Raw genomic sequence first — 288,358 nt, 5'->3', positions numbered from 1 at the left:
CAATCACGGTCACTGCTGTAGGTCAATCCCACTGACGCACTCTCAGTCACTGCTGTAGATTACTCCCACTGACCCACTCACTGTCACTGCTGAAGGTCATTCCCACTGACCCACTCACACTCACTGCGTAGGTCACTCCCACTGACTCAATCACGGTCACTGCTTTAGGTCACTCCCACTGACCCAATCACAGCCACTGCTGTAGGTCACTCGCGCTGACCCAATCACAGTCACTGATGTAGGTCAATCCCACTCACCCAATCATGGTTACTGATGTAGGTCACTTCCACTGACCCAATATTGGTCAGTGCTGTAGGTCACTCCCACTGACCCCCTCACTATCATTGCTGTAGGTCATTCCCACTGACCCAATCACGGTCACTACTGTAGGTCAATCCCACTGACGCACTCTCAGACACTGCTGTAGATTACTCCCACTGACCCACTCACTGTCACTGGTGAAGGTCATTCCCACTGACCCACTCACACTCACTGCGTAGGTCACTCCCACTGACCCAATCACTGTCACTGCTGTAGGTCATTCGTACCGACACAATCTCGGTCACTGCAGTATGTCACTCCCACTGACCCAATCACGGTCACTGCTGTAGGTCATTCCCACAGACCCAATCATCGTCAATGCTGTAGGTCATTCCCACTGACCCTATCTGGGTCACTGCTGTAGGTCACTCCCACTGAACCACTCACTGTCACTGCTGTCAGCCACTCCCACTGACCCACTCACTGTCACAGCTCTAGGTGACTCTCACTGACCAAATCATAGTCACTGCTGTAGGTCACTCCCACTCACCCAATCATGGTCACTGCTGTAGGTCACTCCCACTCACCATATCACTGTCTCTGCTGTAGGTCACTCCCACTGACGCTCTCACTATCATTGCTGTAGGTCATTCCCACAGACCCAATCACGGTCACTGCTGTATGTCAATCCCACTGACCCACTCTCAGTCACTGCTGAAGATTACTCCCACTGACACAATCACAGTCACTGCTGTAGGTCATTCCCACAGACACAATCACGGTCACTGCTGTAGGTCACTCCAACTGACCCAATCACGGTCACTGCTTTAGGTCATTCCCACTGACCCAATCATCGTGAATGCTGTTGGTCATTCCCACTGTCCCAATCATGGTCACTGTTGCAGATGATTGCCACAGACCCACTCACTGTCACTGCGTAGGTCACTCCCACTGACCCTATCATAGTCACTGCTGTAGGTCATTCCCACTGACACAATCAGAGCCACTGCTGTAGGTCACTCCCGCTGACCCAATCACATTCACTGCTGTAGGTAATTCCCACTGATCCACTCACTCTCACAGCTGTAGGGTGCTGCAACTGACCCAATCACGGTCACTGCTGTAGGACCTCCCACTGCCCCAATCACAGTCACTGCTGTATGTCATTCCCACTGACCCAATTAATGTCGCTGCTGTAGGTCATTGCCACTTACCCAATCACAGTCACTGCTGTAGGTCTTTCCCACTGACCATATCATGGTCACTGCTGTAGGTCACTCCCACTGTCCCACTCACTGTCGCTGCTGTCGGTAATTCCCACTGAAACAGTCACTGTCACTGCTGTCAACCACTCCCACTGACCCACTCACTGTCACTGCTGATTGCCACTCCCACTCACCCAATCATTGTTACTGCTGTAGGTCACTCCCACTGACCCAATCATGGTCACTGCTGTAGGTCGCTCCCACTTACCTAATCACGGTCACTCCCACTGACCCAATCACAGTCACTGCTGTAGGTCTTTCCCACTGACCATATCATGGTCACTGCTGTAGGTCAATCCCACTGACGCACTCTCAGTCACTGCTGTAGGTCACTCCCACTGACACACTCACTGTCACTGCTGTAGGTCATTCCCACTGACACAATCACGGTCTCTGCTGTAGGTGACTCCCGCTGACCCAATCACAGTCACTGCTGTAGGTCATTCCCACTTACCCAATCACGGTCACTGCTGTAGGTCAATCCCACTGACGCACTCTCAGTCACTGCTGTAGATTAATCCCACTGACACACTCACTGTCACGGCTGTAGGTCATTCCCACTGACACAATCAGAGCCACTGCTGTAGGTCACTCCCGCTGACCCAATCACATTCACTGCTGTAGGTCATTCCCACTGATCCACTCACTCTAACAGCTGTAGGTCTTTCCCACTGACCATATCATGGTCACTGCTGTAGGTCACTCCCACTGTCCCACTCACTGTCGAAGCTGTAGGTCACTCCCACTGACCCAATCATGGTCACTGCTGTAGGTCATTCTCACTTTCCCAATCATGGTCACTGTTGCAGTTCATTCCCACAGAACCCATCACAGCCACTGCTGTAGGTCACTCCCACTGACCATCTCACTATCATTGCTCTCGGTCATTCTCACTTACCCAATCACGGTCACTGCTGTAGGTCAATCCCACTGACGCACTCTCAATCACTGCTGTCGGTCACTCCCACTGACCCACTCACTGACACTGCTGTAGGTTACTCCCACTGACCCAATCACAATCACTGCTGTAGGTCATTCTCACTTTCCCAATCATGGTCACTGTTGCAGTTCATTCCCACAGAACCCATCACAGCCACTGCTGTAGGTCACTCCCGCTGACTCAATCTCAATCACTGCTGAAGGTCATTCCCACTGACCCACTCACTCTCACTGCGTAGGTCACTCCCACTGACCCAATCACAGTCACTGCGGTAGGTCATTCCCACTGACACAATCACGGTCACTGCTCTAGGTCACTCCCACTGACCCAATCGCTCTCACTGCTGTAGGTCATTCCCACTGACCCAATCATCGTCAATGCTGTTGGTTATTCCCACTGACCCAATCATGGTCATTGCTGTAGGTCACCCCCACTGAACCGTTCACTGTCACAGCTGTAGGTCATTCACACTGAAACAATCACTGTCACGGCCGTCAGACACTCCCACTGACCCACTCACTGTCACTGCTGTAGGTCACTCCCACTCACCCAATCATGGTTACTGCTGTTGGTGACTTCCACTAACCCAATCATGGTCACTGCTGTAGGTCACTCCCACTGACCCACTCACTATCATTGCTGTAGGTCATTCCCACTGACCCAATCACGGTCACTGCTGTAGGTCAATCCCACTGATCCACTCTCAGTCACTGCTGTAGATTACTCCCACTGACCCACTCGCTTTCACTGCTGTCGGCCACTCCCACTGACCCACTCACTGACACAGCTGTACGTTACTCCCACTGACCCAATGACAATCACTGCTGTAGGTCACTCTCACTGTCCCAATCATGGTCACTGTTGCAGTTCATTCCCGCAGACCCACTCTCTGTCACTGCTGTAGATCCCTTCCCCTCCCTCAATCACGGTCACTGCTTTAGGTCACTCCCACTGACCCAATCACAGCCACTGCTGTAGGTTACTCCAACTGACCCAATCTCATTCACCGCTTTAGGTCACTCCCACTGACCCAATCACAGTCACTGATATAGGTCACTCCCACTCACCCAATCATGGTTACTGATGTAGGTCACTTCCACTGACCCAAATACGGTCACTGCTGTAGGTCAATCCCACTGACACACTCTCAGACACTGATGTAGATTACTCCCACTGACCCAATCACAGCCACTGCTGTAGGTCACTCCCGCTGACCCAATCACAGTCACTGATGTAGGTCACTCCCACTCACCCAATCATGGTTCCTGATGTAGGTCACTTCCACTGACCCAATCAGGGTCACTGCTGTAGGTCACTCCCACTGACCCACTCACTATCATTGCTGTAGGTCATTCCCACTGACCCAATCACGGTCACTGCTGTAGGTCAATCCCACTGACGCACTCTCAGTCACTGATGTAGATTACCCCCACTGACCCACTCACTGTCACTGCTGAAGGTCATTCCCACTGACCCACTCACACTCACTGCGTTGGTCACTCCCACTGACCCAATCACTGTCACTGCTGTAGGTCATTCCTACAGACACAATCGCGGTCACTGCAGTATGTCACTCCCACTGACCCAATCACTGTCACTGCTGAAGGTCATTCCCACTGACCCACTCACACTCACTGCGTAGGTCACTCCCACTGACTCAATCACGGTCACTGCTTGAGGTCACTCCCACTGACCCAATCACAGCCACTGCTGTAGGTCACTCGCGCTGACCCAATCACAGTCACTGATGTATGTCACTCCCACTCACCCAATCATTGTTACTGATGTAGGTCACTTCCACTGACCCAATCATGGTCACTGCTGTAGGTCACTCCCACTGACCCACTCACTGACACAGCTGTAGGTTACTCCCACTGACCCAATGACAATCACTGCTGTAGGTCACTCTCACTGTCCCAATTATGGTCACTGTTGCAGTTCATTCCCGCAGACCCACTCTCTGTCGCTGCTGTAGATCCCTTCCCCTCCCTCAATCACGGTCACTGCTTTAGGTCACTCCCACTGACCCAATCACAGCCACTGCTGTAGGTTACTCCAACTGACCCAATCTCATTCACTGCTGAAGGTCATTCCCACTGACACACTCACTCTCACTGCGTAGGTCACTCCCACTGACCCAATCACAGTCACTGCTGAAGGTCATTCCCACTGACACAATCACTGTCACTGCTGTAGGTCACTCCAACTGACCCAATCACGGTCACTGCTGTAGGTCATTCCCACTGACCCAATCATCGTCAATGCTGTTGGACATTCCCACTGACCCAATCATGGTCACTGCTGTAGGTCACTCCCACTGAACCACTCATTGTCAATGCTGTAGGTCATTCCCACTGAACCACTCAATGTCACTGCTGTCAGCCACTCCCACTGACCCACTTACTGTCACTGCTGTAGATCACTCCCGCTGACTCAATCACGGTCACTGCTTTAGGTCACTCCCACTGACGCACTATCAGTCACTGCTGTTGATTACTCCCACTGACCCACTCACTGTCACTGCTGAAGGTCATTCCCACTGACCCACTCACACTCACTGCGGAGGTCACTCCCACTGACTCAATCACGGTCACTGCTTTAGGTCACTCCCACTGACCCAATCACAGCCACTGCTGTAGGTCACTCGCGCTGACCCAATCACAGTCACTGATGTAGGTCACTCCCACTCACCCAATCATGGTTACTCATGTAGGTCACTTCCACTGACCCAATCATGGTCAGTGCTGTAGGTCACTCCCACTGACCCACTCACTATCATTGCTGTAGGTCATTCCCACTAACCCAATCACGGTCACTACTGTAGGTCAATCCCACTGACGCACTCTCAGAGACTGCAGTAGATTACTCCCACTGACCCACTCACTGTCACTGCTGAAGGTCATTCCCACTGACCCACTCACACTCACTGCGTAGGTCACTCCCACTGACCCTATCATAGTCACTGCTGTACGTCATTCCCACTGACACAATCATAGCCACTACTGTAGGTCACTTCCGCTGACCCAATCACATTCACTGCTGTAGGTAATTCCCACTGATCCACTCACTCTCACAGCTGTAGGGTACTGCAACTGACACAATCACGGTCACTACTGTAGGACCTCCAACTGCCCCAATCACAGTCACTGCTGTATGTCATTCCCACTGACCCAATTAATGTCGCTGCTGTAGGTCATTGCCACTTACCCAATCACAGTCACTGCTGTAGGTCTTTCCCACTGACCATATCATGGTCACTGCTGTAGGTCACTCCCACTGTCCCACTCACTGTCGCTGCTGTAGGTAATTCCCACTGAAACAGTCACTGTCACTGCTGTCAACCACTCCCACTGACCCACTCACTGTCACTGCTGATTGCCACTCCCACTCACACAATCATTGTAACTGCTGTAGGTCACTCCCACTGACCCAATCATGGTCACTGCTGTAGGTCGCTCCCACTTACCTAATCACGGTCTCTGCTGTAGGTCACTCCCACTGACCGTCTCACTATCATTGCTCTCGGTCATTCCCACTTACCCAATCACGGTCACTGCTGTAGGTCAATCCCACTGACGCACTCTCAGTCACTGCTGTCGGTCACTCCCACTGACCCACTCACTGACACTGCTGTAGGTTACTCCCACTGACCCAATCACAATCACTGCTGTAGGTCATTCTCACTGTCCCAATCATGGTCACTGTTGCAGTTCATTCCCACAGAACCCATCACAGCCACTGCTGTAGGTCACTCCCGCTGACTTAATCTCATTCACTGCTGAAGGTCATTCCCACTGACCCACTCACTCTCACTGCGTAGGTCACTCCCACTGACTCAATCACGGTCACTGCTTTAGGTCACTCCCACTGACCCAATCACAGCCACTGCTGTAGGTCACTCGCGCTGACCCAATCACAGTCACTGATGTAGGTCACTCCCACTCACCCAATCATGGTTACTGATGTAGGTCACTTCCACTGACCCAATCATGGTCAGTGCTGTAGGTCACTACCACTGACCCACTCACTATCATTGCTGTAGGTCATTCCCACTAACCCAATCACGGTCACTACTGTAGGTCAATCCCACTGACGCACTCTCAGACACTGCTGTAGATTACTCCCACTGACCCACTCACTGTCACTGCTGAAGGTCATTCCCGCTGACCCACTCACACTCACTGCGTAGGTCACTCCCACTGACCCAATCACTGTCACTGCTGTAGGTCATTCGTACCGACACAATCTCGGTCACTGCAGTATGTCACTCCCACTGACCCAATCACGGTCACTGCTGTAGGTCATTCCCACAGACCCAATCATCGTCAATGCTGTAGGTCATTCCCACTGACCCTATCTTGGTCACTGCTGTAGGTCACTCCCACTGAACCACTCACTGTCATTGCTGTCAGCCACTCCCACTGACCCACTCACTGTCACAGCTCTAGGTGACTCTCACTGACCAAATCATAGTCACTGCTGTAGGTCACTCCCACTCACCCAATCATGGTCACTGCTGTAGGTCACTCCCACTCACCATATCACTGTCTCTGCTGTAGGTCACTCCCACTGACGCTCTCACTATCATTGCTGTAGGTCATTCCCACTGACCCAATCACGGTCACTGCTGTATGTCAATCCCACTGACACACTCTCAGTCACTGCTGAAGATTACTCCCACTGACCCAATCATCGTGAATGCTGTTGGTCATTCCCACTGTCCCAATCATGGTCACTGTTGCAGATGATTGCCACAGACCCACTCACTGTCACTGCGTAGGTCACTCCCACTGACCCTATCATAGTCACTGCTGTAGGTCATTCCCACTGACACAATCAGAGCCACTGCTGTAGGTCACTCCCGCTGACCCAATCACATTCACTGCTGTAGGTAATTCCCACTGATCCACTCACTCTCACAGCTGTAGGGTGCTGCAACTGACCCAATCACAGCCACTGCTGTAGGTCACTCCCGCTGACCCAATCACAGTAACTGATGTAGGTCACTCCCACTCACCCAATCATGGTTACTGATGTAGGTCACTTCCACTGACACAATCACGGTCACTGCTGTAGGTCAATCCCACTGACACACTCTCAGACACTGATGTAGATTACTCCCACTGACCCAATCACAGCCACTGCTGTAGGTCACTCCCGCTGACCCAATCACAGCCACTGCTGTAGGTCACTCCCGCTGACCCAATCACAGTCACTGATGTAGGTCACTCCCACTCACCCAATCATGGTTACTGATGTAGGTCACTTCCACTGACACAATCACGGTCACTGCTGTAGGTCAATCCCACTGACACACTCTCAGACACTGATGTAGATTACTCCCACTGACCCACTCACTATCATTGCTGTAGGTCATTCCCACCGACACAATCACGGTCACTGCTGTAGGTCAATCCCACTGACGCACTCTCAGTCACTGCTGTAGATTACTCCCACTGACCCACTCACTGTCACTGCTGAAGGTCATTTCCACTGACCCACTCACACTCACTGCGTAGGTCACTCCCACTGACTCAATCACGGTCACTGCTTTAGGTCACTCCCACTGACCCAATCACAGCCACTGCTGTAGGTCACTCGCGCTGACCCAATCACAGTCACTGATGTAGGTCACTCCCACTCACCCAATCATGGTTACTGATGTAGGTCACTTCCACTGACCCAATCATGGTCAGTGCTGTAGGTCACTCCCACTGACCCACTCACTATCATTGCTGTAGTTCATTCCCACTAACCCAATCACGGTTACTACTGTAGGTCAATCCCACTGACGCACTCTCAGACACTGCTGTAGATTACTCCCACTGACCCACTCACTGTCACTGCTGAAGGTCATTCCCACTGACCCACTCACACTCACTGCGTAGGTCACTCCCACTGACCCAACCACTGTCACTGCTGTAGGTCATTCGTACCGACAGAATCTCGGTCACTGCAGTATGTCACTCCCACTGACCCAATCACGGTCACTGCTGTTGGTCATTCCCACAGACCCAATCATCGTCAATGCTGTAGGTCATTCCCACTGACCCTATCTTGGTCACTGCTGTAGGTCACTCCCACTGAACCACTCACTGTCATTGCTGTCAGCCACTCCCACTGACCCACTCACTGTCACAGCTCTAGGTGACTCTCACTGACCAAATCATAGTCACTGCTGTAGGTCACTCCCACTCACCCAATCATGGTCACTGCTGTAGGTCACTCCCACTCACCATATCACTGTCTCTGCTGTAGGTCACTCCCACTGACGCTCTCACTATCATTGATGTAGGTCATTCCCACTGACACAATCACGGTCACTGCTGTATGTCAATCCCACTGACCCACTCTCAGTCACTGCTGAAGATTACTCCCACTGATACAATCACAGTCACTGCTGTTGGTCATTCCCACAGACACAATCACGGTCACTGCTGTAGGTCACTCCAACTGACCCAATCACGGTCACTGCTGTAGGTCATTCCCACTGACCCAATCATCGTGAATGCTGTTGGTCATTCCCACTGTCCCAATCATGGTCACTGTTGCAGATGATTGCCACAGACCCACTCACTGTCACTGCGTAGGTCACTCCCACTGACCCTATCATAGTCACTGCTGTAGGTCATTCCCACTGACACAATCAGAGCCACTGCTGTAGGTCACTCCCGCTGACCCAATCACATTCACTGCTGTAGGTAATTCCCACTGATCCACTCACTCTCACAGCTGTAGGGTGCTGCAACTGACCCAATCACAGCCACTGCTGTAGGTCACTCTCACTGTCCCAATCATGGTCACTGTTTCAGTTCATTCCCGCAGACCCACTCTCTGTCACTGCTGTAGATCCCTTCCCCTCCCTCAATCACGGTCACTGCTTTAGGTCACTCCCACTGACCCAATCACAGCCACTGCTGTAGGTTACTCCAACTGACCCAATCTCATTCACTGCTGTAGGTCACTCCCGCTGACCCAATCACAGTCACTGATGTAGGTCACTCCCACTCACCCAATCATGGTTCCTGAGGTAGGTCACTTCCACTGACCCAATCATGGTCACTGCTGTAGGTCACTCCCACTGACCCACTCACTATCATTGCTGTAGGTCATTCCCACTGACACAATCACGGTCACTGCTGTAGGTCAATCCCACTGACGCACTCTCAGTCGCTGCTGTAGATTACTCCCACTGACCCACTCACTGTCACTGCTGAAGGTCATTCCCACTGACCCACTCACACTCACTGCGTAGGTCACTCCCACTGACTCAATCACGGTCACTGCTTTAGGTCACTCCCACTGACCCAATCACAGCCACTGCTGTAGGTCACTCGCGCTGACCCAATCACAGTCACTGATGTAGGTCAATCCCACTCACCCAATCATGGTTACTGATGTAGGTCACTTCCACTGACCCAATATTTGTCAGTGCTGTAGGTCACTCCCACTGACCCCCTCACTATCATTGCTGTAGGTCATTCCCACTGACCCAATCACGGTCACTACTGTAGGTCAATCCCACTGACGCACTCTCAGACACTGCTGTAGATTACTCCCACTGACCCACTCACTGTCACTGGTGAAGGTCATTCCCACTGACCCACTCACACTCACTGCGTAGGTCACTCCCACTGACCCAATCACTGTCACTGCTGTAGGTCATTCGTACCGACACAATCTCGGTCACTGCAGTATGTCACTCCCACTGACCCAATCACGGTCACTGCTGTAGGTCATTCCCACAGACCCAATCATCGTCAATGCTGTAGGTCATTCCCACTGACCCTATCTTGGTCACTGCTGTAGGTCACTCCCACTGAACCACACACTGTCACTGCTGTCAGCCACTCCCACTGACCCACTCACTGTCACAGCTCTAGGTGACTCTCACTGACCAAATCATAGTCACTGCTGTAGGTCACTCCCACTCACCCAATCATGGTCACTGCTGTAGGTCACTCCCACTCACCATATCACTGTCTCTGCTGTAGGTCACTCCCACTGACGCTCTCACTATCATTGCTGTAGGTCATTCCCACAGACCCAATCACGGTCACTGCTGTAGGTCATTCGTACCGACACAATCTCGGTCACTGCAGTATGTCACTCCCATTGACCCAATCACGGTCACTGCTGTAGGTCATTCCCACAGACCCAATCATCGTCAATGCTGTAGGTCATTCCCACTGACCCTATCTTGGTCACTGCTGTAGGTCACTCCCACTGAACCACTCACTGTCACTGCTATCAGCCACTCCCACTGACCCACTCACTGTCACAGCTCTAGGTGACTCTCACTGACCAAATCATAGTCACTGCTGTAGGTCACTCCCACTCACCCAATCATGGTCACTGCTGTAGGTCACTCCCACTCACCATATCACTGTCTCTGCTGTAGGTCACTCCCACTGACGCTCTCACTATCATTGCTGTAGGTCATTCCCACTGACCCAATCACGGTCACTGCTGTATGTCAATCCCACTGACCCACTCTCAGTCACTGCTGAAGATTACTCCCACTGACACAATCACAGTCACTGCTGTAGGTCATTCACACAGACACAATCACGGTCACTGCTGTAGGTCACTCCAACTGACCCAATCACGGTCACTGCTGTAGGTCATTCCCACTGACCCAATCATCGTGAATGCTTTTGGTCATTCCCACTGTCCCAATCATGGTCACTGTTGCAGATGATTGCCACAGACCCACTCACTGTCACTGCGTAGGTCACTCCCACTGACCCTATCATAGTCACTGCTGTAGGTTATTCCCACTGACACAATCAGAGCCACTGCTGTAGGTCACTCCCGCTGACCCAATCACATTCTCTGCTGTAGGTAATTCCCACTGATCCACTCACTCTCACAGCTGTAGGGTGCTGCAACTGACCCAATCACAGCCACTGCTGTAGGTCACTCCCGCTGACCCAATCACAGTCACTGATGTAGGTCACTCCCACTCACCCAATCATGGTTACTGATGTAGGTCACTTCCACTGACACAATCACGGTCACTGCTGTAGGTCAATCCCACTGACACACTCTCAGACACTGATGTAGATTACTCCCACTGACCCAATCACAGCCACTGCTGTAGGTCACTCCCGCTGACCCAATCACAGCCACTGCTGTAGGTCACTCCCGCTGACCCAATCACAGTCACTGATGTTGGTCACTCCCACTCACCCAATCATGGTTACTGATGTAGGTCACTTCCACTGACACACTCTCAGACACTGATGTAGATTACTCCCACTGACCCACTCACTATCATTGCTGTAGGTCATTCCCACAGACACAATCACGGTCACTGCTGTAGGTCAATCCCACTGACGCACTCTCAGTCACTGCTGTAGATTACTCCCACTGACCCACTCACTGTCACTGCTGAAGGTCATTTCCACTGACCCACTCACACTCACTGCGTAGGTCACTCCCACTGACTCAATCACGGTCACTGCTTTAGGTCACTCCCACTGACCCAATCACAGCCACTGCTGTAGGTCACTCGCGCTGACCCAATCACAGTCACTGATGTAGGTCACTCCCACTCACCCAATCATGGTTACTGATGTAGGTCACTTCCACTGACCCAATCATGGTCAGTGCTGTAGGTCACTCCCACTGACCCACTCACTATCATTGCTGTAGGTCATTCCCACTAACCCAATCACGGTTACTACTGTAGGTCAATCCCACTGACGCACTCTCAGACACTGCTGTAGATTACTCCCACTGACCCACTCACTGTCACTGCTGAAGGTCATTCCCACTGACCCACTCACACTCACTTCGTAGGTCACTCCCACTGACCCAATCACTGTCACTGCTGTAGGTCATTCGTACCGACACAATCTCGGTCACTGCAGTATGTCACTCCCACTGACCCAATCACGGTCACTGCTGTTGGTCATTCCCACAGACCCAATCATCGTCAATGCTGTAGGTCATTCCCACTGACCCTATCTTGGTCACTGCTGTAGGTCACTCCCACTGAACCACTCACTGTCACTGCTGTCAGCCACTCCCACTGACCCACTCACTGTCACAGCTCTAGGTGACTCTCACTGACCAAATCATAGTCACTGCTGTAGGTCACTCCCACTCACCCAATCATGGTCACTGCTGTAGGTCACTCCCACTCACCATATCACTGTCTCTGCTGTAGGTCACTCCCACTGACGCTCTCACTATCATTGATGTAGGTCATTCCCACTGACACAATCACGGTCACTGCTGTATGTCAATCCCACTGACCCACTCTCAGTTACTGCTGAAGATTACTCCCACTGACACAATCACAGTCACTGCTGTTGGTCATTCCCACAGACACAATCACGGTCACTGCTGTAGGTCACTCCAACTGACCCAATCACGGTCACTGCTGTAGGTCATTCCCACTGACCCAATCATCGTGAATGCTGTTGGTCATTCCCACTGTCCCAATCATGGTCACTGTTGCAGATGATTGCCACAGACCCACTCACTGTCACTGCGTAGGTCACTCCCACTGACCCTATCATAGTCACTGCTGTAGGTCATTCCCACTTACACAATCAGAGCCACTGCTGTAGGTCACTCCCGCTGACCCAATCACATTCACTGCTGTAGGTAATTCCCACTGATCCACTCACTCTCACAGCTGTAGGGTGCTGCAACTGACCCAATCACAGCCACTGCTGTAGGTCACTCCCGCTGACCCAATCACAGTCACTGATGTAGGTCACTCCCACTCACCCAATCATGGTTACTGATGTAGGTCACTTCCACTGACACAATCACGGTCACTGCTGTAGGTCAATCCCACTGACACACTCTCAGACACTGATGTAGATTACTCCCACTGACCCAATCACAGCCACTGCTGTAGGTCTCTCCCGCTGACCCAATCACAGTCACTGATGTAGGTCACTCCCACTCACCCAATCATGGTTCCTGATGTAGGTCACTTCCACTGACCCAATCATGGTCACTGCTGTAGGTCACTCCCACTGACCCACTCACTATCATTGCTGTAGGTCATTCCCACTGACACAATCACGGTCACTGCTGTAGGTCAATCCCACTGACGCACTCTCAGTCACTGCTGTAGATTACTCCCACTGACCCACTCACTGTCACTGCTGAAGGTCATTCCCACTGACCCACTCACACTCACTGCGTAGGTCACTCCCACTGACTCAATCACGGTCACTGCTTTAGGTCATTCCTACTGACCCAATCACAGCCACTGCTGTAGGTCACTCGCGCTGACCCAATCACAGTCACTGATGTAGGTCAATCCCACTCACCCAATCATGGTTACTGATGTAGGTCACTTCCACTGACCCAATATTGGTCAGTGCTGTAGGTCACTCCCACTGACCCCCTCACTATCATTGCTGTAGGTCATTCCCACTGACCCAATCACGGTCACTACTGTAGGTCAATCCCACTGACGCACTCTCAGACACTGCTGTAGATTACTCCCACTGACCCACTCACTGTCACTGGTGAAGGTCATTCCCACTGACCCACTCACACTCACTGCGTAGGTCACTCCCACTGACCCAATCACTGTCACTGCTGTAGGTCATTCGTACCGACACAATCTCGGTCACTGCAGTATGTCACTCCCACTGACCCAATCACGGTCACTGCTGTAGGTCATTCCCACAGACCCAATCATCGTCAATGCTGTAGGTCATTCCCACTGACCCTCCCTTGGTCACTGCTGTAGGTCACTCCCACTGAACCACTCACTGTCACTGCTGTCAGCCACTCCCACTGACCCACTCACTGTCACAGCTCTAGGTGACTCTCACTGACCAAATCATCGTCACTGCTGTAGGTCACTCCCACTCACCCAATCATGGTCACTGCTGTAGGTCACTCCCACTCACCATATCACTGTCTCTGCTGTAGGTCACTCCCACTGACGCTCTCACTATCATTGCTGTAGGTCATTCCCACAGACCCAATCACGGTCACTGCTGTATGTCAATCCCACTGACCCACTCTCAGTCACTGCTGAAGATTACTCCCACTGACACAATCACAGTCACTGCTGTAGGTCATTCCCACAGACACAATCACGGTCACTGCTGTAGGTCACTCCAACTGACCCAATCACGGTCACTGCTGTAGGTCATTCCCACTGACCCAATCATCGTGAATGCTGTTGGTCATTCCCAGTGACCCAATCATGGTCACTGTTGCAGATGATTGCCACAGACCCACTCACTGTCACTGCGTAGGTCACTCCCACTGACCCTATCATAGTCACTGCTGTAGGTCATTCCCACTGACACAATCAGAGCCACTGCTGTAGGTCACTCCCGCTGACCCAATCACATTCACTGCTGTAGGTAATTCCCAATGATCCACTCACTCTCACAGCTGTAGGGTGCTGCAACTGACCCAATCACGGTCACTGCTGTAGGACCTCCCACTGCCCCAATCACAGTCACTGCTGTATGTCATTCCCACTGACCCAATTAATGTCGTTGCTGTAGGTCATTGCCACTTACCCAATCACAGTCACTGCTGTAGGTCTTTCCCACTGACCATATCATGGTCACTGCTGTAGGTCACTCCCACTGTCCCACTCACTGTCGCTGCTGTCGGTAATTCCCACTGAAACAGTCACTGTCACTGCTGTCAACCACTCCCACTGACCCACTCACTGTCACTGCTGATTGCCACTCCCACTCACCCAATCATTGTTACTGCTGTAGGTCACTCCCACTGACCCAATCATGGTCACTGCTGTAGGTCGCTCCCACTTACCTAATCACGGTCTCTGCTGTAGGTCACTCCCACTGACCGTCTCACTATTATTGCTGTAGGTCATTCCCACTTACCCAATCACGGTCACTGCTGTAGGTCAATCCCACTGACGCACTCTCAGTCACTGCTGTAGATTAATCCCACTGACACACTCACTGTCACTGCTGTAGGTCATTCCCACTGATACAATCAGAGCCACTGCTGTAGGTCACTCCCGCTGACCCAATCACATTCACTGCTGTAGGTCATTCCCACTGATCCACTCACTCTAACAGCTGTAGGGTACTGCAACTGACCCAATCACGGTCAGTGCTGTAGGTCACTCCCACTGCCCCAATCACAGTCACTGCTGTAAGTCATTCCCACTGACCCAATTAATGTCGCTGCTGTAGGTCATTCCCACTGACACAATCACAGTCACTGCTGTAGGTCTTTCCCACTGACCATATCATGGTCACTGCTGTAGGTCGCTCCCACTGTCCCACTCACTGTCGAAGCTGTAGGTCACTCCCACTGACCCAATCATGGTCACTGCTGTAGGTCGCTCCCACTTACCTAATCACGGTCTCTGCTGTAGGTCACTCCCACTGACCCAATCATGGTCACTGCTGTAGGTCACTCCCACTCACCATATCACTGTCTCTGCTGTAGGTCACTCCCACTGACGCTCTCACTATCATTGATGTAGGTCATTCCCACTGACACAATCACGGTCACTGCTGTATGTCAATCCCACTGACCCACTCTCAGTCACTGCTGAAGATTACTCCCACTGATACAATCACAGTCACTGCTGTTGGTCATTCCCACAGACACAATCACGGTCACTGCTGTAGGTCACTCCAACTGACCCAATCACGGTCACTGCTGTAGGTCATTCCCACTGACCCAATCATCGTGAATGCTGTTGGTCATTCCCACTGTCCCAATCATGGTCACTGTTGCAGATGATTGCCACAGACCCACTCACTGTCACTGCGTAGGTCACTCCCACTGACCCTATCATAGTCACTGCTGTAGGTCATTCCCACTGACACAATCAGAGCACTGCTGTAGGTCACTCCCGCTGACCCAATCACATTCACTGCTGTAGGTAATTCCCACTGATCCACTCACTCTCACAGCTGTAGGGTGCTGCAACTGACCCAATCACAGCCACTGCTGTAGGTCACTCTCACTGTCCCAATCATGGTCACTGTTTCAGTTCATTCCCGCAGACCCACTCTCTGTCACTGCTGTAGATCCCTTCCCCTCCCTCAATCACGGTCACTGCTTTAGGTCACTCCCACTGACCCAATCACAGCCACTGCTGTAGGTTACTCCAACTGACCCAATCTCATTCACTGCTGTAGGTCACTCCCGCTGACCCAATCACAGTCACTGATGTAGGTCACTCCCACTCACCCAATCATGGTTCCTGAGGTAGGTCACTTCCACTGACCCAATCATGGTCACTGCTGTAGGTCACTCCCACTGACCCACTCACTATCATTGCTGTAGGTCATTCCCACTGACACAATCACGGTCACTGCTGTAGGTCAATCCCACTGACGCACTCTCAGTCGCTGCTGTAGATTACTCCCACTGACCCACTCACTGTCACTGCTGAAGGTCATTCCCACTGACCCACTCACACTCACTGCGTAGGTCACTCCCACTGACTCAATCACGGTCACTGCTTTAGGTCACTCCCACTGACCCAATCACAGCCACTGCTGTAGGTCACTCGCGCTGACCCAATCACAGTCACTGATGTAGGTCAATCCCACTCACCCAATCATGGTTACTGATGTAGGTCACTTCCACTGACCCAATATTTGTCAGTGCTGTAGGTCACTCCCACTGACCCCCTCACTATCATTGCTGTAGGTCATTCCCACTGACCCAATCACGGTCACTACTGTAGGTCAATCCCACTGACGCACTCTCAGACACTGCTGTAGATTACTCCCACTGACCCACTCACTGTCACTGGTGAAGGTCATTCCCACTGACCCACTCACACTCACTGCGTAGGTCACTCCCACTGACCCAATCACTGTCACTGCTGTAGGTCATTCGTACCGACACAATCTCGGTCACTGCAGTATGTCACTCCCACTGACCCAATCACGGTCACTGCTGTAGGTCATTCCCACAGACCCAATCATCGTCAATGCTGTAGGTCATTCCCACTGACCCTATCTTGGTCACTGCTGTAGGTCACTCCCACTGAACCACACACTGTCACTGCTGTCAGCCACTCCCACTGACCCACTCACTGTCACAGCTCTAGGTGACTCTCACTGACCAAATCATAGTCACTGCTGTAGGTCACTCCCACTCACCCAATCATGGTCACTGCTGTAGGTCACTCCCACTCACCATATCACTGTCTCTGCTGTAGGTCACTCCCACTGACGCTCTCACTATCATTGCTGTAGGTCATTCCCACAGACCCAATCACGGTCACTGCTGTAGGTCATTCGTACCGACACAATCTCGGTCACTGCAGTATGTCACTCCCATTGACCCAATCACGGTCACTGCTGTAGGTCATTCCCACAGACCCAATCATCGTCAATGCTGTAGGTCATTCCCACTGACCCTATCTTGGTCACTGCTGTAGGTCACTCCCACTGAACCACTCACTGTCACTGCTATCAGCCACTCCCACTGACCCACTCACTGTCACAGCTCTAGGTGACTCTCACTGACCAAATCATAGTCACTGCTGTAGGTCACTCCCACTCACCCAATCATGGTCACTGCTGTAGGTCACTCCCACTCACCATATCACTGTCTCTGCTGTAGGTCACTCCCACTGACGCTCTCACTATCATTGCTGTAGGTCATTCCCACTGACCCAATCACGGTCACTGCTGTATGTCAATCCCACTGACCCACTCTCAGTCACTGCTGAAGATTACTCCCACTGACACAATCACAGTCACTGCTGTAGGTCATTCACACAGACACAATCACGGTCACTGCTGTAGGTCACTCCAACTGACCCAATCACGGTCACTGCTGTAGGTCATTCCCACTGACCCAATCATCGTGAATGCTTTTGGTCATTCCCACTGTCCCAATCATGGTCACTGTTGCAGATGATTGCCACAGACCCACTCACTGTCACTGCGTAGGTCACTCCCACTGACCCTATCATAGTCACTGCTGTAGGTTATTCCCACTGACACAATCAGAGCCACTGCTGTAGGTCACTCCCGCTGACCCAATCACATTCTCTGCTGTAGGTAATTCCCACTGATCCACTCACTCTCACAGCTGTAGGGTGCTGCAACTGACCCAATCACAGCCACTGCTGTAGGTCACTCCCGCTGACCCAATCACAGTCACTGATGTAGGTCACTCCCACTCACCCAATCATGGTTACTGATGTAGGTCACTTCCACTGACACAATCACGGTCACTGCTGTAGGTCAATCCCACTGACACACTCTCAGACACTGATGTAGATTACTCCCACTGACCCAATCACAGCCACTGCTGTAGGTCACTCCCGCTGACCCAATCACAGCCACTGCTGTAGGTCACTCCCGCTGACCCAATCACAGTCACTGATGTAGGTCACTCCCACTCACCCAATCATGGTTACTGATGTAGGTCACTTCCACTGACACACTCTCAGACACTGATGTAGATTACTCCCACTGACCCACTCACTATCATTGCTGTAGGTCATTCCCACAGACACAATCACGGTCACTGCTGTAGGTCAATCCCACTGACGCACTCTCAGTCACTGCTGTAGATTACTCCCACTGACCCACTCACTGTCACTGCTGAAGGTCATTTCCACTGACCCACTCACACTCACTGCGTAGGTCACTCCCACTGACTCAATCACGGTCACTGCTTTAGGTCACTCCCACTGACCCAATCACAGCCACTGTTGTAGGTCACTCGCGCTGACCCAATCACAGTCACTGATGTAGGTCACTCCCACTCACCCAATCATGGTTACTGATGTAGGTCACTTCCACTGACCCAATCATGGTCAGTGCTGTAGGTCACTCCCACTGACCCACTCACTATCATTGCTGTAGGTCATTCCCACTAACCCAATCACGGTTACTACTGTAGGTCAATCCCACTGACGCACTCTCAGACACTGCTGTAGATTACTCCCACTGACCCACTCACTGTCACTGCTGAAGGTCATTCCCACTGACCCACTCACACTCACTTCGTAGGTCACTCCCACTGACCCAATCACTGTCACTGCTGTAGGTCATTCGTACCGACACAATCTCGGTCACTGCAGTATGTCACTCCCACTGACCCAATCACGGTCACTGCTGTTGGTCATTCCCACAGACCCAATCATCGTCAATGCTGTAGGTCATTCCCACTGACCCTATCTTGGTCACTGCTGTAGGTCACTCCCACTGAACCACTCACTGTCACTGCTGTCAGCCACTCCCACTGACCCACTCACTGTCACAGCTCTAGGTGACTCTCACTGACCAAATCATAGTCACTGCTGTAGGTCACTCCCACTCACCCAATCATGGTCACTGCTGTAGGTCACTCCCACTCACCATATCACTGTCTCTGCTGTAGGTCACTCCCACTGACGCTCTCACTATCATTGATGTAGGTCATTCCCACTGACACAATCACGGTCACTGCTGTATGTCAATCCCACTGACCCACTCTCAGTTACTGCTGAAGATTACTCCCACTGACACAATCACAGTCACTGCTGTTGGTCATTCCCACAGACACAATCACGGTCACTGCTGTAGGTCACTCCAACTGACCCAATCACGGTCACTGCTGTAGGTCATTCCCACTGACCCAATCATCGTGAATGCTGTTGGTCATTCCCACTGTCCCAATCATGGTCACTGTTGCAGATGATTGCCACAGACCCACTCACTGTCACTGCGTAGGTCACTCCCACTGACCCTATCATAGTCACTGCTGTAGGTCATTCCCACTTACACAATCAGAGCCACTGCTGTAGGTCACTCCCGCTGACCCAATCACATTCACTGCTGTAGGTAATTCCCACTGATCCACTCACTCTCACAGCTGTAGGGTGCTGCAACTGACCCAATCACAGCCACTGCTGTAGGTCACTCCCGCTGACCCAATCACAGTCACTGATGTAGGTCACTCCCACTCACCCAATCATGGTTACTGATGTAGGTCACTTCCACTGACACAATCACGGTCACTGCTGTAGGTCAATCCCACTGACACACTCTCAGACACTGATGTAGATTACTCCCACTGACCCAATCACAGCCACTGCTGTAGGTCTCTCCCGCTGACCCAATCACAGTCACTGATGTAGGTCACTCCCACTCACCCAATCATGGTTCCTGATGTAGGTCACTTCCACTGACCCAATCATGGTCACTGCTGTAGGTCACTCCCACTGACCCACTCACTATCATTGCTGTAGGTCATTCCCACTGACACAATCACGGTCACTGCTGTAGGTCAATCCCACTGACGCACTCTCAGTCACTGCTGTAGATTACTCCCACTGACCCACTCACTGTCACTGCTGAAGGTCATTCCCACTGACCCACTCACACTCACTGCGTAGGTCACTCCCACTGACTCAATCACGGTCACTGCTTTAGGTCATTCCTACTGACCCAATCACAGCCACTGCTGTAGGTCACTCGCGCTGACCCAATCACAGTCACTGATGTAGGTCAATCCCACTCACCCAATCATGGTTACTGATGTAGGTCACTTCCACTGACCCAATATTGGTCAGTGCTGTAGGTCACTCCCACTGACCCCCTCACTATCATTGCTGTAGGTCATTCCCACTGACCCAATCACGGTCACTACTGTAGGTCAATCCCACTGACGCACTCTCAGACACTGCTGTAGATTACTCCCACTGACCCACTCACTGTCACTGGTGAAGGTCATTCCCACTGACCCACTCACACTCACTGCGTAGGTCACTCCCACTGACCCAATCACTGTCACTGCTGTAGGTCATTCGTACCGACACAATCTCGGTCACTGCAGTATGTCACTCCCACTGACCCAATCACGGTCACTGCTGTAGGTCATTCCCACAGACCCAATCACGTCAATGCTGTAGGTCATTCCCACTGACCCTCCCTTGGTCACTGCTGTAGGTCACTCCCACTGAACCACTCACTGTCACTGCTGTCAGCCACTCCCACTGACCCACTCACTGTCACAGCTCTAGGTGACTCTCACTGACCAAATCATCGTCACTGCTGTAGGTCACTCCCACTCACCCAATCATGGTCACTGCTGTAGGTCACTCCCACTCACCATATCACTGTCTCTGCTGTAGGTCACTCCCACTGACGCTCTCACTATCATTGCTGTAGGTCATTCCCACAGACCCAATCACGGTCACTGCTGTATGTCAATCCCACTGACCCACTCTCAGTCACTGCTGAAGATTACTCCCACTGACACAATCACAGTCACTGCTGTAGGTCATTCCCACAGACACAATCACGGTCACTGCTGTAGGTCACTCCAACTGACCCAATCACGGTCACTGCTGTAGGTCATTCCCACTGACCCAATCATCGTGAATGCTGTTGGTCATTCCCAGTGACCCAATCATGGTCACTGTTGCAGATGATTGCCACAGACCCACTCACTGTCACTGCGTAGGTCACTCCCACTGACCCTATCATAGTCACTGCTGTAGGTCATTCCCACTGACACAATCAGAGCCACTGCTGTAGGTCACTCCCGCTGACCCAATCACATTCACTGCTGTAGGTAATTCCCAATGATCCACTCACTCTCACAGCTGTAGGGTGCTGCAACTGACCCAATCACGGTCACTGCTGTAGGACCTCCCACTGCCCCAATCACAGTCACTGCTGTATGTCATTCCCACTGACCCAATTAATGTCGTTGCTGTAGGTCATTGCCACTTACCCAATCACAGTCACTGCTGTAGGTCTTTCCCACTGACCATATCATGGTCACTGCTGTAGGTCACTCCCACTGTCCCACTCACTGTCGCTGCTGTCGGTAATTCCCACTGAAACAGTCACTGTCACTGCTGTCAACCACTCCCACTGACCCACTCACTGTCACTGCTGATTGCCACTCCCACTCACCCAATCATTGTTACTGCTGTAGGTCACTCCCACTGACCCAATCATGGTCACTGCTGTAGGTCGCTCCCACTTACCTAATCACGGTCTCTGCTGTAGGTCACTCCCACTGACCGTCTCACTATTATTGCTGTAGGTCATTCCCACTTACCCAATCACGGTCACTGCTGTAGGTCAATCCCACTGACGCACTCTCAGTCACTGCTGTAGATTAATCCCACTGACACACTCACTGTCACTGCTGTAGGTCATTCCCACTGATACAATCAGAGCCACTGCTGTAGGTCACTCCCGCTGACCCAATCACATTCACTGCTGTAGGTCATTCCCACTGATCCACTCACTCTAACAGCTGTAGGGTACTGCAACTGACCCAATCACGGTCAGTGCTGTAGGTCACTCCCACTGCCCCAATCACAGTCACTGCTGTAAGTCATTCCCACTGACCCAATTAATGTCGCTGCTGTAGGTCATTCCCACTGACACAATCACAGTCACTGCTGTAGGTCTTTCCCACTGACCATATCATGGTCACTGCTGTAGGTCGCTCCCACTGTCCCACTCACTGTCGAAGCTGTAGGTCACTCCCACTGACCCAATCATGGTCACTGCTGTAGGTCGCTCCCACTTACCTAATCACGGTCTCTGCTGTAGGTCACTCCCACTGACCGTCTCACTATCATTGCTCTCGGTCATTCCCACTTACCCAATCACGGTCACTGCTGTAGGTCAATCCCACTGATGCACTCTCAGTCACTGCTGTCGGTCACTCCCACTGACCCACTCACTGACACTGCTGTAGGTTACTCCCACTGACCCAATCACAATCACTGCTGTAGGTCATTCTCACTTTCCCAATCATGGTCACTGTTGCAGTTCATTTCCACAGAACCCATCACAGCCACTGCTGTAGGTCACTCCCGCTGACTCAATCTCATTCACTGCTGAAGGTCATTCCCACTGACCCACTCACTCTCACTGCGTAGGTCACTCCCACTGACCCAATCACAGTCACTGCGGTAGGTCATTCCCACTGACACAATCACGGTCACTGCTCTAGGTCACTCCCACTGACCCAATCGCTCTCACTGCTGTAGGTCATTCCCACTGACCCAATCATCGTCAATGCTGTTGGTCATTCCCACTGACCCAATCATGGTCACTGCGTAAGGTCACCCCCACTGAACCGCTCACTGTCACAGCTGTAGGTCATTCCCACTGAAACAATCACCGTCACGGCCGTCAGACACTCCCACTGACCTACTCACTGTCACTGCTGTAGGTCACTCCCACTCACCCAATCATGGTTACTGCTGTTGGTGACTTCCACTAACCCAATCATGGTCACTGCTGTAGGTCACTCCCACTGACCCACTCACTATCATTGCTGTAGGTCATTCCCACTGACCCAATCACGGTCACTGCTGTAGGTCAATCCCACTGATCCACTCTCAGTCACTGCTGTAGATTACTCCCACTGACCCACTCGCTTTCACTGCTGTCGGCCACTCCCACTGACCCACTCACTGACACAGCTGTACGTTACTCCCACTGACCCAATGACAATCACTGCTGTAGGTCACTCTCACTGTCCCAATCATGGTCACTGTTGCAGTTCATTCCCGCAGACCCACTCTCTGTCACTGCTGTAGATCCCTTCCCCTCCCTCAATCACGGTCACTGCTTTAGGTCACTCCCACTGACCCAATCACAGCCACTGCTGTAGGTTACTCCAACTGACCCAATCTCATTCACTGCTTTTGGTCACTCCCACTGACCCAATCACAGTCACTGATGTAGGTCACTCCCACTCACCCAATCATGGTTACTGATGTAGGTCACTTCCACTGACCCAAATACGGTCACTGCTGTAGGTCAATCCCACTGACACACTCTCAGACACTGATGTAGATTACTCCCACTGACCCAATCACAGCCACTGCTGTAGGTCACTCCCGCTGACCCAATCACAGTCACTGATGTAGGTCACTCCCACTCACCCAATCATGGTTCCTGATGTAGGTCACTTCCACTGACCCAATCATGGTCACTGCTGTAGGTCACTCCCACTGACCCACTCACTATCATTGCTGTAGGTCATTCCCACTGACCCAATCACGGTCACTGCTGTAGGTCAATCCCACTGACGCACTCTCAGTCACTGATGTAGATTACTCCCACTGACCCTCTCACTGTCACTGCTGAAGGTCATTCCCACTGACCCACTCACACTCACTGCGTTGGTCACTCATACTGACCCAATCACTGTCACTGCTGTAGGTCATTCCTACTGACACAATCGCGGTCACTGCAGTATGTCACTCCCACTGACCCAATCACTGTCACTGCTGAAGGTCATTCCCACTGACCCACTCACACTCACTGCGTAGGTCACTCCCACTGACTCAATCACGGTCACTGCTTTAGGTCACTCCCACTGACCCAATCACAGCCACTGCTGTAGGTCAATCGCGCTGACCCAATCACAGTCACTGATGTAGGTCACTCCCACTCACCCAATCATGGTTACTGATGTAGGTCACTTCCACTGACCCAATCATGGTCACTGCTGTAGGTCACTCCCACTGACCCACTCACTATCATTGCTGTAGGTGTTTCCCACTCACCCAATCACGGTCACTACTGTAGGTCAATCCCACTGACGCACTCTCAGACACTGCTGTAGATTACTCCCACTGACCCACTCACTGTCACTGCTGAAGGTCATTCCCACTGACCCACTCACACTCACTGCGTAGGTCACTCCCACTGACCCAATCACTGTCACTGCTGTAGGTCATTCGTACCGACACAATCTCGGTCAATGCAGTATGTCACTCCCACTGACCCAATCACGGTCACTGCTGTAGGTCATTCCCACAGACCCAATCATCGTCAATGCTGTAGGTCATTCCCACTGACCCAATCACAGTCACTGATGTAGGTCACTCCCACTCACACAATCATGGTTACTGATGTAGGTCACTTCCACTGACCCAATCACGGTCACTGCTGGAGGTCAATCCCACTGACACACTCTCAGACACTGATGTAGATTACTCCCACTGACCCAATCACAGCCACTGCTGTAGGTCACTCCCGCTGAACCACTCACTGTCACTGCTGTAGGTCATTCCCTCTGAACCTCTCAATGTCACTGCTGTCAGCCACTCCCACTGACCCACTCACTGTCACTGCTCTAGGTGACTCTCACTGACCAAATCATAGTCACTGCTGTAGGTCACTCCCACTCACCCAATCATGGTCAATGCTGTAGGTCACTCCCACTCACCATATCACTGTCTCTGCTGTAGGTCACTCCCACTGACGCTCTCACTATCATTGCTGTAGGTCATTCCCACTGACCCAATCACGGTCACTGCTGTATGTCAATCCCACTGACCCAATCATCGTCAATGCTGTTGGACATTCCCACTGACCCAATCATGGTCACTGCTGTAGGTCACTCCCACTGAACCACTCATTGTCAATGCTGTAGGTCATTCCCAGTGAACCACTCAATGTCACTGCTGTCAGCCACTCCCACTGACCCACTTACTGTCACTGCTGTAGATCACTCCCGCTGACTCAATCACGGTCACTGCTTTAGGTCACTCCCACTGACCCAATCACAGCCACTGCTGTAGGTCACTCCCGCTGACCCAATCACAGTCACTGATGTAGGTCACTCCCACTCACACAATCATGGTTACTGATGTAGGTCACTTCCACTGACCCAATCACGGTCACTGCTGGAGGTCAATCCCACTGACACACTCTCAGACACTGATGTAGATTACTCCCACTGACCCAATCACAGCCACTGCTGTAGGTCACTCCCGCTGACCCAATCACAGTCACTGATGTAGGTCACTCCCACTCACCCAATCATGGTTCCTGATGTAGGTCACTTCCACTGACCCAATCATGGTCACTGCTGTAGGTCACTCCCACTGACCCACTCACTATCATTGCTGTAGGTCATTCCCACTGACCCAATCACGGTCACTGCTGTAGGTCAATCCCACTGACGCACTCTCAGTCACTGCTGTAGATTACTCCCACTGACCCACTCACTGTCACTGCTGAAGGTCATTCCCACTGACCCACTCACACTCACTGCGTAGGTCACTCCCACTGACTCAATCACGGTCACTGCTTTAGGTCACTCCCACTGACCCAATCACAGCCACTGCTGTAGGTCAATCCCACTGACGCACTCTCAGTCACTGCTGTCGGTCACTCCCACTGACCCACTCACTGACACTGCTGTAGGTTACTCCCACGGACCCAATCACAATCACTGCTGTAGGTCATTCTCACTGACCCACTCACACTCACTGCGTAGGTCACTCCCACTGACTCAATCACGGTCACTGCTTTAGGTCACTCCCACTGACCCAATCACAGCCACTGCTGTAGGTCAATCCCACTGACGCACTCTCAGTCACTGCTGTCGGTCACTCCCACTGACCCACTCACTGACACTGCTGTAGGTCACTCCCACTCACCCAATCATGGTTCCTGATGTAGGTCACTTCCACTGACCCAATCATGGTCACTGTTGCAGTTCATTCCCACAGAACCCATCACAGCCACTGCTGTAGGTCACTCCCGCTGACTCAATCTCATTCACTGCTGAAGGTCATTCCCACTGACCCACTCACTCTCACTGCGTAGGTCACTCCCACTGACCCAATCACAGTCACTGCGGTAGGTCATTCCCACTGACCCAATCATGGTCACTGCTGTAGGTCACCCCCACTGAACCGCTCACTGTCACAGCTGTAGGTCATTCCCACTGACCCAATCACGGTCACTGCTGTAGGTCAATCCCACTGATCCACTCTCAGTCACTGCTGTAGATTACTCCCACTGACCCACTCGCTTTTACTGCTGTCGGCCACTCCCACTGACCCACTCACTGACACAGCTGTAGGTTACTCCCACTGACCCAATGACAATCACTGCTGTAGGTCACTCTCACTGTCCCAATCATGGTCACTGTTGCAGTTCATTCCCGCAGACCCACTCTCTGTCACTGCTGTAGATCCCTTCCCCTCCCCCAATCACGGTCACTGCTTTAGGTCACGCCCACTGACCCAATCACAGCCACTGCTGTAGGTTACTCCAACTGACCCAATCTCATTCACTGCTGAAGGTCATTCCCACTGACACACTCACTCTCACTGCGTAGGTCACTACCACTGACCCAATCACAGTCACTGCTGTAGGTCATTCCCACTGACACAATCACGGTCACTGCTGTAGGTCACTCCAACTGACCCAATCACGGTCACTGCTGTAGGTCATTCCCACTGACCCAATCATCGTCAATGCTGTTGGACATTCCCACTGACCCAATCATGGTCACTGCTGTAGGTCACTCCCACTGAACCACTCACTATCATTGCTTTAAGTAATTCCCACTGACCCAATCAAGGTCACTGCTGTAGGTCAATCCCACTGAACCACTCAATGTCACTGCTGTCAGCCACTCCCACTGACCCACTCACTGTCACTGCTATAGATCACTCCCACTGACTCAATCACGGTCACTGCTTTAGGTCACTCCCACTGACCCAATCACAGCCACTGCTGTAGGTCACTCCCGGTGACCCAATCACAGTCACTGCTGTAGGTCACTCCCACTGTCCCACTCACTATCATTGCTTTAAGTAATTCCCACTGACCCAATCAAGGTCACTGCTGTAGGTCAATCCCACTGACGCACTCTCAGTCACTGCTGTAGATTACTCCCACTGACCCACTCACTGTCACTGCTGAAGGTCATTCCCACTGACCCACTCACACTCACTGCGTAGGTCACTCCCACTGACCCAATCACAGTCGCTGCTGTAGGTTATTCCTACGGACACAATCACGGTCACTGCTGTATGTCACTCCCACTGACCCAATCACTGTCACTGCTGTCGATCATTCCCACTGACCCACTCACTGACACTGTGTAGGTTACTCCCAATGACGCTCTCACTATCATTGCTGTAGGTCATTACCACTGACCCAATCTCGGTCAGTTCTGTAGGTCAATCACAGAGACCCACTCTCTGTCACTGCTGTAGATCACTTCCCCTCCCTCAATCACGGTCACTGCTTTAGGTCAATCCCACTGACCCAATCACAGCCACTGCTGTAGGTGACTATCACTTATCAACTCATAGTCACTGCTGTAGGTCACGCCCACTCACCCAATCATGGTCACTACTGTAGGTCACTCCCACTTACCATATTAATGTCTCTGCTGTAGGTCGCTCCCACTGACGCTCTCACTATCATTGCTGTAGGTCACTCCCACTGACCCAATCACGGCCACTGCTGTAGGTCAATCCAGCTGACCCACTCTCAGTCACTGCTGTAGATTACTCCCCCTGACCCAGTCACTGTCGCTGCTGTCTGTCACTCCCACTGACCCACAGACAGTCACTGCTGAAGGTTACTCCCACTGACCCAAGCACAGTCACTGCTGTAGGTCGCTCTCACTGTCCCAATCATGGTCACTGTTGCAGATGATTCCCCCAGACCCACTCACTGGCACTGCGTAGGTCACTGCCACTGACCCTATCATAGACACTGCTGTAGGTCATTCCCACTGACCCAATCATGGTCACTGCTCTAGGTTAATCCCACTGACGCACTCTCAGTCACTCACCCAATCATGGTTACTGATGTAGGTCACTCCCACTGACCCAAGCATGGTCACTGCTGTAGGTGGCTCCCACTTACCTAATCACGGTCTCTGCTGTAGGCCACTCCCACTGACCGTCTCACTATCATTGCTGTAGGTCATTCCCACTGACCCACTCACTGTCACTGCTGTCGGTCACTCCCACTGACCCACTCACTGACATTGCTGTAGGTTACCCCCACTGACCAAATCACAATCACTACTGTCGTTCACTCTCAATGTCCCAATCATGGTCACTGTTGCAGATGATTCCCACAGACCCTCTCACTGTCACTGCGTAGGTCACTCCCACTGACCCTATCATAGTCACTGCTATAGGTCATTCCCAATGACACAATCAGAGCCACTGCTGTAGGTCACTCCCGCTGACCCAATCACAGTCACTGCTGTAGGTCATTCCCACTGATCCACTCACTCTAACAGCTGTAGGGTACTGCAACTGACCCAATCACGGTCACTGCTGTAGGTCACTCCCACTGCCCCAATCACAGTCACTGCTGTATGTCATTCCCACTGACCCAATTAATGTCGCTGCTGTAGGTCATTCCCACTGACCCAATCACAGTCACTGCTGTAGGTCTTTCCCACTGACCATATCATGGTCACTGCTGTAGGTCACTCCCACTGTCCCACTCACTGTCGAAGCTGTAGGTAATTCCCACTGAAACACTCACTGTCACTGCTGACAACCTCTCCCACTGACCCACTCACTGTCACTGCTGATTGCCACTCCCACTCACCCAATCATTGTTACTGTTGTAGGTCACTCCCACTGACCCAATCATGGTCACTGCTGTAGGTCGCTCCCACTTACCTAATCACGGTCTCTGCTGTAGGTCACTCCCACTGACCATCTCACTATCATTGCTGTCGGTCATTCCCACTTACCCAATCACGGTCACTGCTGTAGGTCAATCCCACTGACGCACTCTCAGTCACTGCTGTCGGTCACTCCCACTGACCCACTCACTGACACTGCTGTAGGTTACTCCCACTGACCCAATCACAATCACTGCTGTAGGTCATTCTCACTGTCCCAATCATGGTCACTGTTGCAGTTCATTCCCACAGAAACCATCACAGCCACTGCTGTAGGTCACTCCCGCTGACTCAATCTCATTCACTGCTGAAGGTCATTCCCACTGACCCACTCACTCTCACTGCGTAGGTCACTCCCACTGACCCAATCACAGGCACTGCGGTAGGTCATTCCCACTGACACAATCACGGTCACTGCTCTAGGTCACTCCCACTGACCCAATCGCTCTCACTGCTGTAGGTCATTCCCACTGACCCAATCATCGTCAATGCTGTTGGTTATTCCCACTGACCCAATCATGGTCACTGCTGTAGGTCACCCCCACTGAACCGCTCACTGTCACAGCTGTAGGTCATTCCTACTGAACCAAACAATGTCACTGCTGTCAGCCACTCCCACTGACCCACTCACTGTCACTGCTGTAGGTGACTCTCACTGACCAACTCATAGTCACTGCTTTAGGTCACTCCCACTCACCCAATCATGGTCACTGCTGTAGGTCACTCCCACTTACCATATCACTGTCTCTGCTGTAGGTCAACCCCACTGACGCTCTCACTATCATTGCTGTAGGTTATTCCCACTGACCCAATCACGGTCACTGCTGTAGGACAATCCCACTGACCCACTCACTGTCACTGCTGTAGGTTACTCCCACTGACCCAATCCCAATCACTGCTGTAGTTCACTCTCACTGCCCCAATCATGGTCACTGTTGCAGTTCATTCCCACGGACCCACTCACTGTCACTGCTGTAGATCACTTCCATTCACTCAATCACGGTCACTGCTTTAGGTCACTCCCACTGACCTAATCACAGCCACTGCTGTAGGTCATTCCCACTGACCCATTCACTGTCACTGCTGTAGTTTATTCCCACTGAAACAATCACTGTCACGGCCGTCAGACACTCCCACTGACCCACTCACTGTCACTGCTGTAGGTCACTCCCACTCACCCAATCATGGTTACTGCTTTAGGTGACTTCCACTAACCCAATCATGGTCACTGCTGTAGGTCACTCCCACTGCCCCACTCACTATCATTGCTGTCGGTCATTCCCACTGACCCAATCACGGTCACTGCTGTAGGTCAATCCCACTGATCCACTCTCAGTCACTGCTGTAGATTACTCCCACTGACCCACCCGCTTTCACTGCTGTCGGCCACTCCCACTGACCCACTCACTGACACAGCTGTAGGTTACTCCCACTGACCCAATGACAATCACTGCTGTAGGTCACTCTCACTGTCCCAATCATGGTCACTGTTGCAGTTCATTCCCACAGACCCACTTTCTGTCACTGCTGTAGATCCCTTCCCCTCCCTCAATCACGGTCACTGCTTTAGGTCACTCCCACTGACCCAATCACAGCCACTGCTGTAGGTTACTCCAGCTGACCCAATCTCATTCACTGCTGAAGGTCATTCCCACTGACACACTCACTCTCACTGCGTAGATCACTCCCACTGACCCAATCGCAGTCACTGCTGTAGGTCATTCCCACTGACACAATCACGGTCACTGCTGTAGGTCACTCCAACTGACCCAATCACGGTCACTGCTGTAGGTCATTCCCACTGACCCAATCATCGTCAATGCTGTTGGACATTCCCACTGACCCAATCATGGTCACTGCTGTAGGTCACTCCCACTGAACCACTCATTGTCAATGCTGTAGGTCATTCGCACTGAACCACTCAATGTCACTGCTGTCAGCCACTCCCACTGACCCACTTACTGTCACTGCTGTAGATCACTCCCGCTGACTCAATCACGGTCACTGCTTTAGGTCACTCCCACTGACCCAATCACAGCCACTGCTGTAGGTCACTCCCGCTGACCCAATCACAGTCACTGATGTAGGTCACTCCCACTCACCCAATCATGGTTACTGATGTAGGTCACTTCCACTGACCCAATCACGGTCACTGCTCTAGGTCACTCCCACTGACCCACTCACTATCATTGCTGTAGGTCATTCCCACTGACCCAATCACGGTCACTGATGTAGGTCATTCCCACTGACCCACTCACTGTCACTGCTGAAGGTCATTCCCACTGACCCACTCTCACTCACTGCGTAGGTCACTCAGACTGACACAATCACTGTCACTGCTGTAGGTCATTCCTACTGACACAATCGCGGTCACTGCAGTATGTCACTCCCACTGACCCAATCACTGTCACTGCAGAAGGTCATTCCCACTGACCCACTCACACTCACTGCGTAGGTCACTCCCTCTGACCCAATCACAGCCACTGCTGTAGGTCACTCGCGCTGACCCAATCACAGTCACTGATGTAGGTCACTCCCACTCACCCAATCATGGTTACTGATGTAGGTCACTTCCACTGACCAGATCATGGTCAGTGCTGTAGGTCACTCCCACTGACGCACTCTCAGACACTGCTGTAGATTACTCCCACTCACCCACTCACTGTCACTGCTGAAGGTCTTTCCCACTGACCCCCTCACACTCACTGCGTAGGTCACTCCCACTGACCCAATCACTGTCACTGCTGTAGGTCATTCGTAGCGACACAATCTCGGTCACTGCAGTATGTCACTCCCACTGACCCAATCACGGTCACTGCTGTAGGTCATTCCCACAGACCCAATCATCGTCAATGCTGTAGGTCATTCCCACTGACCCTATCTTGGTCACTGCTGTAGGTCACTCCCACTGAACCACTCACTGTCACTGCTGTAGGTCATTCCCACTGAACCTCTCAATGTCACTGTTGTCAGCCACTCCCACTGACCCACTCACTGTCACAGCTCTAGGTGGCTTTCACTGACGAAATCATAGTCACTGCTGTAGGTCACTCCCACTCTCCCAATCATGGTCACTGCTGTCGGTCACTCCCACTCACAATATCACTGTCTCTGCTGTAGGTCACTCCCAATGACGCTCTCACTATCATTGCTGTAGGTCATTCCCACTGACCCAATCACGGTCACTGCTGTATGTCAATCCCACTGACCCACTCTCAGTCACTGCAGAAGATTACTCCCACTGACACAATCACAGTCACTGCTGTAGGTCATTCCCACAGACACAATCACGGTCACAGCTGTAGGTCACTCCAACTGACCCAATCACGGTCACTGCTGTAGGTCATTCCCACTGACCCAATCATCGTGAATGCTGTTGGTCATTCCCACTGTCCCAATCATGGTCACTGTTGCAGATGATTCCCACAGACCCACTCACTGTCACTGCGTAGGTCACTCCCACTGACCCTATCATAGTCACTGCTGTAGGTCATTCCCACTGACACAATCATAGCCACTACTGTAGGTCACTTCCGCTGACCCAATCACATTCACTGCTGTAGGTAATTCCCACTGATCCACTCACTCTCACAGCTGTAGGGTACTGCAACTGACCCAATCACGGTCACTGCTGTAGGACCTCCCACTGCCCCAATCACAGTCACTGCTGTATGTCATTCCCACTGACCCAATTAATGTCGCTGCTGTAGGTCATTGCCACTGACCATATCATGGTCACTGCTGTAGGTCACTCCCACTGTCCCACTCACTGTCGCTGCTGTAGGTAATTCCCACTGAAACAGTCACTGTCACTGCTGTCAACCACTCCCACTGACCCACTCACTGTCACTGCTGATTGCCACTCCCACTCACACAATCATTGTTACTGCTGTAGGTCACTCCCACTGACCCAATCATGGTCACTGCTGTAGGTCGCTCCCACTTACCTAATCACGGTCTCTGCTGTAGGTCACTCCCACTGGCCGTCTCACTATCATCGCTCTCGGTCATTCCCACTTACCCAATCACGGTCACTGCTGTAGGTCAATCCCACTGACGCACTCTCAGTCACTGCTCTCGGTCACTCCCACTGACCCACTCACTGACACTGATGTAGGTTACTCCCACTGACCCAATCACAATCACTGCTGTAGGTCATTCTCACTGTCCCAATCATGGTCACTGTTGCAGTTCATTCCCACAGAACCCATCACAGCCACTGCTGTAGGTCACTCCCGCTGACTTAATCTCATTCACTGCTGAAGGTCATTCCCACTGACCCACTCACTCTCACTGCGTAGGTCACTCCCACTGACCCAATCACAGTCACTGCGGTAGGTCATTCCCACTGACACAATCACGGTCACTGCTCTAGGTCGCTCCCACTGACCCAATCGCTCTCACTGCTGTAGGTCATTCCCACTGACCCTATGATCGTCAATGCTGTTTGTCATTCCCACTGACCCAATCATGGTCACTGCTGTAGGTCACCCCCACTGAACCGCTCACTGTCACAGCTGAAGGTCATTCCCACTGAAACAATCACTGTCACGGCCGTCAGACACTCCCACTGACCCACTCACTGTCACTGCTGTAGGTCACTCCCACTCACCCAATCATGGTTACTGCTGTTGGTGACTTCCACTAACCCAATCATGGTCACTGCTGTAGGTCACTCCCACTGACCCACTCACTATCATTGCTGTAGGTCATTCCCACTGACCCAATCACGGTCACTGCTTTAGGTCAATCCCACTGATCAACTCTCAGTCACTGCTGTAGATTACTCCCACTGACCCACTCGCTTTCACTGCTGTCGGCCACTCCCACTGACCCACTCACTGACACAGCTGTAGGTTACTCCCACTGACCCAATGACAATCACTGCTGTAGGTCACTCTCACTGTTCCAATCATGGTCACTGTTGCAGTTCATTCCCGCAGACCCACTCTCTGTCACTGCTGTAGATCCCTTCCCCTCCCTCAATCACGGTCACTGCTTTAGGTCACTCCCACTGACCCAATCACAGCCACTGCTGTAGGTTACTCCAACTGACCCAATCTCATTCACTGCTGAAGGTCATTCCCACTGACACACTCACTCTCACTGCGTAGGTCACTCCCACTGACCCAATCACAGTCACTGCTGAAGGTCATTCCCACTGACACAATCACGGTCACTGCTGTAGGTCACTCCAACTGACCCAATCACGGTCACTGCTGTAGGTCATTCCCACTGACCCAATCATCGTCAATGCTGTTGGACATTCCCACTGACCCAATCATGGTCACTGCTGTATGTCACTCCCACTGAACCACTCATTGTCAATGCTGTAGGTCATTCCCACTGAACCACTCAATGTCACTGCTGTCAGCCACTCCCACTGACCCACTTACTGTCACTGCTGTAGATCACTCCCACTGACTCAATCACGGTCACTGCTTTAGGTCACTCCCACTGACCCAATCACAGCCACTGCTGTAGGTCACTCTCGCTGACCCAATCACAGTCACTGATGTAGGTCACTCCCACTCACCCAATCATGGTTACTGATGTAGGTCACTTCCACTGACCCAATCACGGTCACTGCTCTAGGTCACTCCCACTGACCCACTCACTATCATTGCTGTAGGTCATTCCCACTGACCCAATCACGGTCACTGATGTAGGTCATTCCCACTGACCCACTCACTGTCACTGCTGAAGGTCATTCCCACTGACCCACTCTCACTCACTGCGTAGGTCACTCCAACTGACACAATCACTGTCACTGCTGTAGGTCATTCCTACTGACACAATCGCGGTCACTGCAGTATGTCACTCCCACTGACCCAATCACTGTCACTGCAGAAGGTCATTCCCACTGACCCACTCACACTCACTGCGTAGGTCACTCCCACTGACTCAATCACGGTCACTGCTTTAGGTCACTCCCTCTGACCCAATCACAGCCACTGCTGTAGGTCACTCGCGCTGACCCAATCACAGTCACTGATGTAGGTCACTCCCACTCACCCAATCATGGTTACTGATGTAGGTCACTTCCACTGACCCAATCATGGTCAGTGCTGTAGGTCACTCCCACTGACGCACTCTCAGACACTGCTGTAGATTACTCCCACTCACCCACTCACTGTCACTGCTGAAGGTCTTTCCCACTGACCCCCTCACACTCACTGCGTAGGTCACTCCCACTGACCCAATCACTGTCACTGCTGTAGGTCATTCGTACCGACACAATCTCGGTCACTGCAGTATGTCACTCCCACTGACCCAATCACGGTCACTGCTGTAGGTCATTCCCACAGACCCAATCATCGTCAATGCTGTAGGTCATTCCCACTGACCCTATCTTGGTCACTGCTGTAGGTCACTCCCACTGAACCACTCACTGTCACTGCTGTAGGTCATTCCCACTGAACCTCTCAATGTCACTGTTGTCAGCCACTCCCACTGACCCACTCACTGTCACAGCTCTAGGTGGCTTTCACTGACCAAATCATAGTCACTGCTGTAGGTCACTCCCACTCTCCCAATCATGGTCACTGCTGTCGGTCACTCCCACTCACAATATCACTGTCTCTGCTGTAGGTCACTCCCAATGACGCTCTCACTATCATTGCTGTAGGTCATTCCCACTGACCCACTCACGGTCACTGCTGTCGGTCACTCCCACTGACCCACTCACTGACACTGCTGTAGGTTACCCCCACTGACCAAATCACAATCACTACTGTCGTTCACTCTCAATGTCCCAATCATGGTCACTGTTGCAGATGATTCCCACAGACCCTCTCACTGTCACTGCGTAGGTCACTCCCACTGACCCTATCATAGTCACTGCTATAGGTCATTCCCAATGACACAATCAGAGCCACTGCTGTAGGTCACTCCCTCTGACCCAATCACAGTCACTGCTGTAGGTCATTCCCACTGATCCACTCACTCTAACAGCTGTAGGGTACTGCAACTGACCCAATCACGGTCACTGCTGTAGGTCACTCCCACTGCCCCAATCACAGTCACTGCTGTATGTCATTCCCACTGACCCAATTAATGTCGCTGCTGTAGGTCATTCCCACTGACCCAATCACAGTCACTGCTGTAGGTCTTTCCCACTGACCATATCATGGTCACTGCTGTAGGTCACTCCCACTGTCCCACTCACTGTCGAAGCTGTAGGTAATTCCCACTGAAACACTCACTGTCACTGCTGACAACCTCTCCCACTGACCCACTCACTGTCACTGCTGATTGCCACTCCCACTCACCCAATCATTGTTACTATTGTAGGTCACTCCCACTGACCCAATCATGGTCACTGCTGTAGGTCGCTCCCACTTACCTAATCACGGTCTCTGCTGTAGGTCACTCCCACTGACCATCTCACTATCATTGCTGTCGGTCATTCCCACTTACACAATCACGGTCACTGCTGTAGGTCAATCCCACTGACGCACTCTCAGTCACTGCTGTCGGTCACTCCCACTGACCCACTCACTGACACTGCTGTAGGTTACTCCCACTGACCCAATCACAATCACTGCTGTAGGTCATTCTCACTGTCCCAATCATGGTCACTGTTGCAGTTCATTCCCACAGAAACCATCACAGCCACTGCTGTAGGTCACTCCCGCTGACTCAATCTTATTCACTGCTGAAGGTCATTCCCACTGACCCACTCACTCTCACTGCGTAGGTCACTCCCACTGACCCAATCACAGGCACTGCGGTAGGTCATTCCCACTGACACAATCACGGTCACTGCTCTAGGTCACTCCCACTGACCCAATCGCTCTCACTGCTGTAGGTCATTCCCACTGACCCAATCATCGTCAATGCTGTTGGTCATTCCCACTGACCCAATCATGGTCACTGCTGTAGGTCACCCCCACTGAACCGCTCACTGTCACAGCTGTAGGTCATTCCTACTGAACCAAACAATGTCACTGCTGTCAGCCACTCCCACTGACCCACTCACTGTCACTGCTGTAGGTGACTCTCACTGACCAACTCATAGTCACTGCTTTAGGTCACTCCCACTCACCCAATCATGGTCACTGCTGTAGGTCACTCCCACTTACCATATCACTGTCTCTGCTGTAGGTCAACCCCACTGACGCTCTCACTATCATTGCTGTAGGTTATTCCCACTGACCCAATCACGGTCACTGCTGTAGGACAATCCCACTGACCCACTCACTGTCACTGCTGTAGGTTACTCCCACTGACCCAATCCCAATCACTGCTGTAGTTCACTCTCACTGCCCCAATCATGGTCACTGTTGCAGTTCATTCCCACAGACCCACTCACTGTCACTGCTGTAGATCACTTCCATTCACTCAATCACGGTCACTGCTTTAGGTCACTCCCACTGACCTAATCACAGCCACTGCTGTAGGTCATTCCCACTGACCCATTCACTGTCACTGCTGTAGTTCATTCCCACTGAAACAATCACTGTCACGGCCGTCAGACACTCCCACTGACCCACTCACTGTCACTGCTGTAGGTCACTCCCACTGCCCCACTCACTATCATTGCTGTCGGTCATTCCCACTGACCCAATCACGGTCACTGCTGTAGGTCAATCCAACTGATCCACTCTCAGTCACTGCTGTAGATTACTCCCACTGACCCACCCGCTTTCACTGCTGTCGGCCACTCCCACTGACCCACTCACTGACACAGCTGTAGGTTACTCCCACTGACCCAATGACAATCACTGCTGTAGGTCACTCTCACTGTCCCAATCATGGTCACTGTTGCAGTTCATTCCCACAGACCCACTTTCTGTCACTGCTGTAGATCCCTTCCCCTCCCTCAATCACGGTCACTGCTTTAGGTCACTCCCACTGACCCAATCACAGCCACTGCTGTAGGTTACTCCAGCTGACCCAATCTCATTCACTGCTGAAGGTCATTCCCACTGACACACTCACTCTCACTGCGTAGGTCACTCCCACTGACCCAATCGCAGTCACTGCTGTAGGTCATTCCCACTGACACAATCACGGTCACTGCTGTAGGTCACTCCAACTGACCCAATCACGGTCACTGCTGTAGGTCATTCCCACTGACCCAATCATCGTCAATGCTGTTGGACATTCCCACTGACCCAATCATGGTCACTGCTGTAGGTCACTCCCACTGAACCACTCATTGTCAATGCTGTAGGTCATTCGCACTGAACCACTCAATGTCACTGCTGTCAGCCACTCCCACTGACCCACTTACTGTCACTGCTGTAGATCACTCCCGCTGACTCAATCACGGTCACTGCTTTAGGTCACTCCCACTGACCCAATCACAGCCACTGCTGTAGGTCACTCCCGCTGACCCAATCACAGTCACTGATGTAGGTCACTCCCACTGACACAATCATAGCCACTACTGTAGGTCACTTCCGCTGACCCAATCACATTCACTGCTGTAGGTAATTCCCACTGATCCACTCACTCTCACAGCTGTAGGGTACTGCAACTGACCCAATCACGGTCACTGCTGTAGGACCTCCCACTGCCCCAATCACAGTCACTGCTGTATGTCATTCCCACTGACCCAATTAATGTCGCTGCTGTAGGTCATTGCCACTTACCCAATCACAGTCACTGCTGTAGGTCTTTCCCACTGACCATATCATGGTCACTGCTGTAGGTCACTCCCACTGTCCCACTCACTGTCGCTGCTGTAGGTAATTCCCACTGAAACAGTCACTGTCACTGCTGTCAACCACTCCCACTGACCCACTCACTGTCACTGCTGATTGCCACTCCCACTCACACAATCATTGTTACTGCTGTAGGTCACTCCCACTGACCCAATCATGGTCACTGCTGTAGGTCGCTCCCACTTACCTAATCACGGTCTCTGCTGTAGGTCACTCCCACTGACCGTCTCACTATCATTGCTCTCGGTCATTCCCACTTACCAAATGACGGTCACTGCTGTAGGTCAATCCCACTGACCCACTCTCAGTCACTGCTGAAGATTACTCCCACTGACACAATCACAGTCACTGCTGTAGGTCATTCCCACAGACACAATCACGGTCACTGCTGTAGGTCACTCCAACTGACCCAATCACGGTCACTGCTGTAGGTCATTCCCACTGACCCAATCATCGTGAATGCTGTTGGTCATTCCCACTGTCCCAATCATGGTCACTGTTGCAGATGATTGCCACAGACCCACTCACTGTCACTGCGTAGGTCACTCCCACTGACCCTATCATAGTCACTGCTGTAGGTCATTCCCACTGACACAATCAGAGCCACTGCTGTAGGTCACTCCCGCTGACCCAATCACATTCACTGCTGTAGGTAATTCCCACTGATCCACTCACTCTCACAGCTGTAGGGTGCTGCAACTGACCCAATCACAGCCACTGCTGTAGGTCACTCCCGCTGACCCAATCACAGTCACTGATGTAGGTCACTCCCACTCACCCAATCATGGTTACTGATGTAGGTCACTTCCACTGACACATTCACGGTCACTGCTGTAGGTCAATCCCACTGACACACTCTCAGACATTGATGTAGATTACTCCCACTGACCCAATCACAGCCACTGCTGTAGGTCACTCACGCTGACCCAATCACAGCCACTGCTGTAGGTCACTCCCGCTGACCCAATCACAGTCACTGATGTAGGTCACTCCCACTCACCCAATCATGGTTACTGATGTAGGTCACTTCCACTGACACAATCACGGTCACTGCTGTAGGTCAATCCCACTGACACACTCTCAGACACTGATGTAGATTACTCCCACTGACCCACTCACTATCATTGCTGTAGGTCATTCCCACTGACACAATCACGGTCACTGCTGTAGGTTAATCCCACTGACGCACTCTCAGTCACTGCTGTAGATTACTCCCACTGACCCACTCACTGTCACTGCTGAAGGTCATTTCCACTGACCCACTCACACTCACTGCGTAGGTCACTCCCACTGACTCAATCACGGTCACTGCTTTAGGTCACGCCCACTGACCCAATCACAGCCACTGCTGTAGGTCACTCGCGCTGACCCAATCACAGTCACTGATGTAGGTCACTCCCTCTCACCCAATCATGGTTACTGATGTAGGTCACTTCCACTAACCCAATCATGGTCAGTGCTGTAGGTCACTCCCACTGACCCACTCACTATCATTGCTGTAGGTCATTCCCACTAACCCAATCACGGTTACTACTGTAGGTCAATCCCACTAACGCACTCTCAGACACTGCTGTTGATTACTCCCACTGACCCACTCACTGTCACTGCTGAAGGTCATTCCCACTTACCCACTCACACTCACTGCGTAGGTCACTCCCACTGACCCAATCACTGTCACTGCTGTAGGTCATTCGTACCGACACAATCTCGGTCACTGCAGTATGTCACTCCCACTGACCCAATCACGGTCACTGCTGTTGGTCATTCCCACAGACCCAATCATCGTCAATGCTGTAGGTCATTCCCACTGACCCTATCTTGGTCACTGCTGTAGGTCACTCCCACTGAACCACTCACTGTCACTGCTGTCAGCCACTCCCACTGACCCACTCACTGTCACAGCTCTAGGTGACTCTCACTGACCAAATCATAGTCACTGCTGTAGGTAACTCCCACTCACCCAATCATGGTCACTGCTGTAGGTCACTCCCACTCACCATATCACTGTCTCTGCTGTAGGTCACTCCCACTGACGCTCTCACTATCATTGATGTAGGTCATTCCCACTGACCCAATCACGGTCACTGCTGTATGTCAATCCCACTGACCCACTCTCAGTCACTGCTGAAGATTACTCCCACTGACACAATCACAGTCACTGCTGTTGGTCATTCCCACAGACACAATCACGGTCACTGCTGTAGGTCACTCCAACTGACCCAATCACGGTCACTGCTGTAGGTCATTCCCACTGACCCAATCATTGTGAATGCTGTTGGTCATTCCCACTGTCCCAATCATGGTCACTGTTGCAGATGATTGCCACAGACCCACTCACTGTCACTGCGTAGGTCACTCCCACTGACCCTATCATAGTCACTGCTGTAGGTCATTCCCACTGACACAATCAGAGCCACTGCTGTAGGTCACTCCCGCTGACCCAATCACATTCACTGCTGTAGGTAATTCCCACTGATCCACTCACTCTCACTGCTGTAGGGTGCTGCAACTGACCCAATCACAGCCACTGCTGTAGGTCACTCCCGCTGACCCAATCACAGTCACTGATGTAGGTCACTCCAACTCACCCAATCATGGTTACTGATGTAGGTCACTTCCACTGACACAATCACGGTCACTGCTGTAGGTCAATCCCACTGATACACTCTCAGACACTGATGTAGATTACTCCCACTGACCCAATCACAGCCACTGCTGTAGGTCACTCCCGCTGACCCAATCACAGCCACTGCTGTAGGTCACTCCCGCTGACCCAATCACAGTCACTGATGTAGGTCACTCCCACTCACCCAATCATGGTTACTGATGTAGGTCACTTCCACTGACACAATCACGGTCACTGCTGTAGGTCAATCCCACTGACACACTCTCAGACACTGATGTAGATTACTCCCACTGACCCACTCACTATCATTGCTGTAGGTCATTCCCACTGACACAATCACGGTCACTGCTGTAGGTCAATCCCACTGACGCACTCTCAGTCACTGCTGTAGATTACTCCCACTGACCCACTCACTGTCACTGCTGAAGGTCATTTCCACTGACCCACTCACACTCACTGCGTAGGTCACTCCCACTGACTCAATCACGGTCACTGCTTTAGGTCACTCCCACTGACCCAATCACAGCCACTGCTGTAGGTCACTCGCGCTGACCCAATCACAGTCACTGATGTAGGTCACTCCCACTCACCCAATCATGGTTACTGATGTAGGTCACTTCCACTGACCCAATCATGGTCAGTGCTGTAGGTCACTCCCACTGACCCACTCACTATCATTGCTGTAGGTCATTCCCACTAACCCAATCACGGTTACAACTGTAGGTCAATCCCACTGACGCACTCTCAGACACTGCTGTAGATTACTCCCACTGACCCACTCACTGTCACTGCTGAAGGTCATTCCCACTGACCCACTCACTCTCACAGCTGTAGGGTGCTGCAACTGACCCAATCACAGCCACTGCTGTAGGTCACTCCCGCTGACCCAATCACAGTCACTGATGTAGGTCACTCCCACTCACCCAACCATGGTTACTGATGTAGGTCACTTCCACTAACACAATCACGGTCACTGCTGTAGGTCAATCCCACTGACACACTCTCAGACACTGATGTAGATTACTCCCACTGACCCAATCACAGCCACTGCTGTAGGTCACTCCCGCTGATCCAACCACAGTCACTGATGTAGGTCACTCCCACTCACCCAATCATGGTTCCTGATGTAGGTCACTTCCACTGACCCAATCATGGTCACTGCTGTAGGTCACTCCCACTGACCCACTCACTATCATTGCTGTAGGTCATTCCCACTGACACAATCACGGTCACTGCTGTAGGTCAATCCCACTGACGCACTCTCAGTCACTGCTGTAGATTTCTCCCACTGACCCACTCACTGTCACTGCTGAAGGTCATTCCCACTGACCCACTCACACTCACTGCGTAGGTCACTCCCACTGACCCAATCACTGTCACTGCTGTAGGTCATTCGTACCGACACAATCTCGGTCACTGCAGTATGTCACTCCCACTGACCCAATCACGGTCACTGCTGTAGGTCATTCCCACAGACCCAATCATCGTCAATGCTGTAGGTCATTCCCACTGACCCTATCTTGGTCACTGCTGTAGGTCACTCCCACTGAACCACTCACTGTCACTGCTGTCAGCCACTCCCACTGACCCACTCACTGTCACAGCTCTAGGTGACTCTCACTGACCAAATCATAGTCACTGCTGTAGGTCACTCCCACTCACCCAATCATGGTCACTGCTGTAGGTCACTCCCACTCACCATATCACTGTCTCTGCTGTAGGTCACTCCCACTGACGCTCTCACTATCATTGCTGTAGGTCATTCCCACAGACCCAATGACGGTCACTGCTGTATGTCAATCCCACTGACCCACTCTCAGTCACTGCTGAAGATTACTCCCACTGACACAATCACAGTCACTGCTGTAGGTCATTCCCACAGACACAATCACGGTCACAGCTGTAGGTCAATCCCACTGACGCACTCTCAGTCACTGCTGTAGATTACTCCCACTGACCCACTCACTGTCACTGCTGAAGGTCATTCCCACTGACCCACTCACACTCACTGCGTAGGTCACTCCCACTGACTCAATCACGGTCACTGCTTTAGGTCACTCCCACTGACCCAATCACAGCCACTGCTGTAGGTCACTCGCGCTGACCCAATTACAGTCACTGATGTAGGTCACTCCCACTCACCCAATCATGGTTACTGATGTAGGTCACTTCCACTGACCCAATCATGGTCAGTGCTGTAGGTCACTCCCACTGACCCACTCACTATCATTGCTGTAGGTCATTCCCACTAACCCAATCACGGTCACTACTGTAGGTCAATCCCACTGACGCACTCTCAGACACTGCTGTAGATTACTCCCACTGACCCACTCACTGTCACTGCTGTAGGTCATTCCCACTGACCCACTCACACTCACTGCGTAGGTCACTCCCACTGACCCAATCACTGTCACTGCTGTAGGTCATTCGTACCGACACAATCTCGGTCACTGCAGTATGTCACTCCCACTGACCCAATCACGGTCACTGCTGTAGGTCATTCCCACAGACCCAATCATCGTCAATGCTGTAGGTCATTCCCACTGACCCTATCTTGGTCACTGCTGTAGGTCACTCCCACTGAACCACTCACTGTCACTGCTGTCAGCCACTCCCACTGACCCACTCACTGTCACAGCTCTAGGTGACTCTCACTGACCAAATCATAGTCACTGCTGTAGGTCACTCCCACTCACCCAATCATGGTCACTGCTGTAGGTCACTCCCACTCACCATATCACTGTCTCTGCTGTAGGTCACTCCCACTGACGCTCTCACTATCATTGCTGTAGGTCATTCCCACTGACCCAATCACGGTCACTGCTGTATGTCAATCCCACTGACCCACTCTCAGTCACTGCTGAAGATTACTCCCACTGACACAATCACAGTCACTGCTGTAGGTCATTGCCACAGACACAATCACGGTCACTGCTGTAGGTCACTCCAACTGAGCCAATCACGGTCACTGCTGTAGGTCATTCCCACTGACCCAATCATGGTCACTGTTGCAGATGATTGCCACAGACCCACTCACTGTCACTGCGTAGGTCACTCCCACTGACCCTATCATAGTCACTGCTGTAGGTCATTCCCACTGACACAATCAGAGCCACTGCTGTAGGTCACTCCCGCTGACCCAATCACATTCACTGCTGTAGGTAATTCCCACTGATCCACTCACTCTCACAGCTGTAGGGTTCTGAAACTGACCCAATCACAGCCACTGCTGTAGGTCGCTCCCGCTGACCCAATCACAGTCACTGATGTCGGTCACTCCCACTCACCCAATCATGGTTACTGATGTAGGTCACTTCCACTGACACAATCACGGTCACTGCTGTAGGTCAATCCCACTGATACACTCTCAGACACTGATGTAGATTACTCCCACTGACCCAATCACAGCCACTGTTGTAGGTCACTCCCGCTGACCCAATCACAGCCACTGCTGTAGGTCACTCCCGCTGACCCAATCACAGTCACTGATGTAGGTCACGCCCACTCACCCAATCATGGTTACTGATGTAGGTCACTTCCACTGACACAATCACGGTCACTGCTGTAGGTCAATCCCACTGACACACTCTCAGACACTGATGTAGATTACTCCCACTGACCCACTCACTATCATTGCTGTAGGTCATTCCCACTGACACAATCACGGTCACTGTTGCAGATGATTGCCACAGACCCACTCACTGTCACTGCGTAGGTCACTCCCACTGACCCTATCATAGTCACTGCTGTAGGTCATTCCCACTGACACAATCAGAGCCACTGCTGTAGGTCACTCCCGCTGACCCAATCACATTCACTGCTGTAGGTAATTCCCACTGATCCACTCACTCTCACAGCTGTAGGGTTCTGAAACTGACCCAATCACAGCCACTGCTGTAGGTCGCTCCCGCTGACCCAATCACAGTCACTGATGTCGGTCACTCCCACTCACCCAATCATGGTTACTGATGTAGGTCACTTCCACTGACACAATCACGGTCACTGCTGTAGGTCAATCCCACTGATACACTCTCAGACACTGATGTAGATTACTCCCACTGACCCAATCACAGCCACTGTTGTAGGTCACTCCCGCTGACCCAATCACAGCCACTGCTGTAGGTCACTCCCGCTGACCCAATCACAGTCACTGATGTAGGTCACGCCCACTCACCCAATCATGGTTACTGATGTAGGTCACTTCCACTGACACAATCACGGTCACTGCTGTAGGTCAATCCCACTGACACACTCTCAGACACTGATGTAGATTACTCCCACTGACCCACTCACTATCATTGCTGTAGGTCATTCCCACTGACACAATCACGGTCACTGCTGTAGGTCAATCCCACTGACGCACTCTCAGTCACTGCTGTAGATTACTCCCACTGACCCACTCACTGTCACTGCTGAAGGTCATTTCCACTGACCCACTCACACTCACTGCGTAGGTCACTCCCACTGACTCAATCACGGTCACTGCTTTAGGTCAATCCCACTGACACACTCTCAGACACTGATGTAGATTACTCCCACTGACCCAATCACAGCCACTGCTGTAGGTCACTCGCGCTGACCCACTCACACTCACTGCGTAGGTCACTCCCACTGACCCAATCACTGTCACTGCTGTAGGTCATTCGTACCGACACAATCTCGGTCACTGCAGTATGTCACTCCCACTGACCCAATCACGGTCACTGCTGTTGGTCATTCCCACAGACCCAATCATGGTCAATGCTGTAGGTCATTCCCACTGACCCTATCTTGGTCACTGCTGTAGGTCACTCCCACTGAACCACTCACTGTCACTGCTGTCAGCCACTCCCACTGACCCACTCACTGTCACAGCTCTAGGTGACTCTCACTGACCAAATCATAGTAACTGCTGTAGGTCACTCCCACTCACCCAATCATGGTCACTGCTGTAGGTCACTCCCACTCACCATATCACTGTCTCTGCTGTAGGTCACTCCCACTGACGCTCTCACTATCATTGATGTAGGTCATTCCCACTGACCCAATCACGGTCACTGCTGTATGTCAATCCCACTGACCCACTCTCAGTCACTGCTGAAGATTACTCCCACTGACACAATCACAGTCACTGCTGTTGGTCATTGCCACAGACACAATCACGGTCACTGCTGTAGGTCACACCAACTGACCCAATCACGGTCACTGCTGTAGGTCATTCCCACTGACCCAATCATCGTGAATGCTGTTGGTCATTCCCACTGTCCCAATCATGGTCACTGTTGCAGATGATTGCCACAGACCCACTCACTGTCACTGCGTAGGTCACTCCCACTGACCCTATCATAGTCACTGCTGGAGGTCATTCCCACTGACACAATCAGAGCCACTGCTGTAGGTCACTCCCGCTGACCCAATCACATTCCCTGCTGTAGGTAATTCCCACTGATCCACTCACTCTCACAGCTGTAGGGTGCTGCAACTGACCCAATCACAGCCACTGCTGTAGGTCACTCCCGCTGACCCAATCACAGTCACTGATGTAGGTCACTCCCACTCACCCAATCATGGTTACTGATGTAGGTCACTTCCACTGACACAATCACGGTCACTGCTGTAGGTCAATCCCACTGACACACTCTCAGACACTGATGTAGATTACTCCCACTGACCCAATCACAGCCACTGCTGTAGGTCACTCCCGCTGACCCAATCACAGTCACTGATGTAGGTCACTCCCACTCACCCAATCATGGTTCCTGATGTAGGTCACTTCCACTGACCCAATCATGGTCACTGCTGTAGGTCACTCCCACTGACCCACTCACTATCATTGCTGTAGGTCATTCCCACTGACACAATCACGGTCACTGCTGTAGGTCAATCCCACTGACGCACTCTCAGTCACTGCTGTAGATTTCTCCCACTGACCCACTCACTGTCACTGCTGAAGGTCATTCCCACTGACCCACTCACACTCACTGCGTAGGTCACTCCCACTGACTCAATCACGGTCACTGCTTTAGGTTACTCCCACTGACCCAATCACAGCCACTGCTGTAGGTCACTCGCGCTGACCCAATCACAGTCACTGATGTAGGTCAATCCCACTCACCCAATCATGGTTACTGATGCAGGTCACTTCCACTGACCCAATATTGGTCAGTGCTGTAGGTCACTCCCACTGACCCCCTCACTATCATTGCTGTAGGTCATTCCCACTGACCCAATCACGGTCACTACTGTAGGTCAATCCCACTGACGCACTCTCAGACACTGCTGTAGATTACTCCCACTGACCCACTCACTGTCACTGGTGAAGGTCATTCCCACTGACCCACTCACACTCACTGCGTAGGTCACTCCCACTGACCCAATCACTGTCACTGCTGTAGGTCATTCGTACCGACACAATCTCGGTCACTGCAGTATGTCACTCCCACTGACCAAATCACGGTCACTGCTGTAGGTCATTCCCACAGACCCAATCATCGTCAATGCTGTAGGTCATTCCCACTGACCCTATCTTGGTCACTGCTGTAGGTCACTCCCACTGAACCACTCACTGTCACAGCTCTAGGTGACTCTCACTGACCAAATCATAGTCACTGCTGTAGGTCACTCCCACTCACCCAATCATGGTCACTGCTGTAGGTCACTCCCACTCACCATATCACTGTCTCTGCTGTAGGTAACTCCCACTGACGCTCTCACTATCATTGCTGTAGGTCATTCCCACAGACCCAATCACGGTCACTGCTGTATGTCAATCCCACTGACCCACTCTCAGTCACTGCTGAAGATTACTCCCACTGACACAATCACAGTCACTGCTGTAGGTCATTCCCACAGACACAATCACGGTCACTGCTGTAGGTCAATCCCACTGACGCACTCTCAGTCACTGCTGTAGATTACTCCCACTGACCCACTCACTGTCACTGCTGAAGGTCATACCCACTGACCCACTCACACTCACTGCGTAGGTCACTCCCACTGACTCAATCACGGTCACTGCTTTAGGTCACTCCCACTGACCCAATCACAGCCACTGCTGTAGGTCACTCGCGCTGACCCAATCACAGTCACTGATGTAGGTCACTCCCACTCACCCAATCATGGTTACTGATGTAGGTCACTTCCACTGACACAATCACGGTCACTGCTGTAGGTCAATCCCACTGACACACTCTCAGACACTGATGTAGATTACTCCCACTGACCCACTCACTATCATTGCTGTAGGTCATTCCCACTGACACAATCACGGTCACTGCTGTAGGTCAATCCCACTGACGCACTCTCAGTCACTGCTGTAGATTACTCCCACTGACCCACTCACTGTCACTGCTGAAGGTCATTTCCACTGACCCACTCACACTCACTGCGTAGGTCACTCCCACTGACTCAATCACTGTCACTGCTGTAGGTCATTCGTACCGACACAATCTCGGTCACTGCAGTATGTCACTCCCACTGACCAAATCACGGTCACTGCTGTAGGTCATTCCCACAGACCCAATCATCGTCAATGCTGTAGGTCATTCCCACTGACCCTATCTTGGTCACTGCTGTAGGTCACTCCCACTGAACCACTCACTGTCACTGATGTCAGCCACTCCCACTGACCCACTCACTGTCACAGCTCTAGGTGACTCTCACTGACCAAATCATAGTCACTGCTGTAGGTCACTCCCACTCACCCAATCATGGTCACTGCTGTAGGTCACTCCCACTCACCATATCACTGTCTCTGCTGTAGGTCACTCCCACTGACGCTCTCACTATCATTGCTGTAGGTCATTCCCACAGACCCAATCACGGTCACTGCTGTATGTCAATCCCACTGACCCACTCTCAGTCACTGCTGAAGATTACTCCCACTGACACAATCACAGTCACTGCTGTAGGTCATTCCCACAGACACAATCACGGTCACTGCTGTAGGTCAATCCCACTGACGCACTCTCAGTCACTGCTGTAGATTACTCCCACTGACCCACTCACTGTCACTGCTGAAGGTCATACCCACTGACCCACTCACACTCACTGCGTAGGTCACTCCCACTGACTCAATCACGGTCACTGCTTTAGGTCACTCCCACTGACCCAATCACAGCCACTGCTGTAGGTCACTCGCGCTGACCCAATCACAGTCACTGATGTAGGTCACTCCCACTCACCCAATCATGGTTACTGATGTAGGTCACTTCCACTGACCCAATCATGGTCACTGCTGTAGGTCACTCCCACTGACCCACTCACTATCATTGCTGTAGGTCATTCCCACTGACACAATCACGGTCACTGCTGTAGGTCAATCCCACTGACGCACTCTCAGTCACTGCTGTTGATTTCTCCCACTGACCCACACACTGTCACTGCTGAAGGTCATTCCCACTGACCCACTCACACTCACTGCGTAGGTCACTCCCACTGACTCAATCACGGTCACTGCTTTAGGTTACTCCCACTGACCCAATCACAGCCACTGCTGTAGGTCACTCGCGCTGACCCAATCACAGTCACTGATGTAGGTCAATCCCACTCACCCAATCATGGTTACTGATGCAGGTCACTTCCACTGACCCAATATTGGTCAGTGCTGTAGGTCACTCCCACTGACCCCCTCACTATCATTGCTGTAGGTCATTCCCACTGACCCAATCACGGTCACTACTGTAGGTCAATCCCACTGACGCACTCTCAGACACTGCTGTAGATTACTCCCACTGACCCACTCACTGTCACTGGTGAAGGTCATTCCCACTGACCCACTCACACTCACTGCGTAGGTCACTCCCACTGACCCAATCACTGTCACTGCTGTAGGTCATTCGTACCGACACAATCTCGGTCACTGCAGTATGTCACTCCCACTGACCAAATCACGGTCACTGCTGTAGGTCATTCCCACAGACCCAATCATCGTCAATGCTGTAGGTCATTCCCACTGACCCTATCTTGGTCACTGCTGTAGGTCACTCCCACTGAACCACTCACTGTCACTGATGTCAGCCACTCCCACTGACCCACTCACTGTCACAGCTCTAGGTGACTCTCACTGACCAAATCATAGTCACTGCTGTAGGTCACTCCCACTCACCCAATCATGGTCACTGCTGTAGGTCACTCCCACTCACCATATCACTGTCTCTGCTGTAGGTCACTCCCACTGACGCTCTCACTATCATTGCTGTAGGTCATTCCCACAGACCCAATCACGGTCACTGCTGTATGTCAATCCCACTGACCCACTCTCAGTCACTGCTGAAGATTACTCCCACTGACACAATCACAGTCACTGCTGTAGGTCATTCCCACAGACACAATCACGGTCACTGCTGTAGGTCAATCCCACTGACGCACTCTCAGTCACTGCTGTAGATTACTCCCACTGACCCACTCACTGTCACTGCTGAAGGTCATACCCACTGACCCACTCACACTCACTGCGTAGGTCACTCCCACTGACTCAATCACGGTCACTGCTTTAGGTCACTCCCACTGACCCAATCACAGCCACTGCTGTAGGTCACTCGCGCTGACCCAATCACAGTCACTGATGTAGGTCACTCCCACTCACCCAATCATGGTTACTGATGTAGGTCACTTCCACTGACACAATCACGGTCACTGCTGTAGGTCAATCCCACTGACACACTCTCAGACACTGATGTAGATTACTCCCACTGACCCACTCACTATCATTGCTGTAGGTCATTCCCACTGACACAATCACGGTCACTGCTGTAGGTCAATCCCACTGACGCACTCTCAGTCACTGCTGTAGATTACTCCCACTGACCCACTCACTGTCACTGCTGAAGGTCATTTCCACTGACCCACTCACACTCACTGCGTAGGTCACTCCCACTGACTCAATCACGGTCACTGCTTTAGGTCACTCCCACTGACCCAATCACAGCCACTGCTGTAGTTCACTCGCGCTGACCCAATCACAGTCACTGATGTATGTCACTCCCACTCACCCAATCATGGTTACTGATGTAGGTCACTTCCACTGACCCAATCATGGTCAGTGCTGTAGGTCACTCCCACTGACCCACTCACTATCATTGCTGTAGGTCATTCCCACTAACCCAATCACGGTCACTACTGTAGGTCAATCCCACTGACGCACTCTCAGACACTGCTGTAGATTACTCCCACTGACCCACTCAATGTCACTGCTGAAGGTCATTCCCACTGACCCACTCACACTCACTGCGTTGGTCACTCCCACTGACCCAATCACTGTCACTGCTGTAGGTCATTCGTACCGACACAATCTCGGTCACTGCAGTATGTCACTCCCACTGACCCAATCACGGTCACTGCTGTAGGTCATTCCCACAGACCCAATCATCGTCAATGCTGTAGGTCATTCCCACTGACCCTATCTTGGTCACTGCTGTAGGTCACTCCCACTGAACCACTCACTGTCACTGCTGTCAGCCACTCCCACTGACCCACTCACTGTCACAGCTCTAGGTGACTCTCACTGACCAAATCATAGTCACTGCTGTAGGTCACTCCCACTCACCCAACCATGGTCACTGCTGTAGGTCACTCCCACACACCATATCACTGTCTCTGCTGTAGGTCACTCCCACTGACGCTCTCACTATCATTGCTGTAGGTCATTCCCACTGACCCAATCACGGTCACTGCTGTATGTCAATCCCACTGACCCACTCTCAGTCACTGCTGAAGATTACTCCCACTGACACAATCACAGTCACTGCTGTAGGTCATTGCCACAGACACAATCACGGTCACTGCTGTAGGTCACTCCAACTGACCCAATCACGGTCACTGCTGTAGGTCATTCCCACTGACCCAATCATCGTGAATGCTGTTGGTCATTCCCACTGTCCCAATCATGGTCACTGTTGCAGATGATTCCCACAGACCCACTCACTGTCACTGCGTAGGTCACTCCCACTGACCCTATCATAGTCACTGCTGTAGGTCATTCCCACTGACACAATCAGAGCCACTGCTGTAGGTCACTCCCGCTGACCCAATCACATTCACTGCTGTAGGTAATTCCCACTGATCCACTCACTCTCACAGCTGTAGGGTGCTGCAACTGACCCAATCACAGCCACTGCTGTAGGTCACTCCCGCTGACCCAATCACAGTCACTGATGTAGGTCACTCCCACTCACCCAATCATGGTTACTGATGTAGGTCACTTCCACTGACACAATCACGGTCACTGCTGTAGGTCAATCCCACTGATACACTCTCAGACACTGATGTAGATTACTCCCACTGACCCAATCACAGCCACTGCTGTAGGTCACTCCCGCTGACCCAATCACGGCCACTGCTGTAGGTCACTCCCGCTGACCCAATCACAGTCACTGATGTAAGTCACTCCCACTCAGCCAATCATGGTTACTTATGTAGGTCACTTCCACTGACACAATCACGGTCACAGCTGTAGGTCAATCCCACTGACACACTCTCAGACACTGATGTAGATTACTCCCACTGACCCACTCACTATCATTGCTGTAGTTCATTCCCACTGACACAATCACGGTCACTGCTGTAGGTCAATCCCACTGACGCACTCTCAGTCACTGCTGTAGATTACTCCCACTGACCCACTCACTGTCACTGCTGAGGGTCATTTCCACTGACCCACTCACACTCACTGCGTAGGTCACTCCCACTGACTCAATCACGGTCACTGCTTTAGGTCACTCCCACTGACCCAATCACAGCCACTGCTGTAGGTCTCTCGCGCTGACCCAATCACAGTCACTGATGTAGGTCACTCCCACTCACCCAATCATGGTTACTGATGTAGGTCACTTCCACTGACCCAATCATGGTCAGTGCTGTATGTCACTCCCACTGACCCACTCACTATCATTGCTGTAGGTCATTCCCACTAACCCAATCACGGTTACTACTGTAGGTCAATCCCACTGACGCACTCTCAGACACTGCTGTAGATTACTCCCACTGACCCACTCACTGTCACTGCTGAAGGTCATTCCCACTGACCCACTCACACTCACTGCGTAGGTCACTCCCACTGACTCAATCACGGTCACTGCTTTAGGTCACTCCCACTGACCCAATCACAGCCACTGCTGTAGGTCACTCGCGCTGACCCAATCACAGTCACTGATGTAGGTCACTCCCACTCACCCAATCATGGTTACTGATGTAGGTCACTTCCACTGACCCAATCATGGTCAGTGCTGTAGGTCACTCCCACTGACCCACTCACTATCATTGCTGTAGGTCATTCCCACTAACCCAATCACGGTTACTACTGTAGGTCAATCCCACTGACGCACTCTCAGACACTGCTGTAGGTCACTCCCGCTGACCCAATCACATTCACTGCTGTAGGTAATTCCCACTGATCCACTCACTCTCACAGCTGTAGGGTGCTGCAACTGACCCAATCACAGCCACTGCTGTAGGTCACTCCCGCTGACCGAATCACAGTCACTGATGAAGGTCACTCCCACTCACCCAATCATGGTTACTGATGTAGGTCACTTCCACTAACACAATCACGGTCACTGCTGTAGGTCAATCCCACTAACACACTCTCAGCTCTCAGACACTGATGTAGATTACTCCCACTGACCCAATCACAGCCACTGCTGTAGGTCACTCCCGCTGACCCAATCACAGTCACTGATGTAGGTCACTCCCACTCACCCAATCATGGTTCCTGATGTAGGTCACTTCCACTGACCCAATCATGGTCACTGCTGTAGGTCACTCCCACTGACACACTCACTATCATTGCTGTAGGTCATTCCCACTGACACAATCACGGTCACTGCTGTAGGTCAATCCCACTGACGCACTCTCAGTCACTGCTGTAGATTTCTCCCACTGACCCACTCACTGTCACTGCTGAAGGTCATTCCCACTGACCCACTCACACTCACTGCGTAGGTCACTCCCACTGACTCAATCACGGTCACTGCTGTAGATTACTCCCACTGACCCAATCACAGCCACTGCTGTAGGTCACTCGCGCTGACCCAATCACAGTCACTGATGTAGGTCAATCCCACTCACCCAATCATGGTTACTGATGTAGGTCACTTCCACTGACCCAATATTGGTCAGTGCTGTAGGTCACTCCCACTGACCCCCTCACTATCATTGCTGTAGGTCATTCCCACTGACCCAATCACGGTCACTACTGTAGGTCAATCCCACTGACGCACTCTCAGACACTGCTGTAGATTACTCCCACTGACCCACTCACTGTCACTGGTGAAGGTCATTCCCACTGACCCACTCACACTCACTGCGTAGGTCACTCCCACTGACCCAATCACTGTCACTGCTGTAGGTCATTCGTACCGACACAATCTCGGTCACTGCAGTATGTCACTCCCACTGACCCAATCACGGTCACTGCTGTAGGTCATTCCCACAGACCCAATCATCGTCAATGCTGTAGGTCATTCCCACTGACCCTATCTTGGTCACTGCTGTAGGTCACTCCCACTGAACCACTCACTGTCACTGCTGTCAGCCACTCCCACTGACCCACTCACTGTCACAGCTCTAGGTGACTCTCACTGACCAAATCATAGTCACTGCTGTAGGTCACTCCCACTCACCCAATCATGGTCACTGCTGTAGGTCACTCCCACTCACCATATCACTGTCTCTGCTGTAGGTCACTCCCACTGACGCTCTCACTATCATTGCTGTAGGTCATTCCCACAGACCCAATCACGGTCACTGCTGTATGTCAATCCCACTGACCCACTCTCAGTCACTGCTGAAGATTACTCCCACTGACACAATCACAGTCACTGCTGTAGGTCATTCCCACAGACACAATCACGGTCACTGCTGTAGGTCAATCCCACTGACGCACTCTCAGTCACTGCTGTAGATTACTCCCACTGACCCACTCACTGTCACTGCTGAAGGTCATTCCCACTGACCCACTCACACTCACAGCGTAGGTCACTCCCACTGACTCAATCACGGTCACTGCTTTAGGTCACTCCCACTGACCCAATTACAGCCACTGCTGTAGGTCACTCGCGCTGACCCAATTACAGTCACTGATGTAGGTCACTCCCACTCACCCAATCATGGTCAGTGCTGTAGGTCACTCCCACTGACCCATTCACTATCATTGCTGTAGGTCATTCCCACTAACCCAATCACGGTCACTACTGTAGGTCAATCCCACTGACGCACTCTCAGACACTGCTGTAGATTACTCCCACTGACCCACTCACTGTCACTGCTGAAGGTCATTCCCACTGACCCACTCACACTCACTGCGTAGGTCACTCCCACTGACCCAATCACTGTCACTGCTGTAGGTCATTCGTACCGACACAATCTCGGTCACTGCAGTATGTCACTCCCACTGACCCAATCACGGTCACTGCCGTAGGTCATTCCCACAGACCCAATCATCGTCAATGCTGTAGGTCATTCCCACTGACCCTATCTTGGTCACTGCTGTAGGTCACTCCCACTGAACCACTCACTGTCACTGCTGTCAGCCACTCCCACTGACCCACTCACCGTCACAGCTCTAGGTGACTCTCACTGACCAAATCATAGTCACTGCTGTAGGTCACTGCCACTCACCCAATCATGGTCACTGCTGTAGGTCACTCCCACTCACCATATCACTGTCTCTGCTGTAGGTCACTCCCACTGACGCTCTCACTATCATTGCTGTAGGTCATTCCCACTGACCCAATCACGGTCACTGCTGTATGTCAATCCCACTGACCCACTCTCAGTCACTGCTGAAGATTACTCCCACTGACACAATCACAGTCACTGCTGTAGGTCATTGCCACAGACACAATCACGGTCACTGCTGTAGGTCACTCCAACTGACCCAATCACGGTCACTGCTGTAGGTCATTCCCACTGACACAATCATCGTGAATGCTGTTGGTCATTCCCACTGTCCCAATCATGGTCACTGTTGCAGATGATTGCCACAGACCCACTCACTGTCACTGCGTAGGTCATTCCCACTGACCCTATCATAGTCACTGCTGTAGGTCATTCCCACTGACACAATCAGAGCCACTGCTGTAGGTCACTCCCGCTGACCCAATCACATTCACTGCTGTAGGTAATTCCCACTGATCCACTCACTCTCACAGCTGTAGGGTGCTGCAACTGACCCAATCCAGCCACTGCTGTAGGTCACTCCCGCTGACCCAATCACAGTCACTGATGTCGGTCACTCCCACTCACCCAATCATGGTTACTGATGTAGGTCACTTCCACTGACACAATCACGGTCACTGCTGTAGGTCAATCCCACTGATACACTCTCAGACACTGATGTAGATTACTCCCACTGACCCAATCACAGCCACTGCTGTAGGTCACTCCCGCTGACCCAATCACAGCCACTGCTGTAGGTCACTCCCGCTGACCCAATCACAGTCACTGATGTAGGTCACTCCCACTCACCCAATCATGGTTACTGATGTAGGTCACTTCCACTGACACAATCACGGTCACTGCTGTAGGTCAATCCCACTGACACACTCTCAGACACTGATGTAGATTACTCCCACTGACCCACTCACTATCATTGCTGTAGGTCATTCCCACTGACACAATCACGGTCACTGCTGTAGGTCAATCCCACTGACGCACTCTCAGTCACTGCTGTAGATTACTCCCACTGACCCACTCAATGTCACTGCTGAAGGTCATTTCCACTGACCCACTCACACTCACTGCGTAGGTCACTCCCACTGACTCAATCACGGTCACTGCTTTAGGTCACTCCCACTGACCCAATCACAGCCACTGCTGTAGGTCACTCGCGCTGACCCAATCACAGTCACTGATGTAGGTCACTCCCACTCACCCAATCATGGTTACTGATGTAGGTCACTTCCACTGACCCAATCATGGTCAGTGCTGTAGGTCACTCCTACTGACCCACTCACTATCATTGCTGTAGGTCATTCCCACTAACCCAATCACGGTTACTACTGTAGGTCAATCCCACTGACGCACTCTCAGACACTGCTGTAGATTACTCCCACTGACCCACTCACTGTCACTGCTGAAGGTCATTCCCACTGACCCACTCACACTCACTGCGTAGGTCACTCCCACTGACCCAATCACTGTCACTGCTGTAGGTCATTCGTACCGACACAATCTCGGTCACTGCAGTATGTCACTCCCACTGACCCAATCACGGTCACTGCTGTTGGTCATTCCCACAGACCCAATCATGGTCAATGCTGTAGGTCATTCCCACAGACCCTATCTTGGTCACTGCTGTAGGTCACTCCCACTGAACCACTCACTGTCACTGCTGTCAGCCACTCCCACTGACCCACTCACTGTCACAGCTCTAGGTGACTCTCACTGACCAAATCATAGTAACTGCTGTAGGTCACTCCCACTCACCCAATCATGGTCACTGCTGTAGGTCACTCCCACTCACCATATCACTGTCTCTGCTGTAGGTCACTCCCACTGACACAATCAGAGCCACTGCTGTAGGTCACTCCCGCTGACCCAATCACATTCACTGCTGTAGGTAATTCCCACTGATCCAATCACTCTCACAGCTGTAGGGTGCTGCAACTGACCCAATCACAGCCACTGCTGTAGGTCACTCCCGCTGACCCAATCACAGTCACTGATGTAGGTCACTCCCACTCACCCAATCATGGTTACTGATGTAGGTCACTTCCACTGACACAATCACGGTCACTGCTGTAGGTCAATCCCACTGACACACTCTCAGACACTGATGTAGATTACTCCCACTGACCCAATCACAGCCACTGCTGTAGGTCACTCCCGCTGACCCAATCACAGTCACTGATGTAGGTCACTCCCACTCACCCAATCATGGTTCCTGATGTAGGTCACTTCCACTGACCCAATCATGGTCACTGCTGTAGGTCACTCCCACTGACCCACTCACTATCATTGCTGTAGGTCATTCCCACTGACACAATCACGGTCACTGCTGTAGGTCACTCCCACTCACCCAATCATGGTCACTGCTGTAGGTCACTCCCACTCACCATATCACTGTCTCTGCTGTAGGTCACTCCCACTGACGCTCTCACTATCATTGCTGTAGGTCATTCCCACAGACCCAATCACGGTCACTGCTGTATGTCAATCCCACTGACCCACTCTCAGTCACTGCTGAAGATTACTCCCACTGACACAATCACAGTCACTGCTGTAGGTCATTCCCACAGACACAATCACGGTCACTGCTGTAGGTCAATCCCACTGACGCACTCTCAGTCACTGCTGTAGATTACTCCCACTGACCCACTCACTGTCACTGCTGAAGGTCATTCCCACTGACCCACTCACACTCACTGCGTAGGTCACTCCCACTGACTCAATCACGGTCACTGCTTTAGGTCACTCCAACTGACCCAATCACGGTCACTGCTGTGGGTCACTCCAACTGACCCAATCACGGTCACTGCTGTAGGTCATTCCCACTGACCCAATCATCGTGAATGCTGTTGGTCATTCCCACTGTCCCAATCATGGTCACTGTTGCAGATGATTGCCACAGACCCACTCACTGTCACTGCGTAGGTCACTCCCACTGACCCTATCATGGTCACTGCTGTAGGTCATTCCCACTGACACAATCAGAGCCACTGCTGTAGGTCACTCCCGCTGACCCAATCACATTCACTGCTGTAGGTAATTCCCACTGATCCACTCACTCTCACAGCTGTAGGGTGCTGTAACTGACCCAATCACAGCCACTGCTGTAGGTCACTCCCGCTGACCCAATCACAGTCACTGATGTAGGTCACTCCCACTCACCCAATCATGGTTACTGATGTAGGTCACTTCCACTGACACAATCACGGTCACTGCTGTAGGTCAATCCCACTGATACACTCTCAGACACTGATGTAGATTACTCCCACTGACCCACTCACTATCATTGCTGTAGGTCATTCCCACTGACACAATCACGGTCACTGCTGTAGGTCAATCCCACTGACGCACTCTCAGACACTGCTGTAGATTACTCCCACTGACCCACTCACTGTCACTGCTGAAGGTCATTTCCACTGACCCACTCACACTCACTGCGTAGGTCACTCCCACTGACTCAATCACGGTCACTGCTTTAGGTCACTCCCACTGACCCAATCACAGCCACTGCTGTAGGTCACTCGCGCTGACCCAATCACAGTCACTGATGTAGGTCACTCCCACTCACCCAATCATGGTTACTGATGTAGGTCACTTCCACTGACCCAATCATGGTCAGTGCTGTAGGTCACTCCCACTGACCCACTCACTATCATTGCTGTAGGTCATTCCCACTAACCCAATCACGGTTACTACTGTAGGTCAATCCCACTGACGCACTCTCAGACACTGCTGTAGATTACTCCCACTGACCCACTCACTGTCACTGCTGAAGATCATTCCCACTGACCCACTCACACTCACTGCGTAGGTCACTCCCGCTGACCCAATCACTGTCACTGCTGTAGGTCATTCGTACCGACACAATCTCGGTCACTGCAGTATGTCACTCCCACTGACCCAATCACGGTCACTGCTGTTGGTCATTCCCACAGACCCAATCATCGTCAATGCTGTAGGTCATTCCCACTGACCCTATCTTGGTCACTGCTGTAGGTCACTCCCACTGAACCACTCACTGTCACTGCTGTAGGTCATTCCCACTGACCCAATCACCGTGAATGCTGATGGTCATTCCCACTGTCCCAATCATGGTCACTGTTGCAGATGATTGCCACAGACCCACTCACTGTCACTGCGTAGGTCACTCCCACTGACCCTATCATAGTCACTGCTGTAGGTTATTCCCACTGACACAATCAGAGCCACTGCTGTAGGTCACTCCCGCTGACCCACTCTCAGTCACTGCTGAAGATTACTCCCACTGACACAATCACAGTCACTGCTGTAGGTCATTCCCACAGACACAATCACGGTCACTGCTGTAGGTCAATCCCACTGACGCACTCTCAGTCACTGCTGTAGATTACTCCCACTGACCCACTCACTGTCACTGCTGAAGGTTATTCCCACTGACCCACTCACACTCACTGCGTAGGTCACTCCCACTGACTCAATCACGGTCACTGCTTTAGGTCACTCCCACTGACCCAATCACAGCCACTGCTGTAGGTCACTCGCGCTGACCCAATCACAGTCACTGCTGTAGGTCACTCCCACTCACCCAATCATGGTTACTGATGTAGGTCACTTCCACTGACACAATCACGGTCACTGCTGTAGGTCAATCCCACTGACACACTCTCAGACACTGATGTAGATTACTCCCACTGACCCACTCACTATCATTGCTGTAGGTCATTCCCACTGACACAATCACGGTCACTGCTGTAGGTCAATCCCACTGACGCACTCTCAGTCACTGCTGTAGATTACTCCCACTGACCCACTCACTGTCACTGCTGAAGGTCATTTCCACTGACCCACTCACACTCACTGCGTAGGTCACTCCCACTGACTCAATCACGGTCACTGCTTTAGGTCACTCCCACTGACCAAATCACAGCCACTGCTGTAGGTCACTCGCGCTGACCCAATCACAGTCACTGATGTAGGTCACTCCCACTCACCCAATCATGGTTACTGATGTAGGTCACTTCCACTGACCCAATCATGGTCAGTGCTGTAGGTAACTCCCACTGACCCACTCACTATCATTGCTTTAGGTCATTCCCACTAACCCAATCACGGTCACTACTGTAGGTCAATCCCACTGACGCACTCTCAGACACTGCTGTAGATTACTCCCACTGACCCACTCACTGTCACTGCTGAAGGTAATTCCCACTGACCCACTCACACTCACTGCGTAGGTCACTCCCACTGACCCAATCACTGTCACTGCTGTAGGTCATTCGTACCGACACAATCTCGGTCACTGCAGTATGTCACTCCCACTGACCCAATCGCGGTCACTGCTGTAGGTCATTCCCACAGACCCAATCATCGTCAATGCTGTAGGTCATTCCCACTGACCCTATCTTGGTCACTGCTGTAGGTCACTCCAACTGAACCACTCACTGTCACTGCTGTCAGCCACTCCCACTGACCCACTCACTGTCACAGCTCTAGGTGACTCTCACTGACCAAATCATAGTCATTGCTGTAGGTCATTCCCACTGACCCAATCACGGTCACTGCTGTATGTCAATCCCACTGACCCACTCTCAGTCACTGCTGAAGGTTACTCCCACTGACACAATCACAGTCACTGCTGTAGGTCATTGCCACAGACACAATCACGGTCACTGCTGTAGGTCACTCCAACTGACCCAATCACGGTCACTGCTGTAGGTCATTCCCACTGACCCAATCATCGTGAATGCTGTTGGTCATTCCCACTGTCCCAATCATGGTCACTGTTGCAGATGATCGCCACAGACCCACTCACTGTCACTGCGTAGGTCACTCCCACTGACCCTATCATAGTCACTGCTGTAGGTCATTCCCACTGACACAATCAGAGCCACCTCTGTAGGTAACTCGCGCTGACCCAATCACATTCACTGCTGTAGGTAATTCCCACTGATCCACTCACTCTCACAGCTGTAGGGTGCTGCAACTGACCCAATCACAGCCACTGCTGTAGGTCACTCCCGCTGACCCAATCACAGTCACTGATGTAGGTCACTCCCACTCACCCAATCATGGTTACTGATGTAGGTCACTTCCACTGACACAATCACGGTCACTGCTGTAGGTCAATCCCACTGATACACTCTCAGACACTGATGTAGATTACTCCCACTGACCCACTCACTATCATTGCTGTAGGTCATTCCCACTGACACAATCACGGTCACTGCTGTAGGTCAATCCCACTGACGCACTCTCAGTCACTGCTGTAGATTTCTCCCACTGACCCACTCACTGTCACTGCTGAAGGTCATTCCCACTGACCCACTCACACTCACTGCGTAGGTCACTCCCACTGACTCAATCACGGTGACTGCTTTAGGTTACTCCCACTGACCCAATCACAGCCACTGCTGTAGGTCACTCGCGCTGACCCAATCACAGTCACTGATGTAGGTCAATCCCACTCACCCAATCATGGTTACTGATGTAGGTCACTTCCACTGACCCAATATTGGTCAGTGCTGTAGGTCACTCCCACTGACCCCCTCACTATCATTGCTGTAGGTCATTCCCACTGACCCAATCACGGTCACTACTGTAGGTCAATCCCACTGACGCACTCTCAGACACTGCTGTAGATTACTCCCACTGACCCACTCACTGTCACTGGTGAAGGTCATTCCCACTGACCCACTCACACTCACTGCGTAGGTCACTCCCACTGACCCAATCACTGTCACTGCTGTTGGTCATTCGTACCGACACAATCTCGGTCACTGTAGTATGTCACTCCCAATGACCAAATCACGGTCACTGCTGTAGGTCATTCCCACAGACCCAATCATCGTCAATGCTGTAGGTCATTTCCACTGACCCTATCTTGGTCACTGCTGTAGGTCACTCCCACTGAACCACTCACTGTCACTGCTGTCAGCCACTCCCACTGACCCACTCACTGTCACAGCTCTAGGTGACTCTCACTGACCAAATCATAGTCACTGCTGTAGGTCACTCCCACTCACCCAATCATGGTCACTGCTGTAGGTCACTCCCACTCACCATATCACTGTCTCTGCTGTAGGTCACTCCCACTGACGCTCTCACTATCATTGCTGTAGGTCATTCCCACAGACCCAATCACGGTCACTGCTGTATGTCAATCCCACTGACCCACTCTCAGTCACTGCTGAAGATTACTCCCACTGACACAATCACAGTCACTGCTGTAGGTCATTCCCACAGACACAATCACGGTCACTGCTGTAGGTCAATCCCACTGACGCACTCTCAGTCACTGCTGTAGATTACTCCCACTGACCCACTCACTGTCACTGCTGAAGGTCATTCCCACTGACCCACTCACACTCACTGCGTAGGTCACTCCCACTGACTCAATCACGGTCACTGCTTTAGGTCACTCCCACTGACCCAATCACAGCCACTGCTGTAGGTCACTCGCGCTGACCCAATCACAGTCACTGATGTAGGTCACTCCCACTCACCCAATCATGGTTACTGATGTAGGTCACTTCCACTGACACAATCACGGTCACTGCTGTAGGTCAATCCCACTGACACACTCTCAGACACTGATGTAGATTACTCCCACTGACCCACTCACTATCATTGCTGTAGGTCATTCCCACTGACACAATCACGGTCACTGCTGTAGGTCAATCCCACTGACGCACTCTCAGTCACTGCTGTAGATTACTCCCACTGACCCACTCACTGTCACTGCTGAAGGTCATTTCAACTGACCCACTCACACTCACTGCGTAGGTCACTCCCACTGACTCAATCACGGTCACTGCTTTAGGTCACTCCCACTGACCCAATCACAGCCACTGCTGTAGGTCACTCGCGCTGACCCAATCACAGTCACTGATGTAGGTCACTCCCACTCACCCAATCATGGTTACTGATGTAGGTCACTTCCACTGACCCAATCATGGTCAGTGCTGTAGGTCCCTCCCACTGACCCAGTCACTATCATTGCTGTAGGTCATTCCCACTAACCCAATCACGGTCACTACTGTAGGTCAATCCCACTGACGCACTCTCAGACACTGCTGTAGATTACTCCCACTGACCCACTCACTGTCACTGCTGAAGGTCATTCCCACTGACCCACTCACACTCACTGCGTAGGTCACTCCCACTGACCCAATCACTGTCACTGCTGTAGGTCATTCGTACCGACACAATCTCGGTCACTGCAGTATGTCACTCCCACTGACCCAATCACGGTCACTGCTGTAGGTCACTCCCACTCACCCAATCATGGTTACTGATGTAGGTCACTTCCACTGACACAATCACGGTCACTGCTGTAGGTCAATCCCACTGACACACTCTCAGACACTGATGTAGATTACTCCCACTGACCCACTCACTATCATTGCTGTAGGTCATTCCCACTGACACAATCACGGTCACTGCTGTAGGTCAATCCCACTGACGCACTCTCAGTCACTGCTGTAGATTACTCCCACTGACCCACTCACTGTCACTGCTGAAGGTCATTTCCACTGACCCACTCACACTCACTGCGTAGTTCACTCCCACTGACTCAATCACGGTCACTGCTTTAGGTCACTCCCACTGACCCAATCACAGCCACTGCTGTAGGTCACTCGCGCTGACCCAATCACAGTCACTGATGTAGGTCACTCCCACTCACCCAATCATGGTTACTGATGTAGGTCACTTCCACTGACCCAATCATGGTCAGTGCTGTAGGTCACTCCCACTGACCCACTCACTATCATTGCTGTAGGTCATTCCCACTAACCCAATCACGGTTACTACTGTAGGTCAATCCCACTGACGCACTCTCAGACACTGCTGTAGATTACTCCCACTGACCCACTCACTGTCACTGCTGAAGGTCATTCCCACTGACCCACTCACACTCACTGCGTAGGTCACTCCCACTGACCCAATCACTGTCACTGCTGTAGGTCATTCGTACCGAAACAATCTCGGTCACTGCAGTATGTCACTCCCAATGACCAAATCACGGTCACTGCTGTAGGTCATTCCCACAGACCCAATCATCGTCAATGCTGTAGGTCATTTCCACTGACCCTATCTTGGTCACTGCTGTAGGTCACTCCCACTGAACCACTCACTGTCACTGCTGTCAGCCACTCCCACTGACCCACTCACTGTCACAGCTCTAGGTGACTCTCACTGACCAAATCATAGTCACTGCTGTAGGTCACTCCCACTCACCCAATCATGGTCACTGCTGTAGGTCACTCCCACTCACCATATCACTGTCTCTGCTGTAGGTCACTCCCACTGACGCTCTCACTATCATTGCTGTAGGTCATTCCCACTGACCCAATCACGGTCACTGCTATATGTCAATCCCACTGACCCACTCTCAGTCACTGCTGAAGATTACTCCCACTGACACAATCACAGTCACTGCTGTAGGTCATTGCCACAGACACAATCACGGTCACTGCTGTAGGTCACTCCAACTGACCCAATCACGGTCACTGCTGTAGGTCATTCCCACTGACCCAATCATCGTGAATGCTGTTGGTCATTCCCACTGTCCCAATCATGGTCACTGTTGCAGATGATTGCCACAGACCCACTCACTGTCACTGCGTAGGTCACTCCCACTGACCCTATCATAGTCACTGCTGTAGGTCATTCCCACTGACACAATCAGAGCCACCTCTGTAGGTAACTCCCGCTGACCCAATCACATTCACTGCTGTAGGTAATTCCCACTGATCCACTCACTCTCACAGCTGTAGGGTGCTGCAACTGACCCAATCACAGCCACTGCTGTAGGTCACTCCCGCTGACCCAATCACAGTCACTGATGTAGGTCACTCCCACTCACCCAATCATGGTTACTGATGTAGGTCACTTCCACTGACACAATCACGGTCACTGCTGTAGGTCAATCCCACTGATACACTCTCAGACACTGATGTAGATTACTCCCACTGACCCACTCACTATCATTGCTGTAGGTCATTCCCACTGACACAATCACGGTCACTGCTGTAGGTCAATCCCACTGACGCACTCTCAGTCACTGCTGTAGATTACTCCCACTGACCCACTCACTGTCACTGCTGAAGGTCATTTCCACTGACCCACTCACACTCACTGCGTAGGTCACTCCCACTGACCTAATCACGGTCACTGCTTTAGGTCACTCCCACTGACCCAATCACAGCCACTGCTGTAGGTCACTCGCGCTGACCCAATCACAGTCACTGATGTAGGTCACTCCCACTCACCCAATCATGGTTACTGATGTAGGTCACTTCCACTGACCCAATCATGGTCAGTGCTGTAGGTCACTCCCACTGACCCACTCACTATCATTGCTGTAGGTCATTCCCACTAACCCAATCACGGTTACTACTGTAGGTCAATCCCACTGACGCACTCTCAGACACTGCTGTAGATTACTCCCACTGACCCACTCACTGTCACTGCTGAAGGTCATTCCCACTGACCCACTCACACTCACTGCGTAGGTCACTCCCACTGACCCAATCACTGTCACTGCTGTAGGTCATTCGTACCGACACAATCTCGGTCACTGCAGTATGTCACTCCCACTGACCCAATCACGGTCACTGCTGTTGGTCATTCCCACAGACCCAATCATCGTCAATGCTGTAGGTCATTCCCACTGACCCTATCTTGGTCACTGCTGTAGGTCACTCCCACTGAACCACTCACTGTCACTGCTGTAGGTCATTCCCACTGACCCAATCACCGTGAATGCTGTTGGTCATTCCCACTGTCCCAATCATGGTCACTGTTGCAGATGATTGCCACAGACCCACTCACTGTCACTGCGTAGGTCACTCCCACTGACCCTATCATAGTCACTGCTGTAGGTCATTCCCACTGACACAATCAGAGCCACTGCTGTAGGTCACTCCCGCTGACCCACTCTCAGTCACTGCTGAAGATTACTCCCACTGACACAATCACAGTCACTGCTGTAGGTCATTCCCACAGACACAATCACGGTCACTGCTGTAGGTCAATCCCACTGACGCACTCTCAGTCACTGCTGTAGATTACTCCCACTGACCCACTCACTGTCACTGCTGAAGGTTATTCCCACTGACCCACTCACACTCACTGCGTAGGTCACTCCCACTGACTCAATCACGGTCACTGCTTTAGGTCACTTCCACTGACCCAATCACAGCCACTGCTGTAGGTCACTCGCGCTGACCCAATCACAGTCACTGCTGTAGTTCACTCCCACTCACCCAATCATGGTTACTGATGTAGGTCACTTCCACTGACACAATCACGGTCACTGCTGTAGGTCAATCCCACTGACACACTCTCAGACACTGATGTAGATTACTCCCACTGACCCACTCACTATCATTGCTGTAGGTCATTCCCACTGACACAATCACGGTCACTGCTGTAGGTCAATCCCACTGACGCACTCTCAGTCACTGCTGTAGATTACTCCCACTGACCCACTCACTGTCACTGCTGAAGGTCATTTCCACTGACCCACTCACACTCACTGCGTAGGTCACTCCCACTGACTCAATCACGGTCACTGCTTTAGGTCACTCCCACTGACCAAATCACAGCCACTGCTGTAGGTCACTCGCGCTGACCCAATCACAGTCACTGATGTAGGTCACTCCCACTCACCCAATCATGGTTACTGATGTAGGTCACTTCCACTGACCCAATCATGGTCAGTGCTGTAGGTAACTCCCACTGACCCACTCACTATCATTGCTTTAGGTCATTCCCACTAACCCAATCACGGTCACTACTGTAGGTCAATCCCACTGACGCACTCTCAGACACTGCTGTAGATTACTCCCACTGACCCACTCACTGTCACTGCTGAAGGTCATTCCCACTGACCCACTCACACTCACTGCGTAGGTCACTCCCACTGACCCAATCACTGTCACTGCTGTAGGTCATTCGTACCGACACAATCTCGGTCACTGCAGTATGTCACTCCCACTGACCCAATCACGGTCACTGCTGTAGGTCATTCCCACAGACCCAATCATCGTCAATGCTGTAGGTCATTCCCACTGACCCTATCTTGGTCACTGCTGTAGGTCACTCCCACTGAACCACTCACTGTCACTGCTGTCAGCCACTCCCACTGACCCACTCACTGTCACAGCTCTAGGTGACTCTCACTGACCAAATCATAGTCATTGCTGTAGGTCATTCCCACTGACCCAATCACGGTCACTGCTGTATGTCAATCCCACTGACCCACTCTCAGTCACTGCTGAAGATTACTCCCACTGACACAATCACAGTCACTGCTGTAGGTCATTGCCACAGACACAATCACGGTCACTGCTGTAGGTCACTCCAACTGACCCAATCACGGTCACTGCTGTAGGTCATTCCCACTGACCCAATCATCGTGAATGCTGTTGGTCATTCCCACTGTCCCAATCATGGTCACTGTTGCAGATGATTGCCACAGACCCACTCACTGTCACTGCGTAGGTCACTCCCACTGACCCTATCATAGTCACTGCTGTAGGTCATTCCCACTGACACAATCAGAGCCACCTCTGTAGGTAACTCCCGCTGACCCAATCACATTCACTGCTGTAGGTAATTCCCACTGATCCACTCACTCTCACAGCTGTAGGGTGCTGCAAATGACCCAATCACAGCCACTGCTGTAGGTCACTCCCGCTGACCCAATCACAGTCACTGATGTAGGTCACTCCCACTCACCCAATCATGGTTACTGATGTAGGTCACTTCCACTGACACAATCACGGTCACTGCTGTAGGTCAATCCCACTGATACACTCTCAGACACTGATGTAGATTACTCCCACTGACCCACTCACTATCATTGCTGTAGGTCATTCCCACTGACAGAATCACGGTCACTGCTGTAGGTCAATCCCACTGACGCACTCTCAGTCACTGCTGTAGATTACTCCCACTGACCCACTCACTGTCACTGCTGAAGGTCATTTCCACTGACCCACTCACACTCACTGCGTAGGTCACTCCCACTGACTCAATCACGGTCACTGCTTTAGGTCACTCCCACTGACCCAATCACAGCCACTGCTGTAGGTCACTCGCGCTGACCCAATCACAGTCACTGATGTAGGTCACTCCCACTCACCCAATCATGGTTACTGATGTAGGTCACTTCCACTGACCCAATCATGGTCAGTGCTGTAGGTCACTCCCACTGACCCACTCACTATCATTGCTGTAGGTCATTCCCACTAACCCAATCACGGTTACTACTGTAGGTCAATCCCACTGACGCACTCTCAGACACTGCTGTAGATTACTCACACTGACCCACTCACTGTCACTGCTGAAGGTCATTCCCACTTACCCACTCACACTCACTGCGTAGGTCACTCCCACTGACCCAGTCACTGTCACTGCTGTAGGTCATTCGTACCGACACAATCTCGGTCACTGCAGTATGTCACTCCCACTGACCCAATCACGGTCACTGCTGTTGGTCATTCCAACAGACCCAATCATCGTCAATGCTGTAGGTCATTCCCACTGACCCTATCTTGGTCACTGCTGTAGGTCACTCCCACTGAACCACTCACTGTCACTGCTGTCAGCCACTCCCACTGACCCACTCACTGTCACAGCTCTAGGTGACTCTCACTGACCAAATCATAGTCACTGCTGTAGGTCACTCCCACTCACCCAATCATGGTCACTGCTGTAGGTCACTCCCACTCACCGTATCACTGTCTCTGCTGTAGGTCACTCCCACTGACGCTCTCACTATCATTGATGTAGGTCATTCCCACTGACCCAATCACGATCACTGCTGTGTGTCAATCCCACTGACCCACTCTCAGTCACTGCTGAACATTACTCCCACTGACACAATCACAGTCACTGCTGTTGGTCATTCCCACAGACACAATCACGGTCACTGCTGTAGGTCACTCCAACTGACCCAATCACGGTCACTGCTGTAGGTCATTCCCACTGACACAATCATCGTGAATGCTGTTGGTCATTCCCACTGTCCCAATCATGGTCACTGTTGCAGATGATTGCCACAGACCCACTCACTGTCACTGCGTAGGTCACTCCCACTGACCCTATCATAGTCACTGCTGTAGGTCATTCCCACTGACACAATCAGAGCCACTGCTGTAGGTCACTCCCGCTGACCCAATCACATTCACTGCTGTAGGTAATTCCCACTGATCCACTCACTCTCACAGCTGTAGGGTGCTGCAACTGACCCAATCACATCCACTGCTGTAGGTCACTCCCGCTGACCCAATCACAGTCACTGATGTAGGTCACTCCCACTCACCCAATCATGGTTACTGATGTAGGTCACTTCCACTGACACAATCACGGTCACTGCTGTAGGTCAATCCCACTGACACACTCTCAGACACTGATGTAGATTACTCCCACTGACCCAATCACAGCCACTGCTGTAGGTCACTCCCGCTGACCCAATCACAGTCACTGATGTAGGTCACTCCCACTCACCCAATCATGGTTCCTGATGTAGGTCACTTCCACTGACCCAATCATGGTCACTGCTGTAGGTCACTCCCACTGACCCACTCACTATCATTGCTGTAGGTCATTCCCACTGACACAATCACGGTCACTGCTGTAGGTCAATCCCACTGACGCACTCTCAGTCACTGCTGTAGATTACTCCCACTGACCCACTCACTGTCACTGCTGAAGGTCATTCCCACTGACCCACTCACACTCACTTCGTAGGTCACTCCCACTGACTCAATCACGGTCACTGCTTTAGGTCACTCCCACTGACCCAATCACAGCCACTGCTGTAGGTCACTCGCGCTGACCCAATCACAGTCACTGATGTAGGTCAATCCCACTCACCCAATCATGGTTACTGATGTAGGTCACTTCCACTGACCCAATATTGGTCAGTGCTGTAGGTCACTCCCACTGACCCCCTCACTATCATTGCTGTAGGTCATTCCCACTGACCCAATCACGGTCACTACTGTAGGTCAATCCCACTGACGCACTCTCAGACACTGCTGTAGATTACTCCCACTGACCCACTAACTGTCACTGGTGAAGGTCATTCCCACTGACCCACTCACACTCACTGCGTAGGTCACTCCCACTGACCCAATCACTGTCACTGCTGTAGGTCATTCGTACCGACAAAATCTCGGTCACTGCAGTATGTCACTCCCACTGACCCAATCACGGTCACTGCTGTAGGTCATTCCCACAGACCCAATCATCGTCAATGCTGTAGGTCATTCCCACTGACCCTATCTTGGTCACTGCTGTAGGTCACTCCCACTGAACCACTCACTGTCACTGCTGTCAGCCACTCCCACTGACCCACTCACTGTCACAGCTCTAGGTGACTCTCACTGACCAAATCATAGTCACTGCTGTAGGTCACTCCCACTCACCCAATCATGGTCACTGCTGTAGGTCACTCCCACTCACCATATCACTGTCTCTGCTGTAGGTCACTCCCACTGACGCTCTCAGTATCATTGCTGTAGGTCATTCCCACAGACCCAATCACGGTCACTGCTGTATGTCAATCCCACTTACCCATTCTCAGTCTCTGCTGAAGATTACTCCCACTGACCCACTCACTGTCACTGCTGAAGGTCATTCCCACTGACCCACTCACACTCACTGCGTAGGTCACTCCCACTGACCCAATCACTGTCACTGCTGTAGGTCATTCGTACCGACACAATCTCGGTCACTGCAGTATGTCACTCCCACTGACCCAATCACGGTCACTGCTGTAGGTCATTCCCACAGACCCAATCATCGTCAATGCTGTAGGTCATTCCCACTGACCCTATCTTGGTCACTGCTGTAGGTCACTCCCACTGAACCACTCACTGTCACTGCTGTCAGCCTCTCCCACTGACCCACTCACTGTCACAGCTCTAGGTGACTCTCACTGACCAAATCATAGTCACTGCTGTAGGTCACTCCCACTCACCCAATCATGGTCACTGCTGTAGGTCACTCCCACTCACCATATCACTGTCTCTGCTGTAGGTCACTCCCACTGACGCTCTCACTATCATTGCTGTCGGTCATTCCCACTGACCCAATCACGGTCACTGCTGTATGTCAATCCCACTGACCCACTCTCAGTCACTGCTGAAGATTACTCCCACTGACACAATCACAGTCACTGCTGTAGGTCATTGCCACAGACACAATCACGGTCACTGCTGTAGGTCACTCCAACTGACCCAATCACGGTCACTGCTGTAGGTCATTCCCACTGACCCAATCATCGTGAATGCTGTTGGTCATTCCCACTGTCCCAATCATGGTCACTGTTGCAGATGATTGCCACAGACCCACTCACTGTCACTGCGTAGGTCACTCCCACTGACCCTATCATAGTCACTGCTGTAGGTCATTCCCACTGACACAATCAGAGCCACTGCTGTAGGTCACTCCCGCTGACCCAATCACATTCACTGCTGTAGGTAATTCCCACTGATCCACTCACTCTCACAGCTGTAGGGTGCTGCAACTGACCCAATCACAGCCACTGCTGTAGGTCACTTCCGCTGACCCAATCACAGTCACTGATGTCGGTCACTCCCACTCACCCAATCATGGTTACTGACGTAGGTCACTTCCACTGACACAATCACGGTCACTGCTGTAGGTCAATCCCACTGATACACTCTCAGACACTGATGTAGATTACTCCCACTGACCCAATCACAGCCACTGCTGTAGGTCACTCCCGCTGACCCAATCACAGCCACTGCTGTAGGTCACTCCCGCTGACCCAATCACAGTCACTGATGTAGGTCACTCCCACTCACCCAATCATGGTTACTGATGTAGGTCACTTCCACTGACACAATCACGGTCACTGCTGTAGGTCAATCCCACTGACACACTCTCAGACACTGATGTAGATTACTCCCACTGACCCACTCACTATCATTGCTGTAGGTCATTCTCACTGACACAATCACGGTCACTGCTGTAGGTCAATCCCACTGACGCACTCTCAGTCACTGCTGTAGATTACTCCCACTGACCCACTCACTGTCACTGCTTAAGGTCATTTCCACTGACCCACTCACACTCACTGCGTAGGTCACTCCCACTGACTCAATCACGGTCACTGCTTTAGGTCACTCCCACTGACCCAATCACAGCCACTGCTGTAGGTCACTCGCGCTGACCCAATCACAGTCACTGATGTAGGTCACTCCCACTCACCCAATCATGGTTACTGATGTAGGTCACTTCCACTGACCCAATCATGGTCAGTGCTGTAGGTCACTCCCACTGACCCACTCACTATCATTGCTGTAGGTCATTCCCACTAACCCAATCACGGTTACTACTGTAGGTCAATCCCACTGACGCACTCTAAGACACTGCTGTAGATTACTCCCACTGACCCACTCACTGTCACTGCTGAAGGTCATTCCCACTGACCCACTCACACTCACTGCGTAGGTCACTCCCACTGACCCAATCACTGTCACTGCTGTAGGTCATTCGTACCGACACAATCTCGGTCACTGCAGTATGTCACTCCCACTGACCCAATCACGGTCACTGCTGTTGGTCATTCCCACAGACCCAATCATGGTCAATGCTGTAGGTCATTCCCACTGACCCTATCTTGGTCACTGCTGTAGGTCACTCCCACTGAACCACTCACTGTCACTGCTGAAGATTACTCCCACTGACACAATCACAGTCACTGCTGTAGGTCATTGCCACAGACACAATCACGGTCACTGCTGTAGGTCACTCCAACTGACCCAATCACGGTCACTGCTGTAGGTCATTCCCACTGACCCAATCATCGTGAATGCTGTTGGTCATTCCCACTGTCCCAATCATGGTCACTGTTGCAGATGATTGCCACAGACCCACTCACTGTCACTGCGTAGGTCACTCCCACTGACCCTATCATAGTCACTGCTGTAGGTCATTCCCACTGACACAATCAGAGCCACTGCTGTAGGTCACTCCCGCTGACCCAATCACATTCACTGCTGTAGGTAATTCCCACTGATCCACTCACTCTCACAGCTGTAGGGTGCTGCAACTGACCCAATCACAGCCACTGCTGTAGGTCACTTCCGCTGACCCAATCACAGTCACTGATGTCGGTCACTTCCACTCACCCAATCATGGTTACTGACGTAGGTCACTTCCACTGACACAATCACGGTCACTGCTGTAGGTCAATCCCACTGATACACTCTCAGACACTGATGTAGATTACTCCCACTGACCCAATCACAGCCACTGCTGTAGGTCACTCCCGCTGACCCAATCACAGCCACTGCTGTAGGTCACTCCCGCTGACCCAATCACAGTCACTGATGTAGGTCACTCCCACTCACCCAATCATGGTTACTGATGTAGGTCACTTCCACTGACACAATCACGGTCACTGCTGTAGGTCAATCCCACTGACACACTCTCAGACACTGATGTAGATTACTCCCACTGACCCACTCACTATCATTGCTGTAGGTCATTCTCACTGACACAATCACGGTCACTGCTGTAGGTCAATCCCACTGACGCACTCTCAGTCACTGCTGTAGATCACTCCCACTGACCCACTCACTGTCACTGCTTAAGGTCATTTCCACTGACCCACTCACACTCACTGCGTAGGTCACTCCCACTGACTCAATCACGGTCACTGCTTTAGGTCACTCCCACTGACCCAATCACAGCCACTGCTGTAGGTCACTCGCGCTGACCCAATCACAGTCACTGATGTAGGTCACTCCCACTCACCCAATCATGGTTACTGATGTAGGTCACTTCCACTGACCCAATCATGGTCAGTGCTGTAGGTCACTCCCACTGACCCACTCACTATCATTGCTGTAGGTCATTCCCACTAACCCAATCACGGTTACTACTGTAGGTCAATCCCACTGACGCACTCTAAGACACTGCTGTAGATTACTCCCACTGACCCACTCACTGTCACTGCTGAAGGTCATTCCCACTGACCCACTCACACTCACTGCGTAGGTCACTCCCACTGACCCAATCACTGTCACTGCTGTAGGTCATTCGTACCGACACAATCTCGGTCACTGCAGTATGTCACTCCCACTGACCCAATCACGGTCACTGCTGTTGGTCATTCCCACAGACCCAATCATGGTCAATGCTGTAGGTCATTCCCACTGACCCTATCTTGGTCACTGCTGTAGGTCACTCCCACTGAACCACTCACTGTCACTGCTGTCAGCCACTCCCACTGACCCACTCACTGTCACAGCTCTAGGTGACTCTCACTGACCAAATCATAGTAACTGCTGTAGGTCACTCCCACTCACCCAATCATGGTCACTGCTGTAGGTCACTCCCACTCACCATATCACTGTCTCTGCTGTAGGTCACTCCCACTGACGCTCTCACTATCATTGATGTAGGTCATTCCCACTGACCCAATCACGGTCACTGCTGTATGTCAATCCCACTGACCCACTCTCAGTCACTGCTGAAGATTACTCCCACTGACACAATCACAGTCACTGCTGTTGGTCATTGCCACAGACACAATCACGGTCACTGCTGTAGGTCACTCCAACTGACCCAATCACGGTCACTGCTGTAGGTCATTCCAACTGACCCAATCATCGTGAATGCTGTTGGTCATTCCCACTGTCCCAATCATGGTCACTGTTGCAGATGATTGCCACAGACCCACTCACTGTCACTGCGTAGGTCACTCCCACTGACACTATCATAGTCACTGCTGTAGGTCATTCCCACTGACACAATCAGAGCCACTGCTGTAGGTCACTCCCGCTGACCCAATCACATTCACTGCTGTAGGTAATTCCCACTGATCCACTCACTCTCACAGCTGTAGGGTGCTGCAACTGACCCAATCACAGCCACTGCTGTAGGTCACTCCCGCTGACCCAATAACAGTCACTGATGTAGGTCACTCCCACTCACCCAATCATGGTTACTGATGTAGGTCACTTCCACTGACACAATCACGGTCACTGCTGTAGGTCAATCCCACTGATACACTCTCAGACACTGATGTAGATTACTCCCACTGACCCAATCACAGCCACTGCTGTAGGTCACTCCCGCTGACCCAATCACAGCCACTGCTGTAGGTCACTCCCGCTGACCCAATCACAGTCACTGATGTAGGTCACTCCCACTCACCCAATCACGGTTACTGATGTAGGTCACTTCCACTGACACAATCACGGTCACTGCTGTAGGTCAATCCCACTGACACACTCTCAGACACTGATGTAGATTACTCCCACTGACCCACTCACTATCATTGCTGTAGGTCATTCTCACTGACACAATCACGGTCACTGCTGTAGGTCAATCCCACTGACGCACTCTCAGTCACTGCTGTAGATTACTCCCACTGACCCACTCACTGTCACTGCTTAAGGTCATTTCCACTGACCCACTCACACTCACTGCGTAGGTCACTCCCACTGACTCAATCACGGTCACTGCTTTAGGTCACTCCCACTGACCCAATCACAGCCACTGCTGTAGGTCACTCGCGCTGACCCAATCACAGTCACTGATGTAGGTCACTCCCACTCACCCAATCATGGTTACTGATGTAGGTCACTTCCACTGACCCAATCATGGTCAGTGCTGTAGGTCACTCCCACTGACCCACTCACTATCATTGCTGTAGGTCATTCCCACTAACCCAATCACGGTTACTACTGTAGGTCAATCCCACTGACGCACTCTAAGACACTGCTGTAGATTACTCCCACTGACCCACTCACTGTCACTGCTGAAGGTCATTCCCACTGACCCACTCACACTCACTGCGTAGGTCACTCCCACTGACCCAATCACTGTCACTGCTGTAGGTCATTCGTACCGACACAATCTCGGTCACTGCAGTATGTCACTCCCACTGACCCAATCACGGTCACTGCTGTTGGTCATTCCCACAGACACAATCATGGTCAATGCTGTAGGTCATTCCCACTGACCCTATCTTGGTCACTGCTGTAGGTCACTCCCACTGAACCACTCACTGTCACTGCTGTCAGCCACTCCCACTGACCCACTCACTGTCACAGCTCTAGGTGACTCTCACTGACCAAATCATAGTCACTGCTGTAGGTCACTCCCACTCACCATATAACTGTCTCTGCTGTAGGTCACTCCCACTGACGCTCTCACTATCATTGATGTAGGTCATTCCCACTGACCCAATCACGGTCACTGCTGTATGTCAATCCCACTGACCCACTCTCAGTCACTGCTGAAGATTACTCCCACTGACACAATCACAGTCACTGCTGTTGGTCATTGCCACAGACACAATCACGGTCACTGCTGTAGGTCACTCCAACTGACCCAATCACGGTCACTGATGTAGGTCATTCCAACTGACCCAATCATCGTGAATGCTGTTGGTCATTCCCACTGTCCCAATCATGGTCACTGTTGCAGATGATTGCCACAGACCCACTCACTGTCACTGCGTAGGTCACTCCCACTGACACTATCATAGTCACTGCTGTAGGTCATTCCCACTGACACAATCAGAGCCACTGCTGTAGGTCACTCCCGCTGACCCAATCACATTCACTGCTGTAGGTAATTCCCACTGATCCACTCACTCTCACAGCTGTAGGGTGCTGCAACTGACCCAATCACAGCCACTGCTGTAGGTCACTCCCGCTGACCCAATAACAGTCACTGATGTAGGTCACTCCCACTCACCCAATCATGGTTACTGATGTAGGTCACTTCCACTGACACAATCACGGTCACTGCTGTAGGTCAATCCCACTGACACACTCTCAGACACTGATGTAGATTACTCCCACTGACCCAATCACAGCCACTGCTGTAGGTCACTCCCGCTGACCCAATCACAGTCACTGATGTAGGTCACTCCCACTCACCCAATCATGGTTCCTGATGTAGGTCACTTCCACTGACCCATTCATGGTCACTGCTGTAGGTCACTCCCACTGACCCACTCACTATCATTGCTGTAGGTCATTCCCACTGACACAATCACGGTCACTGCTGTAGGTCAATCCCACTGACGCACTCTCAGTCACTGATGTAGATTTCTCCCACTGACCCAGTCACTGTCACTGCTGAAGGTCATTCCCACTGACCCACTCACACTCACTGCGTAGGTCACTCCCACTGACTCAATCACGGTCACTGCTTTAGGTCACTCCCACTGACCCAATCACAGCCACTGCTGTAGGTCACTCGCGCTGACCCAATCACAGTCACTGATGTAGGTCAATCCCACTCACCCAATCATGGTTACTGATGTAGGTCACTTCCACTGACCCAATATTGGTCAGTGCTGTAGGTCACTCCCACTGACCCCCTCACTATCATTGCTGTAGGTCATTCCCACTGACCCAATCACGGTCACTATTTTAGGTCAATCCCACTGACGCACTCTCAGACACTGCTGTAGATTACTCCCACTGACCCACTCACTGTCACTGGTGAAGGTCATTCCCACTGACCCACTCACACTCACTGCGTAGGTCACTCCCACTGACCCAATCACTGTCACTGCTGTAGGTCATTCGTACCGACACAATCTCGGTCACTGCAGTATGTCACTCCCACTGACCCAATCACGGTCACTGCTGTAGGTCATTCCCACAGACCCAATCATCGTCAATGCTGTAGGTCATTCCCACTGACCCTATCTTGGTCACTGCTGTAGGTCACTCCCACTGAACCACTCACTGTCACTGCTGTCAGCCACTCCCACTGACCCACTCACTGTCACAGCTCTAGGTGACTCTCACTGACCAAATCATAGTCACTGCTGTAGGTCACTCCCACTCACCCAATCATGGTCACTGCTGTAGGTCACTCCCACTCACCATATCACTGTCTCTGCTGTAGGTCACTCCCACTGACGCTCTCACTATCATTGCTGTAGATCATTCCCACAGACCCAATCACGGTCACTGCTGTATGTCAATCCCACTGACCCACTCTAAGTCACTGCTGAAGATTACTCCCACTGACACAATCACAGTCACTGCTGTAGGTCATTCCCACTGACCCAATCATCGTGAATGCTGTTGGTCATTCCCACTGTCCCAATCATGGTCACTGTTGCAGATGATTGCCGCAGACCCACTCACTGTCACTGCGTAGGTCACTCCCACTGACCCTATCATAGTCACTGCTGTAGGTCATTCCCACTGACACAATCAGAGCAACTGCTGTAGGTCACTCCCGCTGACCCAATCACATTCACTGCTGTAGGTAATTCCCACTGATCCACTCACTCTCACAGCTGTAGGGTGCTGCAACTGACCCAATCACAGCCACTGCTGTAGGTCACTCCCGCTGACCCAATCATAGTCACTGATGTCGGTCACTCCCACTCACCCAATCATGGTTACTGATGTAGGTCACTTCCACTGACACAATCACGGTCACTGCTGTAGGTCAATCCCACTGATACACTCTCAGACACTGATGTAGATTACTCCCACTGACCCAATCACAGCCACTGCTGTAGGTCACTCCCGCTGACCCAATCACAGTCACTGATGTAGGTCACTCCCACTCACCCAATCATGGTTACTGATGTAGGTCACTTCCACTGACACAATCACGGTCACTGCTGTAGGTCAATCCCACTGACACACTCTCAGACACTGATGTAGATTACTCCCACTGACCCACTCTCTATCATTGCTGTAGGTCATTCCCACTGACACAATCACGGTCACTGCTGTAGGTCAATCCCACTGACGCACTCTCAGTCACTGCTGTAGATTACTCCCACTGACCCACTCACTGTCACTGCTTAAGGTCATTTCCACTGACCCACTCACACTCACTGCGTAGGTCACTCCCACTGACCCAATCACAGCCACTGCTGTAGGTCACTCGCGCTGACCCAATCACAGTCACTGATGTAGGTCACTCCCACTCACCCAATCATGGTTACTGATGTAGGTCACTTCCACTGACCCAATCATGGTCAGTGCTGTAGGTCACTCCCACTGACCCACTCACTATCATTGCTGTAGGTCATTCCCACTAACCCAATCACGGTTACTACTGTAGGTCAATCCCACTGACGCACTCTAAGACACTGCTGTAGATTACTCCCACTGACCCACTCACTGTCACTGCTGAAGGTCATTCCCACTGACCCACTCACACTCACTGCGTAGGTCACTCCCACTGACCCAATCACTGTCACTGCTGTAGGTCATTCGTACCGACACAATCTCGGTCACTGCAGTATGTCACTCCCACTGACCCAATCACGGTCACTGCTGTTGGTCATTCCCACAGACCCAATCATGGTCAATGCTGTAGGTCATTCCCACTGACCCTATCTTGGTCACTGCTGTAGGTCACTCCCACTGAACCACTCACTGTCACTGCTGTCATCCACTCCCACTTACCCACTCACTGTCACAGCTCTAGGTGACTCTCACTGACCAAATCATAGTAACTGCTGTAGGTCACTCCCACTCACCCAATCATGGTCACTGCTGTAGGTCACTCCCACTCACCATATCACTGTCTCTGCTGTAGGTCACTCCCACTGACGCTCTCACTATCATTGATGTAGGTCATTCCCACTGACCCAATCACGGTCACTGCTGTATGTCAATCCCACTGACCCAATCTCAGTCACTGCTGAAGATTACTCCCACTGACACAATCACAGTCACTGCTGTTGGTCATTGCCACAGACACAATCACGGTCACTGCTGTAGGTCACTCCAACTGACCCAATCACGGTCACTGCTGTAGGTCATTCCAACTGACCCAATCATCGTGAATGCTGTTGGTCATTCCCACTGTCCCAATCATGGTCACTGTTGCAGATGATTGCCACAGACCCACTCACTGTCACTGCGTAGGTCACTCCCACTGACCCTATCATAGTCACTGCTGTAGGTCATTCCCACTGACACAATCAGAGCCACTGCTGTAGGTCACTCCCGCTGACCCAATCACATTCACTGCTGTAGGTAATTCCCACTGATCCACTCACTCTCACAGCTGTAGGGTGCTGCAACTGACCCAATCACAGCCACTGCTGTAGGTCACTCCCGCTGACCCAATAACAGTCACTGATGTAGGTCACTCCCACTCACCCAATCATGGTTACTGATGTAGGTCACTTCCACTGACATAATCACGGTCACTGCTGTAGGTCAATCCCACTGACACACTCTCAGACACTGATGTAGATTACTCCCACTGACCCAATCACAGCCACTGCTGTAGGTCACTCCCGCTGACCCAATCACAGTCACTGATGTAGGTCACTCCCACTCACCCAATCATGGTTCCTGATGTAGGTCACTTCCACTGACCCAATCATGGTCACTGCTGTAGGTCACTCCCACTGACCCACTCACTATCATTGCTGTAGGTCATTCCCACTGACACAATCACGGTCACTGCTGTAGGTCAATCCCACTGACGCACTCTCAGTCACTGATGTAGATTTCTCCCACTGACCCAGTCACTGTCACTGCTGAAGGTCATTCCCACTGACCCACTCACACTCACTGCGTAGGTCACTCCCACTGACTCAATCACGGTCACTGCTTTAGGTTACTCCCACTGACCCAATCACAGCCACTGCTGTAGGTCACTCGCGCTGACCCAATCACAGTCACTGATGTTGGTCAATCCCACTCACCCAATCATGGTTACTGATGTAGGTCACTTCCACTGACCCAATATTGGTCAGTGCTGTAGGTCACTCCCACTGACCCCCTCACTATCATTGCTGTAGGTCATTCCCACTGACCCAATCACGGTCACTACTGTAGGTCAATCCCACTGACGCACTCTCAGACACTGCTGTAGATTACTCCCACTGACCCACTCACTGTCACTGGTGAAGGTCATTCCCACTGACCCACTCACACTCACTGCGTAGGTCACTCCCACTGACCCAATCACTGTCACTGCTGTAGGTCATTCGTACCGACACAATCTCGGTCACTGCAGTATGTCACTCCCACTGACCCAATCACGGTCACTGCTGTAGGTCATTCCCACAGACCCAATCATCGTCAATGCTGTAGGTCATTCCCACTGACCCTATCTTGGTCACTGCTGTAGGTCACTCCCACTGAACCACTCACTGTCACTGCTGTCAGCCACTCCCACTGACCCACTCACTGTCACAGCTCTAGGTGACTCTCACTGACCAAATCATAGTCACTGCTGTAGGTCACTCCCACTCACCCAATCATGGTCACTGCTGTAGGTCACTCCCACTCACCATATCACTGTCTCTGCTGTAGGTCACTCCCACTGACGCTCTCACTATCATTGCTGTAGGTCATTCCCACAGACCCAATCACGGTCACTGCTGTATGTCAATCCCACTGACCCACTCTCAGTCACTGCTGAAGATTACTCCCACTGACACAATCACAGTCACTGCTGTAGGTCATTCCCACAGACACAATCACCGTCACTGCTGTAGGTCAATCCCACTGAGGCACTCTCAGTCACTGCTGTAGATTACTCCCACTGACCCACTCACTGTCAATGCTGAAGGTCATTCCCACTGACCCACTCACACTCACTGCGTAGGTCACTCCCACTGACTCAATCACGGTCACTGCTTTAGGTCACTCCCACTGACCCAATCACAGCCACTGCTGTAGGTCACTCGCGCTGACCCAATCACAGTCACTGATGTAGGTCACTCCCACTCACCCAATCATGGTTACTGATGTAGGTCACTTCCACTGACACAATCACGGTCACTGCTGTAGGTCAATCCCACTGACACACTCTCAGACACCGATGTAGATTACTCCCACTGACCCACTCACTATCATTGCTGTAGGTCATTCCCACTGACACAATCACGGTCACTGCTGTAGGTCAATCCCACTGACGCACTCTCAGTCACTGCTGTAGATTACTCCCACTGACCCACTCACTGTCACTGCTGATGGTCATTTCCACTGACCCACTCACACTCACTGCGTAGGTCACTCCCACTGACTCAATCACGGTCACTGCTTTAGGTCACTCCCACTGACCCAATCACAGCCACTGCTGTAGGTCACTCGCGCTGACCCAATCACAGTCACTGATGTAGGTCACTCCCACTCACCCAATCATGGTTACTGATGTAGGTCACTTCCACTGACCCAATCATGGTCAGTGCTGTAGGTCACTCCCACTGACCCACTCACTATCATTGCTGTAGGTCATTCCCACTAACCCAATCACGGTCACTACTGTACGTCAATCCCACTGACGCACTCTCAGACACTGCTGTAGATTACTCCCACTGACCCACTCACTGTCACTGGTGAAGGTCATTCCCACTGACCCACTCACACTCACTGCGTAGGTCACTCCCACTGACCCAATCACTGTCACTGCTGTAGGTCATTCGTACCGACACAATCTCGGTCACTGCAGTAGGTCACTCCCACTGAACCACTCACTGTCACTGCTGTCACCCACTCCCACTGACCCACTCACTGTCACAGCTCTAGGTGACTCTCACTGACCAAATCATAGTCACTGCTGTAGGTCACTCCCACTCACCCAACCATGGTCACTGCTGTAGGTCACTCCCACTCACCATATCACTGTCTCTGCTGTAGGTCACTCCCACTGACGCTCTCACTATCATTGCTGTAGGTCATTCCCACTGACCCAATCACGGTCACTGCTGTATGTCAATCCCACTGACCCACTCTCAGTCACTGCTGAAGATTACTCCCACTGACACAATCACAGTCACTGCTGTAGGTCATTGCCACAGACACAATCACGGTCACTGCTGTAGGTCACTCCAACTGACCCAATCACGGTCACTGCTGTTGGTCATTCCCACTGACCCAATCATCGTGAATGCTGTTGGTCATTCCCACTGTCCCAATCATGGTCACTGTTGCAGATGATTGCCACAGACCCACTCACTGTCACTGCGTAGGTCACTCCCACTGACCCTATCATAGTCACTGCTGTAGGTCATTCCCACTGACACAATCAGAGCCACTGCTGTAGGTCACTCCCGCTGACCCAATCACATTCACTGCTGTAGGTAATTCCCACTGATCCACTCACTCTCACAGCTGTAGGGTGCTGCAACTGACCCAATCACAGCCACTGCTGTAGGTCACTCCCGCTGACCCAATCACAGTCACTGATGTAGGTCACTCCCACTCACCCAATCATGGTTACTGATGTAGGTCACTTCCACTGACACAATCACGGTCACTGCTGTAGGTCAATCCCACTGATACACTCTCAGACACTGATGTAGATTACTCCCACTGACCCAATCACAGCCACTGCTGTAGGTCACTCCCGCTGACCCAATCACAGCCACTGCTGTAGGTCACTCCCGCTGACCCAATCACAGTCACTGATGTAGGTCACTCCCACTCACCCAATCATGGTTACTGATGTAGGTCACTTCCACTGACACAATCACGGTCACTGCTGTAGGTCAATCCCACTGACACAATCACGGTCACTGCTGTAGGTCAATCCCACTGACGCACTCTCAGTCACTGCTGTAGATTACTCCCACTGACCCACTCACTGTCACTGCTGAAGGTCATTTCCACTGACCCACTCACACTCACTGCGTAGGTCACTCCCACTGACTCAATCACGGTCACTGCTTTAGGTCACTCCCACTGACCCAATCACAGCCACTGCTGTAGGTCACTCGCGCTGACCCAATCACAGTCACTGATGTAGGTCACTCCCACTCACCCAATCATGGTTACTGATGTAGGTCACTTCCACTGACCCAATCATGGTCAGTGCTGTAGGTCACTCCCACTGACCCACTCACTATCATTGCTGTAGGTCATTCCCACTCACCCAATCAATGTTACTACTGTAGGTCAATCCCACTGACGCACTCTAAGACACTGCTGTAGATTACTCCCACTGACCCACTCACTGTCACTGCTGAAGGTCATTCCCACTGACCCACTCACACTCACTGCGTAGGTCACTCCCACTGACCCAATCACTGTCACTGCTGTAGGTCATTCGTACCGACACAATCTCGGTCACTGCAGTATGTCACTCCCACTGACCCAATCACGGTCACTGCTGTTGGTCATTCCCACAGACCCAATCATGGTCAATGCTGTAGGTCATTCCCACTGACCCTATCTTGGTCACTGCTGTAGGTCACTCCCACTGAACCACTCACTGTCACTGCTGTCAGCCACTCCCACTGACCCACTCACTGTCACAGCTCTAGGTGACTCTCACTGACCAAATCATAGTAACTGCTGTAGGTCACTCCCACTCACCCAATCATGGTCACTGCTGTAGGTCACTCCCACTCACCATATCACTGTCTCTGCTGTAGGTCACTCCCACTGACGCTCTCACTATCATTGATGTAGGTCATTCCCACTGACCCAATCACGGTCACTGCTGTATGTCAATCCCACTGACCCACTCTCAGTCACTGCTGAAGATTACTCCCACTGACACAATCACAGTCACTGCTGTTGGTCATTGCCACAGACACAATCACGGTCACTGCTGTAGGTCACTCCAACTGACCCAATCACGGTCACTGCTGTAGGTCATTCCAACTGACCCATTTCATCGTGAATGCTGTTGGTCATTCCCACTGTCCCAATCATGGTCACTGTTGCAGATGATTGCCACAGACCCACTCACTGTCACTGCGTAGGTCACTCCCACTAACCCTATCATAGTCACTGCTGTAGGTCATTCCCACTGACACAATCAGAGCCACTGCTGTAGGTCACTCCCGCTGACCCAATCACATTCACTGCTGTAGGTAATTCCCACTGATCCACTCACTCTCACAGCTGTAGGGTGCTGCAACTGACCCAATCACAGCCACTGCTGTAGGTCACTCCCGCTGACCCAATAACAGTCACTGATGTAGGTCACTCCCACTCACCCAATCATGGTTACTGATGTAGGTCACTTCCACTGACATAATCACGGTCACTGCTGTAGGTCAATCCCACTGACACACTCTCAGACACTGATGTAGATTACTCCCACTGACCCAATCACAGCCACTGCTGTAGGTCACTCGCGCTGACCCAATCACAGTCACTGATGTAGGTCAATCCCACTCACCCAATCATGGTTACTGATGTAGGTCACTTCCACTGACCCAATATTGGTCAGTGCTGTAGGTCACTCCCACTGACCCCCTCACTATCATTGCTGTAGGTCATTCCCACTGACCCAATCACGGTCACTACTGTCGGTCAATCCCACTGACGCACTCTCAGACACTGCTGTAGATGACTCCCACTGACCCACTCACTGTCACTGGTGAAGGTCATTCCCACAGACCCACTCACACTCACTGCGTAGGTCACTCCCACTGACCCAATCACTGTCACTGCTGTAGGTCATTCGTACCGACACAATCTCGGTCACTGCAGTATGTCACTCCCACTGACCCAATCACGGTCACTGCTGTAGGTCATTCCCACAGACCCAATCATCGTCAATGCTGTAGGTCATTCCCACTGACCCTATCTTGGTCACTGCTGTAGGTCACTCCCACTGAACCACTCACTGTTACTGCTGTCAGCCACTCCCACTGACCCACTCACTGTCACAGCTCTAGGTGACTCTCACTGACCAAATCATAGTCACTGCTGTAGGTCACTCCCACTCACCCAATCATGGTCACTGCTGTAGGTCACTCCCACTCACCATATCACTGTCTCTGCTGTAGGTCACTCCCACTGACGCTCTCACTATCATTGCTGTAGGTCATTCCCACAGACCCAATCACGGTCACTGCTGTATGTCAATCCCACTGACCCACTCTCAGTCACTGCTGAAGATTACTCCCACTGACACAATCACAGTCACTGCTGTAGGTCATTCCCACAGACACAATCACCGTCACTGCTGTAGGTCAATCCCACTGACGCACTCTCAGTCACTGCTGTAGATTACTCCCACTGACCCACTCACTGTCAATGCTGAAGGTCATTCCCACTGACCCACTCACACTCACTGCGTAGGTCACTCCCACTGACTCAATCACGGTCACTGCTTTAGGTCACTCCCACTGACCCAATCACAGCCACTGCTGTAGGTCACTCGCGCTGACCCAATCACAGTCACTGATGTAGGTCACTCCCACTCACCCAATCATGGTTACTGATGTAGGTCACTTCCACTGACACAATCACGGTCACTGCTGTAGGTCAATCCCACTGACACACTCTCAGACACTGATGTAGATTACTCCCACTGACCCACTCACTATCATTGCTGTAGGTCATTCCCACTGACACAATCACGGTCACTGCTGTAGGTCAATCCCACTGACGCACTCTCAGTCACTGCTGTAGATTACTCCCACTGACCCACTCACTGTCACTGCTGATGGTCATTTCCACTGACCCACTCACACTCACTGCGTAGGTCACTCCCACTGACTCAATCACGGTCACTGCTTTAGGTCACTCCCACTGACCCAATCACAGCCACTGCTGTAGGTCACTCGCGCTGACCCAATCACAGTCACTGATGTAGGTCACTCCCACTCACCCAATCATGGTTACTGATGTAGGTCACTTCCACTGACCCAATCATGGTCAGTGCTGTAGGTCACTCCCACTGACCCACTCACTATCATTGCTGTAGGTCATTCCCACTAACCCAATCACGGTCACTACTGTAGGTCAATCCCACTGACGCACTCTCAGACACTGCTGTAGATTACTCCCACTGACCCACTCACTGTCACTGGTGAAGGTCATTCCCACTGACCCACTCACACTCACTGCGTAGGTCACTCCCACTGACCCAATCACTGTCACTGCTGTAGGTCATTCGTACCGACACAATCTCGGTCACTGCAGTATGTCACTCCCACTGACCCAATCACGGTCACTGCTGTAGGTCATTCCCACAGACCCAATCATCGTCAATGCTGTAGGTCATTCCCACTGACCCTATCTTGGTCACTGCTGTAGGTCACTCCCACTGAACCACTCACTGTCACTGCTGTCAGCCACTCCCACTGACCCACTCACTGTCACAGCTCTAGGTGACTCTCACTGACCAAATCATAGTCACTGCTGTAGGTCACTCCCACTCACCCAATCATGGTCACTGCTGTAGGTCACTCCCACTCACCATATCACTGTCTCTGCTGTAGGTCACTCCCACTGACGCTCTCACTATCATTGCTGTAGGTCATTCCCACTGACCCAATCACGGTCACTGCTGTATGTCAATCCCACTGACCCACTCTCAGTCACTGCTGAAGATTACTCCCACTGAGACAATCACAGTCACTGCTGTAGGTCATTGCCACAGACACAATCACGGTCACTGCTGTAGGTCACTCCAACTGACCCAATCACGGTCACTGCTGTTGGTCATTCCCACTGACCCAATCATCGTGAATGCTGTTGGTCATTCCCACTGTCCCAATCATGGTCACTGTTGCAGATGATTGCCACAGACCCACTCACTGTCACTGCGTAGGTCACTCCCACTGACCCTATCATAGTCACTGCTGTAGGTCATTCCCACTGACACAATCAGAGCCACTGCTGTAGGTCACTCCCGCTGACCCAATCACATTCACTGCTGTAGGTAATTCCCACTGATCCACTCACTCTCACAGCTGTAGGGTGCTGCAACTGACCCAATCACAGCCACTGCTGTAGGTCACTCCCGCTGACCCAATCACAGTCACTGATGTAGGTCACTCCCACTCACCCAATCATGGTTACTGATGTAGGTCACTTCCACTGACACAATCACGGTCACTGCTGTAGGTCAATCCCACTGATACACTCTCAGACACTGATGTAGATTACTCCCACTGACCCAATCACAGCCACTGCTGTAGGTCACTCCCGCTGACCCAATCACAGCCACTGCTGTAGGTCACTCCCGCTGACCCAATCACAGTCACTGATGTAGGTTACTCCCACTCACCCAATCATGGTTACTGATGTAGGTCACTTCCACTGACACAATCACAGTCACTGCTGTAGGTCAATCCCACTGACACAATCACGGTCACTGCTGTAGGTCAATCCCACTGACGCACTCTCAGTCACTGCTGTAGATTACTCCCACTGACCCACTCACTGTCACTGCTGAAGGTCATTTCCACTGACCCACTCACACTCACTGCGTAGGTCACTCCCACTGACTCAATCACGGTCACTGCTTTAGGTCACTCCCACTGACCCAATCACAGCCATTGCTGTAGGTCACTCGCGCTGACCCAATCACAGTCACTGATGTAGGTCACTCCCACTCACCCAATCATGGTTACTGATGTAGGTCACTTCCACTGACCCAATCATGGTCAGTGCTGTAGGTCACTGCCACTGACCCACTCACTATCATTGCTGTAGGTCATTCCCACTAACCCAATCACGGTTACTACTGTAGGTCAATCCCACTGACGCACTCTCAGACACTGCTGTAGATTACTCCCACTGACCCACTCACTGTCACTGCTGAAGGTCATTCCCACTGACCCACTCACACTCACTGCGTAGGTCTCTCCCACTGACCCAATCACTGTCACTGCTGTAGGTCATTCGTACCGACACAATCTCGGTCACTGCAGTATGTCACTCCCACTGACCCAATCACGGTCACTGCTGTTGGTCATTCCCACAGACCCAATCATCGTCAATGCTGTAGGTCATTCCCACTGACCCTATCTTGGTCACTGCTGTAGGTCACTCCCACTGAACCACTCACTGTCACTGCTGTTGGTCATTCCCACTGACCCAATCATCGTGAATGCTGTTGGTCATTCCCACTGTCCCAATCATGGTCACTGTTGCAGATGATTGCCACAGACCCACTCACTGTCACTGCGTAGGTCACTCCCACTGACCCTATCATAGTCACTGCTGTAGGTCATTCCCACTGACACAATCAGAGCCACTGCTGTAGGTCACTCCCGCTGAACCACTCTCAGTCACTGCTGAAGATTACTCCCACTGACACAATCACAGTCACTGCTGTAGGTCATTCCCACAGACACAATCACGGTCACTGCTGTAGGTCAATCCCACTGACGCACTCTCTGTCACTGCTGTAGATTACTCCCACTGACCCACTCACTGTCACTGCTGAAGGTCATTCCCACTGACCCACTCACACTCACTGCGTAGGTCACTCCCACTGACTCAATCACGGTCACTGCTTTAGGTCACTCCCACTGACCCAATCACAGCCACTGCTGTAGTTCACTCGCGCTGACCCAATCACAGTCACTGATGTAGGTCACTCCCACTCACCCAATCATGGTTACTGATGTAGTTCACTTCCACTGACACAATCACGGTCACTGCTGTAGGTCAATCCCACTGACACACTCTCAGACACTGATGTAGATTACTCCCACTGACCCACTCACTATCATTGCTGTAGGTCATTCCCACTGACACAATCACGGTCACTGCTGTAGGTCAATCCCACTGACGCACTCTCAGTCACTGCTGTAGATTACTCCCACTGACCCACTCACTGTCACTGCTGAAGGTCATTTCCACTGACCCACTCACACTCACTGCGTAGGTCACTCCCACTGACTCAATCACGGTCACTGCTTTAGGTCACTCCCACTGACCCAATCACAGCCACTGCTGTAGGTCACTCGCGCTGACCCAATCACAGTCACTGATGTAGGTCACTCCCACTCACCCAATCATGGTTACTGATGTAGGTCACTTCCACTGACCCAATCATGGTCAGTGCTGGAGGTCACTCCCACTGACCCACTCACTATCATTGCTGTAGGTCATTCCCACTAACCCAATCACGGTCACTACTGTAGGTCAATCCCACTGACGCACTCTCAGACACTGCTGTAGATTACTCCCACTGACCCACTCACTGTCACTGCTGAAGGTCATTCCCACTGACCCACTCACACTCACTGCGTAGGTCACTTCCACTGACCCAATCACTGTCACTGCTGTAGGTCATTCGTACCGACACAATCTCGGTCACTGCAGTATGTCACTCCCACTGACCCAATCACGGTCACTGCTGTAGGTCATTCCCACAGACCCAATCATCGTCAATGCTGTAGGTCATTCCCACTGACCCTATCTTGGTCACTGCTGTAGGTCACTCCCACTGAACCACTCACTGTCACTGCTGTCAGCAACTCCCACTGACCCACTCACTGTCACAGCTCTAGGTGAGTGTCACTGACCAAATCATAGTCACTGCTGTAGGTCACTCCCACTCACACAATCATGGTCACTGCTGTAGGTCACTCCCACTCACCATATCACTGTCTCTGCTGTAGGTCACTCCCACTGACGCTCTCACTATCATTGCTGTAGGTCATTCCCACTGACCCAATCACGGTCACTGCTGTAGGTCGCTCCCACTTACCTAATCACGGTCTCTGCTGTAGGTCACTCCCACTTACCGTCTCACTATCATTGCTGTAGGTCATTCCCACTTACCCAATCACGGTCACTGCTGTAGGTCAATCCCACTGACGCACTCTCAGTCACTGCTGTAGATTAATCCCACTGACACACTCACTGTCACGGCTGTAGGTAATTCCCACTGACACAATCAGAGCCACTGCTGTAGGTCACTCCCGCTGACCCAATCACAGTCACTGCTGTAGGTCATTCCCACTGATCCACTCACTCTAACAGCTCTAGGTGACTCTCACTGACCAAATCATAGTCACTGCTGTTGGTCACTCCCACTCACCCAATCATGGTCACTGCTGTAGGTCGCTCCCACTTACCTAATCACTGTCTCTGCTGTAGGTCACTCCCACTGACGCTCTCACTATCATTGCTGTAGGTCATTCCCACTGACCCAATCACGGTCACTGCTGTATGTCAATCCCACTGACCCACTCTCAGTCACTGCTGAAGATTACTTCCACTGACACAATCACAGTCACTGATGTAGGTCATTTCCACAGACACAATCACGGTCACTGCTGTAGGTCACTCCAACTGACCCAATCACGGTCACTGCTGTAGGTCATTCCCACTGACCCAATCATCGTGAATGCTGTTGGTCATTCCCACTGTCCCAATCATGGTCACTGTTGCAGATGATTGCCACAGACCCACTCACTGTCACTGCGTAGGTCACTCCCACTGACCCTATCATAGTCACTGCTGTAGGTCATTCCCACTGACACAATCAGAGCAACTGCTGTAGGTCACTCCCGCTGACCCAATCACATTCACTGCTGTAGGTAATTCCCACTGATCCACTCACTCTCACAGCTGTAGGGTGCTGCAACTGACCCAATCACGGTCACTGCTGTAGGACCTCCCACTGCCCCAATCACAGTCACTGCTGTATGTCATTCCCACTGACCCAATTAATGTCGCTGCTGTAGGTCATTGCCACTTACCCAATCACAGTCACTGCTGTAGGTCTTTCCCACTGACCATATCATGGTCACTGCTGTAGGTCACTCCCACTCTCCCACTCACTGTCGCTGCTGTCGGTAATTCCAACTGAAACAGTCACTGTCACTGCTGTCAACCACACCCACTGACCCACTCACTGTCACTGCTGATTGCCACTCCCACTCACCCAATCATTGTTACTGCTGTAGGTCACTCCCACTGACCCAATCATGGTCACTGCTGTAGGTCGCTCCCACTTACCTAATCACGGTCTCTGCTGTAGGTCACTCCCACTTACCGTCTCACTATCATTGCTGTAGGTCATTCCCACTTACCCAATCACGGTCACTGCTGTAGGTCAATCCCACTGACGCACTCTCAGTCACTGCTGTAGATTAATCCCACTGACACACTCACTGTCACGGCTGTAGGTAGTTCCCACTGACACAATCAGAGCCACTGCTGTAGGTCACTCCCGCTCACCCAATCACAGTCACTGCTGTAGGTCATTCCCACTGATCCACTCACTCTAACAGCTGAAGGGTACTGCAACTGACCCAATCACGGTCAGTGCTGTAGGTCACTCCCACTGCCCCAATCACAGTCACTGCTGTATGTCATTCCCACTGACCCAATTAATGTCGCTGCTGTAGGTCATTCCCACTGACCCAATCACAGTCACTGCTGTAGGTCTTTCCCACTGACCATATCATGGTCACTGCTGTAGGTCACTCCCACTGTCCCACTCACTGTCGAAGCTGTAGGTCACTCCCACTGACCCAATCATGGTCACTGCTGTAGGTCGCTCCCACTTACCTAATCACGGTCTCTGATGTAGGTCACTCCCACTGACCGTCTCACTATCATTGCTCTCGGTCATTCCCACTTACCCAATCACGGTCACTGCTGTAGGTCAATCCCACTGACGCACTCTCAGTCACTGCTGTCGGTCACTCCCACTGACCCACTCACTGACACTGCTGTAGGTTACTCCCACTGACCCAATCACAATCACTGCTGTAGGTCATTCTCACTTTCCCAATCATGGTCACTGTTGCAGTTCATTCCCACAGAACCCATCACAGCCACTGCTGTAGGTCACTCCCGCTGACTCAATCTCATTCACTGCTGAAGGTCATTCCCACTGACCCACTCACTCTCACTGCGTAGGTCACTCCCACTGACCCAATCACAGTCACTGCGGTAGGTCATTCCCACTGACACAATCACGGTCACTGCTCTAGGTCACTCCCACTGACCCAATCGCTCTCACTGCTGTAGGTCATTCCCACTGACCCAATCATCGTCAATGCTGTTGGTCATTCCCACTGACCCAATCATGGTCACTGCTGTAGGTCACCCCCACTGAACCGCTCACTGTCACAGCTGTAGGTCATTCTCACTGAAACAATCACTGTCACGGCCGTCAGACACTCCCACTGACCCACTCACTGTCACTGCTGTAGGTCACTCCCACTCACCCAATCATGGTTACTGCTGTTGGTGACTTCCACTAACCCAATCATGGTCACTGCTGTAGGTCACTCCCACTGACCCACTCACTATCATTGCTGTAGGTCATTCCTACTGACCCAATCACGGTCACTGCTGTAGGTCAATCCCACTGACGCACTCTCAGTCACTGCTGTAGATTACTCCCACTGACCCACTCACTGTCACTGCTGAAGGTCATTCCCACTGACCCACTCACACTCACTGCGTAGGTCACTCCCACTGACTCAATCACGGTCACTGCTTTAGGTCACTCCCACTGACCCAATCACAGCCACTGCTGTAGGTCAATCCCACTGACGCACTCTCAGTCACTGCTGTCGGTCACTCCCACTGAACCACTCACTGACACTGCTGTAGGTTACTCCCACTGACCCAATCACAATCACTGCTGTAGGTCATTCTCACTGTCGCGATCATGGTCACTGTTGCAGTTCATTCCCACAGAACCCATCACAGCCACTGCTGTAGGTCACTCCCGCTGACTCAATCTCATTCACTGCTGAAGGTCATTCCCACTGACCCACTCACTCTCACTGCGTAGGTCAATCCCACTGATCCACTCTCAGTCACTGCTGTAGATTACTCCCACTGACCCACTCGCTTTCACTGCTGTCGGCCACTCCCACTGACCCACTCACTGACACAGCTGTAGGTTACTCCCACTGACCCAATGACAATCACTGCTGTAGGTCACTCTCACTGTCCCAATTATGGTCACTGTTGCAGTTCATTCCCGCAGACCCACTCTCTGTCACTGCTGTAGATCCCTTCCCCTCCCTCAATCACGGTCACTGCTTTAGGTCACTCCCACTGACCCAATCACAGCCACTGTTGTAGGTTACTCCAACTGACCCAATCTCATTCACTGCTGAAGGTCATTCCCACTGACACACTCACTCTCACTGCGTAGGTCACTCCCACTGACCCAATCACAGTCACTGCTGTAGGTCATTCCCACTGACACAATCACGGTCACTGCTGTAGGTCATTCCCACTGATCCACTCACTCTAACAGCTCTAGGTGACTCTCACTGACCAAATCATAGTCACTGCTGTTGGTCACTCCCACTCACCCAATCATGGTCACTGCTGTAGGTCGCTCCCACTTACCTAATCACTGTCTCTGCTGTAGGTCACTCCCACTGACGCTCTCACTATCATTGCTGTAGGTCATTCCCACTGACCCAATCACGGTCACTGCTGTATGTCAATCCCACTGACCCACTCTCAGTCACTGCTGAAGATTACTTCCACTGACACAATCACAGTCACTGATGTAGGTCATTTCCACAGACACAATCACGGTCACTGCTGTAGGTCACTCCAACTGACCCAATCACGGTCACTGCTGTAGGTCATTCCCACTGACCCAATCATCGTGAATGCTGTTGGTCATTCCCACTGTCCCAATCATGGTCACTGTTGCAGATGATTGCCACAGACCCACTCACTGTCACTGCGTAGGTCACTCCCACTGACCCTATCATAGTCACTGCTGTAGGTCATTCCCACTGACACAATCAGAGCAACTGCTGTAGGTCACTCCCGCTGACCCAATCACATTCACTGCTGTAGGTAATTCCCACTGATCCACTCACTCTCACAGCTGTAGGGTGCTGCAACTGACCCAATCACGGTCACTGCTGTAGGACCTCCCACTGCCCCAATCACAGTCACTGCTGTATGTCATTCCCACTGACCCAATTAATGTCGCTGCTGTAGGTCATTGCCACTTACCCAATCACAGTCACTGCTGTAGGTCTTTCCCACTGACCATATCATGGTCACTGCTGTAGGTCACTCCCACTCTCCCACTCACTGTCGCTGCTGTCGGTAATTCCAACTGAAACAGTCACTGTCACTGCTGTCAACCACACCCACTGACCCACTCACTGTCACTGCTGATTGCCACTCCCACTCACCCAATCATTGTTACTGCTGTAGGTCACTCCCACTGACCCAATCATGGTCACTGCTGTAGGTCGCTCCCACTTACCTAATCACGGTCTCTGCTGTAGGTCACTCCCACTTACCGTCTCACTATCATTGCTGTAGGTCATTCCCACTTACCCAATCACGGTCACTGCTGTAGGTCAATCCCACTGACGCACTCTCAGTCACTGCTGTAGATTAATCCCACTGACACACTCACTGTCACGGCTGTAGGTAGTTCCCACTGACACAATCAGAGCCACTGCTGTAGGTCACTCCCGCTGACCCAATCACAGTCACTGCTGTAGGTCATTCCCACTGATCCACTCACTCTAACAGCTGAAGGGTACTGCAACTGACCCAATCACGGTCAGTGCTGTAGGTCACTCCCACTGCCCCAATCACAGTCACTGCTGTATGTCATTCCCACTGACCCAATTAATGTCGCTGCTGTAGGTCATTCCCACTGACCCAATCACAGTCACTGCTGTAGGTCTTTCCCACTGACCATATCATGGTCACTGCTGTAGGTCACTCCCACTGTCCCACTCACTGTCGAAGCTGTAGGTCACTCCCACTGACCCAATCATGGTCACTGCTGTAGGTCGCTCCCACTTACCTAATCACGGTCTCTGATGTAGGTCACTCCCACTGACCGTCTCACAAGCATTGCTCTCGGTCATTCCCACTTACCCAATCACGGTCACTGCTGTAGGTCAATCCCACTGACGCACTCTCAGTCACTGCTGTCGGTCACTCCCACTGACCCACTCACTGACACTGCTGTAGGTTACTCCCACTGACCCAATCACAATCACTGCTGTAGGTCATTCTCACTTTCCCAATCATGGTCACTGTTGCAGTTCATTCACACAGAACCCATCACAGCCACTGCTGTAGGTCACTCCCGCTGACTCAATCTCATTCACTGCTGAAGGTCATTCCCACTGACCCACTCACTCTCACTGCGTAGGTCACTCCCACTGACCCAATCACAGTCACTGCGGTAGGTCATTCCCACTGACACAATCACGGTCACTGCTCTAGGTCACTCCCACTGACCCAATCGCTCTCACTGCTGTAGGTCATTCCCACTGACCCAATCATCGTCAATGCTGTTGGTCATTCCCACTGACCCAATCATGGTCACTGCTGTAGGTCACCCCCACTGAACCGCTCACTGTCACAGCTGTAGGTCACTCCCACTGACCCACTCACTATCATTGCTGTAGGTCATTCCTACTGACCCAATCACGGTCACTGCTGTAGGTCAATCCCACTGACGCACTCTCAGTCACTGCTGTAGATTACTCCCACTGACCCACTCACTGTCACTGCTGAAGGTCATTCCCACTGACCCACTCACACTCACTGCGTAGGTCACTCCCACTGACTCAATCACGGTCACTGCTTTAGGTCACTCCCACTGACCCAATCACAGCCACTGCTGTAGGTCAATCCCACTGACGCACTCTCAGTCACTGCTGTCGGTCACTCCCACTGAACCACTCACTGACACTGCTGTAGGTTACTCCCACTGACCCAATCACAATCACTGCTGTAGGTCATTCTCACTGTCGCGATCATGGTCACTGTTGCAGTTCATTCCCACAGAACCCATCACAGCCACTGCTGTAGGTCACTCCCGCTGACTCAATCTCATTCACTGCTGAAGGTCATTCCCACTGACCCACTCACTCTCACTGCGTAGGTCAATCCCACTGATCCACTCTCAGTCACTGCTGTAGATTACTCCCACTGACCCACTCGCTTTCACTGCTGTCGGCCACTCCCACTGACCCACTCACTGACACAGCTGTAGGTTACTCCCACTGACCCAATGACAATCACTGCTGTAGGTCACTCTCACTGTCCCAATTATGGTCACTGTTGCAGTTCATTCCCGCAGACCCACTCTCTGTCACTGCTGTAGATCCCTTCCCCTCCCTCAATCACGGTCACTGCTTTAGGTCACTCCCACTGACCCAATCACAGCCACTGTTGTAGGTTACTCCAACTGACCCAATCTCATTCACTGCTGAAGGTCATTCCCACTGACACACTCACTCTCACTGCGTAGGTCACTCCCACTGACCCAATCACAGTCACTGCTGTAGGTCATTCCCACTGACACAATCACGGTCACTGCTGTAGGTAACTCCAACTGACCCAATCACGGTCACTGCTGTAGGTCATTCCCACTGACCCAATCATCGTCAATGCTGTTGGACATTCCCACTGACCCAATCAAGGTCACTGCTGTAGGTCACTCCCACTGAACCACTCATTGTCAATGCTGGAGGTCATTCCCACTGAACCACTCAATGTCACTGCTGTCAGCCACTCCCACTGACCCACTTACTGTCACTGCTGTAGATCACTCACGCTGACTCAATCACGGTCACTGCTTTAGGTCACTCCCACTGACCAAATCACAGCCACTGCTGTAGGTCACTCCCGCTGACCCAATCACAGTCACTGATGTAGGTCACTCCCACTCACCCAATCATGGCTACTGATGTAGGTCACTTCCACTGACCCAATCACGGTCACTGCTCTAAGTCAATCCCACTGACACACTCTCAGACACTGATGTAGATTACTCCCACTGACCCAATCACAGCCACTGCTGTAGGTCACTCCCGCTGACCCAATCACAGTCACTGATGTAGGTCACTCCCACTCACCCAATCATGGTTCCTGATGTAGGTCACTTCCACTGACCCAATCATGGTCACTGCTGTAGGTCACTCCCACTGACTCACTCACTATCATTGCTGTAGGTCATTCCCACTGACACAATCACGGTCACTGCTGTAGGTCAATCCCACTGACGCACTCTCAGTCACTGCTGTAGATTACTCCCACTGACCCACTCACTGTCACTGCTGAAGGTCATTCCCACTGACCCACTCACACTCACTGCGTAGGTCACTCCCACTGACTCAATCACGGTCACTGCTTTAGGTCACTCCCACTGACCCAATCACAGCCACTGCTGTAGGTCACTCGCGCTGACCCAATCACAGTCACTGATGTAGGTCACTCCCACTCACCCAATCATGGTTACTGATGTAGGTCACTTCCACTGACCCAATCATGGTCAGTGCTGTAGGTCACTCCCACTGACCCACTCACTATCATTGCTGTAGGTCATTCCCACTGACCCAATCACGGTCACTACTGTAGGTCAATCCCACTGACGCACTCTCAGACACTGCTGTAGATTACTCCCACTCACCCACTCACTGTCACTGCTGTAGGTCATTCCCACTGACCCCCTCACACTCATTGCGTAGGTCACTCCCACTGACCCAATCACTGTCACTGCTGTAGGTCATTAGTACCGACACAATCTCGGTCACTGCAGTATATCACTCCCACTGACCCAATCACGGTCACTGCTGTAGGTCACTCCCACTGACGCTCTTACTATCATTGCTGTAGGTCATTCCCACTGACCCAATCAAGGTCACTGCTGTATGTCAATCCCACTGACCGACTCTCAGTCACTGCTGAAGATTACTCCCACTGACACAATCATAGTCACTGCTGTCGGTCACTCCCACTGACCCACTCACTGACACTGCTGTAGGTTACTCCCACTGACCCAATCACAATCACTGCTGTAGGTCATTCTCACTGTCCCAATCATGGTCACTGTTGCAGTTCATTCCCACAGAACCCATCACAGCCACTGCTGAAGGTCACTCCCGCTGACTCAATCTCATTCACTGCTGAAGGTCATTCCCACTGACCCACTCACTCTCACTGCGTAGGTCACTCCCACTGACCCAATCACAGTCATTGCGGTAGGTCATTCCCACTGACACAATCACGGTCACTGCTCTAGGTCACTCCCACTGACCCAATCGCTCTCACTGCTGTAGGTCATTCCCACTGACCCAATCATCGTCAATGCTGTTGGTGATTCCCACTGACCCAATCATGGTCACTGCTGTAGGTCACCCCCACTGAACCGCTCACTGTCACAGCTGTAGGTCATTCCCACTGACCCAATCACGGTCACTGCTGTAGGTCAATCCCACTGATCCACTCTCAGTCACTGCTGTAGATTACTCCCACTGACCCACTCGCTTTCACTGCTGTCGGCCACTCCCACTGACCCACTCACTGACACAGCTGTAGGTTACTCCCACTGACCCAATGACAATCACTGCTGTAGGTCACTCTCACTGTCCCAATCATGGTCACTGTTGCAGTTCATTCCCGCAGACCCACTCTCTGTCACTGCTGTAGACCCCTTCCCCTCCCTCAATCACGGTCACTGCTTTAGGTCACTCCCACTGACCCAATCACAGCCACTGTTGTAGGTTACTCCCTGACCCAATCTCATTCACTGCTGAAGGTCATTCCCACTGACACACTTACTCTCACTGCGTAGGTCACTCCCACTGACCCAATCACAGTCACTGCTGTAGGTTATTCCCACTGACACAATCACGGTCACTGCTGTAGGTCACTCCAACTGACCCAATCACGGTCACTGCTGTAGGTCATTCCCACTGACCCAATCATCGTCAATGCTGTTGGACATTCCCACTGACCCAATCAAGGTCACTGCTGTAGGTCACTCCCACTGAACCACTCATTGTCAATGCTGGAGGTTATTCCCACTGAACCACTCAATGTCACTGCTGTCAGCCACTCCCACTGACCCACTTACTGTCACTGCTGTAGATCACTTCCGCTGACTTAATCACGGTCACTGCTTTAGGTCACTCCCACTGACCCAATCACAGCCACTGCTGTAGGTCACTCCCGCTGACCCAATCACAGTCACTGATGTAGGTCACTCCCACTCACCCAATCATCGTTACTGATGTAGGTCACTTCCACTGACCCAATCACGGTCACTGCTCTAGGTCAATCCCACTGACACACTCTCAGACACTGATGTAGGTCACTCCCACTCACCCAATCATGGTTCCTGATGTAGGTCACTTCCACTGACCCAATCATGGTCACTGCTGTAGGTCACTCCCACTGACCCACTCACTATCATTGCTGTAGGTCATTCCCACTGACACAATCACGGTCACTGCTGTAGGTCAATCCCACTGACGCACTCTCAGTCACTGCTGTAGATTACTCCCACTGACCCACTCACTGTCACTGCTGAAGGTCATTCCCACTGACCCACTCACACTCACTGCGTAGGTCACTCCCACTGACTCAATCACGGTCACTGCTTTACGTCACTCCCACTGACCCAATCACAGCCACTGCTGTATGTCACTCGCGCTGACCCAATCACAGTCACTGATGTAGGTCACTCCCACTCACCCAATCATGGTTACTGATGTAGGTCACTTCCACTGACCCAATCATGGTCAGTGCTGTAGGTCACTCCCACTGACCCACTCACTATCATTGCTGTAGGTCATTCACACTGACCCAATCACGGTCACTACTGTAGGTCAATCCCACTGACGCAATCTCAGACACTGCTGTAGATTACTCCCACTGACCCACTCACTGTCACTGCTGAAGGTCATTCCCACTGACCCCCTCACACTCACTGCGTAGGTCACTCCCAATGACCCAATCACTGTCACTGCTGTAGGTCATTAGTACCGACACAATCTCGGTCACTGCAGTATGTCACTCCCACTGACCCAATCACGGTCACTGCTGTAGGTCATTCCCACAGACCCAATCATCGTCAATGCTGTAGGTCATTCCCACTGACCCTATCTTGGTCACTGCTGTAGGTCACTCCCACTGAACCACTCACTGTCACTGCTGTCAGCCACTCCCACTGACCCACTCACTGTCACAGCTCTAGGTGACTCTCACTGAACAAATCATAGTCACTGATGTAGGTCACTCCCACTCACCCAATCATGGTCACTGCTGTAGGTCACTCCCACTCACCATATCACTGTCTCTGCTGTAGGTCACTCCCGCTGACTCAAGCTCATTCACTGCTGAAGGTCATTCCCACTGACCCACTCACTCTCACTGCGTAGGTCACTCCCACTGACCCACTCACAGTCACTGCGGTAGGTCATTCCCACTGACACAATCACGGTCACTGCTCTAGGTCACTCCCACTGACCCAATCGCTCTCACTGCTGTAGGTCATTCCCACTGACCCAATCATCGTCAATGCTGTTGGTCATTCCCACTGACCCAATCATGGTCACTGCTGTAGGTCACCCCCACTGAACCGCTCACTGTCACAGCTGTAGGTCATTCTCACTGAAACAATCACTGTCACGGCCGTCAGACACTCCCACTGACCCACTCACTGTCACTGCTGTAGGTCACTCCCACTCACCCAATCATGGTTACTGCTGTTGGTGACTTCCACTAACCCAATCATGGTCACTGCTGTAGGTCACTCCCACTGACCCACTCACTATCATTGCTGTAGGTCATTCCTACTGACCCAATCACGGTCACTGCTGTAGGTCAATCCCACTGACGCACTCTCAGTCACTGCTGTAGATTACTCCCACTGACCCACTCACTGTCACTGCTGAAGGTCATTCCCACTGACCCACTCACACTCACTGCGTAGGTCACTCCCACTGACTCAATCACGGTCACTGCTTTAGGTCACTCCCACTGACCCAATCACAGCCACTGCTGTAGGTCAATCCCACTGACGCACTCTCAGTCACTGCTGTCGGTCACTCCCACTGAACCACTCACTGACACTGCTGTAGGTTACTCCCACTGACCCAATCACAATCACTGCTGTAGGTCATTCTCACTGTCCCGATCATGGTCACTGTTGCAGTTCATTCCCACAGAACCCATCACAGCCACTGCTGTAGGTCACTCCCGCTGACTCAATCTCATTCACTGCTGAAGGTCATTCCCACTGACCCACTCACTCTCACTGCGTAGGTCAATCCCACTGATCCACTCTCAGTCACTGCTGTAGATTACTCCCACTGACCCACTCGCTTTCACTGCTGTCGGCCACTCCCACTGACCCACTCACTGACACAGCTGTAGGTTACTCCCACTGACCCAATGACAATCACTGCTGTAGGTCACTCTCACTGTCCCAATTATGGTCACTGTTGCAGTTCATTCCCGCAGACCCACTCTCTGTCACTGCTGTAGATCCCTTCCCCTCCCTCAATCACGGTCACTGCTTTAGGTCACTCCCACTGACCCAATCACAGCCACTGTTGTAGGTTACTCCAACTGACCCAATCTCATTCACTGCTGAAGGTCATTCCCACTGACACACTCACTCTCACTGCGTAGGTCACTCCCACTGACCCAATCACAGTCACTGCTGTAGGTCATTCCCACTGACACAATCACGGTCACTGCTGTAGGTCACTCCAACTGACCCAATCACGGTCACTGCTGTAGGTCATTCCCACTGACCCAATCGTCGTCAATGCTGTTGGACATTCCCACTGACCCAATCAAGGTCACTGCTGTAGGTCACTCCCACTGAACCACTCATTGTCAATGCTGGAGGTCATTCCCACTGAACCACTCAATGTCACTGCTGTCAGCCACTCCCACTGACCCACTTACTGTCACTGCTGTAGATCACTCACGCTGACTCAATCACGGTCACTGCTTTAGGTCACTCCCACTGACCAAATCACAGCCACTGCTGTAGGTCACTCCCGCTGACCCAATCACAGTCACTGATGTAGGTCACTCCCACTCACCCAATCATGGCTACTGATGTAGGTCACTTCCACTGACCCAATCACGGTCACTGCTCTAAGTCAATCCCACTGACACACTCTCAGACACTGATGTAGATTACTCCCACTGACCCAATCACAGCCACTGCTGTAGGTCACTCCCGCTGACCCAATCACAGTCACTGATGTAGGTCACTCCCACTCACCCAATCATGGTTCCTGATGTAGGTCACTTCCACTGACCCAATCATGGTCACTGCTGTAGGTCACTCCCACTGACTCACTCACTATCATTGCTGTAGGTCATTCCCACTGACACAATCACGGTCACTGCTGTAGGTCAATCCCACTGACGCACTCTCAGTCACTGCTGTAGATTACTCCCACTGACCCACTCACTGTCACTGCTGAAGGTCATTCCCACTGACACAATCACGGTAACTGCTGTAGGTCAATCCCACTGACGCACTCTCAGTCACTGCTGTAGATTACTCCCACTGACCCACTCACTGTCACTGCTGAAGGTCATTCCCACTGACCCACTCACACTCACTGCGTAGGTCACTCCCACTGACTCAATCACGGTCACTGCTTTACGTCACTCCCACTGACCCAATCACAGCCACTGCTGTATGTCACTCGCGCTGACCCAATCACAGTCACTGATGTAGGACACTCCCACTCACCCAATCATGGTTACTGATGTAGGTCACTTCCACTGACCCAATCATGGTCAGTGCTGTAGGTCACTCCCACTGAACCACTCATTGTCAATGCTGGAGGTCATTCCCACTGAACCACTCAATGTCACTGCTGTCAGCCACTCCCACTGACCCACTTACTGTCACTGCTGTAGATCACTCACGCTGACTCAATCACGGTCACTGCTTTAGGTCACTCCCACTGACCAAATCACAGCCACTGCTGTAGGTCACTCCCGCTGACCCAATCACAGTCACTGATGTAGGTCACTCCCACTCACCCAATCATGGCTACTGATGTAGGTCACTTCCACTGACCCAATCACGGTCACTGCTCTAAGTCAATCCCACTGACACACTCTCAGACACTGATGTAGATTACTCCCACTGACCCAATCACAGCCACTGCTGTAGGTCACTCCCGCTGACCCAATCACAGTCACTGATGTAGGTCACTCCCACTCACCCAATCATGGTTCCTGATGTAGGTCACTTCCACTGACCCAATCATGGTCACTGCTGTAGGTCACTCCCACTGACTCACTCACTATCATTGCTGTAGGTGATTTTCACTGACACAATCACTGTCACTGCTGTAGGTCAATCCCACTGACGCACTCTCAGTCACTGCTGTAGATTACTCCCACTGACCCACTCACTGTCACTGCTGAAGGTCATTCCCACTGACCCACTCACACTCACTGCGTAGGTCACTCCCACTGACTCAATCACGGTCACTGCTTTAGGTCACTCCCACTGACCCAATCACAGCCACTGCTGTAGGTCACTCGCGCTGACCCAATCACAGTCACTGATGTAGGTCACTCCCACTCACCCAATCATGGTTACTGATGTAGGTCACTTCCACTGACCCAATCATGGTCAGTGCTGTAGGTCACTCCCACTGACCCACTCACTATCATTGCTGTAGGTCATTCCCACTGACCCAATCACGGTCACTACTGTAGGTCAATCCCACTGACGCACTCTCAGACACTGCTGTAGATTACTCCCACTCACCCACTCACTGTCACTGCTGAAGGTCATTCCCACTGACCCCCTCACACTCACTGCGTAGGTCACTCCCACTGACCCAATCACTGTCACTGCTGTAGGTCATTAGTACCGACACAATCTCGGTCACTGCAGTATATCACTCCCACTGACCCAATCACGGTCACTGCTGTAGGTCACTCCCACTGACGCTCTTACTATCATTGCTGTAGGTCATTCCCACTGACCCAATCAAGGTCACTGCTGTATGTCAATCCCACTGACCCACTCTCAGTCACTGCTGAAGATTACTCCCACTGACACAATCACAGTCACTGCTGTCGATCACTCCCACTGACCCACTCACTGACACTGCTGTAGGTTACTCCCACTGACCCAATCACAATCACTGCTGTAGGTCATTCTCACTGTCCCAATCATGGTCACTGTTGCAGTTCATTCCCACAGAACCCATCACAGCCACTGCTGTAGGTCACTCCCGCTGACTCAATCTCATTCACTGCTGAAGGTCATTCCCACTGACCCACTCACTCTCACTGCGTAGGTCACTCCCACTGACCCAATCACAGTCACTGCGGTAGGTCATTCCCACTGACACAATCACGGTCACTGCTCTAGGTCACTCCCACTGACCCAATCGCTCTCACTTCTGTAGGTCATTTCCACTGACCCAATCATCGTCAATGCTGTTGGTCATTCCCACTGACCCAATCATGGTCACTGCTGTAGGTCACCCCCACTGAACCGCTCACTGTCACAGCTGTAGGTCATTCCCACTGACCCAATCACGGTCACTGCTGTAGGTCAATCCCACTGATCCACTCTCAGTCACTGCTGTAGATTACTCCCACTGACCCACTCGCATTCACTGCTGTCGGCCACTCCCACTGACCCACTCACTGACACAGCTGTAGGTTACTCCCACTGACCCAATGACAATCACTGCTGTAGGTCACTCTCACTGTCCCAATCATGGTCACTGTTGCAGTTCATTCCCGCAGACCCACTCTCTGTCACTGCTGTAGACCCCTTCCCCTCCCTCAATCACGGTCACTGCTTTAGGTCACTCCCACTGACCCAATCACAGCCACTGTTGTAGGTTACTCCCTGACCCAATCTCATTCACTGCTGAAGGTCATTCCCACTGACACACTTACTCTCACTGCGTAGGTCACTCCCACTGACCCAATCACAGTCACTGCTGTAGGTTATTCCCACTGACACAATCACGGTCACTGCTGTAGGTCACTCCAACTGACCCAATCACGGTCACTGCTGTAGGTCATTCCCACTGACCCAATCATCGTCAATGCTGTTGGACATTCCCACTGACCCAATCAAGGTCACTGCTGTAGGTCACTCCCACTGAACCACTCATTGTCAATGCTGGAGGTCATTCCCACTGAACCACTCAATGTCACTGCTGTCAGCCACTCCCACTGACCCACTTACTGTCACTGCTGTAGATCACTCCCGCTGACTTAATCACGGTCACTGCTTTAGGTCACTCCCACTGACCCAATCACAGCCACTGCTGTAGGTCACTCCCGCTGACCCAATCACAGTCACTGATGTAGGTCACTCCCACTCACCCAATCATCGTTACTGATGTAGGTCACTTCCACTGACCCAATCACGGTCACTGCTCTAGGTCAATCCCACTGACACACTCTCAGACACTGATGTAGATTACTCCCACTGACCCAATCACAGCCACTGCTGTAGGTCACTCCCGCTGACCCAATCACAGTCACTGATGTAGGTCACTCCCACTCACCCAATCATGGTTCCTGATGTAGGTCACTTCCACTGACCCAATCATGGTCACTGCTGTAGGTCACTCCCACTGACCCACTCACTATCATTGCTGTAGGTCATTCCCACTGACACAATCACGGTCACTGCTGTAGGTCAATCCCACTGACGCACTCTCAGTCACTGCTGTAGATTACTCCCACTGACCCACTCACTGTCACTGCTGAAGGTCATTCCCACTGACCCACTCACACTCACTGCGTAGGTCACTCCCACTGACTCAATCACGGTCACTTCTTTACGTCACTCCCACTGACCCAATCACAGCCACTGCTGTATGTCACTCGCGCTGACCCAATCACAGTCACTGATGTAGGTCACTCCCACTCACCCAATCATGGTTACTGATGTAGGTCACTTCCACTGACCCAATCATGGTCAGTGCTGTAGGTCACTCCCACTGACCCACTCACTATCATTGCTGTAGGTCATTCCCACTGACCCAATCACGGTCAGTACTGTAGGTCAATCCCACTGACGCAATCTCAGACACTGCTGTAGATTACTCCCACTGACCCACTCACTGTCACTGCTGAAGGTCATTCCCACTGACCCCCTCACACTCACTGCGTAGGTCACTCCCACTGACCCAATCACTGTCACTGCTGTAGGTCATTAGTACCGACACAATCTCGGTCACTGCAGTATGTCACTCCCACTGACCCAATCACGGTCACTGCTGTAGGTCATTCCCACAGACCCAATCATCGTCAATGCTGTAGGTCATTCCCACTGACCCTATCTTGGTCACTGCTGTAGGTCACTCCCACTGAACCACTCACTGTCACTGCTGTCAGCCACTCCCACTGACGCTCTTACTATCATTGCTGTAGGTCATTCCCACTGACCCAATCAAGGTCACTGCTGTATGTCAATCCCACTGACGCACTCTCAGTCACTGCTGTAGATTACTCCCACTGACCCACTCACTGTCACTGCTGAAGGTCATTCCCACTGACCCACTCACACTCACTGCGTAGGTCTCTCCCACTGACTCAATCACGGTCATTGCTTTAGGTCACTCCCACTGACCCAATCACAGCCACTGCTGTAGGTCAATCCCACTGACGCACTCTCAGTCACTGCTGTCGGTCACTCCCACTGACCCACTCACTGACACTGCTGTAGGTTACTCCCACTGACCCAATCACAATCACTGCTGTAGGTCATTCTCACTGTCCCAATCATGGTCACTGTTGCAGTTCATTCCCACAGAACCCATCACAGCCACTGCTGTAGGTCACTCCCGCTGACTCAATCTCATTCACTGCTGAAGGTCATTCCCACTGACCCACTCACTCTCACTGCGTAGGTCACTCCCACTGACCCAATCACAGTCACTGCGGTAGGTCATTCCCACTGACACAATCACGGTCACTGCTCTAGGTCACTCCCACTGACCCAATCGCTCTCACTGCTGTAGGTCATTCCCACTGACCCAATCATCGTCAATGCTGTTGGTCATTCCCGCTGACCCAATCATGGTCACTGCTGTAGGTCACCCCCACTGAACCGCTCACTGTCACAGCTGTAGGTCATTCCCACTGACCCAATCACGGTCACTGCTGAAGGTCAATCCCACTGATCCACTCTCAGTCACTGCTGTAGATTACTCCCACTGACCCACTCGCTTTCACTGCTGTCGGCCACTCCCACTGACCCACTCACTGACATAGCTGTAGGTTACTCCCACTGAACCAATGACAATCACTGCTGTAGGTCACTCTCACTGTCCCAATCATGGTCACTGTTGCAGTTCATTCCCGCAGACCCACTCTCTGTCACTGCTGTAGACCCCTTCCCCTCCCTCAATCACGGTCACTGCTTTAGGTCACTCCCACTGACCCAATCACAGACACTGTTGTAGGTTACTCCCTGACCCAATCTCATTCACTGCTGAAGGTCATTCCCACTGACACACTTACTCTCACTGCGTAGGTCACTCCCACTGACCCAATCACAGTCACTGCTGTAGGTTATTCCCACTGACACAATCACGGTCACTGCTGTAGGTCACTCCAACTGACCCAATCACGGTCACTGCTGTAGGTAATTCCCACTGACCCAATCATCGTCAATGCTGTTGGACATTCCCACTGACCCAATCAAGGTCACTGCTGTAGGTCACTCCCACTGAACCACTCATTGTCAAAGCTGGAGGTCATTCCCACTGAACCACTCAATGTCACTGCTGTAGATCACTCCCGCTGACTCAATCACGGTCACTGCTTTAGGTCTCTCCCACTGACCCAATCACAGCCACTGCTGTAGGTCACTCCCGCTGACCCAATCACTGTCACTGATGTAGGTCACTCCCACTCACCCAATCATGGTTACTGATGTAGGTCGCTTCCACTGACCCAATCACGGTCACTGCTCTAGGTCAATCCCACTGACACACTCTCAGACACTGATGTAGATTACTCCCACTGACCCAATCACAGCCACTGCTGTAGGTCACTCCCGCTGACCCAATCACAGTCACTGATGTAGGTCACTCCCACTCACCCAATCATGGTTCCTGATGTAGGTCACTCCCACTCACCCAATCATGGTTACTGCTGTTGGAGACTTCCACTAACCCAATCATGGTCACTGCTGTAGGTCACTCCCACTGACCCACTCACTATCATTGCTGTAGGTCATTCCCACTGACCCAATCACGGTCACTGCTGTAGGTCAATCCCACTGATCCACTCTCAGTCACTGCTGTAGATTACTCCCACTGACCCACTCGCTTTCACTGCTGTCGGCCACTCCCACTGACCCACTCACTGACACAGCTGTAGGTTACTCCCACTGACCCAAAGACAATCACTGCTGTAGGTCACTCTCACTGTCCCAATCATGGTCACTGTTGCAGTTCATTCCCGCAGACCCACTCTCTGTCACTGCTGTAGATCCCTTCCCCTCCCTCAATCACGGTCACTGCTTTAGGTCACTCCCACTGACCCAATCACAGCCACTGCTGTAGGTTACTGCAGCTGACCCAATCTCATTCACTGCTGAAGGTCATTCCCACTGGCACACTCACTCTCACTGCGTAGGTCACTCCCACTGACCCAATCACAGTCACTGCTGTAGGTCATTCCCACTGACACAATCACGGTCACTGCTGTAGGTCACTCCAACTGAACCAATCACGGTCACTGCTGTAGGTCATTACCACTGACCCAATCATCGTCAATGCTGTTGGACATTCCCACTGACCCAATCATGGTCACTGCTGTAGGTCACTCCCACTGAACCACTCATTGTCAATGCTGTAGGTCATTCCCACTGAACCACTCAATGTCACTGCTGTCAGCCACTCCCACTGACCCACTTACTGTCACTGCTGTAGATCACTCCCGCTGACTCAATCACGGTCACTGCTTTAGGTCACTCCCACTGACCCAATCACAGCCACTGCTGTAGGTCACTCCCGCTGACCCAATCACAGTCACTGATGTAGGTCACTCCCACTCACCCAATCATGGTTACTGATGTAGGTCACTTCCACTGACACAATCACGGTCACTGCTGTAGGTCAATCCCACTGACACACTCTCAGACACTGATGTAGATTACTCCCACTGACACAATCACGGTCACTGCTCTAGGTCACTCCCACTGACCCAATCGCTCTCACTGCTGTAGGTCATTCCCACTGACCCAATCATCGTCAATGCTGTTGGTCATTCCCGCTGACTCAATCATGGTCACTGCTGTAGGTCACCCCCACTGAACCGCTCACTGTCACAGCTGTAGGTCATTCCCACTGACCCAATCACGGTCACTGCTGAAGGTCAATCCCACTGATCCACTCTCAGTCACTGCTGTAGATTACTCCCACTGACCCACTCGCTTTCACTGCTGTCGGCCACTCCCACTGACCCACTCACTGACACAGGTGTAGGTTACTCCCACTGAACCAATGACAATCACTGCTGTAGGTCACTCTCACTGTCCCAATCATGGTCACTGTTGCAGTTCATTCCCGCAGACCCACTCTCTGTCACTGCTGTAGACCCCTTCCCCTCCCTCAATCACGGTCACTGCTTTAGGTCACTCCCACTGACCCAATCACAGACACTGTTGTAGGTTACTCCCTGACCCAATCTCATTCACTGCTGAAGGTCATTCCCACTGACACACTTACTCTCACTGCGTAGGTCACTCCCACTGACCCAATCACAGTCACTGCTGTAGGTTATTCCCACTGACACAATCATCGTCAATGCTGTTGGACATTCCCACTGACCCAATCAAGGTCACTGCTGTAGGTCACTCCCACTGAACCACTCATTGTCAATGCTGGAGGTCATTCCCACTGAACCACTCAATGTCACTGCTGTAGATCACTCCCGCTGACTCAATCACGGTCACTGCTTTAGGTCACTCCCACTGACCCAATCACAGCCACTGCTGTAGGTCACTCCCGCTGACCCAATCACAGTCACTGATGTAGGTCACTCCCACTCACCCAATCATGGTTACTGATGTAGGTCGCTTCCACTGACCCAATCACGGTCACTGCTCTAGGTCAATCCCACTGACACACTCTCAGACACTGATGTAGATTACTCCCACTGACCCAATCACAGCCACTGCTGTAGGTCACTCCCGCTGACCCAATCACAGTCACTGATGTAGGTCACTCCCACTCACCCAATCATGGTTCCTGATGTAGGTCACTCCCACTCACCCAATCATGGTTACTGCTGTTGGTGACTTCCACTAACCCAATCATGGTCACTGCTGTAGGTCACTCCCACTGACCCACTCACTATCATTGCTGTAGGTCATTCCCACTGACCCAATCACGGTCACTGCTGTAGGTCAATCCCACTGATCCACTCTCAGTCACTGCTGTAGATTACTCCCACTGACCCACTCGCTTTCACTGCTGTCGGCCACTCCCACTGACCCACTCACTGACACAGCTGTAGGTTACTCCCACTGACCCAAAGACAATCACTGCTGTAGGTCACTCTCACTGTCCCAATCATGGTCACTGTTGCAGTTCATTCCCGCAGACCCACTCTCTGTCACTGCTGTAGATCCCTTCCCCTCCCTCAATCACGGTCACTGCTTTAGGTCACTCCCACTGACCCAATCACAGCCACTGCTGTAGGTTACTGCAGCTGACCCAATCTCATTCACTGCTGAAGGTCATTCCCACTGACACACTCACTCTCACTGCGTAGGTCACTCCCACTGACCCAATCACAGTCACTGCTGTAGGTCATTCCCACTGACACAATCACGGTCACTGCTGTAGGTCACTCCAACTGAACCAATCACGGTCACTGCTGTAGGTCATTACCACTGACCCAATCATCGTCAATGCTGTTGGACATTCCCACTGACCCAATCATGGTCACTGCTGTAGGTCACTCCCACTGAACCACTCATTGTCAATGCTGTAGGTCATTCCCACTGAACCACTCAATGTCACTGCTGTCAGCCACTCCCACTGACCCACTTACTGTCACTGCTGTAGATCACTCCCGCTGACTCAATCACGGTCACTGCTTTAGGTCACTCCCACTGACCCAATCACAGCCACTGCTGTAGGTCACTCCCGCTGACCCAATCACAGTCACTGATGTAGGTCACTCCCACTCACCCAATCATGCTTACTGATGTAGGTCACTTCCACTGACACAATCACGGTCACTGCTGTAGGTCAATCCCACTGACACACTCTCAGACACTGATGTAGATTACTCCCACTGACCCAATCACAGCCACTGCTGTAGGTCACTCCCGCTGACCCAATCACAGCCACTGCTGTAGGTCACTTCCACTGACCCAATCATGGTCACTGCTGTAGGTCACTCCCACTGACTCACTCACTATCATTGCTGTAGGTCATTCCCACTGACACAATCACGGTCACTGCTGTAGGTCAATCCCACTGACGCACTCTCAGTCACTGCTGTAGATTACTCCCACTGACCCACTCACTGTCACTGCTGAAGGTCATTCCCACTGACCCACTCACACTCACTGCGTAGGTCACTCCCACTGACTCAATCACGGTCACTGCTTTAGGTCACTCCCACTGACCCAATCACAGCCACTGCTGTAGGTCACTCGCGCTGACCCAATCACAGTCACTGATGTAGGTCACTCCCACTCACCCAATCATGGTTACTGATGTAGGTCACTTCCACTGACCCAATCATGGTCAGTGCTGTAGGTCACTCCCACTGACCCACTCACTATCATTGCTGTAGGTCATTCCCACTGACCCAATCACGGTCACTACTGTAGGTCAATCCCACTGACGCACTCTCAGACACTGCTGTAGATTACTCCCACTGACCCACTCACTGTCACTGCTGAAGGTCATTCCCACTGACCCACTCACACTCACTGCGTAGGTCACTCCCACTGACCCAATCACTGTCACTGCTGTAGGTCATTCGTACCGACACAATCTCGGTCACTGCAGTATGTCACTCCCACTGACCCAATCACGGTCACTGCTGTAGGTCATTCCCACAGACCCAATCATCGTCAATGCTGTAGGTCATTCCCACTGACCCTATCTTGGTCACTGCTGTAGGTCACTCCCACTGAACCACTCACTGTCACTGCTGTCAGCCACTCCCACTGACCCACTCACTGTCACAGCACTAGGTGACTCTCACTGACCAAATCATAGTCACTGCTGTAGGTCACTCCCACTCACCCAATCATGGTCACTGCTGTAGGTCACTCCCACTCACCATATAACTGTCTGTGCTGTAGGTCACTCCCACTGACGCTCTCACTATCATTGCTGTAGGTCATTCCCACTGACCCAATCACGGTCACTGCTGTATGTCAATCCCACTGACCCACTCTCAGTCACTGCTGAAGATTACTTCCACTGACACAATCACAGTCACTGCTGTAGGTCATTTCCACAGACACAATCACGGTCACTGCTGTAGGTCACTCCAACTGACCCAATCACGGTCACTGCTGTAGGTCATTCCCACTGACCCAATCATCGTGAATGCTGTTGGTCATTCCCACTGTCCCAATCATGGTCACTGTTGCAGATGATTGCCACAGACCCACTCACTGTCACTGCGTAGGTCACTCCCACTGACCCTATCATAGTCACTGCTGTAGGTCATTCCCACTGACACAATCAGAGCAACTGCTGTAGGTCACTCCCGCTGACCCAATCACATTCACTGCTGTAGGTAATTCCCACTGATCCACTCACTCTCACAGCTGTAGGGTGCTGCAACTGACCCAATCACGGTCACTGCTGTAGGACCTCCCACTGCCCCAATCACAGTCACTGCTGTATGTCATTCCCACTGACCCAATTAATGTCGCTGCTGTAGGTCATTGCCACTTACCCAATCACAGTCACTGCTGTAGGTCTTTCCCACTGACCATATCATGGTCACTGCTCTAGGTCACTCCCACTGTCCCACTCACTGTCGCTGCTGTCGGTAATTCCCACTGAAACAGTCACTGTCACTGCTGTCAACCACTCCCACTGACCCACTCACTGTCACTGCTGATTGCCACTCCCACTCACTCAATCATGGTCACTGCTGTAGGTCGCTCCCACTTGACTAATCACGGTCTCTGCTGTAGGTCACTCCCACTTACCGTCTCACTATCATTGCTGTAGGTCATTCCCACTTACCCAATCACGGTCACTGCTGTAGGTCAATCCCACTGACGCACTCTCAGTCACTGCTGTAGATTAATCCCACTGACACACTCACTGTCACGGCTGTAGGTAATTCTCACTGACACAATCAGAGCCACTGCTGTAGGTCACTCCCGCTGACCCAATCACAGTCACTGCTGTAGGTCATTCCCACTGATCCACTCACTCTAACAGCTGAAGGGTACTGCAACTGACCCAATCACGGTCAGTGCTGTAGGTCACTCCCACTGCCCCAATCACAGTCACTGCTGTATGTCATTCCCACTGACCCAATTAATGTCGCTGCTGTAGGTCATTCCCACTGACCCAATCACAGTCACTGCAGTAGGTCTTTCCCACTGACCATATCATGGACACTGCTGTAGGTCACTCCCACTGACCCACTCACTGTCACAGCTGTAGGTGACTCTCACTGACCAAATCATAGTCACTGCTGTTGGTCACTCCCACTCACCCAATCATGGTCACTGCTGTAGGTCACTCCCACTCACCATATCACTGTCTCTGCTGTAGGTCACTCCCACTGACGCTCTCACTATCATTGCTGTAGGTCATTCCCACTGACCCAATCACGGTCACTGCTGTATGTCAATCCCACTGACCCACTCTCAGTCACTGCTGAAGATTACTTCCACTGACACAATCACAGTCACTGATGTAGGTCATTTCCACAGACACAATCACGGTCACTGCTGTAGGTCACTCCAACTGACCCAATCACGGTCACTGCTGTAGGTCATTCCCACTGACCCAATCGTCGTGAATGCTGTTGGTCATTCCCACTGTCCCAATCATGGTCACTGTTGCAGATGATTGCCACAGACCAACTCACTGTCACTGCGTAGGTCACTCCCACTGACCCTATCATAGTCACTGCTGTAGGTCATTCCCACTGACACAATCAGAGCCACTGCTGTAGGTCACTCCCGCTGACCCAATCACATTCACTGCTGTAGGTAATTCCCACTGATCCACTCACTCTCACAGCTGTAGGGTGCTGCAACTGACCCAATCACGGTCACTGCTGTAGGACCTCCCACTGCCCCAATCACAGTCACTGCTGTATGTCATTCCCACTGACCCAATTAATGTCGCTGCTGTAGGTCATTGCCACTTACCCAATCACAGTCACTGCTGTAGGTCTTTCCCACTGACCATATAATGGTCACTGCTGTAGGTCACTCCCACTCTCCCACTCACTGTCGCTGCTGTCGGTAATTCCCACTGAAACAGTCACTGTCACTGCTGTCAACCACTCCCACTGACACACTCACTGTCACTGCTGATTGCCACTCCCACTCACCCAATCATTGTTACTGCTGTAGGTCACTCCCACTGACCCAATCATGGTCACTGCTGTAGGTCGCTCCCACTTACCTAATCACGGTCTCTGCTGTAGGTCACTCCCACTTACCGTCTCACTATCATTGCTGTAGGTCATTCCCACTTACCGAATCACGGTCACTGCTGTAGGTCAATCCCACTGACGCACTCTCAGTCACTGCTGTAGATTAATCCCACTGACACACTCACTGTCACGGCTGTATGTAGTTCCCACTGACACAATCAGAGCCACTGTTGTAGGTCACTCCCGCTGACCCAATCACAGTCACTGCTGTAGGTCATTCCCACTGGTCCACTCACTCTAACAGCTGAAGGGTACTGCAACTGACCCAATCACGGTCAGTGCTGTAGGTCACTCCCACTGCCCCAATCACAGTCACTGCTGTATGTCATTCCCACTGACCCAATTAATGTCGCTGCTGTAGGTCATTCCCACTGACCCAATCACAGTCACTGCTGTAGGTCTTTCCCACTGACCATATCATGGTCACTGCTGTAGGTCACTCCCACTGTCCCACTCACTGTCGAAGCTGTAGGTCACTCCCACTGACCCAATCACAGTCACTGCTGTAGGTCTTTCCCACTGACCATATCATGGTCACTGCTGTAGGTCACTCCCACTGTCCCACTCACTGTCGAAGCTGTAGGTCACTCCCACTGACCCAATCACGGTCACTGCTGTAGGTCAATCCCACTGACGCACTCTCAGTCACTGCTGTCGGTCACTCCCACTGACCCACTCACTGACACTGCTGTAGGTTACTCCCACTGACCCAATCACAATCACTGCTGTAGGTCATTCTCACTTTCCCAATCATGGTCACTGTTGCAGTTCATTCCCACAGAACCCATCACAGCCACTGCTGTAGGTCACTCCCGCTGACTCAATCTCATTCACTGCTGAAGGTCATTCCCACTGACCCACTCACTCTCACTGCGTAGGTCACTCCCACTGACCCAATCACAGTCACTGCGGTAGGTCATTCCCACTGACACAATCACGGTCACTGCTCTAGGTCACTCCCACTGACCCAATCGCTCTCACTGCTGTAGGTCATTCCCACTGACCCAATCATCGTCAATGCTGTTGGTCATTCCCACTGACCCAATCATGGTCACTGCTGTAGGTCACCCCCACTGAACCGCTCACTGTCACAGCTGTAGGTCATTCTCACTGAAACAATCACTGTCACGGCCGTCAGACACTCCCACTGACCCACTCACTGTCACTGCTGTAGGTCACTCCCACTCACCCAATGATGGTTACCTCTGTTGGTGACTTCCACTAACCCAATCATGGTCACTGCTGTAGGTCACTCCCACTGACCCACTCACTATCATTGCTGTAGGTCATTCCTACTGACCCAATCACGGTCACTACTGTAGGTCAATCCCACTGACGCACTCTCAGTCACTGATGTAGATTACTCCCACTGACCCACTCACTGTCACTGCTGAAGGTCATTCCCACTGACCCACTCACACTCACTGCGTAGGTCACTCCCACTGACTCAATCACGGTCACTGCTTTAGGTCACTCCCACTGACCCAATCACAGCCACTGCTGTAGGTCAATCCCACTGACGCACTCTCAGTCACTGCTGTCGGTCGCTCCCACTGAACCACTCACTGACACTGCTGTAGGTTACTCCCACTGACCCAATCACAATCACTGCTGTAGGTCATTCTCACTGTCCCGATCATGGTCACTGTTGCAGTTCATTCCCACAGAACCCATCACAGCCACTGCTGTAGGTCACTCCCGCTGACTCAATCTCATTCACTGCTGAAGGTCATTCCCACTGACCCACTCACTCTCACTGCGTAGGTCAATCCCACTGATCCACTCTCAGTCACTGCTGTAGATTACTCCCACTGACCCACTCGCTTTCACTGCTGTCGGCCACTCCCACTGACCAACTCACTGACACAGCTGAAGGTTACTCCCACTGACCCAATGACAATCACTGCTGTAGGTCACTCTCACTGTCCCAATTATGGTCACTGTTGCAGTTCATTCCCGCAGACCCACTTTCTGTCACTGCTGTAGATCCCTTCCCCTCCCTCAATCACGGTCACTGCTTTAGGTCACTCCCACTGACCCAATCACAGCCACTGTTGTAGGTTACTCCAACTGACCCAATCTCATTCACTGCTGAAGGTCATTCCCACTGACACACTCACTCTCACTGCGTAGGTCACTCCCACTGACCCAATCACAGTCACTGCTGTAGGTCATTCCCACTGACACAATCACGGTCACTGCTGTAGGTCACTCCAACTGACCCAATCACGGTCACTGCTGTAGGTCATACCCACTGACCCAATCATCGTCAATGCTGTTGGACATTCCCACTGACCCAATCAAGGTCACTGCTGTAGGTCACTCCCACTGAACCACTCATTATCAATGCTGGAGGTCATTCCCACTGAACCACTCAATGTCACTGCTGTCAGCCACTCCCACTGACCCACTTACTGTCACTGCTGTAGATCACTCACGCTGACTCAATCACGGTCACTGCTTTAGGTCACTCCCACTGACCAAATCACAGCCACTGCTGTAGGTCACTCCCGCTGACCCAATCACAGTCACTGATGTAGGTCACTCCCACTCACCCAATCATGGCTACTGATGTAGGTCACTTCCACTGACCCAATCACGGTCACTGCTCTAAGTCAATCCCACTGACACACTCTCAGACACTGATGTAGATTACTCCCACTGACCCAATCACAGCCACTGCTGTAGGTCACTCCCGCTGACCCAATCACAGTCACTGATGTAGGTCACTCCCACTCACCCAATCATGGTTCCTGATGTAGGTCACTTCCACTGACCCAATCATGGTCACTGCTGTAGGTCACTCCCACTGACTCACTCACTATCATTGCTGTAGGTCATTCCCACTGACACAATCACGGTCCCTGCTGTAGGTCAATCCCACTGACGCACTCTCAGTCACTGCTGTAGATTACTCCCACTGACCCACTCACTGTCACTGCTAAGGTCATTCCCACTGACCCACTCACACTCACTGCGTAGGTCACTCCCACTGACTCAATCACGGTCACTGATTTAGGTTACTCCCACTGACCCAATCACAGCCACTGCTGTAGGTCACTCGCGCTGACCCAATCACAGTCACTGATGTAGGTCACTCCCACTCACCCAATCATGGTTACTGATGTAGGTCACTTCCACTGACCCAATCATGGTCAGTGCTGTAGGTCACTCCCACTGACCCACTCACTATCATTGCTGTAGGTCATTCCCACTGACCCAATCACGGTCACTACTGTAGGTCAATCCCACTGACGCACTCTCAGACACTGCTGTAGATTACTCCCACTCACCCACTCACTGTCACTGCTGAAGGTCATTCCCACTGACCCCCTCACACTCACTGCGTAGGTCACTCCCACTGACCCAATCACTGTCACTGCTGTAGGTCATTAGTACCGACACAATCTCGGTCACTGCAGTATATCACTCCCACTGACCCAATCACGGTCACTGCTGTAGGTCACTCCCACTGACGCTCTTACTATCATTGCTGTAGGTCATTCCCACTGACCCAATCAAGGTCACTGCTGTATGTCAATCCCACTGACCCACTCTCAGTCACTGCTGAAGATTACTCCCACTGACACAATCACAGTCACTGCTGTATGTCATTCCCACAGACACAATCACGGTCACTGCTGTAGGTCACTCCAACTGACCCAATCACGGTCACTGCTGTATGTCATTCCCACTGACCCAATCATCGTGAATGCTGTTGGTCATTTCCACTGTCCCAATCATGGTCACTGTTGCAGATGATTGCCACAGACCCACTCACTGTCACTGTGTAGGTCACTCCCACTGACCCTATCATAGTCACTGCTGTAGGTCATTCCCACTGACACAATCAGAGCCACTGCTGTAGGTCACTCCCGCTGACCCAATCACATTCACTGCTGTAGGTAATTCCCACTGATCCACTCACTCTCACAGCTGTAGGGTGCTGCAACTGATCCAATCACGGTCACTGCTGTAGGACCTCCCACTGCCCCAATCACAGTCACTGCTGTATGTCATTCCCACTGACCCAATTAATGTCGCTGCTGTAGGTCATTGCCACTTACCCAATCACAGTCACTGCTGTAGGTCTTTCCCACTGACCATATCATGGTCACTGCTGTAGGTCACTCCCACTGTCCCACTCACTGTCGCTGCTGTCGGTAATTCCCACTGAAACAGTCACTGTCACTGCTGTCAACCACTCCCACTGACCCACTCACTGTCACTGCTGATTGCCACTCCCACTCACCCAATCATTGTTACTGCTGTAGGTCACTCCCACTGACCCAATCATGGTCACTGCTGTAGGTAACTTCCACTTGCCATATCACTGTCTCTGCTGTAGGTCAATCCCACTGACGCTCTCACTATCATTGCTCTATGTCATTCCCACTGACCCAATCACGGTCACTGCTGTAGGTCAATCCCACTGACGCACTCTCAGTCACTGCTGTAGATTAATCCCACTGACACACTCACTGTCACTGCTGTAGGTCATTCCCACTGACACAATCAGAGCCACTGCTGTAGGTGACTCCCGCTGACCCAATCACAGTCACTGCTGTAGTTCATTCCCACTTACCCAATCACGGTCACTGCTGTAGGTCAATCCCACTGACGCACTCACTGTCACTGCTGTAGGTCATTCCCACTGACACAATCAGAGCCACTGCTGTAGGTCACTCCCGCTGACCCAATCACAGTCACTGCTGTAGGTCATTCCCACTGATCCACTCACTCTAACAGCTGTAGGGTACTGCAACTGACCCAATCACGGTCAGTGCTGTAGGTCACTCCCACTGCCCCAATCACAGTCACTGCTGTATGTCATTCCCACTGACCCAATTAATGTCGCTGCTGTAGGTCATTCCCACTGACCCAATCACAGTCACTGCTGTAGGTCTTTCCCACTGACCATATCATGGTCACTGCTGTAGGTCACTCCCACTGTCCCACTCACTGTCGAAGCTGTAGGTCACTCCCATTGACCCAATCATGGTCACTGCTGTAGGTCGCTCCCACTTACCTAATCACGGTCTCTGCTGTAGGTCACTCCCACTGACCGTCTCACTATCATTGCTCTCGGTCATTCCCACTTACCCAATCACGGTCACTGCTGTAGGTCAATCCCACTGACGCACTCTCAGTCACTGCTGTCGGTCACTCGCACTGACCCACTCACTGACACTGCTGTAGGGTACTCCCACTGACCCAATCACAATCACTGCTGTAGGTCATTCTCACTGTCCCAATCATGGTCACTGTTGCAGTTCATTCCCACAGAACCCATCACAGCCACTGCTGTAGGTCACTCCCGCTGACTCAATCCCATTCACTGCTGAAGGTCATTCCCACTGACCCAATCATGGTCACTGCTGTAGGTGGCTCCCACTTACCGAATCACGGTCTCTGCTGTAGGTCACTCCCACTGACCGTCTCACTATCATTGCTGTAGGTCATTCCCACTGACCCAATCATGGTCACTGCTGTAGGTCACCCCCACTGAACCGCTCACTGTCACAGCTGTAGGTCATTCCCACCGAAACAATCACTGTCACGGCCGTCAGACACTCCCACTGACCCACTCACTGTCACTGCTGTAGGTCACTCCCACTCACCCAATCATGGTTACTGCTGTTGGTGACTTCCACTAACCCAATCATGGTCACTGCTGTAGGTCACTCCCACTGACCCACTCACTATCATTGCTGTAGGTCATTCCCACTGACCCAATCACGGTCACTGCTGTAGGTCAATCCCACTGATCCACTCTCAGTCACTGCTGTAGATTACTCCCACTGACCCACTCGCTTTCACTGCTGTCGGCCACTCCCACTGACCCACTCACTGACACAGCTGTAGGTTACTCCCACTGACCCAAAGACAATCACTGCTCAAGGTCACTCTCACTGTCCCAATCATGGTCACTGTTGCAGTTCATTCCCGCAGACCCACTCTCTGTCACTGCTGTAGATCCCTTCCCCTCCCTCAATCATGGTCACTGCTTTAGGTCACTCCCACTGACCCAATCACAGTCACTGCTGTAGGTCATTCCCACTGACACAATCACGGTCACTGCTGTTGGTCACTCCAACTGACCCAATCACGGTCACTGCTGTAGTTCAATCCCACTGACACATTCTCAGACACTGATGTAGATTACTCCCACTGACCCAATCACAGCCACTGCTGTAGGTCACTCCCGCTGACCCAATCACAGTCACTGATGTAGGTCACTCCCACTCACCCAATCATGGTTACTGATGTAGGTCACTTCCACTGTCCCACTCACTGTCGAAGCTGTAGGTCACTCCCACTGACCCAATCATGGTCACTGCTGTAGGTCGCTCCCACTTACCTAATCACGGTCTCTGCTGTAGGTCACTCCCTCTGACCGTCTCACTATCATTGCTTTCGGTCATTCCCACTTACCCAATCACGGTCACTGCTGTAGGTCAATCCCACTGACGCACTCTCAGTCACTGCTGTCGGTCACTCCCACTGACCCACTCACTGACATTGCTGTAGGTTACTCCCACTGACCCAATCACAATCACTGCTGTAGGTCATTCTCACTGTCCCAATCATGGTCACTGTTGCAGTTCATTCCCACAGAACCCATCACAGCCACTGCTGTAGGTCACTCCCGCTGACTCAATCCCATTCACTGCTGAAGGTCATTCCCACTGACCCACTCACTCTCACTGCGTAGGTCACTCCCACTGACCCAATCACAGTCACTGCGGTAGGTCATTCCCACTGACACAATCACGGTCACTGCTCTAGGTCACTCCCACTGACCCAATCGCTCTCACTGCTGTAGGTCATTCCCAATGACCCAATCATCGTCAATGCTGTTGGTCATTCCCACTGACCCAATCATGGTCACTGCTGTAGGTCACCCCCACTGAACCGCTCACTGTCACAGCTGTAGGTCATTCCCACTGAAACAATCACTGTCACGGCCGTCAGACACTCCCACTGACCACTCACTGTCACTGCTGTAGGTCACTCCCACTCACCCAATCATGGTTACTGCTGTTGGTCACTCCAACTGACCCAATCACGGTCACTGCTGTAGGTCATTCCCACTGACCCAATCATCGTCAATGCTGTTGAACATTCCCAATGACCCAATCATGGTCACTGCTGTAGGTCACTCCCACTGAACCACTCATTGTCAATGCTGTAGGTCATTCCCACTGAACCACTCAATGTCACTGCTGTTAGCCACTCCCACTGACCCACTTACTGTCACTGCTGTAGATCACTCCCGCTGACCCAATCACAGTCACTGATGTAGGTGACTCCCACTCACCCAATCATGGTTACTGATGTAGGTCACTTCCACTGACCCAATCACGGTCACTGCTGTAGTTCAATCCCACTGACACACTCTCAGACACTGATGTAGATTACTCCCACTGACCCAATCACAGCCACTGCTGTAGGTCACTCCCGCTGACCCAATCACAGTCACTGATGTAGGTCACTCCCACTCACCCAATCATGGTTCCTGATGTAGGTCACTTCCACTGACCCAATCATGGTCACTGCTGTAGGTCTCTCCCACTGACCCACTCACTATCATTGCTGTAGGTCATTCCCACTCTCCCAATCACGGTCACTGCTGTAGGTCAATCCCACTGACGCACTCTCAGTCACTGATGTAGATTACTCCCACTGACCCACTCACTGTCACTGCTGAAGGTCATTCCCACTGACCCACTCACACTCACTGCGTAGGTCACTCCCACTGACCCAATCACTGTCACTGCTGTAGGTCATTCCTACTGACACAATCGCGGTCACTGCAGTATATCACTCCCACTGACCCAATCACTGTCACTGCTGAAGGTCATTCCCACTGACCCACTCACACTCACTGCGTAGGTCACTCCCACTGACCCAATCACAGTCACTGATGTAGGTCACTCCCACTCACCCAATCATGGTTACTGATGTAGGTCACTTCCACTGACCCAATCATGGTCACTGCTGTAGGTCACTCCCACTGACCCACTCACTATCATTGCTGTAGGTCATTCCGACTCACCCAATCACGGTCACTGCTGTAGGTCAATCCCACTGATCAACTCTCAGTCACTGCTGTAGATTACTCCCACTGACCCACTCGCTTTCACTGCTGTCGGCCACTCCCACTGACCCACTCACTGACACAGCTGTAGGTTACTCCCACTGACCCAATGACAATCACTGCTGTAGGTCACTCTCACTGTCCCAATCATGGTCACTGTTGCAGTTCATTCCCGCAGACCCACTCTCTGTCACTGCTGTAGATCCCTTCCCCTCCCTCAATCACGGTCACTGCCTTAGGTCACTCCCACTGACCCAATCACAGCCACTGCTGTAGATTACTCCAACTGACCCAATCTCATTCACTGCTGAAGGTCATTCGCACTGACACACTCACTCTCACTGCGTAGGTCACTCCCACTGACCCAATCACAGTCACCGCTGTAGGTCATTCCCAATGACACAATCACGGTCACTGCTGTTGGTCACTCCAACTGACCCAATCACGGTCACTGCTGTAGGTCATTCCCACTGACCCAATCATCGTCAATGCTGTTGGACATTCCCACTGACCCACTTACTGTCACTGCTGTAGATCACTCCCACTGACCCAATCACAGCCACTGCCGTAGGTCACACCCGCTGACCCAATCACAGTCACTGATGTAGGTCACTCCCACTCACCCAATCATGGTTACTGATGTAGGTCACTTCCACTGACCCAATCACGGTCACTGCTGTAGTTCAATCCCACTGACACACTCTCAGACACTGATGTAGATTACTCCCACTAAACCAATCACAGCCACTGCTGTAGGTCACTCCCGCTGACCCAATCACAGTCACTGATGTAGGTCACTCCCACTCACCCAATCATGGTTCCTGATGTAGGTCACTTCCACTGACCCAATCATGGTCACTCCTGTAGGTCACTCCCACTGACCCACTCACTATCATTGCTGTAGGTCATTCCCACTCACCCAATCACGGTCACTGCTGTAGGTCAATCCCACTGACGCACTCTCAGTCACTGATGTAGATTACTCCCACTGACCCACTCACTGTCACTGCTGAACGTCATTCCCACTGACCCACTCACACTCACTGCGTAGGTCACTCCCACTGACCCAATCACTGTCACTGCTGTAGGTCATTAGTACCGACACAATCTCGGTCACTGCAGTATGTCACTCCCACTGACCCAATCACGGTCACTGCTGTAGGTCATTCCCACAGACCCAATCATCGTCAATGCTGTAGGTCATTCCAACTGACCCTATCTTGGTCACTGCTGTAGGTCACTCCCACTGAACCACTCACTGTCACTGCTGTCAGCCACTCCCACTGACCCACTCACTGTCACAGCTCTAGGTGACTCTCACTGACCAAATAATAGTCACTGCTGTAGGTCACTCCCACTCACCCAATCATGGTCACTGCTGTAGGTCACTCCCACTCACCATATCACTGTCTCTGCTGCAGGTCACTCCCACTGACGCTCTTACTATCATTGCTGTAGGTCATTCCCACTGACCCAATCAAGGTCACTGCTGTATGTCAATCCCACTGACCCACTCTCAGTCACTGCTGAAGATTACTCCCACTGACACAATCACAGTCACTGCTGTCGGTCATTCCCACAGACACAATCACGGTCACTGCTGTAGGTCACTCCAACTGACCCAATCACGGTCACTGCTGTAGGTCATTCCCACTGACCCAATCATCGTGAATGCTGTTGGTCATTCCCACTGTCCCAATCATGGTCACTGTTGCAGATGATTGCCACAGACCCACTCACTGTCACTGCGTAGGTCACTCCCACTGACCCTATCATAGTCAATGCTGTAGGTCATTCCCACTGACACAATCAGAGCCACTGCTGTAGGTCACTCCCGCTGACCCAATCACATTCACTGCTGTAGGTAATTCCCACTGATCCACTCACTCTCACAGCTGTAGGGTGCTGCAACTGACCCAATCACGGTCACTGCTGTAGGACCTCCCACTGCCCCAATCACAGTCACTGCTGTATGTCATCCCACTGACCCAATTAATGTCGCTGCTGTAGGTCATTGCCACTTACCCAATCACAGTCACTGCTGTAGGTCTTTCCCACTGACCATATCATGGTCACTGCTGTAGGTCACTCCCACTGTCCCACTCACTGTCGCTGCTGTCGGTAATTCCCACTGAAACAGTCACTGTCACTGCTGTCAACCACTCCCACTGACCAACTCACTGTCACTGCTGATTGCCACTCCCACTCACCCAATCATGGTTCCTGATGTAGGTCACTTCCACTGACCCAATCATGGTCACTCCTGTAGGTCACTCCCACTGACCCACTCACTATCATTGCTGTAGGTCATTCCCACTCACCCAATCACGGTCACTGCTGTAGGTCAATCCCACTGACGCACTCTCAGTCACTGATGTAGATTACTCCCACTGACCCACTCACTGTCACTGCTGAAGGTCATTCCCACTGACCCACTCACACTCACTGCGTAGGTCACTCCCACTGACCCAATCACTGTCACTGCTGTAGGTCATTCCTACTGACACAATCGCGGTCACTGCAGTATGTCACTCCCACTGACCCAATCACTGTCACTGCTGAAGGTCATTCCCACTGACCCACTCACACTCACTGCGTAGGTGACTCCCACTGACTCAATCACGGTCACTGCTTTAGGTCACTCCCACTGACCCAATCACAGCCACTGCTGTAGGTCACTCGCGCCGACCCAATCACAGTCACTGATGTAGGTCACTCCCACTCACCCAATGATGGTTACTGATGTAGGTCACTTCCACTGACCCAATCATGGTCACTGCTGTAGGTCACTCCCACTGACCCACTCACTATCATTGCTGTAGGTCATTCCCACTCACCCAATCACGGTCACTACTGTAGGTCAATCCCACTGACGCACTCTCAGACACTGCTGTAGATTACTCCCACTGACCCACTCACTGTCACTGCTGAAGGTCATTCCCACCGACCCCCTCACACTCACTGCGTAGGTCACTCCCACTGACCCAATTACTGTCACTGCTGTAGGTCATTAGTACCGACACAATCTCGGTCACTGCAGTATGTCACTCCCACTGACCCAATCACGGTCACTGCTGTAGGTCATTCCCACAGACGCAATCATCGTCAATGCTGTAGGTCATTCCAACTGACCCTATCTTGGTCACTGCTCTAGGTCACTCCCACTGAACCACTCACTGTCACTGCTGTCAGCCACTCCCACTGACCCACTCACTGTCACAGCTGTAGGTGACTCTCACTGACCAAATCATAGTCACTGCTGTAGGTCACTCCCACTCACCCAATCATGGTCACTGCTGTAGGTCACTCCCACTCACCATATCACTGTCTCTGCTGCCGGTCACTCCCACTGACGCTCTTACTATCATTGCTGTAGGTCATTCCCACTGACCCAATCAAGGTCACTGCTGTATGTCAATCCCACTGACCCACTCTCAGTCACTGCTGAAGATTACTCCCACTGACACAATCACCGTCACTGCTGTCGGTCATTCCCACAGACACAATCACGGTCACTGCTGTAGGTCACTCCAACTGACCCAATCACGGTCACTGCTGTAGGTCATTCCCACTGACCCAATCATCGTGAATGCTGTTGGTCATTCCCACTGTCCCAATCATGGTCACTGTTGCAGATGATTGCCACAGACCCACTCACTGTCACTGCGTAGGTCACTCCAACTGACCCTATCATAGTCACTGCTGTAGGTCATTCCCACTGACACAATCAGAGCCACTGCTGTAGGTCACTCCCACTGTCCCACTCACTGTCGCTGCTGTCGGTAATTCCCACTGAAACAGTCACTGTCACTGCTGTCAACCACTCCCACTGACCAACTCACTGTCACTGCTGATTGCCACTCCCACTCACCCAATCATTGTTACTGCTGTAGGTCACTCCCACTGACCCAATCATGGTCACTGCTGTAGGTCGCTCCCACTTACCTAATCACGGTCTCTGCTGTAGGTCACTCCCACTGACCGTCTCACTATCATTGCTGTAGGTCATTCCCACTTACCGAATCACGGTCACTGCTGTAGGTCAATCCCACTGTCGCACTCTCAGTCACTGCTGTAGATTAATCCCACTGACACACTCACTGTCACTGCTGTAGGTCATTCCCACTGACACAATCAGAGCCACTGCTGTAGGTGACTCCCGCTGACCCAATAACAGTCACTGCTGTAGGTCATTCCCACTTACCCAATCACGGTCACTGCTGTAGGTCAATCCCACTGACGCACTCTCAGTCACTGCTGTAGATTAATCCCACTGACACACTCACTGTCACTGCTGTAGGTCAATCCCACTGACACAATCAGAGCCACTGCTGTAGGTCACTCCCGCTGACCCAATCACAGTCACTGCTGTAGGTCATTCCCACTGATCCACTCACTCTAACAGCTGTAGGGTACTGCAACTGACCCAATCACGGTCAGTGCTGTAGGTCACTCCCACTGCCCCAATCACAGTCACTGCTGTATGTCATTCCCACTGACCCAATTAATGTCGCTGCTGTAGGTCATTCCCACTGACCCAATCACAGTCACTGCTGTAGGTCTTTCCCACTGACCATACCATATCATGGTCACTGCTGTAGGTCACTCCCACTGTCCCACTCACTGTCGAAGCTGTAGGTCACTCCCACTGACCCAATCATGGTCACTGCTGTAGGTCGCTCCCACTTACCTAATCACGGTCTCTGCTGTAGGTCACTCCCACTGACCGTCTCACTATCATTGCTCTCGGTCATTCCCACTTACCCAATCACGGTCACTGCTGTAGGTCAATCCCACTGACGCACTCTCAGTCACTGCTGTCGGTCACTCCCACTGACCCACTCACTGACACTGCTGTAGGTTACTCCGACTGACCCAATCACAATCACTGCTGTAGGTCATTCTCACTGTCCCAATCATGGTCACTGTTGCAGTTCATTCCCACAGAACCCATCACAGCCACTGCTGTAGGTCACTACCGCTGACTCAATCCCATTCACTGCTGAAGGTCATTCCCACTGACCCACTCACTCTCACTGCGTAGGTCACTCCCACTGACCCAATCACAGTCACTGCGGTAGGTCATTCCCACTGACACAATCACGGTCACTGCTCTAGGTCACTCCCACTGACCCAATCGCTCTCACTGCTGTAGGTCATTCCCACTGACTCAATCATGGTCACTGCTGTAGGTCACCCCCACTGAACCGCTCACTGTCACAGCTGAAGGTCATTCACACTGAAACAATCACTGTCACGGCCGTCAGACACTCCCACTGACCCACTCACCGTCACTGCTGTAGGTCATTCCCACTCACCCAATCATGGTTACTGCTGTTGGTGACTTCCACTAACCCAATCATGGTCACTGCTGTAGGTCACTCCCACTGACCCACTCACTATCATTGCTGTAGGTAATTCCCACTGACCCAATCACGGTCACTGCTGTAGGTCAATCCCACTGATCCACTCTCAGTCACAGCTGTAGATTACTCCCACTGACCCACTCGCTTTCACTGCTGTCGGCCACTCCCACTGACCCACTCACTGACACAGCTGTAGGTTACTCCCACTGACCCAATGACAATCACTGCTGTAGGTCACTCTCACTGTCCCAATCATGGTCACTGTTGCAGTTCATTCCCGCAGACCCACTCTCTGTCACTGCTGTAGATCCCTTCCCCTCCCTCAATCACGGTTACTGCTTTAGGTCACTCCCACTGACCCAATCACGGTCACTGCTGTAGTTCAATCCCACTGACACACTCTCAGACACTGATGTAGATTACTCCCACTGACCCAATCACAGCCACTGCTGTAGGTCACTCCCGCTGACCCAATCACAGTCACTGATGTAGGTCACTCCAACTGACCCAATCTCATTCACTGCTGAAGGTCATTCCCACTGACACACTCACTCTCACTGCGTTGGTCACTCCCACTGACCCAATCACAGTCACTGCTGCAGGTCATTCCCACTGACACAATCACGGTCACTGCTGTAGGTCACTCCAACTGACCCAATCACGGTCACTGCTGTAGGTCATTCCCACTGACCCAATCATCGTCAATGCTGTTGGACATTCCCACTGACCCAATCAAGGTCACTGCTGTAGGTCACTCCCACTGAACCACTCATTGTCAATGCTGGAGGTCATTCCCACTGAACCACTCAATGTCACTGCTGTCAGCCACTCCCACTGACCCACTTACTGTCACTGCTGTAGATCACTCACGCTGACTCAATCACGGTCACTGCTTTATGTCACTCCCACTGACCAAATCACAGCCACTGCTGTAGGTCACTCCCGCTGACCCAATCACAGTCACTGATGTAGGTCACTCCCACTCACCCAATCATGGCTACTGATGTAGGTCACTTCCACTGACCCAATCACGGTCACTGCTCTAAGTCAATCCCACTGACACACTCTCAGACACTGATGTAGATTACTCCCACTGACCCAATCACAGCCACAGCTGTAGGTCACTCCCTCTGACCCAATCACAGTCACTGATGTAGGTCACTCCCACTCACCCAATCATGGTTCCTGATGTAGGTCACTTCCACTGACCCAATCATCGTCACTGCTGTAGGTCACTCCCACTGACTCACTCACTATCATTGCTGTAGGTCATTCCCACTGACACAATCACGGTCACTGCTGTAGGTCAATCCCACTGACGCACTCTCAGTCACTGCTGTAGATTACTCCCACTGACCCACTCACTGTCACTGCTGAAGGTCATTCCCACTGACCCACTCACACTCACTGCGTAGGTCACTCCCACTGACTCAATCACGGTCACTGCTTTAGGTCACTCCCACTGACCCAATCACAGCCACTGCTGTAGGTCACTCGCGCTGACACAATCACAGTCACTGATGTTGGTCACTCCCACTCACCCAATCATGGTTACTGATGTAGGTCACTTCCACTGACCCAATCATGGTCAGTGCTGTAGGTCACTCCCACTGACCCACTCACTATCATTGCTGTAGGTCATTCCCACTGACCCAATCACGGTCACTACTGTAGGTCAATCCCACTGACGCACTCTCAGACACTGCTGTAGATTACTCCCACTCACCCACTCACTGTCACTGCTGAAGGTCATTCCCACTGAGCCCCTCACACTCACTGCGTAGGTCACTCCCACTGACCCAATCACTGTCACTGCTGTAGGTCATTAGTACAGACACAATCTCGGTCACTGCAGTATATCACTACCACTGACCCAATCACGGTCACTGCTGTAGGTCACTCCCACTGACGCTCTTACTATCATTGCTGTAGGTCATTCCCACTGACCCAATCAAGGTATCTGCTGTATGTCAATCCCACTGACCCACTCTCAGTCACTGCTGAAGATTACTCCCACTGACACAATCACAGTCACTGCTGTAGGTCATTCCCACAGACACAATCACGGTCACTGCTGTAGGTCATTCCCACTGACCCAATCATCGTGAATTCTGTTGGTCATTCCCACTGTCCCAATCATGGTCACTGTTGCAGATGATTGCCACAGACCCACTCACTGTCACTGTGTAGGTCACTCCCACTGACCCTATCATAGTCACTGCTGTAGGTCATTCCCACTGACACAATCAGAGCCACTGCTGTAGGTCACTCCCGCTGACCCAATCACATTCACTGCTGTAGGTAATTCCCACTGATCCACTCACTCTCACAGCTATAGGGTGCTGCAACTGATCCAATCACGGTCACTGCTGTAGGACCTCCCACTGCCCCAATCACAGTCACTGCTGTATGTCATTCCCACTGACCCAATTAATGTCGCTGCTGTAGGTCATTGCCACTTACCCAATCACAGTCACTGCTGTAGGTCTTTCCCACTGACCATATAATGGTCACTGCTGTAGGTCACTCCCACTGTCCTACTCACTGTCGCTGCTGTCGGTAATTCCCACTGAAACAGTCACTGTCACTGCTGTCAACCACTCCCACTGACCCACTCACTGTCACTGCTGATTGCCACTCCCACTCACCCAATCATTGTTACTGCTGTAGGTCACTTCCACTGACCCAATCATGGTCACTGCTGTAGGTCACTTCCACTTGCCATATCACTGTCTCTGCTGTAGGTCAATCCCACTGACGCTCTCACTATCATTGCTCTATGTCATTCCCACTGACCCAATCACGGTCACTGCTGTAGGTCAATCCCACTGACGCACTCTCAGTCACTGCTGTAGATTAATCCCACTGACACACTCACTGTCACTGCTGAAGGTCATTCCCACTGACACAATCAGAGCCACTGCTGTAGGTTACTCCCGCTGACCCAATCACAGTCACTGCTGTAGGTCATTCCCACTTACCCAATCACGGTCACTGCTGTAGGTCAATCCCACTGACGCACTCTCAGTCACTGCTGTAGATTAATCCCACTGACACACACACTGTCACTGCTGTAGGTCATTCCCACTGACACAATCAGAGCCACTGCTGTAGGTCACTCCCGCTGACCCAATCACAGTCACTGCTGTAGGTCATTCCCACTGATCCACTCACTCTAACAGCTGTAGGGTACTGCAACTGACCCAATCACGGTCAGTGCTGGAGGTCACTCCCACTGCCCCAATCACAGTCACTGCTGTATGTCATTCCCACTGACCCAATTAATGTCGCTGCTGTAGGTCATTCCCACTGACCCAATCACAGTCACTGCTGTAGGTCTTTCACACTGACCATATCATGGTCACTGCTGTAGGTCACTCCCACTGTCCCACTCACTGTCGAAGCTGTAGGTCACTCCCACTGACCCAATCATGGTCACTGCTGTAGGTCGCTCCCACTTACCTAATCACGGTCTCTGCTGTAGGTCACTCCCACTGACCGTCTCACTATCATTGCTCTCGGTCATTCCCACTTACCCAATCACGGTCACTGCTGTAGGTCAATCCCACTGACGCACTCTCAGTCACTGCTGTCGGTCACTCCCACTGACCCACTCACTGACACTGCTGTAGGTTACTCCCACTGACCCAATCACAATCACTGCTGTAGGTCATTCTCACTGTCCCAATCATGGTCACTGTTGCAGTTCATTCCCACAGAACCCATCACAGCCACTGCTGTAGGTAACTCCCGCTGACTCAATCCCATTCACTGCTGAAGGTCATTCCCACTGACCCACTCACTCTCACTGCGTAGGTCACTCCCACTGACCCAATCACAGTCACTGCGGTAGGTCATTCCCACTGACCCAATCATGGTCACTGCTGTAGGTGGCTCCCACTTACCTAATCACGGTCTCTGCTGTAGGTCACTCCCACTGACCGTCTCACTATCATTGCTGTAGGTCATTCCCACTGACCCAATCATGGTCACTGCTGTAGGTCACCCCCACTGAACCGCTCACTGTCACAGCTGTAGGTCATTCCCACTGAAACAATCACTGTCACGGCCGTCAGACACTCCCATTGACCCACTCACTGTCACTGCTGTAGGTCACTCCCACTCACCCAATCATGGTTACTGCTGTTGGTGACTTCCACTAACCCAATCATGGTCACTGCTGTAGGTCACTCCCACTGACCCACTCACTATCATTGCTGTAGGTCATTCCCACTGACCCAATCACGGTCACTGCTGTAGGTCAATCCCACTGAACCACTCTCAGTCACTGCTGTAGATTACTCCCACTGACCCACTCGCTTTCACTGCTGTCGGCCACTCCCACTGACCCACTCACTGACACAGCTGTAGGTTACTCCCACTGACCCAATGCCAATCACTGCTGTAGGTCACTCTCACTGTCCCAATCATGGTCACTGTTGCAGTTCATTCCCGCAGACCCACTCTCTGTCACTGCTGTAGATCCCTTCCCCTCCCTCAATCACGGTCACTGCTTTAGGTCACTCCCACTGACCCAATCACAGCCACTGCTGTAGGTTACTCCAACTGACCCAATCTCATTCACTGCTGAAGGTCATTCCCACTGACACACTCACTCTCACTGCGTAGGTCACTCCCACTGACCCAATCACAGTCACTGCTGAAGGTCATTCCCACTGACACAATCACGGTCACTGCTGTTGGTCACTCCAACTGACCCAATCACGGTCACTGCTGTAGGTCATTCCCACTGACCCAATCATCGTCAATGCTGTTGGACATTCCCACTGACACAATCACGGTCACTGCTGTTGGTCACTCCAACTGACCCAATCACGGTCACTGCTTTAGGTCACTCCCACTGACCCAATCGCAGCCACTGCTGTAGGTTACTCCAACTGACCCAATCTCATTCACTGCTGAAGGTCATTCCCACTGACCCACTCACTCTCACTGCGTAGGTCACTCCCACTGACCCAATCACAGTCACTGCTGTAGGTCATTCCCAATGACACAATCACGGTCACTGCTGTTGGTCACTCCAACTGACCCAATCACGGTCACTGCTGTAGGTCATTCCCACTGACCCAATCATCGTCAATGCTGTTGGACATTCCCACTGACCCAATCATGGTCACTGCTGTAGGTCACTCCCACTGAACCACTAATTGTCAATGCTGTAGGTCATTCCCACTGAACCACTCAATGTCACTTCTGTCAGCCACTCCCACTGACCCACTTACTGTCACTGCTGTAGATCACTCCCACTGACCCAATCACAGCCACTGCCGTAGGTCACACCCGCTGACCCAATCACAGTCACTGATGTAGGTCACTCCCACTCACCCAATCATGGTTACTGATGTAGGTCACTTCCACTGACCCAATCACGGTCACTGCTGTAGTTCAATCCCACTGACACACTCTCAGACACTGATGTAGATTACTCCCACTGACCCAATCACAGCCACTGCTGTAGGTCACTCCCGCTGACCCAATCACAGTCACTGATGTAGGTCACTCCCACTCACCCAATCATGGTTCCTGATGTAGGTCACTTCCACTGACCCAATCATGGTCACTGCTGTAGGTCACTCCCACTGACCCACTCACTATCATTGCTGTAGGTCATTCCCACTCACCCAATCACGGTCACTGCTGTAGGTCAATCCCACTGACGCACTCTCAGTCACTGATGTAGATTACTCCCACTGACCCACTCACTGTCACTGCTGAAGGTCATTCCCACTGACCCACTCACACTCACTGCGTAGGTCACTCCCACTGACCCAATCACGGTCACTGCTGTAGGTCAATCCCACTGACGCACTCTAAGTCACTGCTGTAGATTAATCCCACTGACACACTCACTGTCACTGCTGTAGGTCATTCCCACTGACACAATCAGAGCCACTGCTGTAGGTCACTCCCGCTGAACCAATCACAGTCACTGCTGTAGGTCATTCCCACTGATCCACTCACTCTAACAGCTGTAGGGTACTGCAACTGACCCAATCACGGTCAGTGCTGTAGGTCACTCCCACTGCCCCAATCACAGTCACTGCTGTATGTCATTCCCACTGACCCAATTAATGTCGCTGCTGTAGGTCATTCCCACTGACCCGATCACAGTCACTGCTGTTGGTCTTTCCCACTGACCATATCATGGTCACTGCTGTAGGTCACTCCCACTGTCCCACTCACTGTCGAAGCTGTAGGTCACTCCCACTGACCCAATCATGGTCACTGCTGTAGGTCGCTCCCACTTACCTAATCACGGTCTCTGCTGTAGGTCACTCCCACTGACCGTCTCACTATCATTGCTCTCGGTCATTCCCACTTACCCAATCACGGTCACTGCTGTAGGTCAATCCCACTGACGCACTCTCAGTCACTGCTGTCGGTCACTCCCACTGACCCACTTACTGACACTGCTGTAGGTTACTCCCACTGACCCAATCACAATCACTGCTGTAGGTCATTCTCACTGTCCCAATCATGGTCACTGTTGCAGTTCATTCCCACAGAACCCATCACAGCCACTGCTGTAGGTCACTCCCGCTGAGTCAATCCCATTCACTGCTGAAGGTAATTCCCACTGACCCACTCACTCTCACTGCGTAGGTCACTCCCACCGACCCAATCAGAGTCACTGCGGTAGGTCATTCCCACTGACACAATCACGGTCACTGCTCTAGGTCACTCCCATTGACCCAATCGCTCTCACTGCTGTAGGTCATTCCCACTGACCCAATCATCGTCAATGCTGTTGGTCATTCCCACTGACCCAATCATGGTCACTGCTGTAGGTCACCCCTACTGAACCGCTCACTGTCACAGCTGTAGGTCATTCCCACTGAAACAATTACTGTCACGGCCGTCAGACACTCCCACTGACCCACTCACTGTCACTGCTGTAGGTCACTCCCACTCACCCAATCATGGTTACTGCTGTTGGTGACTTCCACTAACCCAATCATGGTCACTGCTGTAGGTCACTCACACTGACCCACTCACTATCATTGCTGTAGGTCATTCCCACTGACCCAATCACGGTCACTGCTGTAGGTCAATCCCACTGATCCACTCTCAGTCACAGCTGTAGATTACTCCCACTGACCCACTCGCTTTCACTGCTGTCGGCCACTCCCACTGACCCACTCACTGACACAGCTGTAGGTTACTCCCACTGACCCAATGACAATCACTGCTGTAGGTCACTCTCACTGTCCCAATCATGGTCACTGTTGCAGTTCATTCCCGCAGACCCACTCTCTGTCACAGCTGTAGATCCCTTCCCCTCCCTCAATCACGGTCACTGCTTTAGATCACTCCCACTGACCCAATCACAGCCACTGCTGTAGGTTACTCCAACTGACCAAATCTCATTCACTGCTGAAGGTCATTCCCACTGACACACTCACTCTCACTGCGTAGGTCACTCCCACTGACCCAATCACAGTCACTGCTGTAGGTCATTCCCACTGACCCAATCATCGTCAATGCTGTTGGACATTCCCAATGACCCAATCTTGGTCACTGCTGTAGGTCACTCCCACTGAACCACTCATTGTCAATGCTGTAAGTCATTCCCACTGAACCACTCAATGTCACTGCTGTCAGCCACTCCCACTGACCCACTTACTGTCACTGCTGTAGATCACTCCCACTGACCCAATCACAGCCACTGCTGTAGGTCACTCCCGCTGACCCAATCACAGTCACTGATGTAGGTAACTCCCACTCACCCAATCATGGTTACTGGTGTAGGTCACTTCCACTGACCCAATCACGGTCACTGCTGTAGTTCGATCCCACTGACACACTCTCAGACACTGATGTAGATTACTCCCACTGACCCAATCACAGCCACTGCTGTAGGTCACTCCCGCTGACCCAATCACAGTCACTGATGTAGGTCACTCCCACTCACCCAATCATGGTTCCTGATGTAGGTCACTTCCACTGACCCAATCATGGTCACTGCTGTAGGTCTCTCCCACTGACCCACTCACTATCATTGCTGTAGGTCATTCCCACTCTCCCAATCACGGTCACTGCTGTAGGTCAATCCCACTGACGCACTCTCAGTCACTGATGTAGATTACTCCCACTGACCCACTCACTGTCACTGCTGAAGGTCATTCCCACTGACCCACTCACACTCACTGCGTAGGTCACTCCCACTGACCCAATCACTGTCACTGCTGTAGGTCATTCCTACTGACACAATCGCGGTCACTGCAGTATGTCACTCCCACTGACCCAATCACTGTCACTGCTGAAGGTCATTCCCACTGACCCACTCACACTCACTGCGTAGGTCACTCCCACTGACTCAATCACGGTCACTGCTTTAGGTCACTCCCACTGACCCAATTAAAGCCACTGCTGTAGGTCACTCGCGCTGACCCAATCACAGTCACTGATGTAGGTCACTCCCACTCACCCAATCATGGTTACTGATGTAGGTCACTTCCACTGACCCAATCATGGTCACTGCTGTAGGTCACTCCCACTGACCCACTCACTATCATTGCTGTAGGTCATTCCGACTCACCCAATCACGGTCACTGCTGTAGGTCAATCCCACTGATCCACTCTCAGTCACTGCTGTAGATTACTCCCAATGACCCACTCGCTTTCACTGCTGTCGGCCACTCCCACTGACCCACTCACTGACACAGCTGTAGGTTACTCCCACTGACCCAATGACAATCACTGCTGTAGGTCACTCTCAGTGTCCCAATCATGGTCACTGTTGCAGTTCATTCCCGCAGACCCACTCTCTGTCACTGCTGTAGATCCCTTCCCCTCCATCAATCACGGTCACTGCTTTAGGTCACTCCCACTGACCCAATCGCAGCCACTGCTGTAGGTTACTCCAACTGACCCAATCTCATTCACTGCTGAAGGTCATTCCCACTGACCCACTCACTCTCACTGCGTAGGTCACTCCCACTGACCCAATCACAGTCACTGCTGTAGGTCATTCCCAATGACACAATCACGGTCACTGCTGTTGGTCACTCCAACTGACCCAATCACGGTCACTGCTGTAGGTCATTCCCACTGACCCAATCATCGTCAATGCTGTTGGACATTCCCACTGACCCAATCATGGTCACTGCTGTAGGTCACTCCCACTGAACCACTCATTGTCAATGCTGTAGGTCATTCCCACTGAACCACTCAATGTCACTGCTGTCAGCCACTCCCACTGACCCACTTACTGTCACTGCTGTAGATCACTCCCACTGACCCAATCACAGCCACTGCCGTAGGTCACACCCGCTGACCCAATCACAGTCACTGATGTAGGTCACTCCCACTCACCCAATCATGGTTACTGATGTAGGTCACTTCCACTGACCCAATCACGGTCACTGCTGTAGTTCAATCCCACTGACACACTCTCAGACACTGATGTAGATTACTCCCACTGACCCAATCACAATCACTGCTGTAGGTCATTCTCACTGTCCCAATCATGGTCACTGTTGCAGTTCATTCCCACAGAACCCATCACAGCCACTGCTGTAGGTCACTCCCGCTGACTCAATCCCATTCACTGCTGAAGGTCATTCCCACTGACCCACTCACTCTCACTGCGTAGGTCACTCCCACTGACCCAATCACAGTCACTGCGGTAGGTCATTCCCACTGACCCAATCATGGTCACTGCTGTAGGTGGCTCCCACTTACCTAATCACGGTCTCTGCTGTAGGTCACTCCCACTGACCGTCTCAGTATCATTGCTGTAGGTCATTCCCACTGACCCAATCATGGTCACTGCTGTAGGTCACCCCCACTGAACCGCTCACTGTCACAGCTGTAGGTCATTCCCACTGAAACAATCACCGTCACGGCCGTCAGACACTCCCATTGACCCACTCACTGTCACTGCTGTAGGTCACTCCCACTCACCCAATCATGGTTACTGCTGTTGGTGACTTCCACTAACCCAATCATGGTCACTGCTGTAGGTCACTCCCACTGACCCACTCACTATCATTGCTGTAGGTCATTCCCACTGACCCAATCACGGTCACTGCTGTAGGTCAATCCCACTGATCCACTCTCAGTCACTGCTGTAGATTACTCCCACTGACCCACTCGCTTTCACTGCTGTCGGCCACTCCCACTGACCCACTCACTGACACAGCTGTAGGTTACTCCCACTGACCCAATGACAATCACTGCTGTAGGTCACTCTCACTGTCCCAATCATGGTCACTGTTGCAGTTCATTCCCGCAGACCCACTCTCTGTCACTGCTGTAGATCCATTCCCCTCCCTCAATCACGGTCACTGCTTTAGGTCACTCCCACCGACCTAATCACAGCCACTGCTGTAGGTTACTCCAACTGACCCAATCTCATTCACTGCTGAAGGTCATTCCCACTGACACACTCACTCTCACTGCGTAGGTCACTCCCACTGACCCAATCACAGTCACTGCTGAAGGTCATTCCCACTGACACAATCACGGTCACTGCTGTTGGTCACTCCAACTGACCCAATCACGGTCACTGCTGTAGGTCATTCCCACTGACACAATCACGGTCACTGCTGTAGGTCACTCCAACTGACCCAATCACGGTCACTGCTGTAGGTCATTACCACTGACCCAATCATCGTCAATGCTGTTGGACATTCCCACTGACCCAATCATGGTCACTGCTGTAGGTCACTCCCACTGAACCACTCATTGTCAATGCTGTAGGTCATTCCCACTGAACCACTCAATGTCACTGCTGTCAGCCACTCCCACTGACCCATTTACTGTCACTGCTGTAGATCACTCCCACTGACCCAATCACAGCCACTGCCGTAGGTCACACCCGCTGACCCAATCACAGTCACTGATGTAGGTCACTCCCACTCACCCAATCATGGTTACTGATGTCGGTCACTTCCACTGACCCAATCACGGTCACTGCTGTAGTTCAATCCCACTGACACACTCTCAGACACTGATGTAGATTACTCCCACTGACCCAATCACAGCCACTGCTGTAGGTCACTCCCGCTGACCCAATCACAGTCACTGATGTAGGTCACTCCCACTCACCCAATCATGATTCCTGATGTAGGTCACTTCCACTGACCCAATCATGGTCACTGCTGTAGGTCACTCCCACTGACCCACTCACTATCATTGCTGTAGGTCATTCCCACTCACCCAATCACGGTCACTGCTGTAGGTCAATCCCAGTGACGCACTCTCAGTCACTGATGTAGATTACTCCCACTGACCCACTCACTGTCACTGCTGAAGGTCATTCCCACTGACCCACTCACACTCACTGCGTAGGTCACTCCCACTGACCCAATCACGGTCACTGCTGTAGGTCAATCCCACTGACGCACTCTAAGTCACTGCTGTAGATTAATCCCACTGACACACTCACTGTCACTGCTGTAGGTCATTCCCACTGACACAATCAGAGCCACTGCTGTAGGTCACTCCCGCTGACCCAATCACAGTCACTGCTGTAGGTCATTCCCACTGACACAATCACGGTCACTGCTGTTGGTCACTCCAACTGACCCAATCACGGTCACTGCTGTAGGTCATTCCCACTGACCCAATCATCGTCAATGCTGTTGGACATTCCCAATGACCCAATCATGGTCACTGCTGTAGGTCACTCCCACTGAACCACTCATTGTCAATGCTGTAGGTCATTCCCACTGAACCACTCAATGTCACTGCTGTCAGCCACTCCCACTGACCCACTTACTGTCACTGCTGTAGATCACTCCCACTGACCCAATCACAGCCACTGCTGTAGGTCACTCCCGCTGACCCAATCACAGTCACTGATGTAGGTAACTCCCACTCACCCAATCATGGTTACTGGTGTAGGTCACTTCCACTGACCCAATCACGGTCACTGCTGTAGTTCAATCCCACTGACACACTCTCAGACACTGATGTAGATTACTCCCACTGACCCAATCACAGCCACTGCTGTAGGTCACTCCCGCTGACCCAATCACAGTCACTGATGTAGGTCACTCCCACTCACCCAATCATGGTTCCTGATGTAGGTCACTTCCACTGACCCAATCATGGTCACTGCTGTAGGTCTCTCCCACTGACCCACTCACTATCATTGCTGTAGGTCATTCCCACTCTCCCAATCACGGTCACTGCTGTAGGTCAATCCCACTGACGCACTCTCAGTCACTGATGTAGATTACTCCCACTGACCCACTCACTGTCACTGCTGAAGGTCATTCCCACTGACCCACTCACACTCACTGCGTAGGTCACTCCCACTGACCCAATCACTGTCACTGCTGTAGGTCATTCCTACTGACACAATCGCGGTCACTGCAGTATGTCACTCCCACTGACCCAATCACTGTCACTGCTGAAGGTCATTCCCACTGACCCACTCACACTCACTGCGTAGGTCACTCCCACTGACTCAATCACGGTCACTGCTTTAGGTCACTCCCACTGACCCAATTAAAGCCACTGCTGTAGGTCACTCGCGCTGACCCAATCACAGTCACTGATGTAGGTCACTCCCACTCACCCAATCATGGTTACTGATGTAGGTCACTTCCACTGACCCAATCATGGTCACTGCTGTAGGTCACTCCCACTGACCCACTCACTATCATTGCTGTAGGTCATTCCGACTCACCCAATCACGGTCACTGCTGTAGGTCAATCCCACTGATCCACTCTCAGTCACTGCTGTAGATTACTCCCAATGACCCACTCGCTTTCACTGCTGTCGGCCACTCCCACTGACCCACTCACTGACACAGCTGTAGGTTACTCCCACTGACCCAATGACAATCACTGCTGTAGGTCACTCTCAGTGTCCCAATCATGGTCACTGTTGCAGTTCATTCCCGCAGACCCACTCTCTGTCACTGCTGTAGATCCCTTCCCCTCCATCAATCACGGTCACTGCTTTAGGTCACTCCCACTGACCCAATCACAGCCACTGCAGTAGGTTACTCCAACTGACCCAATCTCATTCACTGCTGAAGGTCATTCCCACTGACACACTCACTCTCACTGCGTAGGTCACTCCCACTGACCCAATCACAGTCACTGCTGTAGGTCATTCCCAATGACACAATCACGGTCACTGCTGTTGGTCACTCCAACTGACCCAATCACGGTCACTGCTGTAGGTCATTCCCACTGACCCAATCATCGTCAATGCTGTTGGACATTCCCACTGACCCAATCATGGTCACTGCTGTAGGTCACTCCCACTGAACCACTCATTGTCAATGCTGTAGGTCATTCCCACTGAACCACTCAATGTCACTGCTGTCAGCCACTCCCACTGACCCACTTACTGTCACTGCTGTAGATCACTCCCACTGACCCAATCACAGCCACTGCCGTAGGTCACACCCGCTGACCCAATCACAGTCACTGATGTAGGTCACTCCCACTCACCCAATCATGGTTACTGATGTAGGTCACTTCCACTGACCCAATCACGGTCACTGCTGTAGTTCAATCCCACTGACACACTCTCAGACACTGATGTAGATTACTCCCACTGACCCAATCACAATCACTGCTGTAGGTCATTCTCACTGTCCCAATCATGGTCACTGTTGCAGTTCATTCCCACAGAACCCATCACAGCCACTGCTGTAGGTCACTCCCGCTGACTCAATCCCATTCACTGCTGAAGGTCATTCCCACTGACCCACTCACTCTCACTGCGTAGGTCACTCCCACTGACCCAATCACAGTCACTGCGGTAGGTCATTCCCACTGACCCAATCATGGTCACTGCTGTAGGTGGCTCCCACTTACCTAATCACGGTCTCTGCTGTAGGTCACTCCCACTGACCGTCTCAGTATCATTGCTGTAGGTCATTCCCACTGACCCAATCATGGTCACTGCTGTAGGTCACCCCCACTGAACCGCTCACTGTCACAGCTGTAGGTCATTCCCACTGAAACAATCACCGTCACGGCCGTCAGACACTCCCATTGACCCACTCACTGTCACTGCTGTAGGTCACTCCCACTCACCCAATCATGGTTACTGCTGTTGGTGACTTCCACTAACCCAATCATGGTCACTGCTGTAGGTCACTCCCACTGACCCACTCACTATCATTGCTGTAGGTCATTCCCACTGACCCAATCACGGTCACTGCTGTAGGTCAATCCCACTGATCCACTCTCAGTCACTGCTGTAGATTACTCCCACTGACCCATTCGCTTTCACTGCTGTCGGCCACTCCCACTGACCCACTCACTGACACAGCTGTAGGTTACTCCCACTGACCCAATGACAATCACTGCTGTAGGTCACTCTCACTGTCCCAATCATGGTCACTGTTGCAGTTCATTCCCGCAGACCCACTCTCTGTCACTGCTGTAGATCCATTCCCCTCCCTCAATCACGGTCACTGCTTTAGGTCACTCCCACTGACCCAATCACAGCCACTGCTGTAGGTTACTCCAACTGACCCAATCTCATTCACTGCTGAAGGTCATTCCCACTGACACACTCACTCTCACTGCGTAGGTCACTCCCACTGACCCAATCACAGTCACTGCTGAAGGTCATTCCCACTGACACAATCACGGTCACTGCTGTTGGTCACTCCAACTGACCCAATCACGGTCACTGCTGTAGGTCATTCCCACTGACACAATCACGGTCACTGCTGTAGGTCACTCCAACTAACCCAATCACGGTCACTGCTGTAGGTCATTACCACTGACCCAATCATCGTCAATGCTGTTGGACATTCCCACTGACCCAATCATGGTCACTGCTGTAGGTCACTCCCACTGAACCACTCATTGTAAATGCTGTAGGTCATTCCCACTGAACCACTCAATGTCACTGCTGTCAGCCACTCCCACTGACCCACTTACTGTCACTGCTGTAGATCACTCCCACTGACCCAATCACAGCCACTGCCGTAGGTCACACCCGCTGACCCAATCACAGTCACTGATGTAGGTCACTCCCACTCACCCAATCATGGTTACTGATGTCGGTCACTTCCACTGACCCAATCACGGTCACTGCTGTAGTTCAATCCCACTGACACACTCTCAGACACTGATGTAGATTACTCCCACTGACCCAATCACAGCCACTGCTGTAGGTCACTCCCGCTGACCCAATCACAGTCACTGATGTAGGTCACTCCCACTCACCCAATCATGATTCCTGATGTAGGTCACTTCCACTGACCCAATCATGGTCACTGCTGTAGGTCACTCCCACTGACCCACTCACTATCATTGCTGTAGGTCATTCCCACTCACCCAATCACGGTCACTGCTGTAGGTCAATCCCACTGACGCACTCTCAGTCACTGATGTAGATTACTCCCACTGACCCACTCACTGTCACTGCTGAAGGTCATTCCCACTGACCCACTCACACTCACTGCGTAGGTCACTCCCACTGACCCAATCACGGTCACTGCTGTAGGTCAATCCCACTGACGCACTCTAAGTCACTGCTGTAGATTAATCCCACTGACACACTCACTGTCACTGCTGTAGGTCATTCCCACTGACACAATCAGAGCCACTGCTGTAGGTCACTCCCGCTGACCCAATCACAGTCACTGCTGTAGGTCATTCCCACTGATCCACTCACTCTAACAGCTGTAGGGTACTGCAACTGACCCAATCACGGTCAGTGCTGTAGGTCACTGCCACTGCCCGAATCACAGTCACTGCTGTATGTCATTCCCACTGACCCAATTAATGTCGCTGCTGTAGGTCATTCCCACTGACCCAATCACAGTCACTGCTGTTGGTCTTTCCCACTGACCATATCATGGTCACTGCTGTAGGTCACTCCCACTGTCCCACTCACTGTCGAAGCTGTAGGTCACTCCCACTGACCCAATCATGGTCACTGCTGTAGGTCGCTCCCACTTACCTAATCACGGTCTCTGCTGTAGGTCACTCCCACTGACCGTCTCACTATCATTGCTCTCGGTCATTCCCACTTACCCAATCACGGTCACTGCTGTAGGTCAATCCCACTGACGCACTCTCAGTCACTTCTGTCGGTCACTCCCACTGACCCACTCACTGACACTGCTGTAGGTTACTCCCACTGACCCAATCACAATCACTGCTGTAGGTCATTCTCACTGTCCCAATCATGGTCACTGTTGCAGTTCATTCCCACAGAACCCATCACAGCCACTGCTGTAGGTCACTCCCGCTGACTCAATCCCATTCACTGCTGAAGGTAATTCCCACTGACCCACTCACTCTCACTGCGTAGGTCACTCCCACTGACCCAATCACAGTCACTGCGGTAGGTCATTCCCACTGACACAATCACGGTCACTGCTCTAGGTCACTCCCACTGACCCAATCGCTCTCACTGCTGTAGGTCATTCCCACTGACCCAATCATCGTCAATGCTGTTGGTCATTCCCACTGACCCAATCATGGTCACTGCTGTAGGTCACCCCCACTGAACCGCTCACTGTCACAGCTGTAGGTCATTCCCACTGAAACAATCACTGTCACGGCCGTCAGACACTCCCACTGACCCACTCACTGTCACTGCTGTAGGTCACTCCCACTCACCCAATCATGGTTACTGCTGTTGGTGACTTCCACTAACCCAATCATGGTCACTGCTGTAGGTCACTCCCACTGACCCACTCACTATCATTGATGTAGGTCATTCCCACTGACCCAATCACGGTCACTGCTGTAGGTCAATCCCACTGATCCACTCTCAGTCACAGCTGTAGATTACTCCCACTGACCCACTCGCTTTCACTGCTGTCGGCAACTCCCACTGACCCACTCACTGACACAGCTGTAGGTTACTCCCACTGACCCAATGACAATCACTGCTGTAGGTCACTCTCACTGTCCCAATCATGGTCACTGTTGCAGTTCATTCCCGCAGACCCACTCTCTGTCACAGCTGTAGATCCCTTCCCCTCCCTCAATCACGGTCACTGCTTTAGGTCACTCCCACTGACCCAATCACAGCCACTGCTGTAGGTTACTCCAACTGACCAAATCTCATTCACTGCTGAAGGTCATTCCCACTGACACACTCACTCTCACTGCGTAGGTCACTCCCACTGACCCAATCACAGTCACTGCTGTAGGTCATTCCCACTGACACAATCACGATCACTGCTGTTGGTCACTCCAACTGACCCAATCACGGTCACTGCTGTAGGTCATTCCCACTGACCCAATCATCGTCAATGCTGTTGGACATTCCCAATGACCCAATCATGGTCACTGCTGTAGGTCACTCCCACTGAACCACTCATTGTCAATGCTGTAGGTCATTCCCACTGAACCACTCAATGTCACTGCTGTCAGCCACTCCCACTGACCCACTTACTGTCACTGCTGTAGATCACTCCCACTGACCCAATCACAGCCACTGCTGTAGGTCACTCCCGCTGACCCAATCACAGTCACTGATGTAGGTCACTCCCACTCACCCAATCATGGTTACTGATGTAGGTCACTTCCACTGACCCAATCACGGTCACTGCTGTAGTTCAATCCCACTGACACACTCTCAGACACTGATGTAGATTACTCCCACTGACCCAATCACAGCCACTGCTGTAGGTCACTCCCGCTGACCCAATCACAGTCACTGATGTAGGTCACTCCCACTCACCCAATCATGGTTCCTGATGTAGATCACTTCCACTGACCCAATCATGGTCACTGCTGTAGGTCTCTCCCACTGACCCACTCACTATCATTGCTGTAGGTCATTCCCACTCTCCCAATCACGGTCACTGCTGTAGGTCAATCCCACTGACGCACTCTCAGTCACTGATGTAGATTACTCCCACTTACCCACTCACTGTCACTGCTGAAGGTCATTCCCACTGACCCACTCACACTCACTGCGTAGGTCACTCCCACTGACCCAATCACTGTCACTGCTGTAGGTCATTCCTACTTACACAATCGCGGTCACTGCAGTATGTCACTCGCACTGACCCAATCACTGTCACTGCTGAAGGTCATTCCCACTGACCCACTCACACTCACTGCGTAGGTCACTCCCACTGACTCAATCACGGTCACTGCTTTAGGTCACTCCCACTGACCCAATCACAGCCACTGCTGTAGGTCACTCGCGCTGACCCAATCACAGTCACTGATGTAGGTCACTCCCACTCACCAAATCATCGTTACTGATGTAGGTCACTTCCACTGACCCAATCATGGTCACTGCTGTAGGTCATTCCCACTGACCCATTCATCGTCAATGCTGTTGGACATTCCCACTGACCCAATCATGGTCACTGCTGTAGGTCACTCCCACTGAACCACTCATTGTCAATGCTGTAGGTCATTCCCACTGAACCACTCAATGTCACTGCTGTCAGCCACTCCCACTGACCCACTTACTGTCACTGCTGAAGGTCATTCCCACTGACCCACTCACACTCACTGCGTAGGTCACTCCCACTGACCCAATCACTGTCACTGCTGTAGGTCATTCGTAGCGACACAATCTCGGTCACTGCAGTATGTCACTCCCACTGACCCAATCACGGTCACTGCTGTAGGTCAATCCCACTGACGCACTCTCAGACACTGCTGTAGATTACTCCCACTGACCCACTCACTGTCACTGCTGAAGGTCATTCCCACTGACCCACTCACACTCACTGCGTAGGTCACTCCCACTGACCCAATCACTGTCACTGCTGTAGGTCATTCGTACCGACACAATCTCGGTCACTGCAGTATGTCACTCCCACTGACCCAATCACGGTCACTGCTGTAGGTCATTCCCACAGACCCAATCATCGTCAATGCTGTAGGTCATTCCCACTGACCCTATCTTGGTCACTGCTGTAGGTCACTCCCACTGAACCACTCACTGTCACTGCTGTAGGTCATTCCCTCTGAACCTCTCAATGTCACTGCTGTCAGCCACTCCCACTGACCCACTCATTGTCAATGCTGTAGGTCATTCCCACTGAACCACTCAATGTCACTGCTGTCAGCCACTCCCACTGACCCACTTACTGTCACTGCTGTAGATCACTCCCGCTGACTCAATCACGGTCACTGCTTTAGGTCACTCCCACTGACCCAATCACAGCCAGTGCTGTAGGTCACTCCCGCTGACCCAATCACAGTCACTGATGTAGGTCACTCCCACTCACCCAATCATGGTTACTGATGTAGGTCCCTTCCACTGACCCAATCAGGGTCACTGCTGTAGGTCAATCCCACTGACACACTCTCAGACACTGATGTAGATTACTCCCACTGACCCAATCACAGCCACTGCTGTAGGTTACTCCAGCTGACCCAATCTCATTCACTGCTGAAGGTCATTCACACTGACACACTCACTCTCACTGCGTAGGTCACTCCCACTGACCCAATCACAGTCACTGCTGTAGGTCATTCCCACTGACACAATCACGGTCACTGCTGTAGGTCACTCCAACTGACCCAATCACGGTCACTGCAGTAGGTCACTCCGACTGAACCACTCATTGTCAATGCTGTTGGTCATTCCCACTGAACCACTCAATGTCACTGCTGTAAGCCACTCCCACTGACCCATTTACTGTCACTGCTGTAGATCACTCCCGCTGACTCAATAACGGTCACTGCTTTAGGTCACTCCCACTGACCCAATCACAGCCACTGCTGTAGGTCACTCCCGCTGACCCAATCACAGTCACTGATGTAGGTCACTCCCACTCACCCAATCATGGTTACTGATGTAGGTCACTTCCACTGACCCAATCACGGTCACTGCTCTAGGTCAATCCCACTGACACACTCTCAGACACTGATGTAGATTACTCCCACTGACCCAATCACAGCCACTGCTGTAGGTCACTCCCGCTGACCCAATCACAGTCACTGATGTAGGTCACTCCCACTCACCCAATCATGGTTCCTGATGTAGGTCACTTCCACTGACCCAATCATGGTCACTGCTGTAGGTCACTCCCACTGACCCACTCACTATCATTGCTGTAGGTCATTCCCACTGACCCAATCACTGTCACTGCTGAAGGTCATTCCCACTGACGCACTCACACTCACTGCGTAGGTCACTCCAACTGACACAATCAATGTCACTGCTGTAGGTCATTCCTACTGACACAATCGCGGTTACTGCAGTATGTCACTCCCACTGACCCAATCACTGTCACTGCTGAAGGTCATTCCCACTGACCCACTCACACTCACTGCGTGGGTCACTCCCACTGACTCAATCACGGTCACTGCTTTAGGTCACTCCCACTGACACCATCACAGCCACTGATGTAGGTCAGTCCCACTCACCCAATCATGGTTACTGATGTAGGTCACTTCCACTGACCCAATCATGGTCAGTGCTGTAGGTCACTCCCACTGACCCACTCACTATCATTGCTGTAGTTCATTCCCACTGACCCAATCACGGTCACTACTGTAGGTCAATCCCACTGACGCACTCTCAGACACTGCTGTAGATTACTCCCACTGACCCACTCACTGTCACTGCTGAAGGTCATTCCCACTGACCCACTCATTGTCAATGCTGTAGGTCATTCCCACTGAACCACTCAATGTCACTGCTGTCAGCCACTCCCACTGACCCAATCACTGTCACTGCTGAAGGTCATTCCCACTGAGCCACTCACACTCACTGCGTAGGTCACTCCCACTGACCCAATCACTGTCACTGCTGTAGGTCATTCGTACCGACACAATCTCGGTCACTGCAGTATGTCACTCCCACTGACCCAATCACGGTTACTGCTGTAGGTCATTCCCACAGACCCAATCATCGTCAATGCTGTAGGTCATTCCCACTGACCCTATCTTGGTCACTGCTGTAGGTCACTCCCACTGAACCACTCACTGTCACTGCTGTAGGTCATTCCCACTGAACCTCTCAATGTCACTGCGGTCAGCCACTCCCACTGACCCACTCACTGTCACTGCTGTAGATCACTCCCACTGACCCAATCACAGCCACTGCTGTAGGTCACTCCCGCTGACCCAATCACAGTCACTGATGTAGGTCACTCCCACTCACCCAATCATGGTTACTGATGTAGGTCACTTCCACTGACCCAATCACGGTCACTGCTGTAGTTGAATCCCACTGACACACTCTCAGACACTGATGTAGATTACTCCCACTGACCCAATCACAGCCACTGCTGTAGGTCACTCCCGCTGACCCAATCACAGTCACTGATGTAGGTTACTCCCACTCACCCAATCATGGTTCCTGATGTAGGTCACTTCCACTGACCCAATCATGGTCACTGCTGTAGGTCACTCCCACTGACCCACTCACTATCATTGCTGTTGGTCATTCCCACTCACCCAATCACGGTCACTGCTGTAGGTCCATCCCACTGACGCACTCTCAGTCACTGATGTAGATTACTCCCACTGACCCACTCACTGTCACTGCTGAAGGTCATTCCCACTGACCCACTCACACTCACTGCGTAGGTCACTCCCACTGACCCAATCACTGTCACTGCTGTAGGTCATTCCTACTGACACAATCGCGGTCACTGCAGTATGTCACTCCCACTGACCCAATCACTGTCACTGCTGAAGGTCATTCCCACTGACCCACTCACACTCACTGCGTAGGTCACTCCCACTGACTCAATCACGGTCACTGCTTTAGGTCACTCCCACTGACCCAATCACAGCCACTGCTGTAGGTCACTCGCGCTGACCCAATCACAGTCACTGATGTAGGTCACTCCACTCACCCAATCATGGTTACTGATGTAGGTCACTTCCACTGACCCAATCATGGTCACTGCTGTAGGTCACTCCCACTGACCCACTCACTATCATTGCTGTAGGTCATTCCCACTCACCCAATCACGGTCACTACTGTAGGTCAATCCCACTGACGCACTCTCAGACACTGCTGTAGATTACTCCCACTGACCCACTCACTGTCACTGCTGAAGGTCATTCCCACTGACCCACTCACACTCACTGCGTAGGTCACTCCCACTGACCCAATCACTGTCACTGCTGTAGGTCATTCGTACCGACACAATCTCGGTCACTGCAGTATGTCACTCCCACTGACCCAATCACGGTCACTGCTGTAGGTCATTCCCACAGACCCAATCATCGTCAATGCTGTAGGTCATTCCCACTGACCCTATCTTGGTCACTGCTGTAGGTCACTCCCACTGAACCACTCACTGTCACTGCTGTAGGTCATTCCCTCTGAACCTCTCAATGTCAATGCTGTCAGCCACTCCCACTGACCCACTCACTGTCACTGCTCTAGGTGACTCTCACTGACCAAATCATAGTCACTGCTGTAGGTCACTCCCACTCACCCAATCATGGTCACTGCTGTAGGTCACTCCCACTCACCCTATCACTGTCTCTGCTGTAGGTCACTCCCACTGACGCTCTCACTATCATTGCTGTAGGTCATTCCCACTGACCCAATCACGGTCACTGCTGTATGTCAATCCCACTGACCCAAACATCGTCAATGCTGTTGGACATTCCCACTGACCCAATCATGGTCACTGCTGTAGGTCACTCCCACTGAACCACTCATTGTCAATGCTGTAGGTCATTCCCACTGAACCACTCAATGTCACTGCTGTCAGCCACTCCCACTGACCCACTTACTGTCACTGCTGTAGATCACTCCCGCTGACTCAATCACAGTCACTGCTTTAGGTCACTCCCACTGACCCAATCACAGCCACTGCTGTAGGTCACTCCCGCTGACCCAATCACAGTCACTGATGTAGGTCACTCCCACTCACCCAATCATGGTTACTGATGTAGGTCACTTCCACTGACCCAATCACGGTCACTGCTGTAGGTCAATCCCACTGACACACCCTCAGACACTGATGTAGATTACTCCCACTGACCCAATCACAGCCACTGCTGTAGGTCACTCCCGCTGACCCAATCACAGTCACTGATGTAGGTCACTCCCACTCACCCAATCATGGTTCCTGATGTAGGTCACTTCCACTGACCCAATCATGGTCACTGCTGTAGGTCACTCCCACTGACCCACTCACTATCATTGCTGTAGGTCATTCCCACTGACCCAATCACGGTCACTGCTGTAGGTCAATCCCACTGACGCACTCTCAGTCACTGCTGTAGATTACTCCCACTGACCCACTCACTGTCACTGCTGAAGGTCATTCCCACTGACCCACTCACACTCACTGCGTAGGTCACTCCCACTGACCCAATCACTGTCACTGCTGAAGGTCATTCCTACTGACACAATCGCGGTCACTGCAGTATGTCACTCCCACTGACCCAATCACTGTCACTGCTGAAGGTCATTCCCACTGACCCACTCACACTCACTGCGTAGGTCACTCCCACTGACTCAATCACGGTCACTGCTTTAGGTCACTCCCACTGACCCAATCACAGCCAATGCTGTAGGTCACTCGCGCTGACCCAATCACAGTCACTGATGTAGGTCACTCCCACTCACCCAATCATGGTTACTGATATAGGTCACTTCCACTGACCCAATCATTGTCACTGCTGTAGGTCACTCCCACTGACCCACTCAGTATCATTGCTGTAGGTCATTCCCACTCACCCAATCACGGTCACTGCTGTAGGTCAATCCCACTGACGCACTCTAAGTCACTGCTGTAGGTCACTCCCACTGACCCACTCAGTATCATTGCTGTAGGTCATTCCCACTCACCCAATCACGGTCACTGCTGTAGGTCAATCCCACTGACGCACTCTCAGTCACTGATGTAGATTACTCCCACTGACCCACTCACTGTCACTGCTGAAGGTCATTCCCACTGACCCACTCACACTCACTGCGTAGGTCACTCCCACTGACCCAATCACTGTCACTGCTGTAGGTCATTCCTACTTACACAATCGCGGTCACTGCAGTATGTCACTCCCACTGACCCAATCACTGTCACTGCTGAAGGTCATTCCCACTGACCCACTCACACTCACTGCGTAGGTCACTCCCACTGACTCAATCACGGTCACTGCTTTAGGTCACTCCCACTGACCCAATCACAGCCACTGCTGTAGGTCACTCGCGCTGACCCAATCACAGTCACTGATGTAGGTCACTCCCACTCACCAAATCATCGTTACTGATGTAGGTCACTTCCACTGACCCAATCATGGTCACTGCTGTAGGTCATTCCCACTGACCCATTCATCGTCAATGCTGTTGGACATTCCCACTGACCCAATCATGGTCACTGCTGTAGGTCACTCCCACTGAACCACTCATTGTCAATGCTGTAGGTCATTCCCACTGAACCACTCAATGTCACTGCTGTCAGCCACTCCCACTGACCCACTTACTGTCACTGCTGAAGGTCATTCCCACTGACCCACTCACACTCACTGCGTAGGTCACTCCCACTGACCCAATCACTGTCACTGCTGTAGGTCATTCGTAGCGACACAATCTCGGTCACTGCAGTATGTCACTCCCACTGACCCAATCACGGTCACTGCTGTAGGTCAATCCCACTGACGCACTCTCAGACACTGCTGTAGATTACTCCCACTGACCCACTCACTGTCACTGCTGAAGGTCATTCCCACTGACCCACTCACACTCACTGCGTAGGTCACTCCCACTGACCCAATCACTGTCACTGCTGTAGGTCATTCGTACCGACACAATCTCGGTCACTGCAGTATGTCACTCCCACTGACCCAATCACGGTCACTGCTGTAGGTCATTCCCACAGACCCAATCATCGTCAATGCTGTAGGTCATTCCCACTGACCCTATCTTGGTCACTGCTGTAGGTCACTCCCACTGAACCACTCACTGTCACTGCTGTAGGTCATTCCCTCTGAACCTCTCAATGTCACTGCTGTCAGCCACTCCCACTGACCCACTCATTGTCAATGCTGTAGGTCATTCCCACTGAACCACTCAATGTCACTGCTGTCAGCCACTCCCACTGACCCACTTACTGTCACTGCTGTAGATCACTCCCGCTGACTCAATCACGGTCACTGCTTTAGGTCACTCCCACTGACCCAATCACAGCCAGTGCTGTAGGTCACTCCCGCTGACCCAATCACAGTCACTGATGTAGGTCACTCCCACTCACCCAATCATGGTTACTGATGTAGGTCCCTTCCACTGACCCAATCAGGGTCACTGCTGTAGGTCAATCCCACTGACACACTCTCAGACACTGATGTAGATTACTCCCACTGACCCAATCACAGCCACTGCTGTAGGTTACTCCAGCTGACCCAATCTCATTCACTGCTGAAGGTCATTCCCACTGACACACTCACTCTCACTGCGTAGGTCACTCCCACTGACCCAATCACAGTCACTGCTGTAGGTCATTCCCACTGACACAATCACGGTCACTGCTGTAGGTCACTCCAACTGACCCAATCACGGTCACTGCAGTAGGTCACTCCGACTGAACCACTCATTGTCAATGCTGTTGGTCATTCCCACTGAACCACTCAATGTCACTGCTGTAAGCCACTCCCACTGACCCATTTACTGTCACTGCTGTAGATCACTCCCGCTGACTCAATAACGGTCACTGCTTTAGGTCACTCCCACTGACCCAATCACAGCCACTGCTGTAGGTCACTCCCGCTGACCCAATCACAGTCACTGATGTAGGTCACTCCCACTCACCCAATCATGGTTACTGATGTAGGTCACTTCCACTGACCCAATCACGGTCACTGCTCTAGGTCAATCCCACTGACACACTCTCAGACACTGATGTAGATTACTCCCACTGACCCAATCACAGCCACTGCTGTAGGTCACTCCCGCTGACCCAATCACAGTCACTGATGTAGGTCACTCCCACTCACCCAATCATGGTTCCTGATGTAGGTCACTTCCACTGACCCAATCATGGTCACTGCTGTAGGTCACTCCCACTGACCCACTCACTATCATTGCTGTAGGTCATTCCCACTGACCCAATCACTGTCACTGCTGAAGGTCATTCCCACTGACGCACTCACACTCACTGCGTAGGTCACTCCAACTGACACAATCAATGTCACTGCTGTAGGTCATTCCTACTGACACAATCGCGGTTACTGCAGTATGTCACTCCCACTGACCCAATCACTGTCACTGCTGAAGGTCATTCCCACTGACCCACTCACACTCACTGCGTAGGTCACTCCCACTGACTCAATCACGGTCACTGCTTTAGGTCACTCCCACTGACACCATCACAGCCACTGATGTAGGTCAGTCCCACTCACCCAATCATGGTTACTGATGTAGGTCACTTCCACTGACCCAATCATGGTCACTGCTGTAGGTCACTCCCACTGACCCACTCACTATCATTGCTGTAGTTCATTCCCACTGACCCAATCACGGTCACTACTGTAGGTCAATCCCACTGACGCACTCTCAGACACTGCTGTAGATTACTCCCACTGACCCACTCACTGTCACTGCTGAAGGTCATTCCCACTGACCCACTCATTGTCAATGCTGTAGGTCATTCCCACTGAACCACTCAATGTCACTGCTGTCAGCCACTCCCACTGACCCAATCACTGTCACTGCTGAAGGTCATTCCCACTGAGCCACTCACACTCACTGCGTAGGTCACTCCCACTGACCCAATCACTGTCACTGCTGTAGGTCATTCGTACCGACACAATCTCGGTCACTGCAGTATGTCACTCCCACTGACCCAATCACGGTTACTGCTGTAGGTCATTCCCACAGACCCAATCATCGTCAATGCTGTAGGTCATTCCCACTGACCCTATCTTGGTCACTGCTGTAGGTCACTCCCACTGAACCACTCACTGTCACTGCTGTAGGTCATTCCCACTGAACCTCTCAATGTCACTGCGGTCAGCCACTCCCACTGACCCACTCACTGTCACTGCTGTAGATCACTCCCACTGACCCAATCACAGCCACTGCTGTAGGTCACTCCCGCTGACCCAATCACAGTCACTGATGTAGGTCACTCCCACTCACCCAATCATGGTTACTGATGTAGGTCACTTCCACTGACCCAATCACGGTCACTGCTGTAGTTGAATCCCACTGACACACTCTCAGACACTGATGTAGATTACTCCCACTGACCCAATCACAGCCACTGCTGTAGGTCACTCCCGCTGACCCAATCACAGTCACTGATGTAGGTTACTCCCACTCACCCAATCATGGTTCCTGATGTAGGTCACTTCCACTGACCCAATCATGGTCACTGCTGTAGGTCACTCCCACTGACCCACTCACTATCATTGTTGTTGGTCATTCCCACTCACCCAATCACGGTCACTGCTGTAGGTCCATCCCACTGACGCACTCTCAGTCACTGATGTAGATTACTCCCACTGACCCACTCACTGTCACTGCTGAAGGTCATTCCCACTGACCCACTCACACTCACTGCGTAGGTCACTCCCACTGACCCAATCACTGTCACTGCTGTAGGTCATTCCTACTGACACAATCGCGGTCACTGCAGTATGTCACTCCCACTGACCCAATCACTGTCACTGCTGAAGGTCATTCCCACTGACCCACTCACACTCACTGCGTAGGTCACTCCCACTGACTCAATCACGGTCACTGCTTTAGGTCACTCCCACTGACCCAATCACAGCCACTGCTGTAGGTCACTCGCGCTGACCCAATCACAGTCACTGATGTAGGTCACTCCACTCACCCAATCATGGTTACTGATGTAGGTCACTTCCACTGACCCAATCATGGTCACTGCTGTAGGTCACTCCCACTGACCCACTCACTATCATTGCTGTAGGTCATTCCCACTCACCCAATCACGGTCACTACTGTAGGTCAATCCCACTGACGCACTCTCAGACACTGCTGTAGATTACTCCCACTGACCCACTCACTGTCACTGCTGAAGGTCATTCCCACTGACCCACTCACACTCACTGCGTAGGTCACTCCCACTGACCCAATCACTGTCACTGCTGTAGGTCATTCGTACCGACACAATCTCGGTCACTGCAGTATGTCACTCCCACTGACCCAATCACGGTCACTGCTGTAGGTCATTCCCACAGACCCAATCATCGTCAATGCTGTAGGTCATTCCCACTGACCCTATCTTGGTCACTGCTGTAGGTCACTCCCACTGAACCACTCACTGTCACTGCTGTAGGTCATTCCCTCTGAACCTCTCAATGTCAATGCTGTCAGCCACTCCCACTGACCCACTCACTGTCACTGCTCTAGGTGACTCTCACTGACCAAATCATAGTCACTGCTGTAGGTCACTCCCACTCACCCAATCATGGTCACTGCTGTAGGTCACTCCCACTCACCCTATCACTGTCTCTGCTGTAGGTCACTCCCACTGACGCTCTCACTATCATTGCTGTAGGTCATTCCCACTGACCCAATCACGGTCACTGCTGTATGTCAATCCCACTGACCCAAACATCGTCAATGCTGTTGGACATTCCCACTGACCCAATCATGGTCACTGCTGTAGGTCACTCCCACTGAACCACTCATTGTCAATGCTGTCGGTCATTCCCACTGAACCACTCAATGTCACTGCTGTCAGCCACTCCCACTGACCCACTTACTGTCACTGCTGTAGATCACTCCCGCTGACTCAATCACAGTCACTGCTTTAGGTCACTCCCACTGACCCAATCACAGCCACTGCTGTAGGTCACTCCCGCTGACCCAATCACAGTCACTGATGTAGGTCACTCCCACTCACCCAATCATGGTTACTGATGTAGGTCACTTCCACTGACCCAATCACGGTCACTGCTGTAGGTCAATCCCACTGACACACCCTCAGACACTGATGTAGATTACTCCCACTGACCCAATCACAGCCACTGCTGTAGGTCACTCCCGCTGACCCAATCACAGTCACTGATGTAGGTCACTCCCACTCACCCAATCATGGTTCCTGATGTAGGTCACTTCCACTGACCCAATCATGGTCACTGCTGTAGGTCACTCCCACTGACCCACTCACTATCATTGCTGTAGGTCATTCCCACTGACCCAATCACGGTCACTGCTGTAGGTCAATCCCACTGACGCACTCTCAGTCACTGCTGTAGATTACTCCCACTGACCCACTCACTGTCACTGCTGAAGGTCATTCCCACTGACCCACTCACACTCACTGCGTAGGTCACTCCCACTGACCCAATCACTGTCACTGCTTAAGGTCATTCCTACTGACACAATCGCGGTCACTGCAGTATGTCACTCCCACTGACCCAATCACTGTCACTGCTGAAGGTCATTCCCACTGACCCACTCACACTCACTGCGTAGGTCACTCCTACTGACTCAATCACGGTCACTGCTTTAGGTCACTCCCACTGACCCAATCACAGCCAATGCTGTAGGTCACTCGCGCTGACCCAATCACAGTCACTGATGTAGGTCACTCCCACTCACCCAATCATGGTTACTGATATAGGTCACTTCCACTGACCCAATCATTGTCACTGCTGTAGGTCACTCCCACTGACCCACTCAGTATCATTGCTGTAGGTCATTCCCACTCACCCAATCACGGTCACTGCTGTAGGTCAATCCCACTGACCCAATCACTGTCACTGCTGAAGGTCATTCCCACTGAGCCACTCACACTCACTGCGTAGGTCACTCCCACTGACCCAATCACTGTCACTGCTGTAGGTCACTCCCACTGACCCACTCAGTATCATTGCTGTAGGTCATTCCCACTCACCCAATCACGGTCACTGCTGTAGGTCAATCCCACTGACGCACTCTAAGTCACTGATGTAGATTACTCCCACTGACCCACTCACACTCACTGCGTAGGTCACTCCCACTTACCAAATAACTGTCACTGCTGTAGGTCATTCCTACTAACACACTCGCGGTCACTGCAGTATGTCACTCCCACTGACCCAATCACTGTCACTGCTGAAGGTCATTCCCACTGACCCACTCACACTCACTGCGTAGGTCACTCCCACTGACTCAATCACGGTCACTGCTTTAGGTCACTCCCACTGACCCAATCACAGCCACTGCTGTAGGTCACTCGCGCTGACCCAATCACAGTCACTGATGTAGGTCACTCCTACTCACCCAATCATGGTTACTGATGTAGGTCACTTCCACTGACCCAATCATGGTCACTGCTGTAGGTCACTCCCACTGACCCACTCACTATCATTGCTGTAGGTCATTCCCACTCACCCAATCACGCTCACTACTGGAGGTCAATCCCACTGACGCACTCTCAGACACTGCTGTAGATTACTCCCACTGACCCACTCACTGTCACTGCTGAAGGTCATTCCCACTGACCCACTCACACTCACTGCGTAGGTCACTCCCACTGACCCAATCACTGTCACTGCTGTAGGTCATTCGTACCGACACAATCTCAGTCACTGCAGTGTGTCACTCCCACTGACCCAATCACGGTCACTGCTGTAGGTCATTCCCACAGACCCAATCATCGTCAATGCTGTAGGTCATTCCCACTGACCCTATCTTGGTCACTGCTGTAGGTCACTCCCACTGAACCACTCACTGTCACTGCTGTAGGTCATTCCCTCTGAACCTCTCAATGTCACTGCTGTCAGCCACTCCCACTGACCCACTCACTGTCACTGCTCTAGGTGACTCTCACTGACCAAATCATAGTCACTGCTGTACGTCACTCCCACTCACCCAATCATGGTCACTGCTGTAGGTCACTCCCACTCACCATATCACTGTCTCTGCTGTAGGTCACTCCCACTGACGCTCTCACTATCATTGCTGTAGGTCATTCCCTCTGATCCAATCATGGTCACTGCTGTATGTCAATCCCACTGACCCAATCACTGTCACTGCCGTAGGTCATTCCTACTGACACAATCGCAGTCACTGCAGTATGTCACTCCCACTGACCCAATCACTGTCACTGCTGAAGGTCATTCCCACTGACCCACTCACACTCACTGCGTAGGTCACTCCCACTGACTCAATCACGGTCACTGCTTTAGGTCACTCCCACTGACCCAATCACAGCCACTGCTGTAGGTCACTCGCGCTGACCCAATCACAGTCACTGATGTAGGTCACTCCCACTCACCCAATCATGGTTACTGATGTAGGTCACTTCCACTGACCCAATCATGGTCACTGCTGTAGGTCACTCCCACTGACCCACTCACTATCATTGCTGTAGGTCATTCCCACTCACCCAATCACGGTCACTACAGTAGGTCAATCCCACTGACGCACTCACAGACACTGCCGTAGATTACTCCCACTGACCCACTCACTGTCACTGCTGAAGGTTATTCCCACTGACCCACTCACACTCACTGCGTTGGTCACTCCCACTGACCCAATCACGGTCACTGCTGTAGGTCATTCCCACAGACCCAGTCATCGTCAATGCTGTAGGTCATTCCCACTGACCCTATCTTGGTCACTGCTGTAGGTCACTCCCACTGAACCACTCACTGTCACTGCTGTAGGTCATTCCCTCTGAACCTCTCAATGTCACTGCTGTCAGCCACTACAACTGACCCACTCACTGTCACTGCTCTAGGTGACTCTCACTGACCAAATCATAGTCACTGCTGTAGGCCACTCCCACTCACCCAATCATGGTCACTGCTGTAGGTCACTCCCACTCACCATATCACTGTCTCTGCTGTAGGTCACTCCCACTGACGCTCTCACTATCATTGCTGTAGGTCATTCCCACTGACCCAATCACGGTCACTGCTGTATGTCAATCCCACTGACCCACTCTCAGTCACTGCTGAAGATTACTCCGACTGACACAATCACAGTCACTGCTGTAGGTCATTCCCACAGACACAATCACGGTCACTGCTGTAGGTCACTCCAACTGACCCAATCACGGTCACTGCTGTAGGTCATTCCCACTGACCCAATCATCGTGAATGCTGTTGGTCATTCCCACTTTCCCAATCATGGTCACTGTTGCAGATGATTGCCACAGACCCACTCACTCTCACTGCGTAGGTCACTCCCACTGACCCTATCATAGTCACTGCTGTAGGTCATTCCCACTGACACAATCAGAGCCACTGCTGTAGGTCACTCCCGCTGACCCAATCACATTCACTGCTGTAGGTCATTCCCACTGATCCACTCACAGTCACTGCTGTATGTCATTCCCACTGACCCAATTAATGTCGCTGCTGTAGGTCATTGCCACTTACCCAATCACAGTCGAAGCTGTAGGTAATTCCCACTGAAACACTCACTGTCACTGCTGTCAACCACTCCCACTGACCCACTCACTGTCACTGCTGATTGCCACTCCCACTCACCCAATCATTGTTACTGATGTAGGTCACTCCCACTGACCCAATCATGGTCACTGCTGTAGGTCGCTCCCACTTACCTAATCACGGTCTCTGCTGTAGGTCACTTCCACTGACCATCTCATTATCATTGCTGTCGGTCATTCCCACTTACCCAATCACGTTCACTGCTGTAGGTCAATCCCACAGACGCACTCTCAGTCACTGCTGTCGGTCACTCCCACTGACCCACTCACTGACACTGCTGTAGGTTACTCCCACTGACCCAATCACAATCACTGTTGTAGGTCATTCTCACTGTCCCAATCATGGTCACTGTTGCAGTTAATTACCACAGAACCCATCACAGCCACTGCTGTAGGTCACTCCCGCTGACTCAATCTCATTCACTGCTGAAGGTCATTCCCACTGACCCACTCACTCTCACTGCGTAGGTCACTCCCACTGACCCAATCACAGTCACTGCGGTAGGTCATTCCCACTGACACAATCACGGTCACTGCTCTAGGTCACTACCACTGACCCAATCGCTCTCACTGCTGTAGGTCATTCCCACAGACCCAATCATCGTCAATGCTGTTGGTCATTCCCACTGACCCAATCATGGTCACTGCTGTAGGTCACCCCCACTGAACCGCTCCCTGTCACAGCTGTAGGTCATTCCTACTGAACCAATCAATGTCACTGCTGTCAGCCACTCCCACTGACCCATTCACTGTCACTGCTGTAGGTGACTCTCACTGACCAACTCATAGTCACTGCTTTAGGTCACTCCCACTCACCCAATCATGGTCACTGCTGTCGGTCATTCCCACTTACCATATCACTGTCTCTGCTGTAGGTCACCCCCACTGACGCTCTCACTATCATTGCTGTAGGTTATTCCCACTGACACAATTACGGTCACTGCTGTAGGACAATCCCACTGACCCACTCACTGTCACTGCTGTAGGTTACTCCCACTGACCCAATCCCAATCACTGCTGTAGTTCACTCTCACTGCCCCAATCATGGTTACTGTTGCAGTTTATTCCCACAGACCCACTCACTGTCACTGCTGTAGATCACTTCCAATCACTCAATCACGGTCACTGCTTTAGGTCATTCCCACTGACCCACTCACTGTCACATACTGTAGTTCATTCCCACTGAAACAATCACTGTCACGGCCGTCAGACACTCCCACTGACCGACTCACTGTCACTGCTGTAGGTCACTCCCACTCACCCAATCATGGTTACTGCTGTCGGTGACTTCCACTAACCCAATCATGGTCACTGCTGCAGGTCACTCCCACTGACCCACTCACTATCATTGCTGTAGTTCATTCCCACTGACCCAATCACGGTCACTGCTGTAGGTCAATCCCACTGATCCACTCTCAGTCACTGCTGTAGATTACTCCCACTGACCCACTCGCTTTCACTTCTGTCGGACACTCCCACTGACCCACTCACTGACACAGCTGCAGGTTACTCCCACTGAGCCAATGACAATCACTGCTGTAGGTCACTCTCACTGTCCCAATCATGGTCACTGTTGCAGTTCATTCCCACAGACCCACTCTCTGTCACTGCTGTAGATCTCTTCCCCTCCCTCAATCACGGTCACTGCTTTAGGTCACTCCCACTGACCCAATCACAGCCACTGCTGTAGGTTACTCCAGCTGACCCAATCTCATTCACTGCTGAAGGTCATTCCCACTGACACACGCACTCTCACTGCGTAGGTCACTACAACTGACCCAATCACGGTCACTGCTGTAGGTCATTCCCACTGACCCAATCATCGTCAATGCTGTTCGACATTCCCACTGACCCAATCATGGTCACTGCTGTAGGTCACTCCCACTGAACCACTCATTGTCAATGCTGTAGGTCATTCCCACTGAACCACTCTATGTCACTGCTGTAAGCCACTCCCACTGACCCTCTTACTGTCACTGCTGTAGATCACTCCCGCTGACTCAATCACGGTCACTGCTTTAGGTCACTCCCACTGACCCAATCACAGCCACTGCTGTAGGTCACTCCCGCTGACCCAATCACAGTCACTGATGTAGGTCACTCCCACTCACCCAATCATGGTTACTGATGTAGGTCACTTCCACTGACCCAATCACGGTCACTGCTCTAGGTCAATCCCACTGACACACTCTCAGACTCTGATGTAGATTACTCCCACTGACCCAATCACAGCCACTGCTGTAGGTCACTCCCGCTGACCCAATCACAGTCACTGATGTAGGTCACTCCCACTCACCCAATCATGGTTCCTGATGTAGGTCACTTCCACTGACCCAATCATGGTCACTGCTGTAGGTCACTCCCACTGACCCACTCACTATCATTGCTGTAGGTCATTCCCACTGACCCAATCACTGTCACTGCTGAAGGTCATTCCCACTGACGCACTCACACTCACTGCGTAGGTCACTCCAACTGACACAATCAATGTCACTGCTGTAGGTCATTCCTACTGACACAATCGCGGTTACTGCAGTATGTCACTCCCACTGACCCAATCACTGTCACTGCTGAAGGTCATTCCTACTGACCCACTCACACTCACTGCGTAGGTCACTCCCACTGACTCAATCACGGTCACTGCTTTAGGTCACTGCCACTGACCCAATCACAGCCACTGCTGTAGTTAACTCGCGCTGACCCAATCACAGTCACTGATGTAGGTCACTCCCACTCACCCAATCATGGTTACTGATGTAGGTCACTTCCACTGACCCAATCATGGTCACTGCTGTAGGTCACTCCCACTGACCCACTCACTATCATTGCTGTAGGTCATTGCCACTGACCCAATCACGGTCACTACTGTAGGTCAATCCCACTGACGCACTCTCAGACACTGCTGTAGATTACTCCCACTGACCCACTCACTGTCACTGCTGAAGGTCATTCCCACTGAGCCACTCACACTCACTGCGTAGGTCACTCCCACTGACCCAATCACTGTCACTGCTGTAGGTCATTCGTACCGACACAATCTCGGTCACTGCAGTATGTCACTCCCACTGACCCAATCACGGTCACTGCTGTAGGTCATTCCCACAGACCCAATCATCGTCAATGCTGTAGGTCATTCCCACTGACCCTATCTTGGTCACTGCTGTAGGTCACTCCCACTGAACCACTCACTGTCACTGCTGTAGGTCATTCCCACTGAACCTCTCAATGTCACTGCTGTCAGCCACTCCCACTGACCCACTCACTGTCACTGCTCTAGGTGACTCTCACTGACCAAATCATAGTCACTGCTGTAGGTCACTCCCACTCACCCAATCATGGTCACTGCTGTAGGTCACTCCCACTCACCATATCACTGTCTCTGCTGTAGGTCACTCCCACTGACGCTCTCACTATCATTGCTGTAGGTCATTCCCACTGACCCAATCACGGTCACTGCTGTATGTAAATCCCACTGACACACTCTCAGTCACTGCTAAAGATTACTCCCACTGACACAATCACAGTCACTGCTGTAGCTCATACCCACAGACACAATCACGGTCACTGCTGTAGGTCACTCCAACTGACCCAATCACGGTCACTGCTGTAGGTCACTCCCGCTGACCCAATCACAGTCACTGATGTAGGTCACTCCCACTCACCCAATCATGGTTACTGATGTAGGTCACTTCCACTGACCCAATCACGGTCACTGCTCTAAGTCAATCCCACTGACACACTCTCAGACACTGATGTAGATTACTCCCACTGACCCAATCACAGCCACTGCTGTAGGTCATTCCCACTGACCCAATCATCGTGAATGCTGTTGGTCATTCCCACTGTCCCAATCATGGTCACTGTTGCAGATGATTCCCACAGACCCACTCACTGTCACTGCGTAGGTCACTCCCACTGACCCTATCATAGTCACTGCTGTAGGTCATTCCCACTGACACAATCAGAGCCATTGCTGTAGGTCACTCCCGCTGACCCAATCACAGTCACTGCTGTAGGTCATTCCCACTGATCCACTCACTCTCACAGCTGTAGGGTGCTGCAACTGACCCAATCACGGTCACTGCTGTAGGTCCTCCCACAGCCCCAATCACAGTCACTGCTGTATGTCATTCCCACTGACCCAATTAATGTCGCTGCTGTAGGTCATTCCCACTTACCCAATCACAGTCACTGCTGTAGGTCTTTCCCACTGACCATATCATGGTCACTGCTGTAGGTCACTCCCACTGTCCCACTCACTGTCGAAGCTGTAGGTAATTCCCACTGAAACACTCACTGTCACTGCTGTCAACCACTCCCACTGACCCACTCACTGTCACTGCTGATTGCCACTCCCACTCACCCAATCATTGTTACTGCTGTAGGTCACTCCCACTGACCCAATCATGGTCACTGCTGTCGGTCGCTCCCACTTACCTAATCACGGTCTCTGCTGTAAGTCACTCCCACTGACCGTCTCACTATCATTGCTGTAGGTCATTCCCTCTTAGCCAATCACTGTCACTGCTGTAGGTCAATCCCACTGACGCACTCTCAGTCACTGCTGTAGATTAATCCCAGTCACACACTCACTGTCACTGCTGTATGTCATTCCCACTGACACAATCAGAGCCACTGCTGTAGGTCACTCCCGCTGACCCAATCACATTCACTGCTGTAGGTCATTCCCACTGATCCACTCACTCTCACAGCTGTAGGGTACTGCAACTGATCCAATCACGGTCACTGCTGTAGGTCACTCCCACTGCCGCAATCACAGTCACTGCTGTATGTCATTCCCACTGACCCAATTAATGTCGCTGCTGTAGGTCATTCCCACTGACCCAATCACAGTCACTGCTGTAGGTCTTTCCCACTGACCATATCATGGTCACTGCTGTCGGTCACTCCCACTGTCCCACTCACTGTCGAAGCTGTAGGTAATTCCCACTGAAACACTCACTGTCACTGCTGATTGCCACTCCCACTCACCCAATCATTGTTACTGCTGTAGGTCACTCCCACTGACCCACTTACTGTCACTGCTGTAGATCTCTCCCGCTGACTCAATCACGGTCAATGCTTTAGGTCACTCCCACTGACCCAATCACAGCCACTGCTGTAGGTCACTCCCACTGACCCAATCACAGTCACTGATGTAGGTCACTCCCACTCACCCAATCATGGTTACTGATGTAGGTCACTTCAACTTACCCAATCACGGTCACTGCTGTAGGTCAATCCCACTGACACACTCTCAGACACTGATGTAGATTACTCCCACTGACCCAATCACAGCCACTGCTGTAGGTCACTCCCGCTGACCCAATCACAGTCACTGATGTAGGTCACTCCCACTCACCCAATCATGGTTACTGATGTAGGTCACTTCCACTGACCCAATCACGGTCACTGCTCTAGGTCAATCCCACTGACACACTCTCAGACACTGATGTAGATTACTCCCACTGACCCAAACACAGCCACTGCTGTAGGTCACTCCCGCTGACTCAATCACGGTCACTGCTTTAGGTCACTCCCACTGACCCAATCACAGCCACTGCTGTAGGTCACTCGCGCTGACCCAATCACAGTCACTGATGTAAGTCACTCCCACTAACCCAATCATGGTTCCTGATGTAGGTCACTTCCACTGATCCAATCATGGTCACTGCTGCAGGTCACTCCCACTGACCCACTCACTATCATTGCTGTAGGTCATTCCCACTGACCCAATCACGGACACTGCTGTAGGTCAATCCCACTGACACACTCTCAGTCACTGCTGTAGATTACTCCCACTGACCCACTCACTGTCACTGCTGAAGGTCATTCCCACTGACCCACTCACACTCACTGCGTAGGTCACTCCAACTGACACAATCACTGTCACTGCTGTAGGTCATTCCTACTGACACAATCGCGGTCACTGCAGTATGTCACTTACACTGACCCAATCACTGTCACTGCTGAAGGTCATTCCCACTGACCCACTCACACTCACTGCGTAGGTCACTCCCACTGACTCAATCACGGTCACTGCTTTAGGTCACTCCCACTGACCCCATCACAGCCACTGCTGTAGTTCACTCGCGCTGACCCAATCACAGTCACTGATGTAGGTCACTCCCACTCACCCAATCATGGCTACTGCTGTAGGTCACTCCCACTGCCGCAATCACAGTCACTGCTGTATGTCATTCCCACTGACCAAATTAATGTCGCTGCTGTAGGTCATTCCCACTGACCCAATCACAGTCACTGCTGAAGGTCATTCCCACTGACACACTCACACTCACTGCGTAGGTCACTCCCACTGACCCAATCACTGTCACTGCTGTAGGTCATTCGTACCGACACAATCTCGGTCACTGCAGTATGTCACTCCCACTGACCCAATCACGGTCACTGCTGTAGGTCATTCCCACAGACCCAATCATCGTCAATGCTGTAGGTCATTCCCACTGACCCTATCTTGGTCACTGCTGTAGGTCACTCCCATTGAACCACTCACTGTCACTGCTGTAGGTCATTCCCACTGAACCTCTCAATGTCACTGCTGTCAGCCACTCCCACTGACCCACTCACTGTCACTGCTCTAGGTGACTCTCACTGACCAAATCATAGTCACTGCTGTAGGTCACTCCCACTGACCCCATCACAGCCACTGCTGTAGTTCACTCCCACTCACCATATCACTGTCTCTGCTGTAGGTCACTCCCACTGACGCTCTCACTATCATTGCTGTAGGTCATTCCCACTGACCCAATCACGGTCACTGCTGTATGTCAATCCCACTGACACACTCTCAGTCACTGCTGAAGATTACTCCCACTGACACAATCACAGTCACTGCTGTAGGTCATTCCCACAGACACAATCACGGTCACTGCTGTAGGTCACTCCAACTGACGCAATCACGGTCACTGCAGTAGGTCATTCCCACTGACGCACTCTCAGACACTGCTGTAGATTACTCCCACTGACCCACTCACTCTCACTGCTGAAGGTCATTCCCACTGAGCCACTCACACTCACTGCGTAGGTTACTCCCACTGACCCAATCACTGTCACTGCTGTAGGTCATTCGTACCGACACAATCTCCGTCACTGCAGTATGTCACTCCCACTGACCCAATCACGGTCACTGCTGTAGGTCATTCCCACAGACCCAATCATCGTCAATGCTGTAGGTCATTCCCACTGACCCTATCTTGGTCACTGCTGTAGGTCACTCCCACTGAACCTCTCAATGTCACTGCTGTCAGCCACTCCCACTGACCCACTCACTCTCACTGCTCTAGGTGACTCTCACTGACCAAATCATAGTCACTGCTGTAGGTCACTCCCACTCACCCAATCATGGTCACTGCTGTAGGTCACTCCCACTCACCATATCACTGTCTCTGCTGTAGGTCACTTCCACTGACGCTCTCACTATCATTGCTGTAGGTCATTCCCACTAACCCAATCACGGTCACTGCTGTATGTTAATCCCACTGACACACTCTCAGTCACTGCTAAAGATTACTCCCACTGACACAATCACAGTCACTGCTGTAGCTCATTCCCACAGACACAATCACGGTCACTGCTGTAGGTCACTCCAACTGACCCAATCACGGTCACTGCTGTAGGTCATTCCCACTGACCCAATCATCGTGAATGCTGTTGGTCATTCCCACTGTCCCAATCATGGTCACTGTTGCAGATGATTCCCACAGACCCACTCACTGTCACTGCGTAGGTCACTCCCACTGACCCTATCATACTCACTGCTGTAGGTCATTCCCACTGACACAATCACAGTCACTGCTGTAGTTCATTCCCACTGACCCAATCACGGTCACTGCTGTAGGTCAATCCCACTGATCCACTCTCAGTCACTGCTGTAGATTACTCCCACTGACCCACTCGCTTTCACTTCTGTCGGACACTCCCACTGACCCACTCACTGACACAGCTGCAGGTTACTCCCACTGAGCCAATGACAATCACTGCTGTAGGTCACTCTCACTGTCCCAATCATGGTCACTGTTGCAGTTCATTCCCACAGACCCACTCTCTGTCACTGCTGCAGATCCCTTCCCCTCCCTCAATCACGGTCACTGCTTTAGGTCACTCCCACTAACCCAATCACAGCCACTGCTGTAGGTTACTCCAGTTGACCCAATCTCATTCACTGCTGAAGGTCACTCCCACTGACACACTCACTCTCATTGCGTAGGTCACTCCCACTGACCCAATCACAGTCACTGCTGTAGGTCATTCCCACTGACACAATCACGGTCACTGCTGTAGGTCACTCCAACTGACCCAATCACGGTCACTGCAGTAGGTCATTCCCACTGACCCAATCATCGTCAATGTTGTTCGACATTCCCACTGACCCAATCATGGTCACTGCTGTAGGTCACTCCGACTGAACCACTCATTGTCAATGTTGTTGGTCATTCCCACTGAACCACTCAATGTCACTGCTGTAAGCCACTCCCACTGACCCACTTACTGTCACTGCTGTAGATCACTCCCGCTGACTCAATAACGGTCACTGCTTTAGGTCGCTCCCACTGACCCAATCACAGCCACTGCTGTAGGTCACTCCCGCTGACCCAATCACAGTCACTGATGTAGGTCACTCCCACTCACCCAATCATGGTTACTGATGTAGGTCACTTCCACTGACCCAATCACGGTCACTGCTCTAGGTCAATCCCACTGACACACTCTCAGACACTGATGTAGATTACTCCCACTGACCCAATCACAGCCACTGCTGTAGGTCACTTCCGCTGACCCAATCACAGTCACTGATGTAGGTCACTCCCACTCACCCAATCATGGTTCCTGATGTAGGTCACTTCCACTGACCCAATCATGGTCACTGCTGTAGGTCACTCCCACTGACCCACTCACTATCATTGCTGTAGGTCATTCCCACTGACCCAATCACTGTCACTGCTGAAGGTCATTCCCACTGACGCACTCACACTCACTGCGTAGGTCACTCCAACTGACACAATCAATGTCACTGCTGTAGGTCATTCCTACTGACACAATCGCGGTTACTGCAGTATGTCACTCCCACTGACCCAATCACTGTCACTGCTGAAGGTCATTCCCACTGAACCACTCACACTCACTGCGTAGGTCACTCCCACTGACTCAATCACGGTCACTGCTTTAGGTCACTCCCACTGACACAATCACAGCCACTGCTGTAGTTCACTCGCCCTGACCAAATCACAGTCACTGATGTAGGTCAGTCCCACTCACCCAATCATGGTTACTGATGTAGGTCACTTCCACTGACCCAATCATGGTCACTGCTGTAGGTCACTCCCACTGACCCACTCACTATCATTGCTGTAGTTCATTCCCACTGACCCAATCACGGTCACTACTGTAGGTCAATCCCACTGACGCACTCTCAGACACTGCTGTAGATTACTCCCACTGACCCACTCACTGTCACTGCTGAAGGTCATTCCCACTGAGCCACTCACACTCACTGCGTAGGTCACTCCCACTGACCCAATCACTGTCACTGCTGTAGGTCATTCGTACCGACACAATCTCGGTCACTGCAGTATGTCACTCCCACTGACCCAATCACGGTTACTGCTGTAGGTCATTCCCACAGACCCAATCATCGTCAATGCTGTAGGTCATTCCCACTGACCCTATCTTGGTCACTGCTGTAGGTCACTCCCACTGAACCACTCACTGTCACTGCTGTAGGTCATTCCCACTGAACCTCTCAATGTCACTGCGGTCAGCCACTCCCACTGACCCACTCACTGTCACTGCTGTAGATCACTCCCACTGACCCAATCACAGCCACTGCTGTAGGTCACTCCCGCTGACCCAATCACAGTCACTGATGTAGGTCACTCCCACTCACCCAATCATGGTTACTGATGTAGGTCACTTCCACTGACCCAATCACGGTCACTGCTGTAGTTGAATCCCACTGACACACTCTCAGACACTGATGTAGATTACTCCCACTGACCCAATCACAGCCACTGCTGTAGGTCACTCCCGCTGACCCAATCACAGTCACTGATGTAGGTCACTCCCACTCACCCAATCATGGTTCCTGATGTAGGTCATTCCCACTCACCCAATCACGGTCACTGCTGTAGGTCAATCCCACTGACGCACTCTCAGTCACTGATGTAGATTACTCCCACTGACCCACTCACTTTCACTGCTGAAGGTCATTCCCACTGACCCACTCACACTCACTGCGTAGGTCACTCCCACTGACTCAATCACTGTCACTGCTGTAGGTCATTCCTACTGACACAATCGCGGTCACTGCAGTATGTCACTCCCACTGACCCAATCACTGTCACTGCTGAAGGTCATTCCCACTGACCCACTCACACTCACTGCGTAGGTCACTCCCACTGACTCAATCACGGTCACTGCTTTAGGTCACTCCCACTGACCCAATCACAGCCACTGCTGTAGGTCACTCGCGCTGACCCAATCACAGTCACTGATGTAGGTCACTCCACTCACCCAATCATGGTTACTCATGTAGGTCACTTCCACTGACCCAATCATGGTCACTGCTGTAGGTCACTCCCACTGACCCACTCACTATCATTGCTGTAGGTCATTCCCACTCACCCAATCACGGTCACTACTGTAGGTCAATCCCACTGACGCACTCTCAGACACTGCTGTAGATTACTCCCACTGACCCACTCACTGTCACTGCTGAAGGTCATTCCCACTGACCCACTCACACTCACTGCGTAGGTCACTCCCACTGACCCAATCACTGTCACTGCTGTAGGTCATTCGTACCGACACAATCTCGGTCACTGCAGTATGTCACTCCCACTGACCCAATCACGGTCACTGCTGTAGGTCATTCCCACAGACCCAATCATCGTCAATGCTGTAGGTCATTCCCACTGACCCTATCTTGGTCACTGCTGTAGGTCACTCCCACTGAACCACTCACTGTCACTGCTGTAGGTCATTCCCTCTGAACCTCTCAATGTCAATGCTGTCAGCCACTCCCACTGACCCACTCACTGTCACTGCTCTAGGTGACTCTCACTGACCAAATCATAGTCACTGCTGTAGGTCACTCCCACTCACCCAATCATGGTCACTGCTGTAGGTCACTCCCACTCACCCTATCACTGTCTCTGCTGTAGGTCACTCCCACTGACGCTCTCACTATCATTGCTGTAGGTCATTCCCACTGACCCAATCACGGTCACTGCTGTATGTCAATCCCACTGACCCAATCATCGTCAATGCTGTTGGACATTCCCACTGACCCAATCATGGTCACTGCTGTAGGTCACTCCCACTGAACCACTCATTGTCAATGCTGTAGGTCATTCCCACTGAACCACTCAATGTCACTGCTGTCAGCCACTCCCACTGACCCACTTACTGTCACTGCTGTAGATCACTCCCGCTGACTCAATCACGGTCACTGCTTTAGGTCACTCCCACTGACCCAATCACAGCCACTGCTGTAGGTCACTCCCGCTGACCCAATCACAGTCACTGATGAAGGTCACTCCCACTCACCCAATCATGGTTACTGATGTAGGTCACTTCCACTGACCCAATCACGGTCACTGCTGTAGGTCAATCCCACTGACACACCCTCAGACACTGATGTAGATTACTCCCACTGACCCAATCACAGCCACTGCTGTAGGTCACTCCCGCTGACCCAATCACAGTCACTGATGTAGGTCACTCCCACTCACCCAATCATGGTTCCTGATGTAGGTCACTTCCACTGACCCAATCATGGTCACTGCTGTAGGTCACTCCCACTGACCCACTCACTATCAATGCTGTAGGTCATTCCCACTGACCCAATCACGGTCACTGCTGTAGGTCAATCCCACTGACGTACTCTCAGTCACTGCTGTAGATTACTCCCACTGACCCACTCACTGTCACTGCTGAAGGTCATTCCCACTGACCCACTCACACTCACTGCGTAGGTCACTCCCACTGACCCAATCACTGTCACTGCTGAAGGTCATTCCTACTGACACAATCGCGGTCACTGCAGTATGTCACTCCCACTGACCCAATCACTGTCACTGCTGAAGGTCATTCCCACTGACCCACTCACACTCACTGCGTAGGTCACTCCCACTGACTCAATCACGGTCACTGCTTTAGGTCACTCCCACTCACCCAATCATGGTTACTGATATAGGTCACTTCCACTGACCCAATCATTGTCACTGCTGTAGGTCACTCCCACTGACCCACTCAGTATTATTGCTGTAGGTCATTCCCACTCACCCAATCACGGTCACTGCTGTAGGTCAATCCCACTGACGCACTCTAAGTCACTGATGTAGATTACTCCCACTGACCCACTCACTGTCACTGCTGAAGGTCATTCCCACTGACCCACTCACACTCACTGCGTAGGTCACTCCCACTTACCAAATAACTGTCACTGCTGTAGGTCATTCCTACTAACACACTCGCGGTCACTGCAGTATGTCACTCCCACTGACCCAATCACTGTCACTGCTGAATGTCATTCCCACTGACCCACTCACACTCACTGCGTAGGTCACTCCCACTGACTCAATCACGGTCACTGCTTTAGGTCACTCCCACTGACCCAATCACAGCCACTGCTGTAGGTCACTCGCGCTGACCCAATCACAGTCACTGATGTAGGTCACTCCTACTCACCCAATCATGGTTACTGATGTAGGTCACTTCCACTGACCCAATCATGGTCACTGCTGTAGGTCACTCCCACTGACCCACTCACTATCATTGCTGTAGGTCATTCCCACTCACCCAATCACGCTCACTACTGGAGGTCAATCCCACTGACGCACTCTCAGACACTGCTGTAGATTACTCCCACTGACCCACTCACTGTCACTGCTGAAGGTCATTCCCACTGACCCACTCACACTCACTGCGTAGGTCACTCCCACTGACCCCATCACTGTCACTGCTGTAGGTCATTCGTACCGACACAATCTCGGTCACTGCAGTGTGTCACTCCCACTGACCCAATCACGGTCACTGCTGTAGGTCATTCCCACAGACCCAATCATCGTCAATGCTGTAGGTCATTCCCACTGACCCTATCTTGGTCACTGCTGTAGGTCACTCCCACTGAACCACTCACTGTCACTGCTGTAGGTCATTCCCTCTGAACCTCTCAATGTCACTGCTGTCAGCCACTCCCATTGACCCACTCACTGTCACTGCTCTAGGTGACTCTCACTGACCAAATCATAGTCACTGCTGTACGTCACTCCCACTCACCCAATCATGGTCACTGCTGTAGGTCACTCCCACTCACCATATCACTGTCTCTGCTGTAGGTCACTCCCACTGACGCTCTCACTATCATTGCTGTAGGTCATTCCCTCTGACCCAATCATGGTCACTGCTGTATGTCAATCCCACTGACCCAATCACTGTCACTGCCGTAGGTCATTCCTACTGACACAATCGCAGTCACTGCAGTATGTCACTCCCACTGACCCAATCACTGTCACTGCTGAAGGTCATTCCCACTGACCCACTCACACTCACTGCGTAGGTCACTCCCACTGACTCAATCACGGTCACTGCTTTAGGTCACTCCCACTGACCCAATCACAGCCACTGCTGTAGGTCACTCGCGCTGACCCAATCACAGTCACTGATGTAGGTCACTCCCACTCACCCAATCATGGTTACTGATGTAGGTCACTTCCACTGACCCAATCATGGTCACTGCTGTAGGTCACTCCCACTGACCCACTCACTATCATTGCTGTAGGTCATTCCCACTCACCCAATCACGGTCACTACAGTAGGTCAATCCCACTGACGCACTCACAGACACTTCCGTAGATTACTCCCACTGACCCACTCACTGTCACTGCTGAAGGTTATTCCCACTGACCCACTCACACTCACTGCGTTGGTCACTCCCACTGACCCAATCACGGTCACTGCTGTAGGTCATTCCCACAGACCCAGTCATCGTCAATGCTGTAGGTCATTCCCACTGACCCTATCTTGGTCACTGCTGTAGGTCACTCCCACTGAACCACTCACTGTCACTGCTGTAGGTCATTCCCTCTGAACCTCTCAATGTCACTGCTGTCAGCCACTACAACTGACCCACTCACTGTCACTGCTCTAGGTGTCTCTCACTGACCAAATCATAGTCACTGCTGTAGGTCACTCCCACTCACCCAATCATGGTCACTGCTGTAGGTCACTCCCACTCACCATATCACTGTCTCTGCTGTAGGTCACTCCCACTGACGCTCTTACTATCATTGCTGTAGGTCATTCCCACTGACCCAATCACGGTCACTGCTGTATGTCAATCCCACTGACCCACTCTCAGTCACTGCTGAAGATTACTCCCACTGACACAATCACAGTCACTGCTGTAGGTCATTCCCACAGACACAATCACGGTCACTGCTGTAGGTCACTCCAACTGACCCAATCACGGTCACTGCTGTAGGTCATTCCCACTGACCCAATCATCGTGAATGCTGTTGGTCATTCCCACTTTCCCAATCATGGTCACTGTTGCAGATGATTGCCACAGACCCACTCACTCTCACTGCGTAGGTCACTCCCACTGACCCTATCATAGTCACTGCTGTAGGTCATTCCCACTGACACAATCAGAGCCACTGCTGTAGGTCACTCCCGCTGACCCAATCACATTCACTGCTGTAGGTCATTCCCACTGATCCACTCACAGTCACTGCTGTATGTCATTCCCACTGACCCAATTAATGTCGCTGCTGTAGGTCATTGCCACTTACCCAATCACAGTCGAAGCTGTAGGTAATTCCCACTGAAACACTCACTGTCACTGCTGTCAACCACTCCCACTGACCCACTCACTGTCACTGCTGATTGCCACTCCCACTCACCCAATCATTGTTACTGATGTAGGTCACTCCCACTGACCCAATCATGGTCACTGCTGTAGGTCGCTCCCACTTACCTAATCACGGTCTCTGCTGTAGGTCACTCCCACTGACCATCTCATTATCATTGCTGTCGGTCATTCCCACTTACCCAATCACGTTCACTGCTGTAGGTCAATCCCACAGACGCACTCTCAGTCACTGCTGTCGGTCACTCCCACTGACCCACTCACTGACACTGCTGTAGGTTACTCCCACTGACCCAATCACAATCACTGTTGTAGGTCATTCTCACTGTCCCAATCATGGTCACTGTTGCAGTTAATTACCACAGAACCCATCACAGCCACTGCTGTAGGTCACTCCCGCTGACTCAATCTCATTCACTGCTGAAGGTCATTCCCACTGACCCACTCACTCTCACTGCGTAGGTCACTCCCACTGACCCAATCACAGTCACTGCGGTAGGTCATTCCCACTGACACAATCACGGTCACTGCTCTAGGTCACTACCACTGACCCAATCGCTCTCACTGCTGTAGGTCATTCCCACAGACCCAATCATCGTCAATGCTGTTGGTCATTCCCACTGACCCAATCATGGTCACTGCTGTAGGTCACCCCCACTGAACCGCTCCCTGTCACAGCTGTAGGTCATTCCTACTGAACCAATCAATGTCACTGCTGTCAGCCACTCCCACTGACCCACTCACTGTCACTGCTGTAGGTGACTCTCACTGACCAACTCATAGTCACTGCTTTAGGTCACTCCCACTCACCCAATCATGGTCACTGCTGTAGGTCATTCCCACTTACCATATCACTGTCTCTGCTGTAGGTCACCCCCAGTGACGCTCTCACTATCATTGCTGTAGGTTATTCCCACTGACACAATCACGGTCACTGCTGTAGGACAATCCCACTGACCCACTCACTGTCACTGCTGTAGGTTACTCCCACTGACCCAATCCCAATCACTGCTGTAGTTCACTCTCACTGCCCCAATCATGGTTACTGTTGCAGTTTATTCCCACAGACCCACTCACTGTCACTGCTGTAGATCACTTCCAATCACTCAATCACGGTCACTGCTTTAGGTCATTCCCACTGACCCACTCACTGTCACATACTGTAGTTCATTCCCACTGAAACAATCACTGTCACGGCCGTCAGACACTCCCACTGACCGACTCACTGTCACTGCTGTAGGTCACTCCCACTCACCCAATCATGGTTACTGCTGTCGGTGACTTCCACTAACCCAATCATGGTCACTGCTGCAGGTCACTCCCACTGACCCACTCACTATCATTGCTGTAGTTCATTCCCACTGACCCAATCACGGTCACTGCTGTAGGTCAATCCCACTGATCCACTCTCAGTCACTGCTGTAGATTACTCCCACTGACCCACTCGCTTTCACTTCTGTCGGACACTCCCACTGACCCACTCACTGACACAGCTGCAGGTTACTCCCACTGAGCCAATGACAATCACTGCTGTAGGTCACTCTCACTGTCCCAATCATGGTCACTGTTGCAGTTCATTCCCACAGACCCACTCTCTGTCACTGCTGTAGATCTCTTCCCCTCCCTCAATCACGGTCACTGCTTTAGGTCACTCCCACTGACCCAATCACAGCCACTGCTGTAGGTTACTCCAGCTGACCCAATCTCATTCACTGCTGAAGGTCATTCCCACTGACACACTCACTCTCACTGCGTAGGTCACTACAACTGACCCAATCACGGTCACTGCTGTAGGTCATTCCCACTGACCCAATCATCGTCAATGCTGTTCGACATTCCCACTGACCCAATCATGGTCACTGCTGTAGGTCACTCCCACTGAACCACTCATTTTCAATGCTGTAGGTCATTCCCACTGAACCACTCAATGTCACTGCTGTAAGCCACTCCCACTGACCCTCTTACTGTCACTGCTGTAGATCACTCCCGCTGACTCAATCACGGTCACTGCTTTAGGTCACTCCCACTGACCCAATCACAGCCACTGCTGTAGGTCACTCCCGCTGACCCAATCACAGTCACTGATGTAGGTCACTCCCACTCACCCAATCATGGTTACTGATGTAGGTCACTTCCACTGACCCAATCACGGTCACTGCTTTAGGTCACTCCCACTGACCCAATCACAGCCACTGCTGTAGGTCACTCCCGCTGACCCAATCACAGTCACTGATGTAGGTCACTCCCACTCACCCAATCATGGTTACTGATGTAGGTCACTTCCACTGACCCAATCACGGTCACTGCTCTAGGTCAATCCCACTGACACACTCTCAGACACTGATGTAGATTACTCCCACTGACCCAATCACAGCCACTGCTGTAGGTCACTCCCGCTGACCCAATCACAGTCACTGATGTAGGTCACTCCCACTCACCCAATCATGGTTCCTGATGTAGGTCACTTCCACTGACCCAATCATGGTCACTGCTGTAGGTCACTCCCACTGACCCACTCACTATCATTGCTGTAGGTCATTCCCACTGACCCAATCACTGTCACTGCTGAAGGTCATTCCCACTGACGCACTCACACTCACTGCGTAGGTCACTCCAACTGACACAATCAATGTCACTGCTGTAGGTCATTCCTACTGACACAATCGCGGTTACTGCAGTATGTCACTCCCACTGAACCAATCACTGTCACTGCTGAAGGTCATTCCTACTGACCCACTCACACTCACTGCGTAGGTCACTCCCACTGACTCAATCACGGTCACTGCTTTAGGTCACTGCCACTGACCCAATCACAGCCACTGCTGTAGTTCACTCGCGCTGACCCAATCACAGTCACTGATGTAGGTCACTCCCACTCACCCAATCATGGTTACTGATGTAGGTCACTTCCACTGACCCAATCATGGTCACTGCTGTAGGTCACTCCCACTGACCCACTCACTATCATTGCTGTAGGTCATTGCCACTGACCCAATCACGGTCACTACTGTAGGTCAATCCCACTGACGCACTCTCAGACACTGCTGTAGATTACTCCCACTGACCCACTCACTGTCACTGCTGAAGGTCATTCCCACTGAGCCACTCACACTCACTGCGTAGGTCACTCCCTCTGACCCAATCACTGTCACTGCTGTAGGTCATTCGTACCGACACAATCTCGGTCACTGCAGTATGTCACTCCCACTGACCCAATCACGGTCACTGCTGTAGGTCATTCCCACAGACCCAATCATCGTCAATGCTGTAGGTCATTCCCACTGACCCTATCTTGGTCACTGCTGTAGGTCACTCCCACTGAACCACTCACTGTCACTGCTGTAGGTCATTCCCACTGAACCTCTCAATGTCACTGCTGTCAGCCACTCCCACTGACCCACTCACTGTCACTGCTCTAGGTGACTCTCACTGACCAAATCATAGTCACTGCTGTAGGTCACTCCCACTCACCCAATCATGGTCACTGCTGTAGGTCACTCCCACTCACCATATCACTGTCTCTGCTGTAGGTCACTCCCACTGACGCTCTCACTATCATTGCTGTAGGTCATTCCCACTGACCCAATCACGGTCACTGCTGTATGTAAATCCCACTGACACACTCTCAGTCACTGCTAAAGATTACTCCCACTGACACAATCACAGTCACTGCTGTAGCTCATTCCCACAGACACAATCACGGTCACTGCTGTAGGTCACTCCAACTGACCCAATCACGGTCACTGCTGTAGGTCACTCCCGCTGACCCAATCACAGTCACTGATGTAGGTCACTCCCACTCACCCAATCATGGTTACTGATGTAGGTCACTTCCACTGACCCAATCACGGTCACTGCTCTAGGTCAATCCCACTGACACACTCTCAGACACTGATGTAGATTACTCCCACTGACCCAATCACAGCCACTGCTGTAGGTCATTCCCACTGACCCAATCATCGTGAATGCTGTTGGTCATTCCCACTGTCCCAATCATGGTCACTGTTGCAGATGATTCCCACAGACCCACTCACTGTCACTGCGTAGGTCACTCCCACTGACCCTATCATAGTCACTGCTGTAGGTCATTCCCACTGACACAATCAGAGCCATTGCTGTAGGTCACTCCCGCTGACCCAATCACAGTCACTGCTGTAGGTCATTCCCACTGATCCACTCACTCTCACAGCTGTAGGGTACTGCAACTGATCCAATCACGGTCACTGCTGTAGGTAACTCCCACTGCCGCAATCACAGTCACTGCTGTATGTCATTCCCACTGACCCAATTAATGTCGCTGCTGTAGGACATTCCCACTGACCCAATCACAGTCACTGCTGTAGGTCTTTCCCACTGACCATATCATGGTCACTGCTGTAGGTCACTCCCACTGTCCCACTCACTGTCGAAGCTGTAGGTAATTCCCACTGAAACACTCACTGTCACTGCTGATTGCCACTCCCACTCACCCAATCATTGTTACTGCTGTAGGTCACTCCCACTGACCCACTTACTGTCACTGCTGTAGATCTCTCCCGCTGACTCAATCACGGTCAATGCTTTAGGTCACTCCCACTGACCCAATCACAGCCACTGCTGTAGGTCACTCCCACTGACCCAATCACAGTCACTGATGAAGGTCACTCCCACTCACCCAATCATGGTTACTGATGTAGGTCACTTCAACTTACCCAATCACGGTCACTGCTGTAGGTCAATCCCTCTGACACACTCTCAGACACTGATGTAGATTACTGCCACTGACCCAATCACAGCCACTGCTGTAGGTCACTCCCGCTGACCCAATCACAGTCACTGATGTAGGTCATTCCCACTCACCCAATCATGGTTACTGATGTAGGTCACTTCCACTGACCCAATCACGGTCACTGCTCTAGGTCAATCCCACTGACACACTCTCAGACACTGATGTAGATTACTCCCACTGACCCAATCACAGCCACTGCTGTAGGTCACTCCCGCTGACTCAATCACGGTCACTGCTTTAGGTCACTCCCACTGACCCAATCACAGCCACTGCTGTAGGTCACTCGCGCTGACCCAATCACAGTCACTGATGTAAGTCACTCCCACTCACCCAATCATGGTTCCTGATGTAGGTCACTTCCACTGACTCAATCATGGTCACTGCTGCAGGTCACTCCCACTGACCCACTCACTATCATTGCTGTAGGTCATTCCCACTTACCCAATCACGGACACTGCTGTAGGTCAATCCCACTGACACACTCTCAGTCACTGCTGTAGATTACTCCCACTGACCCACTCACTGTCACTGCTGAAGGTCATTCCCACTGACCCACTCACACTCACTGCGTAGGTCACTCCAACTGACACAATCACTGTCACTGCTGTAGGTCATTCCTACTGACACAATCGCGGTCACTGCAGTATGTCACTTACACTGACCCAATCACTGTCACTGCTGAAGGTCATTCCCACTGACCCACTCACACTCACTGCGTAGGTCACTCCCACTGACTCAATCACGGTCACTGCTTTAGGTCACTCCCACTGACCCCATCACAGCCACTGCTGTAGTTCACTCGCGCTGACCCAATCACAGTCACTGATGTAGGTCACTCCCACTCACCCAATCATGGTTACTGCTGTAGGTCACTCCCACTGACCCACTCACTATCATTGCTGTAGGTCATTCCCACTGACCCAATCACGGTCACTACTGTAGGTCAATCCCACTGATGCACTCTCAGACACTGCTGTAGATTACTCCCACTGACCCACTCACTGTCACTGCTGAAGGTCATTCCCACTGACACACTCACACTCACTGCGTAGGTCACTCCCACTGACCCAATCACTGTTACTGCTGTAGGTCATTCGTACCGACACAATCTCGGTCACTGCAGTATGTCACTCCCACTGACCCAATCACGGTCACTGCTGTAGGTCATTCCCACAGACCCAATCATCGTCAATGCTGTAGGTCATTCCCACTGACCCTATCTTGGTCACTGCTGTAGGTCACTCCCATTGAACCACTCACTGTCACTGCTGTAGGTCATTCCCACTGAACCTCTCAATGTCACTGCTGTCAGCCACTCCCACTGACCCACTCACTGTCACTGCTCTAGGTGACTCTCACTGACCAAATCATAGTCACTGCTGTAGGTCACTCCCACTCACCCAATCATGGTCACTGCTGTAGGTCACTCCCACTCACCATATCACTGTCTCTGCTGTAGGTCACTCCCACTGACGCTCTCACTATCATTGCTGTAGGTCATTCCCACTGACCCAATCACGGTCACTGCTGTATGTCAATCCCACTGACACACTCTCAGTCACTGCTGAAGATTACTCCCACTGACACAATCACAGTCACTGCTGTAGGTCATTCCCACAGACACAATCACGGTCACTGCTGTAGGTCACTCCAACTGACGCAATCACGGTCACTGCTGTAGGTCATTCCCACTGACGCACTCTCAGACACTGCTGTAGATTACTCCCACTGACCCACTCACTCTCACTGCTGAAGGTCATTCCCACTGAGCCACTCACACTCACTGCGTTGGTTACTCCCACTGACCCAATCACTGTCACTGCTGTAGGTTATTCGTACCGACACAATCTCCGTCACTGCAGTATGTCACTCCCACTGACCCAATCACGGTCACTGCTGTAGGTCATTCCCACAGACCCAATCATCGTCAATGCTGTAGGTCATTCCCACTGACCCTATCTTGGTCACTGCTGTAGGTCACTCCCACTGAACCTCTCAATGTCACTGCTGTCAGCCACTCCCACTGACCCACTCACTCTCACTGCTCTAGGTGACTCTCACTGACCAAATCATAGTCACTGCTGTAGGTCACTCCCACTCACCCAATCATGGTCACTGCTGTAGGTCACTCCCACTCACCATATCACTGTCTCTGCTGTAGGTCACTCCCACTGACGCTCTCACTATCATTGCTGTAGGTCATTCCCACTAACCCAATCACGGTCACTGCTGTATGTTAATCCCACTGACACACTCTCAGTCACTGCTAAAGATTACTCCCACTGACACAATCACAGTCACTGCTGTAGCTCATTCCCACAGACACAATCACGGTCACTGCTGTAGGTCACTCCAACTGACCCAATCACGGTCACTGCTGTAGGTCATTCCCACTGACCCAATCATCGTGAATGCTGTTGCTCATTCCCACTGTCCCAATCATGGTCACTGTTGCAGATGATTCCCACAGACCCACTCACTGTCACTGCGTAGGTCACTCCCACTGACCCTATCACGGTCACTGCTGTAGGTCCTCCCACTGCCCCAATCACAGTCACTGCTGTATGTCATTCCCACTGACCCAATTAATGTCGCTGCTGTAGGTCATTCCCACTTACCCAATCACAGTCACTGCTGTAGGTCTTTCCCACTGACCATATCATGGTCACTGCTGTAGGTCACTCCCACTGTCCCACTCACTGTCTAAGCTGTAGGTAATTCCCACTGAAACACTCACTGTCACTGCTGTCAACCACTCCCACTGACCCACTCACTGTCACTGCTGATTGCCACTCCCACTCACCCAATCATTGTTACTGCTGTAGGTCACTCCCACTGACCCAATCATGGTCACTGCTGTAGATCGCTCCCACTTACCTAATCACGGTCTCTGCTGTAGGTCACTCCCACTGACCGTCTCACTATCATTGCTGTAGGTCATTCCCACTTAGCCAATCACGGTCACTGCTGTAGGTCAATCCCACTGACGCACTCTCAGTCACTGCTGTAGATTAATCCCACTCACACACTCACTGTCACTGCTGTAGGTCATTCCCACTGACACAATCAGAGCCACTGCTGTAGGTCACTCCCGCTGACCCAATCACAGTCACTGCTGTAGGTCATTCCCACTGATCCACTCACTCTCACAGCTGTAGGGTACTGCAACTGATCCAATCACGGTCACTGCTGTAGGTCACTCCCACTGCCGCAATCACAGTCACTGCTGTATGTCATTCCCACTGACCCAATTAATGTCGCTGCTGTAGGTCATTCCCACTGACCCAATCACAGTCACTGCTGTAGGTCTTTCCCACTGACCATATCATGGTCACTGCTGTAGGTCACTCCCACTGTCCCACTCACTGTCGAAGCTGTAGGTAATTCCCACTGAAACACTCACTGTCACTGCTGTCAACCACTCCCACTGACCCACTCACTGTCACTGCTGATTGCCACTCCCACTCACGCAATCATTGTTACTGCTGTAGGTCACTCCCACTGACCCAATCATGGTCACTGCTGTCGGTCGCTCCCACTTACCTAATCACGGTCTCTGCTGTAGGTCACTCCCACTGACCGTCTCACTATCATTGCTGTAGGTCATTCCCACTTAGAAAATCACGGTCACTGCTGTAGGTCAATCCCACTGACGCACTCTCAGTCACTGCTGTAGATTAATCCCACTCACACACTCACTGTCACTGCTGTAGGTCATTCCCACTGACACAATCAGAGCCACTGCTGTAGGTCACTCCCGCTGACCCAATCACAGTCACTGCTGTAGGTCATTCCCACTGATCCACTTACTCTCACAGCTGTAGGGTACTGCAACTGATCCAATCACGGTCACTGCTGTAGGTCACTCCCACTGCCGCAATCACAGTCACTGATGTATGTCATTCCCACTGACCCAATTAATGTCGCTGCTGTAGGTCATTCCAACTGACCCAATCACAGTCACTGCTGTAGGTCTTTCCCACTGACCATATCATGGTCACTGCTGTAGGTCACTCCCACTGTCCCACTCACTGTCGAAGCTGTAGGTAATTCCCACTGAAACACTCACTGTCACTGCTGTCAACCACTCCCACTGACCCACTCACTGTCACTGCTGATTGCCACTCCCACTCACCCAATCATTGTTACTGCTGTAGGTCACTCCCACTGACCCACTTACTGTCACTGCTGTAGATCACTCCCGCTGACTCAATCATGGTCACTGCTTTAGGTCACTCCCACTGACCCAATCACAGCCACTGCTGTAGGTCACTCCCGCTGACCCAATCACAGTCACTGATGTAGGTCACTCCCACTCACCCAATCATGGTTACTGATGTAGGTCACTTCCACTGACCCAATCACGGTCACTGCTGTAGGTCAATCCCACTGACACACTCTCAGACACTGATGTAAATTACTCCCACTGACCCAATCAGAGCCACTGCGGTAGGTCACTCCCGCTGACCCAATCACAGTCACTGATGTAGGTCACTCCCACTCACCCAATCATGGTTACTGATGTAGGTCACTTCCACTGACCCAATCACGGTCACTGCTCTAGGTCAATCCCACTGACACACTCTCAGACACTGATGTAGATTACTCCCACTGACCCAATCACAGCCACTGCTGTAGGTCACTCCCGCTGACTCAATCACGGTCACTGCTTTAGGTCACTCCCACTGACCCAATCACAGCCACTGCTGTAGGTCACTCGCGCTGACCCAATCACAGTCACTGATGTAAGTCACTCCCACTCACCCAATCATGGTTCCTGATGTAGGTCACTTCCACTGACCCAATCATGGTCACTGCTGTAGGTCACTCCCACTGACCCACTCACTATCATTGCTGTAGGTCATTCCCACTGACCCAATCACGGTCACTGCTGTAGGTCAATCCCACTGACACACTCTCAGTCACTGCTGTAGATTACTCCCACTGACCCACTCACTGTCACTGCTGAAGGTCATTCCCACTGACCCACTCACACTCACTGCGTAGGTCACTCCAACTGACACAATCACTGTCACTGCTGTAGGTCATTCCTACTGACACAATCGCCGTCACTGCAGTATGTCACTTACACTGACCCAATCACTGTCACTGCTGAAGGTCATTCCCACTGACCCACTCACACTCACTGCGTAGGTCACTCCCACTGACTCAATCACGGTCACTGCTTTAGGTCACTCCCACTGACCCCATCACAGCCACTGCTGTAGTTCACTCGCGCTGACCCAATCACAGTCACTGATGTAGGTCACTCCCACTCACCCAATCATGGTCACTGCTGTAGGTCACTCCCAATGACCCACTCACGATCATTGCTGTAGGTCATTCCCACTGACCCAATCACGGTCACTACTGTAGGTCAATCCCACTGATGCACTCTCAGACACTGCTGTAGATTACTCCCACTGACCCACTCACTGTCACTGCTGAAGGTCATTCCCACTGACACACTCACACTCACTGCGTAGGTCACTCCCACTGACCCAATCACTGTCACTGCTGTAGGTCATTCGTACCGACACAATCTCGGTCACTGCAGTATGTCACTCCCACTGACCCAATCACGGTCACTGCTGTAGGTCATTCCCACAGACCCAATCATCGTCAATGCTGTAGGTCATTCCCACTGACCCTATCTTGGTCACTGCTGTAGGTCACTCCCAGTGAACCACTCACTGTCACTGCTGTAGGTCATTCCCACTGAACCTCTCAATGTCACTGCTGTCAGCCACTCCCACTGACCCACTCACTCTCACTGCTCTAGGTGACTCTCACTGACCAAATCATAGTCACTGCTGTAGGTCACTCCCACTCACCCAATCATGGTCACTGCTGTAGGTCACTCCCACTCACCATATCACTGTCTCTGGTGTAGGTCACTCCCACCTACGCTCTCACTATCATTGCTGTAGGTCATTCCCACTGACACAATCACGGTCACTGCTGTATGTCAATCCCACTGACACACTCTCAGTCACTGCTGAAGATTACTCCCACTGACACAATCACAGTCACTGCTGTAGGTCATTCCCACAGACACAATCACGGTCACTGCTGTAGGTCACTCCAACTGACCCAATCAAAGTCACTGCTGTAGGTCATTCCCACTGACCCAGTCATCGTGAATGCTGTTGGTCATTCCCACTGTCCCAATCATGGTCACTGTTGCAGATGATTCCCACAGACCCACTCACTGTCACTGCGTAGGTCACTCCCACTGACCCTATCATAGTCACTGCTGTAGGTCATTCCCACTGACACAATCAGAGCCACTGCTGTAGGTCACTCCCGCTGACCCAATCACAGTCACTGCTGTAGGTCATTCCCACTGATCCACTCACTCTCACAGCTGTAGGGTACTGCAACTGACCCAATCACGGTCACTGCTGTAGGTCCTCCCACTGCCCCAATCACAGTCACTGCTGTATGTCATTCCCACTGACCCAATTAATGTCGCTGCTGTAGGTCATTCCCACTTACCCAATCACAGTCACTGCTGTAGGTCTTTCCCACTGACCATATCCTTGTCACTGCTGTAGGTCACTCCCACTGTCCCACTCACTGTCGAAGCTGTAGGTAATTCCCACTGAAAAACTCACTGTCACTGCTGTCAACCACTCCCACTGACCCACTCACTGTCACTGCTGATTGCCACTCCCACTCACCCAATCATTGTTACTGCTGTAGGTCACTCCCACTGACCCAATCATGGTCACTGCTGTAGGTCGCTCCCACTGACCGTCTCACTATCATTGCTCTCGGTCATTCCCACTTACCCAATCACGGTCACTCTTGTAGGTCAATCCCACTGACGCACTCTCAGTCACTGCTGTCGGTCACTCCCACTGACCCACTCACTGACACTGCTGTAGGTTACTCCCACTGACCCAATCACAATCACTGCTGAAGGTCATTCTCACTGTCCCAATCATGGTCACTGTTGCAGTTCATTCCAACAGAACCCATCACAGCCACCGCTGTAGGTCACTCCCGCTGACTCAATCTCATTCACTGCTGAAGGTCATTCCCACTGACCCACTCACTCTCACTGCGTAGGTCACTCCCACTGACCCAATCACAGTCACTGCGGTAGGTCATTCCCACTGACACAATCACGGTCACTGCTCTAGGTCACTCCCACTGACCCAATCGCTCTCACTGCTGTAGGTCATTGCCACTGACCCAATCATCGTCAATGCTGTTGGTCATTCCCACTGACCCAATCATGGTCACTGCTGTAGGTCACCCCCACTGAACCGCTCACTGTCACAGGTGTAGGTCATTCCTACTGAACCAATCAATGTAACTGCTTTCAGCCACTCCCACTGACCCACTCACTGTCACTGCTGTAGGTGACTCTCACTGACCAACTCATAGTCACTGCTTTAGGTCACTCCCACTCACCCAATCATTGTCACTGCTGTAGGTCACTCCCACTTACCATATCACTGTCTCTGCTGTAGGTCACCCCCACTGACGCTCTCACTATCATTGCTGTAGGTTATTCCCACTGACCCAATCACGGTCACTGGTGTAGGACAATCCCACTGACCCACTCACTGTCAACGCTGTAGGTTACTCCCACTGACCCAATCCCAATCACTGCTGTAGTTCACTCTCACTGCCCCAATCATGGTCACTGTTGCAGTTCATTCCCACAGACCCACTCACTGTCACTGCTGTAGATCACTTCCACTCACTCAATCACGGTCACTGCTTTAGGTCACTCCCACTGACCCACTCACTATCATTGCTGTAGGTCATTCCCACTGACCCAATCACGGTCACTGCTGTAGGTCAATCCCACTGATCCACTCTCAGTCACTGCTGTAGATTACTCCCACTGACCCACTCGCTTTCACTGCTGTCGGCCACTCCCACTGACCCACTCACTGACACAGCTGTAGGTTACTCCCACTGACCCAATGACAATCACTGCTGTAGGTCACTCTCACTGTCCCAATCATGGTCACTGTTGCAGTTCATTCCCGCAGACCCACTCTCTGTCACTGCTGTAGATCCCTTCCCCTCCCTCAATCACGGTCACTGCTTTAGGTCACTCCCACTGACCCAATCACAGCCAATGCTGTAGGTTACTGCAGCTGACCCAATCTCATTCACTGCTGAAGGTAATTCCCACTGACACACTCACTCTCACTGCGTAGGTCACTCCCACTGACCCAATCACAGTCACTGCTGTAGGTCATTTCCACTGACACAATCACGGTCACTGCTGTAGGTCACTCCAACTGACCTAATCACGGTCACTGCTGTAGGTCATTCCCACTGACCCAATCATCGTCAATGCTGTTGGACATTCCCACTGACCCAATCATGGTCACTGCTGTAGGTCACTCCCACTGACCCACTCACTGTCACTGCTGTAGGTGACTCTCACTGACCAACTCATAGTCACTGCTTTAGGTCACTCCCACTCACCCAATCATTGTCACTGCTGTAGGTCACTCCCACTTACCATATCACTGTCTCTGCTGTAGGTCACCCCCACTGACGCTCTCACTATCATTGCTGTAGGTTATTCCCACTGACCCAATCACGGTCACTGGTGTAGGACAATCCCACTGACCCACTCACTGTCAACGCTGTAGGTTACTCCCACTGACCCAATCCCAATCACTGCTGTAGTTCACTCTCACTGCCCCAATCATGGTCACTGTTGCAGTTCATTCCCACAGACCCACTCACTGTCACTGCTGTAGATCACTTCCACTCACTCAATCACGGTCTCTGCTGTAGGTCACTCCCACTGACCGTCTCACTATCATTGCTGTAGGTCATTCCCACTTAGCCAATCACGGTCAATGCTGTAGGTCAATCCCACTGACGCACTCTCAGTCACTGCTGTAGATTAATCCCACTCACACACTCACTGTCACTGCTGTAGGTCATTCCCACTGACACAATCAGAGCCACTGCTGTAGGTCACTCCCGCTGACCCAATCACAGTCACTGCTGTAGGTCATTCCCACTGATCCACTCACTCTCACAGCTGTAGGGTACTGCAACTGATCCAATCACGGTCACTGCTGTAGGTCACTCCCACTGCCGCAATCACAGTCACTGCTGTATGTCATTCCCACTGACCCAATTAATGTCGCTGCTGTAGGTCATTCCCACTGACCCAATCACAGTCACTGCTGTAGGTCTTTCCCACTGACCATATCATGGTCACTGCTGTAGGTCACTCCCACTGTCCCACTCACTGTCGAAGCTGTAGGTAATTCCCACTGAAACACTCACTGTCACTGCTGTCAACCACTCCCACTGACCCACTCACTGTCACTGCTGATTGCCACTCCCACTCACGCAATCATTGTTACTGCTGTAGGTCACTCCCACTGACCCAATCATGGTCACTGCTGTCGGTCGCTCCCACTTACCTAATCACGGTCTCTGCTGTAGGTCACTCCCACTGACCGTCTCACTATCATTGCTGTAGGTCATTCCCACTTAGAAAATCACGGTCACTGCTGTAGGTCAATCCCACTGACGCACTCTCAGTCACTGCTGTAGATTAATCCCACTCACACACTCACTGTCACTGCTGTAGGTCATTCCCACTGACACAATCAGAGCCACTGCTGTAGGTCACTCCCGCTGACCCAATCACAGTCACTGCTGTAGGTCATTCCCACTGATCCACTTAGTCTCACAGCTGTAGGGTACTGCAACTGATCCAATCACGGTCACTGCTGTAGGTCACTCCCACTGCCGCAATCACAGTCACTGATGTATGTCATTCCCACTGACCCAATTAATGTCGCTGCTGTAGGTCATTCCCACTGACCCAATCACAGTCACTGCTGTAGGTCTTTCCCACTGACCATATCATGGTCACTGCTGTAGGTCACTCCCACTGTCCCACTCACTGTCGAAGCTGTAGGTAATTCCCACTGAAACACTCACTGTCACTGCTGTCAACCACTCCCACTGACCCACTCACTGTCACTGCTGATTGCCACTCCCACTCACCCAATCATTGTTACTGCTGTAGGTCACTCCCACTGACCCACTTACTGTCACTGCTGTAGATCACTCCCGCTGACTCAATCATGGTCACTGCTTTAGGTCACTCCCACTGACCCAATCACAGCCACTGCTGTAGGTCACTCCCGCTGACCCAATCACAGTCACTGATGTAGGTCACTCCCACTCACCCAATCATGGTTACTGATGTAGGTCACTTCCACTGACCCAATCACGGTCACTGCTGTAGGTCAATCCCACTGACACACTCTCAGACACTGATGTAGATTACTCCCACTGACCCAATCAGAGCCACTGCGGTAGGTCACTCCCGCTGACCCAATCACAGTCACTGATGTAGGTCACTCCCACTCACCCAATCATGGTTACTGATGTAGGTCACTTCCACTGACCCAATCACGGTCACTGCTCTAGGTCAATCCCACTGACACACTCTCAGACACTGATGTAGATTACTCCCACTGACCCAATCACAGCCACTGCTGTAGGTCACTCCCGCTGACTCAATCACGGTCACTGCTTTAGGTCACTCCCACTGACCCAATCACAGCCACTGCTGTAGGTCACTCGCGCTGACCCAATCACAGTCACTGATGTAAGTCACTCCCACTCACCCAATCATGGTTCCTGATGTAGGTCACTTCCACTGACCCAATCATGGTCACTGCTGTAGGTCACTCCCACTGACCCACTCACTATCATTGCTGTAGGTCATTCCCAATGACCCAATCACGGTCACTGCTGTAGGTCAATCCCACTGACACACTCTCAGTCACTGCTGTAGATTACTCCCACTGACCCACTCACTGTCACTGCTGAAGGTCATTCCCACTGACCCACTCACACTCACTGCGTAGGTCACTCCAACTGACACAATCTCTGTCACTGCTGTAGGTCATTCCTACTGACACAATCGCCGTCACTGCAGTATGTCACTTACACTGACCCAATCACTGTCACTGCTGAAGGTCATTCCCACTGACCCACTCACACTCACTGCGTAGGTCACTCCCACTGACTCAATCACGGTCACTGCTTTAGGTCACTCCCACTGACCCCATCACAGCCACTGCTGTAGTTCACTCGCGCTGACCCAATCACAGTCACTGATGTAGGTCACTCCCACTCACCCAATCATGGTCACTGCTGTAGGTCACTCCCAATGACCCACTCACTATCATTGCTGTAGGTCATTCCCACTGACCCAATCACGGTCACTACTGTAGGTCAATCCCACTGATGCACTCTCAGACACTGCTGTAGATTACTCCCACTGACCCACTCACTGTCACTGCTGAAGGTCATTCCCACTGACACACTCACACTCACTGCGTAGGTCACTCCCACTGACCCAATCACTGTCACTGCTGTAGGTCATTCGTACCGACACAATCTCGGTCACTGCAGTATGTCACTCCCACTGACCCAATCACGGTCACTGCTGTAGGTCATTCCCACAGACCCAATCATCGTCAATGCTGTAGGTCATTCCCACTGACCCTATCTTGGTCACTGCTGTAGGTCACTCCCAGTGAACCACTCACTGTCACTGCTGTAGGTCATTCCCACTGAACCTCTCAATGTCACTGCTGTCAGCCACTCCCACTGACCCACTCACTCTCACTGCTCAAGGTGACTCTCACTGACCAAATCATAGTCACTGCTGTAGGTCACTCCCACTCACCCAATCATGGTCACTGCTGTAGGTCACTCCCACTCACCATATCACTGTCTCTGGTGTAGGTCACTCCCACCTACGCTCTCACTATCATTGCTGTAGGTCATTCCCACTGACACAATCACGGTCACTGCTGTATGTCAATCCCACTGACACACTCTCAGTCACTGCTGAAGATTACTCCCACTGACACAATCACAGTCACTGCTGTAGGTCATTCCCACAGACACAATCACGGTCACTGCTGTAGGTCACTCCAACTGACCCAATCAAAGTCACTGCTGTAGGTCATTCCCACTGACCCAGTCATCGTGAATGCTGTTGGTCATTCCCACTGTCCCAATCATGGTCACTGTTGCAGATGATTCCCACAGACCCACTCACTGTCACTGCGTAGGTCACTCCCACTGACCCTATCATAGTCACTGCTGTAGGTCATTCCCACTGACACAATCAGAGCCACTGCTGTAGGTCACTCCCGCTGACCCAATCACAGTCACTGCTGTAGGTCATTCCCACTGATCCACTCACTCTCACAGCTGTAGGGTACTGCAACTGACCCAATCACGGTCACTGCTGTAGGTCCTCCCACTGCCCCAATCACAGTCACTGCTGTATGTCATTCCCACTGACCCAATTAATGTCGCTGCTGTAGGTCATTCCCACTTACCCAATCACAGTAACTGCTGTAGGTCTTTCCCACTGACCATATCCTTGTCACTGCTGTAGGTCACTCCCACTGTCCCACTCACTGTCGAAGCTGTAGGTAATTCCCACTGAAAAACTCACTGTCACTGCTGTCAACCACTCCCACTGACCCACTCACTGTCACTGCTGATTGCCACTCCCACTCACCCAATCATTGTTACTGCTGTAGGTCACTCCCACTGACCCAATCATGGTCACTGCTGTAGGTCGCTCCCACTGACCGTCTCACTATCATTGCTCTCGGTCATTCCCACTTACCCAATCACGGTCACTCTTGTAGGTCAATCCCACTGACGCACTCTCAGTCACTGCTGTCGGTCACTCCCACTGACCCACTCACTGACACTGCTGTAGGTTACTCCCACTGACCCAATCACAATCACTGCTGAAGGTCATTCTCACTGTCCCAATCATGGTCACTGTTGCAGTTCATTCCAACAGAACCCATCACAGCCACCGCTGTAGGTCACTCCCGCTGACTCAATCTCATTCACTGCTGAAGGTCATTCCCACTGACCCACTCACTCTCACTGCGTAGGTCACTCCCACTGACCCAATCACAGTCACTGCGGTAGGTCATTCCCACTGACACAATCACGGTCACTGCTCTAGGTCACTCCCACTGACCCAATCGCTCTCACTGCTGTAGGTCATTGCCACTGACCCAATCATCGTCAATGCTGTTGGTCATTCCCACTGACCCAATCATGGTCACTGCTGTAGGTCACCCCCACTGAACCGCTCACTGTCACAGGTGTAGGTCACTCCTACTGAACCAATCAATGTAACTGCTGTCAGCCACTCCCACTGACCCACTCACTGTCACTGCTGTAGGTGACTCTCACTGACCAACTCATAGTCACTGCTTTAGGTCACTCCCACTCACCCAATCATTGTCACTGCTGTAGGTCACTCCCACTTACCATATCACTGTCTCTGCTGTAGGTCACCCCCACTGACGCTCTCACTATCATTGCTGTAGGTTATTCCCACTGACCCAATCACGGTCACTGGTGTAGGACAATCCCACTGACCCACTCACTGTCAACGCTGTAGGTTACTCCCACTGACCCAATCCCAATCACTGCTGTAGTTCACTCTCACTGCCCCAATCATGGTCACTGTTGCAGTTCATTCCCACAGACCCACTCACTGTCACTGCTGTAGATCACTTCCACTCACTCAATCACGGTCACTGCTTTAGGTCACTCCCACTGACCCACTCACTATCATTGCTGTAGGTCATTCCCACTGACCCAATCACGGTCACTGCTGTAGGTCAATCCCACTGATCCACTCTCAGTCACTGCTGTAGATTACTCCCACTGACCCACTCGCTTTCACTGCTGTCGGCCACTCCCACTGACCCACTCACTGACACAGCTGTAGGTTACTCCCACTGACCCAATGACAATCACTGCTGTAGGTCACTCTCACTGTCCCAATCATGGTCACTGTTGCAGTTCATTCCCGCAGACCCACTCTCTGTCACTGCTGTAGATCCCTTCCCCTCCCTCAATCACGGTCACTGCTTTAGGTCACTCCCACTGACCCAATCACAGCCAATGCTGTAGGTTACTGCAGCTGACCCAATCTCATTCACTGCTGAAGGTAATTCCCACTGACACACTCACTCTCACTGCGTAGGTCACTCCCACTGACCCAATCACAGTCACTGCTGTAGGTCATTTCCACTGACACAATCACGGTCACTGCTGTAGGTCACTCCAACTGACCTAATCACGGTCACTGCTGTAGGTCATTCCCACTGACCCAATCATCGTCAATGCTGTTGGACATTCCCACTGACCCAATCATGGTCACTGCTGTAGGTCACTCCCACTGACCCACTCACTGTCACTGCTGTAGGTGACTCTCACTGACCAACTCATAGTCACTGCTTTAGGTCACTCCCACTCACCCAATCATTGTCACTGCTGTAGGTCACTCCCACTTACCATATCACTGTCTCTGCTGTAGGTCACCCCCACTGACGCTCTCACTATCATTGCTGTAGGTTATTCCCACTGACCCAATCACGGTCACTGGTGTAGGACAATCCCACTGACCCACTCACTGTCAACGCTGTAGGTTACTCCCACTGAACCAATCCCAATCACTGCTGTAGTTCACTCTCACTGCCCCAATCATGGTCACTGTTGCAGTTCATTCCCACAGACCCACTCACTGTCACTGCTGTAGATCACTTCCACTCACTCAATCACGGTCACTGCTTTAGGTCACTCCCACTGACCCACTCACTATCATTGCTGTAGGTCATTCCCACTGACCCAATCACGGTCACTGCTGTAGGTCAATCCCACTGATCCACTCTCAGACACTGCTGTAGATTACTCCCACTGACCCACTCACTGTCACTGCTGAAGGTCATTCCCACTGACACACTCACACTCACTGCGTAGGTCACTCCCACTGACCCAATCACTGTCACTGCTGTAGGTCATTCGTACCGACACAATCTCGGTCACTGCAGTATGTCACTCCCACTGACCCAATCACGGTCACTGCTGTAGGTCATTCCCACAGACCCAATCATCGTCAATGCTGTAGGTCATTCCCACTGACCCTATCTTGGTCACTGCTGTAGGTCACTCCCATTGAACCACTCACTGTCACTGCTGTAGGTCATTCCCACTGAACCTCTCAATGTCACTGCTGTCAGCCACTCCCACTGACCCACTCACTGTCACTGCTCTAGGTGACTCTCACTGACCAAATCATAGTCACTGCTGTAGGTCACTCCCACTCACCCAATCATGGTCACTGCTGTAGGTCACTCCCACTCACCATATCACTGTCTCTGCTGTAGGTCACTCCCACTGACGCTCTCACTATCATTGCTGTAGGTCATTCCCACTGACCCAATCACGGTCACTGCTGTATGTCAATCCCACTGACACACTCTCAGTCACTGCTGAAGATTACTCCCACTGACACAATCACAGTCACTGCTGTAGGTCATTCCCACAGACACAATCACGGTCACTGCTGTAGGTCACTCCAACTGACGCAATCACGGTCACTGCTGTAGGTCATTCCCACTGACGCACTCTCAGACACTGCTGTAGATTACTCCCACTGACCCACTCACTCTCACTGCTGAAGGTCATTCCCACTGAGCCACTCACACTCACTGCGTTGGTTACTCCCACTGACCCAATCACTGTCACTGCTGTAGGTTATTCGTACCGACACAATCTCCGTCACTGCAGTATGTCACTCCCACTGACCCAATCACGGTCACTGCTGTAGGTCATTCCCACAGACCCAATCATCGTCAATGCTGTAGGTCATTCCCACTGACCCTATCTTGGTCACTGCTGTAGGTCACTCCCACTGAACCTCTCAATGTCACTGCTGTCAGCCACTCCCACTGACCCACTCACTCTCACTGCTCTAGGTGACTCTCACTGACCAAATCATAGTCACTGCTGTAGGTCACTCCCACTCACCCAATCATGGTCACTGCTGTAGGTCACTCCCACTCACCATATCACTGTCTCTGCTGTAGGTCACTCCCACTGACGCTCTCACTATCATTGCTGTAGGTCATTCCCACTAACCCAATCACGGTCACTGCTGTATGTTAATCCCACTGACACACTCTCAGTCACTGCTAAAGATTACTCCCACTGACACAATCACAGTCACTGCTGTAGCTCATTCCCACAGACACAATCACGGTCACTGCTGTAGGTCACTCCAACTGACCCAATCACGGTCACTGCTGTAGGTCATTCCCACTGACCCAATCATCGTCAATGCTGTTGCTCATTCCCACTGTCCCAATCATGGTCACTGTTGCAGATGATTCCCACAGACCCACTCACTGTCACTGCGTAGGTCACTCCCACTGACCCTATCATACTCACTGCTGTAGGTCATTCCCACTGACACAATCAGAGCCACTGCTGTAGGTCACTCCCGCTGACCCAATCACAGTCACTGCTGTAGGTCATTCCCACTGATCCACTCACTCTCACAGCTGTAGGGTACTGCAACTGACCCAATCACGGTCACTGCTGTAGGTCCTCCCACTGCCCCAATCACAGTCACTGCTGTATGTCATTCCCACTGACCCAATTAATGTCGCTGCTGTAGGTCATTCCCACTTACCCAATCACAGTCACTGCTGTAGGTCTTTCCCACTGACCATATCATGGTCACTGCTGTAGGTCACTCCCACTGACGCTCTCACTATCATTGCTGTAGGTCATTCCCACTGACCCAATCACGGTCACTGCTGTATGTCAATCCCACTGACACACTCTCAGTCACTGCTGAAGATTACTCCCACTGACACAATCACAGTCACTGCTGTAGGTCATTCCCACAGACACAATCACGGTCACTGCTGTAGGTCACTCCAACTGACGCAATCACGGTCACTGCTGTAGGTCATTCCCACTGACGCACTCTCAGACACTGCTGTAGATTACTCCCACTGACCCACTCACTCTCACTGCTGAAGGTCATTCCCACTGAGCCACTCACACTCACTGCGTTGGTTACTCCCACTGACCCAATCACTGTCACTGCTGTAGGTTATTCGTACCGACACAATCTCCGTCACTGCAGTATGTCACTCCCACTGACCCAATCACGGTCACTGCTGTAGGTCATTCCCACAGACCCAATCATCGTCAATGCTGTAGGTCATTCCCACTGACCCTATCTTGGTCACTGCTGTAGGTCACTCCCACTGAACCTCTCAATGTCACTGCTGTTTGCCACTCCCACTGACCCACTCACTCTCACTGCTCTAGGTGACTCTCACTGACCAAATCATAGTCACTGCTGTAGGTCACTCCCACTCACCCAATCATGGTCACTGCTGTAGGTCACTCCCACTCACCATATCACTGTCTCTGCTGTAGGTCACTCCCACTGACGCTCTCACTATCATTGCTGTAGGTCATTCCCACTAACCCAATCACGGTCACTGCTGTATGTTAATCCCACTGACACACTCTCAGTCACTGCTAAAGATTACTCCCACTGACACAATCACAGTCACTGCTGTAGCTCATTCCCACAGACACAATCACGGTCACTGCTGTAGGTCACTCCAACTGACCCAATCACGGTCACTGCTGTAGGTCATTCCCACTGACCCAATCATCGTGAATGCTGTTGCTCATTCCCACTGTCCCAATCATGGTCACTGTTGCAGATGATTCCCACAGACCCACTCACTGTCACTGCGTAGGTCACTCCCACTGACCCTATCATACTCACTGCTGTAGGTCATTCCCACTGACACAATCAGAGCCACTGCTGTAGGTCACTCCCGCTGACCCAATCACAGTCACTGCTGTAGGTCATTCCCACTGATCCACTCACTCTCACAGCTGTAGGGTACTGCAACTGACCCAATCACGGTCACTGCTGTAGGTCCTCCCACTGCCCCAATCACAGTCACTGCTGTATGTCATTCCTACTGACCCAATTAATGTCGCTGCTGTAGGTCATTCCCACTTACCCAATCACAGTCACTGCTGTAGGTCTTTCCCACTGACCATATCATGGTCACTGCTGTAGGTCACTCCCACTGTCCCACTCACTGTCTAAGCTGTAGGTAATTCCCACTGAAACACTCACTGTCACTGCTGTCAACCACTCCCACTGACCCACTCACTGTCACTGCTGATTGCCACTCCCACTCACCCAATCATTGTTACTGCTGTAGGTCACTCCCACTGACCCAATCATGGTCACTGCTGTAGATCGCTCCCACTTACCTAATCACGGTCTCTGCTGTAGGTCACTCCCACTGACCGTCTCACTATCATTGCTGTAGGTCATTCCCACTTAGCCAATCACGGTCACTGCTGTAGGTCAATCCCACTGACGCACTCTCAGTCACTGCTGTAGATTAATCCCACTCACACACTCACTGTCACTGCTGTAGGTCATTCCCACTGACACAATCAGAGCCACTGCTGTAGGTCACTCCCGCTGACCCAATCACAGTCACTGCTGTAGGTCATTCCCACTAATCCACTCACTCTCACAGCTGTAGGGTACTGCAACTGATCCAATCACGGTCACTGCTGTAGGTCACTCCCACTGCCGCAATCACAGTCACTGCTGTATGTCATTCCCACTGACCCAATTAATGTCGCTGCTGTAGGTCATTCCCACTGACCCAATCACAGTCACTGCTGTAGGTCTTTCCCACTGACCATATCATGGTCACTGCTGTAGGTCACTCCCACTGTCCCACTCACTGTCGAAGCTGTAGGTAATTCCCACTGAAACACTCACTGTCACTGCTGTCAACCACTCCCACTGACCCACTCACTGTCACTGCTGATTGCCACTCCCACTCACGCAATCATTGTTACTGCTGTAGGTCACTCCCACTGACCCAATCATGGTCACTGCTGTCGGTCGCTCCCACTTACCTAATCACGGTCACTGCTGTAGGTCACTCCCACTGACCGTCTCACTATCATTGCTGTAGGTCATTCCCACTTAGAAAATCACGGTCACTGCTGTAGGTCAATCCCACTGACGCACTCTCAGTCACTGCTGTAGATTAATCCCACTCACACACTCACTGTCACTGCTGTAGGTCATTCCCACTGACACAATCAGAGCCACTGCTGTAGGTCACTCCCGCTGACCCAATCACAGTCACTGCTGTAGGTCATTCCCACTGATCCACTTACTCTCACAGCTGTAGGGTACTGCAACTGATCCAATCACGGTCACTGCTGTAGGTCACTCCCACTGCCGCAATCACAGTCACTGATGTATGTCATTCCCACTGACCCAATTAATGTCGCTGCTGTAGGTCATTCCCACTGACCCAATCACAGTCACTGCTGTAGGTCTTTCCCACTGACCATATCATGGTCACTGCTGTAGGTCACTCCCACTGTCCCACTCACTGTCGAAGCTGTAGGTAATTCCCACTGAAACACTCACTGTCACTGCTGTCAACCACTCCCACTGACCCACTCACTGTCACTGCTGATTGCCACTCCCACTCACCCAATCATTGTTACTGCTGTAGGTCACTCCCACTGACCCACTTACTGTCACTGCTGTAGATCACTCCCGCTGACTCAATCATGGTCACTGCTTTAGGTCACTCCCACTGACCCAATCACAGCCACTGCTGTAGGTCACTCCCGCTGACCCAATCACAGTCACTGATGTAGGTCACTCCCACTCACCCAATCATGGTTACTGATGTAGGTCACTTCCACTGACCCAATCACGGTCACTGCTGTAGGTCAATCCCACTGACACACTCTCAGACACTGATGTAAATTACTCCCACTGACCCAATCAGAGCCACTGCGGTAGGTCACTCCCGCTGACCCAATCACAGTCACTGATGTAGGTCACTCCCACTCACCCAATCATGGTTACTGATGTAGGTCACTTCCACTGACCCAATCACGGTCACTGCTCTAGGTCAATCCCACTGACACACTCTCAGACACTGATGTAGATTACTCCCACTGACCCAATCACAGCCACTGCTGTAGGTCACTCCCGCTGACTCAATCACGGTCACTGCTTTAGGTCACTCCCACTGACCCAATCACAGCCACTGCTGTAGGTCACTCGCGCTGACCCAATCACAGTCACTGATGTAAGTCACTCCCACTCACCCAATCATGGTTCCTGATGTAGGTCACTTCCACTGACCCAATCATGGTCACTGCTGTAGGTCACTCCCACTGACCCACTCACTATCATTGCTGTAGGTCATTCCCACTGACCCAATCACGGTCACTGCTGTAGGTCAATCCCACTGACACACTCTCAGTCACTGCTGTAGATTACTCCCACTGACCCACTCACTGTCACTGCTGAAGGTCATTCCCACTGACCCACTCACACTCACTGCGTAGGTCACTCCAACTGACACAATCACTGTCACTGCTGTAGGTCATTCCTACTGACACAATCGCCGTCACTGCAGTATGTCACTTACACTGACCCAATCACTGTCACTGCTGAAGGTCATTCCCACTGACCCACTCACACTCACTGCGTAGGTCACTCCCACTGACTCAATCACGGTCACTGCTTTAGGTCACTCCCACTGACCCCATCACAGCCACTGCTGTAGTTCACTCGCGCTGACCCAATCACAGTCACTGATGTAGGTCACTCCCACTCACCCAATCATGGTCACTGCTGTAGGTCACTCCCAATGACCCACTCACTATCATTGCTGTAGGTCATTCCCACTGACCCAATCACGGTCACTACTGTAGGTCAATCCCACTGATGCACTCTCAGACACTGCTGTAGATTACTCCCACTGACCCACTCACTGTCACTGCTGAAGGTCATTCCCACTGACACACTCACACTCACTGCGTAGGTCACTCCCACTGACCCAATCACTGTCACTGCTGTAGGTCATTCGTACCGACACAATCTCGGTCACTGCAGTATGTCACTCCCACTGACCCAATCACGGTCACTGCTGTAGGTCATTCCCACAGACCCAATCATCGTCAATGCTGTAGGTCATTCCCACTGACCCTATCTTGGTCACTGCTGTAGGTCACTCCCATTGAACCACTCACTGTCACTGCTGTAGGTCATTCCCACTGAACCTCTCAATGTCACTGCTGTCAGCCACTCCCACTGACCCACTCACTGTCACTGCTCTAGGTGACTCTCACTGACCAAATCATAGTCACTGCTGTAGGTCACTCCCACTCACCCAATCATGGTCACTGCTGTAGGTCACTCCCACTCACCATATCACTGTCTCTGCTGTAGGTCACTCCCACTGACGCTCTCACTATCATTGCTGTAGGTCATTCCCACTGACCCAATCACGGTCACTGCTGTATGTCAATCCCACTGACACACTCTCAGTCACTGCTGAAGATTACTCCCACTGACACAATCACAGTCACTGCTGTAGGTCATTCCCACAGACACAATCACGGTCACTGCTGTAGGTCACTCCAACTGACGCAATCACGGTCACTGCTGTAGGTCATTCCCACTGACGCACTCTCAGACACTGCTGTAGATTACTCCCACTGACCCACTCACTCTCACTGCTGAAGGTCATTCCCACTGAGCCACTCACACTCACTGCGTTGGTTACTCCCACTGACCCAATCACTGTCACTGCTGTAGGTTATTCGTACCGACACAATCTCCGTCACTGCAGTATGTCACTCCCACTGACCCAATCACGGTCACTGCTGTAGGTCATTCCCACAGACCCAATCATCGTCAATGCTGTAGGTCATTCCCACTGACCCTATCTTGGTCACTGCTGTAGGTCACTCCCACTGAACCTCTCAATGTCACTGCTGTCAGCCACTCCCACTGACCCACTCACTCTCACTGCTCTAGGTGACTCTCACTGACCAAATCATAGTCACTGCTGTAGGTCACTCCCACTCACCCAATCATGGTCACTGCTGTAGGTCACTCCCACTCACCATATCACTGTCTCTGCTGTAGGTCACTCCCACTGACGCTCTCACTATCATTGCTGTAGGTCATTCCCACTAACCCAATCACGGTCACTGCTGTATGTTAATCCCACTGACACACTCTCAGTCACTGCTAAAGATTACTCCCACTGACACAATCACAGTCACTGCTGTAGCTCATTCCCACAGACACAATCACGGTCACTGCTGTAGGTCACTCCAACTGACCCAATCACGGTCACTGCTGTAGGTCATTCCCACTGACCCAATCATCGTCAATGCTGTTGCTCATTCCCACTGTCCCAATCATGGTCACTGTTGCAGATGATTCCCACAGACCCACTCACTGTCACTGCGTAGGTCACTCCCACTGACCCTATCATACTCACTGCTGTAGGTCATTCCCACTGACACAATCAGAGCCACTGCTGTAGGTCACTCCCGCTGACCCAATCACAGTCACTGCTGTAGGTCATTCCCACTGATCCACTCACTCTCACAGCTGTAGGGTACTGCAACTGACCCAATCACGGTCACTGCTGTAGGTCCTCCCACTGCCCCAATCACAGTCACTGCTGTATGTCATTCCCACTGACCCAATTAATGTCGCTGCTGTAGGTCATTCCCACTTACCCAATCACAGTCACTGCTGTAGGTCTTTCCCACTGACCATATCATGGTCACTGCTGTAGGTCACTCCCACTGACGCTCTCACTATCATTGCTGTAGGTCATTCCCACTGACCCAATCACGGTCACTGCTGTATGTCAATCCCACTGACACACTCTCAGTCACTGCTGAAGATTACTCCCACTGACACAATCACAGTCACTGCTGTAGGTCATTCCCACAGACACAATCACGGTCACTGCTGTAGGTCACTCCAACTGACGCAATCACGGTCACTGCTGTAGGTCATTCCCACTGACGCACTCTCAGACACTGCTGTAGATTACTCCCACTGACCCACTCACTCTCACTGCTGAAGGTCATTCCCACTGAGCCACTCACACTCACTGCGTTGGTTACTCCCACTGACCCAATCACTGTCACTGCTGTAGGTTATTCGTACCGACACAATCTCCGTCACTGCAGTATGTCACTCCCACTGACCCAATCACGGTCACTGCTGTAGGTCATTCCCACAGACCCAATCATCGTCAATGCTGTAGGTCATTCCCACTGACCCTATCTTGGTCACTGCTGTAGGTCACTCCCACTGAACCTCTCAATGTCACTGCTGTTTGCCACTCCCACTGACCCACTCACTCTCACTGCTCTAGGTGACTCTCACTGACCAAATCATAGTCACTGCTGTAGGTCACTCCCACTCACCCAATCATGGTCACTGCTGTAGGTCACTCCCACTCACCATATCACTGTCTCTGCTGTAGGTCACTCCCACTGACGCTCTCACTATCATTGCTGTAGGTCATTCCCACTAACCCAATCACGGTCACTGCTGTATGTTAATCCCACTGACACACTCTCAGTCACTGCTAAAGATTACTCCCACTGACACAATCACAGTCACTGCTGTAGCTCATTCCCACAGACACAATCACGGTCACTGCTGTAGGTCACTCCAACTGACCCAATTAATGTCGCTGCTGTAGGTCATTCCCACTTACCCAATCACAGTCACTGCTGTAGGTCTTTCCCACTGACCATATCATGGTCACTGCTGTAGGTCACTCCCACTGTCCCACTCACTGTCTAAGCTGTAGGTAATTCCCACTGAAACACTCACTGTCACTGCTGTCAACCACTCCCACTGACCCACTCACTGTCACTGCTGATTGCCACTCCCACTCACCCAATCATTGTTACTGCTGTAGGTCACTCCCACTGACCCAATCATGGTCACTGCTGTAGATCGCTCCCACTTACCTAATCACGGTCTCTGCTGTAGGTCACTCCCACTGACCGTCTCACTATCATTGCTGTAGGTCATTCCCACTTAGCCAATCACGGTCACTGCTGTAGGTCAATCCCACTGACGCACTCTCAGTCACTGCTGTAGATTAATCCCACTCACACACTCACTGTCACTGCTGTAGGTCATTCCCACTGACACAATCAGAGCCACTGCTGTAGGTCACTCCCGCTGACCCAATCACAGTCACTGCTGTAGGTCATTCCCACTAATCCACTCACTCTCACAGCTGTAGGGTACTGCAACTGATCCAATCACGGTCACTGCTGTAGGTCACTCCCACTGCCGCAATCACAGTCACTGCTGTATGTCATTCCCACTGACCCAATTAATGTCGCTGCTGTAGGTCATTCCCACTGACCCAATCACAGTCACTGCTGTAGGTCTTTCCCACTGACCATATCATGGTCACTGCTGTAGGTCACTCCCACTGTCCCACTCACTGTCGAAGCTGTAGGTAATTCCCACTGAAACACTCACTGTCACTGCTGTCAACCACTCCCACTGACCCACTCACTGTCACTGCTGATTGCCACTCCCACTCACGCAATCATTGTTACTGCTGTAGGTCACTCCCACTGACCCAATCATGGTCACTGCTGTCGGTCGCTCCCACTTACCTAATCACGGTCACTGCTGTAGGTCACTCCCACTGACCGTCTCACTATCATTGCTGTAGGTCATTCCCACTTAGAAAATCACGGTCACTGCTGTAGGTCAATCCCACTGACGCACTCTCAGTCACTGCTGTAGATTAATCCCACTCACACACTCACTGTCACTGCTGTAGGTCATTCCCACTGACACAATCAGAGCCACTGCTGTAGGTCACTCCCGCTGACCCAATCACAGTCACTGCTGTAGGTCATTCCCACTGATCCACTTACTCTCACAGCTGTAGGGTACTGCAACTGATCCAATCACGGTCACTGCTGTAGGTCACTCCCACTGCCGCAATCACAGTCACTGATGTATGTCATTCCCACTGACCCAATTAATGTCGCTGCTGTAGGTCATTCCCACTGACCCAATCACAGTCACTGCTGTAGGTCTTTCCCACTGACCATATCATGGTCACTGCTGTAGGTCACTCCCACTGTCCCACTCACTGTCGAAGCTGTAGGTAATTCCCACTGAAACACTCACTGTCACTGCTGTCAACCACTCCCACTGACCCACTCACTGTCACTGCTGATTGCCACTCCCACTCACCCAATCATTGTTACTGCTGTAGGTCACTCCCACTGACCCACTTACTGTCACTGCTGTAGATCACTCCCGCTGACTCAATCATGGTCACTGCTTTAGGTCACTCCCACTGACCCAATCACAGCCACTGCTGTAGGTCACTCCCGCTGACCCAATCACAGTCACTGATGTAGGTCACTCCCACTCACCCAATCATGGTTACTGATGTAGGTCACTTCCACTGACCCAATCACGGTCACTGCTGTAGGTCAATCCCACTGACACACTCTCAGACACTGATGTAAATTACTCCCACTGACCCAATCAGAGCCACTGCGGTAGGTCACTCCCGCTGACCCAATCACAGTCACTGATGTAGGTCACTCCCACTCACCCAATCATGGTTACTGATGTAGGTCACTTCCACTGACCCAATCACGGTCACTGCTCTAGGTCAATCCCACTGACACACTCTCAGACACTGATGTAGATTACTCCCACTGACCCAATCACAGCCACTGCTGTAGGTCACTCCCGCTGACTCAATCACGGTCACTGCTTTAGGTCACTCCCACTGACCCAATCACAGCCACTGCTGTAGGTCACTCGCGCTGACCCAATCACAGTCACTGATGTAAGTCACTCCCACTCACCCAATCATGGTTCCTGATGTAGGTCACTTCCACTGACCCAATCATGGTCACTGCTGTAGGTCACTCCCACTGACCCACTCACTATCATTGCTGTAGGTCATTCCCACTGACCCAATCACGGTCACTGCTGTAGGTCAATCCCACTGACACACTCTCAGTCACTGCTGTAGATTACTCCCACTGACCCACTCACTGTCACTGCTGAAGGTCATTCCCACTGACCCACTCACACTCACTGCGTAGGTCACTCCAACTGACACAATCACTGTCACTGCTGTAGGTCATTCCTACTGACACAATCGCCGTCACTGCAGTATGTCACTTACACTGACCCAATCACTGTCACTGCTGAAGGTCATTCCCACTGACCCACTCACACTCACTGCGTAGGTCACTCCCACTGACTCAATCATGGTCACTGCTTTAGGTCACTCCCACTGACCCCATCACAGCCACTGCTGTAGTTCACTCGCGCTGACCCAATCACAGTCACTGATGTAGGTCACTCCCACTCACCCAATCATGGTCACTGCTGTAGGTCACTCCCAATGACCCACTCACTATCATTGCTGTAGGTCATTCCCACTGACCCAATCACGGTCACTACTGTAGGTCAATCCCACTGATGCACTCTCAGACACTGCTGTAGATTACTCCCACTGACCCACTCACTGTCACTGCTGAAGGTCATTCCCACTGACACACTCACACTCACTGCGTAGGTCACTCCCACTGACCCAATCACTGTCACTGCTGTAGGTCATTCGTACCGACACAATCTCGGTCACTGCAGTATGTCACTCCCACTGACCCAATCACGGTCACTGCTGTAGGTCATTCCCACAGACCCAATCATCGTCAATGCTGTAGGTCATTCCCACTGACCCTATCTTGGTCACTGCTGTAGGTCACTCCCAGTGAACCACTCACTGTCACTGCTGTAGGTCATTCCCACTGAACCTCTCAATGTCACTGCTGTCAGCCACTCCCACTGACCCACTCACTCTCACTGCTCTAGGTGACTCTCACTGACCAAATCATAGTCACTGCTGTAGGTCACTCCCACTCACCCAATCATGGTCACTGCTGTAGGTCACTCCCACTCACCATATCACTGTCTCTGGTGTAGGTCACTCCCACCTACGCTCTCACTATCATTGCTGTAGGTCATTCCCACTGACACAATCACGGTCACTGCTGTATGTCAATCCCACTGACACACTCTCAGTCACTGCTGAAGATTACTCCCACTGACACAATCACAGTCACTGCTGTAGGTCATTCCCACAGACACAATCACGGTCACTGCTGTAGGTCACTCCAACTGACCCAATCAAAGTCACTGCTGTAGGTCATTCCCACTGACCCACTCATCGTGAATGCTGTTGGTCATTCCCACTGTCCCAATCATGGTCACTGTTGCAGATGATTCCCACAGACCCACTCACTGTCACTGCGTAGGTCACTCCCACTGACCCTATCATAGTCACTGCTGTAGGTCATTCCCACTGACACAATCAGAGCCACTGCTGTAGGTCACTCCCGCTGACCCAATCACAGTCACTGCTGTAGGTCATTCCCACTGATCCACTCACTCTCACAGCTGTAGGGTACTGCAACTGACCCAATCACGGTCACTGCTGTAGGTCCTCCCACTGCCCCAATCACAGTCACTGCTGTATGTCATTCCCACTGACCCAATTAATGTCGCTGCTGTAGGTCATTCCCACTTACCCTATCACAGTCACTGCTGTAGGTCTTTCCCACTGACCATATCCTTGTCACTGCTGTAGGTCACTCCCACTGTCCCACTCACTGTCGAAGCTGTAGGTAATTCCCACTGAAAAACTCACTGTCACTGCTGTCAACCACTCCCACTGACCCACTCACTGTCACTGCTGATTGCCACTCCCACTCACCCAATCATTGTTACTGCTGTAGGTCACTCCCACTGACCCAATCATGGTCACTGCTGTAGGTCGCTCCCACTGACCGTCTCACTATCATTGCTCTCGGTCATTCCCACTTACCCAATCACGGTCACTCTTGTAGGTCAATCCCACTGACGCACTCTCAGTCACTGCTGTCGGTCACTCCCACTGACCCACTCACTGACACTGCTGTAGGTTACTCCCACTGACCCAATCACAATCACTGCTGAAGGTCATTCTCACTGTCCCAATCATGGTCACTGTTGCAGTTCATTCCAACAGAACCCATCACAGCCACCGCTTTAGGTCACTCCCGCTGACTCAATCTCATTCACTGCTGAAGGTCATTCCCACTGACCCACTCACTCTCACTGCGTAGGTCACTCCCACTGACCCAATCACAGTCACTGCGGTAGGTCATTCCCACTGACACAATCACGGTCACTGCTCTAGGTCACTCCCACTGACCCAATCGCTCTCACTGCTGTAGGTCATTGCCACTGACCCAATCATCGTCAATGCTGTTGGTCATTCCCACTGACCCAATCATGGTCACTGCTGTAGGTCACCCCCACTGAACCGCTCACTGTCACAGGTGTAGGTCATTCCTACTGAACCAATCAATGTAACTGCTGTCAGCCACTCCCACTGACCCACTCACTGTCACTGCTGTAGGTGACTCTCACTGACCAACTCATAGTCACTGCTTTAGGTCACTCCCACTCACCCAATCATTGTCACTGCTGTAGGTCACTCCCACTTACCATATCACTGTCTCTGCTGTAGGTCACCCCCACTGACGCTCTCACTATCATTGCTGTAGGTTATTCCCACTGACCCAATCACGGTCACTGGTGTAGGACAATCCCACTGACCCACTCACTGTCAACGCTGTAGGTTACTCCCACTGACCCAATCCCAATCACTGCTGTAGTTCACTCTCACTGCCCCAATCATGGTCACTGTTGCAGTTCATTCCCACAGACCCACTCACTGTCACTGCTGTAGATCACTTCCACTCACTCAATCACGGTCACTGCTTTAGGTCACTCCCACTGACCCACTCACTATCATTGCTGTAGGTCATTCCCACTGACCCAATCACGGTCACTGCTGTAGGTCAATCCCACTGATCCACTCTCAGTCACTGCTGTAGATTACTCCCACTGACCCACTCGCTTTCACTGCAGTCGGCCACTCCCACTGACCCACTCACTGACACAGCTGTAGGTTACTCCCACTGACCCAATGACAATCACTGCTGTAGGTCACTCTCACTGTCCCAATCATGGTCACTGTTGCAGTTCATTCCCGCAGACCCACTCTCTGTCACTGCTGTAGATCCCTTCCCCTCCCTCAATCACGGTCACTGCTTTAGGTCACTCCCACTGACCCAATCACAGCCAATGCTGTAGGTTACTGCAGCTGACCCAATCTCATTCACTGCTGAAGGTAATTCCCACTGACACACTCACTCTCACTGCGTAGGTCACTCCCACTGACCCAATCACAGTCACTGCTGTAGGTCATTTCCACTGACACAATCACGGTCACTGCTGTAGGTCACTCCAACTGACCTAATCACGGTCACTGCTGTAGGTCATTCCCACTGACCCAATCATCGTCAATGCTGTTGGACATTCCCACTGACCCAATCATGGTCACTGCTGTAGGTCACTCCCACTGACCCACTCACTGTCACTGCTGTAGGTGACTCTCACTGACCAACTCATAGTCACTGCTTTAGGTCACTCCCACTCACCCAATCATTGTCACTGCTGTAGGTCACTCCCACTTACCATATCACTGTCTCTGCTGTAGGTCACCCCCACTGACGCTCTCACTATCATTGCTGTAGGTTATTCCCACTGACCCAATCACGGTCACTGGTGTAGGACAATCCCACTGACCCACTCACTGTCAACGCTGTAGGTTACTCCCACTGACCCAATCCCAATCACTGCTGTAGTTCACTCTCACTGCCCCAATCATGGTCACTGTTGCAGTTCATTCCCACAGACCCACTCACTGTCACTGCTGTAGATCACTTCCACTCACTCAATCACGGTCACTGCTTTAGGTCACTCCCACTGACCCACTCACTATCATTGCTGTAGGTCATTCCCACTGACCCAATCACGGTCATTGCTGTAGGTCAATCCCACTGATCCACTCTCAGACATTGCTGTAGATTACTCCCACTGACCCACTCACTGTCACTGCTGAAGGTCATTCCCACTGACACACTCACACTCACTGCGTAGGTCACTCCCACTGACCCAATCACTGTCACTGCTGTAGGTCATTCGTACCGACACAATCTCGGTCACTGCAGTATGTCACTCCCACTGACCCAATCACGGTCACTGCTGTAGGTCATTCCCACAGACCCAATCATCGTCAATGCTGTAGGTCATTCCCACTGACCCTATCTTAGTCACTGCTGTAGGTCACTCCCATTGAACCACTCACTGTCACTGCTGTAGGTCATTCCCACTGAACCTCTCAATGTCACTGCTGTCAGCCACTCCCACTGACCCACTCACTGTCACTGCTCTAGGTGACTCTCACTGACCAAATCATAGTCACTGCTGTAGGTCACTCCCACTCACCCAATCATGGTCACTGCTGTAGGTCACTCCCACTCACCATATCACTGTCCCTGCTGTAGGTCACTCCCACTGACGCTCTCACTATCATTGCTGTAGGTCATTCCCACTGACCCAATCACGGTCACTGCTGTATGTCAATCCCACTGACACACTCTCAGTCACTGCTGAAGATTACTCCCACTGACACAATCACAGTCACTGCTGTAGGTCATTCCCACAGACACAATCACGGTCACTGCTGTAGGTCACTCCAACTGACGCAATCACGGTCACTGCTGTAGGTCATTCCCACTGACGCACTCTCAGACACTTCTGTAGATTACTCCCACTGACCCACTCACTCTCACTGCTGAAGGTCATTCCCACTGAGCCACTCACACTCACTGCGTTGGTTACTCCCACTGACCCAATCACTGTCACTGCTGTAGGTTATTCGTACCGACACAATCTCCGTCACTGCAGTATGTCACTCCCACTGACCCAATCACGGTCACTGCTGTAGGTCATTCCCACAGACCCAATCATCGTCAATGCTGTAGGTCATTCCCACTGACCCTATCTTGGTCACTGCTGTAGGTCACTCCCACTGAACCTCTCAATGTCACTGCTGTCAGCCACTCCCACTGACCCACTCACTCTCACTGCTCTAGGTGACTCTCACTGACCAAATCATAGTCACTGCTGTAGGTCACTCCCACTCACCCAATCATGGTCACTGCTGTAGGTCACTCCCACTCACCATATCACTGTCTCTGCTGTAGGTCACTCCCACTGACGCTCTCACTATCATTGCTGTAGGTCATTCCCACTAACCCAATCACGGTCACTGCTGTATGTTAATCCCACTGACACACTCTCAGTCACTGCTAAAGATTACTCCCACTGACACAATCACAGTCACTGCTGTAGCTCATTCCCACAGACACAATCACGGTCACTGCTGTAGGTCACTCCAACTGACCCAATCACGGTCACTGCTGTAGGTCATTCCCACTGACCCAATCATCGTGAATGCTGTTGCTCATTCCCACTGTCCCAATCATGGTCACTGTTGCAGATGATTCCCACAGACCCACTCACTGTCACTGCGTAGGTCACTCCCACTGACCCTATCATACTCACTGCTGTAGGTCATTCCCACTGACACAATCAGAGCCACTGCTGTAGGTCACTCCCGCTGACCCAATCACAGTCACTGCTGTAGGTCATTCCCACTGATCCACTCACTCTCACAGCTGTAGGGTACTGCAACTGACCCAATCACGGTCACTGCTGTAGGTCCTCCCACTGCCCCAATCACAGTCACTGCTGTATGTCATTCCCACTGACCCAATTAATGTCGCTGCTGTAGGTCATTCCCACTTACCCAATCACAGTCACTGCTGTAGGTCTTTCCCACTGACCATATCATGGTCACTGCTGTAGGTCACTCCCACTGTCCCACTCACTGTCTAAGCTGTAGGTAATTCCCACTGAAACACTCACTGTCACTGCTGTCAACCACTCCCACTGACCCACTCACTGTCACTGCTGATTGCCACTCCCACTCACCCAATCATTGTTACTGCTGTAGGTCACTCCCACTGACCCAATCATGGTCACTGCTGTAGATCGCTCCCACTTACCTAATCACGGTCTCTGCTGTAGGTCACTCCCACTGACCGTCTCACTATCATTGCTGTAGGTCATTCCCACTTAGCCAATCACGGTCACTGCTGTAGGTCAATCCCACTGACGCACTCTCAGTCACTGCTGTAGATTAATCCCACTCACACACTCACTGTCACTGCTGTAGGTCATTCCCACTGACACAATCAGAGCCACTGCTGTAGGTCACTCCCGCTGACCCAATCACAGTCACTGCTGTAGGTCATTCCCACTGATCCACTCACTCTCACAGCTGTAGGGTACTGCAACTGATCCAATCACGGTCACTGCTGTAGGTCACTCCCACTGCCGCAATCACAGTCACTGCTGTATGTCATTCCCACTGACCCAATTAATGTCGCTGCTGTAGGTCATTCCCACTGACCCAATCACAGTCACTGCTGTAGGTCTTTCCCACTGACCATATCATGGTCACTGCTGTAGGTAACTCCCACTGTCCCACTCACTGTCGAAGCTGTAGGTAATTCCCACTGAAACACTCACTGTCACTGCTGTCAACCACTCCCACTGACCCACTCACTGTCACTGCTGATTGCCACTCCCACTCACGCAATCATTGTTACTGCTGTAGGTCACTCCCACTGACCCAATCATGGTCACTGCTGTCGGTCGCTCCCACTTACCTAATCACGGTCTCTGCTGTAGGTCACTCCCACTGACCGTCTCACTATCATTGCTGTAGGTCATTCCCACTTAGAAAATCACGGTCACTGCTGTAGGTCAATCCCACTGACGCACTCTCAGTCACTGCTGTAGATTAATCCCACTCACACACTCACTGTCACTGCTGTAGGTCATTCCCACTGACACAATCAGAGCCACTGCTGTAGGTCACTCCCGCTGACCCAATCACAGTCACTGCTGTAGGTCATTCCCACTGATCCACTTACTCTCACAGCTGTAGGGTACTGCAACTGATCCAATCACGGTCACTGCTGTAGGTCACTCCCACTGCCGCAATCACAGTCACTGATGTATGTCATTCCCACTGACCCAATTAATGTCGCTGCTGTAGGTCATTCCCACTGACCCAATCACAGTCACTGCTGTAGGTCTTTCCCACTGACCATATCATGGTCACTGCTGTAGGTCACTCCCACTGTCCCACTCACTGTCGAAGCTGTAGGTAATTCCCACTGAAACACTCACTGTCACTGCTGTCAACCACTCCCACTGACCCACTCACTGTCACTGCTGATTGCCACTCCCACTCACCCAATCATTGTTACTGCTGTAGGTCACTCCCACTGACCCACTTACTGTCACTGCTGTAGATCACTCCCGCTGACTCAATCATGGTCACTGCTTTAGGTCACTCCCACTGACACAATCACAGCCACTGCTGTAGGTCACTCCCGCTGACCCAATCAGTCACTGATGTAGGTCACTCCCACTCACCCAATCATGGTTACTGATGTAGGTCACTTCCACTGACCCAATCACGGTCACTGCTGTAGGTCAATCCCACTGACACACTCTCAGACACTGATGTAGATTACTCCCACTGACCCAATCAGAGCCACTGCGGTAGGTCACTCCCGCTGACCCAATCACAGTCACTGATGTAGGTCACTCCCACTCACCCAATCATGGTTACTGATGTAGGTCACTTCCACTGACCCAATCACGGTCACTGCTCTAGGTCAATCCCACTGACACACTCTCAGACACTGATGTAGATTACTCCCACTGACCCAATCACAGCCACTGCTGTAGGTCACTCCCGCTGACTCAATCACGGTCACTGCTTTAGGTCACTCCCACTGACCCAATCACAGCCACTGCTGTAGGTCACTCGCGCTGACCCAATCACAGTCACTGATGTAAGTCACTCCCACTCACCCAATCATGGTTCCTGATGTAGGTCACTTCCACTGACCCAATCATGGTCACTGCTGTAGGTCACTCCCACTGACCCACTCACTATCATTGCTGTAGGTCATTCCCAATGACCCAATCACGGTCACTGCTGTAGGTCAATCCCACTGACACACTCTCAGTCACTGCTGTAGATTACTCCCACTGACCCACTCACTGTCACTGCTGAAGGTCATTCCCACTGACCCACTCACACTCACTGCGTAGGTCACTCCAACTGACACAATCACTGTCACTGCTGTAGGTCATTCCTACTGACACAATCGCCGTCACTGCAGTATGTCACTTACACTGACCCAATCACTGTCACTGCTGAAGGTCATTCCCACTGACCCACTCACACTCACTGCGTAGGTCACTCCCACTGACTCAATCACGGTCACTGCTTTAGGTCACTCCCACTGACCCCATCACAGCCACTGCTGTAGTTCACTCGCGCTGACCCAATCACAGTCACTGATGTAGGTCACTCCCACTCACCCAATCATGGTCACTGCTGTAGGTCACTCCCAATGACCCACTCACTATCATTGCTGTAGGTCATTCCCACTGACCCAATCACGGTCACTACTGTAGGTCAATCCCACTGATGCACTCTCAGACACTGCTGTAGATTACTCCCACTGACCCACTCACTGTCACTGCTGAAGGTCATTCCCACTGACACACTCACACTCACTGCGTAGGTCACTCCCACTGACCCAATCACTGTCACTGCTGTAGGTCATTCGTACCGACACAATCTCGGTCACTGCAGTATGTCACTCCCACTGACCCAATCACGGTCACTGCTGTAGGTCATTCCCACAGACCCAATCATCGTCAATGCTGTAGGTCATTCCCACTGACCCTATCTTGGTCACTGCTGTAGGTCACTCCCAGTGAACCACTCACTGTCACTGCTGTAGGTCATTCCCACTGAACCTCTCAATGTCACTGCTGTCAGCCACTCCCACTGACCCACTCACTCTCACTGCTCTAGGTGACTCTCACTGACCAAATCATAGTCACTGCTGTAGGTCACTCCCACTCACCCAATCATGGTCACTGCTGTAGGTCACTCCCACTCACCATATCACTGTCTCTGGTGTAGGTCACTCCCACCTACGCTCTCACTATCATTGCTGTAGGTCATTCCCACTGACACAATCACGGTCACTGCTGTATGTCAATCCCACTGACACACTCTCAGTCACTGCTGAAGATTACTCCCACTGACACAATCACAGTCACTGCTGTAGGTCATTCCCACAGACACAATCACGGTCACTGCTGTAGGTCACTCCAACTGACCCAATCAAAGTCACTGCTGTAGGTCATTCCCACTGACCCAGTCATCGTGAATGCTGTTGGTCATTCCCACTGTCCCAATCATGGTCACTGTTGCAGATGATTCCCACAGACCCACTCACTGTCACTGCGTAGGTCACTCCCACTGACCCTATCATAGTCACTGCTGTAGGTCATTCCCACTGACACAATCAGAGCCACTGCTGTAGGTCACTCCCGCTGACCCAATCACAGTCACTGCTGTAGGTCATTCCCACTGATCCACTCACTCTCACAGCTGTAGGGTACTGCAACTGACCCAATCACGGTCACTGCTGTAGGTCCTCCCACTGCCCCAATCACAGTCACTGCTGTATGTCATTCCCACTGACCCAATTAATGTCGCTGCTGTAGGTCATTCCCACTTACCCAATCACAGTCACTGCTGTAGGTCTTTCCCACTGACCATATCCTTGTCACTGCTGTAGGTCACTCCCACTGTCCCACTCACTGTCGAAGCTGTAGGTAATTCCCACTGAAAAACTCACTGTCACTGCTGTCAACCACTCCCACTGACCCACTCACTGTCACTGCTGATTGCCACTCCCACTCACCCAATCATTGTTACTGCTGTAGGTCACTCCCACTGACCCAATCATGGTCACTGCTGTAGGTCGCTCCCACTGACCGTCTCACTATCATTGCTCTCGGTCATTCCCACTTACCCAATCACGGTCACTCTTGTAGGTCAATCCCACTGACGCACTCTCAGTCACTGCTGTCGGTCACTCCCACTGACCCACTCACTGACACTGCTGTAGGTTACTCCCACTGACCCAATCACAATCACTGCTGAAGGTCATTCTCACTGTCCCAATCATGGTCACTGTTGCAGTTCATTCCAACAGAACCCATCACAGCCACCGCTGTAGGTCACTCCCGCTGACTCAATCTCATTCACTGCTGAAGGTCATTCCCACTGACCCACTCACTCTCACTGCGTAGGTCACTCCCACTGACCCAATCACAGTCACTGCGGTAGGTCATTCCCACTGACACAAACACGGTCACTGCTCTAGGTCACTCCCACTGACCCAATCGCTCTCACTGCTGTAGGTCATTGCCACTGACCCAATCATCGTCAATGCTGTTGGTCATTCCCACTGACCCAATCATGGTCACTGCTGTAGGTCACCCCCACTGAACCGCTCACTGTCACAGGTGTAGGTCATTCCTACTGAACCAATCAATGTAACTGCTGTCAGCCACTCCCACTGACCCACTCACTGTCACTGCTGTAGGTGACTCTCACTGACCAACTCATAGTCACTGCTTTAGGTCACTCCCACTCACCCAATCATTGTCACTGCTGTAGGTCACTCCCACTTACCATATCACTGTCTCTGCTGTAGGTCACCCCCACTGACGCTCTCACTATCATTGCTGTAGGTTATTCCCACTGACCCAATCACGGTCACTGGTGTAGGACAATCCCACTGACCCACTCACTGTCAACGCTGTAGGTTACTCCCACTGACCCAATCCCAATCACTGCTGTAGTTCACTCTCACTGCCCCAATCATGGTCACTGTTGCAGTTCATTCCCACAGACCCACTCACTGTCACTGCTGTAGATCACTTCCACTCACTCAATCACGGTCACTGCTTTAGGTCACTCCCACTGACCCACTCACTATCATTGCTGTAGGTCATTCCCACTGACCCAATCACGGTCACTGCTGTAGGTCAATCCCACTGATCCACTCTCAGTCACTGCTGTAGATTACTCCCACTGACCCACTCGCTTTCACTGCTGTCGGCCACTCCCACTGACCCACTCACTGACACAGCTGTAGGTTACTCCCACTGACCCAATGACAATCACTGCTGTAGGTCACTCTCACTGTCCCAATCATGGTCACTGTTGCAGTTCATTCCCGCAGACCCACTCTCTGTCACTGCTGTAGATCCCTTCCCCTCCCTCAATCACGGTCACTGCTTTAGGTCACTCCCACTGACCCAATCACAGCCAATGCTGTAGGTTACTGCAGCTGACCCAATCTCATTCACTGCTGAAGGTAATTCCCACTGACACACTCACTCTCACTGCGTAGGTCACTCCCACTGACCCAATCACAGTCACTGCTGTAGGTCATTTCCACTGACACAATCACGGTCACTGCTGTAGGTCACTCCAACTGACCTAATCACGGTCACTGCTGTAGGTCATTCCCACTGACCCAATCATCGTCAATGCTGTTGGACATTCCCACTGACCCAATCATGGTCACTGCTGTAGGTCACTCCCACTGACCCACTCACTGTCACTGCTGTAGGTGACTCTCACTGACCAACTCATAGTCACTGCTTTAGGTCACTCCCACTCACCCAATCATTGTCACTGCTGTAGGTCACTCCCACTTACCATATCACTGTCTCTGCTGTAGGTCACCCCCACTGACGCTCTCACTATCATTGCTGTAGGTTATTCCCACTGACCCAATCACGGTCACTGGTGTAGGACAATCCCACTGACCCACTCACTGTCAACGCTGTAGGTTACTCCCACTGACCCAATCCCAATCACTGCTGTAGTTCACTCTCACTGCCCCAATCATGGTCACTGTTGCAGTTCATTCCCACAGACCCACTCACTGTCACTGCTGTAGATCACTTCCACTCACTCAATCACGGTCACTGCTTTAGGTCACTCCCACTGACCCACTCACTATCATTGCTGTAGGTCATTCCCACTGACCCAATCACGGTCACTGCTGTAGGTCAATCCCACTGATCCACTCTCAGTCACTGCTGTAGATTACTCCCACTGACCCACTCGCTTTCACTGCTGTCGGCCACTCCCACTGACCCACTCACTGACACAGCTGTAGGTTACTCCCACTGACCCAATGACAATCACTGCTGTAGGTCACTCTCACTGTCCCAATCATGGTCACTGTTGCAGTTCATTCCCGCAGACCCACTCTCTGTCACTGCTGTAGATCCCTTCCCCTCCCTCAATCACGGTCACTGCTTTAGGTCACTCCCACTGACCCAATCACAGCCAATGCTGTAGGTTACTGCAGCTGACCCAATCTCATTCACTGCTGAAGGTAATTCCCACTGACACACTCACTCTCACTGCGTAGGTCACTCCCACTGACCCAATCACAGTCACTGCTGTAGGTCATTTCCACTGACACAATCACGGTCACTGCTGTAGGTCACTCCAACTGACCTAATCACGGTCACTGCTGTAGGTCATTCCCACTGACCCAATCATCGTCAATGCTGTTGGACATTCCCACTGACCCAATCATGGTCACTGCTGTAGGTCACTCCCACTGAACCACTCATTGTCAATGCTGTAGGTCATTCCCACTGAACCACTCAATGTCACTGCTGTCAGCCACTCCCACTGACCCACTTACTGTCACTGCTGTAGATCACTCCCCTGACTCAATCACGGTCACTGCTTTAGGTCACTCCCACTGACCCAATCACAGCCACTGCTGTAGGTCACTCCCGCTGACCCAATCACAGTCACTGATGTAGGTCACTCCCACTCACCCAATCATGGTCACTGCTGTAGGTCACTCCCACTTACCATATCACTGTCTCTGCTGTAGGTCACCCCCACTGACGCTCTCACTATCATTGCTGTAGGTTATTCCCACTGACCCAATCACGGTCACTGGTGTAGGACAATCCCACTGACCCACTCACTGTCAACGCTGTAGGTTACTCCCACTGACCCAATCCCAATCACTGCTGTAGTTCACTCTCACTGCCCCAATCATGGTCACTGTTGCAGTTCATTCCCACAGACCCACTCACTGTCACTGCTGTAGATCACTTCCACTCACTCAATCACGGTCACTGCTTTAGGTCACTCCCACTGACCCACTCACTATCATTGCTGTAGGTCAATCCCACTGATCCACTCTCAGTCACTGCTGTAGATTACTCCCACTGACCCACTCGCTTTCACTGCTGTCGGCCACTCCCACTGACCCACTCACTGACACAGCTGTAGGTTACTCCCACTGATCCAATGACAATCACTGCTGTAGGTCACTCTCACTGTCCCAATAATGGTCACTGTTGCAGTTCATTCCCGCAGACCCACTCTCTGTCACTGCTGTAGATCCCTTCCCCTCCCTCAATCACGGTCACTGCTTTAGGTCACTCCCACTGACCCAATCACAGCCAATGCTGTAGGTTACTGCAGCTGACCCAATCTCATTCACTGCTGAAGGTCATTCCCACTGACACACTCACTCTCACTGCGTAGGTCACTCCCACTGACCCAATCACAGTCACTGCTGTAGGTCATTTCCACTGACACAATCACGGTCACTGCTGTAGGTCAATCCAACTGACCTAATCACGGTCACTGCTGTAGGTCATTCCCACTGACCCAATCATCGTCAATGCTGTTGGACATTCCCACTGACCCAATCATGGTCACTGCTGTAGGTCACTCCCACTGAACCACTCATTGTCAATGCTGTAGGTCATTCCCACTGAACCACTCAATGTCACTGCTGTCATCCACTCCCACTGACCCACTTACTGTCACTGCTGTAGATCACTCCCCTGACTCAATCACGGTCACTGCTTTAGGTCACTCCCACTGACCCAATCACAGCCACTGCTGTAGGTCACTCCCGCTGACCCAATCACAGTCACTGATGTAGGTCACTCCCACTCACCCAATCATGGTCACTGCTGTAGGTCACTCCCACTTACCATATCACTGTCTCTGCTGTAGGTCACCCCCACTGACGCTCTCACTATCATTGCTGTAGGTTATTCCCACTGACCCAATCACGGTCACTGGTGTAGGACAATCCCACTGACGCACTCACTGTCACTGCTGTAGGTTACTCCCACTGACCTAATCCCAATCACTGCTGTAGTTCACTCTCACTGCCCCAATCATGGTCACTGTTGCAGTTCATTCCCACAGACCCACTCACTGTCACTGCTGTAGATCACTTCCACTCACTCAATCACTGTCACTGCTTTAGGTCACTCCAACTGACCCACTCACTATCATTGCTGTAGGTCATTCCCACTGACCCAATCACGGTCACTGCTGTAGTTCACTCTCACTGCCCCAATCATGGTCACTGTTGCAGTTCATTCCCGCAGACCCACTCTCTGTCACTGCTGTAGATCCCTTCCCCTCCCTCAATCACGGTCACTGCTTTAGGTCACTCCCACTGACCCAATCACAGCCAATGCTGTAGGTTACTGCAGCTGACCCAATCTCATTCACTGCTGAAGGTCATTCCCACTGACACACTCACTCTCACTGCGTAGGTCACTCCCACTGACCCAATCACAGTCACTGCTGTAGGTCATTTCCACTGACACAATCACTGTCACTGCTGTAGGTCACTCCAACTGACCTAATCACGGTCACTGCTGTAGGTTATTCCCACTGACCCAATCATCGTCAATGCTGTTGGAAATTCCCACTGACCCAATCATGGTCACTGCTGTAGGTCACTCCCACTGAACCACTCATTGTCAATGCTGTAGGTCATTCCCACTGAACCACTCAATGTCACTGCTGTCAGCCACTCCCACTGACCCACTTACTGTCACTGCTGTAGATCACTCCCCTGACTCAATCACGGTCACTGCTTTAGGTCACTCCCACTGACCCAATCACAGCCACTGCTGTAGGTCACTCCCGCTGACCCAATCACAGTCACTGATGTAGGTCACTCCCACCCACCCAATCATGGTTACTGATGTAGGTTACTTCCACTGACCCAATCACGGTCACTGCTGTAGGTCAATCCCACTGACACACTCTCAGACACTGATGTAGATTACTCCCACTGACCCAATCACAGCCACTGCTGTAGGTCACTCCCGCTGACCCAATCACAGTCACTGATGTAGGTCACTCCCACTCACCCAATCATGGTTCCTGATGTAGGTCACTTCCACTGACCCAATCATGGTCACTGCTGTAGGTCACTCCCACTGACCCACTCACTATCATTGCTGTAGGTCATTCCCACTGACCCAATCACGGTCACTGCTGTAGGTCAATTCCACTGACGCACTCTCAGTCACTGCTGTCGATTACTCCCACTGACCCACTCACTGTCACTGCTGAAGGTTATTCCCACTGACCCACTCACACTCACTGCGTAGGTCACTCCCACTGACCCAATCACTGTCACTGCTGTAGGTCATTCCTACTGACACAATCGCGGTCACTGCAGTATGTCACTCCCACTGACCCAATCACTGTCACTGCTGAAGGTCATTCCCACTGACCCACTCACACTCACTGCGTAGGTCACTCCCACTGACTCAATCACGGTCACTGCTTTAGGTCACTCCCACTGACCCAATCACAGCCACTGCTGTAGGTCACTCGCGCTGACCCAATCACAGTCACTGATGTAGGTCACTCCCACTCACCCAATCATGGTTACTGATGTAGGTCACTTCCACTGACCCAATCATGGTCACTGCTGTAGGTCACTCCCACTGACCCACTCACTATCATTGCTGTAGGTCATTCCCACTGACCCAATCACGGTCACTACTGTAGGTCAATCCCACTGACGCACTTTCAGACACTGCTGTAGTTTACTCCCACTGACCCACTCAAACTCACTGCGTAGGTCACTCCCACTGACCCAATCACTATCATTGCTGTAGGTCAATCCCACTGATCCACTCTCAGTCACTGCTGTAGATTACTCCCACTGACCCACTCGCTTTCACTGCTGTCGGCCACTCCCACTGACCCACTCACTGACACAGCTGTAGGTTACTCCCACTGATCCAATGACAATCACTGCTGTAGGTCACTCTCACTGTCCCAATAATGATCACTGTTGCAGTTCATTCCCGCAGACCCACTCTCTGTCACTGCTGTAGATCCCTTCCCCTCCCTCATTCACGGTCACTGCTTTAGGTCACTCCCACTGACCCAATCACAGCCAATGCTGTAGGTTACTGCAGCTGACCCAATCTCATTCACTGCTGAAGGTCATTCCCACTGACACACTCACTCTCACTGCGTAGGTCACTCCCACTGACCCAATCACAGTCACTGCTGTAGGTCATTTCCACTGACACAATCACGGTCACTGCTGTAGGTCAATCCAACTGACCTAATCACGGTCACTGCTGTAGGTCATTCCCACTGACCCAATCATCGTCAATGCTGTTGGACATTCCCACTGACCCAATCATGGTCACTGCTGTAGGTCACTCCCACTGAACCACTCATTGTCAATGCTGTAGGTCATTCCCACTGAACCACTCAATGTCACTGCTGTCATCCACTCCCACTGACCCACTTACTGTCACTGCTGTAGATCACTCCCCTGACTCAATCACGGTCACTGCTTTAGGTCACTCCCACTGACCTAATCACAGCCACTGCTGTAGGTCACTCCCGCTGACCCAATCACAGTCACTGATGTAGGTCACTCCCACTCACCCAATCATGGTCACTGCTGTAGGTCACTCCCACTTACCATATCACTGTCTCTGCTGTAGGTCACCCCCACTGACGCTCTCACTATCATTGCTGTAGGTTATTCCCACTGACCCAATCACGGTCACTGGTGTAGGACAATCCCACTGACGCACTCACTGTCACTGCTGTAGGTTACTCCCACTGACCTAATCCCAATCACTGCTGTAGTTCACTCTCACTGACCCAATCATGGTCACTGTTGCACTTCATTCCCACGGACCCACTCACTGTCACTGCTGTAGATCACTTCCACTCACTCAATCACTGTCACTGCTTTAGGTCACTCCAACTGACCCACTCACTACCATTGCTGTAGGTCATTCCCACTGACCCAATCACGGTCACTGCTGTAGGTCAATCCCACTGATCCACTCTCAGTCACTGCTGTAGATTACTCCCACTGACCCACTCGCTTTCACTGCTGTCGGCCACTCCCACTGACCCACTCACTGACACAGCTGTAGGTTACTCCCACTGACCCAATGACAATCACTGCTGTAGTTCACTCTCACTGCCCCAATCATGGTCACTGTTGCAGTTCATTCCCGCAGACCCACTCTCTGTCACTGCTGTAGATCCCTTCCCCTCCCTCAATCACGGTCACTGCTTTAGGTCACTCCCACTGACCCAATCACAGCCAATGCTGTAGGTTACTGCAGCTGACCCAATCTCATTCACTGCTGAAGGTCATTCCCACTGACACACTCACTCTCACTGCGTAGGTCACTCCCACTGACCCAATCACAGTCACTGCTGTAGGTCATTTCCACTGACACAATCACTGTCACTGCTGTAGGTCACTCCAACTGACCTAATCACGGTCACTGCTGTAGGTCATTCCCACTGACCCAATCATCGTCAATGCTGTTGGAAATTCCCACTGACCCAATCATGGTCACTGCTGTAGGTCACTCCCACTGAACCACTCATTATCAATGCTGTAGGTCATTCCCACTGAACCACTCAATGTCACTGCTGTCAGCCACTCCCACTGACCCACTTACTGTCACTGCTGTAGATCACTCCCCTGACTCAATCACGGTCACTGCTTTAGGTCACTCCCACTGACCCAATCACAGCCACTGCTGTAGGTCACTCCCGCTGACCCAATCACAGTCACTGATGTAGGTCACTCCCACCCACCCAATCATGGTTACTGATGTAGGTCACTTCCACTGACCCAATCACGGTCACTGCTGTAGGTCAATCCCACTGACACACTCTCAGACACTGATGTAGATTACTCCCACTGACCCAATCACAGCCACTGCTGTAGGTCACTCCCGCTGACCCAATCACAGTCACTGATGTAGGTCACTCCCACTCACCCAATCATGGTTCCTGATGTAGGTCACTTCCACTGACCCAATCATGGTCACTGCTGTAGGTCACTCCCACTTACCCACTCACTATCATTGCTGTAGGTCATTCCCACTGACCCAATCACGGTCACTGCTGTAGGTCAATTCCACTGACGCACTCTCAGTCACTGCTGTAGATTACTCCCACTGACCCACTCACTGTCACTGCTGAAGGTTATTCCCACTGACCCACTCACACTCACTGCGTAGGTCACTCCCACTGACCCAATCACTGTCACTGCTGTAGGTCATTCCTACTGACACAATCGCGGTCACTGCAGTATGTCACTCCCACTGACCCAATCACTGTCACTGCTGAAGGTCATTCCCACTGACCCACTCACACTCACTGCGTAGGTCACTCCCACTGACTCAATCACGGTCACTGCTTTAGGTCACTCCCACTGACCCAATCACAGCCACTGCTGTAGGTCACTCGCGCTGACCCAATCACAGTCACTGATGTAGGTCACTCCCACTCACCCAATCATGGTTACTGATGTAGGTCACTTCCACTGACCCAATCATGGTCACTGCTGTAGGTCACTCCCACTGACCCACTCACTATCATTGCTGTAGGTCATTCCCACTGACCCAATCACGGTCACTACTGTAGGTCAATCCCACTGACGCACTTTCAGACACTGCTGTAGTTTACTCCCACTGACCCACTCAAACTCACTGCGTAGGTCACTCCCACTGACCCAATCACTGTCACTGCTGTAGGTCATTCGTACCGACACAATCTCGTTCACTGCAGTATGTCAGTCACATTGACCCATTCACGGTCACTGCTGTAGGTCATTCCCACAGACCCAATCATCGTCAATGCTGTAGGTCATTCCCACTGACCCTATCTTGGTCACTGCTGTAGGTCACTCCCACTGAACCACTCACTGTCACTGCTGTAGGTCATTCCCTCTGAACCTCCCAATGTCACTGCTGTCAGCCACTCCCACTGACCCACTCACTGTCACTGCTCTAGGTGACTCTCACTGACCAAATCATAGTCACTGCGGTAGGTCATTCCCACTGACACAATCACGGTCACTGCTGTAGGTCACTCCCACTGACCCAATCGCTCTCACTGCTGTAGGTCATTCCCACTGACCCAATCATCGTCAATGCTGTTGGTCATTCCCACTGACCCAAACACAATCACTGCTGTAGTTCACTCTCACTGTCCCAATCATGGTCACTGTTGCAGTTCATTCCCACAGACCCACTCACTGTCACTGCTGTAGATCACTTCCACTCACTCAATCACGGTGACTGCGTTAGGTCACTCCCACTGACCCAATCACAGCCACTGCTGTAGGTCACTCCCGCTGACTCAATCTCATTCACTGCTGAAGGTCATTCCCACTGACCCACTCACTCTCACTGCGCAGGTCATTCCCACTGACACAAGCACGGTCACTGCTGTAGGTCAATCCCACTGACCCAATCGCGCTCACTGCTGTAGGTCATTCCCACTGACCCAATCATCGTCAATGCTGTAGGTCATTCCTACTGAACAACTCAATGTCACTGCTGTCAGCCACTCCCACTGACCCACTGCTGTATGTGACTCTCACTGACCAACTCATAGTCACTGCTGTAGGTCACTCCAACTCACCCAACCATGGTCACTGCTGTAGGTCATTCCCACTTACCATATCTCTGTCTCTGCTGCAGGTCACCCCCACTGACGCTCTCACTATCATTGCTGTAGGTCATTCCCACTGACCCAATCACGGTCACTGCTGTAGGTCATTCCCACAGACCCAATCACGGTCACTGCTGTAGGTCACTCCCACTTACCATATCTCTGTCTCTGCTGCAGGTCACCCCCACTGACGCTCTCACTATCATTGCTGTAGGTCATTCCCACTGACCCAATCACGGTCACTGCTGTAGGTCATTCCCACAGACCCAATCATCGTCAATGCTGCAGGTCACCCCCACTGACGCTCTCACTATCATTGCTGTAGGTCATTCCCACTGACCCAATCACGGTCACTGCTGTAGGTCATTCCCACTGACCCAATCACGGTCACTGCTGTAGGTCACTCCCACTTACCATATCTCTGTCTCTGCTGCAGGTCACCCCCACTGACGCTCTCACTATCATTGCTGTAGGTCATTCCCACTGACCCAATCACGGTCACTGCTGTAGGTCATTCCCACAGACCCAATCATCGTCAATGCTGCAGGTCACCCCCACTGACGCTCTCACTATCATTGCTGTAGGTCATTCCCACTGACCCAATCACGGTCACTGCTGTAGGTCATTCCCACTGACCCAATCACGGTCACTGCTGTTGGTCACTCCCACTTACCATATCTCTGTCTCTGCTGCAGGTCACCCCCACTGACGCTCTCACTATCATTGCTGTAGGTCATTCCCACTGACCCAATCACGGTCACTGCTGTAGGTCATTCCCACAGACCCAATCATCGTCAATGCTGTAGGTCATTCCCACTGACCCTATCTTGGTCACTGCTGTAGGTCACTCCCACTGACCCAATCACAATCACTGCTGTAGTTTACTCTCACTGTCCCAATAATGGTCACTGTTGCAGTTCATTCCGACAGACCCACTCTCTGTCACTGCTGTAGATCACTTCACCTCCCTCAATCACGGTCACTGCTTTAGGTCACTCCCACTGACCGAATCACAGCCACTGCTGTAGGTCATTCCCACAGACCCACTCACTGTCACTGCTGTAGATCACTTCACTCACTCAATCACGGTCACTGCTTTAGGTCACTCCCACTGACCCACTCACTATCATTGCTGTAGGTCAATCCCACTGATCCACTCTCAGTCACTGCTGAAGATTACTCCCACTGACCCACTCGCTTTCACTGCTGTCGGCCACTCCCACTGACCCACTCACTGACACAGCTGTAGGTTACTCCCACTGACCCAATGACAATCACTGCTGTAGGTCACTCTCACTGTCCCAATCATGGTCACTGTTGCAGTTCATTCCCGCAGACCCACTCTCTGTCACTGCTGTAGATCCCTTCCCCTCCCTCAATCACGGTCACTGCTTTAGGTCACTCCCACTTACCCAATCACAGCCAATGCTGTAGGTTACTGCAGCTGACCCAATCTCATTCACTGCTGAAGGTCATTCCCACTGACACACTCACTCTCACTGCGTAGGTCACTCCCACTGACCCAATCACAGTCACTGCTGTAGGTCATTTCCACTGACACAATCACGGTCACTGCTGTAGGTCAATCCAACTGACCTAATCACGGTCACTGCTGTAGGTCATTCCCACTGACCCAATCATCGTCAATGCTGTTGGACATTCCCACTGACCCAATCATGGTCACTGCTGTAGGTCACTCCCACTGAACCACTCATTGTCAATGCTGTAGGTCATTCCCACTGAACCACTCAATGTCACTGCTGTCAGCCACTCCCACTGACCCACTTACTGTCACTGCTGTAGATCACTCCCCTGACTCAATCACGGTCACTGCTTTAGGTCACTCCCACTGACCCAATCACAGCCACTGCTGTAGGTCACTCCCGCTGACCCAATCACAGTCACTGATGTAGGTCACTCCCACTCACCCAATCATGGTCACTGCTGTAGGTCACTCCCACTTACCATATCACTGTCTCTGCTGTAGGTCACCCCCACTGACGCTCTCACTATCATTGCTGTAGGTTATTCCCACTGACCCAATCTCGGTCACTGGTGTAGGACAATCCCACTGACGCACTCACTGTCACTGATGTAGGTTACTCCCACTGACCTAATCCCAATCACTGCTGTAGTTCACTCTCACTGCCCCAATCATGGTCACTGTTGCAGTTCATTCCCACAGACCCACTCACTGTCACTGCTGTAGATCACTTCCACTCACTCAATCACTGTCACTGCTTTAGGTCACTCCAACTGACACACTCACTATCATTGCTGTAGGTCATTCCCACTGACCCAATCACGGTCACTGCTGTAGGTCAATCCCACTGATCCACTCTCAGTCACTGCTGTAGATTACTCCCACTGACCCACTCGCTTTCACTGCTGTCGGCCACTCCCACTGACCCACTCACTGACACAGCTGTAGGTTACTCCCACTGACCCAATGACAATCACTGCTGTAGGTCACTCTCACTGTCCCAATCATGGTCACTGTTGCAGTTCATTCCCGCAGACCCACTCTCTGTCACTGCTGTAGATCCCTTCCCCTACCTCAATCACGGTCACTGCTTTAGGTCACTCCCACTGACCCAATCACAGCCAATGCTGTAGGTTACTGCAGCTGACCCAATCTCATTCACTGCTGAAGGTCATTCCCACTGACACACTCACTCTCACTGCGTAGGTCACTCCCACTGACCCAATCACAGTCACTGCTGTAGGTCATTTCCACTGACACAATCACTGTCACTGCTGTAGGTCACTCCAACTGACCTAATCACGGTCACTGCTGTAGGTCATTCCCACTGACCCAATCATCGTCAATGCTGATGGAAATTCCCACTGACCCAATCATGGTCACTGCTGTAGGTCACTCCCACTGAACCACTCATTGTCAATGCTGTAGGTCATTCCCACTGAACCACTCAATGTCACTGCTGTCAGCCACTCCCACTGACCCACTTACTGTCACTGCTGTAGATCACTCCCACTGACCCAATCACAGTCACTGCTGTAGGTCATTTCCACTGACACAATCACTGTCACTGCTGTAGGTCACTCCAACTGACCTAATCACGGTCACTGCTGTAGGTCATTCCCACTGACCCAATCATCGTCAATGCTGATGGAAATTCCCACTGACCCAATCATGGTCACTGCTGTAGGTCACTCCCACTGAACCACTCATTGTCAATGCTGTAGGTCATTCCCACTGAACCACTCAATGTCACTGCTGTCAGCCACTCCCCCTGACCCACTTACTGTCACTGCTGTAGATTACTCCCCTGACTCAATCACGGTCACTGCTTTAGGTCACTCCCACTGACCCAATCACAGCCACTGCTGTAGGTCACTCCCGCTGACCCAATCACAGTCACTGATGTAGGTCACTCCCACCCACCCAATCATGGTTACTGATGTAGGTCACTTCCACTGACCCAATCACGGTCACTGCTGTAGGTCAATCCCACTGACACACTCTCAGACACTGATGTAGATTACTCCCACTGACCCAATCACAGCCACTGCTGTAGGTCACTCCCGCTGACCCAATCACAGTCACTGATGTAGGTCACTCCCACTCACCCAATCATGGTTCCTGATGTAGGTCACTTCCACTGACCCAATCATGGTCACTGCTGTAGGTCACTCCCACTGACCCACTCACTATCATTGCTGTAGGTCATTCCCACTGACCCAATCACGGTCACTGCTGTAGGTCAATTCCACTGACGCACTCTCAGTCACTGCTGTAGATTACTCCCACTGACCCACTCACTGTCACTGCTGAAGGTTATTCCCACTGACCCACTCACACTCACTGCGTAGGTCACTCCCACTGACCCAATCACTGTCACTGCTGTAGGTCATTCCTACTGACACAATCGCGGTCACTGCAGTATGTCACTCCCACTGACCCAATCACTGTCACTGCTGAAGGTCATTCCCACTGACCCACTCACACTCACTGCGTAGGTCACTCCCACTGACTCAATCACGGTCACTGCTTTAGGTCACTCCCACTGACCCAATCACAGCCACTGCTGTAGGTCACTCGCGCTGACCCAATCACAGTCACTGATGTAGGTCACTCCCACTCACCCAATCATGGTTACTGATGTAGGTCACTTCCACTGACCCAATCATGGTCACTGCTGTAGGTCACTCCCACTGACCCACTCACTATCATTGCTGTAGGTCATTCCCACTGACCCAATCACGGTCACAACTGTAGGTCAATCCCACTGACGCACTTTCAGACACTGCTGTAGTTTACTCCCACTGACCCACTCAAACTCACTGCGTAGGTCACTCCCACTGACCCAATCACTGTCACTGCTGTAGGTCATTCGTACCGACACAATCTCGTTCACTGCAGTATGTCAGTCACATTGACCCAATCACGGTCACTGCTGTAGGTCATTCCCACAGACCCAATCATCGTCAATGCTGTAGGTCATTCCCACTGACCCTATCTTGGTCACTGCTGTAGGTCACTCCCACTGAACCACTCACTGTCACTGCTGTAGGTCATTCCCTCTGAACCTCCCAATGTTACTGCTGTCAGCCACTCCCACTGACCCACTCACTGTCACTGCTCTAGGTGACTCTCACTGACCAAATCATAGTCACTGCTGTAGGTCACTCCCACTCACCCAATCATGGTCACTGCTGTAGGTCACTTCCACTCACCATATCACTGTCTCTGCTGTAGGTCATTCCCACTGACGCTCTCACTATCATTGCTGTAGGTCATTCCCACTGACCCAATCACGGTCACTGCTGTATGTCAATCCCACTGACCCACTCTCAGTCACTGCTGAAGATTACTCCCACTGACACAATCACAGTCACTGCTGTAGCTCATTCCCACAGACACAATCACGGTCACTGCTGTAGTTCATTCCCACTGACCCAATCATCGTGAATGCTGTTGGTCATTCCCACTGTCCCAATCATGGTCACTGTTGCAGATGATTCCCACAGACCCACTCACTGTCACTGCGTAGGTCACTCCCACTGACACTATCATAGTCACTGCTGTAGGTCATTCCCACTGACACAATCAGAGCCACTGCTGTAGGTCACTCCCGCTGACCCAATCACAGTCACTGCTGTAGGTCATTCCCACTGATCCACTCACTCTCACAGCTGTAGGGTACTGCAACTGACCCAATCACGGTCACTGCTGTAGGTCCTCCCACTGCCCCAATCACAGTCACTGCTGTATGTCATTCCCACTGACCCAATTAATGTCGATGCTGTAGGTCATTCCCACTTACCCAATCACAGTCACTGCTGTAGGTCTTTCCCACTGACCATATCATGGTCACTGCTGTAGGTCACTCCCACTGTCCCACTCACTGTCGCTGCTGTAGGTAATTCCCACTGAAACAGTCACTGTCACTGCTGTCAACCACTCCCACTGACCCACTCACTGTCACTGCTGATTGCCACTCCCACTCACCCAATCATTGTTACTGCTGTAGGTCACTCCCACTGACCCAATCATGGTCACTGCTGTAGGTCGCTCCCACTTACCTAATCACGGTCTCTGCTGTAGGTCACTCCCACTGACCGTCTCACTATCATTGCTGTAGGTCATTCCCACTTACCCAATCACAGTCACTGCGGTAGGTCATTCCCACTGACACAATCACGGTCACTGCTGTAGGTCACTCCCACTGACCATATCGCTCTCACTGCTGTAGGTCATTCCCACTGACCCAATCATCGTCAATGCTGTTGGTCATTCCCACTGACCCAATCATGGTCACTGCTGTAGGTCACTCCCACTGAACCGCTCACTGTCACAGCTGTAGGTGATTCCTACTGAACCACTCAATGTCACTGCTGTCAGCCACTCCCACTGATCCACTCAATCTCACTGATGTAGGTGACTCTCACTGACCAACTCATAGTCACTGCTTTAGGTCACTCCCATTCACCCAATCATGGTCACTGCTGTAGGTCACTCCCACTTACCATATCACTGTCTCTGCTGTAGGTCACCCCAACTGACGCTCTCACTATCATTGCTGTAGGTCATTCCCACTGACACAATCACGGTCACTGCTGTCGATCATTCCCACTGACCCACTCACTGACACTGCTGTAGGTTACTCTCACTGACCCAAACACAATCACTGCTGTAGTTCACTCTCACTGTCCCAATCATGGTCACTGTTGCAGTTCATTCCCACAGACCCACTCACTGTCACTGCTGTAGATCACTTCCACTCACTCAATCACGGTGACTGCGTTAGGTCACTCCCACTGACCCAATCACAGCCACTGCTGTAGGTCACTCCCGCTGACTCAATCTCATTCACTGCTGAAGGTCATTCCCACTGACCCACTCACTCTCACTGCGCAGGTCATTCCCACTGACACAAGCACGGTCACTGCTGTAGGTCAATCCCACTGACCCAATCGCGCTCACTGCTGTAGGTCATTCCCACTGACCCAATCATCGTCAATGCTGTAGGTCATTCCTACTGAACCACTCAATGTCACTGCTGTCAGCCACTCCCACTGACCCACTCACTCTCACTGACCAACTCATAGTCACTGCTGTAGGTCACTCCAACTCACCCAACCATGGTCACTGCTGTAGGTCACTCCCACTTACCATATCTCTGTCTCTGCTGTAGGTCACCCCCACTGACGCTCTCACTATCATTGCTGTAGGTCATTCCCACTGACCCAATCACGGTCACTGCTGTAGGTCAATCCCACTGACCCACTCTCAGTCACTGCTGTAGATTACTCCCCCTGACCCACTCACTGACACTGCTGTAGGTTACTCCCACTGACCCAATCACAATCACTGCTGTAGTTTACTCTCACTGTCCCAATAATGGTCACTGTTGCAGTTCATTCCGACAGGCCCACTCTCTGTCACTGCTGTAGATCACTTCACCTCCCTCAATCACGGTCACTGCTTTAGGTCACTCCCACTGACCGAATCACAGCCACTGCTGTAGGTCATTCCCACTGACCCACTCACTGTCACTGCTGTAGTTCATTCCCACTGAAACACTCACTGTCACGGCTGTCAGACACTCCCACTGACCCACTCACTCTCTCTGCTGTAGGTCACTCCCACTCACCCAATCATGGTTACTCCTGTAGGTGACTTCCACTAACCCAATCATGGTCACTGCTGTAGGTAACTCCCACTGACCCACTCACTATCATTGCTGTAGGTCATTCCCACTGACCCAATCACGGTCACTGCTGTAGGTCAATCCCACTGACCCACTCTCTGTCACTGCTGTAGATTACTCCCACTGACCCACTCGCTGTCACTGCTGTCGGTCACCCCCACTGACCCACTCACTGACACAGCTGTAGGTTACTCGCACTGACCCAATGACAATCACTGCTGTAGGTCACTCTCACTGTCCCAATCATGGTCACTGTTGCAGTTCATTCCCACAGACCCACTCTCTGTCACTGCTGTAGATCCCTTCCCCTCCCTCAATCACGGTCACTGCTGTAGGTCACTCCCACTGACCCAATCAGAGCCACTGCTGTAGGTTAATCCAGCTTACCCAATCTCATTCACTGCTGAAGGTCATTCCCACAGACCCACTCACTCTCACTGCGTAGGTCACTCCCACTGACCCAATCACAGTCACTGCTGTAGGTCATTTCCACTGACACAATCACGGTCACTGCTGTAGGTCGCTCCAACTGACCCAATCACGGTCACTGCTGTAGGTCATTCCCACTGACCCAATCATCGTCAATGCTGTTGGACATTCCCACTGACTCAATCATGGTCACTGCTGTAGGTCACTCCCACTGAACCACTCATTGTCAATGCTGTAGGTCATTCCCACTGAACCAATCAGTGTCACTGCTGTCAGCCACTCCCACTGACCCACTCACTCTCACTGCTGTATATCACTCCCACTGACTCAATCACGGTCACTGCTTTAGGTCAATCCCACTGACCCAATCACAGCCACTGCTGTAGGTCACTCCCGCTGACCCAATCACAGTCACTGCTGTAGGTCACTCCCACTTTCCCACTTACTATCATTGCTGTAAGTCATTCCCACTGACCCAATCAAGGTCACTCCTGTAGGTCAATCCCACTGACGCACTCTCAGTCACTGCTGTAGATTACTCCCACTGACCCACTCACTGTCACTGCTGAAGGTCATTCCCACTGACCCACTCACACTCACTGCGTAGGTCACTCCCACTGACCCAATCACAGTCGCTGCTGTAGGTTATTCCTACTGACACAATCACGGTCACTGCTGTAGGTTAGTCCCAATGACGCTCTCACTATCATTGCTGTAGGTCATTCCCACTGACCCAATCTCGGTCACTTCTGTAGGTCAATCACAGAGACCCTCTCTCTGTCACTGCTGTAGATCACTTCCCCTCCCTCAATCACGGTAACTGCTTTAGGTCAATCCCACTGACCCAATCACAGCCACTGCTGTAGGTGACTATCACTGACCAACTCATAGTCACTGCTGTAGGTCACTCCCACTCACCCAATCATGGTCACTACTGTAGGTCACTCCCACTTACCATATTACTGTCTCTGCTGTAGGCCTCCCCCACTGACGCTCTCACTATCATTGCTGTAGGTCACTCCCACTGACCCAATCACGGTCACTGCTGTAGGTCAATCCAGCTGACCCACTCTCAGTCACTGCTGTAGATTACTCCCCCTGACCAACTCACTGTCGCTGCTGTCTGTCACTCCCACTGACCCACAGACAGTCACTGCTGAAGGTTACTCCCACTGACCCAAGCACAGTCACTGCTGTAGGTCGCTCAAACTGTCCCAATCATGGTCACTGTTGCAGATGATTCCCCCAGACCCACTCACTGGCATTGCGTAGGTCACTCCCACTGACCCTATCATAGACACTGCTGTAGGTCATTCCCACTGACCCAATCATGGTCACTGCTGTAGGTCACTCCCACTGACCCACTCACTATCATTGCTGTAGGTCATTCCCATTGACCCAATCACGGTCACTGCTGTAGGTTAATCCCACTGACGCACTCTCAGTCACTCACCCAATCATGGTTACTGATGTAGGTCACTCCCACTGACCCAATCATGGTCACTGCTGTAGGTGGCTCCCACTTACCTAATCACGTTCTCTGCTGTAGGTCACTCCCACTGACCGTCTCACTATCATTGCTGTAGGTCATTCCCACTGACCCACTCACTGTCACTGCTGTCGGTCACTCCCACTGACCCACTCACTGACACTGCTGTACGTTACTCCCACTGACCCAATCACAATCACTGCTGTAGTTCATTCCCACTGAAACACTCACTGTCACGGCTGTCAGACACTCCCACTGACCCACTCACTCTCTCTGCTGTAGGTCACTCCCACTCACCCAATCATGGTTACTCCTGTAGGTGACTTCCACTAACCCAATCATGGTCACTGCTGTAGGTCACTCCCACTGACCCACTCACTATCATTGCTGTAGGTCATTCCCACTGACCCAATCACGGTCACTGCTGTAGGTCAATCCCACTGACCCACTCTCTGTCACTGCTGTAGATTACTCCCACTGACCCACTCGCTGTCACTGCTGTCGGTCACCCCCACTGACCCACTCACTGACACAGCTGTAGGTTACTCGCACTGACCCAATGACAATCACTGCTGTAGGTCACTCTCACTGTCCCAATCATGGTCACTGTTGCAGTTCATTCCCACAGACCCACTCTCTGTCACTGCTGTAGATCACTTCCCCTCCCTCAATCATGGTCACTGCTTTAGGTCACTCCCACTGACCCAATCAGAACCACTGCTGTAGGTTAATCCAGCTTACCCAATCTCATTCACTGCAGAAGGTCATTCCCACTGACCCACTCACTCTCACTGCGTAGGTCACTCCCACTGACCCAATCACAGTCACTGCTGTAGGTCATTTCCACTGACACAATCACGGTCACTGCTGTAGGTCGCTCCAACTGACCCAATCACGGTCACTGCTGTAGGTCATTCCCACTGACCCAATCATCGTCAATGCTGTTGGACATTCCCACTGACTCAATCATGGTCACTGCTGTAGGTCACTCCCACTGAACCACTCATTGTCAATGCTGTAGGTCATTCCCACTGAACCAATCAGTGTCACTGCTGTCAGCCACTCCCACTGACCCACTCACTCACTGCTGTAGATCACTCCCACTGACTCAATCACGGTCACTGCTTTAGGTCAATCCCACTGACCCAATCACAGCCACTGCTGTAGGTCACTCCCGCTGACCCAATCACAGTCACTGCTGTAGGTCACTCCCACTTTCCCACTTACTATCATTGCTGTAAGTCATTCCCACTGACCCAATCAAGGTCACTGCTGTAGGTCAATCCCACTGACGCACTCTCAGTCACTGCTGTAGATTACTCCCACTGAGCCACTCACTGTCACTGCTGAAGGTCATTCCCACTGACCCACTCACACTCACTGCGTAGGTCACTCCCACTGACCCAATCACAGTCACTGCTGTAGGTTATTCCTACTGACACAATCACGGTCACTGCTGTATGTCACTCCCACTGACCCACTCACTGTCACTGCTGTCGATTTTTCCCACTGACCCACTCACTGACACTGCTGTAGGTTACTCCCAATGACGCTCTCACTATCATTGCTGTAGGTCATTCCCACTGACCCAATCACGGTCACTTCTGTAGGTCAATCACAGAGACCCACTCTCTGTCACTGCTGTAGATCACTTCCCCTCCCTCAATCACGGTAACTGCTTTAGGTCAATCCCACTGACCCAATCACAGCCACTGCTGTAGGTGACTATCACTGACCAACTCATAGTCACTGCTGTAGTTCACTCCCACTCACCCAATCATGGTCACTACTGTAGGTCACTCCCACTTACCATATTACTGTCTCTGCTGTAGGTCGCCCCCACTGACGCTCTCACTATCATTGCTGTAGGTCACTCCCACTGACCCAATCACGGTCACTGCTGTAGGTCAATCCAGCTGACCCACTCTCAGTCACTGCTGTAGATTACTCCCCCTGATCAACTCACTGTCGCTGCTGTCTGTCACTCCCACTGACCCACAGACAGTCACTGCTGAAGGTTACTCCCACTGATCCAAGCACAGTCACTGCTGTAGGTCGCTCTCACTGTCCCAATCATGGTCACTGCTGTAGGTCACTCCCACTGACCCACTCACTATCATTGCTGTAGGTCATTCCCATTGACCCAATCACGGTCACTGCTGTAGGTTAATCCCACTGACGCACTCTCAGTCACTCACCCAATCATGGTTACTGATGTAGGTCACTCCCACTGACCCAATCATGGTCACTGCTGTAGGTGGCTCCCACTTACCTAATCACGTTCTCTGCTGTAGGTCACTCCCACTGACCGTCTCACTATCATTGCTGTAGGTCATTCCCACTGACCCACTCACTGTCACTGCTGTCGGTCACTCCCACTGACCCACTCACTGACACTGCTGTACGTTACTCCCACTGACCCAATCACAATCACTGCTGTAGTTCACTCTCACTGTCCCAATCATGGTCACTGTTGCAGATGATTCCCACAGACCCACTCACTGTCACTGCGTAGGTCACTCCCACTGACCCTATCATAGTCACTGCTTGTAGGTCATTCCCACTGACACAATCAGAGCCACTGCTGTAGGTCACTCCCGCTGACCCAATCACAGTCACTGCTGTAGGTCATTCCCACTGATCCACTCACTCTAACAGCTGTAGGGTACTGCAACTGGCCCAATCACGGTCACTGCTTTAGGTCACTCCCACTCACCCAATCATGGTCACTGCTGGAGGTCACTCCCACTTACCATATCACTGTCTCTGCTGTAGGTCACCCCCACTGACGCTCTCACTATCATTGCTGTAGGTTATTCCCACTGACCCAATCACGGTCACTGGTGTAGGACAATCCCACTGACCCACTCACTGTCACTGCTGTAGGTTACTCCCACTGACCCAATCCCAATCTCTGCTGTAGTTCACTCTCACTGCCCCAATCATGGTCACTGTTGCAGTTCATTCCCACAGACCCACTCACTGTCACTGCTGTAGATCACTTCCACTCACTCAATCACGGTCACTGCTTTAGGTCACTCCCACTGACCCACTCACTATCATTGCTGTAGGTCATTCCCACTGACCCAATCACGGTCACTGCTGTAGGTCAATCCCACTGATCCACTCTCAGTCACTGCTTTAGATTACTCCCACTGACCTACTCGCTTTCACTGATGTCGGCCACTCCAACTGACCCACTCACTGACACAGCTGTAGGTTACTCCCACTGACCCAATGACAATCACTGCTGTAGGTCACTCTCACTGTCCCAATCATGGTCACTGTTGCAGTTCATTCCCGCAGACCCACTCTCTGTCACTGCTTTAGAATCCTTCCCCTCACTCAATCACGGTCACTGCTTTAGGTCACTCCCACTGACCCAATCACAGCCACTGCTGTAGGTTACTCCAGCTGACCCAATCTCATTCACTGCTGAAGGTCATTCCCACTGACACACTCACTCTCACTGCGTAGGTCACTCCCACTGGCCCAATCACAGTCACTGCTGTAGGTCATTCCCACTGACACAATCACGGTCACTGCTGTAGGTCACTCCAATTGACCTAATCACGGTCACTGCTGTAGGTCATTCCCACTGACCCAATCATCGTCAATGCTGTTGGACATTCCCACTGACCCAATCATGGTCACTGCTGTAGGTCACTCCCACTGAACCACTCATTGTCAATGCTGTAGGTCATTCCCACTGAACCACTCAATGTCACTGCTTTCAGCCACTCCCACTGACCCACTTACTGTCACTGCTGTAGTTCACTCCCCTGACTCAATCACGGTCACTCCTTTAGGTCACTCCCACTGACCCAATCACAGCCACTGCTGTAGGTCACTCCCGCTGACCCAATTAATGTCGCTGCTGTAGGTCATTCCCACTGACCCAATCACAGTCACTGCTGTAGGTCTTTCCCACTGACCATATCATGGTCACTGCTGTAGGTCAATCCCACTGTCCCACTCACTGTCGAAGCTGTAGGTAATTCCCACTGAAACACTCACTGTCACTGCTGTCAACCACTCCCACTGACCCACTCACTGTCACTGCTGATTGCCACTTCCACTCACCCAATCATTGTTACTGCTGTAGGTCACTCCCACTGACCCAATCATGGTCACTGCTGTAGGTCGCTCCCACTGACCGTCTCACTATCATTGCTCTCGGTCATTCCCACTTACCCAATCACGGTCACTGCTGTAGGTCAATCCCACTGACGAACTCTCAGTCACTGCTGTCGGTCACTCCCACTGACCCACTCACTGACACTGCTGTAGGTTACTCCCACTGACCCAATCACAATCACTGCTGAAGGTCATTCTCACTGTCCCAATCATGGTCACTGTTGCAGATCATTCCCACAGAACCCATCACAGCCACTGCTGTAGGTCACTCCCGCTGACTCAATCTCATTCACTGCTGAAGGTCATTCCCACTGACCCACTCACTCTCACTGCGTAGGTCACTCCCACTGACCCAATCACAGTCACTGCGGTAGGTCATTCCCACTGACACAATCACGGTCACTGCTCTAAGTCACTCCCACTGACCCAATCGCTCTCACTGCTGTTGGTCATTCCCACTGACCCAATCATCGTCAATGCTGTTGGTCATTCCCACTGACCCAATCATGGTCACTGCCGTAGGTCACCCCCACTGAACCGCTCACTGTCACAGGTGTAGGTCATTCCTACTGAACCAATCAATGTAACTGCTGTCAGCCACTCCCACTGACCCACTCACTGTCACTGCTGTAGGTGACTCTCACTGACCAACTCATAGTCACTGCTTTAGGTCACTCCCACTCACCCAATCATGGTCACTGCTGTAGGTCACTCCCACTTACCATATCACCGTCTCTGCTGTAGGTCACCCCCACTGACTCTCTCACTATCATTGCTGTAGGTTATTCCCACTGACCCAATCACGGTCACTGGTGTAGGACAATCCCACTGACCCACTCACTGTCACTGCTGTAGGTTACTCCCACTGACCCAATCCCAATCTCTGCTGTAGTTCACTCTCACTGCCCCAATCATGGTCACTGTTGCAGTTCATTCCCACAGACCCACTCACTGTCACTGCTGTAGATCACTTCCACTCACTCAATCACGGTCACTGCTTTAGGTCACTCCCACTGACCCACTCACTATCATTGCTGTAGGTCATTCCCACTGACCCAATCACGGTCACTGCTGTAGGTCAATCCCACTGATCCACTCTCAGTCACTGCTGTAGATTACTCCCACTGACCCACTCGCTTTCACTGCTGTCGGCCACTCCCACTGACCCACTCACTGACACAGCTGTAGGTTACTCCCACTGAGCCAATGACAATCACTGCTGTAGGTCACTCTCACTGTCCCAATCATGGTCACTGTTGCAGTTCAATCCCGCAGACCCACTCTCTGTCACTGCTGTAGATCACTTCCCCTCCCTCAATCACGGTCACTGCTTTAGGTCACTCCCGCTGACCCAATCACAGCCACTGCTGTAGGTTACTCCAGCTGACCCAATCTCATTCACTGCTGAAGGTCATTCCCACTGACACACTCACTCTCACTGCGTAGGTCACTCCCACTGACCCAATCACAGTCACTGCTGTAGGTCATTCCCACTGACACAATCAAGGTCACTGCTGTAGGTCACTCCAACTGACCTAATCACGGACACTGCTGTAGGTCATTCCCACTGACCAAATCATCGTCAATGCTGTTGGACATTCCCACTGACCCAATCATGGTCACTGCTGTAGGTCACTCCCACTGAACCACTCATTGTCAATGCTGTAGGTCATTCCCACTGAACCACTCAATGTCACTGCTGTCAGCCACTCCCACTGACCTACTTACTGTCACTGCTGTAGATCACTCCCCTGACTCAATCACGGTCACTGCTTTAGGTCACTCCCACTGACCCAATCACAGCCACTGCTGTAGATCACTCCCGCTGACCCAATCACAGTCACTGATGTAGGTCACTCCCACTCACCCAATCATGGTTACTGATGTAGGTCACTTCCACTGACCCAATCACGGTCACTGCTGTAGGTCAATCCCACAGACACACTCTCAGACACTGATGTAGATTACTCCCACTGACCCAATCGCGCTCACTGCTGTAGGTCATTCCCACTGACCCAATCATCGTCAATGCTGTAGGTCATTCCTACTGAACCACTCAATGTCACTGCTGTCAGCCACTCCCACTGACCCACTCACTGTCACTGCTGTATGTGACTCTCACTGACCAACTCATAGTCATTGCTGTAGGTCACTCCAACTCACCTAATCATGGTCACTGCTGTAGGTCACTCCCACTTACCATATCTGTGTCTCTGCTGTAGGTCACCCCCACTGACGCTCTCACTATCATTGCTGTAGGTCATTCCCACTGACCCAATCACGGTCACTGCTGTAGGTCAATCCCACTGACCCACTCTCAGTCACTGCTGTAGATTACTCCCCCTGACCCACTCACTGACACTGCTGTAGGTTACTCCCACTGACCCAATCACAATCACTGCTGTAGTTTACTCTCACTGTCCCAATAATGGTCACTGTTGCAGTTCATTCCGACAGGCCCACTCTCTGTCACTGCTGTAGATCACTTCACCTCCCTCAATCACGGTCACTGCTTTAGGTCACTCCCACTGACCGAATCACAGCCACTGCTGTAGGTCATTCCCACTGACCCACTCACTGTCACTGCTGTAGTTCATTCCCACTGAAACACTCACTGTCACGGCTGTCAGACACTCCCACTGACCCACTCACTCTCTCTGCTGTAGGTCACTCCCACTCACCCAATCATGGTTACTCCTGTAGGTCACTACCACTGAACCACTCACTATCATTGCTGTAGGTCATTCCCACTGACCCAATCACGGTCACTGCTGGAGGTCAATCCCACTGACCCACTCTCTGTCACTGCTGTAGATTACTCCCACTGACCCACTCGCTGTCACTGCTGTCGGTCACCCCCACTGACCCACTCACTGACACAGCTGTAGGTTACTCGCACTGACCCAATGACAATCACTGCTGTAGGTCACTCTCACTGTCCCAATCATGGTCACTGTTGCAGTTCATTCCCACAGACCCACTCTCTGTCACTGCTGTAGATCCCTTCCCCTCCCTCAATCACGGTCACTGCTTTAGGTCACTCCCACTGACCCAATCAGAGCCACTGCTGTAGGTTAATCCAGCTTACCCAATCTCATTCACTGCTGAAGGTCATTCCCACTGACCCACTCACTCTCACTGCGTAGGTCACTCCCACTGACCCAATGACAGTCACTGCTGTAGGTCATTTCCACTGACACAATCACGGTCACTGCTGTAGGTCGCTCCAACTGACCCAATCACGGTCACTGCTGTAGGTCATTCCCACTGACCCAATCATCGTCAATGCTTTTGGACATTCCCACTGACTCAATCATGGTCACTGCTGTAGTTCACTCCCACTGAACCACTCATTGTCAATGCTGTAGGTCATTCCCACTGAACCAACCAGTGTCACTGCTGTCAGCCACTCCCACTGACCCACTCACTCTCACTGCTGTAGATCACTCCCACTGACTCAATCACGGTCACTGCTTTAGGTCAATCCCACTGACCCAATCACAGCCACTGCTGTAGGTCACTCCCGCTGACCCAATCACAGTCACTGCTGTAGGTCACTCCCACTGTACCACTTACTATCATTGCTGTAAGTCATTCCCACTGACCCAATCAAGGTCACTGCTGTTGGTCAATCCCACTGACGCACTCTCAGTCACTGCTGTAGATTACTCCCACTGACCCACTCACTGTCATTGCTGAAGGTCATTCCCACTGACCCACTCACACTCACTGCGTAGGTCACTCCCACTGACCCAATCACAGTCGCTGCTGTAGGTTATTCCAACTGACACAATCACGGTCACTGCTGTATGTCACTCCCACTGACCCACTCACTGTCACTGCTGTCTATTTTTCCCACTGACCCACTCACTGACACTGCTGTAGGTTACTCCCAATGACGCTCTCACTATCATTGCTGTAGGTCATTCCCACTGACCCAATCTCGGTCACTTCTGTAGGTCAATCACAGAGACCCACTCTCTGTCACTGCTGTAGATGACTTCCCCTCCCTCAATCACGGTAACTGCTTTAGGTCAATCCCACTGACCCAATCACAGCCACTGCTGTAGGTGACTATCACTGACCAACTCATAGTCACTGCTGTAGGTCAGTCCCACTCACCCAATCATGGTCACTACTCTAGGTCACTCCCACTTACCATATTACTGTCTCTGCTGTAGGTCGCCCCCACTGACGCTCTCACTATCATTGCTGTAGGTCACTCCCACTGACTCAATCACGGTCACTGCTGTAGGTCAATCCAGCTGACCCACTCTCAGTCACTGCTGTAGATTACTACCCCTGACCAACTCACTGTCGCTGCTGTCTGTCACTCCCACTGACCCACAGACAGTCACTGCTGAAGGTTACTCCCACTGACCCAAGCACAGTCACTGCTGTAGGTCGCTCTCACTGTCCCAATCATGGTCACTGTTGCAGATGATTCCCCCAGACCCACTCACTGGCACTGCGTAGGTCACTCCCACTGACCCTATCATAGACACTGCTGTAGGTCATTCCCACTGACCCAATCATGGTCACTGCTGTAGGTCACTCCCACTGACCCACTCACTATAATTGCTGTAGGTCATTCCCATTGACCCAATCACGGTCACTGCTGTAGGTTAATCCCACTGACGCACTCTCAGTCACTCACCCAATCATGGTTACTGATGTAGGTCACTCCCACTGACCCAATCATGGTCACTGCTGTAGGTGGCTCCCACTTACCTAATCACGGTCTCTGCTGTAGGTCACTCCCACTGACCGTCTCACTATCATTGCTGTAGGTCATTCCCACTGACCCACTCACTGTCACTGCTGTCGGTCACTTTCACTGACCCACTCACTGACACTGCTGTACGTTACTCCCACTGACCCAATCACAATCACTGCTGTAGTTCACTCTCACTGTCCCAATCATGGTCACTGTTGCAGATGATTCCCACAGACCCACTCACTGTCACTGCGTAGGTCACTCCCACTGACCCTATCATAGTCACTGCTGTAGGTCACTCCCACTGACCCAATCACAATCACTGCTGAAGGTCATTCTCACTGTCCCAATCATGGTCACTGTTGCAGTTCATTCCCACAGAACCCATCACAGCCACTGCTGTAGGTCACTCCCGCTGACTCAATCTCATTCACTGCTGAAGGTCATTCCCACTGACCCACTCACTCTCACTGCGTAGGTCACTCCCACTGACCCAATCACAGTCACTGTGGTAGGTCATTCCCACTGACACAATCACGGTCACTGCTCTAGGTCACTCCCACTGACCCAATCGCTCTCACTGCTGTAGGTCATTCCAACTGACCCAATCATCGTCAATGCTGTTGGTCATTCCCACTGACCCAATCATGGTCACTGCTGTAGGTCACCCCCACTGAACCGCTCACTGTCACAGGTGTAGGTCATTCCTACTGAACCAATCAATGTAACTGCTGTCAGCCACTCCCACTGACCCACTCACTGTCACTGCTGTAGGTGACTCTCACTGACAAACTCATAGTCACTGCTTTAGGTCACTCCCACTCACCCAATCATGGTCACTGCTGTAGGTCACTCCCACTTACCATATCACTGTCTCTGCTGTAGGTCACCCCCACTGACGCTCTCACTATCATTGCTGTAGGTTATTCCCACTGACCCAATCACGGTCACTGGTGTAGGACAATCCCACTGACCCACTCACTGTCACTGCTGTAGGTTACTCCCACTGACCCAATCCCAATCTCTGCTGTAGTTCACTCTCACTGCCCCAATCATGGTCACTGTTGCAGTTCATTCCCACAGACCCACTCTCTGTCACTGCTGTAGATTCCTTCCCCTCCCTCAATCACGGTCACTGCTTTAGGTCACTCCCACTGACCCAATCACAGCCACAGCTGTAGGTTACTCCAGCTGACCCAATCTCATTCACTGCTGAAGGTCATTCCCACTGACACACTCACTCTCACTGCGTAGGTCACTCCCACTGACCCAATCACAGTCACTGCTGTAGGTCAATCCCACTGATCCACTCTCAGTCACTGCTGTAGATTACTCCCACTGACCCACTCGCTTTCACTGCTGTCGGTCACTTTCACTGACCCACTCACTGACACTGCTGTACGTTACTCCCACTGACCCAATCACAATCACTGCTGTAGTTCACTCTCACTGTCCCAATCATGGTCACTGTTGCAGATGATTCCCACAGACCCACTCACTGTCACTGCGTAGGTCACTCCCACTGACCCTATCATAGTCACTGCTGTAGGTCACTCCCGCTGACCCAATCACAGTCACTGCTGTAGGTCATTCCCACTGATCCACTCACTCTAACAGCTGTAGGGTACTGCAACTGGCCCAATCACGGTCACTGCTGTAGGTCACTCCCATTGCCCCAATCACTGTCACTGCTGTATGTCATTCCCACTGACCCAATTAATGTCGCTGCTGTAGGTCATTCCCACTGACCCAATCACAGTCACTGCTGTAGGTCTTTCCCACTGACCATATCATGGTCACTGCTGTAGGTCAATCCCACTGTCCCACTCACTGTCGAAGCTGTAGGTAATTCCCACTGAAACACTCACTGTCACTGCTGTCAACCACTCCCACTGACCCACTCACTGTCACTGCTGATTGCCACTCCCACTCACCCAATCATTGTTACTGCTGTAGGTCACTCCCACTGACCCAATCATGGTCACTGCTGTAGGTCGCTCCCACTGACGGTCTCACTATCATTGCTCTCGGTCATTCCCACTTACCCAATCACGGTCACTGCTGTAGGTCAATCCCACTGACGCACTCTCAGTCACTGCTGTCGGTCACTCCCACTGACCCACTCACTGACACTGCTGTAGGTTACTCCCCCTGACCCAATCACAATCACTGCTGAAGGTCATTCTCACTGTCCCAATCATGGTCACTGTTGCAGTTCATTCCCACAGAACCCATCACAGCCACTGCTGTAGGTCACACCCGCTGACTCAATCTCATTCACTGCTGAAGGTCATTCCCACTGACCCACTCACTCTCACTGCGTAGGTCACTCCCACTGACCCAATCACAGTCACTGCGGTAGGTCATTCCCACTGACACAATCACGGTCACTGCTCTAGGTCACTCCCACTGACCCAATCGCTCTCACTGCTGTAGGTCATTCCCACTGACCCAATCATCGTCAATGCTGTTGGTCATTCCCACTGACCCAATCATGGTCACTGCTGTAGGTCACCCCCACTGAACCGCTCACTGTCACAGGTGTAGGTCATTCCTACTGAACCAATCAATGTAACTGCTGTCAGCCACTCCCACTGACCCACTCACTGTCACTGCTGTAGGTGACTCTCACTGACAAACTCATAGTCACTGCTTTAGGTCACTCCCACTCACCCAATCATGGTCACTGCTGTAGGTCACTCCCACTTACCATATCACTGTCTCTGCTGTAGGTCACCCCCACTGACGCTCTCACTATCATTGCTGTAGGTTATTCCCACTGACCCAATCACGGTCACTGGTGTAGGACAATCCCACTGACCCACTCACTGTCACTGCTGTAGGTTACTCCCACTGACCCAATCCCAATCTCTGCTGTAGTTCACTCTCACTGCCCCAATCATGGTCACTGTTGCAGTTCATTCCCACAGACCCACTCACTGTCACTGCTGTAGATCACTTCCACTCACTCAATCACGGTCACTGCTTTAGGTCACTCCCACTGACCCACTCACTATCATTGCTGTAGGTCATTCCCACTGACCCAATCACGGTCACTGCTGTAGGTCAATCCCACTGATCCACTCTCAGTCACTGCTGTAGATTACTCCCACTGACCCACTCGCTTTCACTGCTGTCGGCCACTCACACTGACCCACTCACTGACACAGCTGTTGGTTACTCCCACTGACCCAATGACAATCACTGCTGTAGGTCACTCTCACTGTCCCAATCATGGTTACTGTTGCAGTTCATTCCCGCAGACCCACTCTCTGTCGCTGCTGTAGATCCCTTCTCCTCCCTCAATCACGGTCACTGCTTTAGGTCACTCCCACTGACCCAATCACAGCCACTGCTGTAGGTTAATCCAGCTGACCCAATCTCATTCACTGCTGAAGGTCATTCCCACTGACACACTCACTCTCACTGCGTAGGTCACTCCCACTGACCCAATCACAGTCACTGCTGTAGGTCATTCCCACTGACACAATCACGGTCACTGCTGTAGGTCACTCCAACTGACCTAATCACGGTCACTGCTGTAGGTCATTCTCACTGACTCAATCATCGTCAATGCTGTTGGACATTCCCACTGACCCAATCATGGTCACTGCTGTAGGTCACTCCCACTGAACCACTCATTGTCAATGCTGTAGGTCATTCCCACTGAACCACTCAATGTCACTGCTGTCAGCCACTCCCACTGACCCACTTACTGTCACTGCTGTAGATCACTCCCCTGACTCAATCACGGTCACTGCTTTAGGACACTCCCACTGACCCAATCACAGTCACTGCTTTAGGTCACTCCCGCTGACCCAATCACAGTCACTGATGTAGGTCACTCCCACTCACCCAATCATGGTTACTGATGTAGGTCACTTCCACTGACCCAATCACGGTCACTGCTGTAGGTCAATCCCACTGACACACTCTCAGACACTGATGTAGATTACTCCCACTGACCCAATCACAGCCACTGCTGTAGGTCACTCCCGCTGACCCAATCACAGTCACTGATGTAGGTCACTCCCACTCACCCAATCATGGTTCCTGATGTAGGTCACTTCCACTGACCCAATCATGGTCACTGCTGTAGGTCACTCCCACTGACCCACTCACTATCATTGCTGTAGGTCATTCCCACTGACCCAATCACGGTCACTGCTGTAGGTCAATTCCACTGACGCACTCTCAGTCACTGCTGTAGATTACTCCCACTGACCCACTCACTGTCACTGCTGAAGGTCATTCCCACTGACCCACTCAAACTCACTGCGTAGGTCAGTCCCACTGACCCAATCACTGTACCTGCTGTAGGTCATTCGTACTGACACAATCTCGGTCACTGCAGTATGTCACTCCCACTGACCCAATCACGGTCACTGCTGTAGGTCATTCCCACAGACCCAATCATCGTCAATGCTGTAGGTCATTCTCACTGACCCTATCTTGGTCACTGCTGTAGGTCACTCCCACTGAACCACTCACTGTCACTGCTGTAGGTCATTCCCTCTGAACTTCTCAATGTCACTGCTGTCAGCCACTCCCACTGACCCACTCACTGTCACTGCTCTAGGTGACTCTCACTGACCAAATCATAGTCACTGCTGTAGGTCACTCCCACTCACCCAATCATGGTCACTGCTGTAGGTCACTCCCACTCACCATATCACTGTCTCTGCTGTAGGTCACTCCCACTGACGCTCTCACTATCATTGCTGTAGGTCATTCCCACTGACCCACTCACTGACACTGCTGTAGGTCACTCCAACTGACCCAATCACGGTCACTGCTGTAGTTCATTCCCACTGACCCAATCATCGTGAATGCTGTTGGTCATTCCCACTGTCCCAATCATGGTCATTGTTGCAGATGATTCCCACAGACCCACTCACTGTCACTGCGTAGGTCACTCCCACTGACACTATCATAGTCACTGCTGTAGGTCATTCCCACTGACACAATCAGAGCCACTGCTGTAGGTCACTCCCGCTGACCCAATCACAGTCACTGCTGTCAACCACTCCCACTGACCCACTCACTGTCACTGCTGATTGCCACTCCCACTCACCCAATCATTGTTACTGCTGTAGGTCACTCCCACTGACCCAATCATGGTCACTGCTGTAGGTCGCTCCCACTGACCGTCTCACTATCATTGCTCTCGGTCATTCCCACTTACCCAATCACGGTCACTGCTGTAGGTCAATCCCACTGACGCACACTCAGTCACTGCTGTCGGTCACTCCCACTGACCCACTCACTGACACTGCTGTAGGTTAGTCCCACTGACCCAATCACAATCACTGCTGAAGGTCATCCTCACTGTCCCAATCATGGTCACTGTTGCAGTTCATTCCCACAGAACCCATCACAGCCACTGCTGTAGGTCACTCCCACTGACACAATCACGGTCACTGCTCTAGGTCACTCCCACTGACCCAATCGCTCTCACTGCTGTAGGTCATTCCCACTGACCCAATCATCGTCAATGCTGTAGGTCATTCCCACTGACCCAATCATGGTCACTGCTGTAGGTCACCCCCACTGAACCGCTCACTGTCACAGGTGTAGGTCATTCCTACTGAACCAATCAATGTAACTGCTCTCAGCCACTCCCACTGACCCACTCACTGTCACTGCTGTAGGTGACTCTCACTGACCAACTCATAGTCACTGCTTTAGGTCACTCCCACTCACCCAATCATGGTCACTGCTGTATGTCATTCCCACTGACCCAATTAATGTCGCTGCTGTAGGTCATTCCCACTGACCCAATCACAGTCACTGCTGTAGGTCTTTCCCACTGACCATATCATGGTCACTGCTGTAGGTCAATCCCACTGTCCCACTCACTGTCGAAGCTGTAGGTAATTCCCACTGAAACACTCACTGTCACTGCTGTCAACCACTCCCACTGACCCACTCACTGTCACTGCTGATTGCCACTCCCACTCACCCAATCATTGTTACTGCTGTAGGTCACTCCCACTGACCCAATCATGGTCACTGCTGTAGGTCGCTCCCACTGACGGTCTCACTATCATTGCTCTCGGTCATTCCCACTTACCCAATCACGGTCACTGCTGTAGGTCAATCCCACTGACGCACTCTCAGTCACTGCTGTCGGTCACTCCCACTGACCCACTCACTGACACTGCTGTAGGTTACTCCCACTGACCCAATCACAATCACTGCTGAAGGTCATTCTCACTGTCCCAATCATGGTCACTGTTGCAGTTCATTCCCACAGAACCCATCACAGCCACTGCTGTAGGTCACTCCCGCTGACTCAATCTCATTCACTGCTGAAGGTCATTCCCACTGACCCACTCACTCTCACTGCGTAGGTCACTCCCACTGACCCAATCACAGTCACTGCGGTAGGTCATTCCCACTGACACAATCACGGTCACTGCTCTAGGTCACTCCCACTGACCCAATCGCTCTCACTGCTGTAGGTCATTCCAACTGACCCAATCATCGTCAATGCTGTTGGTCATTCCCACTGACCCAATCATGGTCACTGCTGTAGGTCACCCCCACTGAACCGCTCACTGTCACAGGTGTAGGTCATTCCTACTGAACCAATCAATGTAACTGCTGTCAGCCACTCCCACTGACCCACTCACTGTCACTGCTGTAGGTGACTCTCACTGACAAACTCATAGTCACTGCTTTAGGTCACTCCCACTCACCCAATCATGGTCACTGCTGTAGGTCACTCCCACTTACCATATCACTGTCTCTGCTGTAGGTCACCCCCACTGACGCTCTCACTATCATTGCTGTAGGTTATTCCCACTGACCCAATCACGGTCACTGGTGTAGGACAATCCCACTGACCCACTCACTGTCACTGCTGTAGGTTACTCCCACTGACCCAATCCCAATCTCTGCTGTAGTTCACTCTCACTGCCCCAATCATGGTCACTGTTGCAGTTCATTCCCACAGACCCACTCACTGTCACTGCTGTAGATCACTTCCACTCACTCAATCACGGTCACTGCTTTAGGTCACTCCCACTGACCCACTCACTATCATTGCTGTAGGTCATTCCCACTGACCCAATCACGGTCACTGCTGTAGGTCAATCCCACTGATCCACTCTCAGTCACTGCTGTAGATTACTCCCACTGACCCACTCGCTTTCACTGCTGTCGGCCACTCCCACTGACCCACTCACTGACACAGCTGTTGGTTACTCCCACTGACCCAATGACAATCACTGCTGTAGGTCACTCTCACTGTCCCAATCATGGTTACTGTTGCAGTTCATTCCCGCAGACCCACTCTCTGTCACTGCTGTAGATCCCTTCCTCTCACTCAATCACGGTCACTGCTTTAGGTCACTCCCACTGACCCAATCACAGCCACTGCTGTAGGTTAATCCAGCTGACCCAATCTCATTCACTGCTGAAGGTCATTCCCACTGACACACTCACTCTCACTGCGTAGGTCACTCCCACTGACCCAATCACAGTCACTGCTGTAGGTCATTCCCACTGACACAATCACGGTCACTGCTGTAGGTCACTCCAACTGACCTAATCACGGTCACTGCTGTAGGTCATTCTCACTGACTCAATCATCGTCAATGCTGTTGGACATTCCCACTGACCCAATCATGGTCACTGCTGTAGGTCACTCCCACTGAACCACTCATTGTCAATGCTGTAGGTCATTCCCACTGAACCACTCAATGTCACTGCTGTCAGCCACTCCCACTGACCCACTTACTGTCACTGCTGTAGATCACTCCCCTGACTCAATCACGGTCACTGCTTTAGGACACTCCCACTGACCCAATCACAGTCACTGCTTTAGGTCACTCCCGCTGACCCAATCACAGTCACTGATGTAGGTCACTCCCACTCACCCAATCATGGTTACTGATGTAGGTCACTTCCACTGACCCAATCACGGTCACTGCTGTAGGTCAATCCCACTGACACACTCTCAGACACTGATGTAGATTACTCCCACTGACCCAATCACAGCCACTGCTGTAGGTCACTCCCGCTGACCCAATCACAGTCACTGATGTAGGTCACTCCCACTCACCCAATCATGGTTCCTGATGTAGGTCACTTCCACTGACCCAATCATGGTCACTGCTGTAGGTCACTCCCACTGACCCACTCACTATCATTGCTGTAGGTCATTCCCACTGACCCAATCACGGTCACTGCTGTAGGTCAATTCCACTGACGCACTCTCAGTCACTGCTGTAGATTACTCCCACTGACCCACTCACTGTCACTGCTGAAGGTCATTCCCACTGACCCACTCAAACTCACTGCGTAGGTCAGTCCCACTGACCCAATCACTGTACCTGCTGTAGGTCATTCGTACCGACACAATCTCGGTCACTGCAGTATGTCACTCCCACTGACCCAATCACGGTCACTGCTGTAGGTCATTCCCACAGACCCAATCATCGTCAATGCTGTAGGTCATTCTCACTGACCCTATCTTGGTCACTGCTGTAGGTCACTCCCACTGAACCACTCACTGTCACTGCTGTAGGTCATTCCCTCTGAACTTCTCAATGTCACTGCTGTCAGCCACTCCCACTGACCCACTCACTGTCACTGCTCTAGGTGACTCTCACTGACCAAATCATAGTCACTGCTGTAGGTCACTCCCACTCACCCAATCATGGTCACTGCTGTAGGTCACTCCCACTCACCATATCACTGTCTCTGCTGTAGGTCACTCCCACTGACGCTCTCACTATCATTGCTGTAGGTCATTCCCACTGACCCACTCACTGACACTGCTGTAGGTCACTCCAACTGACCCAATCACGGTCACTGCTGTAGTTCATTCCCACTGACCCAATCATCGTGAATGCTGTTGGTCATTCCCACTGTCCCAATCATGGTCATTGTTGCAGATGATTCCCACAGACCCACTCACTGTCACTGCGTAGGTCACTCCCACTGACACTATCATAGTCACTGCTGTAGGTCATTCCCACTGACACAATCAGAGCCACTGCTGTAGGTCACTCCCGCTGACCCAATCACAGTCACTGCTGTCAACCACTCCCACTGACCCACTCACTGTCACTGCTGATTGCCACTCCCACTCACCCAATCATTGTTACTGCTGTAGGTCACTCCCACTGACCCAATCATGGTCACTGCTGTAGGTCGCTCCCACTGACCGTCTCACTATCATTGCTCTCGGTCATTCCCACTTACCCAATCACGGTCACTGCTGTAGGTCAATCCCACTGACGCACTCTCAGTCACTGCTGTCGGTCACTCCCACTGACCCACTCACTGACACTGCTGTAGGTTACTCCCACTGACCCAATCACAATCACTGCTGAAGGTCATTCTCACTGTCCCAATCATGGTCACTGTTGCAGATCATTCCCACAGAACCCATCACAGCCACTGCTGTAGGTCACTCCCGCTGACTCAATCTCATTCACTGCTGAAGGTCATTCCCACTGACCCACTCACTCTCACTGCGTAGGTCACTCCCACTGACCCAATCACAGTCACTGCGGTAGGTCATTCCCACTGACACAATCACGGTCACTGCTCTAAGTCACTCCCACTGACCCAATCGCTCTCACTGCTGTTGGTCATTCCCACTGACCCAATCATCGTCAATGCTGTTGGTCATTCCCACTGACCCAATCATGGTCACTGCCGTAGGTCACCCCCACTGAACCGCTCACTGTCACAGGTGTAGGTCATTCCTACTGAACCAATCAATGTAACTGCTGTCAGCCACTCCCACTGACCCACTCACTGTCACTGCTGTAGGTGACTCTCACTGACCAACTCATAGTCACTGCTTTAGGTCACTCCCACTCACCCAATCATGGTCACTGCTGTAGGTCACTCCCACTTACCATATCACCGTCTCTGCTGTAGGTCACCCCCACTGACTCTCTCACTATCATTGCTGTAGGTTATTCCTACTGACCCAATCACGGTCACTGGTGTAGGACAATCCCACTGACCCACTCACTGTCACTGCTGTAGGTTACTCCCACTGACCCAATCCCAATCTCTGCTGTAGTTCACTCTCACTGCCCCAATCATGGTCACTGTTGCAGTTCATTCCCACAGACCCACTCACTGTCACTGCTGTAGATCACTTCCACTCACTCAATCACGGTCACTGCTTTAGGTCACTCCCACTGACCCACTCACTATCATTGCTGTAGGTCATTCCCACTGACCCAATCACGGTCACTGCTTTAGGTCACTCCCACTGACCGAATCACAGCCACTGCTGTAGGTCATTCCCACTGACCCACTCACTGTCACTGCTGTAGTTCATTCCCACTGAAACACTCACTGTCACGGCTGTCAGACACTCCCACTGACCCACTCACTCTCTCTGCTGTAGGTCACTCCCACTCACCCAATCATGGTTACTCCTGTAGGTGACTTCCACTAACCCAATCATGGTCACTGCTGTAGGTCACTACCACTGAACCACTCACTATCATTGCTGTAGGTCATTCCCACTGACACAATCACGGTCACTGCTGGAGGTCAATCCCACTGACCCACTCTCTGTCACTGCTGTAGATTACTCCCACTGACCCACTCGCTGTCACTGCTGTCGGTCACCCCCACTGACCCACTCACTGACACAGCTGTAGGTTACTCGCACTGACCCAATGACAATCACTGCTGTAGGTCACTCTCACTGTCCCAATCATGGTCACTGTTGCAGTTCATTCCCACAGACCCACTCTCTGTCACTGCTGTAGATCCCTTCCCCTCCCTCAATCACGGTCACTGCTTTAGGTCACTCCCACTGACCCAATCAGAGCCACTGCTGTAGGTTAATCCAGCTTACCCAATCTCATTCACTGCTGAAGGTCATTCCCACTGACCCACTCACTCTCACTGCGTAGGTCACTCCCACTGACCCAATGACAGTCACTGCTGTAGGTCATTTCCACTGACACAATCACGGTCACTGCTGTAGGTCGCTCCAACTGACCCAATCACGGTCACTGCTGTAGGTCATTCCCACTGACCCAATCATCGTCAATGCTTTTGGACATTCCCACTGACTCAATCATGGTCACTGCTGTAGTTCACTCCCACTGAACCACTCATTGTCAATGCTGTAGGTCATTCCCACTGAACCAATCAGTGTCACTGCTGTCAGCCACTCCCACTGACCCACTCACTCTCACTGCTGTAGATCACTCCCACTGACTCAATCACGGTCACTGCTTTAGGTCAATCCCACTGACCCAATCACAGCCACTGCTGTAGGTCACTCCCGCTGACCCAATCACAGTCACTGCTGTAGGTCACTCCCACTGTACCACTTACTATCATTGCTGTAAGTCATTCCCACTGACCCAATCAAGGTCACTGCTGTTGGTCAATCCCACTGACGCACTCTCAGTCACTGCTGTAGATTACTCCCACTGACCCACTCACTGTCATTGCTGAAGGTCATTCCCACTGACCCACTCACACTCACTGCGTAGGTCACTCCCACTGACCCAATCACAGTCGCTGCTGTAGGTTATTCCAACTGACACAATCACGGTCACTGCTGTATGTCACTCCCACTGACCCACTCACTGTCACTGCTGTCTATTTTTCCCACTGACCCACTCACTGACACTGCTGTAGGTTACTCCCAATGACGCTCTCACTATCATTGCTGTAGGTCATTCCCACTGACCCAATCTCGGTCACTTCTGTAGGTCAATCACAGAGACCCACTCTCTGTCACTGCTGTAGATGACTTCCCCTCCCTCAATCACGGTAACTGCTTTAGGTCAATCCCACTGACCCAATCACAGCCACTGCTGTAGGTGACTATCACTGACCAACTCATAGTCACTGCTGTAGGTCAGTCCCACTCACCCAATCATGGTCACTACTCTAGGTCACTCCCACTTACCATATTACTGTCTCTGCTGTAGGTCGCCCCCACTGACGCTCTCACTATCATTGCTGTAGGTCACTCCCACTGACTCAATCACGGTCACTGCTGTAGGTCAATCCAGCTGACCCACTCTCAGTCACTGCTGTAGATTACTACCCCTTACCAACTCACTGTCGCTGCTGTCTGTCACTCCCACTGACCCACAGACAGTCACTGCTGAAGGTTACTCCCACTGACCCAAGCACAGTCACTGCTGTAGGTCGCTCTCACTGTCCCAATCATGGTCACTGTTGCAGATGATTCCCCCAGACCCACTCACTGGCACTGCGTAGGTCACTCCCACTGACCCTATCATAGACACTGCTGTAGGTCATTCCCACTGACCCAATCATGGTCACAGCTGTAGGTCACTCCCACTGACCCACTCACTATCATTGCTGTAGGTCATTCCCATTGACCCAATCACGGTCACTGCTGTAGGTTAATCCCACTGACGCACTCTCAGTCACTCACCCAATCATGGTTACTGATGTAGGTCACTCCCACTGACCCAATCATGGTCACTGCTGTAGGTGGCTCCCACTTACCTAATCACGGTCTCTGCTGTAGGTCACTCCCACTGACCGTCTCACTATCATTGCTGTAGGTCATTCCCACTGACCCACTCACTGTCACTGCTGTCGGTCACTTTCACTGACCCACTCACTGACACTGCTGTACGTTACTCCCACTGACCCAATCACAATCACTGCTGTAGTTCACTCTCACTGTCCCAATCATGGTCACTGTTGCAGATGATTCCCACAGACCCACTCACTGTCACTGCGTAGGTCACTCCCACTGACCCCATCATAGTCACTGCTGTAGGTCACTCCCACTGACCCAATCACAATCACTGCTGAAGGTCATTCTCACTGTCCCAATCATGGTCACTGTTGCAGTTCATTCCCACAGAACCCATCACAGCCACTGCTGTAGGTCACTCCCGCTGACTCAATCTCATTCACTGCTGAAGGTCATTCCCACTGACCCACTCACTCTCACTGCGTAGGTCACTCCCACTGACCCAATCACAGTCACTGTGGTAGGTCATTCCCACTGACACAATCACGGTCACTGCTCTAGGTCACTCCCACTGACCCAATCGCTCTCACTGCTGTAGGTCATTCCAACTGACCCAATCATCGTCAATGCTGTTGGTCATTCCCACTGACCCAATCATGGTCACTGCTGTAGGTCACCCCCACTGAACCGCTCACTGTCACAGGTGTAGGTCATTCCTACTGAACCAATCAATGTAACTGCTGTCAGCCACTCCCACTGACCCACTCACTGTCACTGCTGTAGGTGACTCTCACTGACAAACTCATAGTCACTGCTTTAGGTCACTCCCACTCACCCAATCATGGTCACTGCTGTAGGTCACTCCCACTTACCATATCACTGTCTCTGCTGTAGGTCACCCCCACTGACGCTCTCACTATCATTGCTGTAGGTTATTCCCACTGACCCAATCACGGTCACTGGTGTAGGACAATCCCACTGACCCACTCACTGTCACTGCTGTAGGTTACTCCCACTGACCCAATCCCAATCTCTGCTGTAGTTCACTCTCACTGCCCCAATCATGGTCACTGTTGCAGTTCATTCCCACAGACCCACTCTCTGTCACTGCTGTAGATTCCTTCCCCTCCCTCAATCACGGTCACTGCTTTAGGTCACTCCCACTGACCCAATCACAGCCACAGCTGTAGGTTACTCCAGCTGACCCAATCTCATTCACTGCTGAAGGTCATTCCCACTGACACACTCACTCTCACTGCGTAGGTCACTCCCACTGACCCAATCACAGTCACTGCTGTAGGTCAATCCCACTGATCCACTCTCAGTCACTGCTGTAGATTACTCCCACTGACCCACTCGCTTTCACTGCTGTCGGTCACTTTCACTGACCCACTCACTGACACTGCTGTACGTTACTCCCACTGACCCAATCACAATCACTGCTGTAGTTCACTCTCACTGTCCCAATCATGGTCACTGTTGCAGATGATTCCCACAGACCCACTCACTGTCACTGCGTAGGTCACTCCCACTGACCCTATCATAGTCACTGCTGTAGGTCACTCCCGCTGACCCAATCACAGTCACTGCTGTAGGTCATTCCCACTGATCCACTCACTCTAACAGCTGTAGGGTACTGCAACTGGCCCAATCACGGTCACTGCTGTAGGTCACTCCCATTGCCCCAATCACAGTCACTGCTGTATGTCATTCCCACTGACCCAATTAATGTCGCTGCTGTAGGCCATTCCCACTGACCCAATCACAGTCACTGCTGTAGGTCTTTCCCACTGACCATATCATGGTCACTGCTGTAGGTCAATCCCACTGTCCCACTCACTGTCGAAGCTGTAGGTAATTCCCACTGAAACACTCACTGTCACTGCTGTCAACCACTCCCACTGACCCACTCACTGTCACTGCTGATTGCCACTCCCACTCACCCAATCATTGTTACTGCTGTAGGTCACTCCCACTGACCCAATCATGGTCACTGCTGTAGGTCGCTCCCACTGACGGTCTCACTATCATTGCTCTCGGTCATTCCCACTTACCCAATCACGGTCACTGCTGTAGGTCAATCCCACTGACGCACTCTCAGTCACTGCTGTCGGTCACTCCCACTGACCCACTCACTGACACTGCTGTAGGTTACTCCCCCTGACCCAATCACAATCACTGCTGAAGGTCATTCTCACTGTCCCAATCATGGTCACTGTTGCAGTTCATTCCCACAGAACCCATCACAGCCACTGCTGTAGGTCACTCCCGCTGACTCAATCTCATTCACTGCTGAAGGTCATTCCCACTGACCCACTCACTCTCACTGCGTAGGTCACTCCCACTGACCCAATCACAGTCACTGCGGTAGGTCATTCCCACTGACACAATCACGGTCACTGCTCTAGGTCACTCCCACTGACCCAATCGCTCTCACTGCTGTAGGTCATTCCAACTGACCCAATCATCGTCAATGCTGTTGGTCATTCCCACTGACCCAATCATGGTCACTGCTGTAGGTCACCCCCACTGAACCGCTCACTGTCACAGGTGTAGGTCATTCCTACTGAACCAATCAATGTAACTGCTGTCAGCCACTCCCACTGACCCACTCACTGTCACTGCTGTAGGTGACTCTCACTGACAAACTCATAGTCACTGCTTTAGGTCACTCCCACTCACCCAATCATGGTCACTGCTGTAGGTCACTCCCACTTACCATATCACTGTCTCTGCTGTAGGTCACCCCCACTGACGCTCTCACTATCATTGCTGTAGGTTATTCCCACTGACCCAATCACGGTCACTGGTGTAGGACAATCCCACTGACCCACTCACTGTCACTGCTGTAGGTTACTCCCACTGACCCAATCCCAATCTCTGCTGTAGTTCACTCTCACTGCCCCAATCATGGTCACTGTTGCAGTTCATTCCCACAGACCCACTCACTGTCACTGCTGTAGATCACTTCCACTCACTCAATCACGGTCACTGCTTTAGGTCACTCCCACTGACCCACTCACTATCATTGCTGTAGGTCATTCCCACTGACCCAATCACGGTCACTGCTGTAGGTCAATCCCACTGATCCACTCTCAGTCACTGCTGTAGATTACTCCCACTGACCCACTCGCTTTCACTGCTGTCGGCCACTCCCACTGACCCACTCACTGACACAGCTGTTGGTTACTCCCACTGACCCAATGACAATCACTGCTGTAGGTCACTCTCACTGTCCCAATCATGGTTACTGTTGCAGTTCATTCCCGCAGACCCACTCTCTGTCACTGCTGTAGATCCCTTCCCCTCCCTCAATCACGGTCACTGCTTTAGGTCACTCCCACTGACCCAATCACAGCCACTGCTGTAGGTTAATCCAGCTGACCCAATCTCATTCACTGCTGAAGGTCATTCCCACTGACACACTCACTCTCACTGCGTAGGTCACTCCCACTGACCCAATCACAGTCACTGCTGTAGGTCATTCCCACTGACACAATCACGGTCACTGCTGTAGGTCACTCCAACTGACCTAATCACGGTCACTGCTGTAGGTCATTCTCACTGACTCAATCATCGTCAATGCTGTTGGACATTCCCACTGACCCAATCATGGTCACTGCTGTAGGTCACTCCCACTGAACCACTCATTGTCAATGCTGTAGGTCATTCCCACTGAACCACTCAATGTCACTGCTGTCAGCCACTCCCACTGACCCACTTACTGTCACTGCTGTAGATCACTCCCCTGACTCAATCACGGTCACTGCTTTAGGACACTCCCACTGACCCAATCACAGTCACTGCTTTAGGTCACTCCCGCTGACCCAATCACAGTCACTGATGTAGGTCACTCCCACTCACCCAATCATGGTTACTGATGTAGGTCACTTCCACTGACCCAATCACGGTCACTGCTGTAGGTCAATCCCACTGACACACTCTCAGACACTGATCTAGATTACTCCCACTGACCCAATCACAGCCACTGCTGTAGGTCACTCCCGCTGACCCAATCACAGTCACTGATGTAGGTCACTCCCACTCACCCAATCATGGTTCCTGATGTAGGTCACTTCCACTGACCCAATCATGGTCACTGCTGTAGGTCACTCCCACTGACCCACTCACTATCATTGCTGTAGGTCATTCCCACTGACCCAATCACGGTCACTGCTGTAGGTCAATTCCACTGACGCACTCTCAGTCACTGCTGTAGATTACTCCCACTGACCCACTCACTGTCACTGCTGAAGGTCATTCCCACTGACCCACTCAAACTCACTGCGTAGGTCAGTCCCACTGACCCAATCACTGTACCTGCTGTAGGTCATTCGTACCGACACAATCTCGGTCACTGCAGTATGTCACTCCCACTGACCCAATCACGGTCACTGCTGTAGGTCATTCCCACAGACCCAATCATCGTCAATGCTGTAGGTCATTCTCACTGACCCTATCTTGGTCACTGCTGTAGGTCACTCCCACTGAACCACTCACTGTCACTGCTGTAGGTCATTCCCTCTGAACTTCTCAATGTCACTGCTGTCAGCCACTCCCACTGACCCACTCACTGTCACTGCTCTAGGTGACTCTCACTGACCAAATCATAGTCACTGCTGTAGGTCACTCCCACTCACCCAATCATGGTCACTGCTGTAGGTCACTCCCACTCACCATATCACTGTCTCTGCTGTAGGTCACTCCCACTGACGCTCTCACTATCATTGCTGTAGGTCATTCCCACTGACCCACTCACTGACACTGCTGTAGGTCACTCCAACTGACCCAATCACGGTCACTGCTGTAGTTCATTCCCACTGACCCAATCATCGTGAATGCTGTTGGTCATTCCCACTGTCCCAATCATGGTCATTGTTGCAGATGATTCCCACAGACCCACTCACTGTCACTGCGTAGGTCACTCCCACTGACACTATCATAGTCACTGCTGTAGGTCATTCCCACTGACACAATCAGAGCCACTGCTGTAGGTCACTCCCGCTGACCCAATCACAGTCACTGCTGTCAACCACTCCCACTGACCCACTCACTGTCACTGCTGATTGCCACTCCCACTCACCCAATCATTGTTACTGCTGTAGGTCACTCCCACTGACCCAATCATGGTCACTGCTGTAGGTCGCTCCCACTGACCGTCTCACTATCATTGCTCTCGGTCATTCCCACTTACCCAATCACGGTCACTGCTGTAGGTCAATCCCACTGACGCACTCTCAGTCACTGCTGTCGGTCACTCCCACTGACCCACTCACTGACACTGCTGTAGGTTAGTCCCACTGACCCAATCACAATCACTGCTGAAGGTCATTCTCACTGTCCCAATCATGGTCACTGTTGCAGTTCATTCCCACGGAACCCATCACAGCCACTGCTGTAGGTCACTCCCGCTGACTCAATCTCATTCACTGCTGAAGGTCATTCCCACTGACCCACTCACTCTCACTGCGTAGGTCACTCCCACTAACCCAATCACAGTCACTGCGGTAGGTCATTCCCACTGACACAATCACGGTCACTGCTCTAGGTCACTCCCACTGACCCAATCGCTCTCACTGCTGTAGGTCATTCCCACTGACCCAATCATCGTCAATGCTGTAGGTCATTCCCACTGACCCAATCATGGTCACTGCTGTAGGTCACCCCCACTGAACCGCTCACTGTCACAGGTGTAGGTCATTCCTACTGAACCAATCAATGTAACTGCTCTCAGCCACTCCCACTGACCCACTCACTGTCACTGCTGTAGGTGACTCTCACTGACCAACTCATAGTCACTGCTTTAGGTCACTCCCACTCACCCAATCATGGTCACTGCTGTATGTCATTCCCACTGACCCAATTAATGTCGCTGCTGTAGGTCATTCCCACTGACCCAATCACAGTCACTGCTGTAGGTCTTTCCCACTGACCATATCATGGTCACTGCTGTAGGTCAATCCCACTGTCCCACTCACTGTCGAAGCTGTAGGTAATTCCCACTGAAACACTCACTGTCACTGCTGTCAACCACTCCCACTGACCCACTCACTGTCACTGCTGATTGCCACTCCCACTCACCCAATCATTGTTACTGCTGTAGGTAACTCCCACTGACCCAATCATGGTCACTGCTGTAGGTCGCTCCCACTGACGGTCTCACTATCATTGCTCTCGGTCATTCCCACTTACCCAATCACGGTCACTGCTGTAGGTCAATCCCACTGACGCACTCTCAGTCACTGCTGTCGGTCACTCCCACTGACCCACTCACTGACACTGCTGTAGGTTACTCCCACTGACCCAATCACAATCACTGCTGAAGGTCATTCTCACTGTCCCAATCATGGTCACTGTTGCAGTTCATTCCCACAGAACCCATCACAGCCACTGCTGTAGGTCACTCCCGCTGACTCAATCTCATTCACTGCTGAAGGTCATTCCCACTGACCCACTCACTCTCACTGCGTAGGTCACTCCCACTGACCCAATCACAGTCACTGCGGTAGGTCATTCCCACTGACACAATCACGGTCACTGCTCTAGGTCACTCCCACTGACCCAATCGCTCTCACTGCTGTAGGTCATTCCAACTGACCCAATCATCGTCAATGCTGTTGGTCATTCCCACTGACCCAATCATGGTCACTGCTGTAGGTCACCCCCACTGAACCGCTCACTGTCACAGGTGTAGGTCATTCCTACTGAACCAATCAATGTAACTGCTGTCAGCCACTCCCACTGACCCACTCACTGTCACTGCTGTAGGTGACTCTCACTGACAAACTCATAGTCACTGCTTTAGGTCACTCCCACTCACCCAATCATGGTCACTGCTGTAGGTCACTCCCACTTACCATATCACTGTCTCTGCTGTAGGTCACCCCCACTGACGCTCTCACTATCATTGCTGTAGGTTATTCCCACTGACCCAATCACGGTCACTGGTGTAGGACAATCCCACTGACCCACTCACTGTCACTGCTGTAGGTTACTCCCACTGACCCAATCCCAATCTCTGCTGTAGTTCACTCTCACTGCCCCAATCATGGTCACTGTTGCAGTTCATTCCCACAGACCCACTCACTGTCACTGCTGTAGATCACTTCCACTCACTCAATCACGGTCACTGCTTTAGGTCACTCCCACTGACCCACTCACTATCATTGCTGTAGGTCATTCCCACTGACCCAATCACGGTCACTGCTGTAGGTCAATCCCACTGATCCACTCTCAGTCACTGCTGTAGATTACTCCCACTGACCCACTCGCTTTCACTGCTGTCGGCCACTCCCACTGACCCACTCACTGACACAGCTGTTGGTTACTCCCACTGACCCAATGACAATCACTGCTGTAGGTCACTCTCACTGTCCCAATCATGGTTACTGTTGCAGTTCATTCCCGCAGACCCACTCTCTGTCACTGCTGTAGATCCCTTCCTCTCCCTCAATCACGGTCACTGCTTTAGGTCACTCCCACTGACCCAATCACAGCCACTGCTGTAGGTTAATCCAGCTGACCCAATCTCATTCACTGCTGAAGGTCATTCCCACTGACACACTCACTCTCACTGCGTAGGTCACTCCCACTGACCCAATCACAGTCACTGCTGTAGGTCATTCCCACTGACACAATCACGGTCACTGCTGTAGGTCACTCCAACTGACCTAATCACGGTCACTGCTGTAGGTCATTCTCACTGACTCAATCATCGTCAATGCTGTTGGACATTCCCACTGACCCAATCATGGTCACTGCTGTAGGTCACTCCCACTGAACCACTCATTGTCAATGCTGTAGGTCATTCCCACTGAACCACTCAATGTCACTGCTGTCAGCCACTCCCACTGACCCACTTACTGTCACTGCTGTAGATCACTCCCCTGACTCAATCACGGTCACTGCTTTAGGACACTCCCACTGACCCAATCACAGTCACTGCTTTAGGTCACTCCCGCTGACCCAATCACAGTCACTGATGTAGGTCACTTCCACTCACCCAATCATGGTTACTGATGTAGGTCACTTCCACTGACCCAATCACGGTCACTGCTGTAGGTCAATCCCACTGACACACTCTCAGACACTGATGTAGATTACTCCCACTGACCCAATCACAGCCACTGCTGTAGGTCACTCCCGCTGACCCAATCACAGTCACTGATGTAGGTCACTCCCACTCACCCAATCATGGTTCCTGATGTAGGTCACTTCCACTGACCCAATCATGGTCACTGCTGTAGGTCACTCCCACTGACCCACTCACTATCATTGCTGTAGGTCATTCCCACTGACCCAATCACGGTCACTGCTGTAGGTCAATTCCACTGACGCACTCTCAGTCACTGCTGTAGATTACTCCCACTGACCCACTCACTGTCACTGCTGAAGGTCATTCCCACTGACCCACTCAAACTCACTGCGTAGGTCAGTCCCACTGACCCAATCACTGTACCTGCTGTAGGTCATTCGTACCGACACAATCTCGGTCACTGCAGTATGTCACTCCCACTGACCCAATCACGGTCACTGCTGTAGGTCATTCCCACAGACCCAATCATCGTCAATGCTGTAGGTCATTCTCACTGACCCTATCTTGGTCACTGCTGTAGGTCACTCCCACTGAACCACTCACTGTCACTGCTGTAGGTCATTCCCTCTGAACTTCTCAATGTCACTGCTGTCAGCCACTCCCACTGACCCACTCACTGTCACTGCTCTAGGTGACTCTCACTGACCAAATCATAGTCACTGCTGTAGGTCACTCCCACTCACCCAATCATGGTCACTGCTGTAGGTCACTCCCACTCACCATATCACTGTCTCTGCTGTAGGTCACTCCCACTGACGCTCTCACTATCATTGCTGTAGGTCATTCCCACTGACCCACTCACTGACACTGCTGTAGGTCACTCCAACTGACCCAATCACGGTCACTGCTGTAGTTCATTCCCACTGACCCAATCATCGTGAATGCTGTTGGTCATTCCCACTGTCCCAATCATGGTCATTGTTGCAGATGATTCCCACAGACCCACTCACTGTCACTGCGTAGGTCACTCCCACTGACACTATCATAGTCACTGCTGTAGGTCATTCCCACTGACACAATCAGAGCCACTGCTGTAGGTCACTCCCGCTGACCCAATCACAGTCACTGCTGTCAACCACTCCCACTGACCCACTCACTGTCACTGCTGATTGCCACTCCCACTCACCCAATCATTGTTACTGCTGTAGGTCACTCCCACTGACCCAATCATGGTCACTGCTGTAGGTCGCTCCCACTGACCGTCTCACTATCATTGCTCTCGGTCATTCCCACTTACCCAATCACGGTCACTGCTGTAGGTCAATCCCACTGACGCACTCTCAGTCACTGCTGTCGGTCACTCCCACTGACCCACTCACTGACACTGCTGTAGGTTAGTCCCACTGACCCAATCACAATCACTGCTGAAGGTCATTCTCACTGTCCCAATCATGGTCACTGTTGCAGTTCATTCCCACAGAACCCATCACAGCCACTGCTGTAGGTCACTCCCGCTGACTCAATCTCATTCACTGCTGAAGGTCATTCCCACTGACCCACTCACTCTCACTGCGTAGGTCACTCCCACTAACCCAATCACAGTCACTGCGGTAGGTCATTCCCACTGACACAATCACGGTCACTGCTCTAGGTCACTCCCACTGACCCAATCGCTCTCACTGCTGTAGGTCATTCCCACTGACCCAATCATCGTCAATGCTGTAGGTCATTCCCACTGACCCAATCATGGTCACTGCTGTAGGTCACCCCCACTGAACCGCTCACTGTCACAGGTGTAGGTCATTCCTACTGAACCAATCAATGTAACTGCTCTCAGCCACTCCCACTGACCCACTCACTGTCACTGCTGTAGGTGACTCTCACTGACCAACTCATAGTCACTGCTTTAGGTCACTCCCACTCACCCAATCATGGTCACTGCTGTAGGTCACTCCCACTTACCATATCACTGTCTCTGCTGTAGGTCACCCCCACTGACGCTCTCACTATCATTGCTGTAGGTTATTCCCATTGACCCAATCACGGTCACTGGTGTAGGACAATCCCACTGACCCACTCACTGTCACTGCTGTAGGTTACTCCCACTGACCCAATCCCAATCTCTGCTGTAGTTCACTCTCACTGCCCCAATCATGGTCACTGTTGCAGTTCATTCCCACAGGCCCACTCACTGTCACTGCTGTAGATCACTTCCACTCACTCAATCACGGTCACTGCTTTTGGTCACTCCCACTGACCCACTCACTATCATTGCTGTAGGTCATTCCCACTGACCCAATCACGGTCACTGCTGTAGGTCAATCCCACTGATCCACTCTCAGTCACTGCTGTAGATTACTCCCACTGACCCACTCGCTTTCACTGCTGTCGGCCACTCCCACTGACCCACTCACTGACACAGCTGTAGGTTACTCCCACTGACCCAATGACAATCACTGCTGTAGGTCACTCTCACTGTCCCAATCATGGTCACTGTTGCAGTTCATTCCCGCAGACCCACTCTCTGTCACTGCTGTAGATCCCTTCCCCTCCCTCAATCACGGTCACTGCTTTAGGTCACTCCCACTGACCCAATCATGGTCACTGCTGTAGGTCACTCCCACTGACCCACTCACTATCATTGCTGTAGGTCATTCCCACTGACCCAATCACGGTCACTGCTGTAGGTCAATCCCACTGATCCACTCTCAGTCACTGCTTTAGATTACTCCCACTGACCTACTCGCTTTCACTGATGTCGGCCACTCCCACTGACCCACTCACTGACACAGCTGTAGGTTACTCCCACTGACCCAATGACAATCACTGCTGTAGGTCACTCTCACTTTCCCAATCATGGTCACTGTTGCAGTTCATTCCCGCAGACCCACTCTCTGTCACTGCTGTAGAATCCTTCCCCTCACTCAATCACGGTCACTGCTTTAGGTCACTCGCACTGACCCAATCACAGCCACTGCTGTAGGTTACTCCAGCTGACCCAATCTCATTCACTGCTGAAGGTCATTCCCACTGACACACTCACTCTCACTGCGTAGGTCACTCCCACTGGCCCAATCACAGTCACTGCTGTAGGTCATTCCCACTGACACAATCACGGTCACTGCTGTAGGTCACTCCAATTGACCTAATCACGGTCACTGCTGTAGGTCATTCCCACTGACCCAATCATCGTCAATGCTGTTGGACATTCCCACTGACCCAATCATGGTCACTGCTGTAGGTCACTCCCACTGAACCACTCATTGTCAATGCTGTAGGTCATTCCCACTGAACCACTTAATGTCACTGCTGTCAGCCACTCCCACTGACCCACTTACTGTCACTGCTGTAGTTCACTCCCCTGACTCAATCACGGTCACTGCTTTAGGTCACTCCCACTGACCCAATCACAGCCACTGATGTAGGTCACTCCCGCTGACCCAATTAATGTCGCTGCTGTAGGTCATTCCCACTGACCCAATCACAGTCACTGCTGTAGGTCTTTCCCACTGACCATATCATGGTCACTGCTGTAGGTCAATCCCACTGTCCCACTCACTGTCGAAGCTGTAGGTAATTCCCACTGAAACACTCACTGTCACTGCTGTCAACCACTCCCACTGACCCACTCACTGTCACTGCTGATTGCCACTCCCACTCACCCAATCATTGTTACTGCTGTAGGTCACTCCCACTGACCCAATCATGGTCACTGCTGTAGGTCGCTCCCACTGACCGTCTCACTATCATTGCTCTCGGTCATTCCCACTTACCCAATCACGGTCACTGCTGTAGGTCAATCCCACTGACGCACTCTCAGTCACTGCTGTCGGTCACTCCCACTGACCCACTCACTGACACTGCTGTAGGTTACTCCCACTGACCAAATCACAATCACTGCTGAAGGTCATTCTCACTGTCCCAATCATGGTCACTGTTGCAGATCATTCCCACAGAACCCATCACAGCCACTGCTGTAGGTCACTCCCGCTGACTCAATCTCATTCACTGCTGAAGGTCATTCCCACTGACCCACTCACTCTGACTGCGTAGGTCACTCCCACTGACCCAATCACAGTCACTGCGGTAGGTCATTCCCACTGACACAATCACGGTCACTGCTCTAAGTCACTCCCACTGACCCAATCGCTCTCACTGCTGTTGGTCATTCCCACTGACCCAATCATCGTCAATGCTGTTGGTCATTCCCACTGACCCAATCATGGTCACTGCCGTAGGTCACCCCCACTGAACCGCTCACTGTCACAGGTGTAGGTCATTCCTACTGAACCAATCAATGTAACTGCTGTCAGCCACTCCCACTGACCCACTCACTGTCACTGCTGTAGGTGACTCTCACTGACCAACTCATAGTCACTGCTTTAGGTCACTCCCACTCACCCAATCATGGTCACTGCTGTAGGTCACTCCCACTTACCATATCACTGTCTCTGCTGTAGGTCACCCCCACTGACTCTCTCACTATCATTGCTGTAGGTTATTCCCACTGACCCAATCACGGTCACTGGTGTAGGACAATCCCACTGACCCACTCACTGTCACTGCTGTAGGTTACTCCCACTGACCCAATCCCAATCTCTGCTGTAGTTCACTCTCACTGCCCCAATCATGGTCACTGTTGCAGTTCATTCCCACAGACCCACTCACTGTCACTGCTGTAGATCACTTCCACTCACTCAATCACGGTCACTGCTTTAGGTCACTCCCACTGACCCACTCACTATCATTGCTGTAGGTCATTCCCACTGACCCAATCACGGTCACTGCTGTAGGTCAATCCCACTGATCCACTCTCAGTCACTGCTGTAGATTACTCCCACTGACCCACTCGCTTTCACTGCTGTCGGCCACTCCCACTGACCCACTCACTGACACAGCTGTAGGTTACTCCCACTGAGCCAATGACAATCACTGCTGTAGGTCACTCTCACTGTCCCAATCATGGTCACTGTTGCAGTTCAATCCCGCAGACCCACTCTCTGTCACTGCTGTAGATCCCTTCCCCTCCCTCAATCACGGTCACTGCTTTAGGTCACTCCCGCTGACCCAATCACAGCCACTGCTGTAGGTTACTCCAGCTGACCCAATCTCATTCACTGCTGAAGGTCATTCCCACTGACACACTCACTCTCACTGCGTAGGTCACTCCCACTGACCCAATCACAGTCACTGCTGTAGGTCATTCCCACTGACACAATCACGGTCACTGCTGTAGGTCACTCCAACTGACCTAATCACGGACACTGCTGTAGGTCATTCCCACTGACCCAATCATCGTCAATGCTGTTGGACATTCCCACTGACCCAATCATGGTCACTGCTGTAGGTCACTCCCACTGAACCACTCATTGTCAATGCTTTAGGTCATTCCCACTGAACCACTCAATGTCACTGCTGTCAGCCACTCCCACTGACCTACTTACTGTCACTGCTGTAGATCACTCCCCTGACTCAATCACGGTCACTGCTTTAGGTCACTCCCACTGACCCAATCACAGCCACTGCTGTAGATCACTCCCGCTGACCCAATCACAGTCACTGATGTAGGTCACTCCCACTCACCCAATCATGGTTACTGATGTAGGTCACTTCCACTGACCCAATCACGGTCACTGCTGTAGGTCAATCCCACTGACACACTCTCAGACACTGATGTAGATTACTCCCACTGACCCAATCGCGCTCACTGCTGTAGGTCATTCCCACTGACCCAATCATCGTCAATGCTGTAGGTCATTCCTACTGAACCACTCAATGTCACTGCTGTCAGCCACTCCCACTGACCCACTCACTGTCACTGCTGTATGTGACTCTCACTGACCAACTCATAGTCATTGCTGTAGGTCACTCCAACTCACCTAATCATGGTCACTGCTGTAGGTCACTCCCACTTACCATATCTGTGTCTCTGCTGTAGGTCACCCCCACTGACGCTCTCACTATCATTGCTGTAGGTCATTCCCACTGACCCAATCACGGTCACTGCTGTAGGTCAATCCCACTGACCCACTCTCAGTCACTGCTGTAGATTACTCCCCCTGACCCACTCACTGACACTGCTGTAGGTTACTCCCACTGACCCAATCACAATCACTGCTGTAGTTTACTCTCACTGTCCCAATAATGGTCACTGTTGCAGTTCATTCCGACAGGCCCACTCTCTGTCACTGCTGTAGATCACTTCACCTCCCTCAATCACGGTCACTGCTTTAGGTCACTCCCACTGACCGAATCACAGCCACTGCTGTAGGTCATTCCCACTGACCCACTCACTGTCACTGCTGTAGTTCATTCCCACTGAAACACTCACCGTCACGGCTGTCAGACACTCCCACTGACCCACTCACTCTCTCTGCTGTAGGTCACTCCCACTCACCCAATCACAGCCACTGCTGTAGGTCACTCCCGCTGACCCAATCACAGTCACTGCTGTAGGTCACTCCCACTGTACCACTTACTATCATTGCTGTAAGTCATTCCCACTGACCCAATCAAGGTCACTGCTGTTGGTCAATCCCACTGACGCACTCTCAGTCACTGCTGTAGATTACTCCCACTGACCCACTCACTGTCATTGCTGAAGGTCATTCCCACTGACCCACTCACACTCACTGCGTAGGTCACTCCCACTGACCCAATCACAGTCGCTGCTGTAGGTTATTCCAACTGACACAATCACGGTCACTGCTGTATGTCACTCCCACTGACCCACTCACTGTCACTGCTGTCTATTTTTCCCACTGACCCACTCACTGACACTGCTGTAGGTTACTCCCAATGACGCTCTCACTATCATTGCTGTAGGTCATTCCCACTGACCCAATCTCGGTCACTTCTGTAGGTCAATCACAGAGACCCACTCTCTGTCACTGCTGTAGATGACTTCCCCTCCCTCAATCACGGTAACTGCTTTAGGTCAATCCCACTGACCCAATCACAGCCACTGCTGTAGGTGACTATCACTGACCAACTCATAGTCACTGCTGTAGGTCAGTCCCACTCACCCAATCATGGTCACTACTGTAGGTCACTCCCACTTACCATATTACTGTCTCTGCTGTAGGTCGCCCCCACTGACGCTCTCACTATCATTGCTGTAGGTCACTCCCACTGACTCAATCACGGTCACTGCTGTAGGTCAATCCAGCTGACCCACTCTCAGTCACTGCTGTAGATTACTACCCCTGACCAACTCACTGTCGCTGCTGTCTGTCACTCCCACTGACCCACAGACAGTCACTGCTGAAGGTTACTCCCACTGACCCAAGCACAGTCACTGCTGTAGGTCGCTCTCACTGTCCCAATCATGGTCACTGTTGCAGATGATTCCCCCAGACCCACTCACTGGCACTGCGTAGGTCACTCCCACTGACCCTATCATAGACACTGCTGTAGGTCATTCCCACTGACCCAATCATGGTCACTGCTGTAGGTCACTTCCACTGACCCACTCACTATCATTGCTGTAGGTCATTCCCATTGACCCAATCACGGTCACTGCTGTAGGTTAATCCCACTGACGCACTCTCAGTCACTCACCCAATCATGGTTACTGATGTAGGTCACTCCCACTGACCCAATCATGGTCACTGCTGTAGGTGGCTCCCACTTACCTAATCACGGTCTCTGCTGTAGGTCACTCCCACTGACCGTCTCACTATCATTGCTGTAGGTCATTCCCACTGACCCACTCACTGTCACTGCTGTCGGTCACTTTCACTGACCCACTCACTGACACTGCTGTACGTTACTCCCACTGACCCAATCACAATCACTGCTGTAGTTCACTCTCACTGTCCCAATCATGGTCACTGTTGCAGATGATTCCCACAGACCCACTCACTGTCACTGCGTAGGTCACTCCCACTGACCCTATCATAGTCACTGCTGTAGGTCACTCCCACTGACCCAATCACAATCACTGCTGAAGGTCATTCTCACTGTCCCAATCATGGTCACTGTTGCAGTTCATTCCCACAGAACCCATCACAGCCACTGCTGTAGGTCACTCCCGCTGACTCAATCTCATTCACTGCTGAAGGTCATTCCCAATGACCCACTCACTCTCACTGCGTAGGTCACTCCCACTGACCCAATCACAGTCACTGTGGTAGGTCATTCCCACTGACACAATCACGGTCACTGCTCTAGGTCACTCCCACTGACCCAATCGCTCTCACTGCTGTAGGTCATTCCAACTGACCCAATCATCGTCAATGCTGTTGGTCATTCCCACTGACCCAATCATGGTCACTGCTGTAGGTCACCCCCACTGAACCGCTCACTGTCACAGGTGTAGGTCATTCCTACTGAACCAATCAATGTAACTGCTGTCAGCCACTCCCACTGACCCACTCACTGTCACTGCTGTAGGTGACTCTCACTGACAAACTCATAGTCACTGCTTTAGGTCACTCCCACTCACCCAATCATGGTCACTGCTGTAGGTCACTCCCACTTACCATATCACTGTCTCTGCTGTAGGTCACCCCCACTGACGCTCTCACTATCATTGCTGTAGGTTATTCCCACTGACCCAATCACGGTCACTGGTGTAGGACAATCCCACTGACCCACTCACTGTCACTGCTGTAGGTTACTCCCACTGACCCAATCCCAATCTCTGCTGTAGTTCACTCTCACTGCCCCAATCATGGTCACTGTTGCAGTTCATTCCCACAGACCCACTCACTGTCACTGCTGTAGATCACTTCCACTCACTCAATCACGGTCACTGCTTTAGGTCACTCCCACTGACCCACTCACTATCATTGCTGTAGGTCATTCCCACTGACCCAATCACGGTCACTGCTGTAGGTCAATCCCACTGATCCACTCTCAGTCACTGCTGTAGATTACTCCCACTGACCCACTCGCTTTCACTGCTGTCGGCCACTCCCACTGACCCACTCACTGACACAGCTGTTGGTTACTCCCACTGACCCAATGACAATCACTGCTGTAGGTCACTCTCACTGTCCCAATCATGGTTACTGTTGCAGTTCATTCCCGCAGACCCACTCTCTGTCACTGCTGTAGATTCCTTCCCCTCCCTCAATCACGGTCACTGCTTTAGGTCACTCCCACTGACCCAATCACAGCCACAGCTGTAGGTTACTCCAGCTGACCCAATCTCATTCACTGCTGAAGGTCATTCCCACTGACACACTCACTCTCACTGCGTAGGTCACTCCCACTGACCCAATCACAGTCACTGCTGTAGGTCAATCCCACTGATCCACTCTCAGTCACTGCTGTAGATTACTCCCACTGACCCACTCGCTTTCACTGCTGTCGGTCACTTTCACTGACCCACTCACTGACACTGCTGTACGTTACTCCCACTGACCCAATCACAATCACTGCTGTAGTTCACTCTCACTGTCCCATTCATGGTCACTGTTGCAGATGATTCCCACAGACCCACTCACTGTCACTGCGTAGGTCACTCCCACTGACCCTATCATAGTCACTGTTGTAGGTCACTCCCGCTGACCCAATCACAGTCACTGCTGTAGGTCATTCCCACTGATCCACTCACTCTAACAGCTGTAGGGTACTGCAACTGGCCCAATCACGGTCACTGCTGTAGGTCACTCCCATTGCCCCAATCACAGTCACTGCTGTATGTCATTCCCACTGACCCAATTAATGTCGCTGCTGTAGGTCATTCCCACTGACCCAATCACAGTCACTGCTGTAGGTCTTTCCCACTGACCATATCATGGTCACTGCTGTAGGTCAATCCCACTGTCCCACTCACTGTCGAAGCTGTAGGTAATTCCCACTGAAACACTCACTGTCACTGCTGTCAACCACTCCCACTGACCCACTCACTGTCACTGCTGATTGCCACTCCCACTCACCCAATCATTGTTACTGCTGTAGGTCACTCCCACTGACCCAATCATGGTCACTGCTGTAGGTCGCTCCCACTGACGGTCTCACTATCATTGCTCTCGGTCATTCCCACTTACCCAATCACGGTCACTGCTGTAGGTCAATCCCACTGACGCACTCTCAGTCACTGCTGTCGGTCACTCCCACTGACCCACTCACTGACACTGCTGTAGGTTACTCCCACTGACCCAATCACAATCACTGCTGAAGGTCATTCTCACTGTCCCAATCATGGTCACTGTTGCAGTTCATTCCCACAGAACCCATCACAGCCACTGCTGTAGGTCACTCCCGCTGACTCAATCTCATTCACTGCTGAAGGTCATTCCCACTGACCCACTCACTCTCACTGCGTAGGTCACTCCCACTGACCCAATCACAGTCACTGCGGTAGGTCATTCCCACTGACACAATCACGGTCACTGCTCTAGGTCACTCCCACTGACCCAATCGCTCTCACTGCTGTAGGTCATTCCAACTGACCCAATCATCGTCAATGCTGTTGGTCATTCCCACTGACCCAATCATGGTCACTGCTGTAGGTCACCCCCACTGAACCGCTCACTGTCACAGGTGTAGGTCATTCCTACTGAACCAATCAATGTAACTGCTGTCAGCCACTCCCACTGACCCACTCACTGTCACTGCTGTAGGTGACTCTCACTGACAAACTCATAGTCACTGCTTTAGGTCACTCCCACTCACCCAATCATGGTCACTGCTGTAGGTCACTCCCACTTACCATATCACTGTCTCTGCTGTAGGTCACCCCCACTGACGCTCTCACTATCATTGCTGTAGGTTATTCCCACTGACCCAATCACGGTCACTGGTGTAGGACAATCCCACTGACCCACTCACTGTCACTGCTGTAGGTTACTCCCACTGACCCAATCCCAATCTCTGCTGTAGTTCACTCTCACTGCCCCAATCATGGTCACTGTTGCAGTTCATTCCCACAGACCCACTCACTGTCACTGCTGTAGATCACTTCCACTCACTCAATCACGGTCACTGCTTTAGGTCACTCCCACTGACCCACTCACTATCATTGCTGTAGGTCATTCCCACTGACCCAATCACGGTCACTGCTGTAGGTCAATCCCACTGATCCACTCTCAGTCACTGCTGTAGATTACTCCCACTGACCCACTCGCTTTCACTGCTGTCGGCCACTCCCACTGACCCACTCACTGACACAGCTGTTGGTTACTCCCACTGACCCAATGACAATCACTGCTGTAGGTCACTCTCACTGTCCCAATCATGGTTACTGTTGCAGTTCATTCCCGCAGACCCACTCTCTGTCACTGCTGTAGATCCCTTCCCCTCCCTCAATCACGGTCACTGCTTTAGGTCACTCCCACTGACCCAATCACAGCCACTGCTGTAGGTTAATCCAGCTGACCCAATCTCATTCACTGCTGAAGGTCATTCCCACTGACACACTCACTCTCACTGCGTAGGTCACTCCCACTGACCCAATCACAGTCACTGCTGTAGGTCATTCCCACTGACACAATCACGGTCACTGCTGTAGGTCACTCCAACTGACCTAATCACGGTCACTGCTGTAGGTCATTCTCACTGACTCAATCATCGTCAATGCTGTTGGACATTCCCACTGACCCAATCATGGTCACTGCTGTAGGTCACTCCCACTGAACCACTCATTGTCAATGCTGTAGGTCATTCCCACTGAACCACTCAATGTCACTGCTGTCAGCCACTCCCACTGACCCACTTACTGTCACTGCTGTAGATCACTCCCCTGACTCAATCACGGTCACTGCTTTAGGACACTCCCACTGACCCAATCACAGTCACTGCTTTAGGTCACTCCCGCTGACCCAATCACAGTCACTGATGTAGGTCACTCCCACTCACCCAATCATGGTTACTGATGTAGGTCACTTCCACTGACCCAATCACGGTCACTGCTGTAGGTCAATCCCACTGACACACTCTCAGACACTGATGTAGATTACTCCCACTGACCCAATCACAGCCACTGCTGTAGGTCACTCCCGCTGACCCAATCACAGTCACTGATGTAGGTCACTCCCACTCACCCAATCATGGTTCCTGATGTAGGTCACTTCCACTGACCCAATCATGGTCACTGCTGTAGGTCACTCCCACTGACCCACTCACTATCATTGCTGTAGGTCATTCCCACTGACCCAATCACGGTCACTGCTGTAGGTCAATTCCACTGACGCACTCTCAGTCACTGCTGTAGATTACTCCCACTGACCCACTCACTGTCACTGCTGAAGGTCATTCCCACTGACCCACTCAAACTCACTGCGTAGGTCAGTCCCACTGACCCAATCACTGTACTTGCTGTAGGTCATTCGTACCGACACAATCTCGGTCACTGCAGTATGTCACTCCCACTGACCCAATCACGGTCACTGCTGTAGGTCATTCCCACAGACCCAATCATCGTCAATGCTGTAGGTCATTCTCACTGACCCTATCTTGGTCACTGCTGTAGGTCACTCCCACTGAACCACTCACTGTCACTGCTGTAGGTCATTCCCTCTGAACTTCTCAATGTCACTGCTGTCAGCCACTCCCACTGACCCACTCACTGTCACTGCTCTAGGTGACTCTCACTGACCAAATCATAGTCACTGCTGTAGGTCACTCCCACTCACCCAATCATGGTCACTGCTGTAGGTCACTCCCACTCACCATATCACTGTCTCTGCTGTAGGTCACTCCCACTGACGCTCTCACTATCATTGCTGTAGGTCATTCCCACTGACCCACTCACTGACACTGCTGTAGGTCACTCCAACTGACCCAATCACGGTCACTGCTGTAGTTCATTCCCACTGACCCAATCATCGTGAATGCTGTTGGTCATTCCCACTGTCCCAATCATGGTCATTGTTGCAGATGATTCCCACAGACCCACTCACTGTCACTGCGTAGGTCACTCCCACTGACACTATCATAGTCACTGCTGTAGGTCATTCCCACTGACACAATCAGAGCCACTGCTGTAGGTCACTCCCGCTGACCCAATCACAGTCACTGCTGTCAACCACTCCCACTGACCCACTCACTGTCACTGCTGATTGCCACTCCCACTCACCCAATCATTGTTACTGCTGTAGGTCACTCCCACTGACCCAATCATGGTCACTGCTGTAGGTCGCTCCCACTGACCGTCTCACTATCATTGCTCTCGGTCATTCCCACTTACCCAATCACGGTCACTGCCGTAGGTCAATCCCACTGACGCACTCTCAGTCACTGCTGTCGGTCACTCCCACTGACCCACTCACTGACACTGCTGTAGGTTAGTCCCACTGACCCAATCACAATCACTGCTGAAGGTCATTCTCACTGTCCCAATCATGGTCACTGTTGCAGTTCATTCCCACAGAACCCATCACAGCCACTGCTGTAGGTCACTCCCGCTGACTCAATCTCATTCACTGCTGAAGGTCATTCCCACTGACCCACTCACTCTCACTGCGTAGGTCACTCCCACTAACCCAATCACAATCACTGCGGTAGGTCATTCCCACTGACACAATCACGGTCACTGCTCTAGGTCACTCCCACTGACCCAATCGCTCTCACTGCTGTAGGTCATTCCCACTGACCCAATCATCGTCAATGCTGTAGGTCATTCCCACTGACCCAATCATGGTCACTGCTGTAGGTCACCCCCACTGAACCGCTCACTGTCACAGGTGTAGGTCATTCCTACTGAACCAATCAATGTAACTGCTGTCAGCCACTCCCACTGACCCACTCACTGTCACTGCTGTAGGTGACTCTCACTGACCAACTCATAGTCACTGCTTTAGGTCACTCCCACTCACCCAATCATGGTCACTGCTGTAGGTCACTCCCACTTACCATATCACTGTCTCTGCTGTAGGTCACCCCCACTGACGCTCTCACTATCATTGCTGTAGGTTATTCCCACTGACCCAATCACGGTCACTGGTGTAGGACAATCCCACTGACCCACTCACTGTCACTGCTGTAGGTTACTCCCACTGACCCAATCCCAATCTCTGCTGTAGTTCACTCTCACTGCCCCAATCATGGTCACTGTTGCAGTTCATTCCCACAGACCCACTCACTGTCACTGCTGTAGATCACTTCCACTCACTCAATCACGGTCACTGCTTTTGTTCACTCCCACTGACCCACTCACTATCATTGCTGTAGGTCATTCCCACTGACCCAATCACGGTCACTGCTGTAGGTCAATCCCACTGATCCACTCTCAGTCACTGCTGTAGATTACTCCCACTGACCCACTCGCTTTCACTGCTGTCGGCCACTCCCACTGACCCACTCTCTGACACAGCTGTAGGTTACTCCCACTGACCCAATGACAATCACTGCTGTAGGTCACTCTCACTGTCCCAATCATGGTCACTGTTGCAGTTCATTCCCGCAGACCCACTCTCTGTCACTGCTGTAGATCCCTTCCCCTCCCTCAATCACGGTCACTGCTTTAGGTCACTCCCACTGACCCAATCACAGCCACTGCTGTAGGTTACTCCAGCTGACCCAATCTCATTCACTGCTGAAGGTCATTCCCAATGACCCACTCACTCTCACTGCGTAGGTCACTCCCACTGACCCAATCACAGTCACTGTGGTAGGTCATTCCCACTGACACAATCACGGTCACTGCTCTAGGTCACTCCCACTGACCCAATCGCTCTCACTGCTGTAGGTCATTCCAACTGACCCAATCATCGTCAATGCTGTTGGTCATTCCCACTGACCCAATCATGGTCACTGCTGTAGGTCACCCCCACTGAACCGCTCACTGTCACAGGTGTAGGTCATTCCTACTGAACCAATCAATGTAACTGCTGTCAGCCACTCCCACTGACCCACTCACTGTCACTGCTGTAGGTGACTCTCACTGACAAACTCATAGTCACTGCTTTAGGTCACTCCCACTCACCCAATCATGGTCACTGCTGTAGGTCACTCCCACTTACCATATCACTGTCTCTGCTGTAGGTCACCCCCACTGACGCTCTCACTATCATTGCTGTAGGTTATTCCCACTGACCCAATCACGGTCACTGGTGTAGGACAATCCCACTGACCCACTCACTGTCACTGCTGTAGGTTACTCCCACTGACCCAATCCCAATCTCTGCTGTAGTTCACTCTCACTGCCCCAATCATGGTCACTGTTGCAGTTCATTCCCACAGACCCACTCACTGTCACTGCTGTAGATCACTTCCACTCACTCAATCACGGTCACTGCTTTAGGTCACTCCCACTGACCCACTCACTATCATTGCTGTAGGTCATTCCCACTGACCCAATCACGGTCACTGCTGTAGGTCAATCCCACTGATCCACTCTCAGTCACTGCTGTAGATTACTCCCACTGACCCACTCGCTTTCACTGCTGTCGGCCACTCCCACTGACCCACTCACTGACACAGCTGTTGGTTACTCCCACTGACCCAATGACAATCACTGCTGTAGGTCACTCTCACTGTCCCAATCATGGTTACTGTTGCAGTTCATTCCCGCAGACCCACTCTCTGTCACTGCTGTAGATTCCTTCCCCTCCCTCAATCACGGTCACTGCTTTAGGTCACTCCCACTGACCCAATCACAGCCACAGCTGTAGGTTACTCCAGCTGACCCAATCTCATTCACTGCTGAAGGTCATTCCCACTGACACACTCACTCTCACTGCGTAGGTCACTCCCACTGACCCAATCACAGTCACTGCTGTAGGTCAATCCCACTGATCCACTCTCAGTCACTGCTGTAGATTACTCCCACTGACCCACTCGCTTTCACTGCTGTCGGTCACTTTCACTGACCCACTCACTGACACTGCTGTACGTTACTCCCACTGACCCAATCACAATCACTGCTGTAGTTCACTCTCACTGTCCCATTCATGGTCACTGTTGCAGATGATTCCCACAGACCCACTCACTGTCACTGCGTAGGTCACTCCCACTGACCCTATCATAGTCACTGTTGTAGGTCACTCCCGCTGACCCAATCACAGTCACTGCTGTAGGTCATTCCCACTGATCCACTCACTCTAACAGCTGTAGGGTACTGCAACTGGCCCAATCACGGTCACTGCTGTAGGTCACTCCCATTGCCCCAATCACAGTCACTGCTGTATGTCATTCCCACTGACCCAATTAATGTCGCTGCTGTAGGTCATTCCCACTGACCCAATCACAGTCACTGCTGTAGGTCTTTCCCACTGACCATATCATGGTCACTGCTGTAGGTCAATCCCACTGTCCCACTCACTGTCGAAGCTGTAGGTAATTCCCACTGAAACACTCACTGTCACTGCTGTCAACCACTCCCACTGACCCACTCACTGTCACTGCTGATTGCCACTCCCACTCACCCAATCATTGTTACTGCTGTAGGTCACTCCCACTGACCCAATCATGGTCACTGCTGTAGGTCGCTCCCACTGACGGTCTCACTATCATTGCTCTCGGTCATTCCCACTTACCCAATCACGGTCACTGCTGTAGGTCAATCCCACTGACGCACTCTCAGTCACTGCTGTCGGTCACTCCCACTGACCCACTCACTGACACTGCTGTAGGTTACTCCCACTGACCCAATCACAATCACTGCTGAAGGTCATTCTCACTGTCCCAATCATGGTCACTGTTGCAGTTCATTCCCACAGAACCCATCACAGCCACTGCTGTAGGTCACTCCCGCTGACTCAATCTCATTCACTGCTGAAGGTCATTCCCACTGACCCACTCACTCTCACTGCGTAGGTCACTCCCACTGACCCAATCACAGTCACTGCGGTAGGTCATTCCCACTGACACAATCACGGTCACTGCTCTAGGTCACTCCCACTGACCCAATCGCTCTCACTGCTGTAGGTCATTCCCACTGACACAATCACGGTCACTGCTCTAGGTCACTCCCACTGACCCAATCGCTCTCACTGCTGTAGGTCATTCCAACTGACCCAATCATCGTCAATGCTGTTGGTCATTCCCACTGACCCAATCATGGTCACTGCTGTAGGTCACCCCCACTGAACCGCTCACTGTCACAGGTGTAGGTCATTCCTACTGAACCAATCAATGTAACTGCTGTCAGCCACTCCCACTGACCCACTCACTGTCACTGCTGTAGGTGACTCTCACTGACAAACTCATAGTCACTGCTTTAGGTCACTCCCACTCACCCAATCATGGTCACTGCTGTAGGTCACTCCCACTTACCATATCACTGTCTCTGCTGTAGGTCACCCCCACTGACGCTCTCACTATCATTGCTGTAGGTTATTCCCACTGACCCAATCACGGTCACTGGTGTAGGACAATCCCACTGACCCACTCACTGTCACTGCTGTAGGTTACTCCCACTGACCCAATCCCAATCTCTGCTGTAGTTCACTCTCACTGCCCCAATCATGGTCACTGTTGCAGTTCATTCCCACAGACCCACTCACTGTCACTGCTGTAGATCACTTCCACTCACTCAATCACGGTCACTGCTTTAGGTCACTCCCACTGACCCACTCACTATCATTGCTGTAGGTCATTCCCACTGACCCAATCACGGTCACTGCTGTAGGTCAATCCCACTGATCCACTCTCAGTCACTGCTGTAGATTACTCCCACTGACCCACTCGCTTTCACTGCTGTCGGCCACTCCCACTGACCCACTCACTGACACAGCTGTTGGTTACTCCCACTGACCCAATGACAATCACTGCTGTAGGTCACTCTCACTGTCCCAATCATGGTTACTGTTGCAGTTCATTCCCGCAGACCCACTCTCTGTCACTGCTGTAGATCCCTTCCCCTCCCTCAATCACGGTCACTGCTTTAGGTCACTCCCACTGACCCAATCACAGCCACTGCTGTAGGTTAATCCAGCTGACCCAATCTCATTCACTGCTGAAGGTCATTCCCACTGACACACTCACTCTCACTGCGTAGGTCACTCCCACTGACCCAATCACAGTCACTGCTGTAGGTCATTCCCACTGACACAATCACGGTCACTGCTGTAGGTCACTCCAACTGACCTAATCACGGTCACTGCTGTAGGTCATTCTCACTGACTCAATCATCGTCAATGCTGTTGGACATTCCCACTGACCCAATCATGGTCACTGCTGTAGGTCACTCCCACTGAACCACTCATTGTCAATGCTGTAGGTCATTCCCACTGAACCACTCAATGTCACTGCTGTCAGCAACTCCCACTGACCCACTTACTGTCACTGCTGTAGATCACTCCCCTGACTCAATCACGGTCACTGCTTTAGGACACTCCCACTGACCCAATCACAGTCACTGCTTTAGGTCACTCCCGCTGACCCAATCACAGTCACTGATGTAGGTCACTCCCACTCACCCAATCATGGTTACTGATGTAGGTCACTTCCACTGACCCAATCACGGTCACTGCTGTAGGTCAATCCCACTGACACACTCTCAGACACTGATGTAGATTACTCCCACTGACCCAATCACAGCCACTGCTGTAGGTCACTCCCGCTGACCCAATCACAGTCACTGATGTAGGTCACTCCCACTCACCCAATCATGGTTCCTGATGTAGGTCACTTCCACTGACCCAATCATGGTCACTGCTGTAGGTCACTCCCACTGACCCACTCACTATCATTGCTGTAGGTCATTCCCACTGACCCAATCACGGTCACTGCTGTAGGTCAATTCCACTGACGCACTCTCAGTCACTGCTGTAGATTACTCCCACTGACCCACTCACTGTCACTGCTGAAGGTCATTCCCACTGACCCACTCAAACTCACTGCGTAGGTCAGTCCCACTGACCCAATCACTGTACCTGCTGTAGGTCATTCGTACCGACACAATCTCGGTCACTGCAGTATGTCACTCCCACTGACCCAATCACGGTCACTGCTGTAGGTCATTCCCACAGACCCAATCATCGTCAATGCTGTAGGTCATTCTCACTGACCCTATCTTGGTCACTGCTGTAGGTCACTCCCACTGAACCACTCACTGTCACTGCTGTAGGTCATTCCCTCTGAACTTCTCAATGTCACTGCTGTCAGCCACTCCCACTGACCCACTCACTGTCACTGCTCTAGGTGACTCTCACTGACCAAATCATAGTCACTGCTGTAGGTCACTCCCACTCACCCAATCATGGTCACTGCTGTAGGTCACTCCCACTCACCATATCACTGTCTCTGCTGTAGGTCACTCCCACTGACGCTCTCACTATCATTGCTGTAGGTCATTCCCACTGACCCACTCACTGACACTGCTGTAGGTCACTCCAACTGACCCAATCACGGTCACTGCTGTAGTTCATTCCCACTGACCCAATCATCGTGAATGCTGTTGGTCATTCCCACTGTCCCAATCATGGTCATTGTTGCAGATGATTCCCACAGACCCACTCACTGTCACTGCGTAGGTCACTCCCACTGACACTATCATAGTCACTGCTGTAGGTCATTCCCACTGACACAATCAGAGCCACTGCTGTAGGTCACTCCCGCTGACCCAATCACAGTCACTGCTGTCAACCACTCCCACTGACCCACTCACTGTCACTGCTGATTGCCACTCCCACTCACCCAATCATTGTTACTGCTGTAGGTCACTCCCACTGACCCAATCATGGTCACTGCTGTAGGTCGCTCCCACTGACCGTCTCACTATCATTGCTCTCGGTCATTCCCACTTACCCAATCACGGTCACTGCCGTAGGTCAATCCCACTGACGCACTCTCAGTCACTGCTGTCGGTCACTCCCACTGACCCACTCACTGACACTGCTGTAGGTTAGTCCCACTGACCCAATCACAATCACTGCTGAAGGTCATTCTCACTGTCCCAATCATGGTCACTGTTGCAGTTCATTCCCACAGAACCCATCACAGCCACTGCTGTAGGTCACTCCCGCTGACTCAATCTCATTCACTGCTGAAGGTCATTCCCACTGACCCACTCACTCTCACTGCGTAGGTCACTCCCACTAACCCAATCACAGTCACTGCGGTAGGTCATTCCCACTGACACAATCACGGTCACTGCTCAAGGTCACTCCCACTGACCCAATCGCTCTCACTGCTGTAGGTCATTCCCACTGACCCAATCATCGTCAATGCTGTAGGTCATTCCCACTGACCCAATCATGGTCACTGCTGTAGGTCACCCCCACTGAACCGCTCACTGTCACAGGTGTAGGTCATTCCTACTGAACCAATCAATGTAACTGCTGTCAGCCACTCCCACTGACCCACTCACTGTCACTGCTGTAGGTGACTCTCACTGACCAACTCATAGTCACTGCTTTAGGTCACTCCCACTCACCCAATCATGGTCACTGCTGTAGGTCACTCCCACTTACCATATCACTGTCTCTGCTGTAGGTCACCCCCACTGACGCTCTCACTATCATTGCTGTAGGTTATTCCCACTGACCCAATCACGGTCACTGGTGTAGGACAATCCCACTGACCCACTCACTGTCACTGCTGTAGGTTACTCCCACTGACCCAATCCCAATCTCTGCTGTAGTTCACTCTCACTGCCCCAATCATGGTCACTGTTGCAGTTCATTCCCACAGACCCACTCACTGTCACTGCTGTAGATCACTTCCACTCACTCAATCAAGGTCACTGCTTTTGGTCACTCCCACTGACCCACTCACTATCATTGCTGTAGGTCATTCCCACTGACCCAATCACGGTCACTGCTGTAGGTCAATCCCACTGATCCACTCTCAGTCACTGCTGTAGATTACTCCCACTGACCCACTCGCTTTCACTGCTGTCGGCCACTCCCACTGACCCACTCACTGACACAGCTGTAGGTTACTCCCACTGACCCAATGACAATCACTGCTGTAGGTCACTCTCACTGTCCCAATCATGGTCACTGTTGCAGTTCATTCCCGCAGACCCACTCTCTGTCACTGCTGTAGATCCCTTCCCCTCCCTCAATCACGGTCACTGCTTTAGGTCACTCCCACTGACCCAATCACAGCCACTGCTGTAGGTTACTCCAGCTGACCCAATCTCATTCACTGCTGAAGGTCATTCCCAATGACCCACTCACTCTCACTGCGTAGGTCACTCCCACTGACCCAATCACAGTCACTGTGGTAGGTCATTCCCACTGACACAATCACGGTCACTGCTCTAGGTCACTCCCACTGACCCAATCGCTCTCACTGCTGTAGGTCATTCCAACTGACCCAATCATCGTCAATGCTGTTGGTCATTCCCACTGACCCAATCATGGTCACTGCTGTAGGTCACCCCCACTGAACCGCTCACTGTCACAGGTGTAGGTCATTCCTACTGAACCAATCAATGTAACTGCTGTCAGCCACTCCCACTGACCCACTCACTGTCACTGCTGTAGGTGACTCTCACTGACAAACTCATAGTCACTGCTTTAGGTCACTCCCACTCACCCAATCATGGTCACTGCTGTAGGTCACTCCCACTTACCATATCACTGTCTCTGCTGTAGGTCACCCCCACTGACGCTCTCACTATCATTGCTGTAGGTTATTCCCACTGACCCAATCACGGTCACTGGTGTAGGACAATCCCACTGACCCACTCACTGTCACTGCTGTAGGTTACTCCCACTGACCCAATCCCAATCTCTGCTGTAGTTCACTCTCACTGCCCCAATCATGGTCACTGTTGCAGTTCATTCCCACAGACCCACTCACTGTCACTGCTGTAGATCACTTCCACTCACTCAATCACGGTCACTGCTTTAGGTCACTCCCACTGACCCACTCACTATCATTGCTGTAGGTTATTCCCACTGACCCAATCACGGTCACTGCTGTAGGTCAATCCCACTGATCCACTCTCAGTCACTGCTGTAGATTACTCCCACTGACCCACTCGCTTTCACTGCTGTCGGCCACTCCCACTGACCCACTCACTGACACAGCTGTTGGTTACTCCCACTGACCCAATGACAATCACTGCTGTAGGTCACTCTCACTGTCCCAATCATGGTTACTGTTGCAGTTCATTCCCGCAGACCCACTCTCTGTCACTGCTGTAGATTCCTTCCCCTCCCTCAATCACGGTCACTGCTTTAGGTCACTCCCACTGACCCAATCACAGCCACAGCTGTAGGTTACTCCAGCTGACCCAATCTCATTCACTGCTGAAG

This window comes from Narcine bancroftii, chromosome 12 (assembly GCF_036971445.1).
Source record: "Narcine bancroftii isolate sNarBan1 chromosome 12, sNarBan1.hap1, whole genome shotgun sequence".
NCBI classification, from domain to species: Eukaryota; Metazoa; Chordata; class Chondrichthyes; order Torpediniformes; family Narcinidae; genus Narcine; species Narcine bancroftii.
This window is presented reverse-complemented; position numbering follows the sequence as displayed.